Source organism: Excalfactoria chinensis, chromosome Z (genome assembly GCF_039878825.1).
Source record: "Excalfactoria chinensis isolate bCotChi1 chromosome Z, bCotChi1.hap2, whole genome shotgun sequence".
Classification (NCBI taxonomy): Eukaryota; Metazoa; Chordata; class Aves; order Galliformes; family Phasianidae; genus Excalfactoria; species Excalfactoria chinensis.
In genome coordinates this window covers 13931861-14220218 of record NC_092857.1, presented here as the reverse complement: position 1 = coordinate 14220218, position 288358 = coordinate 13931861, and the positions used below count along the sequence as shown (strand labels likewise).

Here is a 288358-nt window from a genome sequence, read left to right as displayed (position 1 = left end):
TAATTTAATTCCAATCCCCTGCTGTCAGCTGGGACACCTCCCACATGACCTGGTTGCTCAAAGTAAATCTGTGTACTACAAACATTTTATGCAGATCAAATAAAAGAACACAATTTATCTGCATGCAATTCCTTCTGAAACTGTTTTTTAGATCCTGTTTACTTTTTAATTAGGGCTCTACTTCATTTCATGAAATAAAAATCAAGAGGCAGCAGTGTTCAGCTACAAGAAATGGTGTTGATGCTTCAATAAACAGGATCTTTCCTATTAAAGGAATTCTCAGGATGTTGATATGAGATTTTAGTCCTACATAATTCCATTTGTACGCATGGAGAAAAAAGTTCTTGTCTGGAGCTGGGTGAAAGATGGCAGGATGCTTTGCTGTCAAGTTACAAAGAGTGTTGATTTGTCAGTTTCCATTTATAATTTCAAACTCTTTTTATTTATATATTTATTTATATTGGAACTATTTGCACTAATTTATACTAATGAAATGAAATTTACACTAAATGAATGAAAGTCTGAAAAAAAAAACAACTCCAAGAGGTTTTTTTCTTGCCGACTTGGAAGAAGGAGGAGAGAGAAATTATATTTAGAGTCATGTGTTTAAAAATGCTCAGGTTTTGTATTGTTTTGCAAACAGTGGCTCTAGTTACCTTGGAAGTAATATCTGAAAGGTTCTGTATGAGTATTATTTATTATTATTAAAGCAGGTACTGTGCTTTCCATTTGTGCAGAAAAATTACATGGCCAAGTGCGTTCACGCTTGTTCTACTCTCTCAGTGAGCTGACAGAAAGCATGGCACCTCCACCCATTGCTGCTTAACCCCATTTGTGCCCTGGTACTTTGTCAAAAAAACACCCCCCTGCAATATACACAAAATACTTACTTCACAAAGTAGTGCATACAGAAGTAATCCTCCCTTCACTTTCTTAATCCAGTAATAACTAACAATTAAAGAAAAACACAAAACAAAACAACAAAAAAATAAGAGAATATCACTGTCAATTATTTTCATGAAGGTTTTTCAAGAAGCTGGTGTGTGAATGAAAGTGAATGAGACATCTGACATTTCCTGGTAATCCCAGCAGTGCTCTGCCAGCAACAACAAGCATTATGGAACATGGTTATCTGGGAGAGGATGGATGCAAAAGTTCACGAGACTGAGCTCACTACAGCAGTAGAGAAGAGGGGGAGCATGGCAAGAGATGCTAAGCAGCCAAAAGTTGTTTGCAAGGCATGACTATATCCTGAAGCTAAACTCTGGTAAATGACCTGCCATGGTAAGGAGATGAGTCAGGCATTGAAGGGGCACACAAATTGCAGCTGTTTGCCTAGGGAAAGCAGGAAAACCATCAGCATCCTTTAGCTTCAGGGCATGCTGTCTGCCTGCATAAAGTGCAGGCGTTAGCAACTAGGAAAGAATATTAAAGGAGGTGAGATCAACTAAGTTCTGAAGTCATCACTAATGGGATGTTTTGCAGAAATCAAGAGTAAGAGCTATACTAAGATTATCTTGGTCAAAGGCATGGTATGTAAATAAACTTAAAAAGGAAAATATCACAGAACAAAACAAACAACCACAACACAACAAGAAATGCCCTCACAAATCAACTGAAAAAGAACAATCTTATACTGCTCTACTAGCAATGGAAGATGCATGTTGCTTTTCAATGATGATTACCACAGAGATGTATTTGGACTGTGGTTTCTCTTGAGTTAGGCTATGATGACAGACTATGGTTTCTTTTCAAAGCGAGCCCCCATAGCATAATAAAAATGTGTACCTGGCCACATGCCATATCTCATGGTTCAGACCAGCTAAGAACCATCAGTTCTTTGTTCTCATATATAAGGAGACACGACCAACAATAAATAAATAAATAATAAAAATTTATTTATTTATTTTAAATTACTCTACCTGGAGAATAACTTCATTTAAAATGAGGTGTTGAAGTTCTTGTGAGGGAGAGGGAGATATGCATGTTTTCTTGTCCTTGGAGTTTAAAAGCTCTCACTGCATGGGGATAATATTGCTTAGGATGAACTCTGAAAAAGGAGATGAGATGAGATGAGATGATTTACTAATTGTGTTGCAGCTGATTGTCTGCCTGTCAGAAAGGCAGATCAAAATCAGGTGTCATAAGCTGCATGAAGCAAGGCTTAGCTGTCAGGAAGCATGTTCGAATTAGGGGGCACTGCTCAACCCACAGTCTGTCTGAAATCAGGGAGCTGCAAGAAGCTCCCGTGACAAGGAGCTTGAATAAGGGAGATGTGTGATACGAAACAGTTCAAAACAGTAGGAGGCTGCTTAGTAATTCATTTGAAGCTGTCTACAGCCTGTAAAAACACTGAGCAACAACTGAAAGGGCCTTGCAGTGTTGGCAAGGCACCCACTCATCTCATGCTGCTTGCCAGCTCCTCATGCTTATCAAGCCATTAGCTTGTTTCAAAATCCATATTATAGTAGCTACAAGTTTGAACAGCACCTAAATGTCACCAGGGTCTCTGCTGCTGGTCTCAGACTCATTTGTGGACGCCTGCGCTGACTGATAGGTGACAGCCCTGCCATGTATGCTGCCACCTTTGGTAGAGTAAGAAATTAGATAAGTCAAGACTGAGACATTTTACAGCATAATCTTTCAGTGTTTCTTATAAAATTGGATATTTGTTGTCTAAATGATAATCCTGACTAGGTTTTAAAAGTGCTATCTTATTAACAAGAAACTTCCTGTAAGAAGTGGATAACTTGAAAGAGACAGTAAACCTACCTCTGCTTTAAAGATCCATCTGCCACATTCAGCATCGTATCTCTGGGCAGTTTAAAATGCATGCATATTTGTACTGAGTACTTTACAATAGCATTTATGAACTTTATATGAAGTGTGCTTTTTGTGAGTTATTAATTCACTTTTAAGGGCTATTTTCTTGCTGTCCATGACAGTTAACAAGCCATCTAGTTTGAACTATTGATTATATATGTAATAGTAGACGGAAGGTGTATGTGCAACGTCTGAAGCTCAAGCAGGAGGCTCTTGTATACTGATAGGTATGGAATGTTTAAAATTTCATTTGCCCTGTGTCAGTCAGTCCTTTAAAGAAATAAAAAATGTATATATTTTCAGGCTACATACTAGATTTACATAGTAAACTGCCTGTGGGGCAGCAGCTCTAATGGTACCTGTTTGTCTGCATCTCCCCCTCATGCAGGGACACAAGAGATGCACGCATAGCATGTAGCTCAGGTGCCATTTTAATGCTGCGCAACAAGTTGTTATATATCGTTACACGCGGCCGCTCCTGAACCTTGTGACCCCTTGTTACCACCCACACCTCGCCCCAGTTAGACCCCGCTATCCTACATAGAGTAAGAAACAAGAGTTTAAGAGCCAAGTTCAGCAGTCTGCTCAAAGATCTCTGTTCTTCAAGAGGAATCAGTCACCTGAACCAGACTATAATTTAGGTGATGTCTTTAATATGACCCTAGAATTAATGCTGCTGTTGTCTTTTCATTCAGTTTATTAAGAAAAAAATGTTCCTTCTGTTACTACTTCCTTCTGTAATGGTTTTTCATATTCGGAAACTGACATTTAACTAGAATATCTAATCTAACTGCTTGTTGTATAGAAGTCTTTGGAATATTAATTACATTCTGTCAATCTCGTAATGAGTTCAGTGATTCATGGTAGATAATCAAACCTTGTGTTCCTTTTTCCTTACATACATTTTGTACAGCAATGCAAAGTCATACCAAAGGTCCATCCAGCTCAGTATTTCATCTCCAATAGCAACAAATGCTTATGAAAAGAGTAAGGAGGACAAGAACAGAGGTTTTTTTTTGCCCACAGTATGTCCTATGTAAGATTAAATCTTTTGTTTGTGGATGAATTACACAATATTTAGGTATAAAAACCAAGTTATAAGGAGTTCATACAAACATCATAACTTTAAAAGCTGAAAAATAAGGCTAAATAGAAATCATTTATGTGGAAAAAAGCTGGGGAAGAGTCCAGCAGATGTATCACAGTTATGAGCATTTTCATCTTCTCTTGGGGCTGGAATTGATGTCACCTCCCATGCTGGTCTTCAAGGCAGCAGCCATAGAAACATGGCTCATTAGTACTATGACTGAGACCAACAACTTTTGGGCCATCCTAATAGCGATTATCAAAAGTCATATGCCTTCTCTTTACTGAAGCCAGTGCATACTTGGAGCCAGGTGAGGGAGCTGCCTTCACCATGATGGGCAGCAAATCAGTGATGTCTCCAGTGACTATGGCAACCAGGCTCATTGCAGACTGCTTCTGCAGTGACAAAGAGACAAGCAACTTGTCTCACCAACAGTCTCTGCCACTAGAAACATCCTGTGAGGTCCAAGCCACTATCCTCTCCTCCCCACCCTGCACTCCAATTCTACTCCTTAGAAAGGTGAGAAGGGAAGAAGAGGGACCCTGTAGAAATAACCTGCATATGTACTGTTTGGGATTTACAGTAAAAAGAAAGGGGAAAAGAAACAGAGAACTGTTCCTGACTTGCTCCAATTAGTAGTCACATGGCAGAGCCAGAAGCAGTTTTTCAGCCAGTGGGAAAGGTCTGAGAGCACAAAGAGCCAGGAGCACTGACAGAAGCAGAGACCCCTGAAGGTGTCTCTGAAGCAACCTACATGTCTGCCTTCATGGTTTCCAGCAACAGCCACAGATGTAGTTTCAGTTCAAAATGGTCTGATCTGCTGATATTACATTTGGAATTTATCAATTTTTAAAACTCTAGGTAATCTGGATAATTCTGGTGGCCAGAATGGCTTGACTCTGGACTGAGGTCATCTCCCTTACGTTTCTTGTGTTGCTATAGGTCCATCCATTTGCCAGAAATCTGCAATTAGAGTAGCTGGAGGAGGAAAAGAAAAAATGTCAGAACATGAGCTGTTACATAATATAAGCACGCTATTTGACCTGCATTTTGTGTTTCAACATTTCAGTTTTCTGAAAGCAAAAGACCTGAAATATGAATCATATTTTTAATACCCGAGTAGTCCCATGGTTCAGTGGAACAAGTGTGACACTGACAATCAAACATTTTGATAAACTAGCCTTAAAGAGGGCAAGCAATCTTCAACGTGTCACAGCATTTTCTAAAACATATCATCCACAGCAGCGGTAATCCACAGCTCCTCTCTAGGAAGCAAGATACAATGCCTAAAAATAGAAATAACACTATTTAAAACCTTTGGGATGATAATGGTGATGGGGGTTGGTTGTCTCTGGGGACCTCACAGCTCATCCTAAAAAGGCTCCAATTTACAGCCATTCCTCAGATCCAGTTAACTGCATGAACCAGTGCAGGAATTCCTGCATAGCATCTAATAATAATATCTTATAGAGTAGATCGGTTAATACTGCCTGCCACAGGAGGTGTTGAAGTGTCGAAATACTTCCAAAAGAAGCATAGGAAAAGTAATTGGGCACTGGGGGAAAAAAAAATAAGATAGTTACCTATGCAATGCACTTATTCTACTGCCAGCAAAATGGAATGAAAGGATCAGTCCCTCAGACATGATTTAGGTAAGGCAAGAGAAGTGAACAGAAATGTGTCCAGTTTTAATTAATATTATGCCCCAAAATGACACAGCTTAAGACAATTTTCAAAAAGCACAATAACCAGCAACACACAGAACACTTCTGAGGACTGCACTCTGTATACTTGATGCTACTATATGGTGGAACACGGCAGGTATACCTGACAGTTCCTCTGAGTGCCTCAGAAGTTATATGGAGCTTTCCCAGAGAGGCAGAGTTACTGGAAGGCATGTCTACCTGTGACACAGAGCAAATGGTATCAAAGTGGAATACACGGAGAATTCAGATGAATCTTCAAGAAGTGCAGGGAGACATCTAGTTAGGAAACAGATTAGGCTTATACCACAGTCAAATGGAATCGCTGCTCCAGATCTGAAATTGCAGGTAGAAAAAGCCCAGGGGTGGATTACGGTACATGACCACAATATTAACTACATTTGTCATCTGTTAGCAGTGTTCAGCTTCCATGGACTGCATCCACCTTTTTGACTCGTGTTTTAACTTGCAAATGTGTATCTTTCAGAGAGCACAGTCTTGGACTCATTTGCTGTTTTACCCAACTCCTTCTTAGGACATGGAGGTACTGGAGTAAGTCCAGAGAAAGGCAATGAGGCTTGCGAAGGGCTTGGAAAATCAACCTTATGAGGAGAGGCTGAGGGAGCTGGGGCTGTTTAGTCTGGGGAAGAGAAGGCTGAGGGGAGACATTATTGCTCTCTTCCAGTATCTGAAAGGTGCTTACAGTGAGAGCGTGGCAAGTCTCTTCTCACTGGTGACAGGTGACAGGATGAGGGGAAATGGCCTCAAGTTGTGCCAAGGTAAGTTTAGGTTGGATATTAGGAAACACTTCTCTACGGAAAGGGTAGTTAAATACTGGAATTGGCTCCCCAGGGAGGTGGTTGAGTCACCATCCCTGGATGTGTTTAAGAGCTGTTTGGATGTGGTGCTCAGAGATATGATTTAGCGGAGGGTTTTTAGAGTTAGGGTACTGGTTTGGCTGCGGTTGGACTTGATGATCTTCAAGGTCTTTTCCAACCTGGGTAATTCTGTGATTCTATGATTAGTATAAAAATCAAGAGTTCGCTTAAAAACTTTGTGATATAATTATGAATTTAAGGAACAAAAGCCACAAGAACTGGAATCCTTCAAAAACCAAATAATAACAACAATGGCAACAAAAATAACAGCAATAACAATAGCAGCAATAGCAGTGAAATCCAACCATGTTTCAAATGCTACGCTAAATGACTTAGCTGGAAATATAATGTAAAAATGTAATGGTGGACACTGTGCATTACCTCCAAGTCATGTAAACTGATGTAGGGAGCTAAAAAAAACTGTTTCATCCAAAAAAGAATCTCACGTGAACACTTAAAAGAGAAAGGCAGAATTGACTTCCATTCCCAGACTGCATTTCAGATTCAGTTCCTTCTCATCTCAGTTCCTGCTTTTGCTTGCAACAACAACAAAGGCTGAAATTAAGCTTATGTTTCTTTGGTACTTCTCACATTGCCTGAACCCATCTAAGCAGATTTGATTGCTGATTGTACCTCCAGATTTTTCCAGTTATTCCCTATATCCAAATTCTGCATGGAGCACACTGAAATAAGGAAGATCAATTACTCTCAGAAAAAAAAAAAAAAAACAACAACAAAACAACAAAATAATTACAATTACAAATTGCAGTAATTCTTCACGCTCAGACATCACTGAAACACACGAGAAAGCAAACAACATAGATTAGAGCATTTAGCCCCTCAGATCAGTCATTGTTCTTATTCCACAGTGGGAAGTTCATACAAATATTTTAGACATAGTTTCACATATGGAAATGGAACATTTGCTGTTCATAGGAAATTGACTGATTGATTAGTTGAGCGAACTAGCAGATCACCTAAGCCACATGGTGTTTTGTTTGAATGAACCTGATTTAGATTAGAAACTTACTATCTTTATATAATATTACTTGCAACTATTTCCATCCTGTATCCATGAGTAAAACAAAATTTGGTTGACACATTGTCCATAGAGGCATTCCACGAGTGTTCCTTTTATGTCTGCTCACATTCACTGACATAATTTTGCCTTTTGCTAATGGATTATGAGAAAACACATATTCCTCAAATGCCTGAGTGCAGCTAAAGAAAAGAAGAACTAATGCTCTAGATGAAAGCCAACATCCGCAAGGCCTAGAGGTTCCTACCACTAACATTAGTCAATAGCAGGTATGTGCCAAGCATATTGAGAAGAAATGGCCTTCCTGCAAAGCTCTCCAAGCTTCAGTTAATCAGTGATATACAGATTTTCTGAGCTAGGAAGACACTCAGAGTAGTATCTTTTCCCTGCTCTTCCTGACAAGTTGACCAAGTCATAACAGATGATTATGTACAACACTTTCATGCCTTGGGCTGAGCACCTCTGAGATGCAACTTATGGAAACATAGGATGCAAGAGTAGAAACCATCATCTTTTTAAAGCCTCCGGCACATACAAAGCTTATATAGTAGCATTCAAGGTTTTAATCCATTAGTAAAAAGCTAAAAAAGATTTTCTCAGAGTCCAGGGATGCCTATAGATGATTAAAAAAAACAACAGCTTTTTTCTTCAGTGTAGAAAGAATAGAAATCAGATCTCACCTGCATATGATCCTAAAGTAAGCCAGAACCATAACACAAGTATTCTTCCTTCACCACTCCTTTCTCTTTTTTGTAGATCAGTTTTCCACATAAAAGTTGAAATAAAACAATAAGCACCACTGGGAGGAACAGTTGCACTTTTTGTTTTTCCTCCTAACTGTGCTTGAAAGATTGATTCCCTTAGAGCAGCTACTGACCTTAACAGGTATAAATATTTTACTTAATTTTAGATATAAAAATTTTAAAAACATACTACTACTATTAAAAAAACAAAAAACAAATACAAACAAAAAAACCCCCCACAAACCTGTAACCAAAAAACCCATTTCCACTGACATGTCAGATTTATCAAATTTAATATGACCGCAAGCAATTGCATAAATCATTGGAGAAACCCCTTAAAAGTTGTAAGAGTGATTTTCACAGAGTGTAGGTGGAATTCTTTGCAGGAGGATATCAGGGATGCTGAAAGTGTCTGGGAAAGAAACCTATTAAGTGCACAGGCACTCTCTAAGCCTCTCTAAGTATTTGAAATACTTGTGTTTCAGTGATGGAAGACTAAAGAGTAAAGAACTCCTTGTTCTTTCCTTCTGCTGCAGGAATTCACTGTCAGAAGTAAGGTTTGAGCTGAACAAATGCTTCTCCTGGTTCATTAATGGCTTCTCCTGTTCTTTGATCTTCTATTGGTACTAACTTGAAACAGACAAACTGCAACCTAGAAAGTCAACCTTCTTCCTGTATCTGCATCCAATAGGCCGGAGTCAAATATTTCCCTTTGCACTACTGTAGGGTCCAAGTATTACAAATTGAGGTCACATAACGTTATCTGCTTACTTACTAAGCCTGACAACATACTCAAATAAAGGCTAAATTCAAACATGTATAAAGGCTTCCTAATTAAGAAACTGCAAACCACATAAAACCACTCTTTTAAAATTGTGTGCTATCACTCCAGAAAGGGCTTGGAGTAAGAATGCGCACATTAGGAATGTTGACATCTCTTAAAAAAGCCCTAGAAAAATCCACTGATTTGAGACTCTACAGGAAGACAGAAGTTCCCCAACATGTTGCTAATTTCAGAATCTGGTCCTACAAATAAACTGTGACAGTTTTCAAGTGTTTTCATTCATAAGTTTCCTAGGTGCTTGCAGTATGTATGAACAGAATCCAAACACTTTTCTTACACTTAGTTTGCTTTTCCAAATGCACCAGCAGCCAAATCAATGCTGCATTATAAGAGGTTTATATTTTCTTTCCCTTTAAAGATAGATGGATTTCCATTAGGGTTTATTTAATTTTCAATGCTATATAAGATTAAGTAAGGCCTCTCCATTTCAAGAAAAGAAAAGCACTGATTTGAAAATGTGCCTAGTGCAGATGGTGATCACATCAATATAATTGCTTTAGAGTTACCAAATAAATTGGAGTCTTTGACTGTAATGTTTGATCAAAACCCCACTGACATTCAAATGCTGAACTTCCTTGCCAGTTTTGGTTCCTGGGATACTTTCTTGAGCTCAGCCACTATCTTAAAGATTTAAAGATTTTTTTATAATTGTTTTGAGACTTGTTTGGGGCTAAGTAAAATACAACAAATGTAAAGCTATCTGAAATTCTTTCCATAGGAGTAAGCCAAACATGCTGACATCTTCAACTGATTGTTGTAATGAATTTCAGATTTTAGAGAGCAAAATGATGCATGAGCACATCTAGTTACTACTTCTAAAAATGTAATTCACAATATTAGGTGCTTTGTTATTTAGAAGTCCAGGAGACTCTGCAGAGACAGTCCTGTACTACCAGATATTATTTTAGACTCTTGGGACATTGTGGATTCTATCAGTCAGTGATAAGTCATGATTTTTCCTCCAAATTATCAAACAAATTCTCCTGCAATGTTACAGACATGAGATAACATTGAAATGATTTTCTTCCCTACATCTTCCCTCTGTTTTCACCCTTGCCTCATCTTGCTACATTTGCTGACGAATGACATTTCTCTCTGCAAATGAACACATACTGAATTTTTATCTTTATAAAATGAATATTTTACAAATGATGACTCTTTAGCTATGGAGGGTTCTAATTAATTCATATTTAATATATTTATATTTAAACCAAAATAAAATACACGTTTCTGTACTATATCTATTTTCACTCATTCTGAAGCTAATGATCAGGGCCAGGTGTATGTAAAAGACAATCATAAAGTTTTATAATTAATATACTTTATTCAGTATTTCATTCTAACCAGTAAAAAGAGTTAAAATCATCACAGAAATCCTAATTATCTCTCCTTCTTGCAATGGTATTTGCTTTCCTATTGCACAATTATCCTTTAGGCAAATAATTTCATGGACTTATGCACAGGTCCTTTTCCCTTAAAGATACTGTTAATATAAACACCCACAAGCTTTGTTTATAGTTACCATTGTTCCTTTTGTTGTGCTTTAGCTTGCTCTACCAAAGTTCAGTCTGTTCTGTCATTCTGCCTCCCAGGCACATTGCCTTGTTGTGCTTCTCTTGAGTTCTTCATAGCCTCTTCCCCATAACCCTTCTCCCCCATTCACAAGTGATTCCAGGTCATCATTTTATAAGAGCTAAATGTTAAACCAATATTTGGTTGAGAGGAGATGGAGAAAAAGGGGGTTTGTGTCCCTGATAATTTTTAAGGTTAACATTAGACAGCATGAAGAAAATATTGTTTTTCCTGTCAGATTTGTAATCACAGTAAAGCTGGCCAGATGTGTATGTACATTCCTGTCCTCTTTCATATACTTCTACCTGGTTCTGGATGTTTTTTTTCTTGCTCACTTGAGACTCAGCAACAAGCATGAGCATCTTGGATTTGGTCCCATGCCACCCCACAGAATCATACTACCATTAATGTTGAAAATGACATATATTTCTATGGACATATATTCCAGGGCCTCAATGTCTTTCTTGTAGTGAGGAGCACAAAACTGGACACAGTATTTGAGGTGCGGCCTCACCAGTGCTGAGTACAGAGGAAACATCTCCTCCCTGCTCCATTTCTGATACCAGTCAGGATGCCACCGGCCTTCTTGGCCACCTGGGCACACTGCTGGCTCATGTTCAACCACTACCTGCAGATCCATGTCCTCCATAAGTTTATAGGGTATTTCAAAAGAAACTGTGTGTAATACTAAATGGTGAAATAGGCAGACTCATAGAAGCTGAAGGATGGCCCTCAAACAAGAGTACCAACCTCAAATATTATTCTATTATTTATTGCCACTTATTTTGTTCATGGGAAGTGTATTTCTATTTGATTCTCTAAAGTATACAGTGAGAAAAAGTTAACTTCTAAAAATCTGTAGAAGTTTGAAACAGCACATGAAACCTTTTCAAAAGCAGCACGTAAAAAAAAGCTTTGCTCTGGCTTCCGAAATACTGGGTTTTATTTTATATTCCATGCTTCTTTCATGTATCTTTTTTTACTCAGAAGCTGTATATAATGTCCTGATTTAGCAGTCTGCTGTGGCTCCCCCAGTTTACTGGAAGCTGCTGATAAAAGAATTTGCTTATGTATGGCCCCTTGTTTTAGTCCCTTCCATCTTTCTACATACTGAAACTCATTTTACTTGTATTCTCTTTTATGTTTTAAGCCAATTCCAGTGAGAAGCACTGAGCACCCAGACCTGTAGTTTTTATACCAGAGTCAGGGCAGACCTAGACACAAAGCCCCGAAGGTCAGAGTGATACAGAAGTCTGCTTACCTTCCAGAAGCATAAAAACATGCCCTGAGAGGGCCTCCTGGATTAGGCTGCACTGCCAGAATAAATCCCACCACTTGCTCCCACGCTGTTTGGCTAAGGAAAGGAATGGAGGCTGAGTTATGTGGTGACTGCATGAAGGGTGAACGAGAACGCCAGCTGCCAGTTCTCTGAAGGGATAGTAAGAAGTGAAGATGCTTTTGCCAGCTGAACTTATTGGATCATACCCATAAATTAGTACGACCCTGCAGCTGGTCTAAGTCATTTAATTATTTCGCCTCTAGCACTTCTGTGCTGATTTGTATCTGCTAAGATTTTCCAAAATAATTTGAATCATAGAATTGAATAGCTGGAAAAAGAGGATTGAGTAAGTGCTGATGATTATGCTTGTGGTTATTGTTTAGTTGCGAGAAATTCTGCAAAAACATTTCATGAATGAGTCAGGATGAATTATGTTTAAATTATATATTTTGTGATTCATTGATTTTCTCATTGTTTTATCCTTCCAGCATTCCTCTGTGAGAGCTTAAGAGACAAGTGCTTGCTGTCAAGCTTAGGAAGGAAAAGGGCTACTCATCTGCTCCCACCTTATCAGAGTGGACAAGAATGAGGAGTAGATCATCCTAAACAGTGAAATAAAAGAAGCAATGAACTCAAACCTACAATACAATATATCACAGCTCGAGGAAGCTATGTGCGGGAAAACCCAAACACCCAAGCCTTGCTGAGAAGATGACGGAACAATCTTATTTATGGCTTGATAGCATCTGATACTGTCATTTCTTTGTGCTGTCTGTGTTCATGATTAGCACAAAGCAACTTAATCCTACTGTTTTTCTAGCAGAAAATGTGGAGTTTTTTGATGAGTAAAACAAGTGTTCTTGTTTTTTTTTTTTCCTAGCTCCTGTTCTTATAACACTTTGCAAATTCCTGGGATAGTTTTATTTATTTAGTACTTTAAGTGTATGTCCATTAATGTTACTCTTTCCTTTAAAAAACCGCAAACCACTATGATCTGTTTTCCCAGTACCACCCTGTTGGCACTGATGACACCAATGACATAGAATTGTACCCATCATATAAAATCAAACTAGAGCTAGCGCAGGCTTGAGCAGCAACTTCTGTCTCTGTCTACCTGCTGGACTTCTAGTGCTCTGTAGAACTCATCTGGCAGCTGTGACTTCAGGTGCGGTCCTCACTGCAGGGATTGTGACCAAGCACGCTCCATTTCTCAGCAAGTCTGATCTGTGTTCTGTAATAAACCCGGGGAATATCAGGTCTCAAATCAAGAAAAGACGTCAGAGACTGTATGCAGCTAATGGTGCTTGAACTGTAATGAAAGTGTTTAATGTTAATGAGCAAATTAATCTCAGTTTTAATTACTAAATCTTCTCCTCCAGTAAATAATCAAAATCTACAGCTGGCCTAGACATTTTGCAGCAATAACAAACTGATGAGCGTATCACAAAATCTTTTTTTCATACAGAAACATACGTGAAACATACACTAAATATATATTTTTCCCATAAAATTGATATATGCATAGACACAAATTTGCTTAGGCAACATATATGGAGATAGAAAATGTAGAAAAATATATAACTATAGAAAACAGATATGTCAGACAGAAAAATTGATACGCCTCCTCATTTACATTTCTGTTTGTTTGCCCCAAAGTATCCATTTTAATATAGATAGACACTTATATCTGAAGATCAGTAGGCATAGATATCTCTGTGTATCTGGAACATATCCCATTTCTTCCAGAATAAAAGTCTTCAGTGCAAAGCAGAACATGCCAAAACACCTACATAGTGAAAAGTCAATGAAGAAAATGCATCATAATTTGCATTTGAACAGAATGTTTTATTTCAATGGGAAGCTTGTTCTTAATATTTAATAAAATATTAATTTTTCTAAAATTACAAATACAGCATGTTCCCAAATACTAAACAGTATTTTGTTCTCCTCCTCCAAAACTTGGCTTCACTGAGCATTTTGAAATCAACAGAATCATCTCTGTGTTTTTTCCATGAATATTCATTTGGTAATCATTGTTGTACATGGCTGAAAACAAAACAACCAAGACATCTAGGAGGCCAAATGAATCTTTCAGTAAATGAGTTCTGACACAAGCCAATCTAACCACTACAAAATCATCTAGGGGATGAAATGCTCTGGTTCAGCATTAAAAACAGGTAGAATTCCATAGTCTTGGGGGCTTTTTTTGTTTGTTTTCCTGTCAGAGACCTCAGCCTATAGCTCGCTATGTAAGTGACCTGCTGTGAACTTACTAATAGACTGACAAAAATCAGTCGAGGCAGTGATATGCCCACTCTGCTTAAGGCTGTGTATAAAAATGTATTTATTAAGCAGAGGCTCATGTCATGCCTGGCCAAGGCAATTTGGAGTTTAAGAGATTTGATTAGCACTTACAGAGAGAAACACAGGCAGGATTTGTGATGTAGAGGCCCTGAGAAAAGGTGACATAAACTTACATCACTAAAAGGGCTTTGAGTATTTAGATTATTTAGCTCTCTAGCTCTATTTACCTTAGAGAGGTATCTATCCTGGAGATGTGTACATAACCTCCTTGCCAGCTAAGTAAGCAACACTATCTACAGCATGATGTACTTGCTGATCAAGTGAGTGAGTTGCAGGAGGAGAGAGCTGTCAAATCAATAAGAGTGCAAAAGAACTTTGAAGAGGTTACACAAACATTTTGCACTCAGGAAGTCAGGTGGCTTTTCAAGAAGGACCAGAAAGATGTTGTTTTTAGAGAAGCTGCTATCTATGTTGTCAGGTATGTTTGCTGATCTTGAAAAATGTGACATGGCCTTGGGAGTTAGGAGGAAGAAGGCATTCCAGCAGCTAGGATAAAGAAACAGCATCCTGGGTAAAGCAGTGTTCTTCACACATGGGAAAGTGGTCATGGTGTTCTGGGAGGATGTGGATCTTTGCTTACATCCTGCTAAAATCTAAGAAAATTAAAGAAAAGAAAAAAAAAATGTTATTCAGTGCCTCAACTAGTGTCCTATCATCTCGTATTCTTGCTGGAGATGTTCTCTGCTTCTCTGTCCTATTTCACACGTCTAAGAAACTTTTGTTGTTGTTGTTGTTGTTTTAAAGCTGAAAATAGGAAACAAAGAAAAACCACTAGAGATCACAAAGAAGGGGCAAACTAAAAGCCTCATGGAGTACATCAGAAATCTTCCTAGTCCATGCAAGATGTCATTCATGGTCTACTCTGACTGCAGATTATAGCATTTTCATTACTTAAGTTGTGTATATATGCAAGCATCCCAGATCACTTACCATTCTCTCAGTGCTGTCATCTTTGGAAGAGAAGGTTTAGAAAGGTAAGACTTAATGCACCCAGTAGTCTGAATTGATTTGGGGTGAGAGTGCGTCAATAGTTTTTCTTTGCTGAGTTTACAGACATATAGGGAGAAATAAAACATTTATCATTTGTGGACTTGAAGAAAGGTGGAACAGAACATTCAGTTTGAAGAGACTTGCAAAGACTATTTAGTCCAACTCCCAAAAATTAAAGCATGTTACTGAGAATATTACTCAAAATCCTTCTGAGCATGGACAGGCCACGGAGCATCAACTGCCTCTACAGGAAGCCTATACCAGTGTTTGACCACTCTCATGGAACAGAAACGTTTCCTAAAGCACAGTCTGAACCTCCCCTGGTACAATTTTGTGCCATTCCCATTCTGCCATCTGCTGCCAGGAGCAGGATATCCCTCACAGCAGAAGTCTCTGAACTTCACTCTGCTTCCTCTCCTTTGGGACCAACCCAGATATCCTCAGCCTCTTCTCACAGAACATGCTTTCCAATTTTGGTACATTCCTTGCTACAGCAAACCACTAAACCATATCTTGTAGCTCCTCATCCAGATGCCTCTTGAACACTGCCAGGGACAGTGACTCCACCACCTCCCTCGGCAGCCATTCCAGCCGTGACCACTCTCTGAGAGAAAAAGTTTTTCTGTATGTCTAATCTAAATCTCCTCTGGTACAACTTGCGGCCATTTCCTCAGGTCCTTTTTGTTACCTTGGAGAAGCAGCCAAACACCTCCTCATCACAAGCTCCCTTCAGGAAGTTGTAGAGTGCAATGAGGTCTCTTCTGAGCCTCCTCTTCTCTAGACTAAACCATCCCTGCTTCCTCATAAGACTTGTGCTCCAGATCCCTCACCTGTTTCGATGCCATTCTCTGGACATGTTCCAGGGCCAATATGTATTTCCTGTATTGAGGAGCCCAAAAAGGTGCAGCCTCACCAGTGCTGAGTACAGGGTAATGATCCAGTCCTCTGGGACCTCTCCAGTTGACCAAGAGTGCTGATCGATGATGGAAAGCAACTTTGCTGTCACTTTCACCATGTTCTTCAGCACCTTTGGGTGTATCCCATCTGGCCTCATGGACCTGTACATGAACAGGTGTAGTGTTATGTCTCTCTTTCCCCCTGGATTGTTAGGGTTATATTCTGCTCTCCATCCAAGACTTCCAGCTCAGGGGGAAAAATACCACAAGGATAACTGATCTGACTTTTAAAAACATATGTAAGGAAGGCACTGAGAACCTCAGCCTTTTCCTTATCCTCAGTGATCATGTTTTCTACTGCGTTCAGTAAAGAATGGATGTTCTCCTTAGCTCTCTCCTCACACTGTTAATATATTTGGAAAAAAGTTTTTTGTTCTCTTTTACCCCAGTGGCCAAGCTGAATTCAAGCTGATCTTTTCCTTTCTAATTTTCTCACCACAGATCCTAACAAAGTCTTTGTATTCTTTGCAAGTTGCCCATTTCTTCTTCCACAGGAAGAAGATTCACTTCTCCTGGAGCCTTAGGAAAAGTTTCCTGTTCATCCACACTCATTTTCTTCCACACTACATCATCTTGTGGCACAAGGGCACAGTCTGCTCCTTTCCTTTTAAGATTTATTTCCAGAGGAGCATCCAACCTTCCTGGGCCCCTTTACCTTTCAGGACTGAATCCCAAGGGACGTTCCCTCCCTGTCAGTGTCCTGAACAGTTCAAAGTCCAACCACTGGAACTCCAGGGTAGCAGTTTTGCTGCCCCCCTTCCTGACTTCACCAAGAATCGAAAACTCTACCATTTGATGGCCACCTTGTCCAGGACAGCTCCTGACCTTACATCTCTCACCAGTTCTTCTCCTCTGTCTACAGTGGGATCTGTTAAAACAATATGAATTGTCAAAGAGCAGATGAAGTAAGCTAAAGAATTAAGAGGTATTAGGTAAGAGGTATTAGGTAAAGAGGTAAGAGGTAACGGGTATTAAGAAACACTAAGTGATGGTGGTACTGCATAGAGAAAAGTGCTTTCACCAAGTATTCTTCAGCAGCCTCTTGCAACATGGAGGCTGAAATAGGGCTAGACACAGTGTTAAGATAACTGAACAGAAAAAAAACTTGGCTTTCAGATGTCTTAAACTTGAACCTAAATTTGCTAACATCTATTCATAAAGACAAAAAACTTCGGTGGAATTTCACAACATTCAGCACAAGCAAATGTGAAGCATGCATTACTCAAATTTAGACTGACACAAGTGACAGAATCTGGCTGCAGATAAAGTTTGTAGGACTTTTCCACTAAACTGCAGTGGTCTTCTCTAAAACCATTTCAAAATCAAGTGTGACAAGAAACAGCTGAGAAGGAAGCGTAAAAAGCCTTTACATTATCTGATATGACTCTGTAAAAATGGGGCAAAGTTCAGGTCAGACAACTCTGCTCCTTCTACTGTTACAAATGCTTTCTGCTACCACAGTAATTAATACAAAAATGAGAAATATCAACAAAGTGAACATGGAGAAAAAAGTGCTGGATGGAAAACAGCTTAAACCCGTTACTTGTTTGGATGCATTCAAACTCCTAACTTTGATTAGAAGGGTCATGGATACTAAGTCTCCATAAAGTCAAGGTCAGTACTTTTAGTTGGAGTAAAGATGAAGCAATGTGTAGGCATGGCCTCAGAAAAATGCAAAGACTAAGCATTCATTGATTAGTCAACCATTCTGCCATTTCGCATAAGCTCTATGTTAAGCAGAGTCTGAGCCTATTATTCTTAAAGGAATGCTAAATCATTCATCTCTTCTTGTAAGCTAGCTTAAAGAGTTTAACTACACTGAATCATGTAACTAGAGACTATGTCATAAGCAAAATGCAGCAAACAATGAGAGGCTGATTAATTCTGGAGCTGCTTAAATCCAAAGCCCCAAGTGCCTTACAATATTTTGCATTTTCAAAGGTTGTTACATGACTTATGAAAATAAGAATGAACACACATTGAAAAGCACACAAGTGAGAACTTTTAAAATTTATCTTAGGAAGATATCGTGGTATAAAACATCTTTCTATGCTGTAAAGCTATATTAATCTATTGTTCATTCGAGAGCTTAATAATCTTGCTACTTATGTTAAATAATTTCCTTTATGTGGCTTTACTATCACATGTAAGCTTCTGTGCCATATGTCATGTCCATCATGAAATTTGTAAAGAAAGTTTGGTCTTGCAGGAAGTTTGGGTCCTCCAAATCATAGTCATAGAATCATAGAATTATAGAATGGCCTGGGATGAAAAGGACCGTAATGATCATCTGATTTCAACCCCCCTGCTATGTGCAGGGTTGCCAGCCACCTGACCAGACTACCCAGAGTCACATCCAGCCTGGCCAGATGTCCCTAAGGTGTGGGACATGAAGGATCTCAAATAAACATCAAGCAAATAATCTATTTCAAACAAAACCTGTGCTACCAGAAAAAAGTTTTCATCCTATATTTAACTGATAGTCACATATATATTTCTCATTTTATTTAAGCATGTCTTGTCTGAATGAAAATTATACACTTCATTCCACATGGAAAATCTATTTTGGAGGTTTTATTTTAAACTACTACGTTCAGAACTGGTAGAGAAAATCTATATAGGTGTCAAGTTAACTTCACAGCTCTTTTTTGTTCTTTCTGGCAAGTACTCATCAGGACTCGGGTTGATTCTTTACAGTTGATCAAACTGCTTTAGCTTCTAGGAATCCTGTCACATGGTACTGGACTTTATCCAGAATGTTCCTTCTGCCTTGCAGATGGTGCAGCACAAGCTGCAATTGATTGCACAGGGTTCCTAAAAGCATCAAGGGACATCCCTGAGCAGAGGCCCATGGATGGTAATGCTGTTATTTCTATTCTGAAACACTTTTAACCCTAAATCCAGATAGATTTTAGACTTCTGATTGCTTCTAGCCTATAAGTGACCACATCAGAGATCTAACACTGAAACATTCTTAGTTGTTTGGAAACAGCCATCAAGACAGAAACTGTGTTGGAATTGCCAATATACAAAAACTTGCTGACTTTTAATAAAATTAGAGAGTAGGTAACAATTGAGTATGCTGGGATCTTGATCTAGAGACACAACTCAACCACATTTCTCAGCCACATAAGTTTATATCATTCAGTAATTTTCATAGAAGAGGATCAGAATCTATGGTGGTATCTGTCAGTTTCAATGAATACAGCCGGACTGACATAGATCTTCAAAACTTACACACTTCTTTCTGTCCCTGCCACCCTCTGGAACACACTCACGGATGGCATCTCTACCAGCTCCTGATATCCTTTCATTGCAATTCAGCCATATTTGTATATTGAACATATCCAGCACACTTTATGCCTCAGGCTTCTAGGACTGCAGTCAAGACTGACTGACTCTCTGCCTGCAGAGGCAGCAAGCATCAAAAGCTCAACTCCAAGCAGCATGTTTGAGATCCTGTCAGAGACAGCAGGATATCCAGCACTTCTCAGAAAAGGAATTATACACCCAGTAACAGTTGCTGTTGAAGGAAAAACAGGTTGTGCTGCCCTTCCTGCTCCCCATCTGGGTGTTCTCTGCTGGACACAAAATAATAGCAGAAATTGTCTCATTATACAGCATGAAACAGAATACATTGTTAACAGAAAAAAAAAAAAAAAAAAAAAAAAAGATGTAATTTCCAGCTGCAGTTCTACCATTTTACATTCTTAGCTTGTCTCTGTTCCACAGGATTAAAACTACTGTAGCTCAGGATTACAGGATTAGATATAGATGCTGCATGCCTCTGCATATGAGCTAGTTAAGACAAATTGTCCTGTCTCAAAGTAAACATTTCTCTCACTGTGTGAACATTATTTCTCTCACATAAGTGAACAAGTACAGCTAGTCCAATACAAAAAAACACAACACCACTAATCCAAGAAGATTTTATCTCAGACCCCAGCCTAGCAGCTGATAAGAGCAGAGAATCAGACCACATTGTAATGAAAGAAAACTACATCTCTGAGTACTTTCATCATGTGAATGAAGAAAAGTTTTTGCATTCCACTTTTTTTAAAAAAACATCTATCTATCTATCTATCTATCTATCTATATAAAAAATTATAGAAATTTTTGTCTTGAACAGTTGTCTACTAAAATGCTGAACAAAACTCAAACATTTTTAAAACAATATAGGGAAATGAATTGAAATTATGAAATAATGACATGCTTTTGCCAGTTTGCCTAAAGCAATGCCTTGTGCAGTAGCACCTGATAATGATGTTTCAAAACTAATCTCGACTTTTGCAAGAATGTTTTTTTGTTTATTTGTTTGTTATTTGTTTGTTGTTTTTAAATGGAGCTTTCATGTAAATCATGTCATTAATAGTACCAACAAAATAGGATTCTCAAGTCTAGCATATAAATATTTTTTATGTTACTGTCTGCCCTGGAAAGGCAAAGGTCTCTTAAAACCACAAAGGCAGTAGCTGATTCTTGCTTAGCCATGTTAGCACATCCAAAAGTAATGTGTATTGCAGTATGGACCTCCAGCGGTTTCAGTAGCATGACCTTATTTCATTAGGTGAAGCTTACCACGCACTCAGTGGCTGAGGTCGGCCTTTCTGAGCAGTGAGAGCTTTCTGCCTACTGCAACTGAGGTGATGCCACGCTAGCTGTACCACTCTGTGGCTGCAGTCATCTTCCAAGGCATCAGACCACACATGAAGTGTTACAGTAAGTTCAGTATCAACAGATTATGCACAGAGATTGCCATTTACGAAGCAGCGTGCAGAGTGCACACATAATGGCACATAGGCTGCAGTTCCAGTGTATGCTATTCCAATACACTCAAGTTTGCAGCCATGCTGCCCAAGGAGATTCACTTGTTCATGAGCAATTCCTACAATTAATAGATCATTAGACCTTTCTGCACCAGCAAAGTAAGTTTTCTGAACACATAAAATGAGCCAAAGTAATTGGAAGCTATGCAGTTATGTCTGAGCAACAACTGGGTTGTGAGAAAACATGATGCCGCTTCAGGTTCATATTAACAGTATCTATTACCAGTGCAGGTAGAAGACTAGAGGAAAGGCCAGGGTTACATTTACTCGAAGAAAACACAATATCTTTTGATAGAGATTCTCAGATTTCTCATTACATGCTGAGACTGAGAAACACAAATTACCAGACACATGTAAACTCAGTCATAAGGAGATAATGAGTTCTATCAATAAAAATTACTCTTCTGCCTTGGAGCTGATAATCCTGCAGCACACAGAGCATTCAGGCAGGTAGGGACTGAGCTGAATTTCTTCCTCCTACACCAGATAGCTCAAGTTTGAGGCACTGCTGTAAACAGAGCACAGATTTCCTTATGCTGACCTATGGAATGTGTAGCTAAAATAGGTCTTACTGCACAGTAGATTTGTACTCTGATTCTGATATTCTCAGAAAGCAATTGCTCTTTATAGATACATAAGAGGCTTTCCTACCTTTATACACAGTCATTTTCATTTTTAACAACATCAAAATTAGCATTCTCCCAAGACAACTGAAATCAACTCAAAATTCTGCTCACAGCAGGTCTTCAAACTGAAGTATTTACTACTGGGAGGCAAGAGCTCTGAGACATATGCAAAACCCACTATGGAGAGGAAAGTGACTGAAGTTAGTCCAGAGGGTGCATGCATGCTCTGCAGCAAAGTGGCAAAGCTGTAACTTGAATATCAGAAACTAGGGGGAAAGAAAGAAAGAAGAAAGAGAGAAAGAAAGAAAGAAAGAAAGAAAGAAAGAAAGAAAGAAAGAAAGAAAGAAAGAAAGAAAGAAAGAAAGAAAGAAAGAAAGAAAGAACAATATCATCATCATCAACAACAACAACAAAACCTTGGAAAAATAGTAACCCTTAAATAAAAAATAATATAATATAAAATAAAATAAATTGGACTCATATCCTTCAGACACATTTTTCTACATATTTTTTTACCTGATAGGTTTGGTTTTATGAAGCAACCCCCCCCCCCCCCCCCCTCCATCCTAAACTGTCCATTTCAGACAAGTCTTTAACCAAAGACTCTCTGACCTTCTAAATATATATATATATATTAAACAAACAAACAAACAAAAACCAAACAACAACAACAACAACAAAAAACAAACTAAAAAAACTAAAAATTGTGTCTGTCTTACATGAATCCAAGCACTTCTCACTCCTGTAAGCTCTTCTCCAGCCCCAAGTCACATTTCCCTCATAATTATCTCAAGTGAGAGGGTAAGTTGCCACAGAATGCAGTTCATTGCATTTCTGCTTTGGATTTATCACATCATGCAGCATAGGTGCAGAGAGTGCCAACATGGGAGTAGCAGTTATGAGAGTCATCCCACCATGTTTCCATGATAGCAACTAAGGTCATAACTTTCCAAGTGCGACATTGTTTCCAACTCATCCTGCTTATTACCCAGGCTGTGTGCATTGGAATAAAGGCACTTCAGTTGGGTTTTCGGTCTCACCGCCTTTATAGAGGATCTAGAAACCCCTAGAACAACCCTACTCCATCCTTTTGTGCTCCACCCTCTTTGCCCATCAAGTTTGTTGTCTCACACTCCCTGATAGCCCTTAGCCTTTGCACCTCCTCCTTGAGCTCTACCACCAGGCTGAGCAGCTCATCCACCTGCTCACACCTCACACATGTAGAATCCCTGCCACCCTCCCCAGGCAGCAGCAGACCCAGACACTCCCTGCAGCTGGAGACCTGCACAGCAACATCTCTGGGCAGGCTCTCCATCTGGATCACCACTGTCTTTTTGGAATACATCTGCTGTCTGGTGGATGCCATGTTTAGGCCTGCAGTCACAGAGACTGTCAAGAGGAAAGCCAGAATCTTGTTCTGATTTTCATCTGTACTTTTGTAACTTGAAATGTAAGCTCTAGGCAACTGCTGCATCCTTTTGAACTTTTCTTTTAAGCACTGTGAGCTCTGAATGGCAGCCTTCCTGGATCTTATGAGACTCGGCTTTGAAGATGAGGTACAGATTTCATCTTCTGATTTTAAGACAAATCTACTCTGTGAAAGGAAGCTGCAATCATAGCAGATCATTAATTCCATAATTGTGGCTGCAGAAGTGAAGTGAGTATAGAGCTTGTATAAAAATGTGGCAACTCTATTTCACATTTAAGATTTGCAGCAGAGTCCGAATATACATTCTAAGTAATTCAATGGAGGGTCTTCAAATACAGTTTGCTTCTTCAATACAAATAGAAATAGCTACAACTTTATTGGAATATGTACTAAAAACAATATGCTGAAACTCCAGTTTAAAAAGAAAAAAAGAAAACAGAGCATTTCATTTAGCTTAATTTGCAAATCTTCATCTTGTCCAAATGAAACTGGCAGACACATATTTAACTAAAATCAAATTAATATCTTAGAGTTGTGCTTACATTCAAATGATTTAGAACCAGTCCTGGTTTCACCTGGGGGAGTTTATCTTCTTCACTGTGTCTGATTGGATGGCTTTAGGACAAAGACATTGTTGATAACACACTGATATTTTAGTTGTTTTTGAGCAGTACTGTTCAGAAGCGATGATGTTTCAGTTTTTCAACTGTGGCAGTTCTGAGCTTGGGTCTGGTTAGCCCTTCCTGCTCCCAGGGCACGCTGCTGATTCATATTCATCTCATCATCAACTTATATGCACAGCTATACTCAACACCTCAATATTATTATCTTTTACTACAATTATTATCAGCTGCCATGAGTTTTTCCAGGGACATTCACCTGAGCACACTAAAAATAACATCCTTAGAATTCAGAAGTCTAAATGCTTGAGTTGCTTTTATTTCTCTAAATTAGTCTATTTGAATGCTGTTCACAAAAGTCACTTTTAGCTTTGGCTTTCATTTTCCACCAAAATCCCCTCTCCATCGGCTTACAGCACACACTAAGGAGGTATTTTAGCATATGGTAACTTACATAATACATGATTACTATGAATAAAATAAATTCCTTATCAACCTCTAATGAAAGTCAAATTTAAGTGATAACTCTTCTCTATTTTTAGTTGTAGTTATTCAGTCCCAATTAGTTTTAATTGCATGAGATGAAGGAATCTATGTACCTGGTACTACAGATATCATTTCCAACAGAAAATTGTAACAAGGCCTGTTCAAAAGTAATTGTGCACTTTTTGCAATTATCAGTTATCTTCTTTATTCCAAAATTCTCTGTGGGCTTGTGTAATGCAACATAGTATGCTTCATGGTTCCAGATTTATGTAACCCATACAGGTCATACAACTATTTTTGGGATTAGCTACATAGGCTACAAAACCAATCTCATTTTGGTAATGTTAGATGAACAACAACAGGACAATGGTCAAATACTGCAGCTTGGAAAGCTGTGGTTGCACACCAGGAAAGTAAGTCCTTGTCATGGTTTTCCATAAGTATTCCGTGCCATGACAATATGCAATGAAATAATGGAATAGGAACAACTGTTGAAGAAGAACTCTGATTCCAAAAACACTACGGTAATTCCCATGTGGTTTCTGGGAGGAAAAGAAAGGGTGACATAGGGAAGTAAAGATATTCATTTTTCTCTCTATACCACCAAATAGCACAGTAAGAACACTTTTTTTTTTTTTTTTTTTTTTCTTTTCCCCATTTGATTTATTATCCTTAATTCTTTTCATATTGTATTATTTTCCATTCCTTTACCATTTTTAGTAAAACAGTTTCTTTTTATCCAAATTGAGCTGCAGTCCCTCCTTTTCACTTCTCTGACCTCCTGCCATGGGAGAAATGGGAAAGGGAGGGCCTAAGTCCCTTCTTGTGTGACAAAAGATCCTCAACTTATGGCAGATCCTCACTAGGATGGTAGACTAGCTCTAGAAAACTAGATTTATAATATATATATAGTATAAATAATATAACTAATATAAATATATAATTTAAATATCTTGCAGACTCTTAATTATTACATGAATAAGGATCCGTGTAATCTGGTCCAACTTTGATGCCAGCCCTGCTTGGAGAAGTAAGATGCAATAACCCCTAGATGTCCTTTTCAACCAACTTTCTTGCTATTTTTTGGACCCATATATAAACAAAAATGTTGCACTTTCAATTTTCAGTAGCAAGTACAAAGTAAGCACAATAGCTTAGCCAGTGTCTTTCAAACAAAATTTTGCAAGGTTAAATTGTTAAGTGATTATGAGTATGTGGACTAGAAAATTGAAAAAAGCATCAATTCAAATACAAAGAGTTCAGAATTAGGAAGTGTTGCACCCAGGTGGGCAAACAATCTTTTGGGAACTGTATGGACAGTTACAGAGAATTTTGCTTCTTTATTGAGATATTATTTGTCTTGGCTGTTTGGCACAACATCAACTTCTGAAATCTAGAACAGAAGTTGTACTGGCTAGGTCAGTAGGGAGAATAGGAGAAATCTCTGCTGACTGTATATTGGACCAGGAATATCACTTCTCTGCACCCTGGAGCAAGAATGATTTCAAGTGTTACTTCCTGAATGCATTTTAAAAAATGAATTGCCTTATTATGAGAAGGAGACATATGAAAAATCTTTGCCAACTTTAGTACGGCCTTATACTTTTACTCATTGAGAACAACATCAAAGAGAAGCTGCCGTTAAAAACGTGTTTGCCAGTACAGTCATTTACTTTAAGTCAGTGAAAGTAGAAACAAATTTATCAACATTATTACTTCTTTCCTATGCCTATTGTGTTGTTAATGCTCTTTCAGTAACATGCTTAGTGATATCCATCATGGAATAACCTTCAGACAGAACTTGTGTGGTAAGAATGATTTTTTCTTACAATTTTTTTCCATGACATTTAGGTTATATGAATAAACTCCTGCACTACGGCAATAATTGTCTACATGCACATGTTCACTCTGGAAACAAAAGATTTTACCTGTTTGTTTTTTATTCATTCCTGTTATCAAATGCTGCACTGTGTATATGCGAATAAATTTATAATATATAATATTATACAATAATAATAATAATATTTTTTTACAGTATTTCTGTAGCAGTTGATTTTAAGAACACTTATTGTTGAAGAGATCTTTATTTTCATTCTGAAGAAATATGCAGAGAATATTAGACTTCAAGAAGAACTTCAGTTTTTCTTTCCATGCATTTATGGGTTTACAGTTTAAAGGCACTTTGTGCTTTATACTGGTCAGCAACTTGATGTAGTTGTTACTGCTATTTCAAAGTGTTCCAAATTTTGGAAAAAGGAAGAACACCAGCATGGGTTACAACACCCACTGCTTATGGGACTCTGCAGCAGATCGGGCTGAAAATCTCATTAGTTAAGCACAGGGCTACACACCAACTAGGTATCATGATCTTAATGACAGTATTTTTGATTGTCATGCTAACATACTTAAAACGTCATTTGTGTTTACAGTAGAGATGAACCATTGCAGTTTTGCATAAGAGCAATAGCTCTGAACTGTACTGTGGCAATTCAAACAGCGTAGCCAACCCTATTTATTTTGAAGAGAGGTCTGGAAATGTCTTCAATGAGGTCTGGAAATTTGAATTACAAAGCTTAAGAAATAGCTGGATTTGGAAGTAAGCTTTAACGCAGATTCTGAGTAACCACCATGCTAAACACTTATTTACAACTAACACCACTTCAATAAATAAATCCAGAAGGGTAACATCATGAGCAAGCAGAGAGAGATGCAAATTCCATTTAATTTGCTCATTATGTTGGGAAATCACATAAATGCCACTTTCCACCTCATTACCAACATCTGCAAGTTCAAAATGAGCATCTCCTTATCAAATAAAGGAAAAACCATCTCCAACCACATCAGTTTCATTTTACTCGGAATGCTACTTTCCTGTTGAGAAGTACTTTTTCATTGGAAAGCAAGCTTAACAATACATTTCAAGTGTGGGCTTAATTCCCCCTCATCTCTACTGTCTCCATGTTAAAGATGCAGTATAAGCTATTACCTAGACTCCCTCCCTACAGCCAGCAGAGAAAAAAGAGCAGTTGTTTTTTATACCTGTTTTGGCCACCCCAAGAGTCTAAACAACTAAAATACTGAGAGATGCTTGGCAGCGTTAAAGGCAAGAGAAAGTGATTTCTATCCTGCACCTAGAAATGAGAAGGACTTGAGATGACACTGAAGATTAGAGTTCTGCTTTGCAGCTGCTGTTTTAAGATGGCAACATGCAGCAGAGATTTTACATGCACATTGATTTGTTAAAAGTATAAGGATAGCTAGCAAATATATCCCCATGAGTAACTGTAAATAACCATTTTTAAGAACAATGTGATATGCATGAAAAGAATTGATTTCTGAAAATCACTTATTTTGAGATATCATTTTAGAACCTGTGGTAAGCAGAGATAAAGTGATCCCATACTAGCCACACTAGAGAAGTTAACAGAGCCAAGCTGGATAAAATAACTGCAAAAGTCTTTATTTGAAAACTAAACCTAATCAGGTAGAAGTTTACTTAAGCATAGTTGAAGTGCCTTACTGATCTTCATCCCAACTACAGTAAAGTGCAGAGCTCTAACAGAAACCAAGAAGTCCAGAGCTCATAACAGGACATGGATTACCTAGTTCCTAAGGCAAGAGAACTGTAAACTTCTGTAAAATGTAAATAAAAATTGTAAGACATACCCAGTATATAATCAAGCTTGCAAAATCATCTGCATCTCGTTAAAACAAAACAGAACCAAAGATAAACCTATTTAAGCTGTTCTAAGAATAAAGCAACAGAGCTACACGCTCCTGTTTCCAAAGTTAAGGACACAAAGACATATGTAGTTTCCCGAGCATCCTTCTACTCACACCTGAGAAACAAAAAACACTGAAAATCAAAGTGGTCATCGGGCGTTTTGGTACTTTTGCTGAGGTCAGTGATAGAGTACCCTTCAGTAAACACTGATTGTGCAATTGGAAGAAATGCCCCAAAAGTACCTTGCACAGGGCTGATTTCAAGCCAAGGCATGTACCGCTGCTCCTTGTTTGAGGTTCACAGCAGTGTGTGCTGATCTGAATAGAACCTGGTCTGCACGTTTGACCCATTTCGATTTGCCCTAATAACCATCACTTTGTTGAGTAGTGCTGGGCTCTCAGATCATAGTATCATAGTACCATAGTATCATAGTATCGTGCGAGTTGGAAGGGACCTTAGAGATCATTGAGTCCAACTCCTGGGATTCGAGCCTTCTGTGTAGCAGAGCGGCACTTCTACCACTTGCGCCACAGGGGAGGGATGAATCTGGCTGCCACCAGATATGCTCTGCATGCTATGTGCAGGTACTAGAGCACATGGCCTTGGTAAGGTTTCTTCTTTGAAATCTTTGAAATCTTGGTTGTTTCAGTCTTTTCCCGACTCTTCCAGAACATGCAGCCCTGTGTGCCTTGTGATAGTCTAGGGAGTGAGGGGGTGACTGACTCCAAGTCCTCTGCAGGAAAGAGCAGAGAGAATGTAGTGTTAAAGTGCTGACTGTGCATGGAAGACATTAGCATTTTATTTCAGTATATGATGCTGGAACAACCATCTGCCAGACATCCTCTCTGCTGTGTGTATTACAGTTCAGCTTCTAAAGGGAAAAGCTGAATTCCTTTTAGGAGATGAGATTTAAGTGCTACAATATTGTCTGTGTTTGAAGTGTTCTGATTACACTGTCCTGTAGGATGAACCTTTTAGTAAAGTAAGGGATAGAACCCCAACAGCTCATCTTTCTAGAGATTTCTAGAGAATTTTAGAGCTGCTTTTCACTTATGTTCTTTCATCTAGCAATACACAGTACTGATGAACATGCAATATTTAAATGATTTTTTTCTTTTGCAGTCTTTCCAGTCACTTTGTGTTTTGTCTCAAGTCTTTTAAAGTGAGTTTTTGAGTGTACAATTAATTTTCAAAGAAATCAAGAAAACATTTCTACCTCTAGTCCCAAGAAATCTTAAGAAACACTGTACATAAAATAATAATATAGTTCATTGTGTTGTTACTGAGAATCACATGCAAACAGGCAAAAATGTAAAGCGTCCTATTTTACTGCCTTGGCACATAACATCAGAAGCAGATGATGGTGGTATGGCAGAAGATGCTGAATTTTCTTTCCAAGGTTCAATTACTTTTTGTGTGACATGGCAGCAGAGGGGCAGTCTGACAGAGTGTCATCTGACATGGACATGCAGATGAAGCACAAGTGTGTCAGTGAATCCCTCCTTGTAGAAGAAAATGCCAATCATTGACATTTGTCATTTTGCTGAACCTTTATGGAGGACAGTGTGCACAATGAGGTGGTGAGTGGTGCATTTCAGCAGTGCCGACAGTCACAGTAGGTCACCTCCGTTGATGCAGATATTTATGAGCATGGCATGCAGCTCTTGTTCAGGGCTGGCAAAAATGCAGAGCTAATGGTGGTGACTATGTAGAAAAATAGTGTTTTGTTTTTTTTTAATTTGAGAATTCGCTCTTTAAAATGATGTCTTTGTGCTTTTGTATATGTTGTAGTTTCTACGGAAATAAATATGAGACATTATTTTCAGAGGGACCTAAAACTGGCACAAAAGTTCACATTTTTTACAACACTGGAAAATGATACATAGAGAGACTCTAAAAAATTTCACGACTCAGTAAAATTTTCAGTTCACAGAAAAATGAAGATTCTCTTAGGTCAGTTGAAAACTTGGAGCCTGATTCAGCTGCTATAAATAGCGAATCTCAAGATTTATTTCAATCTATCACAAAATTGAATTGTGCTCTCAATAATTAGTCTAGAGGTTTAACGACATTACTTTTGAAAATGTCTAGCAGCTGTTTTCAATATCCTTGTTTTTTCCATTTTTTAAATGATATTGCCAACAGCTGCACTTCTAGTACACAGTATGCCTGTCATCTCTCTATCAAACGATTTCACTTCAGCATAAACAAGGAACAGTTTCATCTCAAAAATAGGACATACAGAGCAGTCAGTAGGAGAAGATTCATGGAACCAATTCTCTGTAAAGAAGAAGCGTTTGCTATTTCTAGCTCATCTGCCTGTAAATCTCCCTTGCTGCAGCTATGCTTTGTGCTTGCGGTTTGAATGTTCTGTTGTCGGTTGCAATTTGCAGCTGCAGGCTATCAAGGCTGTGTCATGCATGAGGGGGAGGCTTTGGCTGAGGTGTGAGGGAACCGACTTTCTTTAATTGTGACTGATAGACTTGCTAAAGTTTCATCAGAGGGTGATGTTGATTAAAGAAAAGGTTTATTTGCTTTGAGTGCTCTGTTCTGCTTAAGAGCCCTAGCCATCAGTGCTCTATCCATATAGGTGCTACAGTGACTTACACTTTGCTTGCCAGTAATTTTGCCAAAACTGATTCCTCATGGCCTCCCTGTTAGTGACATGGCTAAATGGCCAGCCTAGTAAACACAAGCACCACTGCCAGTGAGATTCTAAAAAGTATTGTGAACCTTGGCAATGCCTGGGAAACCAGCGCATGACACAGAGAGGTTTATAAGCTAGCTACTCCCACTCAGATCTTAGAATGATAAAAGGCTTATGAAAAAGTCATGTTATGAAAAAGTTGATAAAGATGTCAGCTGAGTGTTCAGCAGCAGTGGAAAAACAAATCAAACGTTAGGAATAATTAGTGACAGAACAGAAAATAGAACACAAGGCATCATTAAAGCACTATATAAATCTGTTGCACCTGCAAACAATGCTTTTGGCTTGGCTCCCCTGTTTCAACAAGATTACAGTAAAACTTGAGAATAAAGAAAAAGAGAGAAAGGCAAAAATGATAATCAAATACAACAAATATCTTCTGGAAAAGGAGTGATTAAACAGAATAGTTATCTGTGGCCAGACTGGGAAGTGGAAGGAAAGACATCATGAAAGGTCTGCAGAATCAGGTGATACAGAAGGCAAATTCAGACTGACTCATTGGGAGCTCAGCAAGGACAATTATCTGTACTGTCAACCATTGTTGCCATGCATGACTGGAGATACCGAATAAGAATCCAAGCAGTGGTTGTATAAGTATAGAAAACCAATAAGCCAGCCATAGGAGGGAAGAAAATCTAATACGGAAGACAATTATTACTGGAGACCTAAATGACTGCGGACCATCTTTAGGACAAAAGAATAAAGGATTCACACTAACTGCCAGTTCCTGCTTCATAATCCTGTCATGATGAGCACATTTCATTTATATTGGTATGAAATCCAAAGTCAGCTTCAGGAAAGGGTTACCCCCACCTAATACATTTATTGACAGGTATATACTATTTGATAGTATTTACTTCTATCTTTTAGCATCTAATTATAAATCACTTCAAACCAAAATTATTCTAATTCTGTAAACATACCATCACGAAAGTCTAGTAAGAAGACTTTGATCTTATCTTAAAAATAAGATACAACAAATGACTTAATGTAATTTGTGTGCATTTGCCAATCTTATGACTCATGGCTTCACATGGTTTCATTTAAATTGTTATGACAGTCTACACTGAAACAGAAGAGGATCTAATAAAGGTAAAATAAATATTTGTGTCTCAGTGCCAGTGCAAGAACAGAGAGATGACAAAAATTTGTAGCTGCTTCCTACACTAAAAAAAAACAGGTAAAGAAGAACTACATTTCAAATTTGCTTATTTGAACTTGTGTCATTGAGGTAAAAAGATATTGACAATTATATTGGAGGATGAGAAAGGAATATTCAGCCTTATATTACAGAACAGAGTAGAAATAAGAAAATATATGTTGTCAAATAGAAATTGCTTGTCAGGTAAAGGAATAGTGAAGATCCAAATGCTTGACCTTCCCAGTCACCTAAATAAGAAGTAAAATAATTCCTTCTACACAGTATCAGAATTTAAATCTTACAGGGATTACAATTGATCAGGAATCTAATTAAATGAGAAGGTATAACTGCTAGATAAAGAAATTATTTGTACATTTAAATGAATGAATAAAACTGCACGCCTACACTCTGATTTAGAAGTAGATTTTGAAATAAACATACAGATATTTAAATGGACCCCTCAGAACCTAGAATTCAAGAACATCTTCATATGTCTAAGGCTACAAGGACTTTACAAGTTTATTTTGCTAGCATGAGGGGGTGTTAGAAATAAAGGCAGAAATGGCTTTTTCAAAAGATGATGTGCTCTCCAACACAGACCCATGAGAACTGAAGGAGACTGCCATGGGAGCTATGCTTTGTTACAGCTGATGAATGACCACAAAATCTGAGAGAAGCTGACATTTGTATCTCAAATCCACCTTCTAGTGTAGAGAGAAAAAGAAGGTGGGCGTGCCTATATATTTGAACCTGTAAATTGTTCTCAGCGTAAGTAAAAGTAACTCAGTAGTATTACAGTTGAGTTAACCTGAAAAACTAAGCTCTATTATGAAACTTTCTGTGATAGCTGTAAATCGTGTCTCGTAAACCTAGGGACAAAACAGAGCTTAGCCAAGTTTACCTTAAGCCCCAAAGCTCTACCCCAATTCATACCAGAATTATCAGACAACAATTTTTTCAAGACAAAAGTTGAAATTAAAGAGATGTTAAGAAAGAAACATAAAATTTGACACAACAGAAGTCATTTATAATTGCATTGCAAAGAATCCTTTCAACCAAACCCTGTATGTTTTGCATTCAGTAAGTTGATGGCAAGAGCTGAGTGGAATTTTGTTTATCCACAGGAACAATTGATGCATTATTTCTGCACAAGAATAGTCAGCTGAGACAAAATTATTTATGGCTATCAATTTACTCAATGCTCAGAATATTTCCAAGCATATAGCAATTGCATTTCAAGATTACTGAACATTTATGTTTCAACAATGTAATGAATAGGTTATTCTGTCTGCTTTTGGAATGGAAAATCCATTTAGTGCAAACATGGGCATTCCTGTTTATTTATAAATCACTACAACTTTTCCCTTCTGTATCTGGATACTCAGTTCTTACTGTGCCAAATAAAAGGCAAGCACAGTTTGGTAAACATTTTAATCCTACTGACAATTCTGAATACGTACCTATATTTTCTGAGGAACCCAGAAGAGAGATGGATATTCTAGCAGCTTTCAACTACAAAAGCCATCAGATTCAACATTTCCAACTGCCACACTCTCTCAGACACTGAACTCCCAATGGCTTGTAGAGAGGATCTGGGTCAGAGTGCAAAGCATCAAGACAAAATTTGCAATGCAGCCTTCAGCAAGAAAATGGCAGCATATGAGTTACCCATAGCTATTTGCCTTTATGATTTCTTTAATGGACAGAAACAATTAAACTGTGTTGGTGCATCTTCATATGAAGAATTCCTTCCCTTGTATCATGAAGTCCATTACATCTCAGTAAGCACACAAATTAAGTTTTCTGAATATAATTCTGAATATTGCAAGTTAAAATTGTTTGTTAGCCTTTGGTTTTAAAGTACATCTTCAGGTCAGTGCTCATAAGGGGAACAATTCCTGTCCCTAACCACTGGGAGGTAGCAGACGTATTATGCATTCATTAAGATCTCAAGAACTCTGCTTGGAACATCACCAAAGATACAGCTTTGCTGCTTAAGGATGTACCTTTTGTCACCAGATTTACTGAGTTGTTTTGAAAAAGATTCATTAGATATAGTATAATTAAACAAGCCCTAAAAATATCATATGCAAATCTTAGATGAAAATGTTGAAACTTCTGTATGACTTTGACCATCTAATATTGAAAAGCTCCATAAGCAAGTTTTTATTTTTATTTTTACTTTTTTTCTTTTTTTTTACATCTATTGGAAAAAACACTTTGCCAATTAAGATTTCATGTAGGACTACCCTTCTAATATCCTAGCAATTGTTTTGCCTTCCTCTTGTTTTGGGTGAACATTCCTTTTCAAATGAATTTCTGTACTGTGAACAGACTCTAGAAAACATCAGTTCAAGCAGTGACCCGATAAAATAGTTTTCTTTGTATTTAGCTTTTCTAGAGAATAAAGAATAATTAAACATTAAATAATCAGACTAAATGACTCAATCAGAGAAATTAGTCTAAACATATCATGACAAAGGGCTACTGTAAACATTTCAGCATTCCTTTGTTGTTCAGCAAGTATCATGAGAATAGCTCTTTCTTTCATGCTGTTTATTAAAATGTAAAAAAAGCCCACTTGCACAAATGAATTATGGATAAGAATGGAATAAATGTCATACTAAAAATATAGCTGGATTTTGTTGTCCTTTGAATATGATCATGTGAACAGCTCCATTGACTTAGTTTACTGCGTTCAGTAAGGACTGCAGATAAACAAGACATACTCCAACAGGACCTTAATTTACAACTTCATCCCAGTAGTGGGTAATGCTCAAGCTTTGACTTACACACTGATGTATGGAATAATGAGGAGTTACAATAAGGAGGTGTTATGCTCTTTGAACATGTTAGTTCTTATTAATGTAAGGAAAGTCCGAAATTGTTTTCCTATATGATTTTTTTTTTTTAATTAAAGCTGAAGTCAGTTGCGTTGTATATGATACTAATCATAAGTACTTTGCAATATCTATTTCCGTTTGTCATCCAGTCTTGTTTTGATTAGCTGAGTAAAGTGAAAGTTGTCATTAAAATTTTGCACTTTAGACAATACTGCTTACAAATGTCCTTTTTCACTCTCACTCAAATGTGTTCAACATTATTTTTCAACATAAATATTTTCAGTACTGCTCAACTAGAGGCTTATGCTCTGTGGTCCACAAGCTAGAGCTGGAATTACAGAATAATTTCAGGCATTTCTATACTGAAGAAAAAGACATGAAAGCACAGTTCCAAAGTAGCTTATACATTTAATTCTGCTAGTTCCATTTTTTGTTCTAGGAATGCATGGGGAAAAAAAAAAATTATATATATATATATATATATATATATATATATATATATATATATATTTAAGGGCTTTACTTGAGAGGACTGATTCTTTTTTCTAGTCTTATAATTTTATCTTAATTTGATTAAAAATTCACATTTTGTCTGTTTTAGCAGACTATGAAGATCAAATACTGTGAACTTCTCTGGAAAATCTTTTCCCCTCAGTAATTTGAATCTATTCTCTTGTTTTCCCTTGAGGTTCTGTTTTATAGTGTCAAAGTGTAAGTAGGATCAAAAAGTGTGCCTGTAAGTCCTGGTAAAAATTAGTATTACTGTAATATCACGCAACCTAAGGCTTTATTTTAGTAGTTTTTCTCTTTTATATATATATATATCTATATCTATCTATCTATCTATCTATCTATCTATCTATCTATCTATCTATCTATCTATCTGTCATGGTTTTGTGCTGTCAATATTCTACATCATGACATCATGTGCGGTATGAACTGTTTTGGTGGTATAAGAAAGTGTAACAGAGGGTATGTGGAAGTGTAACAGAGGGTATGAGGAAGTGTAACAGAGGGTATGTGGAAGTGTAACAGAGGGTATGTGGAAGTGTAACAGAGGGTATGTGGAAGTGTAACAAAGGGTATGTGGAAGTGTAACAGAGGGTATGTGGAAGTGTAATAGAGGGTATGTGGAAGTGTAACAGAGGGTATGTGGAAGTGTAACAGAGGGTATGCGGAAGTGTGGAAGGTTCATGCTCCAGATCTGTGGAATGGCAGCATCCCGAGTACTCAGCCCTTGGAGGAAACTACATATCCCAGGGGACAACGCGGCCAGAGATGAATCACCAGAGGAGGAGGACACACATATAATCTCGCTCCCAGGCTGGAACGTCCCTCTTTTCGCCCTGTCTTTCGCTTTGGAGCGCTCCATCCCTGCTGTCTCGCTCTATCAGCAACGTTCCAGCCTGTCGCCTAGAGATTGCAGTAGGCCCCCGGTTCTCCGGGACTCTTTTTCTCTCTTTCTTTTTCTCTGCCTTGTTTGATATAGTAGTTGTAGTTATATTGTATCATATTGTGTCTCGTATTTAGTAAAATAATTTCTTTCCTTAGATTGCTGCCATTGTTTTTGTTCATTTCTCCCCTTCTAGGGGCAGCAGCCTCTATCACGGATAAATCTAGATAACCCGATTACATTATCTTGGTGGAGAATGCGGGCAATCTGATTCGATTAGATCTGCTGCTTTTTTGGCTTCCAGAACAACTCTCTTTTTGCTCTCTAAAAGCTTTGTTACAGGAGTGTTATTTTTTCATAGCTGCTCACTGAGAGCGTGACCTTGAAATTCCAGACGAACTGTCAACAGTCTGAGCTAGCTGCTCACTCTGAGCATTACTATCTTGCTTTTGTAAAGAAAACAAAGAGATTTCTTGCTCTCTCAGAGCACAGCTAGTTAGCTCTGACTTTCACAGGGCCTGCTAGCTACTATCAGCTATGAATCCACTCTTCATTCCAGTCGCTCTGTTTAGGGGATTGAAAGCAATCATGATCCTCTCAACATATTGTCCATACGTGCTTTCTTTTTGCGGAATTCTGTATCTATATAACCTAATAAGAACCGTGATGGAGACACCTGCCTGGTACTTATATGCAGTGTGGTATAATTTAATTGTCGGCACATACATTCCAGATGGAATAGCTAATTTAACAGACACCACGATGTTCAATCCAGTGTACAGGCTGTACTCTCAGATTGTCGTACGCTTTTCAACAGCCGAGGTAATATTAATTCTTGGTCTCATACTCATGTTCATGTTATCAATATCAGTGAATGTATATGTATTCCTATACATTCGTTCTATGCAGAAGTCTCCTCCAAAACCAGAGAATGCTGACTGGCAGGGAATATGGAAAGGTTTAGGAAAGATCTTAGAAGCGTGGGGACCCGCAGTGTCGTGGGATTTCACTATTGAACACCTGAGGGACCCTGAGAAATTAAGTGAGTACTTGGGTCAGAAATCTAAGGAGGTAAACATTATTTGGGGTTTGGCTTACGCATACCGTGCTCTGTATAATACTATTCTGGAGAGAGAGAGTTTCCGATCTGAGATTCAGACCAACAAAGATAATATCCAGGTCGACTCTAATCAGTCACGGGAGGCATCAGTAGCAATATCAGTTGCCCCTGTGGAAGGCAAGAAATGGAGACGGGTGTCCACGCGTCTAGAACGAAGAGAAGGAGGAGCAGAAGAAGAGGAAGCAGAAGAAGGTACCTCGTCTGGATCGGCACCGAGAAAGGCAAAAAGAAAGACTAAGAGGCGTGAAGAAGAGGCTGATGAGGAGGAAATTGTTTATCGTCGACCTCTAAAGCTGACTGAGATCCAAGGCTCAAGAAGATGTGATCGAGATAATGTAATCGGGTTATCTAGATTTATCCGTGATAGAGGCTGCTGCCCCTAGAAGGGGAGAAATGAACAAAAACAATGGCAGCAATCTAAGGAAAGAAATTATTTTACTAAATACGAGACACAATATGATACAATATAACTACAACTACTATATCAAACAAGGCAGAGAAAAAGAAAGAGAGAAAAAGAGTCCCGGAGAACCGGGGGCCTACTGCAATCTCTAGGCGACAGGCTGGAACGTTGCTGATAGAGCGAGACGGCAGGGATGGAGCGCTCCAAAGCGAAAGACAGGGCGAAAAGAGGGACGTTCCAGCCTGGGAGCGAGATTATATGTGTGTCCTCCTCCTCTGGTGATTCATCTCTGGCCGCGTTGTCCCCTGGGATATGTAGTTTCCTCCAAGGGCTGAGTACTCGGGATGCTGCCATTCCACAGATCTGGAGCATGAACCTTCCACACTTCCGCATACCCTCTGTTACACTTCCACATACCCTCTGTTACACTTCCACATACCCTCTATTACACTTCCACATACCCTCTGTTACACTTCCACATACCCTTTGTTACACTTCCACATACCCTCTGTTACACTTCCACATACCCTCTGTTACACTTCCACATACCCTCTGTTACACTTCCTCATACCCTCTGTTACACTTCCACATACCCTCTGTTACACTTTCTTATACCACCAAAACAGTTCATACCGCACATGATGTCATGATGTAGAATATTGACAGCACAAAACCATGACACTATCTATCTATATATATAAATTCTGAGGTGTGGAAATGTCCAAAAGAACATCACTTACTGCTAATTCTGAAAATCCAGGGGTGTCAATGGACTATAAAGTTTTTCTAAAATTCTTAAATCACAAGCTTTAACAGGTCCTACTAATTCCTGAAAATCAATCAGTTCTGATCAACTATTTTTATTTTTCTAAGCATAGTTGCCAGGAAATGAGGTGATGGTCAGTTTCTTTAATAACTCAAGATATGATATCCAACAGTCAAACTGTTTTCTCAAGAAAGTCTTCAAGGAGGTATTTAACTTCTTAAGCTCTTATTTTTGTCTGCAAGTAGTTTAGCAACACTTTAAAACACCGATTTTATTAATCCAGAGAGAAGGAAACTGGGAGGAACAATACTTTAGTTCAGTGATTAGGGATGTGCCTGGGGGACAAAAAAAAATTAAACCTCTTTTCTATTACCCTTCATAGAACTAGCCCTTTACTTCATCCACTGACTTTCTGGTATTTCACTTCCAAAAAGACCTGGCTGATTTTCCAGATACAGTAAAGCATGGAAGCTCAACCGTCACTCCTAATTCATTTAATATCCATACCTTCAACTGTTATATTCCTACCTTATCTTGTGGATCTTCAAAAGTATTTAATCCAAATGTTAATTCATTCCATGCCTAGAAAATAATAATAATAAATGTTCTTGACAGTAGTACAAGAGCTGTACATGAATTACTTCGTCATTGAAAATATCACGGCAGTGTGAGGTTGCCGTCAGTGAGGTAGTTCTGAGGACAAAACCTTCATTAGGGGAATGAGGGAGGAAGTGATCATTTAATATGCGAAAAAGTAAGTATTTTTTTGCTCATCTTTGACTGTTATGGTGGTGAATTCAGCTCCTTCTGAAGGAGGAAAAAATTAGTCCCATTAGTTGTGGTGGAATGTAGATGACACTGCAATTGCATTATGTTTCAAAAATACTTCTTGTAATTCTGTAATCAATATTGAAAGCCTCTTGTCACAAGAGTGCACATTTTAGTGAAAAAAAAAAATATATAAAAACCATTGTTTTTCTATACTTAGTTTTTAGACAGGTGCTGACATTTACTTCCTGGGACTTTTGGCTTGCTTAATATTTAGAAAGCACTTATTCCAGAATGGATTAGAAAACAACTGTCAGCATTAATTCTTATTGACACAATCTTCAAACAGGATACACTGGCAAGAGAAGACGAAGTACGTGAATAATGGCTATTACACGGAGGAATTTTCTCACTGTGTTCTAATGCTGAATTTGATTTATAATGTATTGTTAGTCTGAATCTGAGAGACCAAAACCACTCACTTTGATCTATTGATTTTTATTTTTTCAAATAATACATTACATTATTTAGCCTAATACTCTGCCTGAGAGTATTTCTCTCAACTGTACACAAAATGTGACACACTAATTTGAAGCACTGCTAGCAGCTGATAAAACAGACTAGCTGATGTTAAAGAATACCAGTTTCTGAAATGTCATTCATTTCAGAAACTTGGTGCCAACTGGCACATCAGCTTCAATTTATCCTCAAGGATAAATGGCTTTGCAACAGAGATCTGTGAAAAGCTGAATGATTTATTCAGTTAATGAGAGTACCAAACCTCGCAGTCTGGTCAGTTCCTTTCAAAGTTCATTCTCAAGCCAATATCCTCAACTGCATCCAGTTTTATCATGTTGAAGAGAATACTGTAGGTCTTTCATAATGCATATAATGATCATACACATCCTGCTCTTGCAGATAAGAGTTCAAGGCATGCACTAGGGTGTGATTTGAGATTTACAAATCAGGACAAAATGTTTTAGGGATGTTTCTTCCCTTTGTGACAGTGCTTTACTCAGTTGGAAGTGAAATCTATAGTCTTCATTGTGGTAACATCAAAGGAAGAACTACTGGTATTACTGCAATAAAACTAGCACATGTATCATTATTCATGGCACAAAACTATTAGTGAAATTTAAATTATTTCCAATTTTAAAATGAAGAAAAAACTTGTGTTTTTAGCAGTGTTATTCTGTTTAGATTTAGTTAAATTTGCATGCAACATTACTATCTCAAAGATTTTTATCCTCATAGTTTATATATAAAATTTGGCATATAGAATTTACTACCTGTTCCAATTTGATCTTGTAAAATTTTGGGAAGACACATCTTAGGTACAGTGTAAATGTAGGTCAGAATTAGATTCTTCTGTTAAAGAAATGAAGCCATTAATTCAAATGATTTCAAAGGAATAGAATAGTTTCTTTTATATGTCTTTACATTTAATACTAAATTTGGCAGGGTTTATACAATATAGATATACTACAGAAGAATACAGCTTTGGATTTTTCGTACAGAGTTCACGCGTAGCCCTGAAATAGTACTTTACAGTACATGATATACACAATCTTCAGATTAACCAGTGGGGTGAGCCAAGCTAGTTGAGAAAAGTGAAAACTTAAAATCTCATCACAGAATTCATGATCTGGTTCATACCAACAGCTCTGACACCTACTGAACCACATTAGATAGAACTGCATGAGAAACAACATATATCCTATATATGTTATCAAGATCAGCAAAAGAAATGCATGGCTCTCTTTTCCAAACATTTATACTTGTCTTCTTAAAAACTGTGGGGAATTCTTATTTATCTTAAAATGTAATGTAGCACATTTCATAAGAATGTTTGGAAGGCACTTGAAAAAAGCCTGAAGAGATATCATTACAATGGGCACCAAGGTATAGAAAGGACACTCTGATGATTGGGCAAATGACTGTATGTTGATTAGAAATCACACTGAGCTTAAACTCAGAAAACTGTAGCTCGTTTGTGGTGAAAAGTAGTTCTGAAGATAGAAATTTTACATTTACAACCCTGTCTCTAATTAAAAACAAATAATAGTAAAAAAAAAAAAAAAAAAAAAAAAAAAAGCACAAAACAAATTAAAAAAAAAAACCAAGTATAACCAAATAAAAAAAAACCGTGCTTGGGAAGCAGGAATTGCTATTACAAATAATTTGTCTTACAAATAATTTGTCTGCAAGTGCTTGCCTGGCGTCTGGCATTCTCCTTAGGTTTCACCACATCTTGACATATCTCTAACTAACTGAAAAGGTTTTGTAAAAACTGATTGTTGTGGTTTTCTTTCCTTTGCTGAATAGTAAATGATAAATTGCCACTTTTGGCTATAATATTTCTAAGGCCATTTTGTAGAGAAAATCTTGCTAAAGTGTCAGTAAGAAACATAGATAAAACCTAAGATAAACCTGGATTACTGAAATCCTATTACATTTTTAGGATCTCGGTTCCCCAACGTACATAGGAAAAACAGAAGATATGCACGCTCTCAGTGAGATCAACAAGCCTACACAAGCTTAATAGTTTTTGCTGGATCAGAGAGTAAATTTACCATAGCTAGGCAAAACGAAGCATGTGATAGTCACCTAAAAACTTCAGGAAGCTGCTTACCAGTGCAGATAGATTAAGCATTAATCATTTATTAAGTTGTGAAAGTTTGCTTTTAAAGAACAGGCCTAAATTTGACCATATTGCTTATTTCCAAAAGTTACAGAAATAATCCTGCAACCTCTGCAGTGTTGCATGTTCCTGCTAGATGCCAGTATAATATTTTTAAAAGTATGACCACAGTCAATGACCTCCCTCCGAAGTCTGAATTGATTATCTTGTATAAGCAAGATAAATAATCTTGTGCAGCGTGAGATTTTTTTTTTGTCACTTAATGTTCTGTGTGATTTATGGCTGAAAGTGAGGTGACCTGTATGACTACATTCACTTTCATGGTTTCACAAAAAAGATCACTTTTTATCTGAATGACCATCGATCAGAGCATTGCATAATAAGAGGTGAAGAACACTTAGTTTAAATAGCACAGTCAAACCGTTGATTAGATGCCTATCACACACACAAAGGCGACTTATTTTCTGATGTGCTTGCCCTGTTGGGAACGGGGTCAAAGAACCATACAGATTTCCTCAGGAAAGGTAAGGACTTTAGACAAAAGACAGCTAGTCCTGCTCTAACTTTTGCAACCTTTACAGAAATCTTTGCCTTGATTCCAGGGGCTACCGATCCCTCAGTACAATGCCAATACTCAGTGCTCACAAAATGTAGCTTGTATTACTTACATATTTTAATAATGCTTAGTCTTGAGGCTCATCAACACTTCCATTTTCCATCTTTAGAAGCTAAAATAATGAATTTCTACTGTTTTCTGAGATAACAGCCGTTAACACGTCTAAAAAGGTAGTGTATGGAGTGAGTGATACCCGAATCAGTATAATATTTCAAAACAAAAGCAGCATAGATAGGTCTGTTAGTGTAAGTAATCAAGTTTTTGCATGCAAAATGGATGGACACATTTTAAAGACAGAATTATATAAAATACTATGATGAACAGTGAAAAGTGTGAGTTTATATTATTATTCTGTATGCTCAAGCTTTAACATTTGAACTGTAAAAGGCAAAATAGAAATGTAATGAATACTTTTTCCCCATGAAAGACATTTTCCACAGTTTATGGGTACTGCTAGAATTCCATCACTGCTATTTGCATTATTTTTCTTACAATTTTCTTCTAACAGTATAGGTTCCATGTTTTTCCCCCTCCTGTTTCCATGTGTTAGGCAAAGATATTTCATGACTCAATCAGCATTAGCAACTGAATAAGCCCTTGAGTGTACTGAGAAAAATGAAGAGATGGTAACAGCCACATTTCTCAGCAGTAGAAAAAGTGCTTCTGTAGCATTCACTGGCATAGCTGAGCATATGCTCTGCATGGTTCTTCAGTCATCTGCTTGGAGTGGGCAGCAGTGTTGAGGAAAAGACAATCTGTCTCTATGTTAATGAAGAAGTACCTCTACAAAATAGAGTTGATTAGCCCAATGGTAAACTGTTCAGTGAATTAGAAACTGAGAAACATGATAAAAGCTTGTAAAAAATTTACCTTTTCTGCCTCAGGAGCTCAGATATTTATGATACATGAAACACAAATACGGTAAAACTTGAAATACTGGAAGACAGACTACAGGAAATATAAAATACTTTTAATTATATAAACATGAAAAAAATCACCAAGTTATATCTTATTTAACATCCTCTTGAGGATAACATTACCTTTTTGTTGTTGTTGTTGTTGTTGTTGTTTTTTAATGTATTCCTGCAGTTCAGGAGAGGGATACACAAACAAGCTTTAAAAGAGATAGCACAGGAAATGGAATAGGTTTAAAAGTGCTAGCATTTAAGGTAGCCTACTTTTATTTCTCACCTTAATATCTTAGCTCACATGGAGCTCCACGCTGCTGCTACTAGATTGTTTCATATAAATAAGCTCAACTGTGCAGACAGCTTGACTATGTTTGTACTTCTTTGCTGGCTGCAGGGCAGGCGTTTTCCATGCACAGACCTGAAACTGCAGGTGGCTGAGACATTAAAAGTGAAGGTCCAATTCAGCAGTCTTACAATTTTCTTTATTCCTTTTCCTTTCACTGGAGAACGTGCGGCTGGCATTTTATCTGTTTACAATGGCGACAGTATATTTACTCAGTAAATATACACCTTCTGCTTTTATTAAGACAGTACAACAGTGAAATCAATTTGAAATGATTCAAAGAAATGGGGCAGAGACATTTATTTATTTATCAGCTGCATAAAAACAGTTTTCATATTGTGTATTTTTCATGTGCCAGAAATCTGCCTTTGGCTGAATTTTAGCAGATGGACAGAACAGTTCAGATATTTTTGTAAAAAGGGTTAGATAAAACCAAGTATGTTCTTCTTATATCCAGATGTAGTAATTTTTTTATAGTTTCCAGAATAGCCAAAATTTTTTCAGGAAATTTTAATATTCGCTGGTGTCTTTTGGACAGGAATTAAACCCTATCTGGTCTTGTATATTCAATTTATTTCCAGATGGAGTCCAGATTAAGAAATGGAAGCCTTTAAATTCATTATAAACATTTACAAAATCAAGTAGAAAAATGCCTCTTTTCCACCAAATCTGTGGAGGAACTCCCTCTTCTGTTTGCTGCAGAGGTTTGGTGATGAACGTAGATGTTCCAGAATTACAATTTAATATTACTGGCAGATGGAGAAAGGAAAAGCACTTACTTGGGGCGGAAAAAAAACAACAGCAACAACAAAAAACCCCAAAGTTAGGAACACATACTAACAAAACATCATCATTTTCAGACATAAACTGTAAAATAAAGGAGTTCCTCGAGTAATATCTCCCATACTACTGTGGGTTTCTTTTTCTTTCTTTTTTTCTTTTCCTTTTTTCTTTTTTTCTAGTGGGAGGTTTGCAACAGTTTTCAAATTACAAGGGAATACAGTGTACCCAAACTCATCATTCCCAAACACATCCTCACTGATGAAATCCTAATGGTTAATGTACGTTAGCCAGTGTACTTTAATCATAAACATTTTAAAAAACTTATGTGCTTTTAAATAAATGAAAGTCTACACTATGCACATTCCAACACCAAAGAAAATAAAAAGCCTAGAAAATTTGGACATATTCTAAGGCCATTGTGGCTTATAAGTGAAAGTACAGCAACATTTTAAAGAATGATGGACTGCTTACTGGGATTCTCAGAAGCCATAGTTTCGGCAAATTGCATGAGGAAGCATATCTTTCATGCAATCAAAGATAACTGTGACAGAAGGGTTTTAAAATTCTATTAAGTTTATAATCCCTAGGAGAGCAAACTAGGAATACAAAACATAAATCACAGAATCACAGAATTGTAGGGGTTGGAATGGACCTCCAGAGATCATCGAGTCCAACACCCCTGCTAATGTGGGTTCCCTACACCAGGTCACGTAGGTGGGTGTTCAGGCAGGTCTTGAATATCTCCAGACAAGGAGACTCCACAACCTCCCGGGCAGCCTGTTCCAGTGCTCCGTCACCCTCACCATAAAGTTCTTACACACATTCAAGCGGAACTTCCTATGCTCCTGGTATGTGGCCATTTCCCCTTGTCCTGTCTCCACACACTGCTGAAAAGAGTCTGGCCTCACCACTTTGTGCCCCACACCTTAGATATTTATAGACCTGGATCAGGCCCTCTCCCAGTCTTCTTTTCTCAAGGCTAAACAGACTCAGTTCACTTAGCCTTATTATTACAATGTAATTTTCCCTTTACTGTTTCAAGACATGGAGAAATCCGTTGCAAATATCAAATAATTTTTAGTCTGAAGAAGAAGGACAATGGGAACTTTTTTATTTTTGTATTGAAAGTGTTCAAATGCAGAAGGAAAAAGCAGAAAGATTACTGAATAGCCAATACTAAGATGCAGGTTACAAATCTATATAATCCACTGAAAATACAGTATCAAAGTATGCAAGTTATCACTACTCTAACTTACAGAACATCAGCTGGGGAGGGGATTCTTCACAAAACTGTTGTATAGAGGATGCACTACCAGATCACGTATAAGATGGCAGAAGGTGCTGGGATTCTGGTTTTATTATTAATATTTAGCTTCATCAGTTAATCCGTAATCATACTAGAGAAAAAGCCTTGATCTTTAGTGGGCAGAAGATAAGAACAGAACTTGAAGAATCTACTATAATTCTTGATTGTTGATATTTCTCAAAGACAATAATAAATGTGAGCTCCAAATTCCAAACTAACCATAATAACTCATCTGAAAAATCATACATAACTTGACACTTATCCCACACAGTTGTCTATACATTTCAGAGAAAGTAAGCGTTAGACAGAGAGCTTTCCAGCCCTTTTTTCTTATTGCTACAACCAATCAGTTTTACTCATTCTTCTGCTTATTAGGTTCTAATTTTCAGCTTGCAACACTGTATTCTTAAATTTCATGTCCTACAAAAGAAAATGACATTGTATCATTGAAGATCAAAATTATTCACCCTTTTCAGTGTGTTACTTCAGGGAAGGCTGTTGTGCTCTTCAGTGCTATTATAAAAGTGCAAGATAAGAGATATCTCCATCAACAAGACATCAGATACATTTCCTATGCTTACCTGTGATTGCTGCATATGGTGTGTAGCTTCTTTCAAGTTTTTAAAATCCTTGGGAATATTCTTTGCCTTCAATTAAAGCTCATCCTGAGTCAAGTAGCATCTTGCCATTTTGAAAGATCATGTCCTGCACAGATCACTACACCTACTGATTTAATACATTTTGATTTTTAAAATTCTTTTTAATAATCTATTTCTTCTCCTGACATTCAAACCTCACTTGGTAGCTCAGATACAATACTTTTAATCCCTAAGTAAAATGTTTTTGCAATATTTCCCCACAATTTTTCAGTTAAGGTTTAAAGATAAATATACATTCTTCTGAGTTCTCTGTATTTTTATGTTGTATAATTTTAATGTTGAAGAATCTGCTGATTCCATACCAAAAGAACAAAATTTGTTTTTAAAAAGCCTTATGATTTCCACTAGAACAAATAAAACACTATAGAAAGACTGCCACTATAGTGTTTCTGCTTATTTCCAGTTGATGTTTGTGTTGAAGTATTCCATATTTCTATCAGGTGAACAGAGAAAGACACATCTGTACAACAATTTGCTCTGTTTTGTGTGCTAAACATCTATTTGTACCTCTGTTAATTCACAATAACAAAGGTTAGCCGGCAATTATCCAATGCCCTCCACAAATAAGTGTTTAACACTTTGAGGGAAAGTCACTTGGCTAAAGAGAGTCATTAAAATGAAAAACTAAAGAAAAATATGTAATATATGTTATTAAATATTAGGATAGGTATACAGTATACGTAACAGGAAAGAAATACTGAAAGTGCCTTCTTTCACTGAGGCTTTGTCCATGCTTGTTTTACTCTATTGGTGAGGACACTTGTTGTGACCATTCTTTATTACGCAAGAATAGTACTACTTTTCTGTATTTATTTCAAGTACTTTCCCTTGAAAGTAGGAAAACATAAGCTCAGATTATCTTTTTTTTGCTATCAGTTAGAGGCAATGTGTGCTACCATCTTTATTTTCCACAGTTACCACCACCATTTCAGTTCCAGTGATACTACCGCCAGCATTAAATTTTGAATTCCTATGAAATGATTTCAATGTAGTGCTTAAGAGACTCTTTACCCTCTCTGTTCCTAATGTTTCTACCACAACAACCCTGAGGAAATGACTTATTTAAATTACTCAGTTTAGAAAGTTTGACAGCCTCTCTTTTCCAGAGGACTCAACCTTTCTACAGTCGTGCATGGTTCCTTGCAATTCTGCGCAGACTTGTGCGTGAGGCTCCCATAGGCACAGAATTCACAGTCAATAGTTTGTTTACTTTGCACTGCAAAGGTTGATTGCATTCTCTCAACACAAGATTTACTGGCCATGCAGTCACCAAGTCACAAGCTGACAGTCCTTTTATTGTCACAAACCAATTTCTCGTCAGCCATCAAAACATTTAATTTCAGGGTATGTATTTAAGGGAGTGTTTTAAGGGCGTGTATCTTTTTCCCCAGCAGTGGCTTATTTAGACTGAAGTTTTCATATTTCTGTTTAATAAAGGGACACTTTAATGAAAGGCCTACAAGTACAATTCTGTCACGGCAGTTTACTTTCTAATGTATCACTAGCATAGCTGGAAATGCAAAAACAATCCCAGAGGCAATATTTTACAGTTACCAATTCATTTATTTTTCTGTTAGAAGTCAAAGAGTATGGAATCTGCTGGCAAACCCAAACAGCCTGCAACTGCAGTGGCAGTACTTCCCTTCAAGTACTGATGTTAATTATAGGGCTTTACATTTGCTCAGCTGTGCATGTTGTACTGTTTGCCTCTGCCAGTTGCGCTAGCTTATTCCTCTGCAGTAGAGAATGCCTTTAGCTGCAGGAATGTTGCAGGAACAGAATGTCTGGCAGCAAAAACTGGGGCAATCCTTCCTGAGTTGCAGCACTTAATGTCACCATTTTAGCCTGTATCTCTAAGGCAGAGCAGTCAAAAGGGAGTAGTGCCGCATGTTCTAATTACATGGTAGTTACTGAAGACACTTACTACCAACAGAGCTAGCTATGAGTAACTCTAAGTATCCCTGAAAAGTGGTTGCATAAATAGGTACCTCAAAGACAGCAAGCCAGGTATAGTTCAAGATTAATATCTGGACTGTCTCTGGACTCCTCTGGACTCCTTTTTAGTTACTGGTAAAACTGAAACATTAAATCAACATCACTCTCTATGAGAAACTGAATTCTAGATGCAACTTAAGCACACTGCTTGCAGTGTACTTGCACTGCTAGTACCTATGTGAATTGAAATATGATGGTTAAGTGATAAATCTTAAGTACTTAAACTAAGTCAATCAACACACAAGAATAGCTGGCAGGATTAAAGCTGACAGCTATGAAAACCTTAACTAGCAAACTTAAAGGTCAACAAGAGGGCAGTTTTCAGGTACCTCTAAGAGTACTCTACCAGTTCTGATTACCAAAACAAAAGTTAAGATGGAAAGCTGAACAAAGTTATTGATTTCAGGAAAATCAGAAGTAGGAAAAAAAAATTATTTAAAAGATTTACTGTTGATGATGGTGTTTTAACCTGATATTCACACATTATTGAACTATACAACTATAAAACAAATCACCTCTCTTTCTTTGGTCCTGTAACATTTAAGATGGAAAAGACTTTTTTACTACATAATCATGTAGGAAGGTTGTGTGGAAAAGGAGCAAAGAGAAACTGTTAATGTGAGCTGCAATAAAGAATAACTAAAGGTACCTGCATTTTTAGAGAAGTGGTATTTTTTTCAAATATCACAAAAAAATGGCTACAAGAAGTCATAAAATATGTAGGTTCCTTTGAAAGTAATGCCTCCTATTTAATACCCTGGAAGCTCAAAACACAATTTTTCAACAGTTACCACATCATCTCTACTTTTTTGCCAGCCATGAACAAGAGCTGCATGCCATGCTCATAAATACCAGTAGAGGTGACCTACTGTGCCTGTCGGCACTGCTGAAACATGTACCACTCACTGCCTCACTGTGCTCACATCCATAAACATTCAGCAAGTGTCAAAGAATATCAGTGGATGCCCTTTTTTCTATGTGGAGGAATTCAATGACACACCTTTGCTTCATCTACACTTCCTCATCACATGCTGTTTTGTCAGGCTGCCCCTCTGCTGCCATCTGTCACACAGCAACAAAAAGTGACTGAATATTTGTGGGAGGGTTCAGCACCTACTGCCATAACACCAGCATCTGCTTCTGATATTGTGAATGAGCATAATAAAATCGGAGCAGCACTCATACCTCCTGCCCAGTATAAAGTTACTACGCTTAACAGTATCATATGACCTTTCACAGCTAATTCTAGAGCTGTTTATAGGATTAGACTTTGTATTACATGGGTATCATGTTCTATGCAGAAATTATTCTAAAATGTCTTTTTTTTTTTTGTTTTGTTTTTTTGTTTTGTTTCAAGGTAAATACTACTGTAAAGAAGGATGAAGACCGTATGAAATCCACTATATGAACTGAACAGAAAATAAAAAACGATTTTTTATTTATTTATTTATTTATTTTTTTTGTCACAGGAAAAATTTAAAATGTATTGTCAAAGCTATTTTGTTGGCCAGTTGAACATCTGCTAGAAAAAGTGACTTCTTAATGATTTCTAAATCACTGTGAGTACAAATTAACAAATACATGTATAAATGCAGACAATAGTAAAGACTAATAAACGGTTATCTGTACACCTATGAGTACAAAAAAATCAGATTAGAATTTATTTTCTACCTTTTATGCTTTTAGTGGTACTGCTTAATCTATAAAAACTGGATAAAGATTTTGCAGGTTATTAAGTAGGTAATAAGCTCTAGCATTAAAATACTGTTTTCAGAAAAGATAAGCACTCAGAACACACAAATATTCAACCAGATTTAGAAGTTATTTGCATAACTACAAGGTACTCCAGAGAGTTGGTAAGAACCCACTGTGCTTTAATTTCTCTGCTTTAATTTCACCCTATGACACAGCAACAATACAACCTACTTGTCCCACCTTACCAATTGCTGCTTTGAAGCACTACACTGAGCTGCTTTCAGAGGGCTTCCATCACTCAGCACTGAGTCAGAGCTGAACACCAAGGTCTTCCAAGACATGGAAGACTTCTCTGGCACGTAGTAAATAAACAAGTATCTATTTCTGTAAAGTGAAGCTGAACAAATCACTGAGATCTCAGTGCACTATAATCATTTTCCCTTGTTTACTGGAGTTCTACATGATCCAGCAGATTATTTATAGAAAGATTAGGCATTTGTTCATACGTACTAGTGCTTCTGTATCTATATACATGAATGTGGTCTGCACCCTTGGTCATGTCTGGGAGCCATTTCCTTTCCACACTAGCAATATTCACCTTAATTTTCTGTTATGTCACAGAACATACCCTACTGATTTCAATTTCTGTTAAATCTTGCTTTTAACTCTCAGTGATGCATTTCCCACAAGGTACGTTTCTGCAAAACATCAGGACACTGCTTTTGGGAAACAGGCAACATGGAGGGAGCTGTCATTCACACCTGGCAGCAGACTTAGGTGCTGGTAGTATGCCTGGTAAGGCATATGCAGGACGTAAAATGTTGACAGGTCCAATGCATCTGCTCTTAATGATCTTTACAGAAATCACAAAAAAAGAAACTGAATAATCACATTATGTCAGTGTTGACTGTGGATACTCAAACAGCACAGCTGTTCTTGCATGAAAATGCAAGAAAAACTTGAGAAGGGGGATGTATTTACTATAGACACAGAAATTTACTCTACTTGTCAGAAAAAAATAAATCCATTCAAAAATATACATTAGTATTACCACTTTACAGTGGTATAAAGCACTGGAATTAATGAACTTATCATAGTCTAATGGAGCAATTAAAATAATTAAATACACAAGTAAGAGAGGGTACTAAATTTTGAGCAGTGAACCATTAACCTAGAGCATTGCTAAGAAGTACAAAATACAAAGGCTTTCCATTCCTTGTTCTGGTAACAGTAATTTCTTGGAAACAGTTTATCAATTTCCTTTTCTCAGTATCTCCTGGCACAGGCACAGAATTGAAATCCGACTTGACAGAAAACAAGCTATACCTCTAGCTAAAGTGAGTCTGTGACCTTTCTACCATATGTAGCCTTGGTGCACTCTTCAGAACTATTCACACATGCCATGCTCCATTACTTCTCTTTCTGTCTGTGAAACCAAAATTCTCTCATCTAAACTAACATGCTGGCTGGGCCTCAGGAGAGGTCAATTTTCTGGCTGGCAACAATTTAAGTTATTTTGACACGGAAAAGAACAAATTCTCCTCCATAAAAACTACAGATTATAAAACCTCTCCATCTCATCTTCTCAGGATTTACTGTTGTGAAATGCTGATGCTCACATGCTAAGGCCATTTAGGCCCTACAAATAGTACTTGAGCACAAGTAAGATTATATTTCATCTACATATAATAAAAACAATTTGATCTCGTGTAGCACAGAATACCAAAATGTCAATTTTAGAAATACATGTATCTATGTTGTTTATATATATGGCAAATTTCAGAAGCACGCAGAGAATGTTATGTATACTGAAGGTACTGAAGGTTTTTTTTTTTTTTTTTCTCTCATTCACAAATTTTCTGTAGTCATAAGACATTTTAATGCAATAATCTATGAAATGCTACTAAAGTAAAGAGAGCATATCCAGACTCTTGTTCTGTAAAAATGGGGCAGTTAGGCCACAGGGAGTCATTCTGGTAACTCTGTAGACCATGCTAAGTAAGGAGAGATAAGTACTACCATAAATATACACTGAATATGAGCAAAAGCAAAACTTCATGAAATAAGAAAAAAGATATTCTTGTTGTATGCTACTTTCATGACTCGGTAATGAAGGACTGTCTGTTTTTCCAAGGTATATTAGAACCCGCTTACTGCAGCTGTAATGACTTACTCTGTAACAAGCCCATTTTCTTTGTACATGATGTGTTGCTGTACAGCTTATGCTGGAAGAGACCATTCAGGTCAAGGGTTCTGTGCAAAAGACCTCTGAAATAATGAGTAGAGAGATAAGAAAATTGCCTTCTGTTAGAGAGGAAAGGTAAGGCTGCAACATATATAGGTGTCTCAAGTGTGGAAACTGTCAGTTCCACTGACACTGATGTGGTAAACTGTGAGTATGTGGAAAAACACAGCGTGACTTTGCCTTTTTATCCCCTGCCTTTAAGGGTTTCTGTCAAATACAACACGAGCTAATTCTCTTACAAAGGTGTAGAACAATAATAATAATTTCTTACTTTCTAATTATCATTTGGTGGCAGAGATTGGATGAAGGAAGGAGGTGAACGTCATCTGGGGATATAACAGTAAGAGGGTTTTGTCAGCAGCTGTGCATGAGCCATCAGCAGCTGTGCACACACTCTTCACTGTTTTAGGAAAAAATCATACAGAAAAGTATCACTCCAGATGGGAAAGGTTTGTGTATGCCAGCCCTCACCCAATCTTGCTGCAAGGATAATCCTTCCCGTGCCGGTTCTTGCCTAGGCACCAACCTTCATCCTGATGCATCTCTGCCTGCCATCCTCCTCTGTAAGAACATCATGTTACTGTTACATGGGCATCATGCAAACCTTGCATGTTCCAGTGCAATGGGCATTAACAGCATCAGAAGTGGAACTGTTGAGAAAACCTCTCACATTTGGCACCGAAATACAGCTCCTCAGTCACCTGATTTGCATTGTTCACACTGTGCTGCACGGATTTCCACTCCTCTGTCAAGTCTGTTTTAAATGACTGTAAAGGAGGAGCTGGATGACTGAATAGTGACAAATACTATTGAATATACTGGAGCTGAGATTAGGACATTTCACTAATTCCCTCAATGTATTTTTCAGATGCAAAATGAAAATTGTGCTGAGAATTTGTGAAAAATAATTCTATGTCCAACCCGAAGGATCCCCAGCTCTCAGCCATTTGTGCTTTTACAGGTACACATGATGTTATAGGTTCTGCAATACCATCTGTATCATTTTGTAAACCACATTAATTACACTTCTAGAGCCAAGTGTGTACATCTCATTTTTCGCTGTGGAGATCAAGGTACTCCTTTGCTCACAGCTTGTGGCTAGTTGGTTACCACTGGCACACCCAGAAGCACCTGATGTCCTCAGATCCAATCTCACCCTACAGCTCCCCAGATATTAAACCGTACTGCCATGGCATGCCTGAGGTTTTGGGGCATCTAAGTGTCTCTCTTCCAAATGTCCTCAGGACAATTTGTGTAGTGATATCCAATACAACACAACTCATATTTCCCTTCAGTCTTCTTTAGGCTACGCAGGGGGTAGAAATGCCTCCTGTTTCCCATCCAGCAGACTGTTCTCTGCCAGCTGCCTCCTGGAGGCTTCTCAGCTATTCCTGACGTGATAAAGAATGAGGGAGATGAGCTGAGCATGCCCTCACCATCCCCATTTGCATCCAAACTAAGTGTCATTCTCCTCTTGGCACATGTGGGAAGCCCTTACTGCACAAAGGCCCACTTGCTATGTCATGCCTGGCACTGAGAGGCCTGTGCCCACAAAGCCAGGCCTCCTGCGGGCCGTTACCCCTCAGGGCTGGAGCTGTGCCCCTGGGCTCACACATCCCAGCCCATGTATGGCATGCTTACACTTGGCTGTCTGTTACCAGCCAGTGTTAAGAGCAGAGGGCAGGGAATCAGAAATAGTAAATGCTGCCGAACCTCAATGAGCAGTTTATGTGTGAAAATGGATGTCACAGAAGACTGTCCTGATTCCTCCCACCCCTTTCCCTCCTCACTGCTGCACACACAACAGACATCGCAGCAGCAACGGGAAGCCTCTGGCTTTTCTCACAGTCATACTATCCAAAATGCCTCCGCTATCTCCCGGGACACTACCCGGCCACGCTATCACCTGCCCCCGGTTCTCCTGTCAGCCCACGTCCGGGCTGCAGCACCAGAGGCAGCAGGGACTGGGCGGCGATCCCCACCTTCACACATCTTCACTCCGAGCTGTTTCCTGCTTTGGGCCCGGAGCATCCCGCACCCCGATTGCCCAAGGTAAAACACAAACCTGTTCGCTTTATTTAGTTCAATTTTATTTTATTTCTGCTTGAAAACCACACGCCGTCACCCATCGGGCATCCCCGCACGCCGATGGGAAACCCCTCGCCACCGCTCCGGGCCTCTCCGGCTCGCTTCACCGGCGCCGCCTGCCGCCTCCTCGCACCGACAGGGATGCCGGGCCCCCATCCCATCCCAAGCCACCCTGCCCCGCCCCGCCCCGCCCGCGGGACAGCTCCCCACCGCCCTCGCCTCGAGCCGCATCCGGCCCCAGGCGCCCCGAGGCCCCGCGGGCAAAGCCCGCCCCGCCGCCGGCCCCGCCCCGTCCCCTCGGCTCGGGCTCCTCGGTCCCTCAAGGACTCTGGGGCGCTCAATGTCAGGCAGGCGGTGCGGCGCGGCCGCCGGCAGGGGGCGGGCGAGGGGAAGCGGTGCCAGCCCTGCGCGGGAGCGCGGCTCAGTGTCGGCGGCGCTGGCCATGCCGGGCGGCGCGGCGGCGCGGAGCTGAGCCCAGCGCGGCCGAGCCGCTGAAGGGCACGGGAGGCGGCGGCAGCGGCGGCGGCAGCGGCGGCGGCGGCGGCGGCTGAGGCTTACCGCGCGCTCTCCTTTGGCCGGGGCGCGCAGCATGGAGGGCGGGAAGCGCGGCTCCTCTCCCGGCAGTCGGGACGAGGGCAGCGCGAACGCCTTTCCAGCCAAGCAGGCAACCCCGGTGGAGAAAGCCCAGAGCAGCCCCGGCGGCGGCGCGAAGGAGCATGGCAACTCGGTGTGCTTCAAAGTGGACGGCGGCGGGGCCGAGGAGCCCGTGGTGGGCTTCGAAGATGCCGAGGGACCCCGGCGGCAGTACGGCTTCATGCAGCGGCAGTTCACCTCCATGCTGCAGCCGGGGGTCAACAAATTCTCCCTCCGCATGTTCGGCAGCCAGAAGGCGGTGGAGAAGGAGCAGGAAAGGGTTAAAACTGCGGGGTTCTGGATCATCCACCCCTACAGCGACTTCAGGTGAGCGCGGGGCTCCCGCAGGTGTGCCGGGCAGCGCCGCTCCCTCAAACTTCGGCGGGCTCCGGCCCGGCCTCGCCCCGTCCCTCCTTCCTCGCAGAGTCGCTCCGTGGCCGAAACTTTGCCGTGGGCAGCGTTAGGCAGTGGGAGCGGGGCTGCCGCCCTGCGCTCCGTGCTGCGCGCCGGCGGCGGCTCGGGGCAGGGCGAGTCTCCCGCCGGCCCGGCTCGGCGCTCTCCAGCGTGCTGCAGCCGGGGCGATGGCACCGCCTGGGCGTGGAGGCCGCATCGGGGCCTGCCGGAGCGTCCCGGACTGGAAGGTCCGCGGCCTCGGAGCCCTCTGCCTGGGTGCGGCATGCGGGAGGGAGTTTGGGCAGGGCTGAAGGGAGAGAACTTTGTCCAGCGCTGCGCGTGAAAGTGTGTGATCAGAGGTAAATAGGGCACGAGCTTGGAGTGTCGCTTTCAGAGTGAGTTGGATGTGTGAGAAATCAGAATATTCTCACAGAAACCATCGCAAATAAATTCCTGGGAAGAGATATTAAAACTATGTCTTAAATGCGGGATTATTTCATTTTACTATATATGCCAGCTGGCTGTCTGCCTTTGTAAATTTACCACTCTCTGTGGTATTTGCTGAAGAAACATCAGTGCTGTTAAGCATATTTGATCAAGGACTTGAAGTGGCCACTTTCCATATACATAACAAGTGAATCATGTTAGTGACCATCTTTCAGAAAAGGAAAGCCCATCCTGTTCGGTAGTGACATGGGTTTCCTAAGAAAAAGTGGGCTAAAATAGAATGTGCTCTGGGGGAAGTGTGGGAAGCCAGGTTTGTGCTGGACTGTCAGGGTGCTGGGTAGTGAGTGCTACCCACAGCCCTGGAGCAGAGTGCGACCAGCCCCCAGCCCCATGCAGCGCACTGGCTCTCCGGGATGCCTGCCTGGAGGTCCTCTCCAGTGCCTCCTCACCTGGCTGTTCCAGCTGCTGTGCTGAGGGTCCTCTGCTGCCTTCCCACCATCAGAAGGGAAGCAGCAGGGCACAGCTGTGGCATGTGTTGGGGACAGGGGCTCTGGTGGCCTGTTGTTTCCCTCCTGTGTGCATGAGTAACTTGATTCATGTCAGGGTGACAGTAAAATGAATGAGGCTATTCCTGGATGTCGAGACACTCATTTTGTTGTAAGCTGAAAGTCCGAGTGAGGTATGCAGTCCAGCAGTGTGTTGGGCACCATGAGGTTACAGACTGTATTTTGCACCCTGCAGCTCTTTAAGATGATGTATCAGCTGGTGATACTCATGTTTTGGTTTCATTAGACAAATGCTTTCTAATGCTCTTCTGATTCTTCCTGTGGGAAGGTTTGGAGATGATAGCATGAGTTTACTCCCTTTATTTTATGATAGGAATAAACACTTATTTTCAGGCCTGATTGCATATTCTTAAATGCATTGTTTCTGAGGGTTTTGTTGTATTTTTATTTTATTAAAATTAAGGCATTTGTTTTTCTAAAGAAAGTTCATTGTTCTTGGTATTTTCTTTCCAGTCTTAGGTGACATGCCATTGTTCAGACCCCATTCTTTACTGTTTCATAACTTTTTCAGTGAGAAATTTGAGCTGCATGTGTTTTTCGTTTTTTTTTTTTTTTTTTTCTTCCTGAAATAATTGTAGGTGTATGATGATGGTGCTACTCTGAGTGGCAATATTTATAGAAATGGATGAAGAAGTGTTCAGTAGTAAAGGCAGCTTCCTAAACAGGAATGAGGACAGTTCCAGTCAGTTGCCCCTGACAGTATCTCAGTGGCAGGGTAAATGCCTTACAAATGTAAGGGTAAAGTTGTTTTGATTTATTGTATTTTGTAAGAATATATTGCTTGCATGTAAAGCATACAAAGAGGTAGAGGTTTCTCTATGTCGGTGATGGTAAGACTGAGAGAAAGAATAAAATTTTCTATAAAAACAATAATGTAAAGGTAGATGGATGAATGTTTCCCAGTATTAAGGTGGGAACGCTTAGGGTAGGCTTGTAAATGTAACTGTGATCAGAATGTGAGAGTGAATATCATGTTAAATGTGGTCGCGCTTAGGACAATACTGGATTAACCACATATAGGATAGAAAAAACTCTGATGTATGCTTCTGTGGGTTCTCACCTGGTTCCATTTCTATGGTTTTGAGTTCTTCTATGCTTTTGCTGCAAGTGTTTGACGCATTTGGCTAGTGATGCACCTAATTCTCTCAGTATTTGTAAAACTTTTCATGTTTATTGACACAGCACTGTTTACTGACACTGCACTGCGTGGGGCAGGCAGTGTCTCTGTGCTGTCACATATCCTTTTTACAGTGGGAGCAGAAATGTACAGATTGTACAGAAACTCAGAGCTGCATGAACCAGTTACTCACATCCTTGCTGGGCTTGTCTGCTTTTATTGCTCTTCATTCTGCCTGTGTTTCAGAGAAGAATATGCTCTTCATCATACATATACCCTAGGAGAATTAAATTCCATAAATATTGCATAACGTTTCTACAAGGCGGCTGTTCTGTTCCTGGTTGTCTGTTCCCAGTTTTCTGAGGTTAACCTCTGATTTGAAAGCTGTTATGTAAACCAAGCACCTAATGCACACCCACTCCAAGCAAGGACTTCTGTTTATCTCTTCCCAGATCTGACTGATGCCTCTCTGAGCCTGGACAGCATTTCTGTGCAGTGGCATGAGTCACAAAAGTGAATTTATCATCAACAATTGTGCTCCTGCAGTCCCACGTGCTTTCTGTGGGATACCAGGTGCTGTCAGCTGTGCCTACTCACCTGGGTGAGAGCAGCCCCTGGGTGGGAGCTGCAGAAGTGGTCACAGAACAGAGCACAGAGCTAGAGCAGACCCCAGCAACTGGTCCTGCCACTGCTGTTGGGTCTTTGTGCATTTTATAGCAGACTTATTGCAGACCTGGGCTCTGAGTGACTCCTGTATGTTACTGGGTTCTGGTGTCATTGGGAATGGACGTGGCAGATTTCCCAGATGAGAGCTCAGTGATTAATCACGCGGTGTCCTTAGGCACCTTTCGTGAGCTCTCAAAGTGTTTGCATGGATGTCCCTGGGCTGACGGGTGTGAGCCTGTGACATCTCCACGTCCATGAGCTCGCACAGAAACTCACAGCATTGTGGAGATGCAATTTTTATTACCACATCAGCTAGAGTATCTATAATGTGCGATCTACATAGAAAACAGAGATGCTACCTTCAGAGCTATAAGGGAGAGGAACATTTTAGTGAGAAGGACTGAGTGGGACTAGAGTGCACAAATAAACACAGCCTGCTCACTCTGTTGGTTAAAGATTTTAGTTTGATGTTTGGGAACAGCCTTTGACTGAAAGTGGAGACAACAATTTTAATTGGCTTCAAGCTGAAGTCAAGTCATACTGACAGGGAGCTGTCTGATGGTGGTAGATGAGGAGGTGCAGTGCTGGCAGTGCGGGAAGCCTGTTTACTATATAGATGGCTACAATGTGTGAAGTCCTCCGCAACACTGCGATAGTCTGTTGCCTTTTTCTTTAGGAGAGCCCCTCTGAGTAAAATCTTTTCAAGGAGGCCAAATCTGTTTTTTAATGATAACAGAAACATGATATTTACATGTCTAGTTACTTCCAGAATAAATGTTGCCTGATGCTACTAAAAAGGCATTCTCATCTCCTGCAGATTTACCTATCCATGGCATGCACATATACATGACAAAATGTAAGTCAGAATTGCAATGTGCCTTGGGTTGTGTTTAAATAATAATAATAATAATTATATATATATATATATATACTTGTCTCCTTTTTGAACATAAATTTGCCTTTTTTTTTTTTAACTTGTGCGCACATTTTGGACCTGCCTCAAATATCCATAGTCACCCTAATGTGGTAGACTCTACATGTTATGGGCAGATCAAATGCATATATTTCAAATTATTGCCAGTGTTGATTTTAAACCTGTTCTTCCTTGGGACCAGTCTTCACTCTGTGTCATACGTATAACATATTTTAAGAAGCTTAGGGTAAGCACTTTGTCCCTCTCATTTGTCACGTCTGTAATGTCTCCCTTGAAGCTAATGAGCTTTATCCTTTTGTGAGCTGTTACCTACTCAGGTTTATACAGAGCAGTACAGTTGGGAAGTAATGCTGTATGTGATTAAGACAAAATGTGTTACATCATTCTTATATGTAATTTGTATAGTTATATGTATGTAAAGTGAGGTATATAAATCACGTTGGTTTATATTAAATAAATCATTTACAAATTAGTGTGGGCTTTAATGGATACATTATTCCAGTGGTCGTGTAGGAGTATGAAATAGCTATAGCTTTGGAGTCTAAATGTAGTCATCTCAGTCTTGTGATTAGTGATGATTTTTTTTTTTCTTCATGATATTGAGGCTTTTGAGTTCTTTATTACTAATTCTTGTAATTCCTGTACAAACTGATTTTTTGAAATTTATTTGTCTTTATGACTAAGGTCTTTCATGTATAATTTTCAAACTGGCACTTTTACTTGTATTAAAGGAAAAAGTCTAGTTAAACTATTCCTATTACATATGCATTCATTCTTTGTACATCACTAACCGTAGGGGAACATTGAGTATCAAACAGATCATTAGCAGTGCATGGCATTTTATTTACTATATCCCAACATTTTTTTACACTTTACCTCCTTAAATGCTCAAAAGCATAGAACCACAAAATTGCAACATTAATCTAAATAATTCATTTATATTGCCAGGAAATTCTTTTTGACAGTAAGTTATGTATTGCACTTTATAATAGTTCCCCAAGTAAAATGCAGCTCTCACTGAGGTAGGTATTGGCAAGTGTGAAAATAAGCAACAGAATGTTCTGCTGGAAATTCTTTGATGTAGAGTATGGGCCAGAAATGAATTTGATTCTTTTTCATCTTCAGTTGCTATTATTTTTAATATTGAGTTACACTCATCATTAGCCATCAGTAATACATTTGCAATGAAATAGGTGACTAAAACTAGCCTCTGGCATTTGTTTTTGTGCAAGCTGAGAGCATGGATGAATGAAAATAGATATGTAGAAGTGTGTGCTGTGCCTCTGGGCTCCTTAGGGTCATGTTTTTTCAGTCTCCTTTGCGATTTTCTTCAAGAACTGCAATGCGAAGCCTGCTGAATCCACCTGAGTAGGTGCAGCTGCTACTCATCTACACCTCTAGGGGACGTGGGAATGATTAGGATGTTATTTGTGCAAGAAAAACAATTTTTTTTCATTTACATTCATTTGCTTGTCTGTAATTTAGAATTATAATGCATTGTTTGAGCTCACATCCATGTCCATTTCACGATTTTTGTCTATTTCAGCTCTGGAATAGCAGTATATTCATTGTATCATCTTTCAAAATTTTAATGTTATGTACTTGAGAATACAAAGTAAAGATTACAGCAGAGAAAGAGTTCAGTACGTGTAAGTCAAAAAGTAAATCCATCGTTTGTATTCTCTATACTTTTCATTTAAGCAGGGATGTTTTGGTGGTCACCTGCTGCTCCCATAGGGAAGTACATAATAACATCAGGATACTAAATTTAAGAATATTTAACATATTCACAATCTAAGTAAAAGTAATTGTGTACATGGTGATGTCAAGATATGTTTAAAAAACAAAACAAAGATACCAAAATAACCCCACAACTCACAAACTACACTGAAGCATACTACAGTTCCTGTAGTTACTCTAGAATGGGACTCTTTGAACTTTGACATGGGATGCTTAATACCACAAAACATCTTGTTTTCTGACTTTTTTTTTTTTTTTTTCTTTTTTTTCTTTTTTCCTCCTGTTGTTCTTAATGAGGTGAGGGAAAAAAAAATCTGTGATCAATTTGTATATAGATAACAAGATAATATCAAAATTTAGATCTTGTAACATCAGCATCATGCTTGGTTTTTTGGTACTCTTCCTTTTATTCTCATTGGTTATGCCGGTAGAGGTTTTCTCTTCCTGTTACATTTCTTAGGTTGAATATGTGGAGGGAACTGTGAATTAGAATACTATGTAAACATATGGCATTGTAAATAAAGGTCTAGATCTAGAATTTGCTTCAGGGGCTTTAACAATTACAAAGATGAGTAAAAGTGCATAATTTTTGATAAGTTGCTTAGGCTTAAGCAAGTTAAAATTTTAGTGGCTTCATTTCTGATTGTTCAGTCTGGGATAGATTTTTCAGAGTATTCAGCAACAGAAACCTGTGATACAAGAGGTCACTTAAAAAAAAAACAAAACAGTAGGATGAATCTCTGCATTTGCATTTGTCTCTAACTAGGTACAGTGGCACTGTAGAATTTAAATCTCATCAGCTTTCTTAAGCAGCTTGATTTGAAGACAGTAGAAAGCGAACTACTATTTCTAAAGAGAAGGGAAGAATGTAAAAATTTGTAGGGAAATTTATTTAATTGAGATTTAAATAATCATTATCCTTTCTCATCTTTGCTTTTGCTCAACAAAATGCTTGAGAGTTGTCTTCTATGTCAACATGTGATCTTGGAGAGAGAAGAAACTCTTAACCTACTTTGCAATGTTTAATTTTTAACCTGACAGTACAGTTCTTGTTAATTGCTTGAAAGTCCTTTAGCTGTCTATTCTCTGATTCTTTCCCAGAGGCATGATTTAATTTTAAAAATCGTAGTGTATTCAGCTCTAATTATTGGAGGGCTTGTTCTAGACACGTAGTAAGGTATGTTAATGACCAAAAACTGTATCAGCTAGAGTCAATGTCAGTGCTACCTCAAGGACACTGTCATTTAGCTTCCATAAAATCTCTGCTAATATCTTTTAATCTGATGATAGTCAGATTCAGGCAAGCTGCATGTTGTTGTGAAATAATCTTACTACCTTGGTTTGCAATGCAGCTGGAACAAATCTAGAGTAAACTTGTAATCAGAAAATGTTCATTTGATTAAGGAAGATATGCAGCCATTATATATTATAACAAACAAACAAAAAAGCCCCCAAATCTTTCCATATTTATGGAATGCTTTCCCCCAAACCTTTCCATATTTATGTTTCTGAAATTCCTACAAATTGATCTACAGTATATAGTTAGGAACAGATTTCAGTTCTTACTTTATTAGCTTATGTACTCTTTGTGTTTGTCTTACCTAATGAAGCATGTTATTTAACAGACAGTTTACTGTGTTATTGGAAATTAGTGTGCTGCTGACATGAATACATTTAAATCTCTATAAAAATCATACTTATTAAATAATCCATATTAAGATATTTTGTTTTCACCTGAAAAAGCACAGGTTTTTTGCTCACAGCTAAGGCTAACTAGAAATGGTTAGACTGTACAGGCCAGTATTTTCCGGCATTAATGTCTCTAATTATTTTGAACTTAGGTAATTACAGTATTTTTTTTTTTTAGGCTGTATTTTTCATGTATTATTATTTTCTTCATCCAATCCTTAGTTAGAAACTATTGAAGCATGTGCTTACGTTAAACCTTAAGTATGTGAAAAGCTCTACAGAAATAAAGCATGACCTCAGTGTTCATGAATTTGGGAGTCAAGCCTCCACATTACATATATACTGTTTCCTGGTTGCCTCCAGACTTTTTTTCCTTCTTTCATCAGAGTAAATACTGAAGCACTGATGTTCTCTTTTTCTGTTGCATATTTCAGTAACTTCCCAGACTCTTGCTTCTCTCTAATGGAATGATTACACTGACAGGCAGTATTCTGAAGTGACATGAACTTTCAGCATATGTGTAGATATATCATAGGATACTAATAGAAAGTGATTTTTTTTACTTTTTCCAGGTCGCAGCTATGGATACTATACAGAACCTTTTTAAGATATGTACATGCCATAAAATCAATGCAACTTTACCAAAGAGATGGAACATATGGATGGAAGACCAGGGGGGTTGGAGTCTGTTGTTCATATGACTGCTGTGAGGTTTTCCATCAGTCTCTTTACTGACTTCTGTCTATCTATGCATGTCATTTGCAGAACTTATGATTTGTAACATAGAGAAAACACTTGGAAATCCATAATAGGCAATACTACCACCTGCTGCCTCACAATGCATACTAGCAGGCTTCTCTTTTCCCCACATATATCCTTGGATATGGGTTCCTTGGAATGGTTGTATATGTGCTCATTTGCATTGATTTCTCAGTGAAGACAACACAGCCAAAGTTGTCTGTCACTGCATTTCGCCCTCACTTTAGTGCCAGACCAGATTAACAGGAAAAAGATTTATTTATTTATTTATTTTTTTTCTCCTTGCCCCCCTCCCCCAATTAGGCATTAGTCTGTAATTCAGAAAAGTGGGATCAAAACATCAGTGGTAAAGTAAGACAAGCGTATCCCTCTGCCTTCAGCTGTTCATTGGAGGCCTGTCTTATTACTTGCCCTACCAAGAATACTTCAGAGATGTTCTGTTTTTCAGAGCTGGATGTCCAGTCTTCAAGGAAACTGCTATGTAGGTGACTCCTTGAATAATACTAAATCCTGCTCTTTCTGTCTTTTCTTTAAACAGTTTCTTGTGCTCTAACTTTCAGGTAGTGAAATAGGGCTTATAAACCACAAGCAATTCTCATTCGAAAGTTTGCAAGAACATAGTGATGTTATCTGTGGCTGATGATCTGAGTAGTTTTGTTTTCATTTTTTCTTTTTATGAACATCTTTGCTCTTCCCTTATTCTGTTTTTCCTTCCCTTCTCCTCTGCCCCTCCCCGAAGATACAGTGAATTCCTTTATAGAAATGGAAACAATGAGATGATGGTTTATTGTAATTTGTTTGCCCTGTGATATAGTTCCTTTTCTTACTGAGTTGCTGAGTTGTTGGGCTGACTTCATCTTGGCGGCTGAACGTGGTCTCTTGTAAACAAAATTTTTTTTTGTTTAGGAAAAGGAAAAAATGGTTATATGCACAATTTCCCATGATTTGGACACATTGGTAGATTTCATCTGGGAAGGCACCTGGTGCAGTTGAGTTTGCTATTAATGTAGACTTAGTAGCAATATATGTTTCCCAAATTGTCCAGCCAATCCATTGCCAACTTGGGAATTCTACTGTTGCATGCATCTATCACATTAAAGTTATAATTATAGGAAGTACACTTCTGTAATGCAGAGGAAGTGTGATATCAAGAGTAAGCACTGCCAGATGGCAGGCAGTCTAACAGAGCATTGTAAAAGGGTCAAAATTGAAAATGTCTGAAATCTGATGGCTTATTAAGCAATAGACGTTGCATATATGGGATAAGTGAGAGACAAGTAACCTAATTTAAGTATCCATGTGTTATCCAAAATTGACTTTTAATTGCATGTGTTCTGTCAGTAAATACCTGAAACGTGTTTTTATTAAGTTATGAATGTTTCTTGAAATTGGAGCAGAATATCAAGTGCAGTGATAGACTGCTGAGCAGTAGGTTTGTACATGTATTTACTGAAGTCTTAAATTTGTTGTGATGACCAATTCCTCTGAAACAGATTAAAATATCTAGAAACAATTTCAGCATATTTGATGTTGAAAAGAGTTAACTCCAGTGCCTACTAATTGTATTATTTCATGCAGATGTTACTTAGCTAGGAGTGAGCTAAACACAATATGAAAGATAGATGAATTGAATTAAAGGTTCTAAATTTTAGCATGCTACTTGAAGGAATAAACTGTGGGGCTTTTTTGTTTGTTTGTTTGTTTGTTTGTTTTTTGTTTTGTTTGCCTGTTCTTTAAACTGCAGATGAAAACTGAAGATGTTTTTGTTTCCTATTGATGTGTTTTCCTGAGTGCTGTCTTTTGCATGCATGCTTATTTTCTTTTGGTGAGAGATGATTTCCATTGAGATAGGTCTCTTTGAGACACCTTCAGTATTGTACTATCCAGTGGTGTTACTCAGTAATTTCCACCTGCTCTCCATAATTCCTGAGGACTATATTACCATTTTTTTTTAGTGTGACCAGGTACATTCTGTCATTTCTAAGCCATCTTTCACAGTCTACACAGCACTGACCAAATTTCTATTTTTATGGAACGGCTGGAAGAGTTGCAGTGAACCTTCTGCTCCCACACTGGGTTTCTGCAGCGTGGCAGTGATCAGATCTGGAAGGAGAGTCATCTTCACAGCCGAGGGATGCAAGTACCAGGAGTCTGCAGAAAATGGTAGCAGATGCTGCTGCTCTGGTGAATGACTTGCTACGTTTACCTTAGACCTAGTAATTCCATTGGGTTACTGAATTGCAGCTCATTTTAGTATTGAATGCTCATGCTGGTTTTATGACATTAGCAAAAGTAATGGATGAAATATGGCATTTAAGTTGGTCGAATGTTTGCAGTTTTCAATTTTTGGAACAGCTTTGAAAATGTTAATTTTATCCAATGTGAGGAAATCTACAGATTATTGGATGAAGATATGAGATAGAGATTAGAAACCTGTTCATCTTTGGATATCAAAATCTGGAGACCCAGGTACTCTTAGCACCTAGAATCTGTGGCTGACCGTCTTTCACAATTCCAGCCTTAAAGGATTGTAAATGGCAAGAGTGATTTATAAAAACTGTTGCCCATGTGAATGTTCTGAATTAATATATAAAAAGAATTTGCATATGTTTTTTGTTCCATCTCTTTCAAATATCTCTCTCTACATGGTGTGTATAGATAGAGATAGGTATATATATTTTGAATGAGTTTTTTACAGATCAGTATTTTTTCCTAAGATTCTGGTGAGAAGCTATAGCAATAATTAGTTTCTTGTTGATTTCCTCCAATGAGTTATCAACATGCATTTAACTTTTTCTAATTCTTTTGTCTTTAAGTTATCTTTAAGTTAAACTTATTTGAATAGTTCATAACTCACTGTCCTCCAAAAGTTCTGGAGAAATATTTGGCTAAACTCATTTTCTTTTAACTCTAAGGGGAAATTGGATTGTGGCTAAAATCTATTCTGAGACCTCCAAACTAAAAAAAATTATTTTGCTGAAAGCCAGAAACCTATTTAAAAAATTTAGAAAATTTCATTTTGTGTAAAAAGGGATGAAAGATAAATATGGATATCTGGCATTTCATTTGCCATGGAGAACAGATGCTCTTTTTGTTTTGGTATCTAAAAACTAACATCATTTGTCTGCACAGTAGTAAATAGCTTCTTCATTACTTTTGCTTTTGTATGCAGTTCAGGTCATAGGTCCCTGACCAAAGTTTCTTATTTAGAGCTGCTTATCAGTGGCTGCTATTAGAGGCAGCTTCACTAGTCACACTTACTTTCCCTTGTCACCCCTAACCTGGATGTCATGCCTGACTGCCAGAGCCATCCTGTCCCTGGGAAGCATGGGTAGTGCCTCCTTTGAAGTCCTGAAGGTTGGAGATGGAGAATTTCTTTACCAAGAGAATTGACAGCCAATTGTGAAAAATGAAATGTGCTTCCAAAATATGAAGTTTGCTGGTGGAGAAGTAGATTATTCAATAATTCACTTTTATATTTTTTCTGATAAATATTTATGGATGAAGCATGTAACAGAGCCTGTGGTTACATTTGAATAAGTTTTCAGATCTTAATATCATTATCAATCTTTTATTTTTTCAGGCTGCAAACTGGCATGCTTCTCTGAAGCTCAAAGAAATTGTCTTTTTTTATTAAATAATAAAGGCAAGTGTGGATGGGAAAACTTTATCCAATATACCTATGTTTCTTTTTAATAACAACTTCACTTTTGATAGTTGTGTCTCAATACAGGTAGAATATAAATTTTTCTATTAACATATATTTTGGTATCAAATGTCTTTCATTATTTAAAACAACCATTTCATATGACCGGATTAAAATAATTAACAGATGCATTTCAACACAAAAATTTAATGCAGCTAAGTATTTTCAAATGGATCTTGACCACTGCTGCATTGTTTTGTGTACCTGTGACAAACTGCAATGGAAGCTCATTTTTACTTGGAACCATGAGAGGCACATGCCCAGCAGTGCTGCTGCTGGCAAAGCATACAGGAAAGAGAATAGTTCTCACTGCATGTTGAGGCAATCTCTCTGGTGTACCAGATGTTGCGGGTTATCCCTTGTTTCACAGTTTGAAAAATATCTATTAAACAGGTGCTCATAGAGATGATGATGGTTCATTTTGGAAGGGGAGGGAAAGATCCTTTTTTTTACCCCCTCTGAATAAAACTGCAAAAATGCTGTTTGTCAGTAGCATTCAGTTGCACCTGTCCATAAATCTCCGAGATGTATTTTGCATCTCCAGAAACTGAGTTCGTATTTCAAAGCTCTACCTTTGGCCAAGATTATTGCAGATGCTTTGTAAGACGTTTTCTAAAAGTAGGTAGAGTTAACATTAACGAGATCATGGCTACTTAGGCCAGTAACTAGAACATATTTGAGCATCATATATTCTCTTTCTTGCTTGCTTTTCTGTTTTGGGCTTTATTTATTTATTTTTTTATTGTTTCAAGCAAATGAATATCAAGTCTATCTGATCGCTGCTCTGTCTAGCAATATAATGAGCTGATTTGTTTTGGCAGTGCAAACAGAAAGCTTGTGCTGTCAGAAGGATGGAAGCATGCAGAATGTGAATTGAGAAGTTTTAAAAAATGTTAGTTGTATTACACCCATTTCAATATTATGGAAAGCAAATGTCTAACAGGGATTTGGATGCCAGCTGAATAATGAAACAAATAGGGGTTTCTATATGCAATTGTCATGAGGATAAGCAACCTGCACAAGTTGCTTTTTGTGGTAGAGACAGGTGTTGCACTCTATGAAGTGTGAATTAGTGTTTTGAGAGATCTTAGGGAAACCTGATATTGAAATTCCTGGCTGAGCATTTACCTTCTGCCCTGCATCACCCTCAATCAGGATGTCCTAATATGGGGAGAGGCTTAAGCTGGCTTGTGGAAGGTGCTTCTGTTATCTCGTAAAATATTTTGCATGGTACAAATATTATCTTCAATTAATTGATGTTTCAGTGATATAAATAAATTGATAACATAAATTTAGTTTACAAAATATTGGCTGAAACATAATACAGTTTTCAGCTCTGATTTAGTTTAAACATGGTACCCAGTCTTATCTGCAACAAAAATTTCCAAGAATGATCCTGTATTCTGCTAACTAATTGATCATTTTTGGAGTTACTTGTTAGCTTGTATTATGTCTTTTACAGTGATATGCACGGAGACCTTTTTACACCCAATTATCAGAACTGAATTGCTAGTACGTATAGCAGAAATACTGGCATCTTGTGTGCACTAAGCTGAAGCTTCTAGTTTTGTTTTTGTTGTCAGAGATATTCACCACAGAACAACTCGGTTGTTCATAACTCGGTGGTAAAAGGTCATTGTCCTCACCATTGCTTGTGCCTAGGATGTATGGAAAATGGCTAAGGAGTACATTTCAAATAACCTCTTCTCCCGATGCTCCTCTAAAGATTAGTAAAGAAAACAAACTTTTCTCTATTAGCAGAAACTTTTAATGTTTAAACATTACACTGATAGCTGGGAGATTGAATTGGTTAAAAGGATAAATACATCTATTAAAGAACCTTATTAATTCTTCTTATTCTTCCATAAATCTGTAAGTTAACATACTAAACGTCATGTTAGCCATAAGGCTTTTGCTCATTTCTATGCTTTTCAAAGAATCTCTAAAAACAAACAAAAAAGAATGCTTTGAGAAGAATTTTAGAGAGCTTCTCCCAGTGAAAGCCTCTCAACTTCTACTTCACATAGAAGTGTCTTAAATGTCATATTTTTAATTGGCACTCTTAACACTTCTGTCACTACAGAATTCCTAATGAATTCAAGTGCTCCAGCACGAGATACAAGATTATTTTGCAGCTGGAATATTTTTAGATCTCCATCACTTTCAGTTTTTTTCTCATGCTTTTAAAGCGGTCCTTTCTAATTTGAGGATCGGAATGCTTTTTCTCCCTTCCCCCAGATATCATCTGCTACAGAAATTTGCTGACAGTGTGTGGCAATTTGTGATTGGCAATATGAATTTGAAACATCATTTGGAGCACTACACAAAATGTTTCTCAATACTGAGAGGCTATGGTATAGCAATTTAAACAGAGGGGCTGAATCCAGGGAAGATGCATCATTTGTACTGTAAGGCATGTTAGTACAATTTCGATCATCTTGTGACTGGCGTACAGGTCACCATAAATAGATTCAGCATTTTTCAGGAGCAAACTCAATTGTGTGTTTGGACTCTCCACCAGCATTCTTTCCCCATTTGGCAGCTATCTGGATGGGAGTACCAGCCTGTTCTTTATCTGATGAGCAGAGCTAATGAAAGGAGGAACTGCAAAGGCAGGGGTGGTGCGGTGTCAGTACTCCATCGGGAGCATGTGCTGCTCTTGCCCAAGGTTAAGTGGAAGTCAGGCTTTAATTCTTCTACTGTAGTTTAATAAGTTTCTCTGGAGAAAAAGTAACTACAAATAGCAGATGTATTCAGGCACTTATGGTAGGGGATTATTGGCTAAAACCAAAGAGACTCATTATTAAATAATAGTGCCATGTTACATAAATTTATCTTGTCCTCTTCATCCTCCTCCCTAGTATGCACTCCACAGACTTTATTTCTTCATCTCAGAATATTGTTAGTGCTGTAAAGTGCTATGAAACTTTGGACAGAAGCTACTGGATGAGTACTAGTAATTACAGATCTTCTAATGAAATGTTACATCTACTGCCTATCTATTAGTTAACTTACTGAATATGTATATATTTAGTGTAGATTAGTTAATTTTAAAGGCACTGTCTATGGACAATACTGTGACTTTTCTTTCCTACTAATCAAGCCTGCAGAGCACTCAAGCTAAACCTAAACAAATGCTATAACCAACGAATTTTGAAACTAGTTAATTGTTGTTCATTGGCTTGACTGGGCTCTGGTCAGGTTCCCTGAGAACTGTACTCATGTAATCATCTGCCTTGTGCATATAATCACAACTGTGCAGCAAGCTGCAAATCTCCTGCACTGTGTTTTGTTATCAGGTAAAAATACTTGGGGGATGGGGGGTGGGGAGGGGAGGGGAAGTAGGAAACCTGTAATTTATTACTTTTTAGATGCAGTGTGTAGCTGTGTAATAAAAAGAAGTCAGCATTTCTACGTTTCATTTTCTCACTAAAAAAAAATAACAGCATGGCACATGGATTGGGTTTCTAAGTGTGTATGGCTTGGCTTTAAGTGAAGGACTTCAGCACTGGTCTAACATCAAATGAAGTTTTCCGACCACCAGAAATCATTATTATTTGTTTTGCTTACCTTTAGTCTGAAAGAAAATGAAAACCTTGAGCTAGAATGTTTTCCAGGTCCAGTACTGCCCGTAATTAAGCTGAATTTCAGAACTTCAGCCTCATGACACGCCAGCCTCAGGCAGGTAGAAGAGGCTATTGTGATGCTTCAGCAGCTTTCCTATCTAATTCAGTGAAAGTTCATTGAGCTTAGTATGTGCTAAAGGAAAAAAAAGTAACAAATTTGGATTAAATTTTCATCTGAATTAGTAATTTCATCCTTAATTTGTAATATTTCTTCAGTTTAAGACTAGCACTTGAAGTTTAGGAGTTAATCTTAGAACTCGAATATGCTGCTTTAAATTTGGTAGGAATAAAGAGTTAAATGACTTCTGTCAGCTTTACAAGATTGTCAGTATCCCAGAATGGCTGAGATGGGAAAGATCCATCTGGCCTAACCTCTTATCGAATGGGGACACCCAGAGCAGGACACTGTCTAAGCAGTTTCTGAAGATCTCTAAGGAGGAGACTTCACAACCTCTTTGGGCAAAAAAAAAAATCTTTGTTTTTACTTAAAAAATGCTAACAGTTTTCAGAGCAGACATAGAGGGGAATAAAGAATATACATTAAAACAATCAGGATAATATTTTATTTTGAAAGCAAACAAACAAGAAACCCAGCTTTAACACAGGTTTGAAAAAAAAAAAAAAAAAAAAAAAAAGTAATTTAAATAGTCTTTCATATGCTACATCTGGAGACCCGAACTTGTAAATCATGGAAGCACTCCGCAGTATAGCTGCAGCATGTAAACATTTAATCCTCCTTCCGTGGTGGGTGCTGACCAATGTTACTGGTCAAAATATAAGAATTTTCGTATTTCATTTTCATGCTGCCTTCTGAAAAGAAGCATGGTGAAATGGACACCTCTGCCATCATGAAAACAACTGGGGGTCCCTGATGAAAATCATCCCTTCTTCCTCCTCCTGTCCTTTCCAGCACATTCCAGTCATTCTCCGTAAGGTTCACATGTTGTCTGGTGTGTCTAGCTTTTCTGTCTGTTACTAAAAGAATAACATTAATGGAGCTGAAAAGCTAGAGAAAGACAGCATGTCCTGTGAGAATCAAATTCTGACATGGCTAATCCCGAGTTTAGTGGTTGTTACAGTATGCTGTAATGAAGTTTTATATTGCTGTTATTTCTACTAAGATTTGTTCCATATAGCCTATTGATTTCTCTGTTAGGGGAATTGATGATCCATGAAGTAAAAGAAAGTCTGTGTTTGAAGGTGAGAGGAGAATGCTGAATATTTGCATCTGCTAGCTGATCAGAATATTTAAATAAAGAAGGAGACAGATTTTCTATGGAAAGTTAGTGAAAAACTTGATTTTCTGATTCATCAGATTTGGATTTAAAGATATTTTGTAAACAGCTTGAATGTCTCTTTCAAACTCCTTCCACTTCATAATGTATGGGGCTGATGAGCATATGAGTATGGGGCTGAATTACATGAATGCATTTCATTTTCTGCTGTTTCTGAATAATCAAATTGTTATTGTCTTCCTGGAAACTGGAAAACTGATCTTAAGGAAGGCCCTGACTACTCTGTAACCTTGAGTCACTACACCCAGCCTGTTAGAGTTGTTCACTTTGTGATTTGTGACGCCTCTGACAACTTCTGTTAGGTCAATCTGGGTGTACCATAAAAATAATCATATATTAAAATAGGCAGATTTAAGGACTTCTGGACTGTCAGTGGGCAGCAACCTGAAAATGGTAGGAAATGCAAATCTCAGTGACCTCTTAGAGCGTTGTAAATACTGCAAATTATGAAGCAAATTAACTACTTCAGAGCTAAAATGTTGTTCTTTAAAACTCAGATTTCTCTGTATGGGATATATGAAGTGGGAAATAAAGTGTCTGCTAGAATTTATAGTGCCTTGCATTACTGAGCTTAGAACAAGCATTGATTAATTAGTACTAAGTAGTTCTTTTTCACTTCTTGGGTAGTCACATTTTAAACAGGCTGTCCTGTTCTGGATAACCAGTAGCAATAAGTAAACTACCAAAGCTTAAGCATGTTCTGTCAACATAAAAAATACCTTGTAATCAGTGAATTTGGAAATTGTAGTACATAAAATATGAGTGAGAAGATCACTGAAGGAGAGCTAAATTCAAAATAATTTTACTTGACAATTCAAAAGTAACTGTAATGTTTTTCTTTATAAAATGTTTCCTTTAGAGGAGTAGAAAATTTCTAAAGCTGTCTTTTAACATTGTGTTAACACTAGGTTTTTTTTTCACCTAGAGATATTAGAACACTGAGAAGCATTTCAAGTGATTCAGTCTGGTCTCTGTGGTTTCAATTAATGTTAAGTTGCAGTAGCTTTACTGAGGTAGCTGTGCAGGAAGAGTAAGCTCTGTCACTATTTGCTAAGGTAGTTCTAGCTTCTTCATATGTGCTCTGAATGCTTCTTACCTCAGACTCTTTTTTTTTTTTTTTTTTTTTTTTTTTTTTTTGCCTAATTCTCAACAAGTTTGTGTCACAGCCTTACCACTCCCTTGCTTTTTGTCAACATTTCAGAGCAATTTATATGAATTATATGAAACTTTGAGATTGTAAGCTTTTAATATTTCTAACTACCCTCATGGGGTGAGAGGAATAATAATAATAATAATAGAAATAAATAAATAAATAAATAGATAAATAAAGCAAATAAAAATAGCTTAAAATGGGGGGTACCTCTTTGTCTCAACAGCAGCTTCTTGCACTGCTTCATAAAGCTTTTCAGCAGGCTCTTGTTACATGAATAGTAGGATGTTCTGAACCACTGGGCAAGGAAAGCATTGTATTACTTTCTCTGCACAGATCACTGAGGGCAATGGCAGGAATGGCATCTAGTTTTTCTCACCTGAGAAAAAAGTATTGTATACTGGAGCCAGGAAAATAGTCTGTGGAAATGTTTTCCTAAAGGAAAACATTTATTTCTGAATAAAAAATGAATTGTACAGTAATAAGACTTTGTTTTTTCTAGCTATCTAATCAGATTGTACTACACTGTGCACTAGAAGTCAAAGCACAAAACTGATGCAGTCTCAGAGTCTGTACCATTAGATTTTGTTACTGAAGCCCTGACTTGACCATAACTTTTGCTGACATTCAGTGTCAGGAGCGTCAGTGTTTTGCATAATCACAGTGGATACTGATCCGCTAAACTGTATTATTGTAGGATAAAATCAGCTGATTCAGTATTAGATTTTATTTTGGCTGGGTAGCTGTTTGTTATGTGGCTTTGGATAGCCTTAGTTATATAACTACATAACACCCTGCTGGTTGGGCTTAAGAGATCTAAAATCTAGGAATGGTGTGTTAAGGAATGATCCACAGATATGTGTATATCTCTTGTGATAATTTTTTTTTGTTATTTCCCATTCATTTCAGGATTCCTTAGAGAATTCTATTCCTCAAAATCTCCTCTGTGAAATATTTTGATTGAAAGCTTATGGTAATTGTACCTGTCAGCATGGTAACAGCAATATATAAATCTGTGGTTCCTTCTGTATCATATTTTTAGTTTACTGAAACAGCATGTAGTACAGCAGTTAAGCCTACTATATGAATGAAAGAAATAAGGAAATGTGTTTGGAAACCTGTGCCAATGCATAGGGTATGGCAAGTGCTGTAAGTGTTAAGCACAAATACTTTTATAGCATTTAGTCTTCACATTTGTCGTAAGACTGAAAACGAGTAAAACAGAAATCTCTTTGTAGTACACGGAAGATTACTTGTAAAGTCTATTTTATGCAGTTTCTCTGTGTATCTGTTAAAGGAATTTTGTCTCAACTGCTAGTCCAGACTAATCTCTGTAGGATTACCATCATAGAAAGAATTAGGAATTCTCATGCCAACCTCAGTCCTATGCCACTCTGCTTTTACTGTGCTTCACAGTTACAGTTAATTATTTTGTATTCTTAGATCATCTTTTTGTGAACCAATAAATATTTTCTGGATAAAGCTAAAACAAAGGAAATTTATAAATCCAGATCATGTAAAAAACATATCTGAAATCTAATTAAAGATGTATGTTGCATGCAATTTAAAAAAAAAATCATACGGTTGTGATTCTGCCACATTTTGTTTCCAATTAAACTTATATAATTATTCTTAGTTGCCGTGGACCTTTGCCATGATTGGAGTGTCATGTAGCTTGTGAGGTGGTTTGTGCCAATGTAGTGGAAGAGACCTCGAAGGGTGTACTGAATGCTGTGCTGGTGGCACGTCCACCACACAGAACCCATTGCAGCTGTCGGCCTGCTCAGGTCCTGGAGAAGCCATTCCTGCTCTGATCCTCTAGAAAGTCCAGTAAGAACATGAGAAACTGATGCGGACCAATTTCTGTGCCTTTCCAGGTCTTTTAGCTGAACAGATCATGCCGCCTTTGCTTACTTGTAATGTTGAGTGTGCGAACTCTCTCTTAGTGATTAAGACATCAGTGATTTTTATGGGGTTATCCTGGAAACACAGAGGTACTGATACCATGCATGAAAATGCAAGAAAGTCATAGGATAATAGAATACTGCAGCCTGGGAGAAACCTGCGAGGGGTCATCTAATACCACTAACTTCTGAGTGTAAGACTGTGTAGTTACATTTCTGTTCTCAAATGGGACAAGAGTTTAAGGCTTTTGCAGGTTCTGTTTCTGTTCTTTTATTGATCAAGAAAAACTTTATTTGGCAATCTAACATTCAGAAGTTAAACACAGTTTTCTAGAAATCTGTTACGTGTGTATTCTATTCACTGAAATCTTCCATCAGATTGGATGTATATTTTTTGTAAAAGGCAGGTCTACTTGCTATTTCTGTAGTAGATAATGAATATATGTGTCTGGCCATCTGTATGCTTTTGAACACTGTAAGTATTTGGAGAGGAGCAGTAGATGATTCTGGAACAAAACAGTGCATTTTATGCGGTGGAAGTCACAACTTATTCAATGTTCCTAGCTAGCTTTGAAATAAAGTAATCTGTTGGGTTGTTAAAATGTGTAGAAGTTCAGTTCAGAAGATAGAAGTGGATGGAAGTTTTGATGTTGTCTAATATTGGTTTCTATTTTTGGCTTGTGTGATTTCTTTCTTTTCTTGAGATGTTATTCCAGCACTGTAATGGTACAATTGCCTTTGTAAGTAGGTACTTATCTTTAATATGTTATCAGTTAGACATTTGGGTTTCCATTTGGAAAGAAACCAGAAAAAATATAACTGCATTTATAAGACACATGAGATTGGCAGTAGGCACCAGTTTTACTTTACTTTACTAAGCACAAATTTTGACAGGAGAGTGGAGAAGCATGAAGGATCAAGTCCAGAGAGTGGTGGTCAATTGCTCAGTGTCTTTATGGAGTCTGGCGATGAGTGGTGTCCCCCAGGAGTTGGTGCTGGGACTGATACTCTTTAATATCTTCATCAGTGACATTGACAGTGGTATCAAGGGCACTCTCAGCCAGTTTGCTGGTGACACCAGACTGTGTGGTGCAACTGACACACCAGAGGGATGGGATGCCATCCAGAGAGACCTAGACAGGCTTGAAGAGTGGGACTGGGTGAACCTGATGAGATTCAACAAACACAAATGCAAGGTATTGCATCTGGGTCAAGGCAACTCATATTACCAATACAAGCTGGGGAATGAAAGGATTGAGTGATTGCAGCCCTGCTGAAAAAGACCAGAGGTACCTGGTGGATGGGAAACTGGACATGAGCCAGCAGTGTGCCCTCACAGCCCAGAAAGTCAAACCATATCCTGGGCTGCGTCAAAAGATGCATGGCCAGCTGGTTGATGGAGGTGATCCTGCCCATCTGCTCTGTGCTGGTGAGGCCTCATCTGGAGTACTGTGTCTGGATGTGAAGTCCTTAGTACAGGAGAGATGCAGACTTTCTGGAGTGCATCCCAAAGAGGACCACATAAATGGTGCAAGGGGTGGAACATCTCCTCTATGAGAACAGGCTGGAAGAGCTGGGATTGTTCAGCCTGGAGAAGGCTGTCAGGTGACCTGAGAGCTTACTTTCAGTATCTAAAAGGGAGATGCAGGATGGAAGTGGACAGACAATAGCAGGGTTTGTGGTGATAGAACAAAGGGAAATGGCTTCAAGTTTAGAGGGTAGATTTAAATTAGATATAAGGAAAAGGTCATTTTCAGTGAGGGTGGTGAGGCACTGGAACAGGCTGCCCAGTGATGTGAAAGCCTTGTCCCTGAGACTTTCAGACCAAGGCTGGATAAGGCCCTGGACAACTTGACTTAGCTGTGGATGTCCCATTCATTGCAGTTCATTGCAGTGGAATTGGACCAGATGACCTTTAAAGGTCCCTTCCAGCTCTAAGGTTTCTGTGTTTCTATGATTCCATGATATATGTCTGCTGGGTGCCACACATGCATCTCTTTCAGATGCATTGAATGATTAGCACCGTATTGGCTTTATTCGAGATACATGTTCTTGAGAAGTAAGGCAGATAATGAAATGCAATAATTACTGTTCTACTGAATGTGCATAAATAGGAGTTAAAGTTATGTAAGAATCAGGAGTTCTCGCATAAACAAAATGCTCAAGAAAACCTTGTATACGTTTAATCTCTATATGAAAGAGTAGCATAATTGCTAATGTAATTTAAATAGTAACCTAAAATACAAGTGCATTTGGGCAAAACTAATACCAAATTTCGGTACTGTAATTAATTTTCATGGAACCAAAAATGTAGTTGAAGTGAAATTAGAAAAACTGGTGTAACAGAGGTCATTTTTCTAAGCAAGTTATGCCACATTGTATCAACCATTCTGTTTCTTTCATTTTTTCAGATTTTACTGGGATTTAATCATGCTCATCATGATGGTTGGAAACCTTGTCATTATACCAGTTGGAATCACATTCTTCACAGAGCAAACAACAACACCATGGATTATTTTCAATGTGGCATCAGACACTGTTTTTCTATTGGACTTGATAATGAATTTCAGAACTGGGACTGTTAATGAAGACAGCTCTGAAATAATACTGGACCCTAAAGTCATTAAGATGAATTATTTAAAAAGCTGGTTTGTGGTTGACTTCATTTCATCAATACCAGTGGATTATATCTTTCTCATTGTAGAAAAAGGAATGGACTCAGAAGTTTACAAGACAGCAAGAGCACTTCGTATCGTGAGATTTACAAAAATCCTCAGCCTGTTACGCTTACTACGCCTTTCAAGACTGATTAGATACATACACCAGTGGGAAGAGGTAAGAGACATATATGCAATTATAACATTGTTTGCTTCTATTCCTATAAAACAATTGGTCAGGTACCGTTGAAGAGCTTCACAAGACCCAGGCTAGACTAATGGGCTTTTACTCACCAGTTGGCATAGTTACAGAGACGTGCTAGTAGAAAAGCCCTTTTGGAAGAAAGCACAGAGGAGTAACCATCTTCTGACTGATAACCACAGAAATAAAGTGTGTAGGATTGTCGGCACAATCGGGATGGACGAACTCCTACATCAGAAATTTTAGCAGCCGCCTAAAACGGCCCTTGATTTTGGTGATTAGTGTTTAGAAGTAAGAAGTAAATACTCTTTCAGTCACAGAGATCTAGAGAACTTACGTATATTCGTATGGATACATATAGTCACAGAAGAAATTGAAACCACTTTTAATTGAGTAGATTTCCTAGAACATTCATTGTTTCAAGGCTGTATGGAGGCTGAACAAGTTGAATACTGACCTTAATAAAAATGGGTAGTTAAAATTTTGAGTCATTTCCTTCTAAACTGTCAACTCCACTATTTGTAGATGTGACCTTATGCTGCCTGCCAGTTTGGCTTGGTGACATTTACAGAAAATTATGGCATTCCCTAATTTGGCTTGCTTATAGCTAGGAAGCGTTTAAATCTTTGGCACATACTACCATGATTCAGGCATTTCATTTCTTGCCTGTCCCCATTTCTGCAGTTTTAAATATCATAATACGTTTTAAAAGGAAGTGCTAAAAACATAGAAAAAATAACTGCTGTTTTCTACATCTTTTTTATTTTTTCACCAAATGTAATGAGAATTATTTTGTATTTTCATTGAAATGCTATTAAAAAATTGTGCAATTATTTATTCAAATGAACATTTAGTTAATTAAATGAATACTGGAGAATGGTTTTCTACCATTTGTGTGCTTTTTTTTTTCCTGCTAGATACTCCATTTTAAAGTACTGTGTTCACTTTCTGGTTTAGCAGTAACTCACTGCTGAGCCGCCTCAAAATAAAGTCAGATCATATTAAAACCAGCATGATGCTGATTGATACTAAGTATCAAATGTATACAAAATTTATAGTTGTTTCTCAGAAACCTGAAATAGGTCATTATTTTTATTAGTATGTTTTGTGAATTCTACTTCTTTGCCTCTGTGTAATACAGTGTATCTATTATTTTTGACGCAGAAATGGAGCACTGCAGTTATGTACTCAATTTAACTGAGGCAAATGATTAAGCATATCTTGCAGTTCTACCATAAAGCTGCGCTTTTGTCTGCTCTGTGCTTTGTAGAGAGACAACCTTCTGAAACACGTTCAATGACATTAGATTCTGGCAGCTTGAGTTAATAGCTTGCCACTATAAGGCCCCACTAAGAAGAGAAATGAATACTTTTTTCCCCTTTTCTTCTCTGTTATCAGTGATAAATCAGATATTCTAAATCAGAAATAGTTGAATCTAGAGCTGACTAGGACTAGAAATTACCAGATCTTGTCCTGTCTAGCAATGCCTGGTGTTTTGCTGTTGTATTCTATAGTTCAAGGCTGCTAATGTCCCTGAGGTGCTTGATTGTAACTTTACTTTTGATTTCTGTGGTAATACTTAAATAATGCTGGCATTTATTAAAAATGAGTTCAATCCTTTTTATGTTGGGTAACATATTATAATGCTTCCTGATTGCTCTCAGGAAGGTGGAAAGGGATCAGAAGTGTTATTGTTTGAGTCTGAAACTTCAGGGAGGCAGCAGTGGGCTTCGTGACTGCTTTGAACAAAGACTTCTACTGGCTGGTACCCTAAGGTGAATGTAGGCTGAATCAGATTTTGATAAAAACTAAAATGAAAATTAGGCAAAACAAAATAAAACAAACTTATATTCTATAGCATATTATGCATATCAGTAGCCAAGGTAGTCATATGGATTGTCATGTTTGGTATTTGTTACCACAAAAGTTAATTGTTACTTTGTATGGAGAATGTGAGACTGTACTGCACAATGATCCAGGACAACTTTGGAAAAATTGAACGTTGCAGCATCATTAAGTTTTAAAATGGCAAAACTGGGTAGCCAGACTTGGCTTAATTTGGAAATGACAGTCAGATGATCACACAGAGGCAGTAACAGTCAGTGAGACCTTTGCTGGTCATATTTATCTATTCTGCATTGTGTGTACACATGAACTACAGAAGCACCCAGTGACTTAATTGATTTTTATACAGAGCTGGAGCCTGTTTATATGTGTTTAAATGGATTGAATATTTGTTGCCTATGGTCTGAAGTGTTGGTTTTCAATATGATGAAGTTAAGTTTAAAATAATGCATGTTTGTATGCAAAATTATGGGCATTATATCAAAGTAATTGAGAAGACAGCAAGCTCATTCTTCATAAACTGTGAAGCACAGACTTCCTGGAAAACTGATAAATGACCAAGCCAGGTTGCATAACAGCACTGATATCCCACTGAAGTATTTATATGGCATTAAATAGTAAAGGTAGGTTGAGATTAGAGCTTTTCATTTTCTTAGTATCACATAGCTAATATTCAGTTGGTTAGTGTCCTAAACTCTAAGAGGACTAGGCAAAAATTGCAGAGATTTTTATAAGACACTAGAGAAATATGGTTCATTTTCTTTCTTCCACATTATTTAAATCAATGAAATTGGTATCAAGCTGCTATCAGCTCCACTGAGGTAAGTAGTGTTTGTATTGCAGAAGTTTTTGCCTTAACTGATAAAAAGTAATAGGGCTTTGGTCCTAATAGGCATGGATGGATTGATACGTTAGTCTGCTGTAAATAGTTTACCCGAACAAGTGACTCCGTGAAATGAGAAGAAACATTTAAATGGAATATGGGGTACATGTTGAATTTGCAAATTCATATTGTTCTAAAACTGTTTTTCATCTATAGAATCTAATATGCTAGTCTCTTAAAGCCCAGGTGCGAGCAAAGAGATAACAAAGAGATACATATTTAAACACAATCATGTTATGTAACATTTAGGGAAAAACATTTATTTAAATTGCTGATTGCAAAAATTGCTTTTGCTGTGATTTCTGAGTTTGTTTGTTGTTTTCTTGTTTGCTCTTGGCTTTGGTTCCAAAACCAACCAAACAAAATATCCTAACTAAACAAAAACAGAAATAAAAACACTGGAAAAGCAAAACACAAACATGAATTACAGGACCTAGCATATATTTACTTTAACATTACTATATTCAGATAATCCAGTGTGACAGAACCTGTATAATATTGCTGACATGGTCAAGAATTTAATATGCAGAGAACTAGACAGTGGATAACTTAAAAACAAAGCTATAAAAAATGGTGTCATTGAAATAGAATAACTGTAAACATTGAGTGGTGACATCCATAAATCTTTTTTTTGAAAAATAGTTCTAAAAGTATTGAGACAGATTTTTTTTTAATCTTCTGAACATCTTAAATTGATGTGCACTCAACTTCTAAGTTACATTACCAATACTCACAGATAACTGAACAATTAAAAGATATTCAGAATTTAGAATGAATCCACTGTTAAATTACTTTATGTTCTGAAATAGAATTTCATTCTTTTCCTCTGAGTTTCAATTAAAATATTTCAAATGATAAACCACTTTAAATTTACTTATGATAGAAATTTACTGATATTTTCAAATAATAATTTTCTCCTGAAACTCCTTAAAAACAGACTTTAAAAGCCTTTCTTAAAGCTATCCTAATCACAGGACATGGCCTAATAGAAGTACCAGTAAGTAAAATTCTTACTCCTGGAAATGTTCCATGAATATTTCATTCTGAGATGCCTGATTCTTTAGGATTAGAACAGATTTTAAAGTCACAGATTGCTTATTGCAAGATTTGCAAAGAAGGTTAGGTTTTGCAAACATTCATCCATGAGAACATGTAGTAATTTTAAGTTGCATCATGTTTTATTTTGATTTGGCTTGTACTGAAGTCTGGTTCTCAATTTGGGTAAACATTTCTAGGTTAATGAATGTACAGAACATTTGATAGGGATTCTTGCTTTGCTGGAGCTCCAGTCTTAGATGAAACATATTCAACAGATTTCTGAGCTTATCATACAAAGTGTCTGTACTTTTTATTGTATTATCCCTAATAATCATAATAATACAGAGATACCAAATATCATAAATAAAAGCTTTCTTGAATTCTAAGCCTCACCAAAGTACTTAAAAATTGAGTAAATATGGAAGTGCTTTCCCAAATCAAGTTCTTTATTGACAGTTTCATCTGTCACTTCCACGTTATACGATCTTTATTGTCTTTGATGACCACTAGGTGTCCCCTCCTTGTTCTGCTTGTTAATAACCATACAGAAATATATATAACTAGATATTCTGTTATGCTATTGATCACTACCTAAAAACCATACTGCGTAACCTGCTTATGGTACCTGGATGACAGAAGAGGACTCATACTTGAACAGCATGCAGTTTCTGTGGTAGGTATACATTACTCCCTTTATTAAGTCAAACCTCTTCATTCCCTTATAACCTACTGAGAAGACAAGATTTATTGTGTCTCCATTTGATCACTGATTAGAATATAGTGTGACAAGGGAGGGATGATGACCTAGGTGGGTACTTGGTAGTGCTGGATAAAAACACGTATCATAGTGATATTGGCATTATTCATTTTTCTGTGTCCTGTGTAAGAGGACATAATGAAGAGAGAACTGTGTCTCCAAAGATGTCTTCTCTTTATTGATGGTGTTGTGCAGTCTTCTTTGTTTTAATTAACAGAAGTAGGAGTTGAGAAAAGGTTTTTGCTTTCTTTTCATTGAGTTTTAATTCCTCTCCTCCAAGGCAATACTTTAAGGTATGTTCTCAAGATCCTGTAAAGCTATATGGCTTAGTGCAGTACAGCAGAAAGGACACCAGTACAGTTCATTTTAAGAAATCATTTGGTGTGAAGTAGGACATAATTGTTTATTGCCTTTTACAGATGCATCAATCAAATCTGAGTCATCCAGCTCATAGGAGTTACAGGGAAGAAATTTGGTTAAATAACTTCAGAGGGAAAAAAGATGTAGTAGGAGTAAGAGAGTCTACCTTCTCTTACTGGCAGTCACACAGCCTCTAAAATTTTGCAGACAATTGTCTGCACTGATTTCTTTGGTTTTCTTACCATTGAAAAGACCTATTTTCTGCCAGTTTCAACTGTAGAAAACTGAAAATCAAGTTTTGCTTTCCTTTTTTTGTGGGGAAAATTGTGCTTGGAAAATGCTGCATGCCTAATTTATATGAATGACTGAACTTGTATTTAGCATTGAGTAACTAATCAAACAGGGATAAGTTATTCATATTGCTGTCCATGTTGTTCATTGAGCAGATATTTGCATCTTACACAGATGACTTCCATTTTATGCTGTGCTGTGTCTCAAAACACCTGATTTGTAATCCTATTCTTAAGTTGTCATTACCAGGCGAAGGTGTTGTCATGTTGACACATGTTGACCTTCTCCACTTCTTGCATAATCTGGACAGGAAAAAAAACCACATACTATGCTTTTGGCTTGAATTACAAAGTCTAAAAGTGTACCTTGCTTAATATAGCTATGGTAGTAGATTATCTCTGTAGCTTCATCATAGCACAGTGGCCCATCCATGTCAGATGGCTGCTTCTGTAATCCATGAGGAGCTGTGTGGTCTGATAGAATGGTCCCAGATGTTGAGAAGGACAGCATTTGAGAAGCTTGATGATGGTTTTCAGCCAAAGGCTGTCCCATTCTGAAGCATGGATGTACTTTTCTTATAATGTGACAACAGCAAGTATTTTATTCCCAATAGGTTTGATAGGCTACTTCAGCTGCATTGAGTGAATTTCTTTTTTTCAGATTTTGAGCATGCAAAAAACATCTGTGTTCCCCCCCTACATTTAATAGGAACATTTCTGTATTTTCCATTTGGATGTGAACCTGTTCATGGCACTTACTCAAGGCTGCTTTATTACGGGGTTTCTATTTGAAGCCATACAAGCTGATCAAGTAGCATGCAGCAAAGGATGACCAGCTCAGTTCCACAGGGTGAACACACTGTTTATGCATGTGAGTTGTGCTGGCTGTCGGGTCGTTATAGGTAGGACTCAAACTGCTGGTATTCCTCCATAATTTGATTGCAGTGTTGCCTAATGGATAGTGTGTCTCTGACAGCAATTGAGAGTGAGGTATTTTATCTGTAGGCACTGATCCTGTAGAGCCAGAATCCTTTCTGCTAGCTGTTTTCTCTCCTGACTTAAAATTAGAGAGTATAAAAGCAGTTGAAGGTATTGATGTTGCCTTGATTGTCTAATTCTAGCCTACTGAGTATCATTTGCTTACATGTGTAAAACTGAAATGATAGAAGAGCTGTACAAATAATACATAGATTCTGAAATAAAACTTGATTTACTGTGGAAGAATATGTGATTTGAAACATTTTCAAAACAGCAAAAGTCAGTCTCATGATGTATATATATGCAAGTCTGAGCACCTATATAAACAAAATATATGGTGTTTATATAGCTTATATAGTGTTCATAAGAACTCTTGAAGTTTTAACATCAGGTCGGTACATTATGCTCAGCTCTTCAGTGCTTTTTTATGTATTTCATTGAAAATTATTTGAGAAAACTAGATGTCAGTGCGGCTAAAGCATATGTGTGTGAACTGTTACTGACATAGGTGATGGAGCACACTGACATTTTTATTTGTTCACTCTTTTAGATTCTGTACAAGAGTAGGAAAACACATGTAACTGATAGTGACAATTAGGAGACATTATGATCCATCCTCTCCTAATAATAGAATACTAGCTGCAAAAAAAGAACAGCAGATTTTTAGAGAAGGCAATTACTGAAATGCAAGCAAGACATAGCATTCTGTTCAATTTCCTATTTTGCAATTTGAGCATAATAACTTTTACATAAAAATATCTTTCTTCCATTAGACTAAATAGGAAGTGTTAAGAATGTAAAGTCTTTCTCTTCATTTTGTTACCCTATTGTGCCAACAATGAGCCTTTCGTGTGTAAGTACACCAAGATGGTAATTGTGCACTGCCACTTTTCCCTGGGGGATAAACTGTGGCCTTAAATAAATCTCCCTGAACAGAGATGCTGGAAAAAAATGCCTTATATAGTAACGGACCTGTTGCTGGTATTCTTGTAGGATCTTTTATTTCTATTTTCGCTTACATAATACTTACAAATTTTAAATTTGCATCAAAGTTTTATTTCTTTTCATTTTCTCTTCTTGTAGCTGCTTTAGATATTGCTAGGGATCCATCATTACCATTTAAGGCTTTCTGAAGTCTACTGGTCAAATAAATTTTTACAAGGTCATTTAAAAATTTATTTATTTATTTATTTAAGAATGCTACAAGATGTCTTTACAGTTCTTATCATTACTAATTGGAAGTTGAGGAGGAAATTATACTGGAAGGATTAAAACTGATGGTCAGAAGCTGGGTATGAAAAATTTTAGCTTTTTCCTAACTTCGAGAAGCATTCCACTTCTTAAGTAATCATGTATTAAAGGATAGTTTCTATAGGTTTCAAGTTGATGCAGTTTCGTCATGGGGAAAGTTGTCAGTTGGTGTGAACACATTTTTAAATTAAAAAGAGAAATAAAAAAGCAATAAAATAAAACCAACCACCCATTAGTTTCCTCTCTCTGTGTAGAACACTGTATGTGCTTTAATTGATGTGGATTTTTAGGATAGCATTACCTCAATTGTCTTAGGTCTCAGAGGCAAAAAAGTGAGGGTGGGCAGACCAGCCTGCCTCATCACCCTTCCTCACTCATGTCGTGCTCCTTAATTTGTCTGTGCACTTTGTCAAATAAGAGCAGGGAAATAATACCAATTCACCATCTGTCAGCAGGCTGAGGATCAAGTTCTGATTTTGATCAAATTTGACTACCTTCTAACTCAATAAAATACTTGGGATGCTATTTGTTTGAAGGGTTGCTGAATCTCACTGAGGACAATGGGATAGGAGTTTAATAGTTAGTTAGGAGCAGGATTCTACTTTACAAAGCTGAAGTGGTCTAACTTAACACCTTAGGAAGAAAAAGGCAACTGTATAAACCTATTTAGAGACTGCTGAGGAGCTGGCTTGGCAATGTAGAAATAGCTTTTCCAACTGTAAGTTACATTCTGAGTTATTTCTAACCTGAATTTCATGGAAAGAAACCTGAATCTCATTTAGTTTATTCCATGACATTATCTCACATCCCATATGCGTAATGTATGATTTAAATATAGTTGTAACCTGAAAAGAATGAGCAAATAACCTAATTCAGAGATTGAAAGCACTGTGCTCCTTGCTGCTGAGCCAGAATTAAAGCTGCAATTGAACTGCTCACAATATCCTGCATGGAGAACGTGCTCTCTTCCTCACTGCTTTCATCTTCTTTAACACAGACATGTGCTTTGACATAGCCCTTCCATTCATCTAGGCTCATAGTCTTTTCCTCTTACTGTTATCTGAAAACAGCTCTTTTTTTTTTCATCTTCTTTGCTTTGGAACCAACAGCAGCAAAATAAACTGCATCTGCTTACATTGATATGGCACCTTGTAGATGCACTGGCTTGCGCAACAATCAGCATTACTGATCTGGCATGAACCACTTCCAGGAAGTGCTAAGTATTATTACAGTCTTGGTGTTGAATGGATATGCATCTCTGGAGATCCCTCCCTGCACCCAGGTGGGTACTACTGGCTGAGAAGCTGGGATAATGTGACCTATGGCTGCCTAGGAGAAACCATCTGTAAAGAGCTGAAAAGGTGGCTAATTATGAGAGGACAGCTGTCATCTTGCCAGAGTGCTGAGCACTGTGCTGCCTGTAGAAAAGAGGAAAGATAAAACTGTCAAAAAGGAAGGAAAAAAAAAAAAAGGGGGGGGGGGGGGGGGAAGAAAATGGGAGAAAATACTGAAGCAACTTGAACAAACGTGCATTCACATACTCATGTGAATAATCTCCAAGTGTGAGGGTTCCTGAGATTGCCTACATACCTCTCAGTAGAAAACCAAGAAAACTGTCACGTAAGTTTTCAAATTTACGCTGTTGTCTACAGACAAGTAACTTAATATATTCACACCATGCTGTAATCAACACTTGAGAGGTTTGTCTGATTTCATGTATTTTCTCTTAGGTAAAATACTCTTTTCATATGGAGACTTCCCAGTGAACTAAGCCAAGCACCATTTTTCTGTCAGCATTAATCATGTAAATACTGTTTAAACTATCACTTATTTTATTGATGCCTAGACCAATCAATTGTATAATAAATGTGTCATTATTTGTCTTTTTTATAATGTGACATTTTTAGTAACTGAATACACATCTTAGCCTTCTGTGGATTTGCATTTATATCTCTGTTAATGTTTGAGGATCACAAATGTGTGTTCTGATGGATCTTTTGAAAACAGTTTTTTGTTTTTTTTTTAAAAAATTCAATCTGTTTTTGAGGCTCTTGACTGGCAGAGTAACTGCTAGACAATGAAAATGAAGGTATTAAAATACTTTGCTTGGATAGAATTAGCCAATACTATAAATTTTTAACAAAGGAAATAAATGAAGATACTGCTTATTTTCAAAATAATTGCAAAACAAATTGCAGTTGAACTGTACATGGTTTCTTCCTTTTCATTTAATTTTCCCATCATTTTCCTAGGAAAGTCTGTAAAAATAAAACCTCAGTGTTGAAGGTTTCAGTTCTCCTGTTTTTCTGTTTATTAAAATAATTAATTATTGACTTAGTCGTTCTTATCAACTTTAGTTTCGCAATTAAATAAGTTTAAATTTGTGGAAAAAGTGATTTGCTTTTCCTTCAGCCAGATGTTTGGAAATGGTAGCAGTGGAAAGCAGATATACAGGGTGTTTTCCTGTGGCACAGCAATTTGCATTCAGTCTGCTTCAGCCAATTACTAATGCTCTTAAGGGCAGTAAAGTCAATTTGACAACTTTAGATTGTGCTTTTGGGAAATTTTCTCTCCCTATTTTTAGATATGTACGGATCTTTTGTCTAAAGTGAACATGGTCTGAATATTTTAATGCAGCTTAGTACACAAACTCTTCAGCTGCATGCTAATTTTAAAGCCACATGTGACTATTTAATAGTCTATTTAGAACTAAGAATTGAAAATTATTGTGTCAGTAAAGTAGCATAAATTTTGATGTAATTTGCTACAGTGATATCTGAATGATTGCCTATTGGGCCTCACAGCTACCTCGAGGTTGTTTGTCTAGTCAGTCAGACAATGAAAAATGATCAATTAAATATTTGATTCAGAAACTCAGTGTAAATAATCCAGCATAAACAATTATCTAAAACTACATTTTCCAGTCATTCCTTAGTTATCTCAGTAAGGAATTTGTTGCCTTGTTTAAAAATTTTAAAAGTTATAGTTCCAAGTGAGTCATGAAAAAGTTGTGGCTTGGATACTTAAGGCTTGAGTTTCAGGATTATTATTCATGCTTGAGGAGATTCATTTTCCTTTATTTCTCCTTTTTTGATCTTTGACAGTAAGCTTTTTCGAGCAGCACTGCATCTCTAGCTCTGTGTTTCAGTGCTAAATATGCTTTAAAAACTAGTAATGTATTACTCATTATGCATGCTAAATCTGTGTGAAAGGAGAGGAAGGGGTAAGCAACTTCATGTCTCTTAACGATTCTTTTTCTATACCTTGTGATTTCTGTTAGCTGCTGCTGTCTGGAAAACCAGCACCAAAAGCTCAGCTGTAATGTTTTCCATGACTACCATCTCTTAGTCTAAGCAGTGTTAAAGCTGTAGAAGTGATAGGGCTGTTTGTTACCTAGACTTCCTGAATTGGCAGTTTGTGGTGGAAGCTCAGTACTGTTAGCTTCTTGCCTGACTGCACTCTTGTCATCTCCGATATTGGGGAGAATCACTCTGTTGAAAATGACAAAAGATCAGTGCACCTCCCACCTCACAAGAAAATGTATCTCTTTATTCTAAGACAAAGTCTATTCAAGGTAACAGCTCCTTAGCTGTTAAATGGTGATTTTATTAATTTTGTGGGAAAGTATTGTTATTGTTTGGTTTGCTGTATTTTCATATTTTTACTTACAAAGAGAATGGCTGTTCCTCACAGAAATCATGACTTAGAACTATTTCTGGTCAATTTAAGCAGTTTAGGAATCTGGTGGGATTTTCATTGGAAATCATAACAGCTGTTATTTTCTCTCAAGACATTCTGAAGACTTATAAGCATTCAGCTGCCTTAGCCTGTTTTTTGTTTTTGTTTTTTTCCATTTGTATATAAGATTTTGTCTGTGCTGTATTCCAATTCATTAGCAGAATAGGTAGAGATACTGTTTCAGGGCACAGCTCTCTCCTTTTTTTCTGAATATTTTGTGGTTGCAAATATGATTTTGGAATACAGAGATTCAAATCCATTAAGTATTTTTTTAACTTCTTCTCATTTCTGATGAGTAAATTTAATCAAACCACAGTTTACTTTTAAACTGAGCTATAAATAATCTTAGATGTCCTCTGGGTGTTTGGTCTTTGTTTGTTTTTCACACTAAGAAATCATCTCTCAAGTATTTATTCTGCAGCTTGTTTTTGGTCACTCACATTTTTATTTCGTGGAACTACTGGGAAGAAAGAAAGCCTAGACTGTGTGCTCACAGGCAGTGGAGGCGAAAGGTCAGAGCTGTTGCAAAAACTGTGGCAGAATTTGTGCCTTTGAGTGTGTTCCTGTGGTGGAAGATAGAAAACAGAGGAGACTTTAGTTAAGATTTTTAAGAAGATTAGTACAATCAGGCATTCCAAAAGATATACTCATGTCTTTTTATTTCTGCAGTTTGAAATGAGAGAGAAAATAAATAGTTTTTTAACTTAATGAATCTAAGTCTTAACAGTACATTTTGTAAGGCTACCCCGGACAAGATCTAAAGTATGTGGAGTTGTCACCTCAACTTCATTCCCTATTAAACACCTTTCACTATAGTGGTAGTGCCTTCTTTTACAAGGAGAAACAACCCCCCAAAAATTCCTGCATTATCTGCAGATCTCTTGAAAGCTAAAGGGAGCCCTGGCATTCCTCTACCCCCACAGCAGGTTGGGCCTGTGGTGTGGTTAGCCAGAGATGTTGGCTATGCTAGCTTACAGCCTTGCCAAACTAAAACCTGATCATGGTGCTGTGTCTAGTGCCTAATGGATGTGGCATTTGCACAGCATTGGAGCATCACAGTTATATGTGGTGGTTATACAGGCAGGTATGGAGTGAGTGCCTCGTGACACACACAGGAAGGGCACAGACTCAGCCCTGACATAAAATCAACTTGATGTCAGCAGATTTGTGCTCCCCATTATGATACTAAGCAGTGCCATCTAAAGTGTCCATTCCTTCCCAAAAATTGGGCAGGGAGCCCAGACATTCATTAAGCACTGGACAGCAAGATGTCAAAATATGCAACCAAGGGGCTATTAGAGCTGCTCTCCAGGTCCTAGACACTGCTAGCACTGAAAGCTTGCCTGTATTTAGAAGATTTAAGGCATATGACCTGCAGAGAATGAAAAGATGAAGCTCACTTAATTTTGTCTTATAGTATTTTGTATTCAGTGTTCCAGTCTGTTGATCTTAACTAAGTTCAATAAGACTACACTGATGAAAATTGGAGAATTTTCCACATTACTGAAATTACTGTGAACTCTTGAATCTAATCAAGATTTACTTTGGTGACCTGCTTCATTTGTTTGCGAGAGGAAATATAGATATGTCTAATGAAAAGCTCGTTTAAATTTGAAACAGAAGGACAAATCTAATCTTTATTTATTTATTTATTTTTAAAGTTAAATATAAAGCTGGTAACCAGCACGGTCTTTTCCAGATACTACCAGAACCTTGCAGCAATACTGCTATCATTCCATTACCTTAAATGTTCTCAGAATATATCCAAAGAAGCAGACAAAGACTTATTTAGGTCAGATTCTGTCTCTTCAGATTGATTTCCATGGCCACTCAATTATTTGTATTTGAAATATGGCTTTTTATATTATACTCTTTGGAATAATTCCTATGTATTTCTTAGATGTGAGGAGAAAATTTGTTTTGCTCAGTGTTGCTGGTGGTGAGTACTGTGTAGGTAGAATAAAATCAATTATTTTAACTCTTAAATAAGCAGAAGTGTATTGAAATCTTCAGATAATTAGACTAACAGTTTTCTTAACTAGCTGTAGCATGCAGAAAATAAAGAATTACTACTAACGAATAAAGCAGATCTTAATTAGGCTTTTCTCCTTAGGTTCTTGGTGTGAAGTTTTAAGAAAATACATGAAAATCATATCTTTGAAGGAGCTTGGTGACTTAATATCTCCAGATGACAGTGAATTATATAATCTATCAGTAATTGAAGAAAAATAATGAGTGGACCTGATCTGCTGCCCTGATAACCAATCACTATCAGTATAAGAACAAATACTGAACCAAAATGACTCAGAAAAATAAAATATTATATTCAAAAGATTAAGGTAAAATCTCCATACCTTCAGAACAGTGCATGACATAGCATGTCTTATGCAGTTCTTTGAAATCTATTTCTGTTATAGTTATTGGTATTACAATTCATCACACACTCTTTGCTAGCATGTTAAAATGTTTTTCTATCACCGTTAGCCATACTGCATACACTGACATCAATAAAGACTGCTGTTCTATTTGCTGGAAGTTAGTATTTCTTTTGCTTTATCCTGGAGTTCAGTTTTAAATGCAATTTTTATCAGATAAAGCGGAATGGCTTCTTTGGAACAGACCTACATAGATCATAAGATCATAGAACAGATAGAAGATAACAAGATAATGAAGTGTAGCTGATTAGGTACCTCTCTTTTGACCCTGGGAGATTTTGCCTGTCCCATGCACCCCTAGCTCCCATGAAAATGACATCTTTTCTTGGTTCCTGATGTGCTACATCTCTGCTTATTACCTTGAAGGAAAGAAGTACAAACTGTCTCAAAGTGGATTTCCAAATCTGAGATTTCTGAAATTGTTAGACAGCTGAAGATTCCCCATCCTTCACAGATGTTTGTTTGCTGTGATGTCCTTGACATATTAAAAACAAACAAACAAACAAACAAAAAACAACGTGTATTGTAAGATCCAAGGTTATATTGTCCTGTCTAAACCAGTTCCTAAACAATCAGCAGTTTTTAAATTGGAAACCAGTTGGGGTTTGGCATTCTCCGACTAATGCAGATTGGTTTATAACCTTGACATAGTTGATAGCCATCCAGAACGATACCTAATATAATTCAATGCCTGTATTTAATTGTTGTTCTTGATTTCTCTGGTGCGGCAGCACCATTCTTCTACAGTTAAAATTTGTCTGTGTTCTATGCATTTTAGGTATGTTGTCAGTAAGAGTTGGTGAGAATCTACACCGGCAAAAAGTATCCCGCAAATGTTATTTTCCCTTGTAGTGCGGATTAGCTATCACAAGTCATTGATCCAGCAGTATTCACAGGTCTATATCCTTTTATCCTGTTTATTCCTGTTAGATCAGTGAGGCTGAAGCAATCTCTATGGCTGATAGGGAGCATGTCTTTAAGAACTTAACTAAGCTGTTGGAGATGAGCTCTTTTTGATGCCCTGCTGGTCTTGCTTCCTTGTGCCTATGCCAAATCCAGTGTTAAATGAACCCCACATCTACTGTGGATTTGAGATTACTGTGGTTTTTAGCCAATTAAATTTTGACTTTTCCACCTATTCTATTAACATTGCTCTGAGAACTTTGTAATGCTTTCCAGTTAAATACTGGTTCAAAAACATTAGAATTTCTCAAGTTACTTTGGAAAAACAAACAAACAAGCAAAAAACAAAACACTTTTTTTTCCTTCAGAAATTGTGGTGTGTGACATGTTGTGTCTTATTTTGCTATGGTTTCTTAAGCACACTTTAAAGAAATTCCAGTTTTTTGATGTGAAATACTCATTTATCCCGGGGAGCATTATTGTTTTGCATGGTATCAGTTTGGAGCATTTAACAGACTTTTAGATTTCAGACCCATAATATGGGATATTTTATGATAGTCTTGAAAGTGAATGTATTGAATTTTAAAGAGAAGTTTCAAATACTTGTAGTAACCTGTACTTCTGAGGGGACATCTCACATGCCATTTTCTGTTTTGGAATTTTTCCTTTCAATTTCATGAGCAACATGAAAATAATGACAAATGCTATGGTCTTGGGTAAGGCAAGATGATCTGTTTCTTGGAAGAACAAATTCAAATTTTGTGATGTGTCAGTCCACAGTGAGTGTCTCGTTCCATGTATGTTGTCTACCATTTTGGAGAAAGAACTAAGGAGGTTGCTATAACCTGTGGAAGGAAAATTCCACTGCTAAAGGCTTGTGTATTTTTTATGCATCGGTAGGGATATCTTTTTCTGGTCTTTTTATTTTTTATTCTTTTAAATAATATATATATATATACATATATATAAACAGACAATTTATGTGATAAAAGTAGCAATGTCGAATGTGTTGTAGCACACAAGTGGCATACCAATCTTGCCTTAATTTTGGCAGTGTCACATTAGGAATGTAGCACAATTAGAGCTGGCATTTTCTGCCAATATGAGCTTTCAACAGAGGGTGCCAATTAATGGGCACCAATACTAGTACTAATAAAAAAAGAGAAAACTACTAATGACAGCTCTCTTGTGAAGGGAAGCCTACTTGGATCTGAATATTTTTGGTTGAAGTAAAGGAGGAGGGAGGAAGAAGGGTGCCAAAAAGAACAGTACCCAGAAAGTGAGAGAAGTCATTTTGAATGCAGGAGAACCAAATGAATTACCCACCTGGCACATTTATGTAATTCCAGACGGACAGTCCATGTTACCAGGTGACTGTCTGCCCCCTCTTTGATCCATGGAAGAAGTTCTGTTCTGTTCAGCAGACAACTGTATTAATTCATCTGTTCCACTAGAGAAGTGGTCTGACCTCCAGGCTTCTTGATGAGAAATGTGTCAGTGCTTTGTTTGATATGTATTTGGGATGAAAAGAGCCTTTCCTGTTCATTCCTAAAGACAAGCAGATAGGTAGATCTTATTTATGTATCCTGTTTCAAAATTTCAGTATCAAATAAAACCCACTATTTTTAATATCTTTCTGCATTGGTGTTTCCATCTCATTTCCACTGAATATTAACTTCAGTACTTTGGCCTTCCTGAGCCTTGCCAGTTGTCTCATTACTTAAAGGTGTTCCTAACCACCAGTGAGGTGGAAGCAGTTGCTTTTTAAGTGTCGGCAGCTGGTAGCTAATGGAAAGATGATATTAACAGTGCCATAAAACAGCTGCTTGTTGCTGGGAAAATGGTTAATGCTGATGCACTGGAATAATTCTATTCCTCTTTCTTATTAGTGAAATCTGCAAAGTGACTAGGCTTTTTGGTCTATGTGGTAATGGAACGTTCCTTACTAATAGCCAAGCAAATTGATGTCCAGATGAATTTAATCATTGTATTTCCAGAAGTGTTTTGGAGATAATACAACAGTTCCATGGAGTGAGATATTTTTTTGATTGCTGTGAAAGAAGAGTTATAGGGGGAAAATATACATGCAGACTTTCAAAGTCAAAGAAGAGTCTGCTTTCTTTAGCTAGAAAAAAATAGGAGGAACAGAAACTGGTATAAACATTTAATATAGGGAAACATATCTTCTGCAATAGTAAAAATGACACATAGAAACACAGTTCTTATGGCAGCTTTCTGTTCTTATGACAGACTTTTGTGTTTGTCATTCTATTCATAATTCATAACCCTATCCTCTCTCTTCCCCATTATTGCTTTCTCTCCTGTCATAATTCTTGTAGATGTCAGTGCAATAGGATCATCTACTTAGTCTGGAAAAACAAATCAGTAAATTAATAAACAAATTATTGGAATTTATTTATCTTTGTTTATCTGCAAGTAAGCTCCTTACAAATATATATGTGTGTGTATATATATATATATACATGTTGTATATATTTTGTGTTGTGTGTATTTGTGTGGGACTGGAGTGCAACATTATCATGAGGGAAGACAAAATGATAACAATTAATTTAGGACTTTTGAAAACGATCAAATTTCCAGTGAAGAGCTACAGTTAGTTCTTTGTTCAGTTTATTCCGAAATTATTCCCATTCACTTCTCAAAGCCATTTGTTTTTGTATTAGGATGAGGATGTCAAAGGAACCGTAGTGAATACAGGGCTGTATTGTCTTTTGTTCAGATTTTTTTTTGTTCAAATTTGGTTTGAGATCACACCTACAGTTGCATGGCAGTCTCTTGTACAGCAATTCTATTTTGTGAAGGATTTTGTTCTTTGGCATTTTTTCTTTGCTTCAGTAAAGAAGAAAATAACATACTATTCATTTTACCTACAAGAAGAGTTAAGAATATTATTCAACTAGAATATTTTATTGCACCAGAAAAGATTTTGATTTCGCTTTTATTTTTCATTATTATTTATAGAGTTGCTACAATTTTAGTTTTACTTGTGAGACAGGATACTTCAACAGTATAAACTTCCTCCTTCCTCCTCCTCCTCCAGAAAATGTTGGAAAAAGTGATGTACTTTCATTTGCTAAGAAATGCATCCCAGTATGAGACAATTTTGTAATTATTTTTCATCAGATCTACTACTGAGTCACTTACAATTATATAAACCATAACAGATTTCTATGCAGACTGAGGTTGGTGAGCATGCATTTGCTGCAATACTGTGACTCATTTTCAGGAACAGCCAAAACCATTACAATGCTTGGAACAGTTTGATGCTGCCTGCCTTTTACTTTTCAATTACAGCATACATTATTTAATGCTTTTCTAATCTTAATGTCTATATGCCTTCTTCTTTGCAACAGAGAAGTTAGCAACATGGAAAGCCCAATATTTACCACAGAAATCATATTTAGGGAGACTTTGATGCTGAATATTGGTATCCTTAGCTGTCTGAAGTAGTTTGTTGCTTACAGATATCTGAGCATGTATATCAGTAATCTGATATGGGAATCTTCTATTTGAAGTCTTGTGTGTTTGAATGAGTATGGTTAAGAAAATATTGGTGTTTCGTTTCATTCATTTCCTCGGTTCCAGAAACTCCTTTTGTTGTTTTCCAGTTATGCACCCTTTCAGAAAAAGAATTCTCTGGGCCATTAATATTATTAACAGGGAGATAAAATTAAGGATTTTCATACCTAAGGCTTAGCATTATCAAGTGAAACTCATTGATTCTTATCTTTTATCCAGAATACCTTCCTTAAGGTCCCATTTCTCTCTATGGCAAATGGAGGGCCGGAGGTGGGGGGTAGGGTAAGTAAAGAATTTCAGGACAGGATTCAGAAATACTGAGGAGGCCCAGACAAGGGTCCCATGCCCTCAGAAAAGGGTGGCAGCAGCCAAGAGGACTGCGGAGACCCAGACTGAGGTCCTGCACATGCCTGATAGGAAGGCTGCTACCAAAAAGTCTGAGGATACTCAGACTGAGCCCCTAACCCGAGATGCTGGTGTGCAGGTCTCTGGCTGTACTGAGTGCCAGAGCCTGGCCCTTGCAGTGCTGGGTGAGGGAGGCAGTGATTGTGTACGATGTGACCAGGTTAACTGCTTACTCAGCCTTGTAGTTGACCTGAAGGAGGAGGTGGAGAGACTGAGAAGCATTAGGGATTCTGAGAGGGAAACTGACTGCTGGCACCAAGCCCTTTCAGCTCCTAGATCCTGGCAGCCTGATGAGGCTCTGCATGGAGAATGCCACCCCCTGCCGCCTTGCAAACAGGTAACAGAGGGGAACCTACATGCAGACGGCGTTCCTGATACAGTGAACCCACTGTCCTCTTACCCTCCTGGGAACAAAGGCAAGGAATTGGAGGATGTAGGTCAGTGGCATAAGGCCCCTTCTCGACGATGCAGGCGTGCCCCCCCGGTGAGTCCCCAGCCCCCCCAGCTGTCCCTGCAGAACAGGTACAGTGCTCTACAGGGACAACTGGATAATGGTGGTGATGATGGATCTCCTCAGTTGGTGCTTTCCAAATCTAACCAGTCTCCTAAAATTAATACATCATCAAATAGGAAAACATGATGGGTCATTGTCATTGGTGACTCTTTGCTGAAGAGAGCAGAAGGGCCAATATGTAGGTCAGACCCTCTGCACAGGGAGGTCTGCTGCCTCCCGGGTGCCCGAGTAAAGGATATTAAGCAGAAACTTCCTTCCCTTGTCCGGCCCACTGATTACTATCCTCTGTTGTTGTTTCAGGTTGGTAGGGATAATTTACACAGAACTTCCCTAAGGACTCTGAAAAAGGATTTCAGAGCCCTGGGGAGACAGGTAAAGGGTTCAGGAGCACAAGTTGTGTTCTCCTCTATCCCTCCAGCTATAGGGAATAATGAGGGACTTAATATAATGGGCCAGTGGATTAATACCTGGCTCCAAGCTTGGTGTGCTCAGCAGGGATTTGGGTTCTTTGACTTGGCCTCTGTCTGCAGGAGACTGGACCGGCTAGAAACTGATAGGAGTGGCTTCTCCCAGCGTTCAAAAAGGATCTTAGGCCAAGAGTTAGGCAGATTCATTCAGAGGGCTTTAAACTAGGTATGAAGGGGGATGGGTGTGTAACTGGGGTCACTAACACAGAGTCAGTGCGTAGCGACCCAGTGCTTGCAGGAGAGGGACGTGCTTGTAAGAACCCATGGTCTTGTGCCTTCGTGACGGAGGAGGATGACTCTATGAAGGGGCAAGGGGGTAAAGGCAGGTCTTATAGGGATAAGCCTGATGAAGTGGTATTGGGATTAGGAGCGAGGCGAGGGGCTCGGCTGAGGTGTGCCTATACCAATGCACGCAGCATGGGAAACAAACAAGAAGAGTTGGAAGCCATTGTGAGGCAGGCAAACTATGACCTAGTTGCCATAACAGAAACATGGTGGGATTGCTCCCATGACTGGAGTGCTGCAATGGATGGCTACAAGCTCTTCAGGAATGATAGGCGAGGAAGGAGGGGTGGCGGTGTGGCTCTCTATGTCAGGGATTGCTTTCATGCTTCAGAGCTTGCGACTGGGGACGATGTGGTTGAATCCCTATGGGTAAAGATCAGGGGAAGGGCTGATAAGGCTGACATCCTGGTGGGCGTCTGTTATAGACCACCAAACCAGGATGAAGAGGCAGACGAGCTGTTCTATAAGCAGCTGGCAGGAGCTGCGCGGTCACCTGCCCTTGTCCTCATGGGTGACTTTAACTTCCCTACATACGCTGAGAGTACGGCATGGTGGAAAAGAAGCAGTCTAGGAGGTTCCTGGAATGCATAGAGGATAACTTCCTAATGCAGCTGGTGAGAGAGCCCACAAGAGGAGCTGCTCTGCTAGACCTGCTGTTCACAAACAGGGAAGGTCTGGTGGGAGATGTGGAGGTTCACTGCAAGAAAGACATTGAGGCCCTGGAACGCGTTCAGAGGAGGGCTACAAAGCTGGTGAGGGGTCTGGAGCACAGGCCTTATGAGGAGCGGCTGAGGGAACTGGGATTGTTCAGCCTGGAGAAGAGGAGGCTCAGGGGAGACCTTATAGCTCACTATAACTTCCTGAAGGGAGGTTGTGGTGAGCTGGGGGTTGGCCTCTTCTCTCGTGTAATTAGTGATAGAACTAGAGGGAATGGTTTCAAGCTGCGACAGGGGAGGTTCAGGCTGGACATTAGGAAATATTACTTCTCGGAAAGGGTAGTCAGGCATTGGAATGAACTGCCCAGGAAGGTGGTAGAGTCACCGACCATGGAAGTGTTCAAAAAACGTTTGGATGTTGCGTTGAGGAATATGATTTAGCTGGGAAGTATTGGTGATGGTTGGACTAGATGATCTTCTAGGTCTTTTCCAACCTTGAAAAATTCTGTGATTCTGTGATTCAAAGCAGTCCTGAAAGCTTAGCCCCCAAATGCATACATTCTCTTTTCCCAGATTCAGGTGAGTAAAAAATACAAACAGAGGATGGAGCAGTGCAGGATTTTTCCCCTGATCAAATGTGTCATGTGAGATGAAAGCAGATCTTTTAGCCTGAAAAGGGGAGCCACATCAGACATCATGGAGTCAGGATAAATCATGAATTTGTTTAGCTATTAGATAAAAAGGTAGGTGTATCTTTGTTAAAAACAGTGACACTGATAGTCACATTTTAGATCTGTGAAGAGCTGACTCCTGATGGTTTGCATTAGACAATTTGAGAAGACCTACCAAACTGTCCTTTAAGGAATTCGGAGAAGAAATAGATGGGATTTATTTTAAATAATCACAATGTTTCAAATTGAAAGTCAGCATTAAGCTGTATGTGCTTTCAAAGAAACTCGCATACCTTGATATTATAATTTCACCTTCAAATAATCTAAAGAAATAGGCAGCAGCTTTAGTGAGACTTTATCCATCATGAATTTATTCTGAAGTTTATGTTTTATATTTTGTTTGTAACAACACTGAATTTTATTTCATTTAAAGCAACAATCTTGCTGCCCAGTGACTATACATATATATATATATATATATATTTATTATTATTTTTTTTATTTTTATTTTTTCCTGAGAATTGCTCTCTGCTCTGCTGCTGCTTTTGAATTAACAAAAATAATGCTGGAAAAGATTTCAAGTTGAAAAACTAAGGTCTGTGTTTAGATAAGGTCAAATGTTGTATTTATTAACCTACAGCTTCCATATTTCTGTACTTCACTTTACACTAGGTATACCATCATGAAGATGTTATTTTCTCACTGTCTTTTAAGTTGTTTTTGGGCATGGTGACCGTGTGGACCAAGAGGTCATGCTGTTGTTTGAGTAATGTACTGACAGCGGACAAAAAAAACCCCACATCAGGAAACAGTGTCTCAAAGATGCACATACATAACCAGAAGTATTGCTCTTAATCCTGTCCTGGATCTGTCCAGGTCAGATAAATGCTGTAGGGGCAGGTAATCCTCACTTCAGACAGTCTGATCTCCTGGACTGCTTCCAGCCTAGGATTCCAGGTGTATTATGAGGAATGTGTCCTCAGCTCAAACTTTCAATTTACATCTTTGTCTTTTTTTTCCACTAGTCCTTGTTTGATTTTGAATCTTTGTGCCTTCTGCTCTCTTATTTTTTTCACTATTATTATACATAAAGAAAATTTATTTTATTTATAACATGGTGTGCTTTTATTTCCTCCATTTTCCTTTATTCTCTATACTCTTGCTTTCCCTTTTACTAGGGATATTCCTTGCACTGGAAAGCTGGTGCCAATGTTAGCTTGTCTTACTGCCATGTTTTGCGCAAGCTGTATGGATGTGACATCTCTCTTTGCAATGAGACTGTAGGACAGGATGAAGCATATGATCTTCAGCTTACAATTGATAAGAGTCAGTGTGAGAGGGTAAGCCTATTTGTCTGTGTCTGTAAAGAGTTTTTTCAAAATGGACCAGTTAGTGTTTGTAAGATCTTTTTTTAGAAGTTCAATATTCATTTAACATTGAGCTCTATTCACTTCTCTATTAAGCCGCTAAGCTAATCCTGAAATGCAGTTAACTAAAGATTGATATATTCTAATTAATAAAATGGAAGCTGTTCATGAAGATAGCAACATGAAAGCTATGGGGAAAATGCCTTGCCTTGATTTCTCCACAGTAAGCAATTTGATATCATTGTACATTTAATATATACAGCCAAATTTTGTCACATCCATTACTTGAGTCATGAACTTCATCTTTCATCAGTTTTCCAATAACTGGAATAAGATCTTTATGTTTTGATCTTGTGGAATGGATATGAGCGTACTCATCAGTACCTTCATGGAAATAACTTAAAAAGTTACATTAGCTCATTAAGAGCCATTGGAGAGAATCATATTATTTAGTTTTAGCATTCCCTGATTCAAATGGTTAAACAAATTATAATCCCCAAAATAATGGTATTCTATTCTAATAATGGGTTTAAATACAGAATCAAAAGACAGCAAGATGAGAAATAGCTAATATCCCAAGCTAAATTACAAGAGCAGGCAACAAAGCCTTGCTTCAGCATCTGTTTTGTAGTGGGTAATGCAATCCATGCCCTTGTCTCAGCTAAGTAGGACATGGAATTGCACATCTTATACAATCCATTGACAAGTTCATAAGAAATTTTGCCTCAAATGGTGTTCTGTATTTGTTCATTAGTTGTACTACTGCACTACCTGAAATACTTTATTTGATGTTGGAAGTCACATTGTTTCTGATGCAGCACCAATTTGCCCAAGGTCGCTAAAGAAGCAATTGGACGGTATCTTGTTGGCCTATTCAGTTCACTGTAGAGGTGTTTTTCAGTACCTCTAAATTGCCCTTTGGTATTTGTGTTACTTCTATTTATATGCAGTATTACAAACAAGACTGAATGTATTAGGTCCATTAAAATTACTCATTATAGAAAAAAAATAAAATTATAAAAGAGTACAGAGAAGTTAATAGAAAATGTATCCCAGTATACCAGTAGCTGAAATACATGCATCCTCCTGAATTTACCCCTGGAGTCAGTGGAATGGCACAGATAAAGCTTAGCATGTCTCAGAGGAAACAGAGAATTTATGTATTAATTGTATGTCCATTTTTAATACGAAATAACAAGTGCAAGGTCAGATTCCAGCAACTCCGAAAAAGCAGAGCCGACAATTTACTATGCAAGAGTTATTTTTTCCATCAGTTTTCCACTTACTGCTCCATCAGAAGATCAGAAAAAATATAGATTTTTGGTTTTCTGGTCTAAAAGACAGAAGGGATCAGATGAATGTTTCTCAGTGTCAGCAGGGAAGTGGGAGGCAAATGGATGAGACCAGGTTCTTGGTACTTGCATAGTAATAGGACAAGGAGTAATGGCCTAAGACTTGAACATTGAAGTTCCATACAAACATGCGAAAAAACTTCTTTATTGTAAGGGCTATGGAGCACTGGAACAGGTTGCCCAGACAGGTTGTGGAGTCTCCTTCTGTGGAGATTTTCAAGACCTGTCTGGAGGCCTGCCTGTGTGACCAATTGTAGGGTACCTGCTTTTGCAGGGGGTCTGGAATCAGTGATTTCTTGAGGACTATTCCAACTCCTGCAGTTCTGTGATTCTGTAACTTGCACTGTATGTGTTTATTTTATTACTTTCTACGTGCAGATTTTATGAAACATGTACACTAGTCTGCTCTGTGAAAGGCAGTATACTAACTTTCTAAACATAGTTGTGTTTATAAAGAAAAAGAAGATCACTAAAATAACATAGTGTAACAACTGCATTAATTATGTTTACTGTGGGATTCTGTACACCGTATGCTGTTGGCACAGATAGTTTCTTCTTAAGTAAACAGCCTGCTTGCTGATGATTGGCTCAGTGAATGAAGCACAGGGCTTGGGGTCAGAAGAACTGCTCCTGATGCAGTTCCATCACCAAGGGAAAACAAACTTTACTCCTAAAATCTATTATTATTATTATTTTTAATCATGAGGGTCTTACTCCATAATTAATCCTTACTAATAGAGCATCTATGGCTGCCAGCCTTTGTCTCTCCAGTTTCCTTCTCCCTTCTCCATGTGGCTTCAGATTATAGTTCTTAGCTGAACTTCTGACATCAGAAGCAAGCTACATGTTAGGAAGTGGCATTTACTTTCTCCTGCTTCATGCTGTCACAGTGGATCATGACTCCCATAGTCTGTTCAGGAGCTCCTTTTGCTCTTCTTGACTCTGCCAGCCTGTACAGTGCTCAAGATGCAACTCAGCCCTTGCTTAGACTAGGACATGGCCAAAATTCTGACCAGCTCTGGGCATGTGTGACTGCCTGCTTGGCCATGCGTAAGGAGAAGGGAATGATGTCTGTGGAGATGTAAAAGGAGCTTGGACTGTCTTGCCTGGGAGGAGATGCTGCTTTTAGACACAACAGGAAAAAGCTATTCAATATTTAAAGCTTAAAGATAACCTAGAAGATTGGGAGTCTGCTTTCTTCTGCCTGAATAAAGCTGAAGCTCTTTTCTAGTTGCACATCCTTCAGTAACTACATCTTAGTAGCAACAGTGCAGATACCAGGTTATAGAACTAGAAATTACCTTTAACCCCTACTGTTGCATAATTACAACATAATCTGTTATTACATCAGATACCTTTTGTTAGAAACTCACCTTCACAGAAATAATTCATAGGTTCTTTATTGTTTCCTCAAGTAAATGAGAACAGAAATGCTAAATTCCCCATTTATAAATTATTCCACAAATGCTAGTTTATTTGCCTGAAAGTGAATAGTTACATTGTAGTGCGTGTTTGGAGTTACTGAGATACACAACTAACAGCTGACATGAGAAATGCTACTGTTTGAAGACCAGTCTCTTTATTGTGCAAGCATGCATTTGCTTAATGATTCTGACACAGAGATCTGTCAGTTTTTCCTATAGATTAATGTTAAGCCATCAAAACTCATCTTACTTCTCACTACTTACATGGCATTTCCCCAAATTTATTGAATAGAGACTTTGCAGGATTATATGTGAAAGCAATGATTCATCTATCAGAACTGAAAGTGAAATTGGCCTTCAAATTTTGATGGATTTTAACTGAACAAATTTTGGGTAAAAATAGTCACAGCTGTAAATAACAATTCTGTTTTCTCATGTTCTCTACTATGAATTTAAAACCTCCTGCTATGACAAATTCTCCCTGCAATGCAAAACGGATGGTTTTGGATAGAAGTTAAAGGGATTTGATGGAAAAGCAACATTAAGATTCACCAAAATTATTTGCCAGTTTTCACCTGCTTGTAGACATCATATTCTTCCTCCAACCACTATTTTATACTTGTCTTTTTAATCCCAGTGACACCATGTTAATGCATGCACTTTAGCAGTTGTTTCAGAAGCACTTGAAATGTTTCTGAGATAGTGAATAGAGAATAAGAACTATTTCCAGTATCCCCACTCTAACATTCCCTTCCAAAGACAATCTCTGAAAAGGGTACTTAGAGGAATGCTCTTATAATCTGTGTTTCTCTTGCTGCAGCATTGTGCCTTGAAAGACTGCAAGAAGGGGAGCTGAGGAAGTTATCTGAAGAAATTCTTAACACACTCGAGGAAAAAGAAATGCAATCTGTGCAGACGAGTTTACTGGCACTACTTGAGGATACCCAGATATTTGAGAGAAGGATAATTCTCATCTCTCCTCTGTTTTTTATTCCATTTGCCAGACATTTTCTTTTTTTCCCTTTTAATTTGCTTAGCAATTTGAAACCTGAGTCTCAAGTACTCTGCTGAAGCTCATGGCTTGTGGAAAATTCATAATTTGGGATCAAGTTTGATTAAGCATTTTGGTTTATTTATTCAATTTATTTATTATTCCTTACATAAAATCTGGGATGTGTCCAGGATGGAGACTTCTGTTGTCTGTAAACTACTAGCACAGTTGCATTTTTGGTTTGAGCTGGGGTTTGTAAGGACTACAGTAATACAGTTAATAATTGCTATTAATAACTGGATCTACATTCTTATAGCTCACTCACTGCAATGTCACTGTAAAATCCAAGCTTAATGGTTGTTGCTATTTATTTTCTATTCCTCTTAGTGCCAGGATACTCCTGTTAAGTTCAGATCTGGAATATGTGCTTAAGTGTACATATCTGCATCTGGGCAACCTTTAGATTTCAATGTAATCAAATTACTGTAGGAAAATACCTTTCGTCTTCGGGGCTTTTTAAGCATCAAGACATCAAGCAGATTTCATAAAAGGAGGAAATTAGTTATTTCTGATACAAAAAGTGATGAAAGTTCTAACTGTAATGGAAAAGGGTGAGATGTAATTACTGAGTTTTTAAGGCAAATATACTAAGCTTTCAAGCAGTGTATGATTGAGAATCTCATAGTTGTTTTACTGTTTTTATTTTTTCCTGTGCTGTTGTTAGCAATTTAGTATTTTATTTAGCATGTCTGACTCTTCTGATTATGAACAGCAGTGGACAGCAGATGTTAGGAAGTGACTCTTGCTAAGCACAGAATGCTCCATCTCAGTGCAATTAAGCTACAAGAAAGACAGAGATTATAGCACAGTACAATAAACTTTGTTTTGCTGGCTGTTTCTTTCTCAATAACATGCCAGTGCATGCTTTGCATCAGGCTCTTCTTTTCATGGGACCTTCATTACCCAACATCTTTCCTCTGAGATATGACAGCTCATTGCTCATCCTTTTAGATATGAAGATTTTGTGTTTTTTTTTTTTTTTGTTGTTTTTTTTTTTTTTCCTCTGTGTTTTCACTGAAATAGAAGTTCAGAGAATCACAGACTGCTTTGAGTTGGAAGGAACAGAAAGACCATACAGTCCCAGCTCCCTGCTGTGAGCAGGGCTGCCATCCACAGGATCAGGCTGTCCAGGGCCCCATCCAACCCAGCCTTGAATCCCTGCAGTGATGGGGCACCCACAGCTTCACTGAGCAGCCAGTCCTGAGCATTTCTTGCAAAAAGCGGCTGTTGCTGTTCATCCCCTTTCCAACCTACCGCTTAACTTCAAACTTGAGAATCAGTTACATCTAGCTTTAAGGCACTGAAGCAAAGGCTGAACACACATGTCGAGCATTAGGTTACTTAGATGTTAAGTTTAGTCTTGACTCTGAAAACCAACCAAACAAAAAAAAGTGCTTTGCTAAACTTTGCAAAGTGTAGCTAAATGTTAAAATTGTTGTAAAAATTGTCTTGTAGTTCATATTGTAATAGTTTTTTCCTGTTTAAAAACATGAGAACTACAGAGACAAGCTGCAGTGGAAGTTAGCAAGTACATAGTGCTTTGCATAAGCAGTTCTTTAGTGTTGCTTAATTTTGATCAGATCAGTTTAGTGCACATTTAAATTTAGCCAGTAGGAGTTTGAATTAAGTCATTGTTTATCTTCTTTCAACTTTGCTACAGGGTCTGTGAAGGAGAACATAATACTGTAGTTACACGTGTCCTAATGTTTCTGAAGACAAGCCATTAATGGCATACATTGGAAAGTGCATTTTAAACCACAACAAATATTTTTTACAGGACAAGTAAAGGGATTTATTTAATCTGCCCTATTTTTAAAGTGATATCACCATGTGACACAGGGTATTACTGTTAGAGAACTAGATAAACACATTATAGTAATTAACCTTCCTGGAAAGGGGGAGCTTCTGAAACTTAAAAATACTGTTCTGAAAAATAGTCGCTGTTGAATTATCAACATCTGCTAGATAAAGACTAATGATCTCATTATCATTTCTTTTAAGAATATTGGACTGATTTCATTTGGAGGCAAGTGAATTGAACTGAAATGAAATCAAGGGAGCTGAGTCAGTCTTTTTACCCCAGGACTGAATTTGGCACACGTTTTTCCCCCTGTACTTTTTATTAGATTCCTTACAAAGCAATTAACTACAAACAATTGAGCATCGGAATTCAGTCTCAGACCTCTTAGCAGAAGGAGAACATCATGCCGTTCTTCAGGTTGTGGTATTTCAAGCCTGACATTCTTACTTTTTTACTTAGAATAATAATATAGCTTTTCCAGCTCAACGTTAGCCTAACATGTACAGGCTGACATTTTCAAATGAATTCCTGGTGAACATTTTATGACATCATAATCCACCAGCTGAATTTTTATCTCATATAGTATTTTGACATATGGTGGCAAAGTATTTAAATTTCCTTGTATTGTTTTGCTTTTTTATGCTCCTTAACCCAACTTTCTCTTTCTTTTTTCCTTTTCCAAATACTGAAATTGCCTTTCTAATTGTTCCAGTGTCACTTCTCTCCATGATGATTGATTTGAAGCAACACTTTCCTGGATGAGCATCAAAAGAATAAATACCATGCTTCACTTGTGTTTTTTATGCTTGGAATGTGACGCTGCAACAACTACTTCAATAATTAGATGGCAGCATAATCTCTCAGTGTCTGACTTTGTGCTGTGTGTTACCAGAAGGGTACTAGTAAACAGGATTTTAAGTCTCTCAACACACCTCACAGTTCCTTAGAAATCTGCTTGTCAATTGCAGATTTTTGCTTGACAGCTTCAGTTTTTCATCAATATGGGTCCCCATCAAGGCTGAGCAATTGCATAATGAAACTTGCTGATGTGACCACAATGCTGGTTGCCTGCGTGTGAGTGCCATGATTCTGTTAAAACTGAGCCTGTGAACATCAGATAAGTGGGAAGGAACCTGCTAGTGAAAAGTGAAAAAAGAGCTCAATGTGAGGTTCCATAGGACAGACTATATGACTTTTTTTTTAAAAAAAATGAACCCCACAATATAAAAAACTATTACATCCATTTGTACTAATTCAGTTTTGGAAGATTCTTAGTGATTTTTTAAAGATAAAGAATAATGCAATGGCCTAATTTTTGGCCTTAAAGAGATGATTTAGATTCCTAAGAGATGAAATATAATTCTGTGCAACATTGGTAAGTCAGAATGACCCTTTTATTAAGTTGTCAGCAAAGCATGATGGGTAGACACCTTTCAAAATGAATAATTATTGCTAACGATTAATTTCTAAAACTGATACTATTTAATGATGATATTCTGTTGAGGTTTTTTTTTTTTGGTGTTTGAAATATCTGATAAAATGTCCTCATGATCATGAAAGTTATCCAGCACATATACATTCTCCTTCCTTAATCCCCCCATGCTTAAATGAATAATGAGGATTCAATGGGAGACAATAAATAAAAGAAAATGGTAGGTCTTCCTTCCAAATCATATTGCCAAAAAGTCTGCTCATATTTTATTCTGCAAGTGTGAATACATTCAATTAGATGGCTGCATCTTTTAACCATCCCTGCTCTGAATCTATCAAATGAGTGATACCTTCAAAGGCAAAGCGAATTTAAGAGTGTAATTGAAATGAATTCGTTTTTGGCTACATGATTCATAAGTGCAGTAATGGTAATCATGAGGAAGTTACCAAGTATGAGCTCACGTGTTTCTCAACAGTGTGTTAAAGATGTCACTGTTAGATTTAACATGTGTTTCACATGGTACTTGTAGCTGATTCTTTCTGGCAATAACTTGATAGTAGATTCAGACTTGACAGGAAAATATTTAACACTTTTGACCTGAAATGTAGTATACTCTGTTCTATCTCCATCACCATGGAGAAAACAAAAACAAAAATGTAAACATAACTGCAGGCATATTTTAAAGTAATTTTAACAGTCCTTTGCTTAATAATTTTTTTCAGAACATTTCATCAGGTCAGAGTGAGCCAGAGCTTTTCTTTAGTAGAGCACAGCACAGTGCTTGTCTACTTCCTACTCAAATTAGTCTCCACAAATTTTGTACCCATTCCAGCCCATAGTGTCGCTCTGAATGTATGGGAAGCCATTTCTCTCTGCCTGTCTGGCAGCTTGCCCCTGAACATGGTCGTGGAGACACACAGCAAACCCTAAGGGGTCACTTGCCTGCTGGGTTTCATAACAGCTGGTGCATTCTGAACAGCTAACACAAGTGTTTTCATGATGTAAAAGTAAAGGATGCCAGGAATAAAGGATGTGCTCCTGAGAGGTGTTCGCTGCAGTAAACAAACATGAAAATAAACCCTTAGCCCACCTCTGAGTCTGTCACTGCTCAGGTTCTTTTCCCAGCCTATTGCTGAGGACCTCAGCTGGCTTCAAGAGCTGCTCTCTGTGAAAGGGGTTAAATGAACATAAACGATTGTTCTGCTTTACTCTTGGCACTTGCTTCTTCAACTCAGAGGTGTAAATATTTGTTCTTCCCATTGATCTTTTCTTTCCAAAAATACCTTCCTTTTCAGTTGGTTCTGTCCATAAACTATGCCTTCAGCTCTAAAATTGATAGAGTTCTGATATTTCAGCTGCTTAGTCTATTAATCTTGAAGTATGGTTCTCTTCTGACAGTCTTTACGCATTGCAAGATGTTTAATTTTACCATTTAGAATGCACAGGCTTTGCAGTATATTTCCTTGGTTCTGCTGTGAACAGTCCAAGCTGGACATGGTTTCTCTACAGAGAAGTCTGTGGGAAGTAATTTTTACCCTCTATTCAGCACCTGTGAGAGCACATCTGAGGTACTTGCTCCAATTCTGAGTTCTATGTACGAGATGCACATGGATGTATTGGAGCAAGTCCAGAGGATGGCCATCAAGATGCTTGAGAAACTGCAGTGCAAGTTGTGTGAGAAGAAGCTGAGAGATCAGAGTTTGTTTAAGCATTGGGAGATTTTATTGCTTTGTAGAACTGCCTAACAAAGGTGAAAAGGTGAAGTTAGAGCTTCACAAGAATAAGATGAAGGTTAGTGGAAAGGTTAGTAGTGCAATAGCAAGTTTGGATTATATGATTATATAATAAGATATAGTTGTATTGTTTTATTTTATTTTATTTTTTTAATCATGAGACTGGTGTAATACTGAAACAGAGGCCAAAGGAACTTTTGGCATCTTCATTCCAGGAAATACTCAGACCTTGGCTGGATTAGATCTAAGCAACTGGGCAGAAGGTGACCTTAGTTTGATCATGGAGGTGGCCCTTGTAGAAGTCCTGTAGAAGTACCTCCCATCTGATGTGGTTGATATTCTTATAGTTTGTTTTCCATTTACATGACATTTAATTTATCAGAATTTCACCTACTTACTCGCTTAATTTCAGTTAAATTTGTTCTAGCAAAATAATTGCCTATGCATCAGTGTCTAATGTAAAAATTATTAACAAGTTATATGCCATCAGGCTGATAGCATTTTCTCTTCACTGATGTAACAGACATTATGGCAGATGATGCAGTTTATACTTCTTGTTCCTGCTTACTAACTAACAAAGCGCTGTTGTTTGTTTCTGTTCATGCTTTTTTTTTTTTTTTTTTTTTTTTTTTTTTTTTTTTTTTTCATGTAAGAAAGCATCATCTTTCATACTGTGTTTGTTTCCACAACTGTGTATGCATTTGTGTGGTTCAGGGTAGATTTCAGTTTTGTATTCCAGAGGCCTTTCTCTCCTATTATTTTGGATTCTTTAAAATGTCTGTTGTGTCAGAACACTGCCCACACATCATAAGCCTTCTCACCCCTACTCCTTCAGAAATCTGCTAGACTTGTTCTGAAGCTTTTATCCAATCATAAATTCTTCAGTGCTTCCATTCTTTTGCAATTCTTGTTCTTAAAGAATGTATTGATCACATTTCATTTTTCTGCTGAGTGTAGTATATCTCAAATATCTCTTGTGCAGTTTTCTATTGGTCTCTTCTTTCTGAGTTAACTTAAAATTATAAAAAAGCATTATCTTGCTCAGAAATGTTACTGAGAAATATTTTTTGCGTGTCACAGCTTCTACTGATATCTATTGCAGTGTGTGGAACTTCTTAAGAAAAATTGTTCAGAAAAATTTCTGAAACCAGAATTGTAGATCAATACAGCTTGAAATGGCAATTCATCTGCTGTCTGCCACAGTATCTGTTTGCATGTTGATCTCTTGACTTGCCTGGACTCTGTTATTTCCTTGCCTTTACACAACAGATAAGAGAAGGACAATCCAGGGATAATAAATCACTTCCTTTACATGCAGAAACATAAGAGAGTGAAGCAAAATATGTTAAAAATGAACTATACATACTTAGAACTGTAGAGGAAAGATGATGATAACTTATTTTAGTTTGTAAGTTTCAACTAAAAATCTTGTATATGTGCTTGTATTGTACATTAAATGTTTTGTTTTGGTTGGTTTTTTTACACATTACATATATCTTTTTTTCCAATGCAAAATGAAAATATTTTTTTAAATGTGAGCATTTTTGGTAAAATGGTTTTGTCCATGTTTTCTGGCCAGATCTTTACCAGTCCAAGCAATACCTTTTACACAAGAATTAATCACTTATATATTTCCATACATTTAAATGAGGCTTCCTAATTTTGAGAGGATTGTACTAGATCTAAATTCATGTATGATTCATGTCCATTGAGTGATACCTTCTTTCCTTTTCTGCATGTTTTTCTCATGGTTTTTCGAAAGCTTGGGTAGTATAAAAGAGCTTATAAATTTAAGCTCTGTTATATAAGGGAGTACTGTTCCTTAAGCAAAATGACAGTTGTGACATTGTCAATGTCATTTCAACAGACAATATACAAAATACAGCCAAAATACATCAAGTCAACATATGTCCATTAGCAAAGAAAAATTTTTTGCAGCTTATGTGCATTTTCTTCCTCCCGATTACATCCTTCTATTTCAAGATTCATATCTTATGACAGAAAGCAAACTTGGAATTGGAAGTAGGTTATCAATAATCAGGAATATGCATTACAAGTTTTTTTTTTTTTTTTCATTTGTCAGAAAAAAAGTACCCTTATTCCATCAGTGCTTCAGTTGGTCAGCCAGTGGCTCAGCATTTCTTAGTTGTGAGAACACAAAGTTTAAGGAAATAAAATCCTCTAAATTTAGATTTTCTACAGTAAAATATAGACCTGCTAAAGCTATGTTTCTAAATTCTGTATGCTGTGTGCTCTTCTAAGACAATTTTTAACCACTTCAACTCAATGCTAACCAAGATGGAGTTTTATCCTAATTATTATAAGAACAATGAGGCAGTGGTACAGATATAAAAAAACATACTGATAGAAAATGATCCATAGTCTCTGCAGTCAAGATAATGTCATTAAAATAAGTTTCAAGTGTTATTCCATTCTGACTCATATTTTGGTGAAAAATAAGCATTAGCTGTTTCAGAGATATTATTTGTTCTCTTCACTGTTAATTTTCAGTGATATGCTTTCCTGTGTATTTACTGCACTTCAGCATTTCAGAGTTTGCTTAGTTTGTAGATCACATGCCTTTATAAAATAATTTTTATAGTTTTTTGTTGTTGTTTTGTTTTGTTTTTTTCCAGTTACAATTACTTAACAGCTCAAGACACTTCTGTGACATTTTTAGGGTACTGGTGGATGGGAAGCTGGACATGAGCCAGCAGTATAACCTTGCAGCCCAGAAAGCCAACCGTGTCTTGGGCTGCGCCAAAAGAAGCATGGCCAGCAGGTTGAGGGAGGTGATCCTGCCCCTCTACTCTGCACTGGTGAGTTCTCATCTGAAGTTCAGATGTGGAGGCCTCAGTACAGGAGAGACACAGATCTTCTGGACTGCATCCAGCAGCGAGACACAAAGATGATCCAAGGGATGGAACATCTCTCCTATGCAAACAGGCTGAGAGAGCTGGGGCTGTTCAGCCTGCAGAAGAGAAGGCTGTGAGGTGACATGAGAGCAGCCTTTTAGTATCTAAAGTGAAGCTATGGGAAAGAAGGAGTCAGACTCTTCAGCAGGGCCAGTAGTGATAGGAAAAGAGGAAATAGTTTCAGTATTAAAGAGGTTAAAATTTGGTTAGATATAAGGAGGAAGCCTTTTACTGCGAGGATGGAGAGGCACTGGAACAGGCTGGAACTGAAATGTAGAGGATGTCTCATCCCTTGGGACTTTCAAGGCAAGGCTGGACTGGGCTCTGGGCAACCTGATCTACATGTGGATGCCCCTGCTCACTACAGGGAAGTTGGACTAGATGACCTTTAAAGGTCCCTTCCAGCTCTAAAGATTCTATGATTCTAAGTCTGCAGTAATACTTTCAGTTAACAATTGAAGGAAATACCTATGCATCAAAGCACAGTAGTTTTGAGGTGGGGTGGCAATTAGAAAACTAAGTTTTCATACCTCTGAAAAATGCATGTATGTGCTTCTTATGGAGTTATCTCTAGATCGATCTGTGTCTGTGATGGGTTCAGCAGGCCCACTGACCCAAAAAAGGAGAGGGGAGTGTGTCAATAATATATAGGCCTGTTCTGCAAATAAGGTGTCAAGGGGACCTGTGGACCCATGACCTGGGAGAAAGAAAATGAAAAGAGGGAAGGGTAGGGAGGGGGGAATTGGGCCTAAAAACTGAACAGTGGCAGTGATCTGAGGAGGAAAGTTAATTTACCAAATAAGATATTGGAATGCAAGATATAAAATATAATACAATATAATTGGAATTGAGACTAATAAATAAAATGAGAGAGAGTTTCTAAAATGAAAGGCCGTTGTCTAAAGCTGAAGGCAAGACAGTCAGGGAACACTCTATACTCACTGCCAATATGAGCAGCAAAAAAAAGAGAGCAGACTCCTGACTTGTGAGCAGGTTTATCTTTTCCTCTGAACACAGAGTCCTCTGGGGGTATGTAGTTCTTCTCTTCTAAGAGCCAGGTATCTGGAAAATTGACAGTCCATGGAACTGGAGCATTAACTCTTTAACTCCCAGTGCTTCACTTGATTATATAATGTGGAATACTGATAACAAAAAATCATAAAACTATGACAGCGCTATAGTCAGATAGAGCCAGCTCAGTATTTTCTTCCCAAGGCTTTCCACGTGTCTGAAAAGCTCTGTAACTTTCACAAAAACACATCAAGACCTGTGCTGAGTGGTGGCTATCTCAGTGCTTATTGAGTAAAAAATTAATTATTGAAAAGGTTTTTTTTCTTTTTTTCAGTTTTGATGCTAGCGGAGATGTGTTATCCTGTCTTTGCTAAGCTTGCAGAAGAATTTTAGGGCTTTTTTAAGATCTCTTGGTACTGCTGCAAGACACTGATTCCACAAAAGCTAGCAGACTTTGCTCCATGGAAGAATGTTTGTTTTCTCTATATGTGAACTTCAGCCTTTAAGTTGCCATTAGCATCAAGGTGAGAAAGCAAATCTCTTAAAATCCACCCTTTCTAATATGAGTGACCAGCTTGTGTGAGGACTGGAGCCATAGGAAGTACTGAATAAAAGCATCTGCATCTAGTGGGATTTTTCAAAATACCACATTCCTCTTCCCTCCAAGAAATAGTAGAAAGAAACAGAACAGAAAGCAGGAATATGGTCCACACGAATTTTTTTTACCCACTGCAGTTATTTTAGAGATTTCTAATTCAGGAAACTTGCCTCCCATCTATTTATCTGTGTTTGAAGAGTATCGAAGACAGACTGTCATCCATGAAATAGCCAGCTGATACAGCCTAGGAATTTGTTTGGTATGAGCTCAAAATGTCACACTGTGACATTTTTAGGGATGTTCTTGGATGGACTCCCATGCAGTGCACAACAATCTTGAATCCATGTGTCTTTCCCTATTTTCATCCTTATTCTGTTTGAAGAAAGCTCATTAAATTAGAGAAGTTCTGGTCCTTCATTACTACTGTACATCATATCTTATTGCTATTTTTTCCCCCCTAGTTGCACCCTATCTTGAGCATTCTTCTGTGTAAAATGTTACTTAAGGAAAGGAGAGATACAGTATGAGTAAACTAATTGCTGAAGCATTACCATATTGGCTTTAATATGTCCAATAATAGTTTCACAGCCTTGGTAGTGCCTATATATCTTTAAAGCACGTGGGAGTCAGTATTTAGCTCTCAGAATCTCAGAAAAATAGAAATGTACAAATTGGTACAACTGTGTCATGAATGTTGAAGGGTTTTTTGTGCTTTTTTTTTTTTTTTCTTTTGTTATTTTAACTGTAATTAATTAATGGCTTACATTCAAACGTACTGCTGATGAGCTCTGTGAGACTGTGGATTTCACCTGAGCTCTCAAAATGAAATAACCAAAGTAAATTATTCCACAAGCAAGAGATACCAGCAGAGAAAGAGCTGGAAAATTATTATACTGTGTAGAAAATATTAAACGCTGTAGTTATCTTCTTATAATGTTGTGACCTCTAAATTTGTGTTTAAAGAAAAACTGCATATTAAACATAGCAGCAGTGTGCACTGCTAACAGAATCTGAAATACTGGTTTCAGTGAACTCAGAAGCAAACTGCACTTTGTTTACTGAAGGTTAATGAGAGAAGACTTTTTTTCTGTCAGTAGAGCTCTTTTTGATTCCTTTTAACTTGACAATTTTCAATCTAGATCAGACACAGAATAAACAAATTGGAGAAATTAGAATGATACTGTTTTGAATTGATCCCTCCTCTCTATCAACATGACGGGAGATACATGTCAGTGGACTAGGTAGCATATTCTGAAAGAAATCAAAGGAAATTAGAAAGCAAGCTGTAGTTTTACCCGATAACAGTTAACAGATAATGCACATCCTTAATCTAATTACCCAAAATAAGTGCTTGTATTGTAAAAGTAAAAAGTTGAAGTAAATTATATTCTTTTTAATATTTTATTTTAACACTCCCTGATAGTGGCTTGATGCTTCCTAATGACTGGTGAAAACAATGAAAATCCTACCACCTTGGTTTGGGGCTTAACTCTGTATAAAGAATGGTATGCATTATACTGTAAGCTTTAATTTATGAAAAAAATATTATCTGAATTAAAGAGTTATCTGAGACAGTATCTAGAGTTTTAGATCTTCATTACTGAATTATACTACATCTATATGTTCATATGCATGGCTATGGTTGACTGAGACTGAAGTTGTTTCTCTCAACTATCAATTAATTCTTTCTTTCCACTTTTAAATAAGGCAGTATGTGTTAATTAAGCTTGCATTTTCAAACAACCTGTGAACACTTCTGTCAGGAGTAAGCATATGTCAGAATGCCATGAAATTTCTCTTCCATCCATCACTCTTGCAATTGGAGAAGATCCAGAATTAGAAAACACTAACATTTTACATTTTGTTGCTGCTTGTACACTGTCTTTCAGAGAGGACTAACAACAACATGTAGTGCTACTGAAATCTACATGAGTTCTGCAGAATTCACTGTTTGATTGCTCTGTTCCTTGGTGATCAGAAAGTTTAAAAAGGTATATACTTATGATATGCAAGAACAGAAAAACTTCAAAATGCATATAAATATGAAGGCTATAGGGGAAATGGTTTTAAACTGATAAAAAATGGAGATTTAGATTATGTGTTAGGAAGAATTTCTTGGAGGATGGTGCAACGTGGAACAGGTTGCCCAGGGAAGCTGTGTGTGCTCTGTCCTTGGAGATGTTCAAGGCCAGGTTGGATGGAACCCTGGGGAGCCTGATCCAGCGGTTGGCAACCCTGCCCACAGCAGGAAGTTGGAGCTTGATGGTCTTTGAGGCCCCTTCTAGCCCAAACCATTCTGTGATTCTTCTTGCAGTGAATGATAAAATAATAAGAAAAAAATGATTCTGAAGTAGGGATAGGAAATACTATTTGGAAATAAATAACAAAGATTAGATATTAGGGTATTGTATATACACTGTATATATACTATGCTTTGGTATTTACACAGGATCTAGCATTTGTGCTGGGTTAAATTTCTCAGTAAATTATTTCTGGTGAGGATAAAGCTTTTCACTGGCTTTCCCCATTTGGCTATAGAATGCTTCCAGTCCATTGGGAATTACTTCTATCCGATATATCAATTCAAGTTCATCTTATAAAAAGCCCTAAGCAGCATCTTCTTTGGAAAATGTATCATAAATAAATGAGATGGAAAGAGCAGCTGATCTTTGCTTATCTGATATAGAAACTGAACAGAGTTTGTTATAAAACAAGAGTAATTTTTTGGTTGCAATCTTCCCAGTCGTCCTTCTGTAATCATGTTCCACTTTAACCACTTAGATATTCCTTGGTACATGTACCTACAGGAGTTGTTCAAGATGGTAACTCATAGATATTGGAAGGTGATACATAGAAAACATCTCTCTATATTTCGTGTTCAGAAACAAACTTATTAAAAAAAAAAAAAAAAAAAAGAATTATTTTTCCGCCTTCTTCCCTCCCTGTGCAAAACTATTTCAAAATGAGAAAAAAGTGTTCTAGGATAAAATGCTGCTTTTCATCTAGTCTTCTTATGTATCTAATTGTAGTGAATGGAGATATGGGCATAATAGATCATAACTCCTCTAGACTTATTATGGCAAATTGATGTATTTGTTTTTATACACTGCCTTCCACTAAATAGTAATTTTGAGATTCAAAGCTATAGAGCGTGCCATTGCAGTTTGAATCATGGCATCTGAGATGCAAACAGGAGCAGATGTAAGCGATCACTTGGTGTGCCCTGAGCAGAAATAGCACTTGTCAGAAAGTCCTTAGTGGTCTCTATGATATAACAGAAAGCTTGTTCAGTAGAGCTAGGATTGAAGTTGTATGCATATAATATACAAAATAGTATGCAGAGTTGTATTAAAACATAGATCTGCCAATAGAATAAGGAGAGCAGTTTGACGATTATATGGCACAAAAAGATAACCCAGTGCCTTTCAGCTCTTTGAAGAAATTCTGCATAGTCTAAAAACAAAAATATAGTTTTTGATTCACTTAGTATTTTAGTATGATATGTTGGGTTCATATGGTCACTTTATAATTCAAGAAATTCAGTGGTGAGGGTATTTTTGCAAGCAGACTAACTAGCGTAAGTCAAAAATCATTCAGGAAAGCCAATGGAAATAAATAGTATCACAGCAGTGATGGTATGTCAAAATTTCTAGACAAATTACTTGAGACATAAGAACATATAGCATAGCCTGAATTGGAAAGGAGGTTGATTTAAGCTTTGATGAAATTTAGCTTTGTATGAGAATCGCAATGAACAAATATACAACACTTCTCCCTCTTGCATTTAGGCTTACCCTCAAATACATAGGGAAAATGAAGCTCCACAACTAGGACAGGCACCCTAATAATCTCATGACACCACTTTCTGTGACATCATTTATGAAGAAGTTTTTTTGTGGTATGCATTGTATTTTACTTGATGGTGTAATTCCAGCTGCACTGGGAACTCTACTGTGTGATATTTGTCTTCCTTTTGTTGTTCTATTTCTTTCCTTTGTATTTCCTATAAGGACTCCAGCAGACAAACTGGACTGCTCTTTGATCGGTGTTGGTGGGAAAAGTAAAATGCACTTTGACAGAGTAATTACTGAGGGCCATATATTAAGACATATTTCACAGATTATTTTTAAAAGGATAAAAAAAAACAAAAAACCCAAATAGTTATAAAAATAGTTTTAAAAGTTCTCTGCTTGTCATAAATTCATGCAACTTCTTCCACTGTAGCTTTTTTTTTTTTTTTCCCCCTCTGACAGCCTAATAGCAGCTTTAAGTGGACCTGCCATCTGGCCCATGTTTCATACCAGTTCATCCTTCATTTCTTCACAAATATTCCGTATATTGTTTATTATTTTGAAACCAGGCTGGCTTTTTACCCATAGTACAGTGCAGATTAATTTTCCTTGTACTTCGTACAGCATAGAATGCATGTACCGATTTTTATGAAAATTGAAGAAAAGCATACAGTTTTGAATTATTGTTAGATTTTCACAGAGTATTTAAGGCTATTTATATACTGTATATGTATATTATCCTATACTTTATGGCACACACACAGCATATCATTATAATTTGGTAAGATTATTTATTTATTTATTTTACTGGATTTTAATTTAGAATGTTGTAAGTATTTGTGTAAATTGCTTTGACTGTTTTAGATTTGGGATCTTGTACAGGGCTTATGGATAGATGCTTGCTCATTAACATAGAGAAAAAAAATAAAGTATTCTAGTAATAACTGTTTATTTTAAACTATTTGAAAATCTTTATTTTATAAAATTCTCATAGTGGGGCTAATTAATTCTTGAACATTTCTCACTGCATGTTGGCAATATAATTAGCTACATAAAGTTCAAGCACTGTGAATCACTTGATGTATTCTTTATTCTTTTTTGTTGTTTCTCTAATGTTTGATGATTAAAGTGAAAAAAATAGTTCCATTTTCCTGCTTGCTTGACTGCCCTTGTTACAACTCTCACCTCGGTTATAAATTTGCATTCCTGTGGTGGAACTCTGGTCACACTGCAACTGGTCAGTATTCTGCCATCGACTCTGATGAAGCCACTGTGCAGCCTCTTTTCTTCATTATTGACTTCCCCCTCAAGCTTCCAAAGCTACACAATGACCTAACGTTAATTATTTGTTAAATGCCTTTATTCAATGTCAACATAAATCTAGTTCCTAAGCATGCAACCGCATCATATAAAGCTTTTTAATACTGAGCATTAACTGAAAGCTATTTCTCAGCTCATACACATATTGTTATTCTGAGCAATACTTAATGAAACATCTTAAACAGAATTTGGATAAAATAGCAGTTTTATGTCAAGCACTGCAGTCTAGCAATTCTATTAATGAGTTTTTACAAAAATAACATTCACACTCCTCCTTTCCTGCCAAGTGTTTTCTTGGATTTATTTTGTGATAAGCTGTCAACTTAGAAGTTTTGACAGAAAGACGCGTTGCATAGTTGGGATTTCCAGATTTAAGGCCAAGATCCCGTCAGACTGAGATGTGTAGAGCTTGAGTAGGCATTTGTCTTCTTTTAGATTCAGCCTTTTTATTTATAACAGGAGGAATAAGAGCAGCAGCTCCATGCTAAAGATGTGACATTGTCCTAAAGTCTTCTGCAAATGAAACGTTTCCTAGTGGATTTAATGAAACTTACTCTGCCTAAAAACTTACAATTAAACATGCAGAATAAAATCACAGCTCCACAGATGTTGCTAGTGACTTTGCTAAGGATTTCAGCAAGGTCAAAATATAATTCAGGATTGAGAATGAAAGTGCAAAAAAGTGTCATTTGACAACATAAATTTACACATTTAAAAATGATAAATTTGCTTACTTAGGATTAAGTAAAATTTGTAGTATAAATTTCTCAGAAGCTCAAGGATAAGAAATCAGTGTCCAAATGATACAAAAATATTTTTCAATCAATAAACATCCCTCCCCTCCCATATCTGCCCATTTTATTCCTACATCATGTGACATCCATAGTCATTAGATTTCTTCTCTAGAAGTCGGGAAAACGAAGGAGACATCCTGCAATTCATATCAGGGGACAGATAGTGAAAATGGCAGTTTTATCCTGCTCTGCCTTGGAGTAAACACCGTCATGGAGATTCTTGATATTCTCCCTCTTTCATGATTTGCTTATTCAAAGACAAACTGTGAAAGAATTAACAGAATGTGCGTGCCCTGAAAAAAGAAAATAGAACAATCCATTTCAGATGAGTTCAATTCCCTAAAAATTATTACATTTTAGACTAACTGGAGTCAGGATGGATTTTTTGATCCAGCTTTGAATTTTTTAAGTTAGTGTTCAAATCTCTCAGGCTCTGTGGTTGTCATACATAGGGTTTGTTATGAGCAGAGTAGATATGTGGTACATATGTGATATCCTTTCACCATAGGATATCAGTTTGGTGATTTAAAGGAAAGTAACTTACAGAGAAGTATTTTCAAAACACATACTTGGTAGGGAATTAATAATCATTAAAGAGGAATTGTAGAAGTCAAGGATTACTAGTATAACATTTATACAAAGCATTAACCATCATTTCAGTTGTTATTGCAATGCATTCCTACACAGATTAAAAATCTGATAGAAAATTCTGTAGCTGTGCTGGTGAAATATCTGAAAAGTGTAGATGAAAATACATGTCTAAAAATTGTATGAAATGATATAAACAGTTAAAAAGTAATTGGTGAAAACAAGATGGGGAAGACAAGGAAAACAAAGGATTATGTTTCAGAGGTCTGGACAACTCAACTTTCTGAGAAGGTGAACTTGCCTATCAAAGGCAATGTTTCTGTGGTTTCTATTACTGCTGATAACTTCTACCACCACAGTGGTAGCACAGAGCCACGCCAGTCCAAGAAACTTGCCACGAGTTGACAAGCAGGGAGGAATCAGACCTTCCAGTTTGCAGATCTGAATCTGGAAATGGAAGGTGGAGCTTACTGAGTATTTCAACATTAAGTATTTAAGCATTGCTGAAAATGCTACTTTAAAAAGATAAAAATTCTCTGTGACAATTATCTAAAGGATACATAGTTTGATTATGCTTTTGCCTGCTAGTAGGTAGGTACCACCACTTTCTCTGGGGAGCATGATGAGGAAAAGCAGATAGGAGTTGAAAAGGCATAAAAGTAATCAGTTTGATGTCTGTACAACTGTGAAAAACAGAAGAGAGGCAGTTGGTAAAACTGAAATAAATGCCCTTTTTGCTGACATGGGGTTTATAAGTCTGGTTTAATGTCTGGCTAAGCAGTGTGTTAATCTTTACATTATTGTAATGCTTTTATAGGGTTGGCATTCAGAATCACCCCAAGTCTCCTGGAGAAAGGTTTAGCAGTGTAGAGAATAAAACCATAGAAGATTAAAGGAAGATGAAAGTTTTAAACTTTAATTTCAGTCCAAAGCATCTGTCTGCTGTGAAGGAATCTGACTGCTTAAGAAGTCTAAAGTTCCTGTTTTTATGCTATTGAACAGGACAAACAGTTACTTGTCTGTGTGTAAGCCTAGGACAATTATGTAAACATCTTTTTCCCCTGTAATTTGTTCACAAAGAAAGACAGCAAATGAAGGTCAGTTTAGAAAACACCTCACTGTTCCCTTCATGCGCAGTTATGTATTTGAGATCAACTTTTTTGTTGTTGTTGTTTTTGTTTTGTGCATCTTGGTAAGAATTTGTCTGAATATATTCTTGACATACTTGTATTTGTAATTATGTGAAAATACTGGCAAATTTGACAGTGTGTGAAAATAGTGAGGAAAAAGAAATTCCTCCTAAAATCAGCTCTGATTCTGCAATGGCAAATTAAATGAATGATGCTTTATATAGCTTGTGTCTAAGGAGTAATATTTTGTTTACATATACTTGTGACCAGCTCAGCTACTTTAAGGATGATGCCAAGGAAGTAGATTGATTTCTATATCTGTGCTTTGTTCTTTCTGCTGACAAATGTAGACTGTTAAAATGCAAATCAATAAGAACAATGCTATAGAGAGCCGTTAGCATTAAATTCTGGTCTTGAAATGCAAAGATTGCACATCAGAGTTATTAACAGAGATATGTGGCAAGATGGATGATTTCTCCTTCTGCTTCTGGCTGAGCATAATAGCAATGAAAAAAACCCTTGAACCTATGTTCTTTTCTTGAATGATTATGGTGTGTCTAGGGTAGAGTACTTGATGGGAGTGCAAATTTCCCACTGCCTTCTGCCTTGAGGCTGGAGAAGAGGGCAGTTGTAGGCAGTGCTCTTCTTACACCAGTCCTCAATCCAGAGAATCCAGCAAAGATTGTGACTTGGAGACCTTCTGGTATGACAGTGGTTGAGCTGTCTCCAGGTACGTAGGTGCAGTGGGAAATGTTGGAATTTGTTCATTCCTCTTTTTGGAGCTTACAGTCTTCCCCTGCAGAGAGATGAATGAGCCTGATGATGTGGGTGAAGATCGAGTGAAAAGGAAGGCTTTGTGAGCAGTTTAAGAGCAAATCCAGAGAGCTGGGTCATAAAATAATGGACTTATAGGGAAAATGCTTGAAGTCATAGGGTATCTTCTTGGTAAACTGCCGCAATGGCAACAGCTTTAGTATCCATGGAAGGCAAGTATATTAAGAGCGCTGTGTAATTATAACCTTGGGTATTCTGTGCACTTTGGAAAGTGGAATAAATGAAAATTAGCTGATTTTGTTTCTAACTCACAAAACTGTATTCAATACAGTGCTTGATAAAAATATTTGGAAATCTAACACTCAAGACATAGCTATCCGAAGCAGTAAAGTGAAAAGCAGTAAAGTGAAAGAACATTTACTGATGCAAATTCTTCTATTTCTTTTGTTTCTTTAAGGCTGAATAAGTCCTTATTTATTTGTTTGTTGTTGTTAAAGCTGAGCACTATTATAAATGGGTGAACACAAGTAAAAGTGAATTGAAAACTGATTACAGGTGAACAGGTCCTGAAGCAGACAGCTGGATACACAAATGTGAGCAAAGCAGCATCCAGATTTTAGAAGGAGAGGTAAAGTTCTGCCTAAAACAGAGAACATTCAGAAAAATAGTAATTGGTCTGTATTTCACTCTTTGTGTTTTAGCTATCTGACATCTGAATTAATAAATCCTTCTGTACCCCACAAAAGAATCTCAGGGTCAGGATCCTGAGAGCAGAATCACAGACAGGGTATAAATTATGTTAGATTTCTTAAATCTGGGCTGATAATATTCCCACAGACCTCCCAAAAGAATTGCTAGCCAACCACAGCCACACTGTTTCTGTTGTCTGCAAGGTAAAATAGAAGATCTCAGATAGAAAGGAAGAATTGTGCCACAGCTGGATATAATGGAGATGTCAGGTTTAATAATTTGACTTTGCAGGCTGAAAATGTGATTGATTTCACTGGGGTTATTTATAGAGTTCAGTCTCACTGATGCAGAGTAGGGAGACTTTTGGACATATTTTCCTTGGCAAGCAAGTTTTCTTTTGCATAGAAGACTGCTAAGACTATGAGTCTCAGGAGAGACTAATTAAATTGAGGAAGAAATGTCAAAGAAAGGGGAATTAGAACTCATAATGAATGTCTTCTTATTTGATTTGGTAATCAGTTTTTCCTCCTTGCAGTCTCCTTTCTAGCAGCGTCACCTGCTTTATAGTTTTATATACCACCCTTTGATTAGTTTCAATTTTGGGAAAGGCATGGGAAAAAGACACATTCAGCAAGTCTCCATATTAAATATTGTCTGCTTTATAGTTTGTTTTTCATTTGAAACAGCTGTTAGCAGTCTTTTCAGAGTAAGCTCGACTTTTGTTACAGCTTAAATCTGTAGTGGCCAACTTTCTTAATCATCTTTGAGTAACTGCACGTTAGCAAAAGATATTGTAATTGTCAGCAATGTACATATGGCACAGAATTATACTGTCAGAGTAAAAGTGGTTTCTATTAGCAATCAGACAATATTTCATCGTTAACTGAGTATAAATAAATATTAATATTCTTATTACAAAGAACTAATCACTCTTTGAAGTAAAGAAGGTTCATTTGTTTCTTCTAATTGAAAGTAAATAGTGATTTTTTTGAGATACTGTAGAAAAAAATAATAATTTATTCTTACTTCTTGTGGATGACTGTGTGTACAAAGCATTAAACACGAACACCCTGGCTAAATAAATTCAACACTGAAGTTTGGATTTTCATTTTTACAAAGTGAATTGCAACTCTAGTTTAAGTACTAAAGTACCTCTTGAATTGAATGTGTGAGCGTGAGTTATTTTTTCAGTACTGGGATTGTGGTGGCAGTTTATAAATTCACAGGAGCAACAGCTTGTCTCTGCATCTTTAGCCAGGTTTTTACTCAAAATAATCCAATCTATCTCACATGAGTAGATCCTGACTGGACTGAGATTCCAAATTCTCTCAGTGCCCAAACTACTGAAATACAATTAATTTTTTAGTTAGATATTTCTTAATGAAGAGCTGCTTTATACTGTTCTCATAAAAATGCCAGACAAAGTCTATTGGTCTATCTTCTAATTCATTTGCAGCAGTAAAAAAGGGAATCTCTATATGCAGATATATACTGCAAAGATCTATAATGCAGTAAATTCAATAGTCCCTAGTTTAGTAGCGTAATCGAGAGTAATATATATATATATGTATATATTAATCTGTAATTAATTGGTGATGTTAATCTGCAATTGACTGATCAGATCTGGACATGACCTTTAGCCATCTGCAGGACAGAACACAGCTTTGGGCAAGGAGCTGTACTATGTGATCCCCAGAGGTGCTATTCAACCTCAGAAATTCTATGATGAATGGACAACCCAAGAAAGCTGCCTGAATTTCTCAGAAGCCAGATGAGAAGTCTCAAAGCAGAAAGCCCTTCCTGAAAAAAACAGGTCTAGCTAAGTTGAGACCTCATCCTGAAGAGCTGCATGCAATCTGAAGATAGTTATTGTGCAGATTGTAGTGATTATTGTTTTCCATATGAAATTATGATGATGATTATTTAGGGCTGCATAAGTTTAATTTAGGACTAAACATGTTCAGTACATGTAGAAAGTTAAGAGAGAGATAGCAGTTGCAATTCAGTAAATGAGTAAACTATTAGAAGAATCTGCTCCTTCATCAGCAGTGTGAATGAAGAAGTAAGATTCTTCACATAAAACTTGATCTTGGAAGAATGCTGATCAGTACTGTAAAATGCATTTTAATACAGCAGTAAGGAATGTATTGGGCTTGGAGACAAAGAGCATGGGTTATAGCCCTGTGCTGCAGAAAGGCTTTTCTCGAAAGGCGGAGTTGATGGTGTCATTCTGAGAATATGCTTTGTTATAAGATCTAGTTTGAAGTGCTTCTCTTGACCTCTTTTACCTGATTTCACCCCTTCAATTGTGCCAGTTTGGGTGTTTGTCAGGTCATTCTGTAAAGCAGATCAAGGAGTTCAAAATCAAAACAGACTTTTCATAATGTTTTTTATTTATTTATTTATTTTTTATTTTAACACAGTTGTTTCCTTTGTCCATTTTATAGCAATGCATACCACTTCTCTTGAAAGAAATAGTAGGAATGGGTAAGTACTGTAAAAAGTCCTATACTTGCTGTGCATTGCCTAGAATAGGATAGAACAGGAAGATTCCTTGAGCTGTTCTGAAGTATTTGGTTAGTAAAGTACCCTTGCAATTAATAAATTTATTTCCTTCAATCAATCAATTAATTAATTAAATATTCAGGCGCAAAAATATGTGTAATGACTCTTCCTGGTAACTTTTTTTTTCCTGATAGTAAGGTAAGTTTCACAGTTTCATACGATCATCTTGAATTCAGTCTCTTTTTGTAGTTTGTGTCATCAGGACTTTTTGTCTAATTTATTATTTTTGAACTACATACATTCAGGAATCCAGCATCTATGTTACCTATTATCTTTCTTTCCATGAACTGGGGAGTTTTGAGTAATGGTCTTTTGGTTTCTTTGTGTATATATACAGTAACACAGAAATTATTTGTAAGTAGAACAATCACAAAGAAAGCAATTTTTGTGAGTCAAAAGTGCAAGGAAAGCTTAGAATAGAAACATGATGCCACAGCCTTTTTTTCAAGGAGTATGAGAAAGTGCTGTCAGTTAGATATAACAAGGGAATATTTGTAACTGGCTGATGGGAAAAATGCTGAACAGAATTTACAGGAGGTCTATACATTTGGGGAAAAAAAACCCACAAAGCAAAACACACACAACTGCCTCTTCCTTTACCCCTGCAATTAACGTGAATGGATTCACTAATTTGTCCTGAGCTGCCAAAATGCACAATTTCTGGCACAGTGCAAGGTATATGTGTTTTGTACTCTTCTGGAAATATTTTGTTATGTTCATGGACACAGTTCTGCTGTCGTGCAAGTTGGCAAGCTGTCTCAGCAGTCTGTATTTCAGTCAAGTCTCAAAGTGGAACCAGGCTGCAGCTTCCCCTGCACTCCTACAATTTAAGTTGCTTTACTGTGCTGTTGATGTGTGGCCTGTGCTGCATCTCAGTGAAGCTTCTTTCCCTGGATTACTGCACCAAGTGCAAATGCATGGCATTCAAGAAAGCTAAGTGCTGTGTGCTGTACTTGTGTCACAACAACCCCAGGTAGAGATACAGACTAGAGAAAGATTTGCTGGAAAAGTTCCTGACAGGGTACCCAGGGAAGTTGGGGGTACTATTCAACAGTTTGCCCAGGCGACCAATAAGGCCCAGGGCCTCCTGGCTTGCATCAGAAACTGAATGGCCAGAGGAACTGAGGAAGTGACTGTCTCTCTATGAAGCATAAATGAGTTTGTCTCAAATACCATCGTCAGTTTTGTGTCCATCGCTATTATGAAGGATATTGAGTTGCTCATGTATGTACAGAGAAGAGCAATGAAGTCAGTGAAGGGACTAGAATAAAAGAAATATGAGGAACAGCTGAAAGAAATGGTGTTATTTAGTCTAGAGAAGAGGAAGCTAAAGGTAGACTCCACTGCTCTCTACAGCTACCTGAAAGGAAGCTGCAGCAAGGTGGAAGTTGGTTTCTTTTCTTAGACAATGAGTGATGTCATGGGAAGCAGTGGCCTCAAGTTGCACCACAGGATGTTAAAATTGGGTATCGGGAAGAATTTTTTTTATAAAAAGGAGTGGTTAAACATTGGAAAGGGCTGCCCAGGGAAATGGTGGAGTCTCTGTCCCTGGAGGTATTTAAGAGCTGTGTGAATATGGCACTGAAGGAAGCAATTTAGTGATGGGATTTGGTAGGTCATGTTGATGGTTGGCCTTGAAAGTGATCCTGAATGCCTTTTCCAAGGTAAATATTTCTACTGCAGAGGGATAGATTTTCTGGCATACTTTAATGCGGATAGAATAAAAACTTACAAAATTACTGGAAATAGTAGGGTGTAAGGTTGCAGAAGCTACCTTGCCCCTTCTGTAGCTGCCCATGATGGCATGAGTTCAGTGAACTCTGACTTGGGAGAAAGTTGGTTTGCCATCACAGATGGTTGATCTTTGCCCCCATTCACTGATATTGCAATTGCATCCAGCTTTCAAATATTGCTTTAACATGTCTTCCAAGTATAATTCTTTTTTGGAATCTTAATGTGAACATTCAAAACAGTTACAGGGTCACAAGACATCTGTTTGCAGCTTCTCTGCTTCTCTGTTATTGTCACCAGGTTGATATTCATCCTAGAACAACAGCAGCTATGTCCATACTAACTAACTTTCAACAGCCTCATTCTCGACCCTTTCCTTTTTATCAGTTTTCCTGGCATGTTTATTGTAAAAGCTTCAGCAAGACTGTGATAAAGAAAAAAAAAAAAAAAAAAGTGGGCTTCTCCACCAGACCCTCTGTGTTTCTCTCTATTTCTTTGTGGTTGTGCAGCTGTCAGGTAGCCCAACAGATTAGACATATAGGGATGTGCTGTGTTGAGTGCAGCTGTGCACAAACCATGTTGCTTCCAGGTTTAAGCTTCTGCATCTGCAAAATGAGGCTCAGTGTTGTGTAAATGCATTGGCTGGAGTCAGTACTGCTTTGGAGATCTGCACTTCTTGTGCATTTATGGAAGCCTGTAAAATCTTCCTTTACAGAAAAAAAACAAAAAAAAACAAAAAAAACCAACCAAACTTGAAGGAGGGTATTTTGCCCCACAGGATATAATTTATGGTTTTGAAAGAAAATCTGTCATTTTTCATGAAATCCTGAGGTTATTCCTGTTGCTTCTCATAAAGTCCACCTGTGTGTGGTCTATAGTTCCCCACAATTACAATGTTTAGAAGTAAGTTTCATACCTCCTGTTCATGGAATTTACACTTTTTTCTTTTCTTTCTTTTTTTTTTTTTTTTTTTTTTTTTTTTTTTTTTTTTTTTTTTTTTTTTCCCCCCTTGGATCTCTCTAGTTCTGTTGGATAAAGGAGAAAATTCTTTCCAGCTCAACAAAGTGTACACTTGCAACCTGCTGTCATTAAACAGATAAAGCTGAAACATCATGTGAACTTTGCTGTCCCAGTCCCTGTCACTATTCTCTTATTCTGCAGCTACAAAGAGCACGTTGTTACATAACTAACATAATTTTTAGTGTCACAGCAGGCAGCTAGCAAAATGGAAAGCAAGAACCAGGTTATTTTGGAAAAGAAAAAGAATATATGAAATTGTTCAGACATACTTTATTTACAAATATCATTGCCATATTTTGAAGAGCTTTGAAAAGAAGTTTTTCTTAGCAGAAAAATGCTCAACTCAGTTTGGACAGTAGGATGCACCGTGGCTTGAGTGTGTGTCTGTCTCTTTGGTTTCTATTAGTTCATTTACAGAACACATCCTTATCTAAAAAATGTGGTACTACTTCTGGCTATTGTTTTTAGACACACATGCTTAAAGTAGTTCTGTCATGTTCACGTGCAGGCACCTAAATAGAAATGCCCTGATTTGCAGAGGTGTGATCAATTCTAGGTCCTATTGAAATCAATGGGAACTGATGATTGCTCAGTTCTTTGAAAACCAGGCCATTTATATATAGGCACCTAAATATGGCACCCAATTTTGAAAAGCCTGGCTTTAAGATCATATACCATCTTCTTTCATTTGATATCTGGGTCCCCGACACAAGAAAGGGTAAGAATGGTAATGAAAAAACAATTGTAATGAAAAGAAGTCTTACCAGTGCACCCAGGAATATTTCTCTGCAGTGATTATAAAACAATTTTAAGAATTGCTACAAGCAAGTTTCTACAGGTAAAATGTTCTCTCTCATATTTCCTTCTCTTCTTATTGCGAAGAAAGCGGATGGCTCCTGTGCATCACAGCCTAGTAATTGTGCTCATAACAAAATAAGACTTGGATGGAAGATACAGACACACAAAAATAGCTGTTGACAGCTATTCTGTACCTTGGTACATTTCTATAAAAGCACTCACTTGCTGATTTTCCTTTCATAGGAATCAAGAAACCAAAAAACAGTTGTTACCTTCTTTATCAGTTTTCACATTATTCACTTAATATACTGCAGCAAAGAATTGTTAGCACATTAAAAGCCCTTCCACATAGTACAGTTAGAGGTTTTGTAAAGCTGGCAGCGACCTGAGGAGCTTGTTTCAACATTCCATTAGCATCCTCCTGAGGAAAGCATCCCCAGCTTTCAGGCTGAATTCTACTCATGGTTACACAACTGTTTGAAACAGCATATAACTGATTCAAGAAATTGGAAAAAGCCAAAGCATTGAAAACAGTTGTTTTTTTTTTATGTCAAGATCATCAGGTTCCAAAAAAGCACTCGTTTGGGATTTGTGTCAAGTTTACGAGCCTCCAGGGCTTGTATTTCTGAGTTTTACTGTGCAAACGTGAGAGTCACTGACTTGCATTTTTTAAGTTGCATCTTGGAAAACATTTATGAACCCTGTTTTCCTGTGGCTCTGCTGCATGTGAATGGATACATTTAATAAGCGGTGATATCTGTATTTTTGGAGGATGAGGACTTCTCTGAGGATTTGCTAGTACCGAATATTTGGGGCTGACTGTTGCCTTGGATAAGGAAGAGACGGGAAAGAAAAGCTGAAGTTTTCTCTCTTTACATATACCTGTTTCCCTCAAAGCTTTAGGAAGTGGGTATACTAAGGCTTCTGTCATTCTGTTCCCTTTTGTTGAATGTCATTTAAATTATGGTGAGAAAAAGGAAATAAGAGATTTCAGAAAAAAAAAAAAAAAAGAATCCTAATAAAGCTAAAATGATATTTGATTATATTATTAGCAATGGAATCTAGAAGTTGTTGCTTTGAGAAAAAATACTGCACTGGAGGAAGATTTGAAAATGGATGGAGAAGGTTCCTTTCAAAGGCAGTATCGATTATTTTTCTTTATGACATGAGACAAATTTCAGGACCGACTCACAAATCTGACATGGGCAGAATCAGTAATATCAATTTAAAACTGAGTTTACCCATAGATCAGGCTACTTTGGGCTTATTAAACTCTGTAGCAGTGATGCTGAATCATTTATTTCATGTCTTCATCACTCTGAAGCAGAGTCCAAGAAGGTGGAAATAAGATTCACTTTAGTTTAAGCTGATCAGTGTTTCATGTTCATCAGCAGTTATGTTAAGCTTAGTACTGGAAATGCATTTGAACCAATGCATCCTTTCTTGAACTTGTATAAATGTATAACCTCAGTGAAGTATGTGTTAACTCAGATTAGAAGGAAGTGAAGATACGATTTTGTTGTCCTTCAGTGTACTTCAGAGCCTTGGAATGTTCAAACACCACTAGGAATTTTTAATAGGTTACAATTTTTAATGGGTAAAATATGGGATACCTTCTGCAAAAGTATAGCCAGGAGGAATAGTAAATGTAAATTATGAATAATTAAACAATTTAGGTTTTCAAACATTCAGAGACCTCAGCATCTTTGAAGACTCCAGCATCTTCTGTACCTAAAGGCTGTTTGTTCAAGATGGGTTCATGCCCAATAAACTCACTGCTGTTTCAAGACACATTCTTCCCTACTTCTTCCCAAATCTTACTTTTCTGAGTAAATACTGCTTTGCTAGTCTAGATCAGTAGGTAACCTGCTGATGAGGGTTGGTGGGAAGTGGCTGGTTGGACTGGTGACAGTAAGAAGCTCAAGCAGTCATCGAGTTGTGTAATCATAGAATCATTAAGGTTGGAAAAGACCTCTAAGATCATCAGGTCCAACCACCAATCCATCACCACTATGCCCATTAAATGATCTGAGGAGGTCGGGCATCACTCAGAAATGCAACTGGTTCAGGAACTGTCAGCTGTGCCACCTCTGTAATGTTGTGCTTTTTGATCACTGTTTTATTCATTTGTGCATAATTATCTTTTATTGTCTGAGATCAAGCTTAAGGTTCTCTGCCATAACAATAAAAGAAGTCTGGGTGGGTGTACCAGTGCTTTTTCACTTTCAGTATTGTCTGACTGATCATGATACAGCGGGGTATACCTTGGAATTTTAGAAATTTAAAAGTAAAATTAAAATACTTGCATCCCAAATGCTTTTTTATGGGGTTATCTGAGAGTAAGGGATAGTATCTACGCATTAGAGAGACCTTGGCGGTGTAGATTAATCTTAGGACATGTAACCATTTTTAGATCTAGCAATAGTTCATGGGGATTTATTGTCGTTCTATAACACCATTCCAGACCACACAGATGCTTAGTTCCTGTTGGCTTTCTCACAGAAAATCTGTTCTCTATGCTTAGTCTCTCTAAGCCTCTCTGCTGTCATTGTCTTCAGCTGTAATGCTGGTCTTGCAGCTCGATTAGTTTCAGTGTCACGTTGACAACTTTATGCATTTCTGCTATGTATTACTTGGAGAAACAGGTTCTATCTGCAGATAATACTGTTGTTTTAAGAATTATAAAAATATATAATGACAAGAGGGCATGTCCAAAAACTTGTTCACCTTTCCAACTGTGTTAGCTGCAAGTCTCTATGAATTGTTGCACAGCAGCAAACATGTTAAGCTATTTTAATTCAATTTTAGTAGAACACTTTGAGAATCCATATTTGTGTACGTGATGGCTGCTAGAAGTTTCCAAATCTAGTAGTCCAAAAAAGTATATGTAGCAGCTCCAGGTGGGCAGGCTGACTGTGTGTTAACAGTTGCTATACATGCATGCAACACTTACATAAACACGCACCACACACACCTGCATATATATGTATGCATATGTGCATATACACATACAGGCAGCAGACACACAGATCAATCCAGGCAAAAAACAGTATTCAGTCAAGCACAGAGCAGCACTAACGGTCTAATCCTATCTCCATCTCTTAAAATCTCTCTATTTAGACACATAAATTATTGATCCCTCCAGCAGCTAGCTGTGCTCAGATGCCCGCTCTGCCCCTGGGTCTCCTCCCTGTTTCCTTGCATCCAGATGCATTCGTAAATGTTTCCCTGGTAACTGATCCATAATTAACACCTTACCAGTAGCCAGAGCTCTCATCCCAGTGTCCTTCCAGTAGCTACCTGGCTTAGATCCCTTGGACCTCCAGGTGCCATCTCACAGATTCTGCTTCTCTACAACGTTCAGCCCAGACTTAAAGGCCTCTGTAACACTTATCTCCCCAGCCCCTATCCTGTGTGACACAGGGTGTTTGCTGATGATTACACCCAACATTCACATTTTTTGCGATACGCACACTCTCTGGTACTACAGTTGCTGACATCACAGACACACCTGTGACCCTACTCCATCTGCTGGCCCTTAAAGCTCCATGCCCACACATACATATATATTCCTCTGAAGCCACTTAAACATTTAGACACTTAGTTTAAAGAAATAGGTAGCTGGTGATACCTTCTTTCATAAATCTGTCACTTCTTTTCAGAAAATTTATTTGGAAGTTCCAGTGTCAGACTTTGATCTGCTTTCTCTGCTGGCCTCTGGGAAGAGAAGGCTTCCTAACAGAAGTGAAATTGTGAAGAAATTTCCCTATCTTCTTCAGTTTCCCTGATGGCCACTGACCTGTGAGGATCTGTTACCTCCTCTTGTTTTAGCCCCAAGGCTGCTTTCCACAAATCCAAGTGAAATGTGCCTGCATTATCATGGTACCCTCTGCAGTAGGATAGTTGTGAATGGTGCATCAACAGGAGGCTTCTTATTCTCTGCTGAGGATAAGAGGAAACAGGAGTTTGTGTAACTAAACTTGATATGATTGTTCCTGATAAACTGGACTCTTATTAGCCAATACCTTGATGCCAAGCACAAAAAAATTACAGTCAAATTTTCTTTTTCTTTTTTTTCTTTTTTTTGTGCTGAATTGTCTCTTTTGCACTGAAGCACTACAACACCGTAACCATCATCTTACCTGAACATGAGCTGACTATGAATTCAAATAATAAGAAGTTATAAAAAATGTCTTTTTCAAGTTTTGAAGGGGACAGAGCAAGGCAGAATGTAAAATAGCAGGCAATAATTGCTCAGGTGAGAATAACGGCCTATTATGATCTTGAATGCCATATAAGAGTTAGCAAAATTCAATATCTTACTATTTTTAAAAAGTCTAGATTTCATTTTGTGATAGTGTTAATTTTTGTAGATGGGATACATATTATCCTATCCTTTATATGAAATTCAGCCTGTAACTGCATTTGAAGTAGAAAATATATCAGAATTCTAGAAAGCGCAAGCAGATGCAACATCTCAATGATGAGCAAGGGCTCAGAGATCTTTTTGTACACAACCCCACTTGCAGCATGTTCTGCAGCATCTGGCAGTGATATGTGGTGTAGGCATACCCTGAGCTGTGTGTTCTGCTGGGTTCTAGTGGGTATGGGTGACCAGCACCCGCTGTATTGAGCATTGAGAACACAGCTTGTGGAAAACTCTGGGGGTCTGCTTTCTCCCTCCCATATTTACTCTTTTCCTCTCCTTGTTTTGGTTTGTTGTCTCTCAGGAGAACTGTGAGCAGCACTGCTGCCCCACAACATGGCCCTCGGTGGATTTGAGAGATTCTCTTGCTTTTGCCTGTTTCCAGACACAATAAGGAAATTCCTATATTTATCTCTGTTCCCTGCTCTCACAGTATTATTTGTCATGTCAAGGAGTAAACCTTCTGGATCAGGAGTTTATTATGATTAATATGTCACAGTGGAGTTCTGTGATAATACAGATTATAATAACATCCTGTTTCAGTGAAACAGACTGCTGATGTCTTGTTTTCTGTATTACTAAAGGGACAATGAGAAGGGGATGAAGTATGTGGTGAGGGACTTAGTAAGGTAATTTAGAATCTAATTATATTCTATGCAAAATTATATGTTTCCAAGTGCAAACTAGAAGTCTGTTTGAAAGATTTTTGCTGGGGTTACAGCTGACAAATACCCTTTTCTTTTTAGCTGTGTGTCTTGCAGCTGGTTGTTGAATTGCTTGAAGTCTACTAATCGGCTTTGCTGGTAGACCTGCTGAGAAAGCATTAGTTGTCCATGCAAGACGTAAGGCAGAAATGTATGGATTAGATTTCTGAATAATTTTTGGACATAAACAGCATGAATTTGTGAGGAACATTTCATAAGCACTGACAATCCAGTTTGATTCTAGCTATAATGAGCTAAGAATCCAAAAAAGCCAATTTATTTTCCATTTCCAATTTATTCTGAGATTTGTACTTTAATTTTGTTAATTTTCTTAGATGTTGAAAGGAGGAGCAGACAGTACCACCATCCACAGTCTGAAGTTGGGGTCAGTGTGTAAATTTAGCTCTGTTTTGTATTTCTATGTCAACACTTGCCAGTCTGTACTAGATAGCTTCATTGAAATGTTTATGTAAGTGTGTTTGAGACCATTTTGTTAAAACACTCGTGAGACCTATGAGTCCAAATTCAAATGTCAAAACTGCTTTAGCTACTTGATTCTAAATAAAATATACACCAAAGCATTTGGACTTTCTTTTCACCTTATATTTTAAACATGCCAGGGGCTTCTGCAAAGGAGGTTGGAGGTGAAATGCAGATGTGCAAACCTGTTTTCCCTCCAGCTTGAGTTGTTTAAACTGATTGTTAAGAAAGGATCCACCTTCTGCTGCCTGGGCCCAAATGAGGCTTTCTGCTAGCTGTGCAAAAGGAGGGGGCTCCTTGTGGCTTTTTCTGAGAAACTCTTAAGTGCAAGAAGTTCTCATGCTGCTTTCCCTAGTGATATGCTGGAACTCTATAGGCAAGAAAAGCAATATAGTGCTGAAACTTGGTCTTCAAACTCATATTTTGGACAGAGAATCCTGAGATTGGTATGGTGTGAGAGCAGCTGGCTCCATGGAACAGCAAAATTGTCCTTTATCCACATACTAAGCATCAGCATATTCACTGACTCTAAGTCTTTGCATATTACTGGGTATTTCCAAAGCAGTGTCTGTTGTCTGGGACATTCACTGTCTACTACCACCAGCCCTTGAAAATTTTACTTGGAGAGACTCATCTTGACTCCTCACATATTTCACTCCTTCCTGCCTTATTACTGTATGAATGTTTTTGCTATGCTCTCCACGGCTGTTATTTATAGGCAGTTGTTGTCTAGTCCCTGCTGATTTGCAAGATTTACAGGCTAACTTTTGCATTGCCTTCTGCTACTTCTCAGTTTGATCTATCTGAGTGTGGATCCCATCAAGAATGATATAGAAGACCTTATATGTAACAAAGCCTACAACACTTTTAACAGGATCTTTTCTGTTGTATGCAGAAGGAGAAACTCTGTTCCAAATTTCTGGTGTGACCAGTGCCATGGTGCCTCAGAGGACAGGCTCTGAAGAAATAAACAAATAAAGGAATAAAATGCATCAAATAGTCAACATAGCCAAAAGGGTAGTGGAGGTGGCTAAAAAACACTGTTGTTTTTTTGGCGTGATTATTGCGTTACATTGCTTTTGCAGAACAGAAGAAAGAACAAACAGCATGCTCAGCAGATCTGCTACAGAACATGGCATTTATATGGAACCGTTGTGTAACTCTGGGCAGACTGAAAAATATAACAGGTTTACAACGGGGAACAGATAGGCTGGCCTAGATTGTCCCCAACTGGTGCAAGTTTCACTTTGGGTAAAATGAAGCCTATTCACAATAAGACTATAACCTTTAGATAGATTTTTTTTTTAAGGTTCTCAATAAGCAATACTTCATGGAATAGTACTTGTCTGGCTTGAAATTGTACGTCTTTCAGCAACACAGAAAGATCAGCTCAAGAAGACATTTCTTAGCATAGTTTTCCCTTTGTCATGCAGAGTAATTTTAATTTCCTTAACTGTTCTCTTTCCATGTAGGGGAAATGCTGCCTAAGAGAATACAACAGACAGAGGCTATTTCAGAATAGCTGATTAAACCATTCCACTAGAAAATCAAATTAGTTTGGAATGAAATTCAGCTATGGAAATGCCATTACTTTAGTGAGTTGTATTAATAGGATTTGCAGGATCTGGGTGAAAATGTACTAAGTTCAGGAAGAGAACTAATGTAGGTGATGGTAGATGACGTAGACCTGAGTCGTCCACTGAGAGGTAATGGAGTGAACTACAGACAGGATGGATCTTCTCTTTGACAGGTGACAAGATAACTAACTAGTGATGCTAACCTGACTACACACATTTAAAAATGATAGACAGATTCTTGTTTGTTTGGGCTTTTTCCCACTGAGTCAAGACAACTGCTAATATGCTTAAAATAAGGTACTTGCTAAGTGCTTTCCTGGATTAGGACCAGGGAACCAACCCAGCATTTTGCAGGATTGACTTCCTATACAGTCAGTGAAAAATTCTGCATTGCCAGTCTTTTTTTTTTTTTCTTTTTCTCTTAAGTAGCATCATGGTTAATAGGATTTTATTGCATTAATATTGCTCTATCATCTGCATGCTTAATAATATAATATGAACATTCTTATGAGTGGCTCCACAGTCTGTATTTGCACTGACATTAGTACTTGAAAGTAAGACTTAAATCCTCTGCCTTGTGTTTATGTTATTAGTTCCTACAGATTTCAAAGGGAAAAGTTAAGTAACTTTTTTGGAGTTGTCCATTATAATTCATTGTTTCTGAACAGCGCTTCTGCTTTCTAAATAATCCGTACAGTCTCACCAATTACTCCAGCCTCACAGATATTCTGGTAGCATCTCTGAGTTACTTGAATGTGGAGGTGTGTGGGTGAGTTCGATAGGGGAGAGGAAGCTGAAGAAAAAAAAAACCTACTATGTGGAAAATGGATCATGTCTTAAGTGACTTACCTTGCTTTCTTGTAGTTCACACTAAAGAGACTGCCACTCCTCCATGTAGAAGTGGGGATCTTTTAATGTTTTATCCAATAGAGATGAATGATTGTAACGTGAAACTATGATTGAATGTGACTCAAACATCAGGTAGATGGGTGGACTAGATTAAAATCATTCAGAATTTGCAGTGAAAAACAATAGAATAAATTAGTCCTGCACATGTATGTAATTTGCTTAGCATTTTCAGTACAAAATCTGCCTGACAAATGAAGCAATCCTTGTCTGCAGTCAGTGATGTATGGTACATTCAAGGCTCCTTCTGGTAGTAGTGTACATCTGACCAACTCACTGTACCTGAAAATTGCTTTAAATAGATTAATCCACTTTTCTATTGACAAAGTCTTTCTATAGTAATACCAAAACATCTCTTACTGACTGAAACAAATAAGCAAAAGGGAAAAACAAAACAAAACAAAACAGCCCAAGGACTGAAAACAAAAGGGATTGAGAAAATGCTGCAGTTGGCTACCATCTTTGTTTCACTCACTTGCTGAGTAGTCCTCCCACCTCGCTCATCTTTTGTTGTATTTCTGCTCAAGCATCTGAAATGGAGCTCCATACATCAGTTAGAACCAGTTAAATCAAGACTTACTTTTATTCTGCTTTGGTATCATGGCAGTTTTGTGTCAGAAAAAGAAAGGTTATTTGGTTTTGTGGTTTTTCTTTTTCCTGATTATTTATTTCCTCCTGATATGCATTCTATTTATTTTGTAGTTTCTATAAGGGCAAGTTTCTTTAGAGTTCCTGGCTGAAACAGAGAAAGAACTTAATTTTGTGAAATTCATGAAATTAGTGTATAATGTACTGTCAGGCTAGTTACATTGGATTGTATAAACTTTCTTTAATATGGATTTCCATTCCAAGAAATGCAGTTAGGAAAAGTAAACCTGGACCAGAGTATTTGAGCTATCAAAAATTCCAATTCCTAAGCTTATGAATACCCCTAGGTGGCACTACATTCTTTTTCTGCTTGAAAGTAAATCAAAGACTTTATATGTAAATAAAAGAAAAATCACAGCAGCTTAATACAGGGGATGGTCTCTAAAGTGTCAATTGTGCAATAAATTCCACATTTTCTCTAATAAAAATAAGTATCAAGGTGTTTTTTTCTTTTTATTTTTCTTTTCATATACAACTCATGGAATACTGTTCTATTTTGAGAATTGCCTGGTACTACATTAGAGTGTATTTGGAGTTTTTAGAAGAAATACATAGAAAAGGACTTGATTTTTGTTCCCCCCTACAGTATACTTGTATTTATTATTTAGATTTTAACACATTTTAAATCTTCTGTGATCTGTGCCAATAATGAGAGAAGAGACAGAGAAGAATGGACTGATCCTGAATATAGGCTCTTCCAATAAAATTCAGATACAATAACTTTTAAACATTGTAAAGAAATTGTGTTTCCTCTGCATCAAGTGTCTCAAGACACTGATGGGTCAACACAGCAGGCTTTGAAGAGTTGTAGATTTTTTAATGTCAGGTAATGGGAGTTATATAAGACATGGTTGGTCATACTAAATAAAACTCAGTAGGAAACAAGTAGAATTCAATTATAAATGTAGAATAAATCTCGAATAATTTTTTCAAGTTTTATATTTATTTGCTCACATATATATTTACATTCATAATTAGGCTCTTTTAATGGAAATTGGCACATCAAGAACAAATTAATACTTTCTGACACTTTTGGTGGCTAGCTAGGGTTTCAATGTGTTAATTACTGTGTTGTTGTTTTTCATTTGTTCACTAGATTTAATTAGGAGCTATTTTATAAGACAGAGTGTGGGTGGGATTATTTTGTGGGTTTGTGTGGGGGCAAATAACCCCTGTAAGCCCTGCCAGCTTTGCACGCAATTTAAGTACAAGCAACTCAGCACCAGAACATTGCTTCAGCTGCACCAAGAACTGCTGGCATTGGAAACACCCCCAAGAAAACTGCAGCACTGGGTAAGGTAGCACAGCCTTCAATCCTGTTGTCTTGGGATTAAGGATTTCTGTGACATCTAGAATGGAATGTTTGAAGTATCCAAAGGTGAAAAGTACTAAAGATCTTTCATCTCACCTTGTAATGGTTAACAGCTGTCATAAGACACTTCTGCACCTAATGGAATCTTTCAAAATAGTTTCTGTGGAACCTTGGTCACAACAAGTGAAAAAAAGCATGCAAAAGCCTGAAATGAATTAGGCTACGTATTGGAGGAGAACAAAATGTTCAGACAGCCTGGGCATCCATTTTCTTCATTAAGCTTCATGGACTTATTTTTTTATTTTTATTTTTATTTTTGAATCTTTAATTAGCAAAATCTAGGTGATGTTGCATGTTGCTTAGCAGGGCAGTTTTTATACCTTTCATACCTTTGTCAAAATTAGTGTAAAGTAATAAAAATAGAAGAAAACTTTGTAATGGTGTTGTATATGTTCTTACTGGCTTTCAGTACTCAGTGTCTTAGGCAGTAATCTAGCTCTGTATACCTCTTCACATATTTCACAGATAACAATGTTCCTTTCCTCTCACATTTTCTGCACAATAGTGAGTCCTCAGCACATACGAAATGGCATCTGTATTCTCGTAAGTCATTACCAGAAGATAGAGGAGTCGTAAATACCCACATGATGATATTTTTCAACTAGTTATATAAAATCAAGTTTGCAGTTCAATCCTACATAAAATGCAGAGTATGCAAAATCTATGTCGCTATTTTGGTTTTCAGAGCATGTACTTTGGTGTGGCTAATCTTTCTCTTCCAAATAAAATAAATGTAAGAATATGTAATTGAGACTGGTACAGTGTTGCTGTCCAGGAGTAGAGTTACACAAATAACTTACATTTATTTCTGTGTGGAAGATACCTGAGGAGAGGTGATTGGATCTTTTGGTTGCTTCAGGCATAAGAATAAAATGTGACATTGAATGAACTGGTAAATAACTCTGAATAACTAAAATCCATATGAATCACAGCACTTAACATTTCTGCTGTCTGCATGTTTACTTCTTGGCATCTTTGCCATGACATACAGTTGTACCTCGCTTTCAACTTTTTGTCAGATTCATCCCTCCCAAGTAATTTCTCCTGTAATATTTGGGATATACTGGTATCCATTTAATTTAATTCAGCTGCAACAGGCAAGGAAAAATAAAGTAATCTAGGATCCATCGCAGGCAATATCAAACTTGACTCCTGGGGGACAAGGATTTCCTTGAGATAACTGAACATATACATTCTCCAAAGGAGCTCTGTACATTTTTTCTTTGAAGGGCTTTTTGAAAATGAAGAAAAAACAAAGCAGAGGAGGGAAGAATTGTGTGGTGAGCATGGAATCAGTTTTATGTTTGTACACTGAAGTGCTGCTTTTGGTGGTGAAACCCTGTTCAGATTTTGGCAAAGATAGAAGATGAGACTTTGTTTGCTTAAGAGCTAAAGGCACATGTCAAAACCTTAGTGTTTTGGCTAGTCAGCACATGTCACGGTCATATACAGTCTGTATACATTTACATATAAATGTATACGGATGTATTTACATGTACAGATGTAAATTTGTATGTATGTATATAAAGAGGTATATATCCAGAAGATATATGATATCATGAACATTCTAGTACATTGTATTTGGCATCAGAAAACAAACTGCATGCTGTTTTCCCATTTTAATGATTATACTTGAATGAACAGAAAAGATCTAACAGCACACTAATGGAATAACATTCTGCTTGTAGCTGACAGGGAAATACTGAGAAAGCAGATAATTGTTTTATAATTGTGCTTTCTCTGAAAGGAAGAATCAATAATCACTGATGTGTAAAAGGAAGACAAATCAATCAAAGGGAAAATTAAAAGTTTAAAGGGAAGATGTTGCAGAGATCTGAGAATTTTTTTGGTCTGTGATAACAAAACCTTTTCCATCCTTTGGGAATAATGATGCATTTAGCTAGTTAGTTATTTTGGTTTTACATCCATAGCTCACATTCATTGTACTGTTGCCTTTATGCAATGAACTATTTGGTTCCTGGAAAAGAAGGGAAAAAAAAAAAAAGAGTGCAATTAATTATTTATGGTCTTTTATATAAATAGTCTCTCTTTCCTTCTTACGGCCTTGCTCAGATCTTCACAAAGGGAATGAGCACTAAATGTGGGAAATGTGCCACCTCCCTGTGCTGAACATTCAGCATAGGGTGTAGCAGCCCCGAGGGATGCCCTGCCTGCTGCACAGCTCCATTGCCTCCAGAGGGTTGGCAGGAGCCATAGTGTCCATCTCCTGCTTCTCAGCAACAAGCAGTTCTGCAATTAGCCTTCTACGGGTGTGTGACTGAGCAGAGTACGTGGAAGTCTTAACCGAACTGATCAGAGCACAGCACGATTATTCCACATGCGGGATGTTAAAGAAGACAACCTCTTCATTTATTTTTAATATGTTTATCCCAGAAATAGAAATCACATGGTAGCCAGTCAGACCATAAAGGTTTTCCCAGAATGCTTGTGATTGCTGTTGTTGTGTTTCTTTTATTTATTTATTTAGCAGAGAATATAATGACATTGTGATGTCTAGAAAACATGTAGGTCACCAGGGATTGACTAGTACTCATTACGGTCATCAGACAGTGAGTACTTAAAGGAGGAAGGCAAAAAAAAGTATTTGGCAGATTGGTTTATAAAAATATGTCAGTTGTTTATTGCTGCTTCTGTGGGTGGGAACCTTAGAGGAAGTTCCAGGCTGATGGACTGGGAAAGTGACAGAGTTAATTCGGGCAGGCGAGAAATTTCAAATTCGTTCTTCAGGGAGTAATGCCTGGCAGAGAACTGGGTAAGTGCTGCTCTGCACCCAGCAGTATTTCAGAAAACTCCCTGCAGCCTCTTTGCAGTGCTTGTGGCCTGTCTCTGCAGGGCAAGAAACCACTAGGCAAAGAGTTTTCACGGCTTTGTAAAACCACAGCTTCTCCTCCCTTCTCTCTTGTCCTTTTGTCTTACGTTAGTGGTCCCACGCACATGCAGACCCCAACCCCCCCTCCCCAGTCTAGGGCTTTTGAAACATTTGAAGCACCTCATGTTTAGCTGGTTCTGCCAAACTCAATGGTAAAAATAACTCTCCGTTCTGCTGTCACTCTGCAATTGCGTAAATGCTGTTCTTGCTATTCAGCCTCCGTCACAGCATTCTCCCAGTGATGTTAGCTGCAGCACAGAGAGCACACAGGATAAACATTTCCCAGATTTTGCCTTCTAGAACAAAAACATTTCTTTAATTTAGGACTGCTCATAGAAGTAGGATGATTGGAATCTCATTGCAAATTTTGCAGACTTCCATCTTTATTGTAAGCCTTATAATACTGTCCTTATCCTGGAGTCCCAGCTCCTGGAGCTCTGTGACTTTGTAAACATCTCGTACACACTATTTCCTTTCCTTGTTGCTAGCTTTAGCCTCCCACCGATTTCTGACATGCAGATATGAACAACCAAACCATATTTTTAAATTAATTTCAAGTTTCATGGGGTCACATAAATCACAGTTGTATTTATCTGAAGTTGATAATACTACTGTGATGTGGTAGTGGATATGAAATGTCAGCCATTGGATACAATCACTCTGAAAAAGAATGGACAGTGTTGTGTTCTCTAAACCTGAAAATGATTTCTGGATGTTTCTGAATGTAATACTGATGTTTTCTGTGACTGTGTAAACAAAATAAAAGAGGATATAGCACAGGGACAGGGTATAGCAAAATTAGAACATTTGGAGTGGATGGACTGAAAATGTACTGCGGGGATACTCTGGGGAACAAGAATAAGAGAAAGCATGGAAAGCAGAGGGAAGCTCTGGTCTATTTTCTGAAAGTAAATCCTTTTCCTCCAGATGTTTGGTAGCATAAATCTGCCTTTAAAAACAGAAGTGAATCACAATCTCACCACCAGTTCGCGACTGCCTAGAAATCTACATAAAGAAAGTAAGGATATATTTTTCTTCTCCTTACAAAAATTATACACTCCTGCTTTATCATCTTTTTATCATCTTTTTTTTTTTTTTTTTTCTTTTTTCTTTCTCTCTCTCTCTTTTTTTTTTTTTTTTTTTTTTTTTAATGCTAAATATAACAAGCATAAGGGGAGATCTAGGGCAATTAGAACCATACAAAATATGGACAAAACAGAAACAGACTGTGCAAGCAGTAGATTGCAACCTGTGTCTTATAGGAAAAGCACGGAAACAGCAACAAATGAAAAAAACATATTTTAACAGTGATGTAAAGGAAATGTAAAATAAAGCTATTAGAGAGCCCTAAGCAAATTTCCCAAAGTTTTCTTCCTGTTGAAGGAAGAATGGAAAAATGAGTCTGTGGGATGATGACTGGGAATTTCATTCAAGAAGAGTATGTTTGCTTCATTGTCATTTGTGCCAAGTCATGCTTCATTGTGTGTTCTCTTCACTGGCTACCCATCATTTAGGTGTCATCTGTGAGTTATCCTTTTGTCAATAGCCAGACTCATAGCAGCTGCATTGGAAGTCAGCTGCAGCAGGAAGACAAGGCAGAAACATGGAACTGGAAAAAGGCTGTGTTGAGGCTACCATATGCTAAAACTACACAGAAGGCAACAGGCAATTGTATTATCTTCTTAGAAAATATGAGACAAAGACAAATTTTCCATTTCAACTTTGTCAAACAGGAGTATTGCTCACTGTTGATGCTTGATCTCGGTACGACACTAAACATCCTCAGATGTTTAGGTTCTCAGAGCAAGTAGCTCCTGGGGGTCCAGGTTTCTCACAGAGTAAAAAGATGCTTTTTTTCCACAGAAATGGAAAACCAAAGAGAAGGTAGAAGACAAAATAAAATCTCATTGTACAGTCTATCACTTGTAATAATCTTACAAAACTAAATACTAAAAGACAATGTGAAGTGCTGTTGAGAACAGACAACGTTCACTCACTTTTGCTTTTGTAAATCACAAGACATGAAAAAGCATAGGTCATCTATGTGACAGCAACAAAAATGATTGAGCCTTCAGCAACATGTTGTAAAACTAGGAGGTAGTCCAAGAAAGCCCACAGCTGGCTGCCAAACCTTGGAGGACCTTTGCAGAACTCAGCATGGATTAGCGCTGTGAGGTATTATGCAGCTTCGATTTTTGACGTTCATTTGCCTTGGTAGCAAAAGACTGCAGGCAAACTGACAGATAAACCTCTGGCAGTAAAATAATGCAAAATGCAGAGAATGAGTGCACAGAGGGTTTTTCCTGGTGCCAAGTGAAGGATGGGCTGAATACTACTCTGAAGGGGGTCTGGTAGCAACATTAGCTGTTGGAAATGCTGATGTGTTAAATCAAAATTCATGAGAGGACAGAGGTATTCCTGGTATGAATGAGGAGCTGTGGTGTCTTCCATGACCATGAACGGTCAAAAAGTGCACGCACACAACTAGCAGTAGTAAAAAGTTTTGCTTGTACAGTATTCAGAAGCAAATATCTACTCATTAAGCTCATAAAATCTGAGGTGCTGCTAAAATGTTCGGTTCAAGCCCCTCTGGTGGCTGACAGTAGGCATTCAGCTGGTATGACTCATTTCAGCATTTCCTGCAGTGGGGAACCACAGACAGTCGTAGCAAGGTACGTCCTAGTGAGGAGCAGGCACTGAAAATGGAGCCAGACATTCTGGAGGGCGATTTGAGAACCAGACATTTTTACAAGATGAGCTAGAAACCAGCAGAAAGCTACAGCTATCAACCAAGAAAGACAAGTGCAGATCCATGTCTGGATATGCTGGGCTGTCACAGTGAACCCACAGTGGTTGCAAATTGTGGTATGATGGTAAGGCTGCAGCTGGCCCTGCTGAGAGTTGGCAAGCTGCAGGCCAGTGGTGACCACCTGCACCATCTCTGTAGTTTGTGGTGATGGCTGGCAAGGCTCAGTACTTGATTGTTCCAGTAGTATTGCTTGCATCTGGTCAGTGTCTCAAATCCACAGACAGACATGTCGTGACAGTGCAACTCGTTCTATTACTCATACGGCAGATTAAAGCTAGACATGTTTAATGAGGTACAAGTTTACAAAGACTATGTTATGAAAGTGTATGCAGCTTACAGACTGTATGTTCTTGGAGAGACAACAGTAGTAAGTACTGAGATGCTGTAGTTTGAACGCTAACATCTTACTCTGTCAAAATATCTAATATAGTAAAATGTTCATGGTGAAGTATAATTAGTTAATTTACACTGATGAATTTAGTTTTATCAAAAAACAATGTGAAAAAACCATGCAGTCTATGCTTTGATGTTGTAACTGACAGCAGTAAAACACAAAGTCTGGGATGGATTGTGTGTAGAATCCTGAACCATTTTACCTGTCAGAAGCATGTATTATTTTAAATGTCATTTCAATTAGACAAAAATCAGAGAACCCAAACAGGACCATGAAAATATACTCATTTCTTCTTACAGTAACTTTTCCCATCCAATTTTATTTTCTTGTCTTTTATTTTCAGCCTTTAATTTTTGCATTGACTAACTAGAGATCTGTAGAGACTTTTGAACAGAGAGCTGCGTGTAAGTTATGTTTTTGGATATGTGGGTATTGATTTTCTTTTCATAATAATGATAGTCATGTGTTTAGCAAATGCTGAACACAGAAGTAGAATAATTTAGTGTCTGAATTTTCTGCTTAAGGTAGTTTCCTTGTTATTTCAGTTTTTTGCTATTAGATCATTATGTTGCTGTATGATAATTAAGAGAATTAATTTGAAGCTCAGAAATGCATCAGTGTGACTTCTGGGGTAAACACCATGGAAAAAGACCTGGAGATTTAGGAATTTAATCAACCATTCCTTTAATATGAAAGGGTTTTGGGGGGTTTGAGGATGATGGTGTATCTCCTACTTTGAAAATGTGTCTGTTTTTGTCTTATCTTTGCAGACCTTGGAAATCAAAATCTTTTTTAAAAAGCAAGAGATGTTTAGGAAAATGCTGAGAGTGAAGGAGATGGGTCTGCTGGCGTTTCAATTGTAAAAACATTCTGAACTGAGATATGCTGTTACTTTGTATGGATTTATAAGTAATTTCTGCTGTCTTTCAGCTTTGTGTTCCTTCATTTTGCTTAGGTTAGAGTAGAATTCTTTCTTCAGTTATGGATTTACCAGTCAAAGCTAAAAGTGATTATGCAGATACTTTGTGTACCTGAATCCCTGAATTCACACCTGGAAATATCCTTGGATGTTTTTAGTATTCAAGTAACAATCAGATTGCTCACAGGCACGGCAGACAGAAGAAAGAAGTCAGAAAGAGATCACAGGGAACATTGTTTGTGCACTGTTTTATTTTTAGATCCATGAACCTGAGACCATGTCCTGCCCGTTTCAATGTTGAGCCCTTCCAGCACACTGCGCCAAACCACAGTGTTAATACGCAGCTCAAGGGAAAAGACCCACCGTGCTGGGGGAAGAATGTAATTAGTCCTGAAGTTGAGCTTTAAGAATGGAAATCAAGTGGGCTCAGGGTTCATGAGACTTGAATAGACAAATACGGTGCAAAACAATTTTATGGGGCATGGCAATTTTTGTGAAGATCTTGGTTCTTTGAAAGGACCTCCCTAAACTGTCTAAGTATTTATGACATATTTTGTTGTAAACTTCTTTATAAAATACATGTCTGATACTTGTTGTTTTATTTCACATTTTATAAGGATGAAAGCAGCCTGTATATTAAAAGTGGAGAAGTTAGGTTTTGTAAGCTCAAAGTACTTCTGAAAAACTGAGACAGTCATCTGAATTCTGCTCTTATATTTGAAATGCTGTAGGCAGCGATAGCTGTTAAGATTCGTGTTACTTGTTCTGTTGCCCTTTTCAGTGCTGTGGGAGTCCCTGCCCTAGTCTGTCTGTGGGTAAATGAGTGATGGTGAATAACTTATTTTTCTCTTCTCTGGTTGACACTGGAATACATCTGCACATTAATATGGAAAACAGTACTTCTCACTCAGCTAGGAAGATAAATTGTAAATAATATTTTGGGCCATTTAGAGTCTGGCTGTATCTTAGAGCTGCCTCTATCTTTGCAAGATATAAGTAATTTTAAAAGGTAATAATAAATGAAATATTCCTTCTAGCTCACCTCTGCTCACAGAGTTCAGTGGTGCTGTCACTTGAGATACTGTGCCCATCAAGAAGCTTCAGCTGAAGGTCAGGTGATGCTGATGCTTGAAATAATGCTGAAATGGAAACTAAGCCATACTTCAAGTTGGCAAAACTTCCCATCTCTCTTCTCAGGAACATTTCAAGTTTTTTTGTTTGTTTTGTGTTGTTTATTTTTGCCACACATTTATTCTTAGTTCTGAACTATAATTTAAGAATAGCTTCAGCTAAATTTTGTCATGTAGGCAAGCTGTTAGAATTGCACATGTCTTTCTCACAGCTATAAGTTGATTTCTACATCATCATCATCATTATTATTATTATGGTCATTTTTGTTTTGGTTTGTTTTTGCTCAGTTTTGCTTTGCCTCACTTCACAAAAGCAAAGGCTTAGTCTAACAAGGTACATACCATCATTAAAGTAAATAATAAAACTTCCTCCTGTGTAAAAGTGAAAATTAGCACTGTGTTTTTTGTTTCAGGATTCTGAGGTCTGCCAGTCTTGGCTTGTTTTCTTTGTGACAGAACTAAAGAGACCAGTCCTCTCTATTTTGATGTCAAAGCAGGTCACACACATTACTCACAACAGGATAATAAAAATAAATGTTTTGGCAGTAAGGTTATGCCCTCAGTATGAGAAGTAATATATTAGTATGTCACTGGCAAATTTACAGTAGAACACAAGTATTGCAGAGTTTGTATGGAGTTAATAAATGTTGCTTCCTGGTTTTAATGCTTTCAGGTTTAACCTGGACTTGGAGCACTGTCACATGTCTGTGTTGTCGTGTTGTTCTTTTTGCTACACGGAAGCTGGCTGCCATTTGTACATGCCTTGAAGCAGAATAAATGGGGCCGCTATTACAAAACCTAATGTCAAATTGTGTCCATCTAGAAATAACAATTTTTAAAGGTCATATAAAATAGGCCAATCATCTCAGCTTTTCTCTTCTTTTCTTTTCTTTTCTTTTCTTTTCTTTTCTTTTCTTTTCTTTTCTTTTCTTTTCTTTTCTTTTCTTTTCTTTTCTTTTCTTTTCTTTTCTTTTCTTTTCTTTTCTTTTCTTTTCTTTTCTTTTCTTTTCTTTTCTCTCTCTCTTTTTTTTTTTTTTTTTCTGGATATGTTTGATTTAAAATATTTTATACCATTTATTAAATCACTGGCATTTACCCCCAGGGCAAACTAAGCAGAAGCAATCTCTGCATTGGTCATCAGCTTAAAGTCACAAATAAAGCTAGACTAAATCGTGCTATACGCATTTTCCCACTACTGAATTATCAGTGATGAATTATTTATTATCAAATTAAGCACGAGCATCAGGAGTCAGTTGAGTGTAAAATGTAACTCTAAGGGCATGCCCTGGCATTTCAATCAATGGGTCTTTACATCTACTTTTTCAGATTTATTTTCCACGTAGAGTACAGTAAAATGTAGCTTCCAAAGAAATGAGCTTTGGTTACAGCTGGATCCAATCCACAGTATCTCAAATGATATTTATGAAGAATGTCTTTTGAAAACAGTTTGTAGAATATAACATGGATAAGAAGTAATGATTGGCTTTCACTGTTTAAAGCAGACGGAGAGACAGAAGTGCGAACAGAGTCCTTGTGCTCTCCCTTTCATAATATTTTATTTCCCAGAGATTTTTGTTACAAATACTGTCTTAAAAGAGAAGATATAGCTCAGGTAGGAAAATCTGAATCCTGCAGCTCTTAATCTCTGTCTCGGTGCTGCTCTGAGGGATGAACCTAATAATTCTGGGCTGACCCAGAGAATGAACCAGAAAACCTTGTGATTTTCCTAGCTATTATTTTGCCTGGCAGTCTATCCTGAACTTGCACTGCTCAGTGCCACACTCAGTCTGCTTTTAGTGACTGACACACACGTGCAGCTATTTCAGTCTCCAGAAGGTGGCTGTTCAATATTCCAGGCTCCTCACAGCTCACTTAGTATGAGTGTCATTTCATGTGGCCTGAGGTGCAAAGCAGAATATGAAGATGAAGCCTTGACTATCTTGACTATTCTGAGCACTTCTAGTGCTTCTAAGAGGTGCAAAAGAGGACATATCTCAATCTACTCAGTAGTACAAGATTTCAATAAATTTTTCAGGACTTCCTGAGACTTTCTTTTCTGTCCTGGGAGAGTTAAATCTTGGTAAATTTTATAAATCAAATTTTATGTAACTGAACATAAAAATTGGGCCAAAATACAAAACACAACTGAAGAACTATTCCCTTCCAGTTATTAGAAGGCAGGAGTGGTAACCAAGTGCACTCCAGAAAAGCAGATTTTATAAGCATTTAGTTGAGCAAGATATGTACTATTAACTTAATATGACAGCCCTCAAATACTATTAAGCGAGTGGGCTGGTAAAGCTGGAACAGTTTTTCTGTCTCAGGCTTGGAAATCAGTCAGCAGGACCAATTTAAAGTATACACTCCATTGTAAATGTGAGAAAAGAATAATCTGCTTTCTTCTCTACACATGGAAATCAAGAGAGTCATTAATGAAGTGTGAATGAAAACTGAGATAAAACTTGTGACCTATGACTTCTCAAGGAGCAATTTCTTATTCTCCATGAATGATATTCTGTTAAAATTTGAAAAATGGCTAATATGTGATTATATTTCAGCCACTGTCAAACACAGTGTCAGCTCATTAGGGAAAAAAAAAATATATTAAGAAATAATAATAAGACACAAGAAAGTTATGGATTTCCAGAAGTCGGGTAATAAACCACAGGTATTAAACACATTTTTGAAGGATATGGAAACTGTTAAACTGTTAACATTAAAAATATAAGCCCCCAGCCCTCCCTTCCTCCCCCCCTTTTTTATAATAATAAAAAAGTATAATCTGCAATGGAAACTGATTAGTAGAATAAAAAGAGATATCTATGAAGTATGTTCTGTTATGTGAAATGATAACATAGAGTTAGTTCTCAAAGAAATGTTCATTTTTTGGAAATACATTATTAAAAATCTGTGCCTGATGGAGGTTAAGCTGAATGTTTAAGTGTAGTCTAAATAAAGTGGCCAGATTTTCAAATGCATTTTAGTTGTGCTCATCTGTGATTTACGGATGGTGAGTCTTTAATGATATCCAAGCTATGAACATTTAGGTACCTTAGTAATGTGTTTAAAGGCCTAACTCTATGTGTTTCCAAGTGTTTCAATTGTATTTTGTATGAGTTTTATCTCAGTAAGGAATCCATTCAGACAAAAAAAAAAAAAAACAAAACAAAAAAGCAATTTAAATGTATAGCACACCCATACTGTGTAATGAAACTAATCCATTTGAGGCTTCCACTTCTTGCACTAGTGGACAATCTGCTGATGGGCAAATGAGTGGGGTGTTAGCTTTCTATATGCCAGTTCTGCTCTTAACAAACTACATTTCTCTTAGGAATTTTAGTAAGGATTAGTTCAACAAACAGGAACTGTGTTTTTTTTATTACAAAAAGAGAATGTGATGAAAATATGAATGATTATTTCTTTTTTTCTTGTACCACAATCAGTTCCTCATTAAAGAATGTAAAAGATTAAACATGCACTGTGGGACTTCAGACCACAGGTTAGTGTACAGTTAGCTTTAATAAATACCTCCCTCTCCTTCCATACAGCATCACAGATAAATGTTACTGCTTACTTCAGTGCAAGCTTTGGGTATTCGAATTTATTTATTTATTTAGTTAGTTTTCCAACCAAGCACAGATTTGGAGATTGGTTAAAATACACAGAGATTCTTAAGATTTTTTCTTACTGAGCTTTTTTCTGTAATGCAGTTAATCTCAGTTATTAGAACAGGCTACATAACTATTAAAGTAAGCATGAGTGATAAAACACCACAATTAATCAGTGCCATGGTGAAAATGCTGATTTCATGTTACTGTGATGAGCAGTAAAGTGAATGTCCAGAATGCTACTATATTTGTAACAGTACTTACTGATTCTTTGTGCTGAGCTGCAGAGCAGTATTTCTTGAGTGGAATGGTTTCAGAAGTGATGGAATCACAGTTTCAGATGCTGGTGGTTCCAACCATTTCCTTTATTGGATTTGTTTCACGTACAATTTTCAGTATATTATTGATCTTTCAGTATGTGATCATTACTGCAAAGGCATGCCAGTAATGAAAAAGGTCGATTCTGCTTACTTTTTAGGAAAAACAAATTACTATGTTATAGAACTGTAGCAAGATAGCATAGTTCCTGCAAAGCCCAAGCCCATCAGGAGTCCTTGCTCATTCAGTAGGGCCTTGTAGTTTGAACTCAGCACTCCAGCTATTTGGTTTGATTTTTTTCTTCTTTTTTACCATCTCTTTCTGTTTCCTGGTTCTAATGGCCCTTTTGAGAATATTTACTGAGCCATCACAGTTTCACAGGTTAGGCAGGAAGCAATACACTTTTCAGTAATATTGCTCTATTAAATAATAAAAATCTTTTAAAATTTAAAATAAAAATGTACCAGTGCAAAATACTCTTACATTTGTGGACATTCACTATCGTTAGGAGCTTCCACATTCGGGCTATTTCTAGAACATAAATTGATGTAAAAAAATGTGCTCCATGGGAGTGAAAGAGCCACAGAGAGATCATTCTTAGGCAGCTCTGATCACAGGACATGTGAACAGCTAGTTGTCTTGACTATGCCTGTAGTTACAGATGTCAGAGAACAATGCAGCATTCCTGGGGTCTGTGCTGCTGTCTCATTGTCTTTGGAGAGTTTCACAGAATCAGATCTTCCCCTGATTATCACACATAGATGTGTGTTTTCAGAACAAGTGCAATAAAATAACCATGAACAAAGCTCCAGAACAGTTATTTATTTCCACTCTTCAAAACAAAATTATTTCATTCTTACATACTACCCACTCATCCAGTTCATCTTTTTGCTACTGAAACTGTAGCTATTTACATAGTTATACTTTAAATACATTTCCAAAGAGCACAAAATTTAATGATGTCACTTTTCTATTTCTATTTATGTTATCTCCTAAATATTAGTGTAATGTGCACAGTATTGAGAGGAACTAAGTAGTGTGTCGATAACATTATGAATCTGCATGAAGTGTCTGTGAAGCTGAGATTTGTAATTTTATTCTCACAAAATGTTGTAACTTGAAGCAAAGCTTTGCACATAAACATAATGTATTAGGTATGTTTCTGTTACATAAATTTTACAGCCAACATGTAATAATTTGAAACAAACTCTCACTAACTGAAAATGATATTGAAGGACACCTTAACCTGCTCTCTTTAGTTGCACTTGTAGTCATTTACAGTGTGGGTACTTAACCTCTGTCTTCAGTTTTAGTGATGTGAAAGGTGGGACAGAATAATTTCCTCTTGCACACTTGAATTCTTTTGGCATTTCCACTTTGGTGATGTGTGTTTTGCAATGTCACTGAGTAGGATCGTGGTTGCACAGGCTGATCTCTGACTACGGTGCATGGCAGCGTGTTGCTGTATCATCTACTAGATGAGAGAATAGGATGCTGAAAGCAGAAAATGAAATGCATTAAGGAAATGGAAAGGATGCCTAACTGGAGCAGCCCATGCTGCGTGTGGTCTCAAGTTTTATAGTTTTATTATTTGACTCAATAATGATTCCTAATATTTTGCACCCATCAAAAATCTATCTTTTTCTGTTGATATCTCTTCACATGACTGGGAATAACAGCTGACCTTCATCTTTTGTGCCCTTATACTTAAGAGTATATTTATGCTTTGCTAGAAGAGAATGTACAAATAAAATTATTTTTTAACAAGAATGGAAAAATCTAAATGATTATTTTTGTTTGACCTTATCTTAGCTACTACAGATGTTTCAGAATTCTCGGTATTTTAGTAAGGCTGCTGTGAGATATTCCTACATCATTTTGCTTTGTGAGCAAACATTTGCAGTGCACAAGTTAAAAAAATAAAAATAATAATAAAAAATTACTATTTTGCTTCTTCACTCACATTTTCTTATTTTTTAGAAGGCAGGAAATGTGACTCTGTTCTGAATAGGTCATTGAATTTTTACCTCACACAATTTTGTGAATATTTAAGTCACCTGGTTAACAGAAAATCAGTGGGTTCACAGATTTTTTTTTATTATTATTATTATTATTTTTTTTTATTTCTACTTTGATTAAAAGAAGTTTAAGAAAGTACATCAGTTGGTGGCTGTGAATTAAATGAAACATTTTTTAGCAGCTTGTGTAACCATGATGCAGCCAAGAGTCAGGTGTGCCATGTACAGTCCTGTGCCCAAATTAGCATGGCCATATTAGCAGGTGTTACTGAATGAACTCTGACTCCTTAGAAGTTCAGAATGATGCTTCTTTGTCTTTTATCTGCCTGATGAAAAGCAAATAATTTGCATTTCTGATTTGCATCACATAAATCTTCTGTAATTTTTCCCTACAGATTTTCCACATGACCTATGATCTGGCCAGTGCTGTGGTGAGAATCTTTAATCTAATTGGAATGATGCTGCTGCTTTGCCATTGGGATGGTTGTCTTCAGTTTTTAGTACCATTACTCCAGGATTTCCCACCAGATTGCTGGGTGTCCCTAAACGGTATGGTTGTAAGTATTGTTCATTTTTCATTGTGCTTTCTAAACTTTATCTTTCTAAACATTTAGCCTCAGACTTAAGTGCAAAAACACATGCATAGTAAGACAGTACCTTGAAACGTACTCAAGGTTATTTAGGGGTTTTGCTGGCTTGCTTACTAATAAACAAAGGTTAATTTTGTAACCCTCACCACCAACAATACTAAGCTGACACACTGTCAGTAAATGAACCAGAAAATGTTTTCAGTGTAGAGGCCATTTAAATTACTTTATTAATCCTCATTCCCTCAAAGGAGTCACTGTAAGACATTTGGAAATAGTTCACTAGTGTTTTCAGTTCAGTTTTTATTTTCAGAAGGTTATGGATGTTGATTTAATCTTTGTTATTTTCATCTAATGTAGTCCTCTGTTTGTTCTGTAAATAACTTCTGGCTATGTCATTAAGTCCTTTACCAAATTGCTCCTAACTGTCAGGATGAGTTTTTTTCTGAGTACAGGAAATACAGAGATACTTCTGTAAATCACACGCTTGTGTGTGTGTGAAAAGAGAGTTCAAAGAGAAAACTTCCCTATGTCTTCTTCATAGGGAAGGTTAATGGTGTTCTGCTTGTTCAAAATATTCCTTGAAGAATTAAATGTTTTTTCTGAGGCTGGATGATGAATCAGGTAGACTTTTTTCATAGAAAATACATGGATAAAGTTGTTGAAATGTGTCTGTACCAAACAGAAAAAGTCCCAATCAGCTGTCTCATTGATCAATTGAAGCACAGAATCACAGAATCATCAAGGCTTGAAAAGACATCCAAGATTATCTAGTCCAGCCATCCATCTGCCACCAATATTTCCCCACTAACCATGTGCCTTAGTATGAAATTTAAATGTTTCTTGAACACTTTCAGGGACAGTGACTCATCCATGTCCTCGGGCAACCTGTTTCTACAATTATTAAGATACCTTTACTGTAGATGGGCAACTTGTACAGTCCCACGTATTCCTATTGGAAAAACATAACAATATTTGTTCCTTTAGGAGTGTAACACTGCCTAGTACTGCTGGAGCTTGGTGACTAACACTGTCAGTCATACAGACAAGCATTTGCAGTCATTGAATGACATATTTAATGATAAGCAGCATGTTTGCTGACACCTCGCTGTGCAGCTTTGTAAAAAAAAAAGTGAAAAAGTGACATATCTTCACAAATGGAGTTGCTACGGTATAAGTAGGTCACCAGGATGCTGACTGGCACGTTTTTACATTCTGCTGCATTGTGGGTTCTGCTTCATAACATCTTTCATTCACATTCAGTAAGGGTACATTTTCTACCAATTTCCTAAAGATCTGGATAAAAATTAATCTAGAGACTGAAAGGGAATAAGTGTTGGTTTATGCTTAACTGAAGTATTTACCTTTTTATGAATGCTTAAATATTACATTCTTCCATAAGAGTTACATTTGACCCTAGAAATCCGTGCACATTCTTAGTGATATCTTTCTGCCTGCCCACAATCAATTTTCTCATAGAAATATTTCTGTCTCCTTACTGGCCACATGCTCTTGGAATGATCCTTTTGGAAAGCTATTTTCTCTGACAAACTTGCTGCTATTAAAGAACACTGAACAGTGTGGGGCAATCTGAACTTTTGTTGATGGCCCCAAAGGACCAACATTGTAAGGAAGAGAAGACCTTTATCTACCTCCATCTATTGCACCTTTCTGTCAATGCATTCTCTTTTACTCAAAGATTTCAGCACAGTATTCTGTAAAGACAATTATAAATGAATTTGGAGTTTGTGGCAAATTTCTGAGTCAAAGAATTCTGGAATATGTGGGTGATCTGAAAGTAATGCCACCCATTTCCATGGAGTCTGCAACAGATGCAAAGAGAACAGTAACACTACTTGATAGGGTAAATCCTCAGCTACAAAGCATCATTTTTCAGAATAGTCACCACCCTTAGCTATGCACTGTGACCAGCAATGAACAACAGCTTGCAGGCACATTTGCAAACATCTGCATGGCCATCCAGAACGCGGCTTGTCTTTCAGATTGTTGCTGCCACTGCTGAAAAGCACCACCAGGTCACTGTGCTCTGTTTATTCTCCATCAATGCTCAGCACACATCAGTGAATGTCAATGGGTGCTAATTTTTCTGCATTAAAGAATTCAGTTCCACTCCTTTTCTTCATACACTCCTCCATGTCAGACATTATTGTGTCAGACTGCCCTTTGCTGCCCTCTGTCACATGTCAACATAATGTAACAGGATATTGGAGGGAAGGTTTGACATACACTGCCTTATAACCAACATGTCCCTTTGATGTCAGAAGCCAACAGAATAGCATAGGTGATATTCCTTTTGGAGCAGCCCTTGCACACCTGTTCTGAAAAAGGCAAAATTACCCACCTTTGAGTTTCAATCTTATTTTCAGTAGAGAGGGTTTTTTGTTTGTTTGTTTGGTTGGTTGGTTTTGTGGGCATTTCCAGGTACTCAAACTGTTGCTCCCTCAGGAAAAGAAAAATAAATAAAAATAAAAAAAAAAAATTAAAAAATCACATGGGCTGATAGGATAATACAATAACTTTGTTTTGAGGTAATATTTTAACAGTTACTGATGGTGAACATAGACTTGAAGGCTTATTCTTAAATATATATATGCATCATCAATTTTTCAGTACACAACACAGCCGCTAGTCAGTTGCAAGCTAAAGTTTTAACAGATAATGTGATGGTGAAGGAAGTAAAGATTCCAATCTGCCTCTACAATCTATGCAATCTAGCATACTCTTCTATGGTTGCATTCTGTCTTATACATTCGTTGCTTCAGACTGCAGATCACAAGAACATCCTCTAAAAGTCTTCTGGAAACATTCTTTTCTGTAGGAGATAGTATGAGAAAGTTTTCAGATTCCACAGGCTTACTCACATTGTGCTACTAGGAAGAGGAAGGTTAAATTTAATGTCAGAAAGGAACAGAATAATGAAATCAAGCCTGCTGCCTCTCTGAACAATTACACCGAATGAAATTAAAGAGAAGCAAACCAGTGGATTTTCATCTTTGAAAGAATGATTAAAAATGTCAGAATGGACCACTAGATTGACTATGAAATGAAATGGAAAGTCTTCTCTTTGAAAGGAAATAAGATGGCCTTTGGCTGGTACTGAGCCAACCTTGACCAAAAGTAGTTCAGATCACATTGGGATGTTATCCTCAGTAATAATGAACTCAGATGTTGTATGTACTCCTTGTATTTCTTGGCCAATTCTTAGCACTGTCATTCCTGTTATGAAAAGAAAGACAGAGCTGGTATCTTTCCTTAATTTTTCTAGTTGTGATCCCACCTGCCCACTTTTATATCATTACTGCCATTTCATTTCACTGAGTTTTTAAAAGCTTAGTTAGAAACTGTTTGCCAGCAGGATCCTATGCTCTTTTAAGATATCCATGCACTTCTTTAAAAATAAGAGACAACAGCATGCACTCTTTTTTTTAATGCTCACTGTAAGTCGTGTTCCAGCCAATCCATTCTGGATAAAACAACAATTAGTGCTGTGAGGTTATATAGTTCTCTGATTCATTCCTTTATCTTATTTTACACCAGTATTATGAATTTCATTCCTAAACAAGGTCTTCTGTGAAGAAGTTTCACAAAGTGTCCTAATGATGCTGCTTAATTTCTTCTTGGCTCAGAAAGGCTATTATCTGCAGCTTCTTGTGTGATTTATCCTCAGCTTTCTGATCTGCATTGCTTCAGACTAGTGTACTTCCATAATGACTCATAGACCAAACAGCTTTATCATACCTCAGAGTCTGAGCCAGTTGCTCATTAGAAAATTAGGAGTAAAACTTTCACCTGAGACCAAGAGAAACACAAAAACAGTAAGAATGCTACAGGATCCTCTCCTATGATTAGTCTGTAAAACCCTTCTTCTGCATTTTGTATTCACTTTCAGCTATGGTGAATTGCAGAAACACAGTGTGTAAGTTCCAAATATTGAGCAGTTGTAGCCAGGTCTTGTAAGAGACAGAGTTTCTAAGCAAGTGAAGATGAGAAGACATTTTTGCCACTGATGCCATCTGGCCATCTATGTGTGAAATAAAGAATTGCTTGCTGTAAATCCATTGTTATCGTATTGAAAGTTTGCTCTTCCTTTTTCTGTCACCTATGGTAAAGTCCCAATGACATGTTAGTCCCTGACTAACAGTGTCCGAAGATCCCCAACCTCTCTTTCATGTTTATAAATATAAACATGATAATTGGATGTATAGTTAGGAAAACATAGCAAGGTATTTACCTGAAATTTTCAGATTTTTCACATATAGCAATGTTTTAGTCAGATTAAAATGTAGCAGAGAAGTATAGGACTTAGCCTGAAAACTGCCTTTTTTAAAAGCCAGAAAACTGCAAAGCTTCTGGAAAGAGCATGCTTTACTAGGATTTTTCATGGCAGTCAGACAGTGTTTGCTCAGCAAGAACACTTCAGGTTCTCTGGTTTCTTTGTTATGGCTTTTTCTTACTATTCTTGCAGTTCATTTATGTCAGACTCTGGGTTTGGTGTTTTGTTTTTTTTTTTAGGTTTTATGCTTGGTGGAGGGGGATTTTACTTTATATTAATTCATCAACATCAATGGATATCAGAAATTAGCTTGCAGAACCATACTTTTGACAGCATCACCATTGAAATGAAATGATTCTGGGAATTTCTGTTGTAGAGTCTGAAGGTCCTTCCCTTTATAAAATAAATTGTTTAAATGAATGCTTGATAGTAAAATTCAGAAATGAAGTAGATGGTCACAATTTCTAATGCACTGAGTAGCATGCTAACATAAATTTAATATGCACAAAAACTAGTAATAATGCATCAACTTGAATTTAAAGTCTTAGCATTTCTTAAAAATGAACATCATTTTCAATTACCCAATCACACACTTGAGTGAGATCTCTGCTTTACTCATCTGAGCTCAAGGAATGGGTTACAGTCACAATTATTTAGCACTGGATTTTTCCATTTTGATAATACATTGGCTCAGCACCTCCATCCCTATGGTTAGTCATTGGAACAGCTAATACTCTCCTGAGATTTCTCCACATTTGATATTCATGTGATAATCATCATTTAGAGCTTCACAAATATTATTGGAACAACTTTTTATTATGTGGCAAGATGTTGTGCAATTTTCAGAGTACTGATTCTTTTGACTTTGTTTGCAGTGATAAGCAATATATGATTATAAAAATCACATCACACAACCCTTAATTGGGTAGTGAATAAGTATGGAACATAAGGGAGTCATGTGGATGCCAGAGGCACTGTGGATCCCTTGAGATATACTACTACACTAGAGTACTTTATACTCATATATTTACGTATATTTATTGCTTTAGTTAGCAAATGCTTCTATAAATAGTCAAAATATTGAAATTAGGTTTCTGAGATTGACTCTGATGAAAATATTAGTGAAGTAGGAATTTCCCAATTCAGACGACTGCTGTATTTACAATACAATTAGGAAATGTGGTAATACTAATAATAACGTTATGTAATCAACATTCTTAGGACAAAGATTTCCCTATTTGGGGAATGTAATAATTATATCTCTTCTAGGATGTGCCATTGTGCAATGTTGAGTTATTGCTGTCTTTGGCACACAGCCTTGACCTATCATCTGATGTCAAGCCACTTTCTGCCTCATCAAGATGACAGAGTAATGCTGCAGTTTGTGACCTATTCCAGTAGGTGAAAGAGGTCATAGCAACCTGTGTTAGGCCAAAAAATAAGATAGCTTAGGAGAATATATTAGTTTATGTGATTTGACACTAGCATAAACTGCAAAGAAAAATGTTGTAGACACACATACAGAAAAGATATGCTTAATGTAGACTGAAGCCAGGTGTTAACAGCAGTACCAAAGCTTTACGCTAAGCTAGCAAGTATTAGAGAAAAGGAGTAGCCGAGGGCATTGTTGATTTAACTCAGTGTGTCCTGATCAATGGAGAGGAAAACAAATCACGTTCTCATTTTTTACAATTGCTGAGGCTTTAAGAAGACCCACATAGGTTTTGGTGTTTGCTTTTCTTTTATCGGGTAGGTGAGGAGGTCATCCATCTTTGCTGGGCTGGAATGCATATACTAATGGAAGAAATAATAACTTGTTATTCTTACCTTCTTGCCTGTAACTGTGTAATTCAACATGCATCTCCTGTACTTTGGGACTGTGTAATCTGACAGTAGATTTCTGATGTGCCTACATAAAAGCAGTCATTAGATTTCCTGTACTTCGTACTTGGTTTAAAATATTTCGTTATTTTTATTTTGTGCATTGTCTTAGTCATTGCTGGCAGTAAATTAATTCTGAATAATAAAAAAGTTCCTGGAGTCCAACCCAGCATCTACACAATATGATTTAAAATTTGTTTCCATTTTGGCTGCTGTTTTTTGATCTAAAAATTATACTCAGTTGTTCCAAACTGTTTTCTTAGCTCTGTGATTTTTTATGTCTTCTTTTTCTGATTATATTATCTTTGTCTTTCAAGCCATGATATATCAGTGCCAGGCAGCTTTGTTTTCTTCTAATAATTTGAACCGTAGCATAAACACACTGGTTTACAGTTTCACAATCAGGCCTTACTGGTTCGCTAAGCTAAAAGGCTTATGATAAATATATTCATCTCCATGACTTACTGACATTGGTGTATTCCCAGGTTCTTAATTGGAGCTCACTGGGCTAATATTGTGTACTAGTTGATATGCAGATCCTTCGGAGTTGAAAAATAAAGGTGAAAAAACATTTACAGAAGGCCTAAACCTTTATAGAAATTTAACACTACAAAGCATTTGTGTCATCCAGGTATCTTTGAATAATATCCATAATATTTGGATTGCAACTTGAACAAAACTGAAATCAGTGCCTCAAAGAAGGTTCTCAGAGCACAGTGCCATCAGCTTTGGAAATTAAAAACTCAAGCGCTATCATAAGCCCTGTTACCTTACTTTACTGTAACTAAAAGCTCAGTGTTTTAGTACTGATGTTATTATTTAATACTGACAGTGACAATTAGTTAACTAGATGTTAATGCTTAGTACTTCTAAATTAGTACGCCCCTGTTTTTAAGTGTTGATTGTAACACTGTGCTACTGTTGAGTTAATAGCTTCTAAGGAGGGAGAATTCTGTAATGAATTAGTTGACTGCCTTGTGTGCTTCTGTTTCTTTCAGATAGAAAGCTGGTCTTCCTTACAGAGGATAAGAATAATGAAACAATTAGTTAGAGGAAGCATGCAAAAGGAAAATGCTGTACCTAATAGAAACTTATTTCCACACTTTTTCTTCATTATCATGAGAGCTGGTAGGAAATTACTCAGATGTGGATTCAAGGAGGGATTTACCCATTTATCATCAAACCATAATTCCCATGTTTTTCCCTGCCTACAATCAACCGAACAACTCATGAATTTTTATTCTGTATCATATTGGGATTGGATTTGGGGTAAATTGTAAATTATGAAATATTTTATGTAATCCTTCAACTTGAAAGACTACAAAAATATGCATGTAATATGGTTAGCTCCAATGTTACATTTGATAGACATCCCAGGGAAAAATAACAGGCTTCATAAAGTGTGTCGTATCCATTTCATTAATAAAAATTGAAGTAGAGCAGAAACACAAGTTGGTTCTATTGTATTTTAGGTGCTTGCATCCACCATGTCCCTCAGAATGAAGACTCAGGCAGTTATATGCACCTCATTGCCAAATACAGTTTCCCTATTGTAAAAGAGGGCACTCCTTTTGTTTAGGAGGAACTGGATCAGGATCTTTTGTTCTGGCTCTGTAAAGGACAGTAAGTGTTTATATGATTGTGGCAGTTTTCCAGGTTCAACTAACATATCCCCGTGGAATGGTTATTCTGAAGCACATCTTCACACGTGGATTCAATCTCCAGGCATTGAACACTTGGAGTATCTATTCTGGAGCACTTTTACCAGAATAAGTCCAGAAGTAGAGAAATCCAACTGAATACCATATATCAAACTGCTCTTCAGCAAATCTGTTTTTTTTCCCATTGCAAATCTATGTTAATGTGCACAGTGTAACTTCTTGATCTGTGTGCTTAAAGGGTGTATTAAAGATTGGCTTTGCACAGGCAGTGTATTGTTGTCAAGGGGTCATTTTCAGCCATGTTACAATCATATTTTCTCAAGGGCACTACTTTTAAAGCTTTTCAGTGAACTTTTTTTGCCATATGAAATTTACACTTTTCACATATGAATGTTCTGATATCTAAAGTACATCTGGACAGAAGTTCTTGCTGAGATGCAATTAGAAATAAAAATTGTCCACCTGAAATTGTGACTCTTTAAAGGCTTACATTTTGCATTAGAAAAGTCAAACCAAGGTACTTTGTTCTCTGTCTGGGTCTGAACTGAAGAACTTTGTATGCCATGCTCTTTAGATTTTCGTCTCTGGTCCATGTAACACTTTTTATACTTCGCAGTGCTGTTTTGTTTTGTTTTGTTTTGTTTTCCTCATGCAAGAAGAGCAGCAATTTTAGTATTTAAAACTTGCTGAGTATTTATTTTAAAGAGCCACTATAAACTGCCATGCAATATTTTGTATATTGCTTTAATAATTTTTTTCTCTTTATCTGGAATGACATGGTTTTAAAAAATCTTCATGACAGTCTCATGTGAACAATGTTGAAGAAGACAGAGATGTATACTGTCAGGTCTAGTTCATTACCACAATTACCTAATTTTTGCACTACTGTTAATACAGTGCTGTGATGTGCTTTGAAGCAATCTCTTTGCTTCACCAATCTAAAATATTCTTTGTCATTTGAATGAGGCCAGAAAATAGTTCCCATGTTCTCTACATATCACTCTTGTATCTTTTCCAGTCTACCTCATGCATCATTTCAATCTGCAATGACACTGAACTTTATTTTAAGATATAGATAGTGGAAAAACATGACACTTTGCTATTTTGAATAATGAAAGCTCCTTTGATATGCTTCCTCTCATGTATTTCCTTGCATAGAGTTATTTTGTTCCTTTCCTCAGACTTAATTCTAAAGGTTGGACCTGAAAAATACATACATGCATACATACATTCATATTGTTAATAAAGTATTCTGTTATTTACATTTGAGGGGGTTCCAGCAGGTGTCTGTATTGCTGAGGAAGTCTTGTGTGTTAGTTTCAATAAATTCACAAAAAGACTGTGTTGAAATTCAAAAAACTCAGAAGCAGGTGCTGTGTTTTTGTTTTGTTTTGTTTTGTTTTTTCCCAGCACTGCAATCATCATGTACTTATTCCTACCTTTAATTATAGAGATGAGAAATAAAATCTGCCCTTTTAAAAACAGAAAGTGTAAAGTTCAGGAAGAGAAAATAACTTTGTAAAATGAAATGAGATTCAACTCACTGTCATTTTAATCCTAATTTCAAAGAAACAAGAACTTCATCAGTTTTTGGTTGGAGTTATGAAGCTGTTTGAAGGTTAGCTAAAACTTGTCTGTATCCATGTGCTTGGAGCTTACAAAACCTTGCTGCTGGAAAAATAAAATAATTGTTGTCATTATTATACTTTGTGCCATTCATAATGTTTTTCTTTCCTTCAGAAGGATGAATGATTTGACTACTTTTAACTGAGTGTATAAGAGTAAAAAAGACTTCATTTGATTATAAATAAATGTGCAATGGATACAGAGAAGATTATCAGATTTTTCAAATCAATTGTCCAAAAAATATGGAGGCTCCAGTTAGATAAAAAATTCCAGTTGTGCAAGTTATAGTGCACTATTTATATGTAAGTATACAATATATCTAAATAGATATGAATATATCTATTTTCATTAGACGTAAATATTGTGGCCCGAATCCAAGAACTCCTGTTGTAACTCTCATTGTGTGCTCTATCCTGTGTAATGCTATAATCCCTATTATAGAGCAAATTATAAGTTAGCATTCTGAACATTCTTCTGATTTCAGCAGATGCCTTTATTTATTTATTTATTTTTCTCTATCTCTTGGTTCTCTACTTGGCTTATTCTACCATGCAGTTGTGCTATGCTTGCATTAAAGCTACTGCACCAGAACTGAATTCATGTAGACAAATCCCCAGCCACTCTCCCAGAGCTCCTCACTGATTTCTGTGAGCCATTACCCATACTGGTAAAACAGATTATCCAAACTGGTAATCCAAAGAGGTGTGAAGAGGCATCTCTGGTCATAAAAATGTAGGGACTCTCAGCAGGGGAGCTGATGGAGATGGTTTTAGATTAATAGGAGCTTAATGCATTTGATAGAAAGAAAGTCTCCCCTCAAGGTGCACCTGCTTTAGCCTTCCTATCTGAACCACTATCTGCAGGAGTTTGGGTGTTGTTTTTTTGCTGACTGTACAGGGAGCCTAGGGACACTCATCACCTAACTTAGCTGTTAAAGTGATTAACCAAAATCAGATTATGTAAAAATTTTTATGTCTTTTTCTGATTATGTGCATTCTTTCAAGCAAAACCCAGAAGGTGGACCGCAGGTTACTGTGGATACCTGGATGTAAATAACTCTATGAAAGGCACTGTTCCAATCATCCTCCATTGCTCAGGATCGTGAAGTTCTTCATGCTCCTCTCTCCCTTAAACATCAACCATAGCCTCCTGCGGCTGACTACTCCCCATGGTTCTTCCTTTGAGCTGAGTTGTCTGCCTCTGTGCTACCCATCTGAGTTAGAACATTTTCATTCTCTGTATGTAGACTTAGGAACCCAAACTCCTTTAAACTTCGCAGCAGGCAGATGTTATATTCACTCCACAGGATACTTTTGAGGATCTTCCTCTAATCAGAGCAGTACGGTTTCATTCTCTGGTGCAGAGACAGGCTTTTCTTACTTATTATGTTACAGTTATGAAAGTACCCCATATGTTTTCTAAGCATACAGTTAAATAGTATTTCTGTTATTCTATGAATAGAACAGCTGTCTTATTGAAACTACTGAGTAGTGAGAAGGCAGGCTGGCTAAGAAAAAATCAGACCCAATGAAAGTTTCTGTTTTAGAATTGTGTTATTCACTATAGTGACTAATTTGTAGAAACAAAGTATAGAAGAATAAAACCCATTTATGACTTGTCCACAGATCTTTACCAATATGACTTATTCTAATGGCATTTTTCCTTTCTTCTTTAGATTATGGAAGTCTTAGTGGAGGTGGGTAATTCAAAACTAGGAATGGTATTTTTGAAATCCTATTTCCCTGATCAGTAACAAAGGGTATATTTATTTGAAAACTATATGCGATGGTGAAAGAAGCTAAAACCCATATGCTCACAGATGAGGCAAAAATAATGCAGTGAAACTATCTATAGAAGACCAAACATGAACTGAGAATTATGCATTAGTGTTTTTAGTGCACCTTACTTTCAGATAAGTAATGAAAGAAAGCTTGGAGGAAGCATTAGGAAGGTGGGCAGAGAAAAGAAAAGAAGACAGTAAGGTAAACCCTCCTTATTCTTTGTATCATAGAACTAAGGAAACATATCTAACATCGATGTGCACTTTGTCTCTCTCAAGAGATGCCAAAACCCAAGTGGAAATCTTTGGATGTTTGTTTTATAGTTTATACAGCACAGCATTTTACCAATATGCTTAAATAAGTCTTGAGAGCTACACAAGTATGTACGGCTGCATTCAAGTTAAAGATTTGGCTGCTGAGTGCGCATTCACGTTGGATTTCAGGACTAACTCAGCGGACATGTAAAGTCCAACCCACAACCTGTCCGGCTGCTTTTCAGAGTGCTAAGAGTAGATGCCTGAGAAAGATCTATGCAAAGCAAGCACTGAGTTCCTTTTGTCATGTGATCAGCTTTAAGAAATTTGCAGCTAGAGAACTTCTAAAGCCAGAGCTGTTATGCTCGTGTGGCTTCACAGCAGGCTTCATGGCCTTACTTTGGAGTCCCTTCTACTGCACCCTACACTGAGGCTGTTTATCTGAGCTTGCTCTGGAGTGTGTGAAGACAGGCTGTATGCTGTGTAGGGAACAGCATTCATGTTCACTCATTTTTGAAAGCATAGGATACGATTTCTCGTGTCTGCTGGTTTTTAAAGTGGGATACACAGCAGCTTCAGAGGTATGACATGAAACAGGTAAACGGAAGAAAACAAAGATATCTAAACGTTGGACAGAGTGAAAAGAAAGACAGCTTTCCCCAGAACTAATTTAATCCACAATATAGTATTGGATATTCAAACTTTAAGATTTGTATGAGTTTTCTCTTCAGTATTTTGAGAGGGAGGACAAAAGACAATGTGTATCACTTTAGCCAAATCACGAAGGCCCTTATTTAGAATTCAGTTCCTGAATGTCTCAAAAAGCAGACAAAATTTGTCTTTAGAGGCAAGACTGGGATGTGGAAGCTCCTTGTGTCTTAGGATTATATGAGGTTATATGGGTGTTTTGCCAAGCCCTCCAAGGTGTGTATAAAAGCTTCAGAATGGAAGAAGGATATGTGTTACTTCCATCCCTCTCAGAGTGTAAATGGTGAATGGTGACTTGGTACCCTAGAGTTAGGACATTCTTCTAAGATTCAGGTTAACCTTCCTCTGGTAGAAGAAGGGAATAAATTTTTAACAGTTCACTCAGTCATATTTTTTCTAGTCAATAGATATCACTTAAAGAGAAGGCCTTACTGATGTCATCAGTCTGGACTTCAGTAAGGCTGCTGAGACTGTCCCTCACAATATCTTTCTCTTCATATTGGAAAGATGGATTTGACAGGTGGACTATTTAGTGGACAAGGAACTGGTTTCAAGATCGTACCCAGAAAGTGATGGCCAATGGCTTAACGTACAGACGGAGATCAGCTATAACTGGTGTCCTTCAGGGGTCGTACTGGGACCAGTGCTCTTTAATAACTTCATCAGTGACACTGACAGTGGAATCGAGCAACTTTTTTGGTGACACCAAGCTGTGTGTTGCAGTCAGCACACCCAAAGAATAAGATACCATCCAGATGGACTTAGATGATGGGCTTAGCAGGGAGCCCAGGAGAATATAATGAGGTTCTACAAAGCCAAGTGCAAGGTATTGCCCCTGGGTCACGGCAAACCCCTGGTATCATACAAGCTGGAATACAAAGGGAAGGAGCTCAGCCCTGCAGAAGAGGACTCAGTGGATGGTAACCTGGACATGAACCAGCACTGTACCCTTGCAGCCAGGAAAGCCGACTGTATCCCGGACTGCATCAAAATGAATATTGTCAGCAAATTGAGGGAGGTGATCTTGCCCTCTCTACTCAGCACTGGTGAGGACTCACCTGGAGTACTGTGTTCAGATGTGGAGTGTCGGTGCTCAGTCAAGTTAGAGAGCTCTCTTAGTTCCTTGTAGCATCAGAATAGTGTGTCTTTATTGTGTTCAGCATACATCTTATATACCATTCACTTACAAGCAAGACATTCCTGTTCCTCAAACAGTTCCTCTAATCAGTTAATTGGTCCCAGCTTCCCCCAAACAACAGTGATAAAGGATGAAAGGTTTCTTAAGAGTAACAGGATCAACAATGCATATCAATAGAACCTCCTGTCTACCCATGGATGCAAACACACACTGCTTGCTCTTTGTCTCACACTCTGGTCTTCCAGGGTTTCACAGTGATAAGGTCTACCAAAGAGTCTGATAAGCTCTTTGGTGACTTGCTCACAGTTACATCTACCCCCACAGTGGAGTCCTCAGTACAGGAGAGATGTGGACCTGTTGGAACATGTTCAGAGTAGGACCACAAAAATGATCCAAGGGATAGAACACCTCTCCTATGAAGACAGGCTGAGAGAGCTGGGGCTTTTCAGCCTGCAGAAGAGAAGGCTGTGAGATGACCTGAAGTCAGCCTTTCATTATTTAAAGAGCAGATGTAAGAAGGAACGGAACAGACTCCTTAGTAGGGTCTATTGTGACAGGACAAAGGGATCTGTTTCAAACTAAAAGAGGAGATATTTCAACTGGGTATCAGGAATTTTTTACAGAAAGTGTGGTAAAGCAGAGGAGCAGGTTTCCCAAAGAGGTGGTGGATGTTGCATCCTTGGATGCATTCAAGGTCATGCTGAAGCAGGCTCCGAGCAACCTGATTGTGCTGTTGGTGTCCCCATCACTGGCCAGGGAGTTGGACTAGATGGCCTTCAAGAGTCCCTTGCAACTAAAACGATAGTATGATTTTGTGATTTTGTGCATTGGTTTCAGGTTGATAGATCATTTTCTTTTCAGTTTATTATTTTGGAATTCCTTTCAAACACTTAGAAGTACTTGCAGTGTTAGGGCATTTGAATGTAAGAGCATGTCATCAGCGAAACTGGTCCAGTGATTCCATCAGTGAATTCTGACTTCTCAGAAAAAGAAAAAGCTCTGATGTAGATCCAGCCTTGTTACTTAGGCACCGAGATTTACTTTTTGCGTAGAGCCAAAGTAAAATCTCTGCTGCAAAACTGCTTTGCTTCCTGCCGTCGTCATTCCATAATAAAATAATGCACAGCTATTTGTAGGACATAGTATTTGATGAAGGACTGTGATTTACCAGAAACACAGATCAGCCCTCTGGAGGTCTCAGATATTTAGTAAGTTAATTTCCTGAAGAACTGTAAACTAACCAGATGTAGCCTGAAGTCTCAAAGGTATCACTTTAGGAAACAAACTGAAAAAGTGACAAGAAAAGCGCTGCTTTCAATACCAGCTAGGAGGAAGAAAGCATAAAAACTGCACCACATCCCTGCAGTAGGAGTTATAGTAGTTAAAGAAAAAAGAATATATCACAGAAGGCTAAGGAAAAAATATTTGAATTTCCCTATGTAGTACCAAGCGTTGTGTTGCCTCGGAAATAATCTGTTCTATAAAGCACTGGAACTCATGAATCCTAGTCCTGACTCTTATGCCAAATCACTTTGATTAGTTTTTAAGCAGATTAAATCAAGTTGAGGCCTGGTGTAGACACATTTGCCATTCTGAGTAGATGATATTAGTATCTTTTAACCTACTTTGACCTGAAGTGAAATATATATATATATATATATATATATATATTTATATATATATATATATATTAATTTTCTTAGGACATGTTTCTTAAACACTTATAAAAAAGAAATATTTTGCTAGTTTATGTTTACATTGATCAAGAATAAAAGTATTCTTAATGAAATCAGGCTTTCTGTATTATGAGACGTTCTTGGTGAGAGATCATTGTGATACTATGATTTTGTGCATAGCTGTCTATCTACCTTTCAACTTAAATATCAAATTTTCATATCCTATTCTTAATAAAAGCCTTTTCTACTACTTACTAAGTTAGTTGTTGCTTTTACTGTTTTTATATAGCTTCAAAATCCCTTTGATTCAATCTACAGTAGTAGCTAAAAATTCATTGCAAAAGAGATTTCCTTTCCATTTGTCACATATTTCGAATCAGGTGCTTCACATAATTTACCATCTAGTTTGACTAGGTCACAGAATGTAAAGATGTGGTTTCTTCTGATGATTTATCTTTTCTGAATTGGTTGCAGATACTGTCAATGACAATTTTATGCTACAGTTTTTAGTAAGTGGTATCCTGTGGAGTCACGAATCAGGTTTATATCACTTCACTCCTTCAGCCATCTCCCAGAATGGCTCTATATTAAGCTCACATTATCTTCTGACTGTTCTTGACTATCAGATAACTACTGCTGAAAATTCAAAGCTTTTCTCCATGGCTGCATTATAAAAGCATTTCATAAATGGCTTGATTCAGTGCTTGAGGCTTGTTAAATAAACAGCATTTTGCATCAAATCCGCTCCCTTTCACTATCTGAAAAGAGCAGAAAAAGAGCAGAAAAAGAGATGTCTTCAGTGCATTCTGAAATTTTCAGTCTCCTGACCTTGCAGGATTTTTAAATTCTTTCATTAGGCGTGCCATTGTTTTGACTCTTTTTCCCCTCTTTTTTGTATTCTTAATGTTAAAGTACTTATCTCTGTGATGCCTTGCTTACCCAGTTAAGCAGAAACCTGTAGATGTGTTTACTTATTTTAATCAATTATTGTGACTGCATAATAATTACTCTGTATTTACTTGCATTACAACATTACAACAAATAGCCCCTTCGTGAACACTTCTGAATCTGTTCCAGTCAGTCTCTCTTTTAAAATGAGGTTGCAAAGTTTATTTCAGGATCAAAAATAGTGTGATAAGAACTTCACCAAAAATTGAGTGTGTTGTGACTAACTCAAAGGTCTTCATAACATTATTGTATTGTTTGGTAAATTTTGGGGGGAAAAAGAAACAGTAGCTCTGAGGACAAAACTCAACATGGAATGGCATGCTAATGAAAGAAAGAAGAGATGCTCTCTGGTGGTATTATTGCTACTAAAAATGATGCCACCTAAAAGCTTTGAAGGCAAAGGTATACAAAACCAGCCGCAAGTGACAGGCAAGGTCTAGAGCACACATATGTCACCTTGCAGAAGCAACTTGTGTTCTTTGTGAGATCTTGAAGTAGCTGGAACACAAACCGTCTTAACTGCAAACTTCTATGGTGCATTCTGATCTCTCTCTTTTCATGCAGGGATCTTAGACAGAATAACAGGTATGTTTTGGGAAATTCTTTCATTTTTATCAGTCCCCAGATGTGTCACTGATTTGTTGTCCTGGGGGCTGCATGAACACTGGTAGGTGAAACACGACCGGGCTTGTTTTCTCTCCTGTGAGCTGAAGACAGCTTACCTGTGGCCATTTTCCTGAGACAAGCTGGCCACAAGTGAACTGCTGATCATCCTAGACCTATGCTGTCTTCAGGAACTGTCTGTGAGAATAGCAGTTGGCCCCAGCCAAAACCACTGCTTTCTGAAAAACTGCACACAGTCAATTTAGTGTGAAAATAGTATGAGAATGCTTCCTAGTAGCATTAGACTTTAAGTGGGAAAAGCAGACAGAGCCTATGCTTTTAACAGACCTTGCTTTTTTTTTAATGCTTCCTGAACAAAAATTCTTATGTCTGCCAAATCTTGACTACAGCTTCTTTAAAAGTTTCTTATTAAAATAATCCTTTGGAATGGAATATTATTTTAATGTGAATCACGTGTTAGGAACATCCTTTTGTCTTTTGGGTTCATTTAGAATCTTTTTTTCGGTTCAGTGACCTGAAAAAAAAGGATGAATCCGAGTGGACTAACACAAAGGCAAAAGAAAAAAAGAACTTTTCCCAGCAGGTTTAATTTTGTGACAATATGTGTATAGCTGTAAGAATCTACAGCTATACATATATATTCTGTATATGGGCATATACGGATTTACATAGAGCAGCACTGAGCAACGTGCAGGGAATCTTCCTCAATGAGCTGCTTAGCACATGAATGCCTACTGATATGAACCATCATTTTGAAAGCCACTGGCCTACACATGTGAAGATAATAACTCAGATATATGTGCAAGACAAAGCTGTATGCTAAAGACAAATATTTGCTCTTCTCTTGCTTTTAATGAACTTCTATACTTGTTCCACAAAGAAAATAATGAAGCATTACCACAAAAACGTAGTTACTGGGAGATATTCATCCTTCTTGTTTTTAATTGGGACTGATGGATACTTAATTATTTCTCCTTCATCGAGGGAAAAAAAAAAAAATCCAAAAGTGTGTTAAGATTCTGCATGTTTGTTTGATGGCTAGTGCAAAAGACAGAGCACCAAAACATGAATAAACTGTAAAGACAGTAAAGTCACATAAAAACTCTGAACAAAGTAAATATGTATTTACTTTATATTTACTTTATGCTTCTCCAGTCAAACCTTTTTTTTTTTTTTTTTTTTTTAATGTAATGCCAAACACTTAGCACTTAGAAAACTGTTTTCTGCCTGTATTGGTTTTGAAAGTATATGCTGAGTCATCTGCACCATCTGTTATCTGTGCACATATCTGCAAAGACAAATGTTAAGAAGATTCTGAAGACATCTGTTTATTCCACCGGGCTTACCAATTTAGGGCTTTTTGTTGTTGTTGTTGTTGTTTTTCTCTTTTAAATCACACAGACATACAAAATTCCTAAAACATATTCTTATTCCTGGCAGTTCTTGAGATTGGTAGAATAGCAGTAGGGTATTTAGTCTTCCAAGTCTGATCCCACCTTGCTTTTGTTTACTAGTCCAAGGAAACAAGAGATTCTTAGCAATAAAAGCTATGCTGGTATAGATTTTGTGTGACAGTACATTCTCTATTGCATGAGTCTAGGAAAAAAAAAAAAAAAAAAAGGCATTGCAAAGCCTTTCCCTGACTGCCTTGGTTATTTGTTCTGGTATTAAAAGAACTTATTTGAAAGTAGAAATAATGTGATATTGTTTTGCTGTAAATTATTTTCAATCCAAGGTACTGTAGGAGCCAGAGAAAATTATGCAACTGATGTACAACAATGTATGCTGTATATCCACATAGAAACATAGTGGTGGATAAATTATTAAATTCTAGTGATGTTTGTGTAACACATGTACAACTTAGATAACACTGGCAAGTTACTGCTAATGGACACAACTTGTTTTCTGAAATATGAGATCAGAACCAGAATTTGAAGATGTGTAGATACCAATTTCAAAGCAAGGTAAACTTGAAATCGATAAAGCTTTTTGGCAAGTTCAGTCTAGATCTGCCACTGGATTTATAGGACACAGTATTTGATAGGAAATACATGTTGCTTTCTCTAGTTCTGTTTGAAATACTAGTTAAAAGTGCCCTAAACAAGAAAGTGTAAACATATCTTAGCATACTTCCTTGATTAGTTAAATAATATTTTAAATTGTTATTCAATTTAAGATATCTTTAAGAAGCTGTTGGAAATAACAGCTTGCAGGTAAATACCTAGAAATAATAATGTTAATACCTAGAAAAAATAATGTTAGATTCACAGAATCACAGAATGGCCTTGGTAGGAAGGGACCTCAAAGATCATGAATCTCCAACTTCCCTGCCAGGAGGTTAGGGTTATATAAGATACATATACAATTAAATCAAATTCCCTTTGGAAAAGATGCAGTTCTTTGAGTAATTTTGACCATCAGTGTATTATCTCCTCAAGGTTTTAGGGGGCTTTTCTTGGAGACTGTGCTGAAAGATACTATGCCCTTCCACATTAGCAAGGAAGCTTCATGCTGTCTTTAACCTTTAAAGCCACTAACAGCTTTACATTCATTTTCTGCAATTACTTTCTGTGATAATGCTAAAACCAAAGGTTTTTTAGGCTGCATAGATACCTCCACACTAGTTAATAAAAGCTGTCAGGTTCTGAGCACTGGCATAGAACTAGGACAGGAGCTACTTACAGTGTCTATATTATTAATCTTATTTGGGTTTCAGCACGGGCTGGCCTAGAAGTGGTTCATTTCCCAAACTGCTCCCAGGTAGACCTGATAAGACTTGAGAGAGTGCTACCTGGCTCCATTCCAGGTGTTCTTCTAATGATAATCAAAGTTCCAGAGTTTCAAGAAGCTTTTTAATACATTGTAATTTTCTAGTATAAACTCGGACTATTCATCTCCTGTCAATATTTATATCTGTCTTCACTAGGTTATATCTCACTTGCTTTCAGGACAGCATAAACGCAATGCTGGCTATGCACGGATGAGTTCAGTTGACTGCAAGGCAAGCTCTTGTAGGGAGAGGCTACTGTCCTACTCCTGCTGCAGCTCTGGGAGGAGAACTAGGAGTCTGAGTCAAAGGTCCCTGTAGAAACCACTTCACTTTATTCCTAAGTCAATCCTTGCTTCAGTTATAAAGCATGCCCTTGTAAACTGAGAGGACAGTTTCTGTGACCCACACAGTGACTGTGATGTGACTGGAAAAAAGAACTGAGTAAAAAATTTGAAAACCAGCATTATCTGCAATAGTCTGCCTGTTAAGATTGATTTCTAAATCAGTTTATAATATAGTTCAAGTGTATAGCTGTGGGAAGATAAGCTGTGCCTTAGAGAATGACTACAGTAATGGAGTGGAATTGATTTGTCTGATGACAACTAAATTTCCTCTTGGAAACCTCCATAGATTCCAGTAAAATAGAAATTCTTTCTTGATGCTCAGAAAAAAATAATTTGCTTTTATTTTCGTCCCCTGGAAGTCACCATGTAGCCTTTTTGTGATTTACTTGTTATAAACAGAGAAATTGATATTGCAAAAAAGATATTTGTAGCAGGTTTGTGTGAAATAGTGAGACACAGAAGAGTGCCCTGTAGTGCAGGAAGAGGCACGGAAACAGACCTCTAAAGATCAGAAGTGCCATGTGATGAATGTGTTCTTTAGGATAAAAACTGAATTAACGTATGTTCACACAAAACCACTGCAAATGATCCGTTATCACTGGTTTCATAAATCCAAAGATTTCTTAATGTCATCAAACTAGATTATGTAATCAATCCTTGGATAAACAGCTTTGCTGTTTCTCACAATTACAGTTTTTAATAGTTTTTCCAATTTAATGTCATTTCATTTAAAACATTTTAAACCGATTACTGCTAATCTGGAACCACTGATCAACTCATTGTCAACTAAGAAATTAAAAGCCCTTTTTTACTGATTGGTTGCAGAGTTTTTTCAGTTCATACAGTGGTGTGTTTTTTGAAAGCTATTCATCAAAACAAAAGTATTACAATTTAAGGAAACATTTGACACACGTGTAAAAATATAAATATTTCATAGTCGTATCAAAGAAAAGCTGGATTTGTAAACACTGGTCTATTTCATGGGATGGGCTTCATTAACTCAGGGATACTGTCTGTGAATGCGTTATGTAAAAACTGCCTTGTGCAATTGCAGTTGCAAAAATGCAACTTGCAAGTGCACAAATGCTTCTTAATAAAAGTAGAAGCAGGCTAATAACAGTGGAATGGTCACTTCTTACTTTCTTACAGAAAAGAACAGCATGTCTGAATTGGGTGGTAGGAAATTCCAACCTCTTGTATTGAAAAAAAGTTGGAGATGCTTCTGCCAAGCCCTTAAGTTATACAACACAAATTAAAAAATACTGAAAGTTATTTTATATATGTGTGTGTACATGCTAACACTGATACTTCCATGATTTATTTATAGAGTTTGACATTACCAGTAACTTTTCTTTCTAAGTGGTTTTTATATCTACGATAAATTAGTGCACAACACAAGTAACTGCACTGAAACTTGCACCCTCCACACTGGTATTTTTTCTCATCATCCTGAAGAAAAGAACCATAGAATTGTAGAATTACAGAATGGCCTGAGCTGGAATAGAACTCAACGATCAAGTTCCAAGTCCCCTGCCACAGATCAGACTGTACGAGATCAGATTGCTTAGGGCCCCATCCTATATGGCCTTGAACACCTTCAGCAAAGAGGAATCCACAACCTCTCTGGGCAGGCTGTGCCAGCCCGTCACCATCCTCTCAGTAAAAAACTTTCCCCTGACAACTAATCTAAATCTCACCTTACTTAGTTTGAAAGCTTTCCCCCTTGTCCTATCACTATTTACCCTTGTAAAAAGTTTATTTCTTTCATGTCTATAGACTCCTTCTAAATACTGGAAGGTTTCAGATAGGTCTCCCAGCTGCCTTCTCCTTACTAGGCTGAACAAGCCCAGCTCTGTTAGCCTGTCTTCACAGGAGAGGTGCTGATCATTTTCATGGCCCCCTTCTGGACCCACTCCACCATCTTCACATCTTTCCTGTGGAGGGGACCCCAAAGGTGGATGCAGATGCCTTCCTTGTCCTGCTGGCCACCCGTCTTATGATGCAGCACAGAATATAGTTTACCTTCTATGCTGCCAGTGCACACTGTTGTGTCACATCAACCTTACTTCCCAAGTAGTATTTAATGTACTTTTCACTGTGCCTTTTATACTTTTGGTAGAAAGCACTGCTTGCTGGTTGCTTTTCCTCATCTCCATTTTCTTATTCTTTGCAGTGGTATTTTACTTAAAATAGTAATTTAATGACTTGGAGTGAATGTCAGTCAAGAAATGAAATTCCCCAGGCAATGGATTAAATAAAAGATTTTAACATAAAAATATAATTTAAATAAAAGAACTTTAATTACAAATTATCAGACCAGAGATATGATAGAAAAGAGTCATAGACAACATGGAAATCAGCATTTTTTAATTATTATTATTTAATATTTGTAATAGTTAAAAGCAAATTTACAGGAGCAAGATAAGTTGCAGAGTGGATCCCTGAAAGAACTTAAGTTCTGATCTTAATATCTCTTGAATAGAGCGGGTTTAGTAGTATTACTGTAGTCTTAAGAACAGCTTATTTTTTTTCCCAGCAAGTACTTTATTTTCCTTGATAACTGAAACTTCTAAAGGATTGGTTTGGTTATTAATTATTTCCACTCAAAGAAGATATATACCAGTATCAGAATACATCTTACTTTACTGAGTGTGAGTTGTTTTCATGGGAGTCAGGGAGCTTGGATTGAAATACCAGTACTGACACAGATGCCACTTGAATCTCAAACTGGAAGTGTTTGAGAGAAAGCATCTTTAGTTTTTTTCATTTTCTGATATATATAGAGAGAGAGACAAAAATGAAAGCAGTTTTCTTTATTATGCAGTGAAACCCAAATTTATCAAAAATGTTACTCTAAGTCTTTGTTTGCTAGCACAGACACTGAAAAGTTATTCCTTAACAACACTTACAGCACAGAAGTTTCACCTATAAATACCGACACAGATCACATATGAAAATCTTTAACTTAAAAAATAAAACAAATGTAAATGTGTAAGAAGTACTAATTTGTATATTAACATATTAGTAAATAAATATAAACTTTGTTATCTGCAATCCAAGAGTGATTAGCTTATTTCCTGTTTTGGAGATTTTTTACTTTTATTTTCTGATAAGGTTATAGGCAGGGCATTGAATAGATGAAAAGAAAGGTCTATCAGTAATCTTGGCATCTAAGATGGCAAGAGAGCAAGCACGAGCTTTCTGAGGAAAAAGAAAAAAAGAGCATTTGAGCAAAACTTTCAAAATGTGTCATAAATGTTGGTATTTCACAAATAAATTTTGCACAGAAGTACTGCTGCTGATTTGAAGATTTTTCTAAGTTTGCAGAATTAATATTTTTGGTCTTTTACATTATACAAAATACCAGAAACCTGGTTAATCTCATTGATGTCATCCCAGTTCCTCTTTCTCCTTGTGGTAAATGCTGTGTACTTTACATGCCTCTGAGCACAATTTGTTTTCCTGGGAAATGGATGATCAACAGCTATAAAACTGTTCTCATTTCATTTCTTTGGCAAAGAAATCAGAAATATCTAACCTGGACTCCTCAGGCTTTTTGAAGCATTTTAAAGTGTCTTCTGCTCTCTTGGAATGGCCCCTTTGACTATCCATATGTAAAGCTGCAGATTTGCAAAGCCTCTGAGGGAACCCTCATGTTTTTCTCATCTCCATGAAAGCATTGTTAGAGATGGCTATGTATCAGAAGAACAGGACCCATGGAAACATCATTAAGTATAACAAGACCAACTGACAGGTGCTGCACCTCGGTTGGGGCAATCCCAAACATGAAGACTGGTTGGGTGACTATTAGATTGTGAGCAGTCCTAAGGAGAAAGTCTTGGTAGCATTGTTTGATGAAAAAATTGAACATGATAATGCAATGTTCACTTGCTGCCCAGAAGGCCAACTGCATTATGAAATCACAGAATCACACAATCTTAGAGGTTGAAGGGGATCTCCGGAGATCACCTAGTCCAGTTCCTCTGCTAAATCAAACTTATTATGTTGCACAGGAAAGTTTCTAGGCAGGTCTTGAATATCTCCACAGAAGGAGTCTCCACAGCCTTTTTATCAGCTTGTTCAGCGTTCTGTCACTCACAAAGTGAAGTAGTTCTCATGTTCATATGGATCTTTTTGTGTTCCAGTTTGTTGCTCAGCACTACCAAAAAGAGCCTGGCCCCATGCACTCAACACCCACTCTTGAGATATTTCATAGAATCAAAGCATTGTGGAATGACTTGGAGTGGAAGGGAACCTAAAGATCATCTAGCTCCGAGTCCTCTGCCATGGACAGAGTTGCCACCTGCTAGATCAAGCTGCCCAGTGCCCCATTCAATCTCACCTTGAACAGCTCCAAGTATGGGGTACCTACAGCTTCTCTAGGTAACCCATTCCAGTACCTCACCATCTTCTAAGTAAAAAATTTCCATCTAATATCTAACCTGTATCTCCCCTCTTTTAGTTTAAAATCATGTAAATATCAAACCATGTAAAGAGTCAAACACGTCTAGGTATATTACATCAGTTTCTCTACCTTTCTCTACTGATGCAGCCATTTTTACATAGGCCACCAGATAATTCAGGCATGATCTGCATTTGGTGAAGCCATGCTGGCTGTCTCAGATCACCTCCTTGTCTTGCATGTGGCTTAATGTGTCTTCCAGGAGGATCTGTACCTTGATCTTCCCAGGAGAAGACATAAGGCTCACTGGCCTATAGTTTCCCAGATGTGCTTTTCTACGATTCCTAAAACTGGAAGTGATATTTCCCTTGGGAAAATATATTTCCCAGGGATTTCACATGGCAGTCATGACTTCTGAATATGACATAGAGTGGCTTGCCAGCTACATCAGCCACTTTTTTCAGGACATTTCATCCTGAAGATGCATATCATCAGGTTCCGTATAATTCCGACACATTCAGTCTCATCAGGTGGTCTTGATTTGCTCTTTGCTTACACTGGGAGATATTCTGCTTTCCCAGCACCCTCCAAGAGGTCAGGGGATGTGACAGATGTGAGAAACAATGGATACAATTAATTTGTGGAGTACCTCAGCTTTCTCTGTCTTTCTCCCTTCTCATTTCTCTGAGATGATATACTCTCCTTGGCCTCTCTCTCCTGACCATTGTACCTTAGAATCCTTTATTGTTATTTTTCACATCCCTTGCCAAGTTCATTTCCATCTGCAACTTGGCTTTCCTGATCCCATCTCTGCATGTCCAGACGGCATCCCTGTATTCTGCCCAGGCCACACATCCCTGCTTCCACATCCTGTCATTTTCTGTCTTATCCCTCAGCTTAATTGGCAGGTTCTTTTTCAGTCATCGCAGTTTCCTTCCTCCCCTCCTTGATTTCTCACATATGGAGTTGGAGTGCTCTTGAGCTCTCATAAAGGCATCCTTACAGGTCTGGCTCAGTTCCATTCCTTTGACCCTAAAGACAGCTTCTCAGGGGTTCTTTCCAATAGTATTTTTTAACTGGTAGTCAGGTCTTCTAAAGTTCAAGGTCCCACAAACTCAACCAGAGAATCATCTTTACCACCCAGACTACCTCTCTTAACTTCTTTAACGAGGTCATTTGTATTGCTGAACAACAGAACCTCTGGTTATTTTGTCTAATACCTGGACCAGGAAGTTACCCTCAATGGACTCCAGGAGAGTCACTGATTACTTGCAGCCCTCCATGTTGTTTTTCCAGCAGATATCAGTCATTTAAGTCCCCATCAGGATGAGAGACTGTTATCATGATACTTCTTGTAGCTGAAGCAAGAAGCTCAACAAGATATTCAACAGGGTCTTCTTGATCAGGCAGCTAGTAGCAGATCCTGACCACCAGATGTCCCTTATCAGTCCAGTCCCTAATTTTAACCCACAAGCTCTCAACCTCTTCATGGCAGTTTTTTAGAGGCAGCTTTTTGCAATCCATGCAGTTCTTAATATAGAAGGAGAATCTTCCACTCTCTTGCCCTACATATCTCTTCCAAAATGCTTGTAGCATTCAAACGGTTGTGCGATTCACCTCACGTTTCTATGATAGCAATTAGGTCATAGTTTTCTAATTGCACAATGGCTTCTATCACCTAATGTGACAATGTGAGTCCAAGACTTTGTCATAAGAAGTGTAGTCCTATGTAACAACAGGATAAGCATACCTGTCATGTTTTCAGATGAGGTAGCATTAATAGCACTCTGATGTTCAGTTTAGGATGATGAACAGTGGGAGCAGTACCCAGGGCAGCCTGAGCCACTGGACAGGGAAATGCTGCCACCATGATGCAGCAGCAGCAGGGAATGAGGCAGAGTTAGGACATTGGCCTGAATCTGGAAAGACCACATGAAATCGTGCGAAAGGCCAGAAAGCTGTAGGGTGGCTGCCTGGGGATTTCTGGGCATTGGTCAACAGGTGTGAGATTTGTTGCTAGCTGAGCATTAGTTGGTGAATACTGGTATTGTTGCTGTGTGTTGGTCTGCAGGCGGCAAATAATTGCATTGTGGATCTGTAGACATAGTTGTCATTCCGTTTTTCTTTCTGTTTACCATTTCTTTCTTAGTAAATAGTTTTAGCTCAAACTAGGTGTTGACTTTTGTTTCCAGTTTTCTCCCTCATCTCATTCTGGGGGGAGTAAGCCAATGGCTGTCTGTTTCCTAGTTGCCTGACAGGATAAATCACAAGAAGACATTACAACAACTCGAGTTTTCTTTTCTCCTTGAGAAATCAAACAGCGGACAAGATGAAAAGTAGCTGTCTGTTAGAATGGAGTACTCAGAAAAGAAAGAAATTAGGCAATTAGAATATGTTCCTGCATAGTAGAAGTACCACCTTCTTGCTCTTAATAGGTTTGCATGGTCAGCTCTTTCAAATCTTTCTGCCATAGAACTGAAAGATAAAATTGACCTTTAGTCTCCTTGTAATTAGGTTAACTCCCAGGTTTAAGAGCACAATCATGCATTTAAAGTAGTCAGATGTATTTCATATTACTGTGCTAACTAGCATCTGGCACAATCTCTAACACTTGATCTAACAATTAATTCAGAAGGAATATCTTCTCACATACAGGGGGTATATTACCAGACCACATTTTCAGAGCCAGTAATTTATTATCCTAGTATACAGGTACAAATGTGTTCTTAACTTCAGCTACTTGCTGGCTCAGTCACCTGTCTTTTTTTCTTGCAGAATGATTCCTGGGGGAAACAATACTCATATGCGCTCTTCAAAGCCATGAGCCATATGCTGTGCATTGGTTATGGAGCCCGTGCCCCAGTCAGCATGTCTGATCTCTGGATAACCATGTTGAGTATGATTGTGGGGGCTACTTGTTATGCCATGTTTGTTGGTCATGCCACTGCCCTCATTCAGTCTCTGGATTCTTCACGGCGACAATATCAAGAGAAGGTAACACATTTTAATGTACCCTCTTAAGTTTTGAAGTAGTTTGATGAAATATTTTAAATGTGGAAAAAGTCTTATAAGTTTGCATGAAATGATCTGGTAGCATCCATATCCTGTAGTGAATATTAATGAGCACAAAGGAATTCAGGACACACTGTGTGTTAGCCATATTCCTGCGCGAAATGCATTCTGAAGGGAGCACACATCTCATATATATTGATTGAAATCTCGGATATGTAACTTGCTTAAATTCCATAAGAGCACATTACACCCCCATGCTGCATTCTGTAGGTCTCAAATCTAAGCAGCTTGAATTATGATCTTGATGTTGGTAACTTAGGCATGTTTGTACAATTCCTTGTTTGATTCCTTTGGACAGCAATTTGAGAATAGATTTTAACACAGGAAAATAATGATAAGGACAGTCTCAATAAAAGTACTTTCAAATGCAGTTCCAAAAATGGAACTACCTTGGAAAAGTACTATAAATAGGTCTTTGCTTTATAATGTCAGTGTTTAAACTATAATCCACGATGTCTCCAAAGACAAGAGGAATCATAGCCAAAAGATAGCAAAGTAGATAGAATTTAGTGAAAGAAAAAGATTCTTTATGAAACAGGAAGAATAAGTTTGTTCAGTTCTGTGTTAGAGTCCTTATAGGAATGATAAACTAAATTAATTAAAATTAAATAAAATTTAATTTTAAAATTAAAAAAACGTAAACAGGTGGCTACAGGGTAGGAACTTTCAGGAGTGAGCACAAATATGCACTAACTAGCTCTGCCAGTCACACAGTAGAAGGCAAATGAAAGTGTAAGAGGTGCTTTGAAACTGTATGATGAGGCTAATGAACTTCAACAAAGGACAGTAAAGATGTACAGTTACTGAGATATGTATAAGAGACCAAAATAGGATATTAAAGTAAGTGGGGAACTGGAGAGGTCATGCCAGGAGTGAAGTCAGCTAAGAAAACTAGTGAAATCAGTGAGTTCAAATGAGCAAGTAATAATCATGTCCTGAGAAGTATTATTTGGCATATATCCGTAAGAAAGTCCAGAAAGGCAAACTAAGCAGAAACCCTGGTGTAAAGTAATACAAGCCAGGGGGAAAATCCTGGCAGAGAATTAGGAGAGGGTGACCCTGGTAAGTGCTGAAGATGAAAAGGATCAGCCTGACTTTGCTTGGTGAGAATAAGGAAGAGTCCAAAACCAACATGTAAGGAGAAAGGAGTGTTTTACAGGAAGGTAAGCCAAATTAAGTGAGTGAATGGAACAGTTTACACTCAGATTTGTTAAGCTCTAGTTGCAACAAGACAACAGAATATATGCATCAGAGTCAGAAGTAAGAGATATGGTAACAGTCCAGTAATAGAAAAACTAGCTGGTGGCTGACATATTAACATCAGAATTATTTATAACAGAAGTTTGCAAGCAAGAAAGCCCACACGATGTTGCCTTGAAGCATAAGTGAGGATGAATGGTTTAAGAGAGGATGAGTGATTATTAAACACTCTAAATATCTCAGTGTTTTTAGTGGCCACATGAAACTCCATAATCCATTCCAATTCAAAGCCATGGGGCTCATCCTGGTAAGTGATTTAACCCAACTGTCTTGTTGGGGTTAGTCAGCAATGTCTGTTCTAACAGCTGATGGGAGCAATTTTATCAAAACAGGATATTTAAAGGGAGCCATGGAACATGAATATCTTAAAAGTACCTATAAAAAAGGGCATAAAAAATAAACCCAAGACCTAGTGTAACTACAGTTTCAGTAGAGATTAGTCAGCATAAATACACACATATACACATACGCAGGTGTGGGAAACAAGTCATTATACTCTGAATTTCCTGGCTGCTTCATGATATCACAATGTCTTGAGCTACAGAAATGCAGAACATGTGCAAAAATGTTATTATATTTTAAATGATGCAAAGTAAATCATCTGAATATTTTGTATAAATTAATCATAGAATCATAAAATCGTGGACTCATTAAGGTTGGGAAAGACTTTTAACATCATCTAGTCCAACTGTCTACCTTCCATCAGTATTGCTCATGAATTAAAACTTAGTCTGCAGTCTTTGTTAAACTTTGCCACAGACATGTATAGCATTTTTCACTTTCCAAAATTCTCAACATTTTACATTCTTCTTTTTTTTTCTACTTTGCTATTACTTGACATCAGAAGCAAGAGTTTAACATGGCACTGACAAAAATGAAAAAAATGAGCCAGAAAGTGCATGCTTTAGAAAATGTTTCTCTGTCTTTCTGGCAGCCATTCGTATGCCAGTTATTATAGACTAAAAATTGTCTTAATTAAAGAATATTTCTGCTGACTTCTGAGGCCCTGAAATCACATATGTATTATCAGCTATAACAACTATACTGACGTTTGTATTCTTGTCCACTGCTTTATCATAGCTTAATAAACTTTATAATCTAAGATTTATAGAATCATTACTACTAGCTGCTAAAGAATATTGTATGCCTTCTCTTTACTCTGTAAGCTAGATAAAAGGGTATTTCAAAGATCAGTTTGTGCTATCTATTTTGGCAGCATATTTTTCTAAAATAACACAGTTTATATGTCACTTATCGGAGACCTGAGGAAAAGGAAAATTAAATCTTCAGCCACAAGTTTCAGTATTTATATGTGTGTAGATAAATGTATGTACACACACAGCTATTTTTGTCTTATGCATTGCTTTTTCTTTCTCTTGAAATTCAAAAATTGGAAAAATCATGAGAAAGGGATTTATTTAAATGAAAGTAATTTCATTAAATTAAGTTTGGTGTACACAGGATTCTCTATTACTTTGCTCCATTGTTGCTTTTAGAAGATACAGAAAATAATAAAATTAATGTGAATTGCTAGGCAACATAAAATGATACGAGATGAAGAAAAAGATCCTGTTTGGTTTTTTTTTTTTTTTTTTGTTTTGTTTTGTTTTGTTTTTTCTTTTCCTTTTTTTTTTTTGACTGTTTTCTACTAAAATGGCATTTGATCTAAATAATGGAAGGAGAGTTCTCCTTTTTACATTACAAGAAGATGATGGATTTGCCAAGATCAGCATATCTTCCTCCTCTAGATTCTTCCAAAGCTCAGGGCATTCAAAACTAGAACTGGTACAATTCAAAATGGAAGAAATAAACATAGAAAAAGGAGAGTTTTAATAAAGCCAAATATGTCAAACACCATCAAACAGCACTTGCTAAGAATCTGACTGTTTGCCAAGCACTGCATGCTGAGAGAAATCAAAGCATTGTAAGAAAGTAAACATTGCTCCCACATGTTTACTGCGATGAGCCAAAGACATAATTTTTCAGTGGAATTTAACAGTGATTATTAGCTGCTGATTAGAGAAGGTGGACAATAAAATTACATACCAAGATTTACTGCAAAAAAAAGATAGGATTGAGGTACACTTCAGAGTGTTCTGCTAAAGCGAATGGAAATCATTATCATTATAAAAGAAAAAATATCTAAAATACATATATCAGAACTTGGTTTCCATGAGTCTGATCCAAGGTCTGAGCTAGGAGGAAGACATTTTGGAGCCAGGTAGGCTCAACCTGGCTTATCATTCTACCTTATGAAGAGACAAACAGTCTTGCATTAGGATGTATGCAGTAGTAAATACAAATAACTTTTTGAGTAGCAAACTTATTTCCCATTTTGTAAAATCTTGGAAACCACCACATCTCAAAGATGTTTGTATTTCTGAAGGCAGAATTTATATGAAAGAAGTAGAAATATATGAATATTTTTAACCAAATATTGTAAAACAAAGTGGCCAACTAAGCAGTCACTGGACAAGGAGGTGAAGACCACTAGTAAAATACTTGTTCCTGTAGACACTGTTAGTTTTTAATAGGAAAATGTCCACCTTGTGCTCTGGATATCATTGAACAATCTTGATTGTTAATATAAGTAGTGGTTAATATTTCTTCAGTCTGTGGCCATAAACTACCCATATACAAAGTCTCAACAAGAAAATAGAAATAAGATTTATAATAGCATACACTATATCTTGTATTCATAAAAATTTGGAAGTTGTCTTGATAAAAGGACAGCTATCAGCTACCATATCCTTTTTTATTATGCAATTTTCATATTTTCATCCATTTTCATTTCTTACTATGTATACTCTGATTTTTATCTATTTGTGAATCAAACACACAGGGTTTCAGAAATAATAAAAAGGCAGAACCAAAGAGATTAAGTGATTTTACCTGTTACAAGTAGTAAAGAGGCAAAAAAATGTATGGAATCCAACTATACAAATTACATAGGAAATAATGATAAAATAAACAACATCTGTCTCCATACAATTGCTACTGTCTTAGTCTTGAGAAGAAATTTTAAATCATTATCACAGAAATGAAAGATTTCTAGGCTTGACACTGACCTCAGACATCCCAAATGACGTCTCTTTCTAACCCTTTATTAATATGCTTTTATCTTCTCTATTAATTTATGATATTTTAGCATATTTTCAGTTAAGTTAGTCCAGTCCAAAGAGAAAAAGCGCATTTTTACAGAGAAAATGTAAAACTTGCAAGATAATTTTAAAGCAACTCAGTGATTGGTGTTGGCTGCTCAAACATAGCATCATGATTTGAAGCACAGGTTGCTCATTTTTAATTTTCTCTTCATGAATATAAATAAGCATTTACAAATGAATAACAGAGTTAGTACAGGAGGACAGCTTTAGATTGTGCAGCACAATGCCTTGCATCAGCCTCTCAAGTCTGCCTCTCACTGTGTCAGTTTGGATATCCAAATTCTCTTTGAAGTGTATGGGGTAAGAGACTCGATGTGTACTTTCAAGAGCAAGCAAGCTCTTGGGCAGGTTGAAGCAGCAGTTGCTGAGCTGTATTTCCAGTTTTCCCCCTCCTCCATGAACTGCAGCACTTGCTCAAGCACCTTGTGCTGTGAGGCATCTGAGTTCCTTACATAGTAAAGAAGAGGGGCCACCTTTCTTGTATGAGACAGCCAGAAGAGCAGATGGCACTGATTCCTCTGCCTGGGCAGCGCCTGGGGCGGAGGACAGTCCTGGAAATGAGGAAGTAGGTTCAGAGCTGACCTGCACCTGAGCACTTCAAGCAGAAGTCCTCCAGGCTGCTTGTACTGGAGCGAGGAGCAGCAGATGGAAAGAAATGGAGAAAGGAGACTCCTCACAGCTCAAACAACATTGCTTTGCTGAGAGGAATGGAAACTTTGCTGTGCCTGCAGGTTTAGGGCAGATGACTATGGTTCCCTGGGAGTAACTGATTGATTCTCCCACCACTTCCATGGAGCTTTTAATGGCTGGCTGCCAAAACATCCACAAGTGGTGCTGGTAGCGGGGACAAAATGTATTCTCAGGAAAATATCTTAAATGCTTGGGCAGAGAGCTGTGCTTCTTTCTGTGCAGTTATCGTAGTGTGCAGGGCTGAAGGCAATGAACTGGCTCTGCCATGGAGTACATCAGGATTTGGTCAGTATTCACTTCACGGCTGGTTCCTCTGCATATTCTTATGAAGAGAAGTAGATTGCTCTGCCTTGTTTTCTTAACTTTTAAGCACTCTGTGGTTAAAACCAAGGTGGAACAACACCTCCCTTCTTTTCTGGTGTTGTTGGCAGTTTTTACAGTGCTTGAAAACAGCATATTCTCACTTATAAAGCATTATTTTTACATTTGGTCATATCATGTTCAGAGTGCTGGAGCAGGTGAGCAATTTTGCAGATAAGTCTTACATTTTCTGTGCAGTTGTGCCACGGTATACATAGAACCCCAGAGGAACTATTTATTTTGGAGAATGAGGGATGATTTACTTCAACCTGTGGTATCATCAAATTTTACAAGTAAATAAAATTGGAACCAAAGTGAAATCTTGTCACTGAATATCAGTCTGTATTTTTCCTTTCTCAGACCACATTTTATAAAGATTTTTTAAAATTTATTATTATTATTAATTATTATTATTTGCAGTGACTTGTGCTTAGCTCTGCTACAGTTAAGTATTTTAAATAGTGGACCACTTTTGAAGTGCACATTATGAAGTACAGTAGTTTCTAAAATTTCTTGTAGTCTCAGGTCTTTATATTGACTGTGTGAAAACAGAGATACTGTAACACTGAGAAGGAGAAAAGTCATTTTTTTTTTCTTAACTATTTAGAAATAACTGAGAGTCATCATCTGAGACAATGTCTGCAGTTTAATTCTGGTAGTTATAATTCTTATGATTTTATTTGAAAGTCCGGGGAGCCTACGAGTTAAAAAAAGAGTGTGAAAGTTCTGGTTTATTTCTGACTCATTATGTCATCTTGTGCTGTTTTTGCAATCGTCAGATGAAAAGCTGCTGAATGGATACAGTACTCTTTCCTCTGTGAGTCTTACTGAACCTTGCAGAAAGTGCTTAGTTATTAAAAGACAAAATTACAAAATTCTGAAGGGGAAAAAACCTTTGGGTGCTGGTTGGGAAAAAAAAAACCAAACCAAACAAACCCACAACCTGAGACATTCAGTTTCAAAGGGAGCAACTATAATTCTAAAGAACATTCGTGTACTCGTAAATGTGTTAATTCTTTTATATGTGTTTATTCTTTAAAATATATTGATGCATAATGAAGATCACTGTGATGTCTCTGATGTCCAAAGGAATTTGTAAATGGAGCCACTGGAATTCAAGGGCTGGTGTGGACTGCACAGGGAGATGTTTATTTGTTGAATATAACAATGGTAGTTATGTCAGGATAGGGCCTTTGCCAGCTTTCTCTTTCCATCATTTCATTACATTAATTTTCATTTGCAATCATTACCTTGAATTTTTGTTGTGTATAACTGTGATATTTAACTTGACTTTGATGTTCCTTGCCTTTCAAGTATAAAAGAACAATATACAATATTACACCAAATAAGGAGAAAACTATTACCTCTCTCTCTCCCTAAACAAGGATTAGCAGTTACTCACCTTTTAACAACACTCCAATAACAAAATAAGTATCTTTGTGACTTTTCAAGTGCAACTGAATAGTAAGGTGTTAGGAGAAGATTATGAATCAGTTAAAATGCCGTCACCACACTTCTCTCCTGCCTTGTTCTGGTACATTGTTCTTTTGATTCAGCTTCCTGTTGCAGTCAGTCTTGCTGGGGTGATGGAGTTGGTTATTTGTGCCTTGTGTCTTTAAAAAGGTGACTGATTCCTCCCTGTAGCACTTCCCATGCAAGCCAAGTGCTATCCATCCGGCTGCATCATACCTGTGCCAAGCTGTAATAGACTCCCACTGCTTCTAAAATGACAGATGGGACTTCCTTTGATTTATTGCTATGTTGTGGGTAATTTACCTATAAAGTGTACTGCTGTCTTGCATTATGGATTAGGTTTCTAACAGCTTTCCATTTGAAAATGCAGAGCAAGCTCGTTACAATTTAAGCCCTGTTCATGATGACTATATAAAATTAGTGTGAAGACATGACGTAATTCTAAAGACAGACTTTACAAACATCCTGATCTCTCTCTCTCTCTTTTTTTTTTCCTCAACAATTATCATAGGTTATTTATTTATTTATTTATTTATTATTCAATAAAGGAAACAAATTACAAGAAACTAATGTTTTTCAAAATTTCTGTCAGAAGGGAGCTTGTTATAGAAGGGGCCATTCTAATTCAATCAGTTCTATGATTCAATGCTTGTTTCCTGCATTTGCAGAAGGAAATAACACTTCATGTTGCTTAATATGACTGAGAAAATAGTCCTTGTTATGAACGTTTGTTTGCTTTGCTAGAGAGGAAGGAAAGAAAGACTGATTGATTTTATCTTGACTCCTGAATGATAATTCTCTTCAATTCTCTTCCAACAACACCCTTTTTCATGAAGCCTGAGAAATTAAAACATCTTCCTTGAAAACATAATTATTTGGATAACTAAGACAATAAATACAAATGTATAAATTCTATGGGGTGTATGGGGTAGCAGTAGGACTGAAACCTGTTCTCAGCAAAAGACTGTCTTGTAATTTCTTTTCCATGGTATTATGTGCTAAATTATCGTTTTTCTTTCCCAGTGGTTAGTAACTTTCACAAAATTAAAGTACACACTCAATAATAAATACAACAGTAAAATGTTTTTATTCCAATATTTCCCTAAGTTGTACTAGTCTTTGTCCTGCAAGTTTCTGCAAGCTAAACACTAAGTATTTATGAAAAGCACGACAAAAGCAGATCTCTTCATAAAAATGCATGACGCTATGAGCTACAACTGTATGGTTTGGGGTTAGAAAAATGTCATTTCCACATGAGTATCTTTATGGTCTCCTACAAAAAAATACTGTTTTACTGGCTTTCTTTACCATAGGCATATCTGTTTCAAAGACAACATTCAGCTATTTTTAAAAGAAAAATGAAGACAGCAGGTTCTTTGAGCATTTCTTATTGCACTTCTGGTTAGAGTTATCAATTGGAGTTCAATGGAGTTCATTCTCCTATCAAAGATGTCTCCTTATCCTTTTTCAACCTTTTTTTTTTTATTATTATTTTATTATTTATTTCTTTATTTTTGCTTAGATCTTTTTTTCACTTCTGATCTGCAGAAAACATATGCTGGTAAGAGCCTAGCTGTCTACACTGATGCAGAGCATCAAGAGTTTCTCAGACCTCCTCTGGGCAGTATCAAAAAGTGAACATGGGCCTCACCCCATCAAGGAGTACCAGCCCCATCAGGGGCAGCCTAAAAAGCTGATGCAAAAGCAAATTGAACAGACTGGAGAAAGAGAGGTTTGATCAGTGTAACAGAAGTAATAGGGCATGTGTCACTTTTACCTATATCATGCCTACAAAGAATAAAGAAGCTGAAAGTAGCAGGAGCCCAAGGAGATGCAGAGTGAGGGAAGAAAGGGGATGAAGAGGGGAAAGAACTGGGAGAAGCTTTTGGCATATTTTAGGGAGCTTACAGTAGAGGATTTATGGATGGTCATTGAATTGGATGGGCATCTGCTGAGAAAAGCCTAAGATCAGACAGTACAAGATCTTTTTTGGAAGAAATTCAGAAACGATTCATTATGTCTTCCACTTTGGGGGGCAGAATGACAGATGAGAGACTTGATTTCTGCCTTTGCTGCCTCCACTTACTTTGAGCAAGAGCAGCTTCTCTAAGAGGACAGTGCCAATAAAATGAGACCTGAGATCATAGAATCACAGAATGATAGAATGTCCTGAATTGAAAAGGACCACAATGATCTTATATTTTCAACCCCCCTGCTGTGTGCAGGTTTGCCAACCACTAGACCAGGCTGCCCAGAGCTATATGAGATGGATCAACCCAATGGTCAAAGTGAGCAGGAGGTGAGATTTTGGGTTGCATGTACAGAGATATTACAGCAGTTGATAGGCCCTGGTCCATCAGGTAGACCTATAAGAAGGAGAACAGTATTTCCTGATCAGACAGCTTTGTTAGGAAAAACAAACAAACAAACAAACAAACAAACAAAAAATGTGAAAGGAAATAAGAGAGCTATAAAAATGGGCAAAAGAGATTAAAAACTCTAATGGGCTATACTGGGCCATTGATTTTAGAGTAAGACTATAAAAATCAGTAGGTAACTGTGACTGAAAGGCAGTGGAGCAATAAAACAACAGCTATATGTGACTCAATAAATGAAAATGCAATTATTTATTACTGAAAGGTCATGTTTTAAATTTCTGTTTCCAAAATATTTAAGAACATGGTTTCTTCTCTTAGTGTTATTGATTTGGGGAAGACAACAAGTATAAGCTGTCTGTACAGTTTTGGAACCAGAAATTATTTAGGACAACAGGATAACATCATCTTGTCCCCTGCTTGAGACTTTGAATAAAAATTCTAAATCATCCCCCCCCCCTTTTTTAATTAATAATTGAAGGTTGTTGTTTTTTTTAACTTTAGCTGTCTTTTCCTATCTTTTATAGTTTCTTAGTCTACCACTATCTCAGTTTACCCCCAATCCACTTTTAGTGTCTGGCAGGGAATATTTTTCCCACTTTTCCTCAAAACCATCTCTAGAAGCTGTTAATTGTTGTGGGGTTTAGAGAAGATAGCACCCTGAGTAAACCCTCCACCAATCTTGCCATGGAAGAAAAATAAAGGTTTTGTTCTTCTGAAGAATGCTGTGCCACTTATGCCGAAGAAGTGAGAGCTTCCTGCGGGTGGGTGCAGTGGTATAATTACCTAGAATAATGTGACAAAGCAGGAATAAAGGGAAAAAAAGCGTGATTTGTGAAAGCTTTGTTCTGTGGCATATCCATTAATATGAGGTGTATGCCCCACTGCATGTGACATTTAAATTTGCGATACAGTTATGAACAGAATAGGTAATAATCTTGTGGCAGACTGTGAAAATTAACTGTCTTTCTATACACAATGGCTGAAGGGAGTTCGTCTTAGAAATGATTTGGCTTTGCACTTAGAAGAATTGTTAAAGGCAACAACTTGCTAAAAACAGAATTTAACTTTATAACTTACATTAGATGCAATAATGGGTGATTATAAGGATTTCTATGCTGACAATCCATTTAAGAAAATGTCAGTATCAAACATGGAACATAGAAGGAAACACAAGCTTTGGTGTTGTTGTTTTTTGGTTTTTTTTTGGCTGCTGCTTTAGCCCCTAAAATCCCTAAATTACTACAGATGTTATATACATGTATTATTCATAGCAAGATTCTTATCTAACACTTGAATTTTAGCCTAAGCAACATTCTTTTTCTGCATTTCTCAGGATCTGAAGCTATAGAGTGTATATTTAGATATGTCTTCTCAAAAAGGTCGTTCACCATCAATGCAGACTTAAAACATACCAGTTTGACAAGAAGATTGTAAAAACAAAAACTTAAAACAGAATGATAACTTCAGAGTGGATAATTCTTGTATTTTGTTAATTCAGTATTCCATGAAAAGAAAGAGCAAAGGAACTTTGCTTGTGGCACAAGTGAAATAATTAAAATAAATTAAAAATCTATATATCTGTACACATATGTGCTTAAAAGTCTAGTTAAATTTCTTAAAATACTAATTTTACAGATTTCTTCATACTCATGACTGCTACGATGCTTTCTTTAAAACACTCAGAATTTTTCCAGCTTTTTCCTGTTCAGTTAAGAAGAATAGAAATTAAAAACCTTTTCTTGTCTCAATAGCCCATTACCTGTGTTTTTCACACATCCTGCATGCGCAACTGTTCTTGTGGGAGGGTCTTCCTACAGTTTCGTTGTCATTGTACAGAACTTCATGGTCTAGACGACAGTGTCTGATGACTGAATGTGATGTTAGCTTAATGGGACACTGTACTGAAATTATCAATTGCATATTTGAAACTCTGAAGGATATCCCACTGAGAGCCATTCATGCAAATTCCTAGTTATTGAGGAAAAAGCTATCTTATTCTAGTCTAAAATCGAGGAAACCTTTGCTAAAATTTCTGATACTTAGCAGAGTTTTCCTAAAAATACATTACATGGTATGAAATAGACATTCCTTTTCTAAATCAAATTTATTTAAAAAAAAAAAAAAAAAAAAAAAAAAATTGTTCTTTTAGTTTAGAGATGTCTATGATTTTTTTCAGAACCCTTTGCTAGCTTTTCACAACTTTCATATTTTGTCACAGGTTCTTGAAGATCTTGAAGATGTTTTACACCTTTGTCTAACATCTCTAGCTCTTGCCTTAATATTATAGAATAAATGGGAAAAAAAAAAAAGCATTATTTGAAATTTCAATTATTTCTGCTCTGTAGTTACAGCTTTCTGAATTTACCTTTGCATGATTCCATCTATATTGAATAAAACACTTTCTCTGAGTATTTCTGCTAAAATCATTGGCACAAAAATATATTGTCATCATTCGTTTGAGAGTTAAATCTCCACAGACATGTGGGAGGCAACCCACTATTATTAAGAACTTTGCCTTTTTAAAATGTGAATTCAGTTAATGTGTTGAATTATTCCTCCACAACCAGAAATGTCACATATACTGTTAGTTTATTTGCTTGAAGAAAGCTATAATTTACATCAAAATAATCAAATCACAGAATGGTTAGGGGTGGAAGAAATCTTGCAGGTCATCTAGTTCCAGCCCCTTGTCATGAGCGGCATCACCTCATTGTCCATCAGGCTCCCTAGGGCCTTGAACAGTGGTGCGGCATCCAGAATTCCTTTGGGCTGCTTGTGCATGTGCCTCACCATGCTCATAGAGAGGAACTGCTTCCTAATATCGCTATTTTTTTTCTGCTTAAAGCTATTACCATTGATAAAAGTACTCCCTGATAAAGAATCTCTCCCCATCTTTCCTGTAACCTGAAGCTCCAGGACTTCAGCACACCAGATGTAGCTTCAGAAGGCAGAGTAGAGGGCAGAAGTCACCTCCATCAACTGGCAAGATATATTAGGATATGTTCTTTGGAGACTGAACCCCACTGACTTTGCTGCCCCAAAAGGTTTTTAAGATCTCTTTGGTATCACTTTGATTCTTAATAGTGAATTATTATTAAATCTTAATGAGCCTTAGTAAGTTTCTTTTTTCTACCTAGCAAGTAAGTTCCACAATTTTTTTGGAGCAGCCCTCAAATAATGACTGCTTCTTCCAGAAAACACAACAGTTTTCATAGAAAATTACTGTCCTACAAATTTGAGGGCTGACATTTATCAGAGAGGCCTCCAGGAGATGTAAATTCATTACACTAAGTGTGTCTCTGAAGCATTCATACTTCAAGAATAGATGAATATAAGTTAAGATGAAGCAAAGGGAAAGATTACAGATATTTCAGAAGAATGAATTTGACACAATACCAGGGAACAAGCAGAAGGGCAGTTTGTCAGGTTACTGGAGGCTACTGCAGTTTGTGCAGAAGGCTCAGAATCATGTATTCCAGGTGATGTTGTGTGTTAGCAACAGCGACTGAGGTTAGGCTGAAAAATCACAGAAAATGATCTTAAGGAATGCACTTTCATCTTCAGTTCATTTTTGTGTACAAAAGGACTCTTTACGTCATGCGGGGACAAGCTGTATGCTCAAATAAGATATGCAGGAAGGTTATATGTTTTATCAGTAGATGAATAGATCGCAAGGGAGTAACATTATTATGGAGGCCATCTGCTTGGAGTAGAAGTTTTTGGCATTCTCCGTGTTTCTGTAGGTTCTTAAAAATAATCAGTGCTGAAGCTGTCTGTCTGTAATTGTCTCAAGCATTTTTGTGTTAAATACCAGCACAGAGGTGGATTACTTACAGCTGATGGCTGTGTTCAGTCTTCTTACCTAATAGCAGAATCTGAGTAGCTTGAGTCTCTGGCAGTGTTTCCCACAACCTAGTTTCTGTGTAAGTGATTATAATGTGATTATAATGTATTGAAAAATCAAGGTGAAATGTGGCTGCCTTCATCTCATTTCCATCACTAGGAAGAAAAAGGGTATCCTCTGTCACACACACAGGTGCCCAGCCTAGAAAAGCCATTTCCTCATTTTGAAGAACCTGCTGTTAGATGAAGCAAGGGGTGCTGCATCCTGTAACCAAGCAACTGGACAATCTTTGTGCACTGAAGTATCTCCTTTGTCTCTCACTAAGACTTTGGACGGGCCTTCCTGTGCATGATAAACTTGCTTTGCAAGTTTATTTGAAATAGATCCTTTTAAAAAGCAAGTTCTTATTGATAAATTTGCATTTTCTCCTAATTAACACAAAAAGCCTGGAAAGCCAAAAGTCTTATCAAAGCCAGAATTTTCAGGATCAGCAGCTGCATCATGTCAGTGTTTCTATCTTACTCATGCTGGTGCTGCTACCCACATAGATGTTGGCACAACACCAAGCAGATGTAACAATTACTGTGCTAATAAAACATTATTCTTTTCATTACAACTATATAACAATAGCTATAATGTAACATAATTTCAGCCTAATTAGTCTTTTTTTTTTTTTTTTTTTTTTTTTTTAAATTCCTTTTCTTAATTACTTCTTCAAATTACTTTTTGAAATAAAGGGATTTCCTATGTGGAAGATGCTAATCAATTAAGCATGCAGATTTTGCTAAAAACATTGTAGCACATGCTGAATTGTATTACGCCATGCTTCATTATTGCGGGATCATTTGGGTGAGGTGATGCACTTGCCAGGAGGAAACTCTGTGCCTGAAATGAGCATTAAAAAAAAAGAAGAAAAAGTCACAGGACATGAGATGATCCTTGTCACCCTGTGAACAAAGTCAGTATCAAAGAGACATGCAGTGTTCGTTCTGTGCTTATGGACAGTTATCCCAAGGACAGGTACCCAGTCTGGCACAAAGGGGTGTTTGTGAATGTCACTGAACTGAAGGAATGATAGGGCAGTGATTAATCCCACACTCATTTCCTTGGAGTAGGAGGTCCATCTCCCTTCGCTCCAGGAATGGTTAAAATGTCTATATATATACATTATATATAAATATGGTTATAATGTGTATATATGTATGTGTGTATATATATTACACTACATAGATAAATAAATACACTATATATATATACATATATATATACACATATATATACATATATATTTATTTAGATAGATAGATACACTATATATATACACACAAATATAAAAATACGTATTTATTTATCCATTTATTTGTATTCTCCAGTATAGGAGAACTGAAAAGTTTAAAAATACCCAAACTATTCAAAAGATAGGGAGAATTTTATGAGATGACTGGATCGGTATTAAATTTCTCTTCAGAACTGGCAGCTTTGGTGAAGCCCATTGCAGCATATCTGATATTTTTAAATAGGCTGTCATCTGTACAATATTTTTTTCATTAAAAAAAGAAAATCATCTGCCTTAGACTTGATACAGTTTCACCTGTAACAGAAAGGAGAAGAAATGCTCTGCTTTTCATTCCTCGGGGCTTTAATAGTTGTTTCATTAAATCAAAGTTCTGTCGGTGCCTCTGTGAAGAAAGGAACTGAGCTTGGTTGTCATGATCCTTCCCTCTGCTTTTTAGAGCAGACAAACACAAATTTATGCAAGATAAGGAACAGAATGAGGAAACAAATCCTATTCAGAAAATTTACTATCAATTAATTTCTCAATTAAACTAATTGAAAAGAACAATAATAAGAGATTGAGTACTTTGTGGGAATTGAAAGGAAATGTTTAATTACCATGTGGAAGTAAAATGACAGCTTACAGCATTCTTGCAAGCAACAGTGCTCTTTAGGGGGTAATTAGAGAAAAACAGATAATAAACAGATGATAGGTTTTAAGCTAAACAAAATAATTTCAGTTCCCACCAATGATGAGGAACTATAAAAATGAATCCATTGCACCTCAGCCTAATTTTTATTTTGATCTATTGGTGATTATAAACTATGTGGCTGGGTGGTGGGTTTTTGTAGTTGTTGTTCTTGTTTCCATTTTTAATGTGAAAATACCTTTAGGCTAACTGGAGAGGCAGTGAAGAAAGATGATATAGGTATCTCTGAATTCATAGTGAATTCAGTTTTTTAGTGTCTGTGGTAAACAGGCAAGCTAATTACTTTGCTACTTCTAAAATATGAAAACTGATGCTTGATTTGCAGCATTAGCATTTGAGGTCTTTTGTGAATACAACCAGATTTCAGGTCATTTGAGAATCATCTGTGCTGACTCTTTTCTTTTTTTTTCTTTTTTTTTTTTTTTTTGTATATGTAGTTACCAAAGATAATCAGCACAGGATTACCACTTCATACTCATTTGAAGTTTGACCAAGTATTTAGCTGAAGTTTGTCCTGTGCCTTGGAACAGATCAGAAGTTTACCTGCCTCATGAAATAAGCTGCCACTGTAGTCCAAAGGCCTGCACAGAAATTGGAGGCTTTATGATGCACATGTCATTACTTCTACAATTGTCAGGGAGAACAAGAGAAGGATAGGGGAACTAGGCCTTGAATGTTTCAACATTCAAAAGCTTTTGTCCTTTTCCCCACCTCAGATTTTATTAGGCACTTAATCCCAGGCAAGGCTTGGATGAAATGATATTTTAAAAGTATGAGATATGCAGATAACAGTAGCCCTCAAAGTGACAGAACAGTGTTTATTAATTCCCGGTTTAGGAGGCATGATTCCTCTGGCCAAGGACATGGAAACTGTCTACCATCCTCAAATAAAGTGCAGCAAGTAAAAGCTTTGACTTAATAATGTATAACATGAGGATCACACAGTGACAAGGTACTGAGGTAGGATTTCTGTCCTATAGTTGTGATCTGATCAGTGATTGTTGTATTCTACTCCATGGTAATTGAACCTCCAGGACAGAGGCATGAATACAGCTAATCCATTGCAACTGACCCACAATGTTATTACTTGATTCTCTAGCTGTGGATTAAGTCATAAACACAGGTGGCAAATGAGTGATGATTGAAGGGAGAATATAACTTTGGAGACCTTGTATCACCCAGCTGACAGGTTAATTAATCACAGAATCACAGAATATCCTGAGTTGGAAGGGACCTACAATGATCAGTTTCATTCTCAGTGGGAGTTGGAAAAAGTACATGTAGCAGCATCCCACAGTAAGGGCAGACCCTGGCCAGGCTGCCAGACTGCCAGACTGCCACAAACAATGTATGAGCCAAAATTAGGGTTCCCAATCTTTTCTAAACAGGAATACAAACTTTGCCTCCGCTGCACCGCTGTGTGCCAGGAATAATGCTGGCAGTCAGTGTAATACTAAGGAGTTAAAGGAGAGAAAAATACCAGGTTCTCAGAACAAACGTGAGAAGAAAAAACTGAAGTGAAAATCTGTTAAGTACCCATTAATAATCTGTACAATTCTTCTCATTCCTTTCCTATTACTCCACAGCTTAATGTCTTTTATTATTTTAATATAGAAACCAGTTATGAAGTTAGAATCATAGAATCACTGAGGTTGGAAAAGACCTAAAAGATCACCCAGTCCAACCGTTCACCTATTACCAACAGCTCCCACTAAACCATGTCCCTCAACACAACATCCAAGCGTTCCTCGAACACCCCCAGGGTCAGTAACTCCACCACCTCCCTGGGCAGTCCATTCCAGTGCCTGACCACTCTTTCTGAGAAGTAATACTTCCTAATGTCCAGCCTGAATCTCCCCTTCCGCAGCTTGAAACCATTCCCTCTGGTCCTATCACTAATTACACGAGAGAAGAGGCCGACCCCCAGCCTCACTACAACCTCCCTTCAGGAAGTTACAGAGAACAAGGACTCCCCTGAGCCTCCTCTTCTGAAAGCTCTTTCAAAAGAAAAAAATGTAGCCTGCTGTCTGTGACCATCTCATGTTATACAAGTGCATTCTGGGGGAGCCTAGCCTCAGCAGTTTTTTCAGTCATTATTTTTATTTATACAGATTAAGATTATTCATTCAGGAAACAGAATATTGAGATTTACAGCAGTGCAGCTCAGTTCTAGCAAGCTGGTACAATTATCAAGGTTAAGAAATCATTTTAAAAGTTTGTAAACAATTTGATTTCTAATTTCTCAAATGGAATAATTGAATGAAACTAGCAAATGAATTTATTATTTCCTGTGATAGGAAAATAAATTTATATAATATCAAGGGGGAGATGTGCCATAATGCACATCAAATTACACATTTTTTTCTGAGGTTTTCTGTACATACCATCTTAAAGGCAATGTATAATTGGGTATATTGAATTTAATTCAAATTCTTTATAAAAAGTTACAGCAAAGTGGCTGCTTTTATACATTTCATACATTCTTTACATTAACTACACTGTCTTTTAGTGGAAGCTATACATTTTCATTATGTAGTCTTAGCAATCTCATGTTTTTAATCATAAAAATATACTTTGCTGAAAGATCCTTTTAAAGTGATGCTGCTCCCATTATATGCATTATATTTATTCAGTGCTCATTCTTGAATTTGCAGGTATTCTTCTGCTGCAGGAAGAAATCTCAGCTCATGCATTGCTTTGCAAATCTCACAAAAATTTATTGCCTGTTACAATTCAGTCAGATGAAACTTTGCTTTAAAAAAAAATATCCCTTCACCAATGTGATATGAATCAAGGTTCAACTTAATATCAAATTTGATCATAGTAAGCGTTACAGAATATTTCAGTGAATTGTAAGCCAGAACGATAATTTGATTTATTTTTTGTTTGTTTGTTTTCAATTGGGAATTGAATATTCCTGAATATTTACTAGTTTCTGCAATTTCATGATTGTTTACTTTAATTAATAATTTTGAAAGTCCAACAAAACTCTTCCCACCGAGTAATATTTTCCATGAAAATTATTAACTACCCCACACTATGAGGAAATTACATCCATTTTCCATCTTAAAAATAGAAAACAAAAATCCATTTTCTATCTTAAAAGTAAAAAACAAGAATATAATTTCTTGTTGGCTTCAAGCACTTTACATTTCATTTTGGTTAGCTGCGGTGTTAAACTGTTTTTTTTCTAAAAGACATTGCACATATCATACTTCCTGGCTTGTATCCTAGGATCCATTTTGAATGTCCCCATGCTTCCTTAAAAGTTATATATCTGGTACAGATTGTGGGAATTATATATTATATTATAATATCTTCTTATTTGTAAACATCCACCTGCATGAGGCCCCACCTGCATTACCACATTCAGCTCAGAGGCTGCCAGCATAAGATGTGCTGTATTGAGTCCACATAGCCACACTGATAATCAGGGGGCTGGAGCACTTCTCTTGTGAAGAATGGCTGAAGGAGCTGGGCTTGTTCAACCTGGAGAAAAGAAGGCTGCAGGGTGACTTCAATGCTGCCTTCCAATACTAAATAGTAGCTTAGAATCTGTAGGGAGACCAACCTTTTATAAAATCTTATAGGACAAGGGAGAATGGTTTTAAACTAAAAGTGGGGAGATTTAAATCAGATGTTAGGTGGAAAGTGTTTACTCAGAAGGTGGTGATGCACTGGCACAGGCTGCCCAGAGAAGCTGTGGATGCCCCATCCCTGGAGGCATTCAGTGCCAGGTCGGTTGGGGCCCTGGGCAGCCTGATCTACTGAGAGGTTGCAGGAGCCCATTACAGGAAGGCTGGAATGAAGTCATCATTAAAGGTTCCTTCCAACTCAAACTGTTCTATCGTTCTGTGGTTATAAAATGACCTGGTTGTGAAGAAATGTTATACTCTGCAAAGAAAAATAATTGACACCTATGTATTGACACCTATGTGAGTCACAGTTCCAGCTTCAATGGTTTCACAGATGAGAATTTTTTAATTTATATTGCTTTGATAAAATTAAATCAAACAGCTCAGTAGTTGATTGTATTTTGTCAGTTCTTATGCAGTAAAGTTTTGGCTTATGAATTTCATTAGCTTTGCCTTATGTTGATTCAGAGAGAATCTCATTTATTGCCCTTCCAATGTACCGTAGCTGTCTCCTTTTTCCATTTACAATTTGAAGCACAAATATAAAATCCTCTGATGATATTTGATAACAGAAGGTTCACTGGCACCTCACTTTAGTGTTAGCTTTCATGTTATGATAACCACATTTATTAAATTTTCTTTTTTAAGTCTAAAATTTGAAAAGCATAATTGTAAGGGAAAAACACCTAGTATTTTTTCTGTTGGATCAGATGCTATGTCTCACAACAGAAATCTTTGTAAGAAATCTTCTTTAAGACAAACAGTTACAGTTGATGACATGAAAAAGTTTTACTGAGTTACAAACCATTTCACCTAATTTAGCTAACAACAGATCAGTGCTAGTCATTAGGACCTCCCATAGAGTCAATAAAGAGGGAAAGATAAGCATGGCAAAGGTGAATGTATTCCATCCCTGCGAGACATTACTTTCAGAATGAGATGAATTACCCCTCCTCATCTCTCTCTCTTTTCAATATAGGGAATCAGGAAGTTGCTTTGAATCAGATTCTTGACTTTTAGAAATCTGAACGCAGATATCACACTACTAACCTCATGTTTTTCACAGAAAGTGAGCTGTCTAAGTTATGGAATTCCAAGTTTCTGTTAAATGATTATAGGCAGATCTGCTGCCCTTTGATATGCTTGATGTTTTGAAAGTACTACTAGAGTACAAAGAAATTTATTTAAGTATTTGTATTTGCAGTAAGTGTCAGGGATATCTTCTGTGTGACACTTGGTAAGTAGAGCATAACCTGTCATATACACAAAACTGATTTGCTTTAGGGTATGCAGACCTCATTCTGCTCTCACAAGCAAAGCTGTTTTAAGACAAAATTAAGACTCAATAAATGTAAGTTCAGGTACCTTTAAGTTACTACATCCTTAATATCTAAATGTACACCAAAAATGTAATTAGTTACATTGTTTTTAACAGATACTATTTATGTATTTCATATCTTTTTATGGTTTAGTATAAGAAAGGATAAACTATGATCCGTAGAGATTTTTAGGACTCTTTCTTTTCAGCTAGAAGAGGCAACAATAGTTATGAAGTAGTAAGAGAAAAGACACCAACAGGCACAATTTATATGTTAAAATACCTTATGAGAGATGAATATTTAAGTTTCTGTTGCACTGGTTTTATTTGGATATTGGCTTTATTGGGATACTGTCTTCATTTTGAAATACTGTTTCTTCTTCACTTGAGATCTTTATTAGAAAGATCTCATTTTGCTCCTTGGCCTTTGGCAGGAAGCAAAAAAAAAAGTTTGTTTTTAACACATAATTTGAGTCCACTTAGAGCTTCATGTGATCAGTGCTGTACTTCTCATCACTGGCTGAAGGAACATAAAAGAAAAAATTTTCAGTGTACATGAAGCCCGTGAATATTTTGATGGTTGAAATAGCAAGAAGCAGTTATTCATGGATAGTGTTTTTCAGTGAAAATATGTATTTTGAAACTTTGAAATCCACTTACTTGCCAATTTCAGCAGGAGCCTTTCACCAACACCCAAAACTACACCCAGAGCTGGAGGTGAGGCTGCACAGCACAGAGCAGAAGGGACAAGCCCTCCCCTCACCTGGTGGCAGTGCTGGGCATGGTGCACCCCAGGGTATGGTTGGCCCTTTGGGCTGCCAGGGCACACTGCTGACTCAGATTCAACTTTCTGTGAACCAGTAACTGCAAATCCCTTTCTGTGAGGCTGCTCTTGTCTTGCAGTCTGTACATATACCAGGTGCAAAATCTGGCACTCATTAAACTTCATGTTGTTGGTGGTTGCCCAGCCCTGTAGTCTGCCTGGATAGACTCTGAAAGACCTCTTGGAACTCCTGGACCCTTGATGAACTCAACAGGTCCTCCCCTAATTTAGCGTTAACTACAAACTTACATAGTATGTGTTTGTGTTCTGCAACCAGATCATTTATGTTAAAGAGAACGGGCCTTAAGAACTCTGGGGAACCCACTAGTGACTGACCATCAACCTGATATAACCCTATTTACTGTAATCCTTTGAGCACAACATGCCAGCCAGTTGTTCATCCAATGTACTATGTATTTGTCTAGCTGCATGCTGGAGAGAAGAATGCTGAGAAACACTACTGAAGCTTGCTTAAATCCAAAATCATTACATCAGCTGGCTTCCCTTGGTCAACTAAGTGGATGACCTTCTCATAAGAACAAATTTAGTTCATTAAACAGGACTTTCCCTTTGTGAACCTGTGTTTGCTATGATCAGTGACTGTGTATTCTTCTCGATAATTCTACCAGGAACCAATGTGAGACTGACAGGCCTGTAATTGCCAATATCTACTTTCTCACTCTTCTTCAAAACTAGGTCAAGCAGTTGACAGATTCTAGTCGATAGGGATCTCTCCAGATTCCCAAGACCACTGAAAATAATTGAGAGAGGTCTCACAATAATGTCATCTAGCTCTTTTAATACCCTGGGATTAATTCAGTCAGGCCCCATAGATTTACAGACATCCAACTGGAGAATCAAATGCCTCACAAGTTAGGGTTGACTGGGTGCTTAGCATTGCCACAGTCACAGTTCTCCAGTTCAGGGCACCAGCAGTCTCAGCACTCATCATCAGTGATGAAGACAAAGGCAAAGAAAACATTTTGTCTCTACTGTGCCAGTGTCCCTATTTGTGAGGTGTTCATCCTCATCAAATAACAAATCATTATTATGTCTTATCCTCCTTTTACCATTAGCATATTTTTTAAAAGCTTTTTTTATTGTGCCTCTCAGTACTGACCAACTTCAACTCAAATTATACTTTGGCCACACTAATTGTGTTCTTATAATAGCAAACAATATATTTTGTGTTACTGATGCCTGATTTTTCTACCTGTCTCCATACATTCTTTTCCTAACTGAGCTCTAGAAGAAGTTCCGTGTTCAGCCAGGGGTTCAGCCTTGTTCCCTGCCTGTTTAACTTTCAACATTTTGGAATTACATACTTTTGTGCTCTTAAGAAGTGGTACTCAGAGAGTATTGGTATGGATACTAAGAGTATTTAAAATTGCACCAAGTAGAACATGTACCGCTTGTGATTTCTGTAGTTCAGATAAGCCAACTGATAGGGAAAAGACAGACAGATTGCAATCTTTTCATTTATAGCAGATGGTTGGATCGCTACTCATTAACTGATTTTCTAAAGCAGTCTGAAAGCATTTGATTTCTAGAAAACATGGAAGTCAACTGCTCAGAGTTTCTGAAATAATCTCATCCTTGGGTTTAATAATATGACACAAGGCAATTAAGTTCTCATTTTAAAAGTTTTACCATGACTTTTCTTTGTCTTGCCATGCCTTCATCAAGCTCAGGATTTGCTGTAGTGCTAGGATGTGCTATTTCTCTCCCACTGAAGTCAGAAGTAGTTTGTCACTGTCTTTTTGAGATGTTTGCCATCCCCATAGAAAGCAGAGCCTACTGGGGAGATGTGCACATGGAGAATCCCTTACTAAATTGTCTTCCACGTAAAATGTAGTTCTCTTCCACATCCAGCAATTTGAGTTTCAAAGAGAAAGTTTTCACAAAATTGTCTATATATTTAGTATACTTTGGCTGTCACATGGCATAAGGAAGGCCAAAAACCCCACAAAGTTAGGTTTGAGGAACATCTGTGGATTTGAAACATTTTTACACAGATCTAAGAAAAGCTACAGAAATAGCTTTTGTTCCCACTGGTTCTCTGAATGAATCAAATTAAAACAAACAAGCCAACCAAAATTCTCTGACTTGAAAGAAAAATATACACTGTGATGCAAAAAGTCATTACAAATTATTCCATTCACGTATGAAAAGAGTGATTCAAGTGTCAAATCTGATGGATGATTCAGGATCAGCTACAACTCTTTTAAATGCAAACCAAATACAAAGTTTTGACAAAATTTAGCTTTACTGACAATTCTTTATTTTAGATCTATTTTAGATATAAAATCCCACTCAGACATACTATGGTAATCTCATGAATTGACACACTTAGTAAGAGTATTTGCAATCCTATAACAATTTTAATATGTATATTTTTGACATCTGATTTTTCCAGAAAATAACATCGGTCTCTTTATGTGATTTACATTGTTCTTGTGAGGATAATTAAACAAATAAAAGCTCTATGGTAAAAATACCTATATTTTTAACCATTTTGGATACATGTAGTAGCCAAATAAAAAAAAAAAAAAACAAAAACTTCATTTGAAATTATCTTGGGACAAATTAGTGTTTTACTGCATAAAATTAAACTTTGCTTTTTTTTTAATATCTTCATTTTAGCAATTTTTATTTTATTTTATTTTATTTTATTTTATTTTATTTTATTTTATTTTATTTTATTTTATTTTATTTTACTTTGCAATTGAATTGTGACAGACTACATTGACAGCTGTTTTGGCAAACACTCAGTATTACCAGTGACATAGAGCAGACTGAAATAAATAACCTCCCTTTTCTGAGCTGGAAGAAAATTCTAGAAATAAAAAGCTGATCTTGACTTGGAGTGCATTAGTGAAAGACAAGAATAAGTTAAACGTTTTCACAGATCACATCACATGAATACTATGACACAATGTCATCACATTAATGATGCAGAATATGAGTTAAAATTGCACTGAACACGGTTAGAAAGAGGTCTATTACTGAATGATAATATACTGTGTACTCACAGGGTCAGATATTTTGACACTGAGAAGTTTTAGACGGTTAAATATTTCTGGGAGACTTCAGCTTCATAGTTGTAGATTCAAAATGTAAAAGTTGCTTATATGCAGATGTCCCTATTATGCCGTGAGTTATAAACATGGAAATATTTTATGACACACAAGTGATTAGTACTAGATTCCTACCAGTTCTATTTTTTCTGTTTCCCTAAAATTCTCATGTATAAGCATAATCAGTGGTAGAGCAAAGTACTGGCCCGTCTGGGAGAAAGCACCTATTCAAATAACAGCTCTAATGAAAGGGAAAAGTGTAAACTGCTGGCAAAGCAAATTGCTTTTAGCATAAATGTTCTCTTCCTCAAGGTTATTCTGATAAAAAAAGTCCTTTGCAGTTCTCTTGCATCATACCCCGTGTATCTCAATTTAATGTACATTAGCAAAGATTATTGTTTATTATCATTGCTGAAGCATACTAGATTGCAAATAAGATTGGGTAGAGTGATGCAGCCCCATGCTACAGTGCATGGCAATGTCTGTTCCCTACCTGTGTATTATGACAATTGTCGCACATAATTCTTGCATGAGGACACAGCAAGGGTTGCACAGTACAACATCTTCTCTTTTGCTCCGGAGGAACTGCAGAAACATGAGAGCAGCAGCAAGATTGTAGATACATAGATCACACGTGGATCTCACCTCCACTCCTTCCCACTAAATCCAAACCTTCCCACTAAATCCAAACCTAGATGAGCTGAAATGATTATTAGAATAACTTTACTAGCAATATCTTGTTGATGTGAGACTATGACTGTCCCAAAAGTCTGATTCACACCTAGAATACATGGATATTTTTTTTCCTTATCAGAGCAGAAGCCTCTGGTGAGCAAGCAAATTTAAATCTCAGTTCTTAAGGTTGGGGAGAATAATTTGTGCTTCCGAGGTGCAAAAAAGCTGTACAGACCTTAACTCAGACTTAACATACTATCAGATATTGTTAAATAACCCCATGCAAAGTTACTTTCTTCTTATTTAGGGAACACATGTTGTACATGTGGCCCTTCTAATTTTCTTCCACATTACAAAACAAAAATTAAGTTGAATTACAGCAGATAGAACAGCCTGCAGTTATGCAAGTTAAAGGATATATCCACAAGTTCATAAGCAGTGCATGTACAGTATAAATTCATTTAATTGGTCCACAGGGATGCTGGTCTTAATTAGGCCTTCACTGATTTTTTCATTTAAAACTGTTAAAAATACCAAATTAAGAAAGGGAGGGTGGGAAGAGAGGAAAAACAAAATGATGATTGTATGCATAATAAACCAATTTTCTTGCAAGTTTTAACTCATCGGTGAGTCTTGAAGAGGTTTTCTCTTTCTGTGTCTCACTGCCTTATCATTTTTAGCTGTGCCATGAATTGTGATCTGAAAGGCAAAAGTCCTGGACAGGCAGTATTTGTCCATATTTGGCATACATAGCTTATCCATTTCTTTGAAAATTGTACTATTCAAAACAGCTTCTGAAAAAAAGGAATCAAATAAAGCAGATGATAGTGCAAAGACCTAGTAGGAGCCAGGAAACGTAGCACCCAAATTGAATCAGGTGAAGTCCTGGCATCTATCTCTTTTCCCTGCTTTCTGTTTCTTGATGCCCATAGCTATTTTACTAGTTTGCCTCTCTTCTTTTAGTTCCTTCTAAGGAATACTTTTTACTATACTATCTCCATATGTTGTAGCTTATTTTTCTTCAATCATCTTGTAAGCATACACAGCACTAATTTGTTATAGATTAATTCAACATATCAGTTTCTGAAATTTCACAGTTGAATCTGTCACCTGAATGAAGCACTGAAGAATTAGATGGGTCGTGTGATGGGTAGTGTCTATGGTTTTCCTGACTGCTGCATGGACTGAGCTAATTGTTGTTGTTTCGCAACTGAATAGCTGGAAATTTAGGGAAGACAAGGTGTGAGGGCTTGTCTTCCAAAAATTATATGTTAATATGAATACTAACATCATCACAAGGGGCAGTTTCCATTATTTTCAACAATTTGCTGTCAACTCAATAGCAGTAATACTAAATTAGCTAGTTTTTGTGTTAGGGTCCTCTGATATATCTCTATAAACATACGTAAGGCATAAGTGGATACATGAATGAACTTTCATTTTCTAAGTGCCTTGAGATTATTAAAAATTTGGAGAGATTAATGAGTCTTCCTTTTCTTCTCCTGACAGTACAAACAAGTGGAACAGTACATGTCATTCCACAAATTACCTGCTGAAATGCGCCAGAAGATACATGATTACTATGAGCACCGCTATCAAGGCAAGATCTTTGATGAGGAAAACATTCTCAATGAGCTCAATGATCCTCTTCGGGAGGTAAGATTAAAGCACTCAAGTGATTCTTTGTAGTATGGGAAAATTACATGTCTTTGCTGTTTTTCTGATTCTTTTCTATAATATTTATAGAATCCAATTTGACCATCTATCTAGTAAAAATATGACTATGTGGTCGAAATGAATTATGTGGTAGAAAAATAAAAAGAGTAAAGAACCGTAGCTAATTGTTGAGAGAACTTGTAGTCTTCTGCCATTCTGTAAGACAGAAAATGAACTGGAATGGTTTGGAGTGAAAGACAAAACCTGCTTCCCTACTTAAATGACAGGCCATTTACGTAGGTGAAACCTGTGAAAGCCATCAGTAAAGCTGTAAAGTAGAAGCAGCATCCTTGGTTAAGATGGTTTTTACTTCCAGTCTTTACTGCCAGATAAGCCTGTTGAAATTTGAAGTACAGTCCATGAAAGAAGTTCTTGTATTTTTTAAACTCAAGTTTCTAGTCTGGTTTTGTTTCGTTTGTTTGTTTGTTTTTAAATCGTATTGTATATTACATATCTTTGGTGACTTGCTTGGGAGGAAGACAAGTTGCTTCTCACTCAGAACATGCAAGTAACTATCTTCAACTGCTGACCTATGCAAGGAGGTCTGTATTATCAATTGGCTGATATTTTCTACTAAGAAGAGGAGGGAAAAAAAATAAAAATAAAAATAAAAAAATAAAATAAAATAAAAATTCTGAAATATTCAGAGAGAAAAAAGCATAAAAATGGAAATAAATAAATAAAATAAATGAGGAGAATAAAGGATAAGTAGTCTGCAGTGAGGAAACCTGTGCAATACCAAATAGTGCATTTTAATATGCTCTGCTGTGGTAGGAATGGTGCTGATAGTGGGCACATAAACCTCCATACAGAACACAGGATGACGTCTAATTTTAACTCCCTGCAGAGCACAGCAGGGTATCCATACTCTTTGAAACATATGCTTTTAATCCTTTCTAGCATCATTTGTGGATGAAGAAGGACGTAGGTCTGTAATGGTTTGTCTATTTCACTGAGTCTGTTTGCACTGAAAATATGTCAAAACATGTTATGCAGCTCATATTAAACATTAGTCAAGTTCCATATTTAAAATAGGTGGGATATTCAAGTTGTAAGAAACAATACCATCCATTCCTGCTCTTGGGCTTCTAAAGCCCCTTGCCACTATTTGGCCATGCCAGTGTTCCTAGAGCCTGACAGCAGCCTCCTTCCTTTGAAACTACTCGCTGAGAGTGGTGGACTGAGCTCAAAATTTCTGGATAAATGCTAAATGATTCAAGCAAGTACCGGGACAAACAATTATATTTCTAACAATTGCGCAGTATAGATGACTGAATTCCAGTACCTGCACTCATCTAATTCCCTAACGTAAGTGTAGCCTCGCATGCTGCATATTTGTAAGTAGTTTGGAGGGCAGGTGGAGGTCTCTGGTTTCTTAACTGCCTCTGCCAGTCTACCCTGAGGCTACCCTGGGTATATTTGGAAATGTCAAGAGGAAAATGCGCTATAAAAATCCACCATGTAGGACAGAAAAAGTCTGGAAATTATCTCTAGACTACAGTGATAGGCAAAATAAAAATTTTAGCTAGTATAGAATTTATGTTCTTTTGAAAAATGGAGTGCATATACAAACTCATCAGTCATTGACATCAGAAACATTCTCATCTACTTGTGTTTTAAAGGAAAAAAAAATAAAAAATCCATAACTGAGGCATAATAGCCTTCCAGCTCAAAATCCTCTGCTACTTTTGGTTGCAGCACTCAAAATAGCTTGCTTTTTGCCCTTTCCTCACTACATTAGTCCCATTTTTATTTCCTCATTTTCCAGTTCCCCACCTTCTGTTTCCTCATTCCTTCCTTTTTAAAAAATTTCTTACTGCTTAAGACCAGCAGGGTAAATTTACTCAATCATAAAAACAACAACAACAACAACAAATCATCAACACACAACAAAAAGCACTTCTGAGCAAAGATCAGGCATAGAAATGTTCAAAAATTAATGATTCACTGAAAACATTAAGAGTGGAATTTCACTGAAGGAGTGGTTTCTGGTTTTGCTGTGATCATGCTGTAATTACAATTTCTTTGTTCGCTTTATTATCTAAGAAAAAAATATTTATCAGTATATTGCATTCATCAAGGACTACAATCAAGTTGCATGCTGTACTAATGACAACATAGTGACTTCCAGAAAAATATGTCACCAGAAATAAAAAACAAAGAAAAACAAAACAAAAACATAAGAATTTGATGGTTGCCAGGAGAGAACAGGTTTTCCAATGCATCTGTCTGAATTCTAGCAGCAACTCTAGTGCTGTGCCCAAAAAATACCACTTGGATGTTTGCTTATTTTAGCTGTTTTAAATTCAATTTTAGCTACCACTTCAGGATGCCTATGGTTAATAGTCACTTTTCAATGTTACTAATGGATAATAAATTAGACCCTTTTAAGTGTAGAGCACAATTATTATTTTTTAAAATTTATTTATTTTTTTAATTAGACAGGATGTATCACTGCCAGTAAATGTACAAGGCTATAAAGTGCAGACAGCAGCACAGTTGCATCACTGACAGAACAAGTATTTACTTCATTTGTTTAGTTTTTAATGACTTCCCTACTTTACTCTATCCTGTATTTAGGTAGGGCAAGAATTAAGCATTTAGAGTCTCCACTGTGCTTGTGTAGCACGATGAAAGTAACTTATAAGGACATTCAACTGAAACCACATTTTCTTCATTTAGAGTATGAAGAAGACACACAAAACACTACATAACCACAGCATGAATATTATCAAGTGTAAAAAAAAAAGTTTCAGTATTGTCAATTCTCCTTCTTAACCATTTTAGTTTACTGTATGTGTTGAAATTTTTCAAAGCTAGGATTTCTTTAAGGGATGATGACCTTTTTCAGTCTGTGCTTTTTGACAGAGAAGCAAACATGCATGATACAAATACGATCACTTAACAGTTAAAAATAGTTAAAGAACACAGAAATAGAATTACAAATCTGTTGCAAAATTTTTGCGTGATAACTGCTTCTAATAAGGCTTATTTGCTTATAGTAAAAGTAAGACTTAGTAAAAAAGAATTCATATTCAGCTGAGCTTATGAAAACTTTATATGGAATATTCACAGAATATTGGATGAATAACACAATAAAAAGCTTTAAAAAGGTTTGCTTCGTATTTGTGTATGGTGAACTTTGTTAGGTAGCAGAAAATAGATTCATACTTCTTGTGGGGAACTAACTAGGTCATTATACTAGAAAGAGAAAAAGGATCCTGAAGGTTTCTGAATTTTTTTTAATGCTCCGTAAGTGCATCTTATCTGAGTAAAGTGAATGGTAAAAACCAAGTGGCAGCTGACCTTCATCATTTAAGGATAAGCTTGTTTAAACAAAGGTATTCAGTTCAATGAACTAAAAGTTAGATATTTATTAAGATGTGGGGCTTACAAACCTTATCTTCTCCTTGGTTAAGTGAGTTATGTAATTTAGGTATACTAACTGGATATCCTTAACTCCACAGACTCAAACTGTATTAACCATACATTGCCATATGTAGTGTGCTGCCACGTGCTCATAAGAAAAGGTGTTCTTTGAGGAAAAGTAAATGATTTCACTCCTACTGAAAAGTGTATCTCCTATTTCACAGGTAGAGTTATCAGATAGTAACTGTCCAGTCTTCCTGGGAATCAAATACTGGGGAGATGCTCAGCAGCTACATTTTCAATAGGGGTGGAAAGCCTCTCTCACATCATTCAGGTTCACTGAACCTATTGCTGCTGTGTAGAAATTCTGATTCTGCATTACATCTGACCTAATAATCATGCTCCCCTGAATATGCAACCTCACACACATCCCAGTTTTGTTGTAGAGAAAACATAGCCAATCAGTTTAGAAAAAAAGCTTTGTCTTTAAACATGCCATCCTCTTGCAAGATACCTTCCACCTTTGAAAACATTTGCAATTAACTGTCTCCTGCCCTTATTTTTCAAGGCAGTAATTAGCAAGAGGCTGCAATTAGCATGTTTTCCTTATATATGTATTGGCTTTCAGCAGGCAGAAATGTGGTTTTCTAGAGTTTATGTTTGTTTGTTTTAATTCAGATAAATGCTTGAAAATCATCTGGTATGGTAAGCTATTTGTTTTAAATGGAGTCTTTGTAACCTTCACAGCACAAAAAAGAGATGGTACAGTCAAGCGAAAAATAACAACCAAACAAAAACAAACAAACAAAAAACAATAACCCAACAAGACAGAGCTAAGAGAAATCTCTTCTGAAATGACACTTGAATTACATATATTAAAGATGAACATAAGAAGTTTCATCAAAGAAAAAAGTTTAAGAACAGTCAAATTGGCTCAGCTCTGGTTTCTGTCTAAGCCTCCAGCCTTGCCAGCAGTGTCTGTAAGTGGATACCCCAAGAACAGCAAAAGACTGGGTGAGTGTGGTATTTCCCTTGAAAGCTCTCCTAGACTCCAGCTTTTGCAAATTCAAAGCACACTCTGCAAGTGATGTGATTTGTCTATTGAGTAATCCTTGATTGCTATATCTCCCGATTATTTATTTACACTTCTCTTGAACCTATGTAATCTTTCTGTCACCACATCTTTCAACGAGGAGCAGACTTGTACCTTTTTCTTCATGGATTTGAATCTGGCTCTCACTGTTTATTAGATCTTGATGGCCTTAAAAAAAGAACATGAGGATACAGACAATTGCTACTCAGTCTTTGTATGCTAGTCATGATTGCATAAACTTTTGTGGTAACATAACAAATTGTATTTTTGTATAACAAAAACAAATTGTATTTATTTATTTATTTATTTATTTATTTTTGAGTGCATAGAGTTCTGTTCTTAATTACTTTTGCATAAAAGCCAGCTCACCTCCATGATCATCCTTTTTTGCCATTCCATAATTTTATTCCCAACTCTACTGTATGTTTTCCTGAGCATCAGATCTGTACCCAGCAAGCTGATATTTTAATAATATCGATTATTCTTTTCCTAAAATTCCAAACATTAATGTTCTTTTAAAATCTCTGCCAAATACTGAGTTTACATTTTTTTACTATTATTATTATTATAAGAGCCAAGAGGAAATGGAGACATTACTCTATGTATTTGCAAATTTATTTCACTTAATTTTGCTCTCCATTAGTAATCTCCAACCAGCCTACATGAAGTTCTTTTTAGTTTCCTTTTTACATGCTTCATTTTTACATAGTGCCCGTTCTGAAACTAAGAAGAACTGAATGAAGTTCTTGGCTCTTGTTTTCCCACAAGGATGGTGAATATAAGTACATTAATGGCACCTAATGAATCTGGTAGACTGGTAGAGCTGCATCACTTAGTATCATTTCTTGTGAGGGAGATGCATTCACAACAAAATAAGGGAAAGCTCCTGTTGCTGGATTTATACTTTTATAACAGTAGCTAAAATTAACAACAGATTTACTAAAAACAGATTTGGTTTTTCATATCTTGACATAGTAAATATATTTTTAGGGAAAATATTTAGACTTTCAAAATGAATTTTAAAAAATTCCTTCTTCCACTTACTTCCTCTTGTAGTATTTTTTGTTCTTTTTCATATTGATCTATAGAAATTACAAAATATTTTTCTGCTTGAACTATGCTATGCTTCTATGAACAGTGAAGAAACCACTCCAAACTTAATATGAGGCTGAAATGTGATGTAATTTGAGCATAGTAAGCTTTAATCCTTTTTAATAATGTAGTCATGATCATTTTTGGATACAGGCCATTAAACCTTAACAAAATAGTAAGAAATAGAATGAGTTTATTAAAAAACATTAAAGTAACAGAATCAATATTAAATATCAGCATTAAATTATTGAAAATTACAGATATTTTACTCCAGTAACAACCTATGTCCATAAATTTATGGTCATAAAAGAGGTAATAATTTCATTGTAATGCACTGCATTTTATGTATTTTTATATACACTAAACCTTGGTAGAAGCTTAAGGAGGGGAAGTAGAGAAAATGCATTAGAATTATAGATGTAGTCATACAGGAACTCATTTAAGTATCACTTTATACAGTTATGTGGAAAGAGTGAATACCTCTTTATCTAGTGCATTAAAAAGCTTTTCCACATAGTCATGGATAAAACATAACCTCAGTTTATACTCTGGAGTACTGAAATCATGAATGAATTATGCAGCACATCAGTCTGACAGAATAAATGGTAGTATAGTGGTATACTGGAACAATATTTATTTGACAAATTCTGAAGTGGGGAAAAAAAAACCATTGCTATTTTTCATAGATCTGTTTAAGGTAGTCCCAGATAATGACCAGTTTTGTAGAGCAGGCTAAAGCAAAGCTCTTAAAGTCTCTTTGAAAGGAAAATCATTAAGATTTAAAATTGAGAACAGTAATAAATAGGCAATATTTATGTTGGAAATTGGCCCATGACCACCAGGTGACTGGATTACTGTGTTTTAGGATACTCTGCACTGCCAGGTGTGACTTAGAAACACTTGGTTTGTGGCCTTAAATTTGATTCCCAGGAGTCTGAGAAAATGAAGCTAAAATTATTTCCTGCAGTATGGGGAGTATGTTTAGTCACTGATGCGCGCTCATGCACAAGCGTACGTGCTGGAGGTGAGACATGACTTTTGAATTACCAACCACTTTCATCACTACTGCATGTATTCCAAAAACTGTTATCAGAGTCCCTTCTGCGTTCAGCGTGCTTCATTACCAAATCCATCCTGAGCTGAGACATGCTTTGGCAAGTCCAAGATATAACTGCTTCCAATAATAAAGATAATAATACACTGACAGCTCTCAGTAATTATGATTTTCAACAGACTTGTTACTGCACCTACGATATTCTTTTGTGATAACTGTTCAATAAATATTTCAGACATGACAGTTCTTTCATGAGCTCTTCTAAAATGCGAAGACAAATGAAATCCCCAAGTCTTAGTGCAGTAGTTTTGTTGTGTTAAAAGATAAGTTATTTGAGAAAAGCACCAGACTATTTGGATGCAAGCTAAATACTCTCGAAGCCCGTTATAGAAGTGTAAGCCCAGTCTATACTTGCTCTTGTCTGTACTGCTGTTCAAGGATCTGAAGAGCAGGAGCAGGGTGGCTTTCCTAGGCACTCAGTACAGTTCATTGAGAGAACAGCAGCTAATGCAATAGCAGTGCTGTCCGGCAGAGGCGAATTCCTCACCATTGCCTGACTCAAGTCTAAGATCACACTTCCAAGTGTCTGCTCTGTCTCAGTTTTTAGTGGACCAAAGGACTGTTTTGCTGATACTTGAGTGGTACTAAGGGGAGGATTGAAAGAAGAAGGCTTTTTTTTAAATTTATTTTATTTTTCCCCGTGTGGCTTCTGCTAAAAGGCAGGAAAAGTTAAGGCACATAAGACAGTGCTTACCACAGCATGTTCATTCCTATTAGGTCTGACTATGCTCTTGCAATTATAAATGGAGCTGCTGATTTTTAGGATGGTAAAAATAATAACAAAGTACTTCAGATGACTTCTGAGTTAGTTTTCTTTATGTAAGTTTTTTTTAACACTGTGATTGCTTGGGTTTAGCTGGTGCTCTCTGTAATAGGTTTTGGCAAGTTTCAGATCAGGTAGCTAAACCAAATGATCTTTTTCTCCAGTCCCTTAATAATGTCCAGAAACCCTTCTGTGTTAAAACAGAATAGAAGTTAAGAAACATTCATCTGAACCCACTAAAGAATAAACAAAGATAAATGGGAAATAAATAAATAAATAAATAAAACTTTTGATCCAGGGTTGTAAACATTGTCATCTGTTTTAATTCAAGATTAGGATATGGGAGATCTGGCTACAGGGATGCCATCTGGTACAGTGTTCTACTGGTAACCTGAAAAATGGTTTTCCATTTTTCTTCTCATGGGGTTTCAAAGTGAAATCTCTTAGTCCTTATACAGGGAGAGCATGGGCAGAGGAAGCAGAGGGCAGTGTGCAGTCCTGATCCATGTCAGAACTGCAGCGCAGGCAAGGATGGATGTTCCCATTTCCCTTTCCCATAATTCTCTCCTTGGCAATGGTGAAAGAACATTTTTTCTTTAGTTTTCACTGTGGAAATTAAATTATGGATCCAGAAGCAGGGTAAAGTCTTTTGAAGCATATATATGTATTTTAATTGGTGAAATTGTTCTGATGGCCACGCAAATGTTTCTGTGTTGAATCAACATGTTCAAATGTATGTGTCCATTAAAGTTGCAGAGATACTAATTAGTGTTGTGTCTCACCAGCAAGAGGTGATAAATGTGTTGTGAGCTGCCAGATGCAAAAGCAAATGCATATGCCTAATTTTATGCACTCTGACAGTCAGTTGCACACTTGGAATAGTAATAAAAGCTTGCAGAAGGGTATGTGGCATTTCCCTTTTGTACATTTGGAGGTGCCTTTTAAAAGCATGGTATCTCAAAGGCAAGTCAATGAGAACAAAAACGTACAGAGCTTAAAATCTGTCATAAGTGCACATGTATGGACTTATTTTCCAGTTGGTGCACTTTTGTATAAGAAGGTAAATCTTGTTAAAGCTGTGGGAAATAGGCTGGTTAGAGCTCTACAGACCACAGCAATGCTGGATCATTATTTTGTTCTTTTCCTAGTACCGCTGGAACAAAAAAATATAGAAACGTTTTTCTGAAACCTGCATAAAACTGTGTCTCAACTCTAGTCTTGGACTCATGCTTTTCCCTAACATACACATAAATCCTTATAATATTTTCCTCCAAAAACTGTCTTACAGTTAAGCTAAACATGCAATGCTGTTGGTTTTTGTTGTTGTTGTTGTTGTTTGTTTGTTTGTTTGTGTGTGTGTGTTTTTCCTGAAGTCTTCCTACCTGAAAGAGGGGAGTTTTCCTCATCTGCAAACTTCTCCACATAAGTGTAATGTCTATACACAGCCCTTTTTTTGATGAAGAGCCTTTAAGGGATGGAAATGGAGCTTTCAGGAAAAAAAAAAAAAAAAAAAAAGTTTTGCTTACTCATAACCTGCACCTCTGATAGTGCATCTCTGCTTTTCAACAGACTGGTCTGTGTTCTGTATAAGTGCTTGAAGTGGCACATAAGTAGACAGATAATAAAGTGTAGATATGAAGTGTAGATATGAGTTTAAGTGTCAAATACTGAAGGAACTTAGGTGTTTTTACTGATCAAGAAGAATCTTCCTTGCTTAAATTACTGTGATACAAGATTGTTGGAGATGACTGGAGTTAAAAGCTGCTGCACAGACTCCAGTCCATGCAGTACCAGTGCCTACTTTTCAGTATTTCCTTGGCTGAGTTCAAAATAATGATTTGTAGATGCTGTTTCCATCTTTTGGATAAAAGCCTTGTCTGGATTCAAAACCAGCTTCAGCACTTACTGACAAGTGGGGCCTTACTGAGAAGGGGCCTAGTTTGTGGATTTTCTCATGAAGAAATTCATATTTCATTTCTCCCATTTGTCAAAAAAGAAAACTCTGAAGTTGGTCAAGAGGAGATTAATAAAGTGCCTAAAGCTCATGCAGTTGCATGTCTTATGAGCTGATCACTGTGTGTTTGTGCACACTGATCACTGCAGTATATTGGATCAACACATTGCACCTTGATAGAAGGCTAAATAATTCTGTAGATAAAATAAGTACCTATGTGATTACATACATTATAAAGAAAAGACAAATTCTTTGTAATCAATAGTTTTAATTTTAGCCTGGGCTCATTCAGCCAGTTATTATCTAACTGTGCAACTGAAAGCTATTTAATACTTATTTCTGTGGTCTTGTGAATGTCAATTATATGTACTTAAAAATAAATTTAACTAATAGTATGGAATTTGAAATAGTGAGGAATTCAAAATCAGGAAGCAAAGATGGATCTATATTAAAAAGAAAGAGGGAGAGAGAGAAAGAAAAGAAAGGAAGAAAGGAAGAAAGAGAGACAGAGAGGAAGGAAGGAAGGAAGGAAGGAAGGAAGGAAGGAAGGAAGGAAGGAAGGAAGGAAGGAAGGAAGGAAGGAAGGAAGGAAGGAAGGAAGGAAGGAAGGAAGGAAGGAAGGAAGGAAGGAAGGAAGGAAGGAAGGAAGGAAGGAAGGAAGGAAGGAAGGGAGGAAGGGAGGAAGGGAGGAAGGGAGGAAGGGAGGAAGGGAGGAAGGGAGGGAGGGAGGGAGGGAGGAAGGAAGGAAGGAAGGAAGGAAGGAAGGAAGGAAGGAAGGAAGGAAGGAAGGAAGGAAGGAAGGAAGGAAGGAAGGAAGGAAGGAAGGAAGGAAGGAAGGAAGGAAGGAAGGAACGAACTACTTAGAAATATTTGAAAAGTGTTCCTGATGAGAGCATTATGCTGTGGTATTTGGACAACAGGTTATTTGGGAAGTATATTCACAGAATCACAGAATCACAGAATCACAGAATTGTAGGGGTTGGAAGGGACCTCTAGAGATCATCGAGTCCAACCCCCCTGCCAAAGCAGGCTCCCTACACCACGTCACACAGGTAGGCGTCCAGGCAGGTCTTGAATATCTCCAGAGAAGGAGACTCCACCACCTCCCTGGGCAGCCTGTTCCAGTGCTCTGTCAACCTCACCATAAAGAAGTTCTTGCACACATTCGTGTGCAACTTCCTATGCTGAAGTTTCAGCCCATTTCCCCTAGTCCTGTCCCCACGCACTACTGAAAAGAGACCAGCCTCGCCACTGTGACCCCCACACCTCAGGTATTTATAAACGTGGATCAAATCCCCTCTCAGCCTTCTTTTCTCAAGGCTAAACAGACCCAGTTCCCTAAGTCTCTCCTCATAGGGGAGATGCTCCAGGCCCTTCACCATCTTTGTGGCCCTCTGCTGGACACTTTCCAAGAGACCCCTGTCTTTTTTGTACTGGGGAGCCCAGAACTGGACACAGTACTCCAGATGAGGCCTCACCAGGGCAGAGTAGAGGGGGAGGATCACCTCCCTCGACCTGCTGGCCACGCTCTTTTTAATGCACCCCAGTATGACATTGGCCTTTTTGACTACAAGGGCACACTGCTGGCTCATGGCCAACCTGTCATCCACCAGGACGCCCAGGTCCCTCTCAGACCCCTGGGATAAGCCGCTAGTTACAGACCTCCAGCCAGACACCACCAACGACAACCCTCTGCACTCTGCCAGTCAGCCAATTCTCGACCCACCTCACTGTCCACTCATCTATCCCACACTTCCTCAGCTTTGTTATAAGGATGTCATGGGGGACAGTATCAAAGGCCTTACTGATATCAAGGTTAGACTACATCTACTGCTCTCCCCCCATCCACCCAGCTAGTGACATCTTCATAAAAGGACACCAGGTTGGTTGAGCACAACCATTCGCTTGAATATGCATCCAGAGATTGCAAAAGAAAAGTCTAGCTACTTACTGTACCTCTCATTGCTACACATTTTATACTCACTTATTTATGAAAATACTAGTTTTCGTAAACATTTACATTTCACCAAAATAGAAAAACTCCCATCAGTAAGAGCTAGATATAACATCCTTTTTAGCAGCTGGCACAAAATAAGATGCCCTACAGAGAAGAAAAGAATTGCTGTTGATATTATGTGTAGATGGCTGGCTTAATATATAACAGACCTTGAAAGGATTTATGAGGCTAAGACATCTGTAATGCTGCTGAGCAGGGCTGGCATGTATGTAGCTTGCTTCATCATTCTCCAACACAAGAAACCTTCTCCAAAATATTGATACTTACAGCAATGTGACAAACTTAGAATGTGAGAAAGAGGTTAATACCCTTCCTGAGCCATTATTTAAAGCTCATCGCTTGCCTATTTTTAGGCCACCATGTGAAGAGATGTTAGCTGAAAATAGATACAGATCATGTGCCCTTGCAGAATATAGAACATCAGGACATTTCATTTCCAAAGAACATAATTGGAACTGGGAGCAGAATCTTCTTTCCTCTCACCTTTTGCTTGTAGATTATAACTCAATTATACAAGTACACGAATTATGTTAACCTCTGAATATTTAACTGAAATTAATTTCAAATGCATTACTAATGAAGCACATTATTGAGTTAAAATTTGACTGTTTTTACACTGAAGACATACATAAGCATGTATGTGCACATATAAGTAAGTCTGTGTAGACACTTTCAGGCACATATGTGCAACCCAGTGTCCAAGATGTATGTAAGAGAGAAGTACTACATAAAAATCTGATTGTGTTTCTCAGTGTTAAAGTATGTCTCAGTACATCTTTCCTATGCCTTCAGTCTATGCTTATATTACTTCACTGTGAACTGTAATGACAAGGCTTTTAAAAGCTCTCCTATGAGATAAAGTCAATATAGATTAATTTATTCATAAAAGTAGAGATTAAGATATGTTCTTAAGATAATTTGAAAATCTTTCTGAATAAATTATAGGAACATATTTCTCATAATCTTGAGTCTATATTTAATTCATAAAGCGAGTAACGCACTGAAATGCTTTTAGTGGTTAAATAAATGTAACATTTTCAGCAAGCAGATGAACTGTAGTTGGTTTTTGTTGTTGTTGTTTTTGAAAGAATATTTAACTGATATAAAGGGTGCACCATGGTAAGCCCCCCTCCTTCCTGTGTCTGCCAAGTTTCATGCACAGATGCTGATGGCACCTCCTGGAAACCCTGCTGTGATCAGGCTCCCTCACTTCAGTCACATGCCTAATCTTGGAAAGAAAACACAGGCAGAAATATTCAAGGCCTTACTGACTGCATGCAGAGTACAAACACAGCACACTTACTAAACATGGAAGGTGGAAGGCTACAGGTATCGCCCTTCACTTATTAGATGCCTTATTTACATAGGCACTTCTTTATACACTCCTAATAGCAAATATTTTCAGGATTTACAAAAGCAGAGGATGTCCCTTGTGCCCTTGATCTATCAAGTCTTGTGATTTGGCTCCTAGCTCTAATGTGATTCTTTCTTTGCTTCTCTGATACCATGCACTCTCTTTTATCTTGCTTATGTTATGTAACTGGAGTGAGTGGCTCAAATACTGGCCTGGAAGTCCCTAAACAGTTATACTCTCTAAAGGCTCTGTTTTTTAAATTTCTGATTTAAGGTTTTTCACTGTGATAGCTGTTCTCCTACTGATTATCTCTCCAGATTATAGTTTGGGTTTTTGGTTTCTTTGTTTGTTGTTTTGTTTTTTTCCCAGGCTCGTTGATCTGCACATTTGCCTACGGGATATTTATAGACACCGATGCACTACTTTTACTATAGCCGCTATTACCAATGCATATAAACTAGTCCACTCCTGCCAATCTGCCTTGTCTTCCCCCAGTATGATCTGCTATTGAGGCTGTTCTTGCTGTCATGCTTCCTATTTGCACTCCTCAGAATTTCTTACGTTCTTTACACCTCCTGTGCCATTTATGCATCTCTTTTCCCTGCAGCTAACATTGTTAGCCAAAGTGGCACTCTCAAGAAAACTCTATCTTCAGGGCTGTCTGGCTGTCACTCTACTGAGTTACTCCCAGCGATTTCATCTTCATTTTTGCCATCTGATGCTATCAGTTCTGTAGCCAGCTCTCCATGTCTCTCTCTTTCATCTGTAACTGAGCAGCATCCTCATGATTCACTGCAATACTGAGCTCCAGAATCTCTGCTCTCCATATTTTTCTACGTGCTTGCACTCCAGCCCAGTGGTCTGAATATGGGTCATGAGCTCCTTACACGTTTGTCACATGCTTTTCATAGCGTAACAACACTGAGCCTCTGTGCTTGATCCTGCTACAGAACCCTTTGCAGTGGTTTCATTTAGAAGGTAAATTTAAATGGCCTTATAATTAGCTTGTCCCTGTTAAAATAATAGAGCAGTGACGATGGCTGATTCAGAAATAGAAAGGGATTGGGCATTCTCCTTATCTTTCTTTTTATATCTTTCTGTTAAATATAGATGTGTGCATACGTAGTTGACAACATAAATATTCTAGCATATACACACAGAAGCATTCAGGGTTCCATCACACATTTGCCTAAGAAATCAGAATAAATCTCATTGTTTACAATTGCTCCCCTTTCCCACTTCAAGATGCTAACTTAGATAGCCAAGCAATGTTTTGTGAGTTAAAGTCAGGAGTTTGTTTATACTGTATATAGAATAGGTCTCTACTGAGTAGTTACAAATGAAATGCAAACAGAAATGTACACAAAAACTCTAAACAATATTTCAAGCTCAGCTAACTAGTATTTATCCAGTATAAACAGTAAGATTTAATTTAAGCTGTTTAATAATTTTACAGTGTGGTTCTTTTAATTCATACTAAGGAGTAACTGTTAACCTAGCAATTAACAAGATAACAGTATTTCCAATCCAGAGCTCTTGGAGGACTTCAAAATAACATTGCATACAAACCACTGCCACTGATAGTTAAATAACCGTTTTCCTGGCTCTTATTGTAAACTGTGTCAGCTAGACGATATACAGAGGGCATGGGTAAAGCACACACGCTTGAGAAGTAGCTCGTGGATGAGTCAGTTGTCTTGAGCATTTGGGATGTGAGGTACAGGAAACAAGAAGAGGAGTGAAAGGACAAGGAGGGAGGAATAGAATGGCAGAAGGAATTTCTTGCCTGATGCTGCACTTAGAATAAATTCTCAGGGGAACTATTCCTAGCATTGAATTCTGCTCTTGACTAAATAAGTGAAAATCAGAAATAGTCAGCACACAAATTTATCTCCAGGATACAGCGTTCTGTTTCTCCTAAGGCATGTTGAGTTTTTTCTGCCACCAAGTTCTTTGTTTCAGTACGTTGTGCAAGTCCTCAGGCAGTTCCCTGCTAGCTTCATAGTTTTTCCTCTGTCTTCATCCACAAGTTATTCCCTGCATGAGCCTTCTTGCTTCAGTGAGATAAGTGGTATTGTTCAGCCACATCACATTTCCTGCATTCCAACAAATATTTTACACAACAAGGCACCCAAATCAACACACTTTTCCTAGTAAGTCATGCAAATATAACTGTAGCTCTGGGTGTCTGTGAAATTCCACTATCTTCCTCTCTCCCTGTTTTTGTTTGGCTGGTTGGTTTATGGTTTTCTGTTGTACACAACTACTCTCCTTTCTATCACGTGGATCAAACACTATTCTAAGAACAGTAACACCCTTTCCAGAACTTTTCAGAAACAAAATAATTTCATTCTGGCTGTCAGGTGATATCTCATAGACTTTGGTGCATATAAGAAGTACACTTTATTCTAAAGAACTATAAGTAACATCTGAGGTTGTTTCTGGAAGGATGTTGTAGAAAAAAACAGTAGTTGCCATACAGATCATGTACAAGGTCAACTCAGATTGATTGCTGTTAGCAAGTGGTATCACAGTAGTTCAGAACATATGCAGAAGAATGAATATGGTTTCCATAATCATCACATTATCACAAGAAGGACTGGAAGCTGCAGAGACAGTGGAAAAGCAATGCTATTTGTTAACCTGTGAGCAAGCAGACTAGACAGAGTAATGTGATTATTAACAAAACCAACATACTCCTGTTCCTTAATTATTGTTTTTGAAAAATATGAGGTTTCCTTCATAATGTGTAATTTACACCCCTTTTCAGTGTGTTAACACAAGTTTCTGATACAGGCAGATACTGATAGGATTTTACAGATCTTACATATCTTCTAGTTCTCTTTCATGCAAAAATTGACAATGCATATATTAAAGTCTGTAGTCTAATAATTGAACAACTTCAAATTTAAAATGCTTTCCTAAACCAAGACTTCAGTCTTACCTGCCACCTGCCCAAGATATTATTAGTAAATACTACACTGTTAGTACAAAACCCAGACACAAGGGAAAATTAAGATATTTTGCTGTTCTTGAACCCAAAACTGAAATAATAAACTTAAATACATTTGCAAATTGCAGTTTATTTATGCAATTAATAAAAGGAAACAGTATCAATAGCAACTGCTACTACCACACATAAATTCTATACTACCTTCTGGAACAAACTAGCAGTGATATTTTTCAGGATTTTTTTTCCATAGTAGTCACTTTTAGCACTACATATGGAGAGGGAAAGCCTTCAGGAAGCAGAGGCTGGTTAACTGGCTCAATCTTATCTGAGTTACCAGCACTTCCCAAGCTTTTGAAACTAGACAGGCTAACTCACAGTTACATTTTGTCTTAAAACATCGCCTCTGTGCTCATTTTGATACTTCTTATCCTTTTTTCCGACTGGAAACCAAAATTATGAAACACAGAACATTTCAGAATATTGAAGAAGATTACATCTAAATTAACTTAAAGAGTTGTGCAGTTTTAAAACCTATACACATTTCAGTGAATGAAAAGATGGATAGTGTATTTTTTTTTCCCTTTCCTTCTTTCTTTCCTAAAGTTTTCTAAATATAATAGAAGATCCAGAGAGGAGAAGCATGAAGTGCATAGAATTGCTCTCTCCCTTAAGCTCAATTAAATCAATTAACAAGCTGGGAAAAAGATGGATATCTTTCACCAGACTGACTTTATTGGAGGTTTGGTTGAACCATCAATTGCCAAAAGGATTAACATATCTGCATTTTAAGTTAACACAACTATAATTCTGAAGTATAAAAAGTGCATATAAAGCATTGAATTAAAAAATAAATAAATAAATAAATAAATCAGTGGTATAAATGTATAAAGAAAGCCAATATTCAACTAAAGAAGCCAAGAAAACAAAATTGGTCCCACCTATATCCCTGCTGCTTGCAAATACATAAAAAAGATTGGTTTCTCTTAGGAGACAGCAATACTAGCTACCATATGCACTTTTTAAGGACGACTTGTCATAAAATGAGGTGAGCAGAGCCAGACAAAAAAAAAAAACAACAACAACAAAAAAAAACAAACCAGCCATGCACCTGCTTCAACTCAGTCCTGGCAGACTCCAAGCAGGGATCTCATTCAAAGAGACTGTAAAGCATGTTTATTATTCCCTGCCTTAGCTCATCTCACAGCTGGTTGGAAATTTTTCTGCAGCTGGGCTACCAGTACAGGTATGCTGGAGGTTCTGGGGACATGAATGTTATGAAAATGTAAACACAAAGCCTGTCCACTGATACTCAAGGCAACTAGGATCACGCGGGCTGTCTTTACCCTGGAGTTTTTGTCAGGCTTTGTTCACTGTCTGTGAGTCAAACATGTAGGTTACCTCAAATCAGAACATTCTTATGCTTCTAAAGTGTAAAGCTACAGGGGCTAGAGAGAGAGGTTTTCCAAAGGCTACATACTCCCAATATCCAGCTGTATTTACAGAATGGCAAAACATCAAAGTCCTGAAGAACAGAGAAGTACATCTCTCAGTGCAGTTCTAGACATAAATGATGGAATCCAAGGATTAAACATGAAATTTTAGCAGAGTCCCTGTGTTAAATATGCCCATTGTTCTGGTACAGAGAGAAATCCAGCATAGTATACAAAGAGAAATATTGTGCCAGACATCATCTGAACCACAAGTGAAGCCCTAGATCTGTATTTTCCCTACAGAGAATGCTAGATTTAAGTGTAATTGAAAAATGGAAAGATTATGGAAAAGTCATTCTAAGGTAAAGATCTGCATAGTCATTCTTACATTTATTTTTCAGGGAAGCACTCAGTTAATTAACAGCAGCATGTCAAAGCAATTTGAATTATTTCAGGTGTATCAGAAATAAAGACTATTGCATCCTGTTGCTGCATGTATATTTTCTGGCACAAAACAAGTTTTGATCTATGTGACTAACAATGTAGTCATTCCCTCAGCAGGATGCTAACCCTAGTCCTCCTGATTGCCTGCTGTCATAAAACCTGTGAGGACTTAATATCTGTGAGATGCCTTCTTACTGCCAAAGCTGAGTGCAATTGAATAACAGGTGAAAATTATACACAATCATGAACACATACAGAACACGACTCCTTGAACCCCAGAATAACCACATACGTTGCTCAAAAATTAATGCCTCCTATTTATTTCCATGGAAACTACAGCATACATGAAGAAAACAATAACACTACTTGATAGAGCAAATTCTCCACTACAAAACACATTTTTTTCAACACAATCACCATCAGTAGCAATGCATTTTCTCCAGCCTAGATGCCATGCTTGTCGAAATCAGCAGTACTGGAGGTGACCCACTGTTCTTGTTGCACCTGCTGAAACATACCACCCACCTCCTCACTGTGCTCACATCCACTGTTTGGTCACCATAAAAACACAGAAAGCATCAGTGAATGTTAATGGATTAATTTCTTTCCTCATGAACTACAGTAATGCACCTTCGTGTCATAAACACTTTCATGTCAAATGCATCTGCCAGACTGCCCCTCTGCTGCTTGCTGTTCCACAGCAAAAACATGTAAAACAATATTGTGGGAAGGTTCAGCCTCTACTGCCATGCCACTGACACCCACCTCTGTCTGATGTTGTGTGCTAATATAATAAAATAGGAGGTATTACCTTCAGAGTTGCCCTCATATATTCAACATGGTGATACAGCCCTGAATCCTTAAATGTCGTGCATTTTTTAAAGCTTTCCTTAATTTAATTGCTTAGAGATTTTCCTTTTGTGAGTGATTTCTGGGAGAAAAAGCAGCTCTCTCTACAAGGTAACTTTTTTTCAGTGGTAGGAAAATTAAGGCTGCTTTTGTTTACTACCCTTTTAAAGCAGAACATTAAGAGAGACATTCGGGGAAAAAAAAAAAAAAAAAAAAAAAAAAAAAAAGTAAAATAAAGCTTATTTTATTTTATATTATTGTACAGAACTGACCAAATGAAACTAAGTGTAGCCATAAACACACTTTGTTGGCCTCTACATAGAAAAGACAAAGCCTCTGGATGGAAGTAGTATTGTCTATTAGCTCAGTTGGATGTGTGGGGTAAAATAAAGCAATCCATCAGTCATACACATTTTCCCAGAACTTTTTTCTACTAACAGCTTTTTCCAGTCAGTCTAACTAAAAGCACTTCCTCTATCCAAAAGTTTTTCATGAAGAAAAAAAAGCCTAATGTCATCAGAGAAGTGGGAGACCATTGTGCCCAGTCACATTATCACAGCTGCTTCTGTAGGTGTGACATGACAAGATGTGATGGAGCAATTGCCCAGAAATACTGAACTCATGAAAATGATAATATTTAAGGACTTAATGACAGTTTGAAAAAAAATGGCCAGAAGAGCCAATATGAGTAATAAGGCCAATACAACATAAAGAAGCAGGAGCCAGTACAGTCAGCTAGCTAATCTCTAATATAAAGCACATCACTACACCTCTGATTTAGTTCTTGTGTACTGGTCAAGTACTAGACCAATACTTGACCTTGATAAACACTTGTGAGTCTGAATCACTCCTTCCCTTTAACCACTTCAGCCACATAACATTTTCTTAATTTTCTCCTAAGGATTTCATTTGTTATTAGTGCACAGGTAACAAAAATATATATATATATCATTATTTCTTCTGATAAAGATACATGGGGGAACATAATTTAGTTCCAGTCACGCTCCAAAGAAATAGCTCAAAACATATGTGAAAGATGTTTACCACCACATTAAATGACAACTTTTAATTAGGCATTTTCTTAAATTTATTTTAAAAGACATTACTATTTCTACTAGAGCTTTTTGAATTATATAAGGCACTGTCATAATCATTACTGTTTTTTCTCCCTAAGATGATATTTGAAGCAATATACAGGAATCTGAAATTACAGCACTGCTTGTGATTAAGACTCACAGAAATGTATTTTACTTGTTCTGAATGATCTCATATTCAAATAAAAGAACACTTTAAAGACAAACAAAGCACTTTAAAATGACACATTTCTTTCTCCCACAGTAATTTTCCACCTTCTAACATCTTAAATATGGAAAGTTGGTGCTTTAGCATAAACTTTCTTAAAGAACTAATCAACAAAACAAGTGCATCAGGATATAACAGCTGAAACAATAAACAGCAGGATGTTTTTGCAGCTACCTTCATTAGGCAACTCAAACTGAAGAGATAAGCTGTGTGTATACATGGGTATACATAGGTATAGATTATATATCAAGAGAGAAGGGTGCACAGAAGATGGAGCCATAAAAAGAAATGAAATTCCAAAAGTGAAAGTCCTGCATCAAGAAGGTGTTTTGCTTTATTTCCCAAGAAGAGATGGAATATTTTTCTACTAGGCTCAGATGGTTCTGCATTGAGGGCTTATGTATTTGTGAGTTCTCCTGTGTTTGTATCAGCTCATAACGTTATGAAAATGCATTATTTATCATTTTCATTTTTTTTTCTATATATCACTGAGTCACAGAATGATTGGGGTTGGAAGTAACTTCTTGAGGTTATCTGATCCAACACCCGTGCATAAGCCAGGACACCTGCTGCACGTTGCCCAGGACCACATCTAGACAGCTTTTGAGGGTAGCCTTCTGTTGGAATCCTTCCAGCTTGTCCACATCTCTCTTGTGCTGGGAAACCAAGAATTAGACTACTCAGTATGCTGAATAGAGCAGAAGAATCACCACTGTTGACCTGCTGTCAGTACTGTGCTTAATGCAGGCAAGAATCATTAGCCTTCTTAGGAGCAAGGGTACACTGCTGACTCACATTCAACTTGGTGTCTACCAGACTCTTAAGTCCTTTTCTGCCATTGTTCTTTCCAGCTGGGTGACAACCAGCTCTACTGATTCCTGGGGTTTCCACCCCTGGAGCAGGACCGTTCACTTTTCCTTGTTGAACTTAGCGAGGTTTTTGTCAGACCACCTCTCCAGTCCATCCAGTTTCCTCTGGTGAGTTAGCTACCATTTCCAGTCCTATGTCATGCACAAATTTAGTATGGGTGACCTCTGTTCCTTAGTCCAGGTCATTAATGAAGATGTTAAACAGAACTGGAAGTTCTTCTCCTGTACTTGGAGAAGGTGATCCTTGAATACTAGTCAGCTTTCTTGGGTCTCTCTTCCTTCTAGGGCCTATCCCACAGAGCTCTACCAAACAAATCCTTGAAGAGAACAAAGACTAAGGTTGTGATCTGTGCCCTCCTTGCTGTGCTAAGGACTTTATTTACTTTCTGCCCCACTTCTCAGTTTTTTGTGCTTGTCAGCTTTGTCTCTAGGCAGTCTGTTCCCAAGCTCTCACTCTTTCAGTTCCTTGATCTCTTTTTCAAAGTCAACCTTCCTGACTCATTTTTTTTATTTCCATTTCTTCTGTGTCCTTTATGTTTCTTCCTGTTCCTCTCATTCTCTTTCTTAATACTTCTCCACCTCATACTGCTTTTCTTCCTGCTGATGGCTGCTGTTGAACTTTTCTCTTTCCAAGCCCCTTCTGCACTTACTGACCAGCTTCAGTATCATTTCAAGACGATATTTGCATCCTTTAGTGATTTCCGCTCTCTGCCTCCCAGACATGCAAGACGGTTATTCACTTTCAGAAATAGAAAACAAGCAGCAAATCTACTGAAAAGTCCCTGAGCAAAGCAAAAAAAAAAAAAAAAAAAAAAAAAAAAAAAAAAAAAGTTATTTCCAGCTTTCTGACATCAGCCAAGATGACAGCAAGGCAGTCTCATAGAGAGCAGAGCAGGTAGTCTGGGACTCCACACGTGATGGCACCAGAATACGAGCAGTTGGAGAAGAGAATAACTTGCCCTCTCCAGGGAAGCAGTGGCTGAAGTTTTTGTGAGAAATAAGGTTCCTTGTTACCTGTTTAGATTAAGAGAACAGGCTTTTCTTCTTTCCTTGGAAAGACAGGTGGAATTTCTTCTTAGTATTTATTATGTCACCCAGAATATACCTTAAGGGGTAGCCTGGGATTGTTCCTCATAGCTTAATGACTCAGCAGGATTCACTGACATCAAATGCCAGTGACATCCGTGTGGTAGTTTACATTTTACAGCCCTGTTACTTGAGATAATTTTCACATTCAGGCAAACACCACCGTATGTTACATCAATTTTTTCCAGGTATTTTTCCGAGGTTTTTGTTTTGTTTTGTTTTGATTTTTTCTTTTATTTATTAGTTTAAAAAGGGAGTGTTTTTGTATCATCATAGTATCATAGTATCGGGCGAGTTGGAAGGGACCTTAGAGATCATCGAGTCCAACTCCCAGGTTTTGAGCCCCCTGTGTAGCGAAGCGGCACTTCTACCCCTGCGCCACAGGGGGGATTCGAACCCGGGCCCTCCGGTGTCTCAAGTAGCAGCTTATACCACTGCGCCACTGGGGGCACACAGTGCGTGTGTGTGTGTGTTTTTTTTTTTGTTTTTTTGTTTTTTGTTTTTGTTGTTGTTGTTGTTGTTGTTTGTTTTTTTTCTTTTTTTTTTTAATTCTAATTCTGATGTCATGTGATTAGGTAGCACTGTGCCAGTGTATTGTGTACTCTGCTTGTTTTACCCTTTTCACTTATGGTGGGTGGGAATCATAGCCAGACTGCTCTTCCTTTTGATTAGTCTCCCAGTTGTTGCCAGTCTCAGTGATAGTTTCCTCCCATCTTTTCTGGTTTCCATTCCTGCCATCAATTCTTCTACATTTCAAGTTTTTTACAGTGGTCCATATCCTATGGTTTTAATCCATTCTATTTATAATTAGTTATGGAGTCAGTACAAGGTGCAGTGTTTCAGCATGCTAAAACAGTCAATAGAAAAGAAACTATGGAAATCAGAAGGCACAAGAGAGTCAAAACAGTAGAAAGGGTTTGTTGTTCCATTTCCGTTCCACATAAATAATTTGAAGATAAAATGTTCTTGGTGAAATCATAACTAAACCCAGTTGGGGTTTAGTGATTGGCTTCAAAGATGTAGCATCTGAGTCTTCATTCATTCTATATTTAACCCAATAATTTGGGGATTCAGTCTATATAAAAGGTATATTTATTGTGTATCTAAGTGTAGAGATGTGATGCTGTTGGGACAGAGGTTAAAGAGAATCGCTGTATGGCTGTATGTTAAGAGTCAGTGATTGTGCTCAGAAATGCTTCTATTTCTGACTTGCCATAAACATTACCACTGACATTGAGGAAAAGGCTGAAGTTCTCAGTGCCTTACTTATCCTGTTTTTAATGATCAGATAATTTTTAGGTTATCCTCAGGAAATTCTGCCCCCTGACTGGAAGTCAAGGATGAGGAGAAGAATAAAGTCCCCACAGTTCAGAAGTGTTAAACAACAGAGAACCAGGTTCAGCCAGCAAGTGTTCCTGATGAGCATGTCCTGCCTGATAAGCCTCATCTCCTTCTATGACCATGTCACCCACCTAGTGGGATGAGGGAAAGGCAGTGGATATAATTTACCTAGACATTAGCAAAGGCTTTGACACTACCTCCCACAGTATTCTGCTGGAGAAGCTGGCAACCTGTAGCTGGACAACTGTACTCCTCATTGAGGAGGCTTGGGATAGAGTGCTGGAAAGCTGTTTGGAGGAAAAGGATCTGGGTGTGTTTGCTGACAGTCAGCTGACCATAAGCCAGCAGTGTGCCCAGATGGCCAAGAAGGACAAGGGTATCCTGGGTTGTATCAGAAACAGTTTCCAGCAGGAGCAGGGAATTAATTGCCTCTCTGTGCTATGCACTAGTGAAGGCACTCCACTACTACTGTGTTCAGTTCTGGGCCCTTACATCATGCTTATGTATCCTGCTTGCTTCATCAGCCATTGACTTCCCTTCAAAGTGAAATCCCCAGCTCCTTCCCAGATGCAAGGGCACTAGTTTGAAGATCCCACTGCAGTTTTGATATCAAAGGATAGGAGTGGGAGGAAAATTATTCTAAACTGTGGACAAGAATATCTGAGCTTGCTGCCCAGAAAGTAGGCTGCATGTGGTAGATGAGATATGCAAGTAAGATATAAGATGATAGATAGCAGATGCGTGGAAAGTTGAAAGAGCAACAAGGAAATGAGAACACTAGTAGGTGGAGGATGTCTCCTTTAAATCACTCATGAAGGCTTTGAATGATATTATGAAATGCAAGGGGTACTCCACTGACAAATAACATTTAGCCTTTTGAAGTAGATAGGTGACTGCTGATTACTTGAATATTTGTTTCTTCTCTTATATGCAGATGAATATGCATGTTGTTCTGTCATATACGAGTTGCTAATTCAGTAGTTGTTGCCTGCCTGTGCCCCTTCATGTGTCATAAGGATTGGTCCCAGTTCAATAGACTGTTTAAATCAGTATAACTGACCATCTTAATCTTCCTAACACTAAGTAAGGTCTGCGAAAAATAAGTTGAAATCCTACAAGGAATTGTTCATTTATTTATTTATTTATTTATTTTTAATTTAAAGCAAGTAGGATATCAATTGCTTTTTGGTAATAATACTCTTATGTAGATATACTCATAGCTGGCTCTGTAAATATGAATATTTTTGGTGAGAAACAACCTTAAGGCCTGTAGCAGTTTTAGGAAAACAGTAGTGCTTTCTGAATTTAAGGATCTGTTTTATATGTATTTCTTTGAATGGTGAAGGGTACAACTATGTGTTTATAAGATGAATTAAATTCTGGGGAAAAAAAAAATAAAAAAAATCTATTGATTTCAGCAAGCCCTGCAGCTAACTACAGTGTGCATTTATATGTTCAATAGAGTTGTTAAAATCAGAATGATGTTACTGGTATAACATTGGAAAACACAGGGCTAAACTTCCCACTTGCATAACTTTATCGCTTAGTACAGCTAATGCAGCAGCTAATCTTGTTGTCAGCTTTTCTGTGTAATTCTTATCTAATTTTTATCTTTCTGCTTTTTTTTTTCTTGTTAAAAGGCAAAGGAAATAAGATGTGAAATCCACCGGAAGAAGAAAACTTTTAGTACAAATCAGAACTGCTTTATTGTTTCCCTCACTTCACTAGGAAGAGATGAATAGTTAATGAAAAATTAGGCACAGTAGAAGAAACAGAAAAGTCCAATATCTGCATAATTTGTGTTTCTGCGTGTGATCGAGATAGTATTTTTTCAATGCCATTTACAATTCCTGTATTTGCTGACCATCATTACCTTTATGTTTCCTCTCCATCCAGGAGATCGTCAACTTCAATTGTCGGAAGCTGGTTGCTACAATGCCACTTTTTGCTAATGCAGACCCAAACTTTGTGACTGCCATGCTAAGCAAACTGAGATTTGAGGTGTTCCAGCCTGGTGATTATATTATCCGAGAAGGTGCTGTGGGTAAAAAGATGTATTTCATTCAGCACGGTGTTGCTGGTGTTATCACCAAATCCAACAAAGAGCTGAAGCTGACAGATGGCTCTTACTTTGGAGGTGAGTAGGAAAAAATGAACTATACCTTTGGAATGAATACACTAGCATAAAACATATTCAGATATGAGACTCATACAGACATATGAATGTCTTTTGCTGGGAAGTGCACACAAAATACTTTTGAATAATACATTCACACTCTGCTTACTCTTCTAATATAGCTACTGAAGATACAGAATAACCTTCCTGAGCCTAAGTGATTTTGAATGAAGAGTATCTCTTTAAAAAGGGGATAGAAATTTTTAGTCATAAATGTACTTCTGAAAGTTAAAAATAACTGCGAGAGCTACAAAATTTGATGGGATAAAAGACGATTATTATTATGAGAGATTTGGCATCCTTCATGAATATTTCAGGCCGTTATTAGGGCTTTTTCACTATTTTTTAAATTTTTTTTTGCATGCAGTACTGATTAGACTTCCAGTATAAACAATGAAAAACTGGACTATGTTTGACTAGAAAACCATTCAGTGGCTGTATATTAATAAAAAGTAGACAGCAGTTTTAATCCAACATTAACTCATTTGGTAATTCTAATGAAAAATAGGTATTCATTTAGATGAAGTCTTTGAATGAAAGCAGTCTTTCTTTTTTTTTTTTTTTTTTTTTTTTTTTTTTTTTTTTTTTTTTTTTCTCCACATGTAATAATCGGTATGATTTTGTTTTTCTCATGGCTTTTAGTTGTCTTTGTGCAATGAAATAGGTATCTGCTTCTTAAGGTAGAGAAAAGGCTGGCTTCTAGATGCTGATTGATTGAACATTTACATGTAGTATTGCTGCTTATGACCATTAGTTAGTTTGTTATTGTATTAAATTTTCTGTTGAATCCCTTGAATCATCCCAGAACTGAGCTGAGTCAAAAGCCTTTCAGAAAATGTTGGATTGAAAATCTAAACAGTAGCGTTTAGCTTGTGTACCGAAGTGGAATGCTTAAAAATGGGATGTGGGCTCAGAGTTGGAATTGGGCTACAGAGTTACTTAACTAATCCCATTTTAGAATAATATCCTAAAGCAACTCCTACTGATCTGGCCAGCAGGTCATGTCACTGTGCAGTAACCTTTGCAAGGTGATTTGTACCAGTATTTGTACAAGCACTTCAGAAAAGCAGTCTTGTGCTTATCCCATGGGCTTAAACCATAAATGCTGAAGACAGGAGATTAAGGAGAAAGAAAAGGTAAATGCTGAGGATGAAGAAACAGAGCAACCTTGGTCGTGGTTTCCTCTATGCTTAGCAGTGCCCCAGTTTATGAAAATGAGTTTGCAAGAACCTGCATGCTGAATCTGGCCATAATACTCCTCTGAACCAGCAGAGGATCAGAGGAGATTGCAAATGGAAGTATTTTACATAACTGTCAGCCTGTTGTTGCAGTGCAAATGACTCCTTAGCTCATCCTGTTCATCCTTTACCCTTCTTAGCAGGACTGCAGACAAAAAATAATCTGTTTGCACTATCTGGACACCTCAAGAACTTACTATAGTACATACCAAAGCATTTTGTTCCTACACTCTTGGGATGAGACAAGGGGTGGAGAAAAACAAAAAATAAATCCTCTGATACACTCTTTCCTTTGAAGAAAATACTTTTTCCCTGAAAACTGCACCACAATCTGAGGAGAGCAACACAAGCACAACACATATTTCAGACCAGAAGAGTAACAAATGTCTGTTTGAATCCTAAGAATAATCACTTTCTTTTTCTCCAATGGAGACGTGCAAATCTGAGACCAAGATACTGTTTAAAAAGCTGCACCTTACAACTTTAACTGTATAGCTCCAGATATGACCTAGTAAATCAGTACAAATATTTGTGCTCTCCACTGGAGAAAAAACACAGAGGTGCTGTGGGGTATCTGGGATAATTGGGAGGAATCCCTCGAGAGGCAAGCTCTCCTACAAAACTCATGCAGTGTTTAACTGGCATCCCACCCTGAATTTGGAAAACATCAATCTTTAAAATGCATTGGTATTGACAAAATTTTAGTGCAGAGTAATGACTCTAGAGAGCCCATTATAGATCTGAGCTTTATTACTGTCTTTTATGTCATCTGTGCTCACTGGTTTCTCCTCTCTGATGTAATTAAGTCAAAGACACTAGCCACGAAGATATTTTGGTTTGTTTGGTGACACAGCTGTCAGGAGAGTATTCTACCTCTTAACTTCCATGTGTGTTGATAAATCTAATGCTGAACTTTGGATGTAGAAGCATTATTTAGCCTAGTAGAATGTAGGATGTTAGTTTTTGTCCTTCGTATCTACCTCAAGTGCCAGTATGAATTTGCAAATGATGACTGGTACTATCCTTTTCTGTACTCCACATTTGCATCAGCCCTTCCCATCACTCCATCTCTGATGGAGAACAAAAAGCATGCTTAAGAGAATGAGTGAGAATACAGTTGGCCTTCTGGTCTTCAAGCACATATTGCTGGCTTACATCCAGCTTTTTATCCACTAGTTCCCCAAGTTCTACTCTGTGGGGCTGCTGTCAATGAGTTTTTCTCCCAGTCTGTAAACATATCTGGGATTGCCCTGACCCTGGTGGAGCCCTTGCACTTGTCACTGTAGGATCTCTTTAGGTTCACATGGACCCACTTTTAAAGCCTGTTCTGTTCCCTCTGGATATTGAAGGTGTTGTGATAGTTAAATTATTATTAATATTATTTTGTAATTTGGCCCATATCTACAGTTAGCATTGATGAAAATATAAAATATTAGTCAAGCATACAGCAGTGGTTTCTGAGACACCCTGGATGTTTTTTTTTTTTCCCTCTCAGTATATATTTGAGTTTCTCTTCATTAACTCACCAATATTTCAAACATAACCATGCCTTGTGCTATAATCCTGACAGTAAATAGTAGGGGGAAAATTGCCAGGTTTCCTGCGGGACTTTTTCCTCTAGGTACCCAGTGATTGTATTAGAAGTTGCTCAAAGACCTTAAGGACCACTTTTGTGTTAGGAAGAGTTGAGGGGCTGTTTATTTATTTTATATATATTTAATAAGGGTTAAGAGGTTATTTATTTCTTCCTCACTAGGTACATAAATGTGTTAAAAAATGAGGATTTTTAAATATTTACAAGCAAGGCACAAAAATATGAGTAATGAACATATAGAAAAGCATAGGTTATCATTTACTAAGTCTTTATATAGCAAAATAATATTTTAATGTATCCTATTACCCTAAGATGTTGTAATACCCCTAATACAAGTGAATTCTGACTTTTGGTGGAGTAAATCATATTACGGTCACTCTATACTAATCATATGTTGATGATTTACAAAGGTACCATGATTAATAACAACAAACATGAGTATAATAGATAAAAGAGAAGTCTATTGTGATAAAAGAACTCATTTCCTACAGTTCCCTTCCTTTTGCCCAGTCAGTTGTGGATGTGGCTGCTAGGGCTGATTTAGCCACAACACTGAGATCTCTCTGTGAAGTGCCTTTACCTCCAGGAAAAAAAGCCTTTTCTGTCCTGATATCTAGTTATCCTCCACTTCTCTGTGCATCCCTTGCTCTAGTCCTGGAGTCTGCTGGTGTTCACTGCAAGCCGCTGCTTGGGGAGCAAAGAAAAAAAGGAATATTTTTCTATTTACAACTCATACTGTTACCCCTGCAAACATGCTGAGGACTGGGAGTGGTTTCATGATGTCCCCTCCAGTTGCCAGTTCATACAGTCTGAGGAGATACTGAGGGCATGCTGTCCTGGATCCACCTAAGCATGTACTGAACCTCATTTGTGTTTAAGTGCTGTGTCAGACTGGGGCTGACATGCCTATAAAGAGTAAAAACTGTGAATAAATCCACCACTAACCAAACAGTAGTGATCCTCAGCAGAACTTACTGAAAGAGGCTTTCTGGGAATGTATTCCATATGCTGCTCTTCCTTCTTTTGCTTGCTTGCTAATAAGTCATTGTCTCCTCACTGTGGTCCTGTTCTCCTTGCTGAAGGTACTAGCAAAGGGGCTGGCAACCTCAAAGGACGAAAGATAAGTCTTGTGTCTCTGCTGTGTTTTTCCTCTTCCATCTGTTTTCCCACCTGTGTTTATACAGGCTTTCCTTCATTCAGCAGCCCAGACGTATGTTCCAGGAAATTATAACTCAATTTTTCTGTTTTTAACAGATATTGTGTTAAAGCTGAGGGAATGCCAGTCTTGCTAGGGGAATCCAAACTGAGTGTGTAGGATGTGTAGGATATATTTTTATCGTTTACGTTAGACTGGGGCCCCCATGGAGATTTTTGTTGTGTTTGTAGTTGGAGGGAGTTTCCTAATTCCAGTAGTTGTGTGTGCAATAATTCATGTACCAGTTTGAGGCGTATCTCTTGTGGTTCCCTCTTCCTGCTGTTTTTCTTTTTTTATCCCCATTGAAGATCTCAGTGGTATCGTGACACTTAGAGTCATCAATAAGCCAATTTGTAGACTAACTAAAACTCATATTGCTTTAAAAGTTTTGTTTGTTTGTTTGTTGTCTTTCAGGCTTTTTTGTTGTTTTTTCCTTTTTTTTTTTTTTTTTTTTTTTTTCCTATGAGCTTCCAGATTTGTCAAATGTGAGGAAGTACACGTGATTCTCTCAAACTACATTTTTGATACATGCTGATCTATGGTATTTTTATGATTTTTGCTCTATGTAAAATTCCATACGTAGTGCTGTTACTGCTTGGATTGTGGTAAGAGACAGATGAATGTGTTTTTTTTCTTTAGTCAAGGACACGTATATGTAACTTCCAAATACCAGTGTTCATCTAGCAGAATCACATATAAAGCTGACTTAATCCCCATCTTCACAGAATTCTGAGACATCCTATGGGATTTATTTATTTATTTATTTATTTTCCCTGTTTTTATTCTGTTGCACTGATTTGACAGTGTCATTTATGGAATACCTCATATTTTTACGTGCTTTATTTTGCCTCAGTTATTTAGTAGCATTTTAATAGTTACGCTTTCAAGCTTTAGATTCTAATAAATTGTATCTTGCATTTGCTTCAGCTTCTGGAAGTCCAATTAGACAGAACTACTTTGACCTACCTATTATTTTTGGATCTTTTCCCCATTTCAGAACAGCAATTGTCAGTATATTTTAGACCAGTGCAGTGGAAAATAATACCATGGGAAATGTTGAGTCACTTTAGATTACATTTTGCCACTTCTTTCTTTCTGGGTACACTCTAGATACTTCCTTTGGATGGACAACTTTTAAGGACTGGCAGTATAGTATTGATTATATAGAAGAGAAAATGCTGTTCAACTGCCTGACTGCTCACTGCTTTAGTTGTTGTGATTTATACCCGAATGACATGACATGATACAACTTTATAGTTGCAAAAATACTGTAGATGGCTACTCATTATTCAAAGTAATGGTGAATTACAGCTGTTTGAATTTATATGCCAATCCAGAATCTCACTGAAAGTACATAATTAATTATAAGTAGCCTCCCTGATGTACTTGCCACATTCAAAGTACATAAATAAAAGCTTAAAGATCCCCATAACAACTCACATGTAAATACTTTTAGGTAAACAGTACGGACCATTTTTTAACACTCTTACTTGCAAGAGGTCGCAGAAATGAAATGCCCTTATTAGCACAAACTAGTTTGCCATTTTGAAGATACAATTTTCTCATGGTACAGCATAATGCCTTGGATTACATATCACATTGTTCTTTTGATACCATAGTTAATATAGAAAATACCAAGCAGATGGAAGAGTTTCTCACTATTTAGACATAGTGCTGTTTTAAAAAGTTTAAGGCAGTTTTAAAAAATGCTAGAGACTTTTAAAGAAGTTAGAAAAAAATGACTTGCTCTGAAATCCTTCTTGAAAGTAGATTTGGTTTTAGTTTAATTAATTAGCAATAAAACGGATGTATATTTAATAGTATTATTAAAAAGAAAAGAAAAGAAAAAAAAAAAGATAATATAACCTCCACTATCTAAATAACATAGGCTTGAACTCAAATATAGTTCTTATTCTGCAAATTCATGAGTAGTTTAACTAATTTCTAATTTAGTATTTATAACTAAGAAAACTAGCACACTCAAAATGTCACATCAGCATACAGTGGAAATTTGAAGTGACATACGCAGATAAGCCAAATTATAATTTTGCAAGTACCTTCACTTTTGCACAGTATCATCTAACCTAAATATATGAGTTTAGATTAAATATTTAATCTAAACATTTAATTTCAAACAGACAGACTCTGATCGTTTGTTTAATAATTTAGACAGAAAAAAAAAAAAAAGTGCAACATTTTATAGACCACTAAAATTCAGCTAATATAGTTTAATTAGCAACTGTAATTGTTTGTCAGACCCAAGATGGCAAGAGCCATGCAGCAAATACATAAGGAATTAACTGAGTTTTTTCAAGACCAAACAGGGCTCTGAACAAAAGGCATAAAATGAGTAGAACAAAGCCACTTTTCTACTGTGACCCAACCAGTATAAGAACTAAATATTTAGGGACATCTTGAAAACTAAGTTTGTTGCCATTTGCTCAATTTTAAATAAAAATAAATAAATAAAAAAATAATAAAAAAATTAAAAAAAAAAATCAGAAAAATCAGGAGGTTTTACGAGATAACAACTAGCGTATGTTAGTCTCTTGGTAGAAAGAGCACTTTTCGGAAATAGAATAGGACTCTGTGGATATCCTGTTATAAATAATAATGAACACAAAGTAGAGGTTTGCATTTCTATTTTACATAACGGTCCTAAGCTTCTTTTCTATCAAACAGAGCTTTCTCCAAAGACTGAGCTGAGAAAATACGCAAGATGAAAGAAATGTTGCTGCCTCTGTTTTCTCTAATCATGAACCTTAACCACAGTTATTTGTGACACCTACAGAGAAAAAGTAAAAGGCAGGCCAGGATGCAACATAAAATGGCTGTCCGGGGAGATGGCATTCCACTTTTTTTGGTGGCAGTTGTATTCTAACCCTGTATATTTGGCTGTCTTTCTTGATGTAAAAGTAAGCATGACTTCAGAACAACCTTTCTGAAAAGATTTAAATTAAGCAATCAATATTAATTCCAATCAATATTAAGCAAATTATATTGAAATATGCTTATTGGTGTATCAGTTTTTACCTTACAGTAAATATGAGGACTTAAAAAAAAATAAAAAATAATCAAGTTATCTACCTTTTTTTTTAAAAAAATTACAATTCATTAGACACTGCCTAATATGGGTTGACTTACAGCGCCCAAGCCCAACTTCAAATTAAATATATGCTTACAATGGTTTTGCTATATCAACATTTACTTTTACTATAGTAGATAGCATTTTAAAGCTTCTGCCGGTTTGCTTAAATGAATAGCATATTATCAGACTGGTTTTATCAGGACTACTATAAAGTAGTGTATTAAGCCTTATTCAAGGAAGTGGACTGATGCAGAACAGGAGCTGTTGGAAGAGTTGTTTATCCAAGTGTGACCTGAACCTTTTCAGTTCCATCCACTCTTCGATTTGGGGGATATCACTCACGATTCCCCAAGCAGTCTTGTTTGGGCAAAACTTATCTTACAAAATAACTGTGAAATACAATCTGCCATTTATTCACTACATTTTGAACAAAATGATCATCGTAATTGATAAGACCCAGTATTCATCATTCCGGGGTCTTAAATAAGAATATGCATATCCCTGTTCTGTTTTGTTTTTTGGTTGGTTGGTTGATTTGGTTTGGTTTGGTTTGGTTTGGTTTGGTTTGGTTTGGTTTGTGGTGTGTTTTTTGTTTTTGTTTTTTTTTCAGTAGTGGAAGGGATTGGAAGAAAAAGATAAATACATTTTAAAAATACAGAACTATTTGGTATCTTCCAGAGCTGAAAAACAATGACAGACATACAGCAATGCATGTTAAAGCCATCTATTTCTGTTTTCTACATCATCAATACTGAAGTCAACAAAAACCTGGAAAAACATTCTATTTCTGAAGGATGTGATTTCTCAAGAGTCTCTTTTAATTATTTGGAGTTCAGATAGCCATTTGCCAAAGAGAAGGTGTCACTCGTGTTACCTGTTATAAAGTATGTCCCAGGATGAATCTTACAGTACCTAGCTGACTGACATGCCAAGATGGTGTTCATTGGCTAATTCCTGGCCAAGAACTGTTGGTTTTAGTGCTTTGTGAAAGAGCTACTGCTTTCGAATGGCTTTGATTTTCAGTCTTTCTTCTGCTGCTGAAAGTTGCCAGATGGTCTGAATAGCTGCTTACCTATTTCCACAGCAACATATCTGCCTGCTACATGATGAAACAAGCTTCCTGCTGAGGAAATGAAGCAAGAGTCAGCTGTCCTCAGCTGGAAGGACACTTCATTAGATCCTGCAATGCTGAATCTTACAGGCAATAGGAAATCTTTTATGGCTTTGGAAATGGGCAAAGCTCTTAATAAGCTGCCGTAGCTTAAATGTACATAGAAACTGCTAATTATTTTTAATTTATTTTTATATGGGGAGGCCTATATGACTTACATACTAGTCAACTAATCTTTTTATTTCTACAAAAAAAAAAAAAATAATAATAATAATTTCTATACCTTGTGAAGGGAACTTTTGCTCTAATTCTGATAGTTCTGTCCTTGCAAAAGCTGTGCATATGATACTAATTCATTGTAACGTTTCATTTTTTACATATTACTGTATACCCTTCTAAAGTAAGAAATGTATTCCTTGGAGATAGGATTAGCTTAGTATCCTGTAATGAATGAGCTGAGAACTTGATTCGTAACTGTTTGCTTTTTCAGCACAGCTTGTTTGTTGTCATGTTTTGTCTGCAAGGCAACTTCAGATTGTTATTTGGATTTCTGAAGTTTACTTCCAATCTCTAACCAAATCTTAAGGTGGATAAAAAGCTCAGTAGTTATGTGTGGAGTATAATCTTTATCGAAAACGGAATGACTGTTAATGGATAAATGGCACAGTGTCAGCTAAGCTGTACTGCTCACCAGTGGGAAAAGAGAAAACAAAACATTTCTTAGGTCTGTCTACAGAAACAGGAAATCATTGTTAGAGTAACTCTTCCATGTAGTTATCTAGTAAAGACTAAGAAAGAGTTACAACATCAGAAATAATGCTTGGGGTGATGTGCTCCTACAATGAAAAAAAAAAAAAAAAAAAGTTTAGGAACCTCACAGCAACAGGAGAATTCAAAAAGTGAACACAGTTTTTCTATTGCCATGCATGTGCGTAACAGCTATGATGTTGATGAGTTCTTATTGTTACAGTCATAGTCTTCAGAATTGGTTTGGCTTCAAACTTCAATCATTGAAGTTTTTTTCTGTTGATGCCTTGACAGCAGAAAATGCATGGTAATTGAGTCTTTATATTATTTTCAAAGCAGATTGCTCTGTGGGATAGATCTGGTGTAAGCAGAAGACAAATTGTGATTTTTGCAGATTAATTAGGTGATTTTTATTCAATATGATCCATATAATCAAATGAATGTTTTTAGCATTGTTTGGTGTTTTCAAATGGTTATTTTTCATTAGTACAATAATTGACATTTGTTTTAGACTTTTCTAGGCAACACCTGTCAAAAAAGATTAAGTAATTAAAGTAAATCATGAATTAAGAGTTTAATTACAGGTTCACTGTAGCCTAATATATAATTATTAATGGGAATTAAAGACATTCTTAAATTTGGAAAGGAAAGTTCGAAGTATTTGGCACTTTTAAAATGTCAGCATGAAGGCAATGCACCATGCCAACCACAGGTAGGAAAATTAGTCACTAATATTCTGCAAGCACTTTCTTTTTATGTTAATAAAAAACCTTGTTTGTCCAAACTGAAAATAGTCTGTGCCCTTTGTGTTTTCCTGCACACTCCTGTGCTATTGTTTGTTGTTCATAGTCCATTTAAATCAATTGAATGTCAACGAGAGCATAATTGGTGAGGGCACCTGGTGTTCTCAATGCCACAAAGGCAATCATAAGTATACCCTGGACATTTTCATCACTTTTTCCTATTGGAGTCTACAGTTAATTCATATATATATGATATATATATATACAAAGGTATCCAGGATGTACCTATATTTATATATATGTATATATGTATGTCTGTATGTACATATCTTGAAAATGTGTTCATTGCTTTTTTCTTCTCTTCTCTTGAAGTCTACAGTTAATTTTATATACATATACATGTGTATAAAGTTTTTATTTATCTAAAAGAAGTATTTGACAGGAATAGCCTTTTCAGACTTCATGATATTCCTCATATCTTATCTGTCCCATCCTTTCATACTATATCTAAATAGAAGACTTTATTATTGATATCAAGAGCCTTCCAAAGAGATGTTCCTAAACCAGTAGCTGTGGCCTGATACAGGATTTTCAGACTGAAAAGTATAATTTACATAGTAGTTAGTTCCAGTCTTCTTATTTGACAAGAGTAATGAAGGAGGAAAAATGGACAATAAATAAATAAAAATTATTTCAATAACTTCCATGATCTTCTGGATGAGACCTAAAAAGTATCTTAGGAAACAGAGCGGGCATTCACTGCATTTAACTTCTCCTGTTGGGCAAAATGTCCTTCTCATTCTTGTAACTAAAATGCAGTGCGTATAATCAAAGGAGAAGGGGTCAGGATGACCTGGGGGATGAAAGAAGGAACAACTGACTTCTCTGTGACCTGGCTGGCTCTTTACAGTAAACAGTCATTTTTCATGGGTAACAGGTCTTGTGAGGGACATTGGGTTGAGACTCTTACAATACTCATTAGTCTGTAAATTCTCCCCAGAGCCATAAAGATTCAAATACAGTTTATTCTAGCACTGAATGCAATTTAATATACTTTGATTTATCCACTTATATTTAAGCATTTTAGCTCCTAAGCCTTCAGGGTTAGGTAGCATATGAAAATTCTTCAGCAAAAAGTATCAGAACAAAAAACCATCAAGGTTCTTTACATTTTATTTTAATTAAAAAAATGTAGCTAAGGAAAAAATATTTGTATTTCCACATTTCATTGAGAATGATCGATTTTGTTAGATACAAGAGTATGGTAGAAGACTGTTTCCTAGTCCACTTCCAGTATTTAAATACGAACTCAGTGCTATTAAGTTCTAGAACTGCATAGGAAAACCTACATCCCACTCTACTGGATACCTAGAATTCAGAATTTTTCTAAGTGCTTTCTCATTTCCAAACATGAAAATTGGATCAACTAAAACATTTATTTTTACAACTGACTTTTTAATTTTGTTTTGTACTTTAAAAATATATAGATCCAAATAGTTTTTCAGTAGTTTCCAAACTCTTTTTAATTTTGATGTCTTCTGAGAACAGCTTCAGTTTTAGCTGAATATGAAAAAACATTTCTACCTGAATCTCGTGTTTTATCCTGTGTTGTGTTCTATAGGTAATGGTAAATCTCATATAAACTTGTCTAAAGCAAAATTTAATTGAAAGGAGGGGTGAAGGTATAGGAAAGAATGACAATGTATGCATTTTAAAAGAGTGATATCTTAAATCCCTTCAATTTGACAACCTTACTAAAATAAGAACTTAAGTAATGTCTGAATATTGAGCTCTTCTGCTGGGAACATTCCATGAGATCGATATATGCATCTCTCTCATTCTTCCCTGTATGTTTTTCTGTTGCAATCCTTTCACATTGACTTTATCCAATAACTCTTTTCCTGTGGATTCAAGAATCAACAGTTTTAAGACGTGTATTGTTTTTGTTTTTTTTTTTAAGACTGCATTTGCTTTTGGTCCCACTCATTCCAGAATGGTAATTTCCTGTTGGATCATCTCTCAGAGAAAGCCCACTAGACTAATCAAATTATGTAGTCATAAAGGGGTTCAACTGTTAGCAAAACAAGGGGAAATAATTTGCTAAATTTTTTAGTTTTGTCTCCCAAACTGTCTATGACATAGAACTCAGAAGAACAGAAATCATTTTCATGCTTGAAACGTTTTTTTTTCTTAGAGTAGTTCTTGTGTTCATGAATCATGTATTAAATAGTATAGAAAAACTGCTGAGTAAGTAAAATAATCATAATAATTGTGTTAGCTGGATATGTGTATTTTATAAATCAATAGAATCAGTTGGGTTAATTGATCTGGTAAACTGACAGCTGATGAATCATTTCTTACAAGTAGAAGCCTGATAAAATCTGAGCTGAGAAACACAGCTCTTAAAAGAAATCAGTTATTTCTACAGAGTAGCAGAGACAGAATCAAATACTTTTAAAACTGCCCGTGCAACCTTGCATAAACAGCAGTAGAAAAATTGCCTCTGAGTACTTGTTTGCACTGACTCATTTCCTAGCAGTTAAATAACACATGATTCACTAACTTGTTTCCTGTGTGTAATGAATTTTTCTCTCTCCAGAGATTTGCCTCTTGACCAAGGGCCGTCGAACTGCCAGTGTTCGAGCAGACACATACTGTCGCCTCTATTCCCTCTCAGTGGACAACTTCAATGAGGTTCTGGAAGAGTATCCCATGATGAGAAGGGCCTTTGAAACAGTGGCAATTGATAGACTCGACAGGATAGGTATCATAGTTTTTTCCATATTTCATATTCTTAAAAGATTTCCAGCATTTCCTCCTTGAGTTGAAGGATAAAGTGCCTAGCTTAAACCTTTGTTAAAAATTTCATTTCTGTTACACGGAAATAAATGTTCTGATGATCGATATATAAATAAGATGTGTCCAGAAAAGTAGTTCTGCCCACTTTTAATATTATGATACTATGAATTTTAGAGAGCCCTGGTGCTTCTGTGAGAATTACTTTGTATAGTTTAATTATCATTAGTATTATTTATTAAGTCTATGTATTTCTTCTGCTGCCCTCAGGGGTTTATGCAGTTTGGTGAGCCACACACGACATTTTCCTACATAAATAGTTTAGAGATAGCATCTATGATGAGAAGAGCTGAAGTCTCTCTGTGCTCTCAAAACCTGTGTTTATTGAAGTGAGCTAATCCTTTGCAGCAGGGCTCTCATTTTCCTCACAACATGGGCACTGTTAGCATTGATGACTGCACACTGACATTACTCAGATCTGCTTGCAATCAGAAAAGCAGGCCAAGGATATTCGAATGAAAGGCAGAATGATATGGCAGATTATCAAAATAAGAGTGTTGCTGTTGTGCAACTAGCTATTCTGGACCTCTCTAGTAGGAGATGTTAGATAATATATATGGCTTTAGTTAGAGAGAAATGCACTCTGATCATCTTTATTGACACTGATTTTAAAATGGAACTATTCATAAAATATCTTTTATCTTGTTTTTGATGTTGTTTCCCTAACTTGACAAGAAAATTCCAGTGTAAGTATTTCCCCATAGACAGATAAGTCTTCAGTTTCTTCAAAGGGAATACAGAAAGACTTGCGGAGCATTGTCATTGTGCTGTCTGTTCTAAGCTGAAATGGGATTTGGATGAAAACGTATTTGCTTTTTCCATATTACAGCAGGAGTAAAGAAATGAAATACACATACAGGTTTATAATATTGAAGAGATCTATTTTATAGTTTTGGATTATGAGCACTCAGTATATTAATTTATCTTGTTGAGAATTTTCAAACTCTTAACAATTTGTCTTCCAGTGGTCTCTAGAAGTTCAGTCCAACTCCTAAGTAATATGTGCCTTAATAATGATAGTATTAAAGGGCAGTCTGCTCTTGTAGTGGTAGTCCAGTCTGAAGTGCAATGTTTACAACACAAAATCTACACAACAGAAAAGATAAAATGCAGACTGCCTTATCTAAAACAGAGACAACTCAGTGCAGTTGTATGCCTCTGTATCTGATGACAGAAAATTTGTGTCTGCATCTTGCAGACACTGAGTGCATCAAGCAAACATGAGGATAAGAGAGGAGATCAGTATGTCACATATAGCCTGTTTGGGTAAGCAGGTACAGTGAGCTCGTATTAGCTCACACACAAAAGAAAAGAAGATTTCTTGTATACAAATGGTCAGTGGTTACTAATGTCTAATAATTAGTTCCAGGGAATGTACTAAAAGGCAGACGTGTTTATAACTTATGTAACAGTGAAGTGGAAATTAGGGCAGTTTTGCAATGAGAAAGATGTTACGTATGCAGAGCCTGGTGGCTTTTTCCACCCTGTTGTTCAGTAAATTACCATGGTTACATTTTCAGAGTAATTGTAATAATGGCAATGCACTGCAAGTGAAGGGGCACAGAAAGTTCAGGTGTCTGAATGTGGTGTGTTATTATAGCATGCAGTTCTGGAGCAGAGTGAGGGAGTGAAGGCCACAGGCAGTTACAATGCTGATGTGCCCATCAGTGATGGAAACCAAAGTGCAAAGTCATTGTGTCAAGCTGGCTAAGTATTTTGCTTGTCTGTGCAGGGAAAAAGAACTCCATCCTCTTGCAGAAGTTCCAGAAGGACCTCAACACAGGGGTATTCAACAACCAGGAGAACGAGATCCTGAAGCAGATTGTCAAGCATGACAGGGAGATGGTACAGACCATCGCCCCAGTGAGCTTGCAACAGATGCCCGCGCTGAACTCCAGCAGCTCCACCTCCTCCTCGTCACGCGTCAGGACGCAGTCCCCTCCTGTTTACACCGCTGGCAGCCTGTCCCATGGAAACCTGCACTCCCCCTCACCCAGCACGCAGACACCCCAGCAAGCCGTTATCCTCTCGCCCTGCTCCTACACCACTGCCGTCTGCAGCCCACCAGTACAGAGCCCCCTGGCCGGCCGAACTTTCCAGTATGCCTCACCCACAGCCTCGCAGCTCTCTCTCATGCAGCAGCAGTCTCAGGCACCCCAGCTGCCACCTGGCACTGCACCCAAGAATGAGGTCCACAAGAGCACCCAGGCCCTCCACAACACCAACCTGAGCCGGGAGGTGCGTCCACTCTCTGCTTCACAGCCCTCCCTGCCTCACGAGATCTCCACCCTGATCGCCAGGCCTCACCCCACCGTGGGGGAGTCCCTGGCCTCTCTTCCGCAGCCGGCCCCCGGCACCAGCGCGCCTCCAGCCAGCCGGGCCACCGTGCCACAGCGGGTCTCTCTCTTCCGACAGATGTCCTCGGGAGCCATCCCCCCAAACCGGGGGGCCGTGCCACCCGCAGCCCCCTTGCCAAGGGATTCTTCTGCAGTCTTAAGCACAGAGCCCGAGGGAGACAAGCCACGGTTCGCGTCAAACTTATGATCCCTGGTGACTGCAAGAAGCAGACTTGCGACAAACTGAGAGCGGTCCCAGGAACTGTTCTAGCCTGTTTCCTCATGTACCCCAGCATTCTACTATGAGAAAAATACTTTAGACAGCTTTGCCCTACATAACGAATGTAACATTTATATATATATATGATATATATATATATTCAAAAAAAGGGATTAAGAAAACTTGTTTGAATTCATGTCTTCCTTTCTTGCAACCATTAAAGAAATCTAAAATCAGCTGTAAAATTATTTATTTTTAATGTGTAAACTTCAAAACCAATCTAACAGATTTCTCTGTTCATGAAATTTCTTGTTTCCGTGGGAAAACCATCAACATAGTAACAAACTTCAAACAAGCATAAAACAAATAACCTAACTAAAACATAGCACTGACTGAGTGGTATTCTGAAACTGTTGTTATTCTGTTTGTTCACACATACTGTTAATAATTTCCCGTGAAGAGTTCTGTTGTTGTTTCCCACCACGTCTCCCATTTTAGCACTTTCCATTCAGAATTAGAATGACAAATTAAGGCAGACACTAGCGCTCCTCTGGATAGGTTGTAGCCTCACACCATGACAGCCCTTCTGTTGTTTCAGAAAACTGGGTGGACTTCCTTCTTCGCATTGCAAAAGACTTCTACAGACTGTTGCCACTGTAAATACCTTTCTAGACCCGAACAAAAATAGCTGCTGTGTGGTGTACCATTGCAAGGTCTTTGTTTAGGAATTTAGGTTCAACTCTTCACTTCGAAATTTACCGTTTTAAAATTTGTTAAAGCTAAGTGAAACACAACTGTTGAATTGTAATGCAATGGCTTAAAACCTACGATGTTACTTTTACATGCAATGTTTTATGCAAAATTGTACGCTTGATCCTGCAAACCGCTTGTATTTCACCAGTACCATCACTTTTCTTCTCCTTGCCCTAAATAGCAACCCCAAATATTCCATGCATGCTTTGGAAAAAAAAAATAATAACAATAATAATAAAAATAAAAATTGAAAAAAAAAATAAAAAAGACAAAAAATAAAAATAAAAATAGGTTCAGTCAGCCATTGTAGGAAAAGGCTTTATGGTATCTTAGAAAATAATAACCATTCATTGATTGTGTCTACATTAAAATTCCTATAATGCTGACTTTGAATCTCTGGTTTAAGTCTAGAAGTGAGATTTTTCATTAAAATAATTATTTGTAAACCACAGCTTGATTTAGGCTTTCAGGTGCTTTCTGTGTCTTCACTGTAGTTTTGTAGTTGACTGTGGTGTTAATTTAAAACAAAAATAAATATAATATAGCATCAAGTCTGTCTGGAAATGCACGATTTGCTCTTTGTATATTGTAATTAAATGGATAGTATATCCTAAGGCATGTAGTGTCAAACATAGCCCATAGGTACAAGGTTTATTATTTTTTATGTCTTCAAAACAGAAAGGAGATGGTAACAGAAAGCAGGGTTAAAGCATACTGTTTTGTGAATGTTTTGTTTTGTTTGCTCAAATCTTCATGTTATCTTATCCACACACAAACACAAAAAAGTTATTTCATAATCATTTGTGCCTGATTTACACACATTAAATAGAAATTGAAATTACGTGTGTCATATTTTAACTCATTGAATATCAGCATTATGGATATGATGCAAGCATACATTTTGATCCTCGGAACTCAGCTGACCCATGTTAAGGATGTGAATTCTTGTTTTCCCATTAATGCTGAGTTTAACAATGCATGGAGAAATTAAATAACATCACAAACTACGTAATGCAGTGAATCCAGATGTACTTGAGAGCCAAGTAAATACTCTAAAGCTAACAGAGCTTGAACCCATGCTGCCTGTTATGCCTTTTACGAAAATGGTACATCAAATAAAATTCAAAACATATATATTTTTCCAGTTTCTGCTGACTCCCACTCACCAATAAAAACAATGTAATTAACCCATTAACATGCTGCTGCCATTAATCCAAGTGGCCCAGTGTAGTCTATGAGGAAGCGATCGTTTAAACGTTTTTGGAACATTATGGATACGCTGCAAGACCATTTATTTCTCAATACAATACCCCCTATATTATTTTAATGCTAACAAATTCTGTCAAGTAAGATCATATCCTGATCTTAAAAACTCTTTAAGGTTTACATTTAATAGGAGAAATGGGGTTATTAGCAAAATATTTTTATATATATTTTTATTTTATTTTAAGCACTATGAAGAAATATTAATTCACATGGTCTTTCAGTGAAACCATAAATAATTTTTAATGACTTTGTAATAGAGTGGACAATATCTAGGCTTTGTATGTTAATTCAAAAATAAATGGTACAGGGTATAAAATTATATACGTATATATATAATGTATGTATGAATGTATATATATTTAGATTAAGAACCAAATGACTCACATTCCTGTAATATAAAGGTCCATTGCTAGTTTCTGAACTGACCTATTTTCTCTGTACATAAGTAAGCCCATAAGTATGAAATCTTACATCTGTACAGGATGAAATGTATTAACGAAAAAGGTTGGATCTTACTGCTGCTGAGAAGACTATAGATCTGATTCTTACAATAACTATCATTGGGGATGAATTAGATATTTTTTCTTTTGTCTTTGCTCAAAGCCATAAATAAATATATATAAAAGATTATTAATAAATTGAAGAAGATTTAAAAAATACAACCATGAATATTTCCTTTTGTTCCAATATGTTTATAATTTAGCAAGTTTTGCTTTATCATGGAAGAATTTATAACTTAGCAGGTTTTGCTTTACCATGAAAGAACTACTTGCTTTTCCCATTTCTCTGTTCTTAGCCTCAGAATTGATGTGCACCAAATATGGGGAGGTGCGGAAAAAATGAGTAATTATGTCCACTGTAGGTAAATACTAGAAATGTGAAGACATACATGATGTACTCAGTCAGTACCTAAGCAATATTGCCTTGGTAGATTAGAGGAACTAATTGTGCTAAAAAGCATTATCTGCACAAAATTATTGTTTGAGCAATTACCACTAAACTGTAACATTTCTTCACTTATAATTAATAAACTGAGTGAACTCAAGCTTACTTGTATATAAAATTGAAACTACATCAGTAGAGAATCTCAAATTATTACTGTAACTTACAAAAACTGTAACATTTCACACTTTCACTTTTCACTTTTATCTTACTATCTATGCCTGTCCTAAACAATACAGCTTTGAATGTTTTTTATAAAACTTAGGATTCTTAGGGATGATTTGTGTTAATTGCACTGTTGATGACTGTAGGTGAAGAAAAAGAATCCATTCAAGATGGCAGATTTTTCTGTAGTAACTTCAGCAGGAGTAATTTAATATTAAGTTGGATTACTGTGCTTTTAAGCAAGCATGAATGGTTGCACTTTCAAATTGCACCCTAAAGTCAATGATTTCAATAGTATTTAATTAATTTTTGTTTTACTTTAAGAATATTTAACTTCTGTCGAATTAGAGCCAATGAAATGATTTCCAAAAAGACCAGCATTTCCAAAAAATTCTAGTGTTAGAGTAGAAGCTTGTTGGCTGGCAGCATAATTCTGTTTCAAAATAATGGATCCGACCTTCAGAAAACAATGTAGTACTTCCCAAGACGCATTATCGGAACTGAGTGCATGCAGTTTATTTATTTAGTGAATTTGGCCTCTCTCTCTCTCTCTCTCTTTTTTTTTTTTTCCTCTTTTCTTCTTTTTCTTTTATTGGGAGAATTAAGAGTGTATTACTGCCTTAGAGCATATCCTCTGACAAATAAGCATGAAATTTTAATCTGAACATTTCTACTAGCAATCAATACCCTGTACTCCTTTGCATACTGAACAATTTGAATCACTCATCTGATCAGTGTGGTGTGTCATATATATGGTCAGGTGGTATGATTTCTGGTCCACGGTTACGTTTCCATCACCTCTGTGAGCACAGACAAGAACTTAAGGTAACACTGGATTTTTCAGGTCAAGGTGTTGGAGCATTAGAGAATGAAATCCTCTATCAATCTGTATCCTTTCTACCTATGACTTGTCTTCATCCTTCATCCATCTTAAGTCATTCTGGCAACAGAAATTAGTGGTAGCATTTGGAGTCAGTACAGTATCAGCTATATTTCACTTTAGCTGATACCTTCATTTTGATCAAGAGGCTGAGATTTTGTTATTCTCGTTTAAAGTCTGTAAAATATATGTATTCTATGCATTATACCAACTAGTATTATCTTCTGGCACCACTATATGACAGAAGATGTTACGGGTTCCTAAACATTGTGTAAACTGCTATATGACATGGACTGAAGACAACATCCGAACCATCAAGTGACAAACTGTCTTTGGACTTTTAATCTCCTGTTTTATTTGTACATATTTAAATCTCCCAGGATAACAAATTGAAATGCAAAAAGAAAAAAAGAAAAAAAAAAAAAAAAGTATTTGTAACTTTACAAATCCCTTAAGTCTTGATCCTCTAAAAGTAAGCCTTGCAACTTTATTCTTTCTCTGAGAAGAATTAATCTGAATGAAGATGTCTCAACTAAGTCACATAAGGTTTGGAGTTTGAGATGATTATTTCTTTATAGAAAATAGATTTTCTTATTCAGATCTTGGGCAGTATTCTGTGAAAGAGGTTTTTAGGTAGTCTTTTGACTTTTTTTTTTTTTTTTAATTTTTTTACAGTGTGCAAAGAAACTGAGGCCTGTCATTATTAATAGCTTGTGAAAACTAATGTATCTGGGGTGAAATTCCATAGTGTAGGCAGTGGTATTACAGAAGATAGCACTGAGCCCAAAGCACCATATGTCATGGTCCTGGTTAAGCTGGCTATTTCAGGCTATGCATTGTTTATTTCTGCACCCTTCTGCTACACTTCTTTCTCTCTTATTCTAGCCCTGGTAGTTGTTTGCAAGGGAGATACTGGATATTGGGAATACAGAGAAATTCTTCTGTTTTTGGGCTTTTATGAACGAGTTTTTTAAAATTTCAGCTGTGATAGGTGACAAACTGCACTGTATAAATTGGAATTAATTTTCTCTGATTTTTTTTTCTTAGATTTTTTTATTTTCAGAGGAATTTTCAACCTTGAGATAACTGATGCTACTGCCAAATAACAGTAAAAAGGGCAAAAGTGACAACAGAATGAGTAGAAGAAAGGCAGAGAGAAGTGCCATAAGCTGAAAGAAATTATTTCCTTGAAATAAGTCATTTCTGTTAAGAATCCCTGAAGGACTTGATAGGGATAGGGGAGGAAAGATGACAACATGTCATGTCCTATTTCAGGCTGGCAAGTAGCTCTGTCATGAGGGTAGTGATAAAGCAGGAGGAGGAGAAGAAATCACTCTCTTGTTTTTCACAGATCCATTACATCTTTTGGGTCATTTATTTCATTTCCTTTCGAGAAATGAAAGCAAATATACTCATATTACTGTTTGCTTCTGTTGATATCAGACCCAGACCTGCTAGAAGAATGTGAAAGAACATCTGGAATATCAGAAAAAACTATCTGATCCACTTTTGCTCCAGATCCTGTGCAGATTCCCTTTTAGTATTCCCAGATCCCTTTTAATATATGCATGTTGAAAATTGCTGTAGAAATTTTTAATCTACAGCAGTACTGAGCTCTGTCGATTATTATTATTATTATATGTTATTTATGAATATGAAAAGTGCATAAAGTTTGTCAACAGAGTTAATCAAACATCATGTTAGGCTAGAATTAGCTGTCTAGGAGTAGGTCTCAGATGGAAAAAGCAATAAAATCTTCTGATCAAAATGTGACAGTGGAGCAACTGAAGGAACTGGGGCTGTTTAGTCTGGGGAAAAGGAGGCTGAAGAGAGACCTTATTGCTCTCTTCCAGTATCTGAAAGGTGATGGCAGAGAGAGCGGGGCTGGTCTCTTCTCACTGGTGACAGGTGACGGGACAAGGGAAATGGCCTCAAGTTGTTCCAGGTTAAGGTTAGGTTGGATATAAGGAAAAAACTTCTATACAGAAAGGGTTGCTAAGCACTGGAATAGGCTCCCCATGGAGGTGGCTGAGTCACTGTCCCTGGGTGTGTTTAAAAACCATCTGGGACATGATTGTGCTGGGACATGATTTAGCAGAGGGCTGTTGGGGTAGTATGGTTAGGATGTCGTACATTATACTTGTATTATTTCCACTGTACAGAGGACCAGAACAAATTCCTATGAATTACAAGGTGAATATGAGCCAGCGCTGTGCCATGGCAGCAATGACAACAAACACCATGTGGTTTGTAGCAGTAGGCAGCTGCCAGTCGGCTGTGAGGAGGGGTCCTTCCCTTCTCCCTGGTATTCATGGTACTGGACTGGGAGTACTGTGTCCCTTTTTTCAGTGCTCTGGTATAAGGAAGAAGACATTGGCTAACTGGAGCAATTCTAGTGAAGGAGTGAGAAGATATCAAGAGAGGTATAGGGTGAGGCTGAGGAGACAAGTCAGCCTGTTCTTGTAGACTGGCAGCAATAGGATAAGAAATGATAAGTTGGAACATACAAGAAATTTCAATTAGATAAAATTAGATACAAAAGTCTTTGATTATAGATAGATATACACATATATAGAAAGAGACAGATTTTTTCCTTTATATTTTTCTAACGGTAGACTCACATGATGTGACCCTGAGCAACCTGATCTGAGTAGACTTACACCCTGCACTGGATGACCCAGAGGTCTCTTCCAGGCTGCACTCTTCTATGGTTTGACATGTCACTACCTCTGCCCCTCCACCCTACTTCCTCAGCACTAGACACTCATTCTGATCAAGCTTGTATCCAACAGCCTGTATCACAAGTCATGGCCTTCACTTCTGTGTTGTCCACACAGAGACTTTCCTGACAAGGAGGTTGTGGCAGCAGCCTTTGTGCAAGGAGATGTACTGGAGTTCTACATATTTAATCCTCTAAATAAGAGGGATAAATAGAAGAAAGGAAAGGAGAAAAGGCAATAAAAAGTCACAGGTGATAGAGCATCTGTCCTGATGGAAAAAGAAGTGAAACTGTTTCCTCAGGCACTGTGATTTCTGCATACAATCAAGTCTCTTCCATCCCTGCTACTGACAAGTATCTTTACTATCTCTTTCACTCAACACTGCAGTGCCAGCAGGCTGGGCTGTGCTCCCTTCTGTCTCCTGTTACAAAAAATGCCAGCAAAGTTGTGATTACAAAGCCTAAATTCAGTCTTCTTTTATGGTAGTTGTGCAACAGAAAACACTAAATCTGTTGAAAGGATCTTCCTTACAACCCTATGTGGATCACAGCTCAACACTGTCATCCAAAATACAAACCAGAGAAAACTTACTGTGTATGCACTGTCACTGTTTGCACACAAGCTGAATGTAGCCTTGGGCATTCACCCCATACTGAAGGAAAGTAACTATCTGTGTGTTTGCAGTTGTTGCTTATGGCTTAGTAATAGGCTACAATTAAAGTTAGGGGAAGATAAGGAAAACCAATAGCTCTGAACACTTATGAGACACATACTCCTTCAAGACATGCCTGGATTTTATTACAAATGTTGCTCTCCAGTCAAGCAATGACTTCAGTTCAGCTTCCAAAAAGCTAGTTATCAACTCGGTTTCATTTCTGAGGATAAAAGCTGCCTTCTGATTGAAATCTGAGGAATACATATTTCTTTCAGGCTTTGCTGGCCAAGTGGGATTCCAGAGGTTTCCACAGACTGAAGTAGTCTTGCTTAGCAATTGTCTTCTCATTTCTCAGGATGGACATGTGCTATTTTGAAACATTTCCTTTCAGTCTTCTGAACATCTGTGGTGGCTAAGAAGCCCGGAAAGGAACTACTACCTGATGCAACCGCAGATCACGCTTGGTAGTGCTTCATTTAATTAAGAGATTAAGTATTTGTTGTTTATTAGCATCATGCACCAGTTTACTTCATACTGTTGAAAGCTTATTGTGTGTCTGAAGCTTGGTGATTGATTTTCTGTGTCAAAGGAGGCCTCGGACATTTTTAGGTAAGTGTAGAATGATTCAATGTTATATGCTTAGTTGTTTACTCAATATATATATGTAACTACATAACCGTTTAGCACTTGCCTTCAGCAAAACTATTTATCCCAATGAGAAGCTGCAGTACCGTTCAGAGTCACTGCACCATACCTAGAGGTTTTATGCAAGTTGATACTGTTACAAGAAGTTTCTGCTTCATTCCTTATGGCTTACATATCATACTCAGAAATACAGATTTAAATGAATCAACTTTATGAGAATAATGCCTAAACCAAAAGGAACACAAAGCAGAAGTTTTGTTATCCCAAGGGAAGCCTTCTGACCATCTTTATGGAAGAGAAAAACCAACTTGCTTATCACCTTGCCTAGTTAGCTATATCTTGGACTGTGTTCAACTTGTATTTATTGTAGGACATCAAAAATCGTAGAGCACTGTTATGCTTTCTGGCCCCACGTAGGAAATTTCCTTTTCACAGAACCCAGTTTTCAGTTCTCTTTATTCTGAACAATAAAAAATTGAGGATAATATCAAATCTAAAGTATTAACATTTGTGCCTGCTGCTCTTATTTAGCACTTCTGCTTTTCCATGCTCCCTTGGCATGCTTGTTATTCTTGCATTAATTTCATTCACTCTTCTGTAAGTTAGTAGTAATGTCTTTTTTTATTGACTTTGCTTTATTTTGTTATAAACCTGTGCTTTGGTCATTAATTTCTCTGTTTCTTAATAGCTAATGTATGATTTAATTCATTTAAGGCTCGCCTTACATCTATAAAGATAATTTGTGAGCTCCGGTAGTTAATTAAAGTTTCAGGTCAATCTGTCAGTTTTGCTCATTATCATCAGGTTTACTGATTCTGCTTAGCCTTAAATACGTTGCCAGAGCACTGAGGCTGAAACAGACACATCTTATTACCTCTGTTGGCTCCTATGCAGACAACAGGAGTCAAGAAAAAAGACAATTGTTTGAATTGATGATGTGAAGGAAACAATTTGAGAGAGCTTCCTTGTGACTTTTGTTTTTCTGATTTCTGTGACATGACATGTACTAAAAGCAAGTTCTTTGGATAATGCAGATGGTACAGATGGAGGGATGCAGGCTTTCTGGGTTTCCTATGGTGAGTTTATGGGATTAAGATCAGTTCCTAAATCAGAAAGAGGCAACATGAAGTATTTCCTTCTACAACAAATATGAGAAAATGCTGTCTATGTATACGGTTTCATAAATAAATGCTATCAGCAGGAAAGATATGGGTTCTGTCTATATAGTCTATGAAGTGTTCATCCCATGGATGACATGAGCATCTCTGCTAACAGTATAACTTTGCTGATCAATTTTCTATTGGAGAGATCCCACAGCTTAGGGACTCCAGGTATCCCTGTTGCAGCTGTGTCAACAGAAGCCTGTAGTGCAAGCTCAGGAAACAAATGGCATGTGCAATTTTAGCAACTGCATTTGAATTTGCAGAGTCAACTACTTGAACAAACTTCCTTGCAAGAAATATCTCCTGAGTTAGTGTCTGCTCTGAAGAAGCACGTAGTTGGTTTCCAAAAAAGTGTCAAACACATTTTCTGTTGCCTGGAGATCTTTGTTGTAGGAATCACATGTCACATCTTCATTTGTGAAGAAACTTGTGAGTGCAAACAAATGTAGAGAGTGTGTACTAGAGATTGTGATCATTCTAGGAGAAATAGAAGTCAAGCAGTTAATTAATTACATTATCAGGAAGAGTTTGTATCAGTGACAGAACAGCTCAGTGCTGAAAACGCAGTGTCAGCGAGACCCTGTTTGTGTGATGGAAATTGAGAAGCTGGGTGTGATTAGCTCGGAAGAGATTGCTCTGCATTCTCTTAATTGCTCTCTCTGTGAACTGCAGGTGGATCATATCTGCAGTGGTTTTTGTAACATCATTAAAGTTGCATTCACACAGGGCACTGGCTCTAGTGACGTGACAAATAATATTTGGATTTGAGGATTCTAAACTTGAAAGGAGCTAAGTTGAAGGGAGAAGCACATAGTTCTAGTACTTATTAAAAGTATTTTCTCCAAAAAAACTGCAGGAAGTGGTATAAATTTTCACTCTTTTTTTTTTTTTTTTTTTTTAAACATCAAGTATAGCTACTGCATAGGGAGCTTGCAGCAGCGCCAACAGCATGTGAGCTGTAAGAGCTTTCTGTAGATTGAGAAAGTATTTTATTAGGTAATTAGTTTAAATTTAATCAGTGTTCCTTTCGGGGATATATGAATAAGTGTTTTGAAATATATATGTATAATTATAATGCTTTTTAGCGTCTATATCAATGATGGGGGGACTGAGTGCATCCTCAGCAAGTTTGCTGATGACATCAAGCTGTGTGATGCAGTTCACATAATAGAAGGAAGGGGCACCATCCAAAGGGGACCTGGATGGGACTGAAAAGTGGTCCCACATAACCTAGTGAGGTTTAAAAAAGGAAAATGTAAGGTGCTTTGTTAGGTTAGGGGTAATCCCAGACATGTACAGACTCCTTGGGATCTCCTTGAGAGCAGCTCTGTGAAGAAAGACTTGGGTGTTCTAGTGGATGAAAAGGAAAATTTTTGCTCAAAAGGTGGTGAGGCACTGGCATACGTTGCCCAGAGAAACTGTGGATGTCCTATCCCTGGAGGTATTCAAGATCAGGTTGCATGGGGCCCTGGGAAGCCTGAGCTAGTGAGCCTTGCCTGTGGCATGAGGCTGGAGCTGGGTGACCCCTGAGTTCCCTTGCAACCTAAGCCAATCTAGGATTCTATGATTTTAAAAGCATGAATATAAAATGTGCTTTATAAAACAGAGCTGATTAGGTCCTTTCTGAAGGATAAGTTAAGTATTCGGTCCAGTAACTAGTAAAAGGACCCAGGAGGAAAGAAGGCTGGTGGATAAGAAAGATCCAATTTAACCCCTTCTCAGTATATTAAAAAAATGCAAGTAAAGAGCATCTTACTACAATTTAAAGCAAATGAACAAACAAAACATATTCTCTTGGTATTTATTCTACTATTCTTTCTAGACTTATTTTATTTTATTTTTTGTTTTGTAGAGGTCCTCTCTCCTTTATAGGTAATGTTTAGCAATAGATAATCAATAACTAACAAAGATATAAATAATTTACATCCACTTCTTGGAATAATCTAGTAGATGTGGAAGCCGAATCCTCCTCAACTTATAGAGGAGGAACAGAGTAACATGGATAGAAATCATTGCCAGAGCCAGGTTTCAAACTATCTTTGCTTTTAAGAGAACCCCATGTTCATGTTGCAGACATTTCAGGCAGCTTCTACTGTAAATCTTCCTAACCCTTTTTATGCACATTCTCTGACCTCAGGCTGTTTGAAGCATGGCACACTCAGGTGGTATAAATCCTGGAGACTGTTCTGCCTACGGTAGTGTGATATATGATACAAGGAGATACAAGGTAGTAATAAATTTAGACATCCTCAGAAGGAGTTAATTGATTTGAGTATTTGTGAACCACTCAAATGTGCGAGCACAATGAGCAGCAATACAGTTAGGAGAGCATCTGCTTAAATGCGGCCAGAATTATCTCTGCGTATGTAGCAGTTTACCTCTGATTAAATCCAGTTTCCTGTGAATAGATGGTTTATGTTAGGAAAAAATCAGAGTCAGTTGGGTACCACATGCACCCTGGGTTTCATGGAGCTGTGCTAAAGGGGAGGGATAGCTTTTAATAATTCTCCTAAGATATTTGTGCCTGCTTGAAACAATAAAGCAAACTCTTTGGTTCCAGTTGCACCTTAAGATTTTGATATTCATCTCCAGTCAAAATCAGCCAAAAAGGCAGCAGGTGAACAAGACAGGAGGATCAGGAAAGAAGATTTCTGCTTGAAATTAACTTGGTTGTTTAAAAACCAAGGTCTCCTTTATGGACATTTCTTGTTAATCAGAGAATATATCAAACACGTTTGAGACCTAGCTTCACATAAAGCACAAAGAAAACTTCGACTTTTAGCTGCTGGTGGAAGTTGCCACCTGTGCTCCACTGTTCTGTCTCTCTGCCCTAGGGTTAGGCTGCCCAGCAGGAGCAAGCAGACAAATCAATTGCTCATAGGCATGAACTAAATTGTCTAAAAACACCAGAAGAATTTTGTATTTTGCTTCCTTTTTGCAAACTGGCTCTACAGTTTGCATTTTAGGTAGCACTGCAGTACTGTTAGTGCTGACAATGCTGAGGAAGGTAAAAAGCAGTATTTCAACTGGATAATAGTGATTCAGAAAAATAATATTAATGATGATTTGAAAAAAAACTTTTATGTTTAGTCATAATGAATCTTCCCAGATTAATTCCAGCTGATAGTGGAAAGCAAACAAACAAACTTAAATGAATTCATGGAATCATGGCTTGTGTGGAAGAGCCCTCAGGGATCACTAAGTTCCAGACCCTCTGCCAGAAGATGGGTTGCCAACCACCAGATCAAAAACTAGACTAGGCTGCTTAGGGTCCCATCCAACCTGGACTTGAACACCATGAGGGATGTGGCATCCATGACTTTTCTGGGCAATGTGTTCCAGCACCTCACAACCCTCTCAGTGGAAAGCTTACCCTTGACATCTAACCTAACTCTTCCCTCCTTTAATTTAAAACCATTCCACCTTGTCCTATCACTGTCTATGTGTGTGAAAAGTTGATTTCCCTCAAGTTGTAAACTCCCCTTAAATACTGAAAGGTAGTGAGATCTCCCCGCAGCCTCCTCTTTTCCAAAGTGAAAAGCCTCATCTCTTCAGCCTGTCTTCACAGGAGAGGTGCTACAGACCTCCATCCATCTTCATGTACCTCCTCTGCACTTCTTCCAAATCCACATCTTTCCCATGTTGGGGACCCCAGACCTGAACACAGTACATGGGATGGGGCCTCACGAGGGCAGAGCAGGAGCAGAGGGAGATGACTACCTCCCTTACCTTCTTGGCCATCCATCTTTGGATGCATCCCAGAATTCTATTGGCCATCCAGGCTGCAGACACACACTGCTGGCTCATGTTAAGTTTTTCATCTACCAGGGCAAGTCCTTCTTAGCAAGGCTACTTTCTCCCAGGCTGTATACATACCTGGGATTGCTCTGACCCTTGCACTTTGCTTTGTTGTTCCTTATTAGTTTCACATGGGCTCAGCTTTCAGGCTCATCAAGGTTCCCCTGGATGGCATCCCTTCCTTCAGCTGTATCAACTGCACCACTCATTTCAGTGTCATCAGCAAACCTGTGGAGAGTGCACTTGATCCCATCACCTCTATTTTTGATGCAGATGTTAAAGAGTACTGGTCCGAAGGCAGAATCCTGGGGGACACCACTTGTCACTGGCCTCCACCTGGACATAGAGCATTGGGCATTGGCCTATGCTAAACATGGTGCATCCTGAGAATTACTGCCAGGGTCTATTCTGGAGTACTCAGAATTGCTAGCTGATTCATTATACCCTCACTATGATTAGATGAAAGTTTGGTTATATTTTTATATTTTCTTGGGCTTCATAATCAACCATTTGCTGCTGTTGCACTCATTTGATTAAATGTACATTACTGCAGTGAGAAAAAAATTGGCAATATTAATGGATGACAGAGAAATTCCTTAATTGCTTACTACAGCAAATTTGCAGCTGATAAGGATGTAAATACATAATACATTTTAAATTCGAATCATTTTAATAGTCTAAAGAGGCAATGTATGTGGAAAGTAAAAATGGCTTTTAATAACGTTCAATGCAATAACTTGATCTGTATTTATTTTTCAATTAGACATTTTATTTTACTATTGAATATGTACATAGTAAAGAATTATAACTGAAACCTACTCTACTGCACTGTTAGATACACACTGTACATGCTGTCAAACAAAGAAAGTTTTTAAACCATGACTTATTGTTCTGACATTATCTCCTTGTTTTGTTTTGAATTAGTGACTTACAAAGCAATGTTGATCTTTATTGATAGCTGTGTTCTAGGTCATCCATGCAAGTTAGACCAGGCCTACAAATGTTCTTTGGTATAAGTGCATGCCATCATGTTGACTGAGTTGACCATTCAAACTCTCAATTAAATCAGTGAATACTGAACTGAAACTAGGGGAAAAAAGAAAAAAAAGAAAAAAAAAAGAAAAAAAAAAGAAAAAAAAAGAAAAAAAAAAGCATTTATTCCTTTACAATACAGTAGGAAAAGAATTTTATTTCACCCACTTTTGGAAAAGACAAAAATTGTGCAATTGCACACATTCACACACAAACAAGCACACACGTTGCCATTCCTTAGCTATTTTTTTAGAACCCCATTCCTTTGACCCTTCTCAGACTTATTCCTAGAAAGAAAGGAGGTACATACTGGGGACAAAGAGACTTCCTTCTTCAGAGGCTTTAGTCAATACTTTCAATGCATGTTCTGAAAGTACAAACCATTCCTCTCTCTACACTCGGTAGTTTATGTGCATGTTCATGTCAGAACAGTTGTTTTTTTCAGGTGAATCTTCTTCTGTGTCAGTGGTTTACTAGCTGGTTCGGCCCTGTTCCATGATGAGTGGGGTGGAGGGACTTTGCAAAATCCACGCCTCTGGAAAAGATAAACAGGGGACCCCAAAGTAACTAAAAACAGTGGCAACGATCTGAGGAGAAACAAACTAATTTTACTAAATATGGTATTGGAATGCCATAAGATAGCACACTATAATACAATATTAATAGAAATGAAGCTAATAAAACAAATACAGTGAGAGAATATCTGAAAGCTGTAGGCCTTACAGTAATATTGAAGTGATGCGCACAGTTGGAATGGGCAGCAGTGAGAGGCAAAGGAGAAGAGCGGGAAGAAGAACTGAAGAGCCCAATCAGGTGACCTTGTCAGGGAAAACTGTATTGATACACAAACGCCTGATGATAGGAAGGAAGGGATGGAGGGAGGGAATATCTCTGCCCTTACCTCAGAATAAATTGAAATTCATCACCAGCTTCAATTCCAGAAGCCCCAGAAACAGCCATTTTGTCCAGGAACCTTTTTAGCTTTGGGTTACATCTCTACGTATTTACATTTTCCCTGTTATCTGCTGAGACACACAAATGCTTTTCCTTTGCTCAAGCTCTGACAAGCTGAAGCTGACTGCCAGGAGAGCTGCCTTTGGCTTGGGCATCTGCCAGTGTGGAGGGACACCCGAGAGATGCTGTTGCTGCAGATACAATGGGTTGCAGCCATTTGAACAGCAGTTGCTTTCTGTGGGGGACAGGCCTTACTAAGGAGCACGGGCTGTTGCAGAGCTCTCACAATTCTGTGTCCTTTTTTATAAATTGTAATTGATTGTTCTTGGTGGATTTAAAGATGCCATGTAGCAAAGAAGCTTCTAGGACTATGCTTACAAGCCAGCAATACACAGGGTGTCTCACTGCTCCTTGAAAGATAGACCTCTGAGACTCAAATCGTTACAGTGCTTCCAGAAAACATTTATCCTAGCGTTTAGACATGCTGAGTTTCTGGGGCTTGGTGAAGTGTAAAATGCATTTACACTAAGCTCAGTAATTCCAAGACTATAGACAGATAACATTTATTTTTTTTCCCCCCCAGAAATACACACATTTTATATGGTGCCCTATCCTAAGGCCAGACTTGTTTCTCTTAGATCCAGAACTGACGCATCAGGTACTGCCATACTCTCCATTTTCCTAGTGCTCAGGAAGAAGTCATACCTGAGGGCACATTCAAACATCACAGCACCATTCCCAGAGGTGCAGCTGATGGAAATCTATAAGGAAGACATTAAGGAGCTGTATGTTGATAGATAGATAGATAGATAGATAGATAGATAGATAGATAGATAGATAGATAGATAGATAGATAGATAGATCTAAATGCAAATAGATAGATAGATCTAGATGCTTTGCATAGATGCAAAGCAGTCTGTTTTATGGATAAGCTTGCACTTGAACTCTGTCCCATGCATTGCAGAAAAGCCCACAGTGAAGGACCAGCTCAACAACATTGAAAGGAGTGAGTATGGCCACAGCTATACTCTGTTGGTAAAGAATTAATGATGAGGAAAAATAAATCTGTTGAAGCCCCCATTTACAGATAGTCATGGAACTTTTATTTATTGCACACTTAGCAGCATTTCTAGAAGGTTCAACATGCTAAGCTCTGAATTATTGGAAAAGAAGTTGTAGCCAAGAAAATTCAAAACAAAAAGTTTTTCCAAGGTATTTTGGTAAGTTCCTTTGAAAAATCAAAGGTACACACTTGAAAATCTGTTTTGTACTATGAAGATGGCTGAGTGATCTTATTCTAGTAGAGTGAATTTATGTATTTAAGTTAGAACAATAAAGGATATATGTCTATGCTGGGATCCTAAGTGAGAGTCTGGTGGCACTGACAAATTTTAGTTAATATAATATACTACTCAGCTCTGTTTCTTACAACTTAGGCTCGTTTTTCACTGTAGTAACAATAGCTGTTTCATATCACTGTTTTTCAACATCAATGTGTCTCATGAGAAAAATACATGCTGTTGGGAGCAGTATTGATTTAACGGAGAAATGTTGATTAAAGGACAAGCAATGATTCAAAGTGTTGGCAGTCAGTAGGGCGGTGAGATCCAGTGAGAAGCTTTCTGAGCAAAAATGAGTTGTGAAGGAACACTGAAAAATAATGTAGTTACTTTAAGGTTGGTGAAGTCATAAACAGAATAGAATGTCCTTTAATTTGGAGACTGCAAAACTGTATCAGGCAACAGGACTCAAAGGGCAGTACTCAGAGGAGGCAGTTGAAAGGCAGTGAGTTATCATCGTTCCTGAGGCTGCTTCTCTTGGGCTTGATCTGCAGTCATATGAAAATTTCCATTGACTTCAAAAGATTGCACATCCGACCCTCTTTTAACAAGCTATTGGGCTTTTTCATTCACCATATGGCTCTTTTTAACCACACCACAACTAATAAAGCTCAGAAATTTTATTATAAATTCAACTACAAAATTAGATGCAACCAGCTAAATATTAAGTAGAATGACAATTAACAAAATATTGGTAAATGTAAATCACAAAGAATCATGTAATGCCTTTATATGCTGCTAGGAGCAAAACCAAATTCATTTGTTTTTATAGAATGCTCCTTGTTGTAAACAATTGAAACAGCACCAGCCATTCCTTTTCTCCATCTGTCATTCTGATGATATGAAAGCCTCAGCAAACAACATCTAATTTCAGTGCCATCCAACTGTAAATAAATTGTGAAGTCTTTATGCCCGTGTAGCAATACATTCTTATCCCATTGTAGTCCCATATGCAGAGTATCTGTATCTTGCCCCTCTAAAACTAATATTTTTTTCAGTCAGACAAAGAGCGGTGTGAGAAAAAATAGCTTGCCAGAAATTTAAAATGATTTTTCAGTGTTTCTTTTTGGGGCAGTAATAATAGCTTAGAGTTCTGAGTGTCAGGCTGAGAATAATAAAGCTGATTATCAGCATTTAGGCTCTTTGTTTCCTGCCTTTTTTACCCCCCACTTCACTCTGCTTGAACAAGAAAAACAGATTGGGCACCTTTGTCTTGTATGAATGTAAGACTACAGGTACAAGCAATAAATAAATAAAAAAATAAAATAAAATAAAATTAAAAAAAATCTTATATCAATTTATTATGTCTATTCAAGGTTGCTCATTTTATGGAAGGAATTGTTGAAACTTCCCTGCCTTTTTTCCATGTTACTAAGCATTAAATGGTCTGTGTCAATTAGAATCAAATTGTTTGACTTCTATCATGAACAATTGTTACCACACTGTAGATGCAGCTTTATATTTTCTTCACATCTTCAGCTTTCAAATAGTTGCCTACTTAAATGATCTTAGCATTTCAGGGATTGTCTTATTCCAGCAGTCTAAAACTCATATTTCAAAAAGCAAATGAACAAACAAAACATCTAAGTAATGAAAGTCTGTTTACATGAGGTGATTTGTTCAAATTCAGATTTTGTTCCTATTAGAAATATTTTGTGAACATTTTTAATATCTGCTATCCTTAAATACACTTGGAAACCATCTGTTGGATAGGCTGAGAAAGTGTGATACTCATTGGCATTCATTTCATTAGCAATGTAAATCACTTTAGATGACATATTTTGGCAGTCTGTCTTGAAAAATGCTTTGGATAAACTCCCTGAGAAGGCAGCAAGCACTGTAGACTTGCTGTGTGCTCCTCAATTTTCAGGCTGTCCTTCACAAAGTTCACCTTGGCAGGGCTCCCTGATGCAATGCCTGTGTGGAACTGGGTGCTACAGATAGGCTCTTATGTAGCCCTCAGCTAGGCAGGGAGAAGCCTGACACAGATACATTTTAGGAGTAAAGAGAGACAGAGCTCTCCCTGGAGGAAGTGATTCTAAGCCACATATTTCTTTCTGGGCCAAAATGAAGTGTTTTTCTCCATTCAGGATTCAGAGCTGAGAACTATCATCTGGCACTTGAGCAAAGCCAGGCCTTCATTTCTGGATGAAAGCTAGGGCTTTTTTTTTTTTTTTTTTTTTTTTTTTTTTTTTTTTTTTTTTGCCATATGAATGAATAAAAAACCATCTGGGATATAAAATACCGCAGCTCAAATACCCACTCTTGAATTGGCCAGTGGGAAGGCAGAGATGTCCTGAATGTCACCAGGGTTTTATTGTATGGGCAGATGTTCTTAATACTTTCAGTTAAAACTGGCCCAGGATTTTCATCTCACAGCCTGCTGGATAAGTGCACAGACATGCACCTGGGTCTGGGCAATTCCAAACGTGAAAACAGACTGGGCAGGAAGTGAACAGCCAGCATCTCTAAGGAGAAGAACTTGTGGTTAATGATGGATGAAAAAGTGAACATGAGCCAGCAATTTGTGCTTATAGCCCAGAAAGCGAAGTGTATCTTGGGCTGCATCAAAAGAAGGATGACCAGTAGGGTGAGGCAGGTGTTCTCCCTCTCTCTACCCTGCTCTGATGAGGGCACACTTCAAGTACTGTGTTGAGCTCTGGGACCCTCAGCATATTAACAAAATGGAACTATTGTTTTGGTCCAGAGGAGGCCATGAGGATGATCAGAGGACTGGAATACCTCTCCTGTGATGAGAGGCTGAGGGAGATGGAGATTTTAAAGTGTCCTTCCAGTGCCTAAGATGAACCTACAAGAAAGATAGGAACAAACTCTTTATTAGGAAGTGTAGTGACCAGGAGAGAGGGTAGTGGTTTTAAAGTGAAGGAGGGCAGGTTTGAATTAGTTATTAGTAAGAACTTCTTCACTATGAAGATATGAGGGTGGTGATGTGCAGTTGTGGATATCCTGGAGGCATTCAAGGCCAGGTTGGGTTGAACTTAGGGCAGCCTAAACTGGTGGGGAGCAGCCCCGGAATTATCATCATATCATAGTATCATAGTATCGTGCGAGTTGGAAGGGACCTTAGAGATCATCGAGTCCAACTCCCGGGATTCGAGCCCTCTGTGTAGCAGAGCGGCACTTCTACCCCCTGCTCCACAGGGGGGGATTCGAACCCGGGCCCCCTGGTGTTGCAAACGGGAATTCTACCGCTGCGCCACCGGAGGCACACGATGATTTTTAAGGTCTTTTCCAACCAAATCTTTCCAGGATTCTATTTCCCATTCCATTACTGATAGCGGGTGTAGGCTGGCAAAGAGTTAAGAGTCTAAAAAAAATAAGCACTTGTTTAATAGATTAATGGCTGCTGGGAACAGCACCAAGTTCCGCCTGTAGGATTTGGGCTCCTATATTACCATGGAGAATTCAGTTCCATTTTCTTCAGATGCAACTTAGGAGTTAAAATGAATTTTAACACATTGTTTTTCTTCTGCAGAAATTATGAATTAGTTGCAGTTTATCTGCATGCTTCTTTGTACAGTTTCTGAGCAGCCACTGTCAGTCTTGATGTGCAACAGGTTTTTTCAGTGGATGTCAGGCTCTTCAGTGTTGCTTGTCTTTCTGTTATCCACTTTGCATATCACATATTCTGTAGCAGTAATGGATTTTAGTTTTCATATATTGCAAAATACTTCGATCCAAAGTGACAGCTGTGATAAAAGATCAGACACTTTTTTTTTTTTTTTTTTTTTTCTGTATATTACTTAAAGGTATCAATTAGAAGCATTAAAAGCAAATTAATTATCAAACATTAAAAGAAGTTGTCCTTTTCCTGAGATAACTACTTCTGAGTGCTTTTTATTCAGGACATTGTATAGATTTTTTTGATGGAAAACATATATTTTCTCTTCCTTCTTTTCCCCCCGCCTCCTCCCCTTTAGATTCTTTTTTCTTCCTAATTTGTACTAGTTTTTTCCAGGTTTTAATTTCTCTATCTAGTGTTAATAGTCAGAATAACGAATGTTATCAAGGGTAGTTCATATTGCTTTAAGAGCTGATGTCTGTGTTCATGCAGACCTAATGAGCAACCTCTGCGGGTCAACAATTTTTAACTTGACTGTGTATTCATAAGTATACTTACATATTTTATTTCATATTATATATTCTTAGAAACAGATCTCCTTAGTTTACACAGTTTTGACTCAAGTGAGAACTGTTTCCAAATACTTCTAAGAGAGGGAACTGATATGGAAGTATCTTAAAAAAAAAAAAAAAAAGAAAGAAAAAGAAAAAGCATTGTCCTTTTTCTCCTTCAGTAACACTCTCAACAGTGATTGACAACATATTTAGTTGGAAAAGTGGAGGAAGGCAAAGCAAATGTTGTTTCTACTTTAAAAACATGCAGGAAGGAGGATCTATGGAACTACAGGCGAGGACCCTTCAGCTTCACCACTGGGAAATGGTGGGAAAGTCTTAAAGAAATGAAAGAGATCAATAGATTCTGGAAAAGCTGGAAGTCGTGGTCTTGTAATTTATGGACTGTCATTGTAATTTATTTTGGAACTTTTTTTGTTTGTTTGTTTTTGTTTTTGTTTTTCCTAGTGTAATCACTAGGATTTTTATTATCCCAGATTGGCTATCTCACCAAAAGTTGCACCTGTCATAGGAAAGAAGAAGCCCAAGATAAAATGGCACAGTAGAGTCTTGGTGAAGTCAGAACTTTTTTTTCATGTGTCACGGTCATAAAAATGTAAAGCCTGGAAAGGTTTGAATTAATAAAGAATTATATTAGCGATAACATATCTTATTAAACATACTCAAGTCATTGTTCTTTAAAGAGTAGTGAGAATGACCAGCCTCCCCTCAAGGATTATGAACATGAATTGTGTGTTTCATAAGTTCTGCATTTTTTGTGCATTCTTTGTATATCTCATACTTAGGCTGCTGCAATCCATCATACTGATGAAAAAAAGTGTAAGATGTGTTACCTCAATATACTAAGCTTTTGTTTTCATGACTAAACTACTTGCCTATCAACCAAGCAACAGTAAAATTATATATGGAAGAGTTGAGGAAATAGAATGGTTCTACAGTTTCTTCAGGAATCTTCTTCTTGTTGAAATCTTCGCACCTGTATAGGAATGCACACAATAAACAGAAGCTCTTGTGTTTGTACAATCTGAAAACCAAATTTTTTTGGTGACAAAATACTTGTAGTGATATACTTCCTATTTCATCTACCTCTTTTGCCTAGTGTTGAATGAGGCGAGTCAACAGATTCCAAATCTTACAAGTATTTGAAAAAGCATATTTTTATACCTTAATGATGCTTTCTTATATATGATCCAATATTTCTAGATATTTATAAGTTTTCTGTTTCCATTGGTGAAGACTGTTGTCTTGAGATTCTTGGCTTATGGTTGCATCTTCTTTTTTTCTTCTTCAATTCTTTAGGTGTAATTCAGCCCTGCACCTATTTAAGGTAGGTTAAGTTGGATGCAATAGCACAGAACTGGACAAACTGCTTCTTACAGTAGAATCTGTTCTTTCTGTATTGCTTAGTGTGCTTTCACTGCAGAGAACAGGCAGACTGAAACCAGTGTCTACAGTGCTGAATACTTGGTAAGGAATTCCAGTGCACAGAACTTGCAGTCTCCATCACACAGAAAGCTAAAAGAAAGCACAATATAAGGCAGACCATAAGGTGATGGTCAGAAGAATCAATATGCAAGCAGATCAGTACAGGTGGGACATTAGCACAATTTTGTGATCGATTTATGCATACCAGTCCTGCTAACTAGCTCACCAGGATAGAAACTGATCCACTGGGTCATGAGCTTTTCCCTGTTTCTTCAGCCCCTGTATTTTACTAAATTTATGTGTGTGTTTCTCCTCATTTTCATTATAAATATACTTCCTATTGTTAAAAAAATTCTCTACTTCCAGACAATCAGTGGAAAGAGGTAAGAGGCTTGATGGACCCCTCTCGTGAATATGTTTTCAACTGCTCAGCAGTGGTAGAAGACATTTAGTAACACTGTTTTTCTGAGTCCTAACGACCTCCACTTCCATCTATTGTTTTTACTACATCTCTCCTTTCCAGTGGCCTTGAGAAACTTTAGGAGTTTATGATTTAAGAGAATTAGGATGAACCTGAGCCAAGCACAGGACTACAACAAGAAATACAGGTAGGCAGGGAAGGAAAAGTTACACTAAAGGCAGCTATATCCAGTAACAATCCCTTAAATTTATTTTCTTTCTTACAAAGACAAAGGTATTTTAACGATCTGAGAATATGTAGGAGAATGATGCCTAAAAAGCCTCATCAAGAATCTGTTTTGTCTCTTATGTTTGGTTCTGCCACATAGACAGTCTCAAGAACTGCCTATGGTGATAGATCTGAACATCTCAGCTGGTCTTCAGAGAATCTGAAAATGTTCGTTGATGTCTGATTCATTGTTTTTTTATTTGGGAAACACTCTGAGAAATCAATAATTTCAGGGCAAATGCTTAAAGAGATTGAGGATAAAGCCACAGTTTTTACATATCGTATGATCTGATTCAAGAAAAAAGATCTGTGAAAATAGTAACAGTATTGAGAACTAAGTGTGGCTTAGTAATTTCTTCTCTCCATGTGACTGTACAAGGCATGTATTCTTCCATGTCTCTTACAAAAATACTCTAGAGATTATGCAGCAGCTTTTACAACACAATCTAAAACTCAAATCATCCACCCAGATGATACTCTTGTCCTGCACATCTGTCTTATCCACAGAAGTAACAAGACAAATATATTTCTTTGAACAAATAACTCCATGGAATTTTATTAAAACAACACCAGTTGCACATATCTCAAATATTTTGAGCTTTTGCAATTTTTCAGCCCTCCAGCCTAGGAAGTACAGAAAATGTTTGTGTGCTTACAGAAAATTATTAATGATTAAAAAAAAATTTATAGGGCAATTAACAATTTTTCTCCAACTTTTGCATGCACCTGCCTTTGATATTGTACTAAGAGTCAGCAGAAAAAAAAATGCAACTCTGCAAATATATTTTTGCACATGAAACGACACAACTGGGACAGCACACGCCAGTGTAAAGTATCAAATGCTGTGAGACTCCCAAACAGCAATACTTGCAAAATTAGAAATAGAAATAGGCTAAGATCATTAAACAGCAAAATTCTACTAAAGTAGTTACACAGGTAGGGAAACATTCTTTTTTTGCTCACTGGGCACTTATTCGTTAGTTTTTCATGCTTTTTGTAAGTGCATTCATTAGCCTTTCACTAGAGTATCAGAGAATTAGTTGGACTTTATTTTTTTATTGTTTGTCTTTAAACTGCAGATTAGACTAATTAGGATGTAATTAATAAAAATGTGATTGTTTTTGAAATTTGCATGTCTAGATTATTCCTCTGAAATCTTCCTGAATGCTTTGGAATGGTATGTATGACCCTGTGCTGATCTCACATATATATTAGAGGAATGTAACTGAGTTATTAGATGGTGCAGCATGGCCCTGAAAAACATCAAGCCTTCTTTCTGGAGGTTTTACTATGTTTTTAATCCATGCATAATCCAGCTAGCATTAGCGCTATTTCTAATTAATTTAAATTAAATGCACAGATGTAAGAAAAGATTCACAGTGCTTAAACACGTGGTAACACAAATACATTCATAGTCTGGGAAAAGAGTTCCGATTAATGAATGCTTTAACTTTCAAAAGGTCGTGGTACTGCGCCACTCTCCATTGTGAGTGTCTAGGCTAACGAAGAGTCAAAGTGTACTTTCACTACCCTGAATTTGCAGTGCCATGCAGCAAATACAAACCTCCTGAGTGGTGCAACATTTTGCTTGAAGTAAATCCATGCTCAATACATAGACAAGAAAAGACCAGCTATAAAATCCCTCCTCATAGAGACTGCTCAGTGTAACCTTTGTCACTACAGCAGCAGCAACTGCAGAGATCTGGTTCATCCTGCCATCAGTGTGGTGGACCAAATAGGACGTTTGTATTATTGTATTTTCTGGGTTATTTTACCCTCCCCTGAGGCTATTCTGCCCTCTGAATGGAGAAACTTCCCATCTGACATTCATCCAATTTCAAGAAATCTTTTTGGTAGGCTATTAATACCATATCATCATGTACCAGTGCTCAGAATGTGTAAGTCAAAAACACCTAACTTTAAAAAAAAACACACAATGTAATTATGAATTTGTGGTTTACAAATTATGAATACTGTGGTTTACATAAGTAGATAAATCTACAAACAGTTCTGCAGGTTCTCATGAAAGGTTAGTTCTGCTACAAAGCATTTGGGGTTGATGGCATTTCAACAGCGATATGAGAATTACTAACTTGTCTGCTTGGGAAGGATATTTCCTTGAGCTGCACTAGATGGATTAATCAGTGTATCTGGCTAACTTACCCAGAGTGCCATAAGAAATCCCGTGTAGAGGACTTCAGCTAATACCCTGTCCTTGAGAAGAGACATAAGTATTGAAGCAGACAGCTGAATCGAATGAACTGACTTTCCCTACAAGTAGTACATACAGTGTACAATCTCATCTCATCCCCACGCTATCTCTAGATGAGAAAACAGATTATCCATCGAAGTAGTTTAGCTGACACATTTCTTAAAAAGTATTTTCAAAGGGATTTTATGCTGACCATGTTTAGGACAACCTATATATATATCAGTGTTAGCTTTAATGTATGGCTTTTATAATAAGAAGTATTTCGTTGAATAGTAGGTCTTGCCTTGTTCCTATTTTCTCTTTTATTTGGCTATAAATTAATTGATACAGTTAGACCAAGGTCCTGCTTTGAGGAAAACCTACTGGCAAATTTATAAAATGATAAATGGAGCAGATTCAGTGAAGATTAGTAGTGGAACAGCCATTGGCTCTGGGCAGTTAAAGCAGTGAAGAAAACTCTCTGCTTCCATTTCATTTGCCTTTACTGACAAATTATAAGTTGTGTCAATTATAGTAGAGCAAACAAATGTTTTGGACTTTTAAAAATCTGTTGTGTGCAACAATATCTGGTTTAAGGTTATGCTACTGGCATCCTTACAATTATATTTGTAGCAACTGAAGTCGGGAAAGCCAAATTTATTATATTTCACTTGAGCAGAGGTCATTGCAATACTGTTCTCGTATTCTGGAAGCCTATTAAGCTCTTCGAAAGCTAAATGAAATTTCAGTGAGCTGGAACTTCATGTTGAATCTTGTTACAATTCAATCAGTGTTGCTTCTCGCTTTTACATATCTGGCAGGTTCAAAAGTACACACTGAATGTGAACATTATTCTTTTTTTCAAATTGTTTTCCAAATTAGACTTTGAATTTTTCACACCTAAGGCAGAAATATTCATCAGTTTGCAGCACTTGCACTGAACACAGACATTACTGTAGCACATTTGCTGCACTTTATGTGAAGTTCCCTTTGACAAAGAAATTGCAGCCCTAGCTTCCTACAGGGAGTGCAGGCCAGAATGAAACCTTATAACTGTCCAGAAAGTGGGTCCAGTCATAGAAGAAAGAGAACATGAAATAAATTGCCTCTTCCTCTATAATTGTGGAATCTCTAAGCTGCTGCCTAATCTTGATCTACTGATGATACAGAATTACAACAGCACTGACTGCTATGATACTATATACTTCTGAGGACATTGGCTCATACTTGCTCACGAGCATCTTGCGCTGTTTCATTAGAACTTATAGTAGGTCAATGCCTCTTTGACTTCACTTCTGGAAATAACACAAAACCTTTATTTTTGAGAAATTGTCCTGAAATTTGTAATGCTGTGAATTCAAAATTTGTGTTAAATTTTACCTCTGTCATTTTAATGATTTCATTTTTGGATTTATTGTGAGATGCCCACATTTAGTCTTTGGGTTAAAGTTAGAAGCTTAGCATCAAATGCAGTTCATTCCACTGAACCACATTAATTCATTTATTTATTTTACCACTCCTCTCTCCCTTTTTCAAACACAACTGAGTGAAGGTGGCATCTGTTCTCTACTGAGTGTTCATTCTTTTCAGGGAAGCTAGAAATGAAAAATGTATATGAAAGAGAAACACTGGAGTTGGATTGATTTAAAGAGAAATATCACTCTTGCTGAGTTTCTAGTACTTTCTCCAGTTTCTCAGTGTGCCTAAGTAGTCAGAAAAGTGTGTGCAAAATGCTGCCATCATGTGGTCTGCAAGGAATTTTAGTTTTTTCATTAGTTTCAGTATGTTTTATGTATATTTTCCCTCCCGCCTCTCATTCATTTCTTGGAGAAACAGCTCCCAGTATGAGTAAGCATTGCATCCACTTAGGTCAGCAGTTTCATCACCTTCTTTGAATGATGTGACAGTCACTGCACACCAAATAATAAGTTGTCCTATATCTAGCTACTTAAAAAACTGAATATGCAGATATAAAAACCAGATCCTGCAAACATGGGCAGTTCACATGCCTACTTTCTAAGTCAAATAAAGATGATGGAAGAAAAAGAAAAACCAATAGTCAGAGCTGGGGATTGATTTGCTCACAGCTGCATGTGTGGTTGCCTGGAGAGAGAAGTGGCAAACAACAATAATAATAATAACAAAAAGAGCAACCAAGAAAATATGAAGCAAAGGGTTAGAAAAATGGCTCTGAAAGAAAGCAAAGAGGTAAAATATTTGAGTGCTTGCTGGAAGGCCTTTTGGATCATTTAGCAAAGAAGTGGCTTCCCACTGCTTGATTCCTTCCATTTTCTAAGAGCCATAGGGCTGAGAAAACAGCAGGAGACAAAGCTGCATGAGTCTTGGTCCAGTCCCCAGCTCTAAGTCAGGATCACTATTCTGAAAGCAATTCACACAGATGTTTACTTTATTTGGATCTTAGGATCATCCAGAGATAATGTTTCCCCAGCCTCCCTTGGTAAAGTAGTCTCTTTCTCCTGCTGAAGTGCTTAACTCTGCCTGCTATTTTGTAATTACCAAACTTGGCTTTCCCTGGCGTAATTTAAAACCGTTTTTTTCTTGTACTGTTCCTGTGGATGCAGAATATTTATTCCCACCTTTTCAGTGTTGACCTTTGTTTGATTGCCTCTTCCCAAACTACTTCAGTATTTACTCTCATGTCATGTATGAGAACTTTAATTCGCCTTTTGCAAAATCATGGTCCTTCTGCAGAAAGAACATTGTGAGCAAACAGTGTAAATAGATAGTTTTGTGGTAATAGCTGATGTCCATGCCAATATTTACTTCTCATCTATCTAAAAGACGAAATACAGCTACTCTCTTTTCCATGAGCCAAGATCTTTCCTTAGCCAACATTCTCTATAGGCTGTAGTTTGGGGCTAAATTAGTTCACCAGAGACACAGAAATGTGTGATGTGGAAGACTGAGTACACATTCATGGCTAAAAGGATCTTGTAATCTGTAGTACAAGACACTTTTACACTGTGAGACACTGAAAAACTGAAAAAGAATGCCTTTGTTTCCTGATTTCCAGTTCCTCACTATTTCAAATTCCCATGATGAGTTAAACTTATTTTTTACTACATATAAGTGCCATTCACAAGACCACAGAAATAAGTATTAGATAGCTTCAGTTGAACAGTTAGATAACACTCAAACTAAACAATCCAGGCAAAAAATGAAGACTCTTTATTACAAAGGTTGTATTCTTTCAGTAGTATATATAGGTACATAGATATGCATTTTATGTACAAAATACTTTAGCCTTCAATTAAGTTTGTTCCTTCAAAGATAGTGGAGGCTGGAGCAACTCTCTTACAAAGAAAGGCTGAGGGAGCTGGCTGTGCTTAGTCTGGTGTCTTCCAGCACCTTAAAGAAGCTAGCGGTCACGAGACTGACTTTTTCGTGGCCTGGTAGTGACAAGACAAGAAGGAATGGCTTTAAACTAAAAAAATGGGTTGTATATTAGGACAAAATGTTTCACTCAGAGTGGTGAGGCACTGGCACATGCTGCCCAGAGAAGCTGTGGATGTCCCATCTCTGGAGGTGTTCGAGGCCAGGATTTGATGGGGCACTGTGCAGTCCGATCGAGTAAGTGGCAATTCTTCTCATGGTAGAAACCATTCTATGATTTATTATTCTATGAATTTCTTTTCTAGCTATAAAAGTAGCCAATCTTCCATCCTGTTCAGAGAAGCTGTGTTATCACTTTGCTTTTGATATTCTTTAGCTGTTTGTTTTCTTTTAAAATGATTTTTATACAACCTCAACTTTTGATCTTTCCTTCTGACTCTCACTGTAAGACTCCACTATCATTGATGGCAGGTTAATGCAAGGCAAACATTTATTAATTAAAAACAAAGCAAAAACAAATAAAAAATCCCTATATTTTTCTCAGAATGTTAGCAGTAATCAAGAATATGTTACATTTCTTTATCTCATCCATTCTGTGGGGATAGGTGCATGAAAATACTACTGCAGTGTATGTTTCACAGTACTGGGCTATATTCAGACTCTTCCTTCTTGCCAAATGTGAGGTCTCCTCCTACTCAATGGGTGAGAACTAGGATATCTAGTACTTGGTGAGGTTTCATATGCATGTGTGCTTACCAGGTGCTGAAAGGATCCAGTGCTTATCTTTGCCAGTAATTTGTAATTTTGCATTGAATTTGCATTCAGCATCTCATTTGCCGTCCTTTCAAGTAAATGGATGGCCCATTTGGTACCTGTCTTGACCTTGAGTGCTCCGCAGTTAAATTCTTTTATCCTGTGACTCTCTCAAGCCATGCTAGATGATAGCTTAGCAGTTTTAAAATCATATACATGTTTTTCTTTTGAGCCTTAAATATAATCTCTGATTAAACTTTTCATTTTTCTTCTAGATTCCATAAAAATAAATTGTTATGTGTGAGACTGAATTGAGGGGCCGTAGAATTTCCATCACTGAAGGATTTTAAGGACAAGTTAGAGAAACATCTGTCAGGACTGGTTAGGTATAGTTGATGTACCCTGGAGGTAAAATAGGTGACCTTCATAGTCCATTTTTCCCCTTTTCTTTTTGATTTTATAATTGGCTGCCAACTATACAGTCAGAAAGTCAGTGACTTTATTCTTCACTGTGCACTCTTTTTTCCTGAACTAAACTAAAATGCCATTGTTCATTTGTTTGTATTTCCCTATGGGTAATTTGGAGTGTCAGGATATTTTGTTCCAGCATTTCTGCAACAAAAGTCTCCACCTGTTTTTGTTTTTATTTTTTGGCATGGGCAACCTTTTCCAAGGTGGTTTCCAACCCTTATGTAATAACAGCAGAGCCACTTTCTACATTTAATTGATTTGCAAAACTCCACACACATACATACAAAAGGGAGACATCTCCTTTGCTTCTGCCTTACTTTGCTGGACCTCATTTACCTTACAAATCTGGAAACTGGAAGAACAAAACAATTGAAACAAACTGAAATCTATCTTGGTACAGGTTCAGTACAAAAGCTGTACATGCATACTTCTCATTTCAGTGTCCCACAGAAAGTTTATGTATGAAAACTTGAGTTGTTCTGTACGCATCGGCATTAGGGTTACCCAAGGTTAAAGTAACATATAATTTTAAAAGACTTTGCCTCAAACGTAGGCTTTTATAAAATAACACATACAACAAGGAAGATGACTTTTCCTTAGCCAGGATTTCAGAACCAGAAGATGTGCACTGAGTATTTGACTGGGAGATTAAGGACCTTTTAAATTAAGAACAGACTGTTGATCATTTTACTCATACAGGGACACTATTCATGGACATTCCATGAATTTAATCTCAAATATCACACAAATGCTCCCATCAGTCCAAATGGTATTTTGAGCATATCTCTAGCTCTTGTTTTTATACAAAAATTACATACTTTTCTTTTTTTTTTTTTTCTACAAATGAAAATTAAATGAAAAAAAAAACAAAACTGCTCTTTTTGACAAGTTCCTAATTTAAGAGCACTGAAGTAGGCTTTCCTCAGAGTGCAGCAAAACCACCACTTGCTTTCAGTCATTTGAATTCAAGGTTACTTTTTACAAGGGAGCAGGAAGGAAATGTAGATTTGGGGTGCTTTGGGGTGTTTCTTGTATCCGGTATGGTGCCGTTACAATGACTAGGGAAGTCATCCTATCCCTGTACTTGGCATTGGTGAGGCCTCACCTTGAGTATTGTGTTCAGTTTTGGGCACCTCAGTACAGAAAGGACATTGAGGTGCTGGAGCAGGTCCAGAGAAGGGCAACAAGACTTGTGAAGGGCTTGGAGAGTATGCTCTATGAGGAGGGGATGAAGGAACTGGGGCTGTTTAGTCTGGGAAGAGGAGGCTGAGAGGAGACCTTATTCCTCTCTTCCAACATCTGAAAGGTGATGGCAGAGAGAGCGGGGCTGCTGTCTTCTCACTGGTGGCAGGTGACAGGATGAGGGGAAATGGCCTCAAGTTGCACCAGGTTAAGTTTAGGTTGGATATCAGCAAAGCTTATTAATAGAAAGGGTAATTAAGCACTGGAATAGGCTCCCCATGGAGGTGGTTGAGTCACCATCCCTGATTGTGTTTAAAAAACATTTGGATGTGGTGCTCAGGGAAATGTTTTAGCAGAGGATTGTTAGAGTTAGGGTAGTATGGTTAGGTTGTGGTTGGACTCGATGACCTTTAAAGCCTTTTCCAACCTGAGTGATTCTATGATTCCCCCTTTTCTCTTGGACTTGTAGATATACAAGTTCCTGAAGCTCAGGAAGGCTCAAGGTGGGTTTGGTCCTTACCATGACCAAACACCTTCCTACCTTTTTCTGTGTTCCTGTCTGACATTTAGATCCCATAAGTGCTGAGAAGAAAGGCTTGTGCCCTCCCTCTTACCAGGTATACATCTCAGAAATTCAGCACTTTTCCAGTATAAACTAGAAAACTGAAAAAGTCTTTCTGAATAGTCATCTTCTTGTCATGGAGAGAGATAAAACTGTTTTGTTGTTGTTGTTTTGTTGTTGTTGTTGTTGTTTGTTTAATTTAAGTGCACATAAAGCCTTAAGTATGAAAACAGAAATCTGAAAAGTCTCAGCATTCACATTGTTTATATGCTGTTCTCACCAGAAAAGGTAATAGTTCATTCCGGTATTATTCAGTGGTACAAATCTACATTATTACTTCATGCTGAGGCGCCTCAACTTGAGCACTATGTGCACAATAAAAGAGGGAAATAAAACTATTAGAAAGTTTGCAGAGGGGGACTGCAAAGATGGTTAAGGGTCTGGAGGGCAAGGTATGTGAAGAACAGCTGAGGGCCCTCGGTTCAGTACAGAGCGGAGGAGCTGAGGGGAGGCCTCATGGTGGCTGCAGCTCCTTACAGGGAACTCTGCGAGGCCTGGGGGAACAGCATGGGGAGGGTTGGGGGCTGTCAGCAAAGAGCTCTTCACCAGAAGGTGCTCGAGCCCTGGAACAGTTTCACCAGAGCAGCTGTCATGTACTGGAGCTGCTGGAGTTAAAGGGGCATTTAGACACTGCTCACAGACAAATTGGCTGATTTTTGGCTGGTTCTGTGTGGATCCAGGAGTTGGACTTGATGATCTTTGTGGGTTCCTTCCAACTTGGGATAGTCGATTGTTCTGTAATTAAATATTATGCAGGAATTATCTTACTTCATATATTTTATTTCATGTCAATTAAAAAAGGTAACTCCTGGTGCCTTGGTACTCTTTAATTCAAAGGAAGTAAAGAATGTGCCCTAACGAAGAAAATAAGCACCTCACCAAAATAAATGCCTAAAATAGAAAGAATGAATCATTGCTTAGATGTGATGTTTTTTCTCTGTTTTTGTAGAAGGGAACATAGGCTTAGTCATCTTCAAACTTTTCATGTTTGTTAAGGTGAATACTGTTCTAGATGTTCCCATAAAAAAAGGAAAAAAAAAAAAAAAAAAAAAAAAAAAAAAAAAAACAGGTTCAAGTTTGATTTTCTTGGGTGGAATGTTACTGTCATTCTTAATATAAAGATGTTTAGGCAGAAGACTGAAAGTGCATGCCAAAACTGACATAATACAATATAAAAACAAAGAAAACTATAGTTTTTAATTTGCAGAACCCTGTTTTTTTCTGGTGTAAACAATTCAGCCTCAGAGTGAACAGTGTGAGAGAAATCACAAGCAGACACTCTGAATTACTGCATTCCCTCTCCAGCATGCCTTGATAAATTTTATGTATGAGGCTTCCATGGAGCCGAGGGAGACATCAGAAATAGCCAAACAAATGAAACCATCTTTGAGGAAGGAATGAGACAACAGAGAACCCTGGAGGCAACAATATGGTGCCACTGGACACAGTATCATGCAGAAGCTTGTGCCTTCAACTTTTGAGCAGGAAAATTTAGCAATTGCAATAAATAGCCCAGGGTTCTGTGATTACATCTTAAAAAACTTGTCCTGCCTATTTTTGTTGCTGAGTTTTTCATCACTCATAGGTCAAAAACTCAGTTCAGCTCAGTGTGCTTGATATTGATCTTAGAAAAAATTTGCCAATTAGCCAGAATCTTTGTGGAAGCATATTTTAATACATTTTCAACATTAGCATCCATGCCCCCGTGCAGGATGGCAGATGTGAGAACCACAAAAGGCAAGGATAGATCAAGGTCAGTTTATAACTTCAGTAATGCATTCTGGAACTTGTACCCAGAAATCTTTAACCAAGGACCAATCATAAATTAAGGAACTTAAAACTTTAAAATAACTCTAACTTGATTCACCATTAGGGAACAGAGGCTGTTATATAACAGCAGATTAAGATGTTAAAATGAAGTTTTCTAAAACTGATTTTCCTTTAGTTTAACAATCTGATAGCTGTGATTCTGGTCATCGCTCTAACACTCCCCTTAAACTGGATCATTTGTAGGCCTTTGAGCTGTTATGCAAGTACAGAAGCTGGACAAAACTATTTAAATCAAATGCTTTATTTTCCCTTTACTCCAGCAATAAAATTATTGTAAACTAATATTAATAATGTTAATAAGAAGAATAACAAAATGAAGGAAAAACAGTACCATGTTTGAGAGAATAAAAGAAAGACATAACCACTGTGGAGAGTTTCTGGCCACCAAAACAGGACATTACTTCAAGGTTTGAGGCAAAAGATACAAAAAGATTCAGAATTTTCCTCTGACACAGTAATTAAATTTGTCAAGCACGGGAATTTGCTTTGTCCGGCCTGATGTTTATAGGGATGGATAGCAGCTTTGCAGTTTGGACATGAGAGAGAATACAAAATGAGAATAAAAAGAGACCTGCGGGAGAAAGTTATTTACTATTCAAACTCAGAGTTGACAAAACAAGTACAAGGAGTTGTTCGTGCTACAGCATAAAATGCAAGATAAAATTATGCCCAGAAGCACTACTGTATGATGGTTTGTCTACCACAATACATGCAAAATATTTGCAATATATTCATACAGAGAATTAGTCTTTGGTCACTGGGCACTGGTATAAACAATTTTCATGTCTTTACATATAGGAGGCCAATATTAGCTAAACAAAAACTGTTTATCCCCATAGCTTAACAGAAGCTTAACTAAGAAATAACCCCTCACAAGGAATTTAATGCTTGTTTGTTTGCACATGCATTTGGGTCATTTGCAGATGGGGTGCAAATCTAAGAAAGATCCATCTGGTACTGATGCATATTCTGGACTCAGCAGGACCTCCTACTGGGAACCATGAGGGCATGGGGCCTAAGGAAAGTATCCGGCAGGATGCCATAGACCTAATTGATGTTGGACTAATTCTGTTAAACAGAGATGTTTAATGAGCTCATACACAGGTCATATGGGAACAGAAAATTATACAAGCAGGATTCATTTTCCTGAGGATTCCTCAAAATGCCTAGATGTTTGAAGCCTGCATAATCTGTATTCACCATCTAACGAGCTAGTTACTTGTTAACACACAAGAGCAGATCCACTGGAGGCAAATGTAGCAGTATGAAAATTTTTTAGTTTCCCTGATTTATATTGTCTGAGTTGTACTCCTCTGAAGAGGTGACTGTGGCTATTAACCTAGTTTCATAAATAGCTATTTGTTTTTATGTTTGTCAAACTACAGACACAAATTAAAGCTGCACTCAGTAAGACTGGATGTACATCCACACTGCACATAGCAGCTGTCCCAAGTAGTCCAAGTGGCTGTTGGAGAACACTGACATAATCCCTGTGTACAAGGCCACTAAGTCAGTGTGTGGTCCTGTCACATTGTGAATGGACAGACCAAGAAGGATGGGATGTGAAATAGTTTTCCTGATTCTGTTCTATAATTTAATTATAAAACTTGCTTGTGCTGCTGCTACTGCATAGGGATATTGTAGATATAAAAGAAATCAGAGAAAATACTTCCAGCTTATTGCCCAGCACTGACTGAGCTTCCTAGAAGAAGAACAGTGTACATGTTTCTGGAACAGAAGATATTGGCTCATCTCCCGCAATATCAAAAGCAAAAGTCTTTCCACGCAAATGCAAAATAGTGCAAAATCTGTTTCTGGCATGATAATAGCAGGATAATAAGGGTCTGGGTAGTTTGTTTTGCCTGTGAAGGCTCAAGCCACAAGCAGCTTGAACAGCTTGAAATAGCTGGGTCCTGAGGGATGCAAACCAGTCAGTGACTAACTTTTCCCTTAAAGCTGTGATGCTGACAACTCTGGACAACTCCTCTACACCATGTGACAGCATGGGGGTAAAGGAAATTTACTGTACATATCTGAGAACTTTAGGAATTAGATATTTAGCACTGAGACCATTAACAGTGATCAATAGTTTTTCAGGAATATCTTAAAGGCATCCATGTTTTTATATGAGATGTATCGATTAACTTTTAAAAAATATACTGTAGAAATGTAGCCTCCATCTAGAGTTGATGGAAATTCCTGATAAATGCACTGAGCCCCGACTTTTATCAGCACAGCTACACATATGAGATAATTAGTCAGGATGTATGTTGCAAACAGAAGAGAGTCAGGGTAAGAGCTCAAGCTCTAGCAAATTATGCATTTTGCTTAATGGTCACAGTGAGGTGAACAGGTCAGAGACAGTCCTCATTAGTCAGTACAGATGAGGTTGTTTTGTGCAGGGACACTCAAGATTTACCAGAACATTCACTCACCTTCCCTGACAAGGTTATTTACCCAAGTATCCCTTGTGTCTAATATCCTCCTGGGTTCTGCATGTCTTTTTTTAAGGCTAAACAGCTGGTAGATAACTGTTACAAAGCTAATACGCTATTAGTGAAAGGTGTAAAAGATCTGTGTCTCTACAAAATAACATTGGTGCCATTTGCTGAGCAGTTCCAAAACTTACCACCTAGGATGTTCCTTCTTCTCACATATCCCCAGTGCTTTATGAATTTAGAATCATTCTGCCCTCTTTTATCTACATGTACTGACCCTATAAATCTCACTGTCTCATCAGATTTATGCTCATATTTGTTACTGTAATGAGTCAATGATGACCACTCTTATATTGCATATATTAACAGCCAGATAAAGCATTTAAGCAATTTCCTTAATGAGTCTCTTGCTTTGATGCCAGGTTAACAATGGATTGGAAGTGCAAGCTTTGCCAAAACACGCTCTAAAGCGACGTTATTACACAATAGTGATAAAGCATTTATGGGATGATTTTAAATGATGATGATCATAATCTACTTTGTTCAACATATTAGAATTGCTATTCAACCATTAACTAGCTGGTTCTCTGGGACAGAAAGATAAAGACTCATTTAAACATTAAAATGTTGGAATGAGGCCATAACGACCAAGTAGGAAACAAAATCCTATACCTACCCAAACCAGTGATGAGAAATGCCTGAACTAACTTCATTATTAAAATGTCCAATCAGTGACTGTATTTCTGCTGTATTTTCATTTATTGTGTATTGTTGGGAATGCTTAATATTTATCTTTATTCATGAAGCTCTAGGGCAATCATCTGGAAATAGCCATTTTTTCCTTGAAATGTTTACCAAATTTTAAAGAATTAGAATCTGATTTAGGGTTATCTATTTCCTCCAATTTCCTGCTGCTCAGTAACAACTACTAGGTAGTGGAGGATATAATTATTACTAAAGAGTGCTTGAATGGTTTCGGGTAATTGGAATTTCAGGAAACCTTGCCAGGTCATCTAGCAATATTTGGGAGACATCTGAGTCATTGCTCTCTTGACAATCTGCTGACTTTTTTCAGATGGCAAAGTCACTAGATGAGTTCACATGTGGGTTATTTTTTCATTTGTTTGTTTGATTTTGTTTTTGTTTTCATGCTGTGGTAAGGATATCTTCTTTTAAATGCCTGAGGTGCTGTTCATTTCATGCTTCTTAGGCTGCTAATGCATACAGCACTGAGTCTTGAAAATACTTGGTTATTTCTACCCTAACCAGGTTTTCTGGAGTGTATTAAAGAGTAAGTTATGGCATAGAAAAAACTTTATACTAGCACAATTATTAAAACCAATAACAGTCTTTTTAAAAAAATGTTGCTATGAAAATAAGCAGAACTCCATCCATGTGGCCTAAGGTACCTTTGCTCTGGCATTCTGTATCTACCCGTTAGCACAGCCTGGTCTCAGTTCCTTTGCACTCTCACACCTTTTGCTGGATGGTGGTAGCTTGGGGTCAGTGGATGACTCTTCATGGGTCTGGTTGTTGGCAGCTCCCCATGATACCTCTCCAGCTGCTCTTCCCCTTCACAGCTGGGACAGAGACCATGCGGAAACTGGTGAAACAATGCTTTCCACTCATCACTGCAGAGAACTTGCGTCTATTCAGGGTATGTCTACACATCAAAATAGAGGTGCAATAGAGGCATGAGTGAGGTGCGGTTCACCTTTATAGCCTGGAGACAATGTGGCTTTAGTGTGGCACAGCCTTCTAGAGACAATGGGTACATCTTTAAACCACTCTGGGTTTAAAACTGTGCTGCAGTTGGGTTTTTTATGTTTTGTGCTGGGATTATTATCTCATCTAGAAATTAGCTTAAAATCCATTGCCTTACCTTCATCTTGTGGCCTTCAAAAGGGGACAGAAAACGTCTTCATTCATAGCTGAAGATCATGCATGTAATCATCTCTGTTAATTTGAATTTCCTGTTATCTTTATCAAAAAAGGTAATGAAAATAAAATATATATTTATATATATATATATAATTGAAAAGTTAAAGCTTTCAGCATTTATCTGAATTTCTAGTTTGTGCTATTGTTTTCTGAGAGTGTGCTTCTACAGTCTTCTTTCCACTTGTTTCAACTAACTTTCTTATGGATGGGAGCAGAGAATACTCACTGGTAAATGTATAAAGCAGTAGAGGAGTTTCATTATTCCTAAAGTAACTTCAGGTTTAATGTATATGAATTTTATATTTAAATATATAAATATTTATATATTCATATGTTTATATATTTTATATTTTATATATAAATATTTATAAATAATGTATATGTGCATTTAGTATGCCAAACTAAATAAAAAATAATTATTAATGAGTGTAACAGATATATATGGTATTTTCTTGTACCATAGCAACATGACATATAAATAAGATTTGTATAGCAAACACAGTCAAGATGGATAATTAAATTTTGTACTTTTTTATGCCAATGAATCTTGCAAAACATACTGTGATCTAAGAATGACTACAAATGATGTAGCCCTATATTTTTTAAATTAAGTCAATTATCTTTAAAAGTAATTGACTAATTGAACCTAAATTTTGTTTTAATGTTATTCCATAGCCTATTTCAGATGGTTAGGATAATCAGACTATCTTGGTCAGCATAATATGTAGGCGTGTAACAGCTGACAAGCAAAAACAGCTCTCATTTTGAAGCCTGCTTTTTCTCGTTACAGTGCATATATGCTGAGAGGTCACTTATGACAGCATTTGGCATCGTGAAGGAGAAAAAGATCTAAGGATCTCATCTCTATTTTCTAATCGAAAATAGTTTGCTTTCTCCTTCCCCTCTGGTCAGCTGTTAGTTCTCTTAGAACAGCTAGAACAACCCCGGAAGGTTCAATACTGTTAATACAGAAAAAACTAATAAATTGAATTTAGAGTAAAAACAAAGTCTTCAGTTTGATTTTGCTTAGAAAATTACCTTTTGTAATTGCCTGAAGTGTCTGGCCTGTACAGGATAAAGCTAAGTGGCAGGATAAAGCTAAGGCAGCTCCTTCCAGTTCCTCAATCTTAATCATCTACATTTGCCTCAGTGGATATTACAGTAACCTCTCCTCTGAAGTAATGAATGCTTTGCTGGCCCAAATAGGAGTCATCAGGATGAACCTAAATCACACTCTGTGATGGGAAATGGCACGGAGAATGGTGGTTTAAGGGACAGTGACATGCTGGAACTTGGGGGATTTCCTACCAGGGGATTTCTGGTTGACGAGGGTTCCATGGAAACTCTGGTAGCATGTAAAGACCCAATTGATCCACGTGGATTACTTGCTTGACAAAAAATCTGACAAAACAATTTAAAACAATTTAAAAGGATATTTTCACTATTCAATGTTTAAAAAGTATTTGAAGAATTAACCTATATAAGGGAATTAAAAATATTCTGCAGCAATCCCAGTAGCAAATTAGAAAGAAAGAAAGAAAGAAAAAAAGGGATGAGCCTACTAAAGGAAAAAAAAGTCTTTAGGACTTAGGTATGCATCATAAACTGATCCTCAGAGAACAGCAGAGTTGTCTTGAAAAGTTATGATACATATCACATGTTTCCACTATTTGGTTTTATTTTATTTGTAATGTCTACTTTTCTAACTCATGTAGGCAACAGCTCAGCAGTAATCTCAGTATCTATGACTGCTGCTAATTCTACATGGTAATGTTTGAAGCTTTCATGACAATGAGGTTAGAAAAATCACACTAATGCTAAAATTAGGACGTGAAATAAGTAATGTTTTATATGGCTGCTTTCTGTCTCCCTTTTCCTAGCTGTCAACGAACACAACCTTGCTGAGGGTACAGCATTGTTCCGAACATATTTTCATCAGCTTCTCCAAATTCTACAGTGTTCACCCTATTAATATTGAGGCAGATAAAGGAAGCTTGTAGAAATATAATGAGGCATGAGCTCTTCCCATCCTCCAAAAGTCTTTTTTTGGGATGAATATTAGTAGAATCTTCCCAAGGGTTATATGTAGGTACAGGAAGCAGTCTGTGAAATGGCAATGGTTCCTGATGCAGTGATTATCTGACTGACTTATACTCTGAAGATATCTCAAAATCTTGTGGGGTGGCTGAGGAGAGCCACCATTGGTGTTTTGCCCTTTGTGAGCCATCTAACAAAGCAACACAAGAGCAGTCTCACGGGGTGACTTACTTGTGAGCTAGGAACTATCTGCTCAGGACCACCAACTTCCTTATCCTTTTTACAAAGACTTTAGTGAAGGGTAGATCATGCTGTTATTCATCACAGGCATTTCAGTCACTATGTCCCTGTAACTACAAGTTGTTAAATCTTTGGATCGAGTCTTCTACCAACTGATTAAATCCAGATGCTGCAAATGTACGGAAGTGGACTTGGTCCCAGTTGATACGACAACATTTACTGAGAAAGAAAAGAAAATCTTTATTTTTTCCTGAACTACTTTTTCAAACCACGTAGAAGTCTTGGTGGTGAGAGCTGGACATGATGATCTTAGAGTCTTTTCCAACCTTAATGATTCCGCAATTCTTTCCTTAAGGTACTGAAGTCCAGACCATTAATACTGAGCTGTCATCAAGGGTTAGCCTCTGAATTTCCTACACCATGTAGTATGCTCAAATGAAAATGAATCAAGTTTATTCATTAGGAAGATTAATTTATCAAAAAAAAAAAAAAAAAAAAAAAAAATTAGAGGAAAAAGTAAAGGGAATAGCTGTGCCTCTGAGCCAGGTCATTACCCCTGCTGCTAGAGCTTTGCCAGAGTAAACTTTCATTGGTCTTTCAGGCACTGTTAAATGGGACATGGAATCATAGAATGATAGAATGCTTTGTTTTGGAAGGAACCCTTAAGATCATCTTGCTCTAACCCCCTTCTATAGTCAGGAACACCAGGGTTTTCAGAGTCCCATCCAGCCTAGCTTTGAATGCTTCCAGGGAGGGGGCATTCACAACCTCACTGGGCAACCTGTTTCAGTGTCTCATGTGTCTTAAAGAATTTCTTCCTAATATTGAGTTTAAATCTACACTCTTCCAGTTAAGAACTATTTCCCCTTGCTCTGTCACTACATGCCCTTATAAAAAGTCCCTACCCAGCTTTCCTGTTGGCCCACTTCAGGTACTGAAAGGCTGCTATAAGGTCTCCTCAGAGCCTCCTCTTCTCCAGAATGAACAGCCCCACATCTCTCAGCCTATCCTCATAGAGAGGACCTCCATCCCTCTGATCATCCTCATGGCCCTCCTCTGGACCTGCTCAAACAACTCCATGTCCTTCTTGTGTTGAGGGCTCCAGAACTACATGCAGCTCTGAAGATGGAGTCACATGAGAGCAGAGTAGGGGGGCAGAATCACCTCCATCAACCTGCTGTTCACTGTTCTCTTGAAGCACCCCAGAAAACAGCCGGCCTTCTG

At 37.3% G+C, this 288358-nt stretch overlaps 1 protein-coding gene across 1 annotated transcript; it reads left to right on the top strand.

Moving 5' to 3' along the window:
• Positions 1 to 54874: 54874 nt before the first annotated feature.
• On the top strand, positions 54875 to 250336 carry HCN1 (hyperpolarization activated cyclic nucleotide gated potassium channel 1). Its single transcript, XM_072360351.1, has 8 exons — positions 54875 to 55372; positions 77449 to 77872; positions 153392 to 153553; positions 180466 to 180684; positions 206954 to 207100; positions 232087 to 232327; positions 244682 to 244846; positions 246671 to 250336. Exons 1-8 carry the CDS (start codon positions 55002 to 55004, stop codon positions 247480 to 247482), a joined length of 2541 nt encoding a protein of 846 aa, XP_072216452.1. The 5' UTR covers positions 54875 to 55001; the 3' UTR covers positions 247483 to 250336.
• The last annotated feature ends 38022 nt before the right edge of the window (positions 250337 to 288358 follow it).

What these genes read in the sequence shown, in the direction of transcription:
- HCN1 (XM_072360351.1), top strand. Translation starts at nt 55,002, where the DNA reads ATGGAGGGCGGGAAGCGCGGCTCCTCTCCCGGCAGTCGGGACGAGGGC. An exon ending in ACATACACCAGTGGGAAGAG is followed by an intron (nt 77,873 to 153,391) that starts GTAAGAGACATA and finishes TTTTCCCTACAG; the next exon opens with ATTTTCCACATGACCTATGA. An exon ending in TGTCCCTAAACGGTATGGTT is followed by an intron (nt 153,554 to 180,465) that starts GTAAGTATTGTT and finishes TTTTTCTTGCAG; the next exon opens with AATGATTCCTGGGGGAAACA.